Source organism: Dendrobates tinctorius, unplaced genomic scaffold (genome assembly GCF_039654945.1).
Source record: "Dendrobates tinctorius isolate UK_male_01 unplaced genomic scaffold, ASM3965494v1 ptg000171l, whole genome shotgun sequence".
In the NCBI taxonomy this organism is placed as follows: domain Eukaryota; kingdom Metazoa; phylum Chordata; class Amphibia; order Anura; family Dendrobatidae; genus Dendrobates; species Dendrobates tinctorius.
In genome coordinates, this window is record NW_027361838.1 from 13,186,891 (window position 1) to 13,475,248 (window position 288,358).

At 43.4% G+C, this 288,358-nt stretch overlaps 1 protein-coding gene across 1 annotated transcript; it reads right to left on the reverse strand.

Moving 5' to 3' along the window:
• Positions 1-17,345: 17,345 nt before the first annotated feature.
• On the reverse strand, positions 17,346-207,872 carry MYOM1 (myomesin 1). The gene is made up of 37 exons (XM_073550891.1): positions 207,779-207,872; positions 155,903-156,062; positions 146,848-146,979; positions 144,402-144,615; positions 124,274-124,431; positions 122,150-122,242; positions 119,483-119,571; positions 119,334-119,393; positions 119,094-119,258; positions 114,296-114,457; positions 106,161-106,302; positions 96,446-96,645; positions 94,840-94,896; positions 92,848-92,972; positions 88,429-88,612; positions 83,555-83,729; positions 82,174-82,295; positions 69,830-70,026; positions 65,446-65,572; positions 62,439-62,623; positions 61,742-61,856; positions 61,489-61,648; positions 61,087-61,193; positions 60,148-60,192; positions 59,023-59,159; positions 55,863-56,007; positions 48,867-48,926; positions 43,627-43,694; positions 43,424-43,537; positions 31,014-31,101; positions 30,630-30,668; positions 29,389-29,494; positions 23,170-23,333; positions 22,751-22,787; positions 21,531-21,553; positions 20,432-20,487; positions 17,346-19,935 (listed from the first exon to the last, which is right to left on the reverse strand). The coding sequence occupies exons 2-37, from the start codon at positions 156,034-156,036 to the stop codon at positions 19,648-19,650; spliced, it is 4,473 nt and encodes a 1,490-aa protein (XP_073406992.1). The 5' UTR covers positions 156,037-156,062; positions 207,779-207,872; the 3' UTR covers positions 17,346-19,647.
• Between the last annotated feature and the right edge of the window lie 80,486 nt (positions 207,873-288,358).

Here is a 288,358-nt window from a genome sequence, read left to right on the forward strand (position 1 = left end):
CATCAAGAGTAGGGTATTTTACCCCGAGGGGACACGGAACAGTCCCCAGGCAGCGCAACAGCACACAGCAGTCCCCGTAGTCCAACTTTTAAGGATACTCTGGACCATCTCCTGACGGCCGATGTTTCGCCAACAGCAAGGGAACTCCACAGCCGTGAAGTCCTCGGGATGTCTTGACTGTCCTGGGCCCCGAGTGTTCTTATTGCCCAGGACCTAGGAGTACATCTCCCTCCTGAGAGATGCATTAGAAGGAGAAGAAGGGGCCAAGGATAGTTCCGCGGCCCGTGTCCTGCGCCATATCTTTGCTTGGGAACCAGGCCCTGGCACGGGCTGAAGAGAGCTCTGCCACCGCAGTGTCTTTGTACAGCGGACAAGTCTCAGGGGCAGGGAAGGCCTCAGCCACCCCTGCGCATGGATTGGCACCTCCTCCGCAGGGCCCGGTGAGTAGGCCGCAACCGGGGCCTGGAGCAGAGTAGAGGCGGCCACAGGCATTAGGGGAGCAGGCCACAACTAGAGTCTGGGACAGGACAAGTGCGGCTGTGGGCACCGGCAAGTCGGCCGCAGTCAGGGCCGAGGATGAAGCAGCGGCGGCCATGGAGTAGGCCGCAGCCGGGACTAAGGCGGCTGCAGGCACCGGCAAACAGGCCGCAGCCGAGGATGGAGCAACGGCGGCCACGGATGCCGGTGAGTAGGCCGCGGAGGCTGGCGGCTCGACCGCCACGGCAATCTGGAGCGGGGCTGGTGTGATGGCAGGCCCTGGTGGACAGGCCGCCGCCGGAAGATGGAGCATGACAGGTGTTGCCGGAAGTCTGTTCCGCATTGGCGACGTGGAATGGGGTGCCGCCGGACGAGGCGGCTCAGGGTCGCTGGTGGGGGCTTGCTCAGCCCTGCAGGAGCCGCAAAGTCATCAGGAGCTGGGGGCGCTGGACAGCGGGAGGCCGAGCGGGGAGGCTGAGGGCCGGTGTCGAGGCCCTGGGGCCTGTATCGTGCGCGGGGCATGGGAGCGGGAACTGTCTGCGGCGCCGCCGGCTGGGCCGGGGTAACGCTCACCTTCCCCGGTGCCGCAGCTCCCCTCAGGCTGCTCCACCGCTCTTCCAGGGGTCGGCCCAGGGAGTCGCTGGTTTCTGCTGCTCCTCTGCAGCTCCCGGTCCTGTCATCTGAGGTCCGCTGCAGTTCTTCATCCCGCTGTCCGGCAGGACCAGCCTCCAGGCCCGACGACTCCTCCTGGATGGTCGGCAACAGCTCCTCTAGTGGCTGTTCCTGGTAGTCCAAGATGGCTGCAAACTCCAGTACTTCTTTTTGGCGCCAAATCGCCACAGCCATTTTTAAAAAGGCCTTTTCGGCTCCGGATCTACCCGATGGAAACCAGCAATCCTGGACACAGTCAAATCTTGGCAATTTCCCAGGGCAAAATCTTCAACCCGTACAGCTTGGGGTCCTTTGGTTCTTTGAGGCAGGCTTGCCGCGGAAGATGATATATTTGCGGTAATAATCCTGCCAACTATGCCAAATGTAGGTAAGGTGACTGACAGGGGGTGGTCCGTTACTGGCCGCAGACAGGCTCGAGACAGAGACAGGATCGTGTCCAACAGGACTTCTTTATTGATCGTACTTTCCACGACCCGCAGCTCCACACAGCAGCTGCGCGACAAACTCCACAGCTTCACACAGCAGCTGCTCGACAAACTCTGCAGCTTCACACAGCAGCTGCTCGACTCCGCACAAAGGCCCGGGTACCTTCACTTTCTTCCTTTAGCTAATTAACGTCCCTCGCGGCTCTTTCACTGTGGCTGCCCTAGGCCTACCACCACAGCGCTTCACCAGCCCGAGTCCGTTCATTTTGTGGTACCCCAGGCTGTCTCTCTCTGTGGCCCCTCCTGTCAGGGCCACCCCCCCATGACCTGTTTCCACTGTCAGTCCCCTCCGGAGCTTCTTTTCTGTCCTCTCTCCTCGGCAGACCTTCCTGTCTCCTGCGCTCCTCTCACTGACTGACCTTTCCAGAACCTTCTCTCAGCCTTTTATCCGTCACGTTCTGGTAACCCCGCCCCCCATGACTTGACAGTTTCTTTAGCCAATGGCAGTTGTTCAGCCCCATCCCCACACTCTCCATTGCCCTCTAATGGTCAAACTCCAATACTACACCCTTCCTCTTTATCTCCAGCTGTTTCCCATCTTTCACTATAACTGTCCACCCACAATACGCTACACCTCTGCCTTCCTACTGCAGACAGGTCCGTCCGTCAGTCCACCTTCCCCACACCATCATTTCTTAAAGGGTATCTAACCAATATTTCACTGATTGGTACATCTGAGAGTGAATCATAAACAACTAGACTTGGCTGGAGTTGAGTTGACACATAAACAGATAAATGGGAGAATGCTCCAATTTTCTCCACACACAATCATGGATATCTGGCTGTGCGACTGAGGAGGAGGAGAAATCGGAGTATGACAAGCAGTAGTTGTGAATGATGATAATGACACTGACCAGGTATCACTTGAGGATGAAGTCTGGCTATGCAAGCATATGCAAATATAGTCTGTGGAGCCTCATTTAACAGTCCAAAACACGGGACTAGCCAGAACTTCCTCCAGGGAAGGACCCAGCCAAGGGGTGGCTCCTTTCGTAAACCACCATTACCACCATATTAAGTGGCCCTTTAAGTCAATATCCAGCTCTTTACGAGTTTACAGATATGACAAGGGAAATACCAAGGCCAGGTATCCATCCACAGACAGCTGTTTCGGGGTGTTGCCCCTCATCAGTGTGGAGTAGGATTCTGGCTAGGTGGAAGCAATGCCTAGTAGACCAACATCACGTAATAATGCAAGCATAAGGAGAAGGGGTAGAAGGACTGCTTGATTGCTCACATTGCAGGTCAGCTTGCAACTTCTAAATGAGGGGTTGGTGTCACTTCATGTTCTGATGGGGGGCCAATGTTCATAGTCAATTAGAGCCTAGATAACCATGGCTTATTTTCCTGCTGAAAAGCCTGCACACTACAAAAGATTTGTTGGTTGGCAACATGGAAAAGGATTCCCAAACCCGAGATAGTCACAAGTAGCACTCACCTAGTACTACCACAACGAAAGCTTTCAGACACTGTTGAGCCTCCTCCACTTACATCATTAACGGCATCCCCCTTTTGAGCTAACCACAAAAGAAGCAGATCTGCTCCTGGAAGATCTTGGGGAATGTGTGACAAAGTCACTGGCAAGATGCTGGAGTGGAGGTGGAGGTGCATTTGGTAGTACTACTGCCCAGACAGCTGGTGTCAGTGGTGGTGGTTGTGGTGTTGCTGCTAACATTTTTAACTTTTATTCTACCCGGTCTGCTGCCAAAAAGGACTGAACAACAAATGCTAGGTAGCTATGCAGCCAAACAGCCTAATGAAACATCAGGCAGCTGAATTGGTGTGGCACGTATGGGTGTCAAATTTGACTAGCAAAACCGATGTGCAAAATCAGACTTGCACAGTGAAATATCTATATTTAAAAATAAATTAAAATAATTAAAAAAAAAAAAAAAAAAATTCTGCCTGAAAAAAAGGACATAACAAGAAATGCTAGGTAGTTACTGTCATGGCTAGGACATGGTTAATGTCCTGGTTTCTCAGGGTTAATTTTGCTGGCCTCCCTTTGGATCTGGGAGGGGTATTTATACTCACTCCAGACTAGGATTCCCTGTCAGCTATACTGTTATTCTGGCTGTGTGTCTGACCCCCCTGGTGTGCTGGTAAACTGCATTGCTTGTTTGATTCCCGTGTATGACCCGGTCTGTCCCCTCGCTCTGTTCTCTGTCTCACGTTTTGGTACTATTATCTTCTCTGGTTCTGACCTCCTGGCTTGGCTATCGTTACTCCCTTACCGTTTGCCCCTTTTGTACCGTCTATTGCCCGTTCTGGTTTTCTGATCTATTGCTACGTCCTGACTATCCGCTCTGGTTAACCCTTTGGTACTGTCCTGCTATTTCGTGCTTTGACCCCGGCTTGATCTGGTTTACGTCCCTGTCTATGCCCCTTTGTAACTTGTCCCATAGTTACCTTTCTAGGAGTTTCCCTGCAGCTCCTAGCTCTGTGGCGCTTAGGCCATGCCCCCAGCAGTCACGTGCTTCAGGTCCTGATAGTCTGACGCACGCATCGTTACCGCTGCTGCCCTGCTCCACAGGTATCTTTGAGCACTGTTTTTGTACTCAGGACACGCGCACTGGCTCAGTGAGCAAGTGCAGTGCAGTGTTCCTGACAGTTACATGTTGTAAAAGCAAAATGAGACAGAAGGTTGCACCATAGGTGTGGTGTGTATAATTGTCAAATAGGACTAGTAAAATATATAGTAAAATAGGTGTGCAGAAACTGATATGCATAATTAAATGTCTAGATTTTTTGTGTGACATGTACAATTTGACTTGTAAAACAGATGAACAAAAAAATAGTTTTTTGCGATGCGCACACTATGACAGTCACAGCTAAATGTCTGTCTGTATTTGAGAATTTTCTTTTGTATTTTTACAAAACAACTATTCCCATTTGCAAAAAGGATTGCACAAGAAATGCAAAAACTTACTACTATTGCTTGTGCATACCTTCTCTGACTGACACTAATTTCAATTTTTTTCTGTAAAAATATTGAGCTGTCTTACTGCTGCTTCTAGTGCATTAACAATTAAAAAATGTAGCAGGGCAAATGCTACCTTTATTATCTCACTGATCAATCACACTTAAGCCCCCATTACACACTGCGATATCGCTAGCAATATCGCTGTAAAGTCACCGATTTTGTGACGTAGCAGCGATATTGCTAGCGATATCGCTGCATGTGATACTTACCTCCGACCCGCTCCCCCCGCTGATTATCGCTGATCACGCGAGAAGGTCCTGGATCATTTCTCGTCGGGCGCTTCCTGCTGGGCTTCCTGTGGCGCCGGCGAGCGACGCGTGGACGCGGGCGGGAGGACGTCAGGATCGCCGCGTCTGACAGGTAAGTAGCGACCCCCGACCCCAGAGATGTCGCTGGTGAGATCTGCCTGTGTGGCAGCTCACTAGCGACCACTTAGCGATGCACCAGCGATCCATATCGTTGTCGGGATCGCTGGTGCATCGCTATGTGTAACGGTACCCTTAGTATGGCACTGCTCCTGCTTGCTCATCTCCTATCTCTCTCTCTACCTCTCTCACATTTAATCTCTATAATTTGCATACTACTACATTATTCTTAAGTGCTGCAGTTGTATAACACATTAGTATCTAAAGTATTTGTACAAATTTTGAGGTGTTGTATTATTTTACTTTCATTACTGAGCTGTGAGCTCTGATGTCCTCTGACTATACTAAAGCATCTTAAAATGACATCTGCATTCCCTGCCTCAGCTTTTATACAGCCGCTGATGGTTTCTGTAGGTTGCCTGTGCTAGAATTTGTGAAGTAATAGCTGCATGGCATTATAGGTAAGCCAGTATGCTCACACCTGAGGTATTATGACCTTTCTGTGTTTGATGTAATCTTTAAAGTGGAAAATGGTGGTAAGAATCTTTTGGCGATTCGTGAAAATCACATTGCAAATTGTTTGAATTTTCAGTTACCTGCAAATTTCAGAAAGTTCTAGATGAGCTTGATTAGTATCAAATAGACTCACTCATCTCTAATTGATATACCTAATTATTGTATGTCTGGTTGTAATGTTTCTGGCTACTTAATTGGCTGGTGTGGATACATTCAAAAATCCCTAAGTTATACAGCTAAGATACCACACTTTTTATTCTTTCTTCTAAATAATACTACATAATGGACATTCAAGGTTGTAGCAGGTAAGATGACTGAGCCAAAGTTGAATAAACTGCAATAATAGAGATTCGAATAACTGATGGAAAAAAGTGAGAAACCATAATGTATTCCAATGGATCATTACTGGTCCAACTTATCATGAAGACTGTAAAAATGGCATGACAAGAGGGAGAATTAGTTGATATCGGTCAAGATACGTTCTATACACAGATATCAGTAGATGGGTTACAATCAAGTCATTTACTGTGACAATGCTAGTGATGAGTTTAGATTACAAAGGAAACTTTTCAGGAGCTTTATGATCACCAAAACAAATTACATGGCCTTAAAGGGTAATAAAACAATTTAAAAGACAATTTTGTAAATGAGTATCGTAGTGCAGATATTTCAGTGGTAAGAAAATTACATTTAAATCTTTATGTAAATAAGGACGCAAATGCTTCGGTGGGCAAGTGCAGCTATGTCCTACATTATTCCTAGTGCCACCTCTTATGATTAATTGATAAATGGTCAGCCCTGCTCTTAGGTTGGGTTCACATTAGCGTTTGGCTGGTCTGCGTACGGCTGCGTATTTCTTCCCTTAAGCTCCGCCTACTTCCGCATGTATCCTGCGTCGTCCTGCGTACCTATCTTTAACATTTGGTACGCAGGGACATGCGTTTTATGCGGATGCATCTGCGTGCGTCGTTTTCACGTGCCCACCGACCGCACGGGAACACAACAAGCTATTTTCTAATGTTCTTGCTTCAAATATTCCCTATCGTTTCCTTACTAAACTATCTACCGGTAACTACTTTTGTATTTTTTTCTCTCTTTCCTGTGTGATGATGCTTTGTTTGAGTTTCCCCAGTGCATGCTAGCAGGGCTGGCATCAGCACCAGGCGCACCCGGGCAAGTGCCAGGGCCCTCCGCCTGCCGTTGGTGTCACGTTTGTGCAGTCTCTGCCTGAACAGTCACAGTGCAGAGAGCTAGAAGACGCCGATGGTGAGGAGTCCAGAGCAGAACAGCGGCCAGGGAGGAGAGGTATTTAATTTTTTTGTGTTTGGAGCAATATATGGGGACCATTATGTATGGAGCATTATATGGGGCCCTTCATACCCTGGAGCATCATATATGGGGCCCATTATATATGAAGCATTATATGGGTCCCATCATACACTGGAGCATCATATATGGAGCACATCATACACTGGAGCATCATATGAGGCCCATTATATATGTAGCATCATATGGGGGCCATTATATATATGGAGCATCATGTGGTGCCCGTTATATATGGAGCATCTTATTGGGCTCATTATATATAGTGCTTTATATGGGGCCCATTTATATATGGAGCATTATATAGGCCCCATTCTGTTTGGAGCAATATATGGGGCCGATCATATACTGTATGGAGCATTATATACAGTTGTGGCCAAAAGTATTGACACCCCTGCAATTCTGTCAGATAATGCTCAGTTTCTTCCTGAAAATGATTGCAAACACAAATTCTTTGGTATTAGTATCTTCATTTCATTTGTCTTAAATGAAAAAACACAAAAGAGAATGAAGCAAAAAGCAAAACATTGATCATTTCACACAAAACTCCAAAAATTGGCCAGACAAAAGTATTGGCACCCTCAGCCTAATACTTGGTTGCACAACCTTTAGCCAAAATAACTACGACCAACCGCTTCCGGTAACCATCAATGAGTTTCTTACAATGCTCTGCTGGAATTTTAGACCATTCTTCTTTGGCAAACTGCTCCAGGTCCCTGATATTTGAAGGGTGCCTTCTCCAAACTGCCATTTTTAGATCTCTCCACAGGTGTTCTATGGGATTCAGGTCTGGACTCATTTCTGGCCACCTTAGAAGTCTCCAGTGCTTTCTCTCAAACCATTTTCTAGTGCTTTTTGAAGTGTGATTTGGGTCATTGTCCTGTTGGAAGACCCATGACCTCTGTGGTAGACCCAGCTTTCTCACACTGGGCCCTACATTATGCTGCAAAATTTGTTGGTAGTTTTCAGACTTCATAATGCCATGCACACGGTCAAGCAGTCCAGTGCCAGAGGCAGCAAAGCAACCCCAAAACATCAGGGAACCTCCGCCATGTTTGACTGTAGGGATCGTGTTCTTTTCTTTGAATGCCTCTTTTTTCTCCTGTAAACTCTATGTTGATGCCTTTGCCCAAAAAGCTCTACTTTTGTCTCATCTGACCAGAGAACATTCTTCCAAAACGTTTTAGGCTTTTCAGGTAAGTTTTGGCAAACTCCAGCCTGGCTTTTTCATGTCTCGGGGTAAGAAGTGGTGTCTTCCTGGGTTTCCTACCATACAGTCCCTTTTCATTCAGCCGCCGAAGGATAGTACAGGTTGACACTGTTGTACCCTCGGACTGCAGGGCAGCTTGAACTTGTTTGGATGTTAGTCGAGGTTCTTTATCCAACATCTACACAATCTTGCGTTGAAATCTCTTGTCAATTTTTCTTTTCCGTCCACATCTAGGGAAATTAGCCACAGTGCCATGGGCTTTAAACTTCTTGATGACACTGCGCACAGTAGACACAGGAACATTCAGGTTTTTGGAGATGGACTTGTAGCCTTGAGATTGCTCATGCTTCCTCACAATTTGGTTTCTCAAGTCCTCAGACAGTTCTTTGGTCTTCTTTCTTTTCTCCATGCTCAATGTGGTACACACAAGGACACAGGACAGAGGTTGAGTCAACTTTAATCCATGTCAACTGGCTGCAAGTGTGATTTAGTTATTGCCAACACCTGTTAGGTGCCACAGGTAAGTTACAGGTGCTGTTAATTACACAAAATAGAGAAGCATCACATGATTTTTCGAACAGTGCCAATACTTTTGTCCACCCTCTTTGTATGTTTGGTGTGGAATTATATCCAATTTGGCTTTAGGACAATTCTTTTTGTGTTTTTTCATTTAAGACAAATTAAATGAAGATAATAATACCAAAGAATTTGTGTTTGCAATCATTTTCAGGAAGAAACTGAGTATTATCTGACAGAATTGCAGGAGTGTCAATACTTTTGGCCACAACTGTAGGGCTCATTATACTGTATGAAGCATTATATGAGGCCCATCATATACTGTTTGGAGCATCATATGGGGCTCATACTGTATGGAACATTATTTGGGGTTCATTATTCTATATGAAGCACTTTGTGGTGCCCATAATACAGTGTGGATCAATGTATGGGGCTCATTATTTTGTATTGAGCAATATGTGGTGCCTATAATACTGTATGGAGCAATATATGTGGCTCATTAATCTGCATGGAGCACTATGTGTTGCCCATAAAACTGCATGGAGCACTATGTGGTGCCCTTAATACTGTATAGAGGACTACACTGTCTGATTTCTGAGCTATTGTAGAATTTACAATAGGTATCAGTCATGTAATGTAAGAAGTACCTTATGTGAAATCTTTGGCATTGTACCATAACTATATTTCTCTGTCATATCTGTGTATCATGAATTGTGGTATGTGCTAAAGAGGCCCACTAAGCCTCTTTCACCGGGGCCCACGAAAACCTGGAGCCGGCCCTGCATGCTAGGATTCTCAAATAAAGCATCACCAGTGTAGGAGGCAGAGCTTGTGGTCACTGTCACAGCTCCTGCCCACTCCCTGAAGGTTGTGTGATCAATGATGATCGTTTCATTGGCTGGCCCTGCTCTGTGACTGAGTGTCTCCTCTTTTGTGCTGTGTCTCCCCCAGTGCCCTATGCGATGAGCGTGGCATTTGGTCTGTTGACCAGCTGAATAGTAATAAGCCGACAGCAGGGCGGTGTCACTATACTCGGTGTGCAGGACGACTAGCACTTCCCCCACAGGTGTTGTCACTGGTCTCTGCGGGGTATAGCAACACCGCTCTGCCCCTGAAATGATCATCACTGATGACTCTTCGTTTCAGGTAGGGGGCAGGGGCTACGGCAGTGACCTCAGACTCTACCCCCTTATGATGTTTTGAGTATCCCAGCACTGTGGATATTAAAACTAATATTCATCAGACAGGAAGGAGAGAAAAAAATACAAAAGCAGTTAGATAGTGTACATAGGGAACAGTAGGGGATTTTTAAAGCAAGTACATTAGAAAATAGCTTAAATTATGGGACTAAATAAATAGGCAAAATACTTTGCCATCGAACTGCCCCTTTAACTCTAGATGTTTTACTTTTTGCAGATTGTTAAAGGCATGTCTTCATTGTTCAACCACCACAACCCCTTTGTATACCATACCAATGCCCAAACCCCATAACCTCCCTCTCCAACATCACTGAAGGGGAGCTTAATCGCCTCTTCTCCAAATTGCACCTCACAACCTGTGCACTTGACCCCATGTTAGGCGTCGGATTCCTGAAGCTACACAACAGGAATCCAGAGCCTCACATGCTGCTCTGCAGCAAGCCATTCCTGAGGCTAAGTTCCTCTGCCACTCCACTGAGCATGCTCACGAGACGATCTACTATTGGAGGTCGGGAGTCATGTGCTCAGGTCCTTCTCCAGATCTGATTGGTCCATCTCAGAGATCTGGAAGGTCCCGGCAGCGCACAGCTATAAAAGGCCCGCATGGCCGTTCGGCCATGCGCTAGTATAGACTTTACTTTCTAGATGTGTGAATGGTGATGGATGTATGATTCTGGTGACTGACTTATTATGATTCCCCTCCCTGTGATATTATGCATGAGGATAGGGAACTAGAGAGATAGTCAGCGCCAGTCAGTGGAAAGCCATAGGCCACTGTGTACACCGCACCTCTACACTAGCGTCCGATTGTGTCACGTCTCACGGCACTATCGTATAGTGGCTGTGGTTACCGCTGCGCTGCAGTCAGCAGCACTTACCGGCGTCCGCGGTAGCGATGCCGCATGCACAGTAGGTCTAGACGGACACCGACCTCAGTCTTGGGTCCGTGTCCTGTGACCGTATACCGCACGTGCAATTTAGCTGAGACATGTGAGGCTAACAGGCTCAGCGTTTATGTTCATGTTTATGTTACAGCGCCTCTGTGGGCTAACAGAGTCCGCTCAGCGCACATTGGGTGGCGTTTAACCCGTGTGCGTTATACCGCATATAGCGCGTCTGCCATTACTCAGCAGCAGTGATATCACCTTCTACACGGTGTACCCCGATAGGTGAACGCACTTTACTATTTATTTAGTGCGTTCCACCGTTCCTAACACCCCATCCCATCCCACCTCCTCCCCAACCTCACCACCACACTTATCCCATCTCTAACCCACCTCTTCAACCTTTCGCTAACGTCCGGTACCTTCCCTTCTGCTTATAAACATGTCACAATCACGACTATCCTTAAAAAGCCAACCCTCGACCCAACCGCTATGTCCAGCTATCGCCCAATATCACTGCTCCCATTCGCTTCCAAACTACTGGAGCTGCACATCCACTCTGAACTTTCCACCCACCTCTCATCTTTGCTCTTTGACAATCTACAATCTGGTTTCCGCCCCCATCACTCCACTGACACAGCCCTGACCAAAATTACTAACGAACTACTTACAGCCAAAGCAAATGGACAATACTCTATACTCCTGCTTCTAGACCTGTCCTCTGCATTCGGCACAGTTGACCACTGCCTCCTACTACAGATCCTCTCCTCTGGCATCAAAGACCTCGCCCTATCCTGGATCTCCTCATACCTCTCAAACCGCACTTTCAGCGTCTCCCACTCACACACTACCTCCTCATCCCACCCTCTCTCTGTTGGAGTCCCCCAAGGCTTTGTTCTAGGACCCCTACTCCTTCTCAATTTATACCCTTGGCCTGGGTCAACTCATAAAGTCCCATGGATTCCAGTACCACGTTTATGCTGACGACACTCAGATCTACCTCTCTGGCCCAGACGTCACCTCCCTGCTGTCCAGAATCCCGAAGGGTCTATCAGCCATATCCTCCTTCTTCTCCTCTCGCTTCCTCAAGCTCAATGTGGACAAATCCGAACTCATCATCTTTCCTCCATCTCACAGATCTTCCTTACCTGACCTATCTATCACAATTAATGACATCACGCTTTCCTCAGTACCGGAAGTCCGCTGCCTCGGAGTAACCCTTGACTCTGCCCTGTCCTTCAAACCACACATCCAAGCTCTTTCTACCTCCTGTTGCCTCCAGCTCAAAAATATTTCTAGAATCCGTCCTTTCCTCAACTCTCAATCAACTAAAATGCTTGTGCACACCCTCATCATCTCCCGCCTCGACTACTGCAACATCCTTTTCTGTGGTCTCCCTGCTAATACCCTCGCACCTCCTTAACTCTGCTGCCCAACTAATCCATCTCTCCTCGCTACTCCTCTGCTTCTCCCCTCTGCAAATCTCTTCACTGGCTTCCATTCCCTCAGCGTACCAGGTCAAATTACTAATACTGACCTACAAGGTCATCTATAACCTGTCTCCCCCATATGTCTCTGAACTAATCGTCCGATACCTTCCCTCACGTAATCTCCGATCCTCCCAAAACCTCCTTCTCTCCTCCACACTTATTCGCTCCTCACCCAACCACCTCCAAGACTTCTCCTGAATAGCCCCATCCTCTGGAATTCTTTGCCCCAACATGTCCGACTATCAACCACATTCGGATCCTTCAGACGGAACCTGAAAACCCACCTCTTCAAGAAAGCCTACAGCCTGCAATGACCCCACTACCTGCTCACCACTACTGGAGATATCACCTCAACCAACACCAGAACTTCTGCAACCCCCCAACCTACTGTCTCCTTCCCCACCATCCTGTAGTATGTAAGCCCGAAAGGGCAGGGTCCTCTCTCCCCTCTATATCAGTCTGTCATTGTAAGTTTGTTTACGGTAAGTGATATCTGTAATTTGTATGTAACCCCTTCTTATGTACAGCACCATGGAATCAATGGTGCTATATAAATAAATAATAATAATAATTTGGCAGTACTTGCTTTCTGTTATGTTACCTTTTTGTTTTCCTCCCTTGGCTCGAAATTTTGCTGGAGGATCTTCTCTCTTTTTTCCTGGGGTGACAGTTTCCATGACATGACCTGCGGCATCAGCAACATACATTGCCATTCCGAACTCACCCATCATATGTGTCACTATTAGCTGGAGCAGCAAAGGAAGAGTTTTGTCATCACACGCGAACATGCATCATCTCTAGCTGCATAGATGTGTACAAACAGCCGACCGTGGAAAGCAATGAACTTTATAAAGCATTAGTACACCTAAGAGTTAACGGATATGGGTCAGAAACGGAGCGGAAAATAATGATAGACACAAATTATATTCTACTAAGAAAACGGTAGTGACAGTAAATTGGTTACAGATAAGTTCCAGCTCAGAGACCATTCAACAATGTCACTTAGGATACGTTCCCACATTGAGTATTTGAGGTTTTGATGTTGCAGATTTTCTGCATCATTCCTGCATCAATTAGCTAAATGAGGTTACTTCCGTTATTTTCATTGTGTTTTTATTTTACATGCTTTTTTATGGCATTTTTTTTCTGCTGTGGTTTTTGTTTCCTTTTGGGATGTCATGTTTTAAATAAAGCTGCCTTTGTTTTTGATCCTTCCTAGAATTTGGGTTTGTTACATTTCAATGATATAGCCAGGTGCAAATTACCTGCATTTGAATGCATTTTTAGTGTTTCCGCAGCAGAAACACCCTTAATATGCATAAGCGATTTTTACCTGTGCATTTTCCTCATCTCATTCAAGTCTATGGGGAAAATCTGCAAATAACATGCATATTTACTGCAAGAAAAAATTGATGTTGCGGATTTATAAAACACACCAAAGGTTAGTTTACACTGCACAAAGAAAGCACAGTATGGGCAGGAGATTTCTATAAATCCCATCTTCTTTGATGCAACTGTAAGACGTTGTGTTTTCACAATGGAAAAGATGGAGATTTTTTTTATCCATCTTTTGTTCATCCAACTATGCTGTTAGTCTGATCAGAGTTTAATTAGAGTTTGATTAGCAGAATTGGCCCATTTTTCTCGAATGAGAGAACCTACGTTCGTCTGCACCTTGCCGTTCAGCTGAAATTACATGTTGCTTTGTATTTCATGGTGGTTTTGTTTTTTTCTGTGACTTCTATTTTGAAGTCTATGGTGAAGTATAGAGAACATGGCCTACAAATCACTTTGGTTTGTGGCACTTTTTATCTCAATGGTGCTTTTTTAAAATGCAGAAAAAAATTATGTTGAAAATTTTATCACTCTCAGCTCCGTAGACGTTTGTCCACAAGGACATCATTGCCTCAAACTGGTAGTTGGTCAAACAGGCCGTCATCTCTGTGGCAACACTTACCTCAGGCAACGAGCCACAGGTCCATCTACAGATATCCACCCATAGTGGGTGTGCCAGACTATATACAGGTCGATCAGCGCCCATTCACATGGGTCGAAACAAACTCGTTAGTATGATTGTTCTGTCCCTATAAGGCACAAGTGGTGTCGGCAGTCACATCCTGTTTCCATAGGCTGATGTGCTGTCAACAACAATGATTTATAGGACCTGAACAGCCATTGAATGAGTATTTTGCTTCTGGGCAGCCTACTGGCGAGATGTTTATATGGGCCAGTGATCGGTAACAAGTGGCCACTGTTATAATGGTATTATCCAGACGTTGATATGGAAATAGGTTTTTGAGCAGATAACACGAAGCCCCTGTTCTAAGTCACTCGTGCAAAGAAACACATAGATGCGAATTAGCAGGAAGGTATTAGATATGTAAGAAATAGAAACATTCTAAAAAGTTACAATTTTCTTATTTTTTTCCTATCAGAGTGCACAATCAAAAGGGATGGTATATGAAAAAAGAACAAGCCATTTAAGCCGTGAAGTCATTGTAAGTAGATGCCAATTATTTCAATCTCTGGCGCAGAAATTATATATATGAGAGAATCTCTTGGTATCATAACTATAATTTAACTATAGCATGAATTACAAGGGTTGGTGAAAGGTAACACCTCTGTGATGTATTTACATGGTTTACTTTAAGGCTGCTTTGTATGTACATGCCTTTTTTATTTTCTCACACTCTCTAACATCATTATTAGGATTACTTGCCAGCCATGATGTTCAACTTTGAAGTTCCCTTCTTGTGTGGAAACAATTACACTACGACGAATATGAAAATCAGACATTTATGCACTAAGGCCCTGAGTCATCAAGACTGGGATTGTTCACGTTTGTTTTGATCATGAGACATTTTGGAGTCGGACACTCCTGTTTCATTTAGGTACACACTTCTTAATGAATCAGGAGCGTCAGACAAGTGGCGTGCCTCTCCGTGTACGCCTTGCCACTAATTTGTGACTTAAGGAACGGTACTGTTCGTTATGAATTTGACTATCAAGGGTTGTCACGTACCCTGTTCCACTCAAGCTCTGTCCACTTTGTCAGAGCTGTGTGAAAATGGCACAAGAATGCCATAAGTTGCAAAATTTTAGCACAGCCGCTTGTTGCACCGGAAATTAGCAACTTTTCAAAGCTTTTTACTCCAGAATTCTGGAGTAAATGTTAGCACATACTGAATATTTCCTGCAATGCTGTCATAACTCTTCCCCCAATGCTGCCATAACTCTTCCTCCTTATGTAGATTAAAGTGACATCAATATTATAATGTCATACATATTAGGCCAAGTTCAAACAAGTATATAAAAAGTTGTTGGATTTTTATTCAGAAAAAAACAGATGGTTTTTTATCTGTATTGTCATCCATCTGTATAGAATTTGTTTTTATACATCAGAAATGAAAAATATTTTCAAGACCAAATTTCCGAAGTTAATAATGGTAATGCACCCATTACAATTGGATGCTATATGATTGATCTGTAAGGGATCTTTTTTTTTTTACATACCTATAGATTTGAATAGGTCAGTGTCATCGGAAATACAGAATAGACTAGTGTATGCTGCAATTGTTTTTAACAATGACATTCAGTCCTTTTAAAGAAAATGATCATCTGAACAGCCCAACTGCATAACATTGGTGTGAGTTGTGTCAGCTTTTTCCATGGACAACACTCATCTCGATAATGTGGTTATGTGACTACAGCCTTACAATGTGGGAGCAAGGAAATTGGGCCTAGATTTTATAGACGGATACAGCTACCGATTACAGATGGCCTGATTGGGGAACATTGCTGACATAGTAGGTGCAATCTCTATGTTATTGGTGCCAGTCGCACTACATAACATGATGTCACGCTTGGCTGCACATTTCACCAACCCTGTGGAAATATCATTTGGAATTGTGTAACTCTTACTTGAATGCTTCTTTTCTATAGTCAATGATGAATCCAAAGGGAGTTTGTAGCTATATTCCGCGCTGCCGCTTTAGACAAATTCCAGGAGAATGCTGTATGATTGCAGTGGTTTTATTCTACGCGTTTCAGGGGTCTCATGCCCCCTTCATCAGGAAATACCAGGTGGAGCTACAAACTCCCTTTGGATTCATCATTTCTTTGGTCACTGAAGACCTGTGGATCTGCAGCAGCCGCTACCTACACGCTCTTATCTCATCCTAACCAGGTGAGCAGATTTCATGATATACTGTCTTTTGTAACGTGGATAAGACCCTATTGCGCTTTTTTGTCTCCCCCTTTTTTTTGCAATATCTTTTCTATAGTCAGCTGACTCAAGTGGTGAAGACTAGAGATGAGCGAATTTGCGAATACGATTGGATTTGAATATTGTTTTTGCAATATTCTTCGAACACAGCCAAACGTCATTTGAGTCAATGAGAGTAGAAATTACCGAATATGTTCGGAACTGATCATGAGACAAACATTCAGCATGAATAGTGTTCGATTATAGCACGAATATGTCAAAATCAGATTCGGGTACAAAATCCGAGCAAATTCCCACATTTCTAGTGAGGACACAAAATTTGGCTTTTCACATTTAGGAATGTACAAATTTGACTGGCAAAATCACAGGTAAATCGTAAGCCTTTGGTTCAGTTTTCTGCTAGAGAAAATCCACAATGAATAGGACCTGTGTAGGTGTACCTTAGTTCAGGTTCTCCTCCCATTATCATTGGTGCATAAAGTCAGGGTTTTCACTATCTGGGTCATGAAAATTTACAGAAACGACAAGAGAACTTCAGGAGATCCGATCACTGTCAGTGGTGATTTTTGGTGGCCGTTGGAAGTTTAGAGGTATCATAACCCACTCCTGCTGATGGCTCAAACATTTTGTATTTTTTTTATTTTTAAGTTGTTGCTTAAAAAAGAACTATAGCGATCTACTTCTATCTACACAAATCTACTACGTAAAACTCATCGCCATGTGAAAAACTTCTTTACCTCATTCTCTACTACTTTGCTGCAACCTATCCAGTGGCTAAATGTTAAGTGTGATACTCCATTAGGGTGAAATACATATTATTCTACAACGTCCAGTGATGTCTGATTGTCTTTCTAGAACCTCTCCTGGTATTCAGTGATAATAGTAATTGTGGGTGATGAATTTGTGAAATTCCTTATGATTTTAGTGAAGGTAACTGTAATCTAAGCGGTGCGGAGGGTGAAGGTTGGTGATCGAAAGAAAGACACGCAGTGAAACAATGGTGGAGGTAGAGATGAAAATATGTGCTCAGTTTATTAGTGAACAGTGAGAGGACACATACAGTGACTGAATACTCAATGATTACCAGAAATGAGAGTGAATGCTAATGAAGGATACAGTATATTGGTGATATTACAGTACAGTATGAAATTACACAGTTAAACTACAGCACTGTTTCATTAGACTCCTAAAACCAGAACTTCTCCGAATCCTCCTGGTTGTGTCTTACCACGCCCCATAACTGTTTGGCGTGTCTTAAAAATGTGATTTTTTTTTTAATGACCTTTTACAATTACTGAGCACTTCTGCCTTATCTCATGGACTTTAAAAGGATCCAAATCTCTGTCTAAATCCATATCCACACACAAATTTAAACCATTTACAATGTGGACATTGATGTCGAAAGACACAGTCCATTTACATGAATTGACTGGTGACACTAAATGACCGCCAGTCAACAAAAATGTAACGATCGGCAGTCTTTTACAAGGCTGTTTACATAGGCAAACCACGCTAAACGGTCTGCGCTGAGTAATTTTGAATAGCTCAATTAGCATGCACGTGTTGCCATTGTTCTCGGCAGCACATACTGTTTACGTAGGGTGATGTGCTGCCGAGAACGATGATATTTGCTTACACCTCACGATTATTGTGAAACAAGTGTTCCCAGGAATGCTCATTTACAATAACCTTTTAGTGTAAATGCAGCTTATATTCACATAATTTCCTATTAAATTCACTAAATTGTGTGGGTAGAAAATTGGACTACTGTCAATCATGCAGGATAATAGAAACACGCGAACTTAGGGATAACTATAACTGCTCAGATCAAAGAAATGAAGTAGGAAATGCAGATTTTTACGACACGCCAATGCAGAACTATGTAGATTTAAGTCTTAACAATACTCCAGTTCTTTTACCCACCTCATCTCATCATGATATGATAGTACCTGTAGTCGCGCATTATGATTCTGTAAAAGGTAATTAATCAGCACTAATGGGTTTTTTTCACTTTTTTTGTAACTTTTACTTTTTGTTTGAATTGTTTGATACATTTGCTTTTGTATAGAATATATGCACAGATGTAGTATTTACTACTATGATCAAAATGACTTTTTCATAACCAATAAATCAAAATTCTCAGTGGTTCATTCAGATTTGTGGTTTGGTTGTTGGTTTCATCTATTTCAAGGGTCAGAAGTTTCAATTTAACAATAGGATTGTTAAAAACTCTGTATTTGGGGCGTAGAAGAAAAATTATCTGGGTATCTATCTGGGTAAGGCTGCGTTCATTACATTGGAGATTATATTAGGAGCTTCTGTTGCAGGTTACGTCACATCTTACAGAAACAAATAGTGGACACCATGACATAAACCCAACAGACCCTGTTTTAAGTCAATGGGTTAGCCTAGAATCCATTAGTGTCCTTCCTGTGATGGATTTGTCTAAATTTCATTGTTCATTTCCACTGGTTTTTATGTCTTAGGAACAGAACAGTGCAGATGTGAACACAGCCTTAAGACTGGAAAAAAATAGTGTAGTTTTATTATATCAGGTAGTACAGGTATTGAGTCCTAGATAAAGTTAAGACTAATGTAGATCAGAAATTTTGATTTTTGTTAAGCTTGAGTTTTGTTCTTCATTTTAGGATCACTTTCCTATGATTATGTTATGGGGAATTAAGACTAAATATTTAAGCTAAGGTGATTTAAGTAAATGGATGCTACATACTAAAATGGACAATGATACACAAATGTTATATTTAGATACATGGAAACATGAAAGTCTGCCTCCATTACTTTAAAGATATATATTGTGTCTATATCTAAATCATTTGATTCACAGTTTATGTAAACTTTATTCACCTCGTATAACTGTAGAGTGTTCTTATGGGCTGAGCTAATAGTCCCGCTAATGATTAGTGGCAGAATGTATATGCTCCAAGCCTATAGACAAATACTGACTCGGCCCATAAAATGGCTACCACAAGAAAGGAGGTGACAGCCATGACTTAAATTGTCTAAGTTAACTAAGTTGTAGTCTAAAAAAGAGGTAGGTTAAAGGAGTGGAGTCAATTAAACATCAATCCTTAAACATCTCTTAAAGCCTCCCAAAAGTACAAGTTCCCAGAATCTCCCCAAAGGAGTCAGGGCTGACTATATGTGTGTATCAGGAGAATTCAATATTTTACCTTAACACTTGCAAAGCTGAGAGGTCTTAAGAGGGGTTTAAGAAGCAACAACTCATTCACACCCTAATAGCACTTAACATCATTCTACCTTCCTTAATTTTTCCCTCTCAGCTATTTTTTCTTAGCATCAGTCTGAGCCTCCTCCTCCGCTGGTTCTTCACCCTCTGGATTAAACACACTTACAGTGAAATCATTAGTCTCAGTGCCATATTTGTTCTTTGCCCGGATGCAATATTTGCCAGAGTCAGCTTGCGAGACGGTGGTAATGGCAAAGCTGGCATATTTCCCGGACTCGAACTTCAGGATGCAGTGGTCATCTCCTGTCAGTTCCCTCTCATTCTTCATCCAAGTGACCTCAGGAACTGGATCACCCCAGATGTTACATGTCAGGTTAAGTGCCTAGAAGCGGACAACACAGATGAGGTCCATGTAAAGAACTACTGGGTTCATGTAACCCCCCAAAAAAACTGTGCGACATGATGATCTTCATTGTGAGGTGGTGGGATCTAATACACATTTGATCTAATGTCATAAATTTGTTGAATGTAGGAGGGATGTAAGTCTTACCTGTTGTGTTTCTCAGAAATAATGGAGTATTCATACACGTCACAACACTGTGACAACCTGGTCATCCATTACCATGACATGAATAATGCTGCATTGTGTGATATATTTGCTGCACTGAAAATTACACTTCTATAAAGGGTCCCTGAGAATTAGCACACTGGAGCTGTGATCTACCGGACAGGATCCTTGACTTCACAGTGACTGAGTTACCACTGCAGATCGCTACCTGCAGGGTTCCGGTTTCCTACAGTCACACATACGAACCGTTACAAAATCAACATCATTCTTTTTTGCCCCTTTTGTTCAGACTTATGACATATTACTTTACCTTTCCTTCCTGTATGGTAACAACATCAGGCAAACCTCCTACTACTCTGGCGCGATCTAGAAGGACAGAAAAAACATCAACAAAAGTATTACAAATTTGGGATGATTGGACAGAAAAGCAGACAAAAAAGCAGGTATGGCTAAGGGACATTTATTTTTAATAGAAAGGCTCTCACTGCAAGACCAACTTGAACTGTCAGCAGGTAAGGGGTACTATGAGACGTTGACCCTCCCCCAGGACAGTTCTACAAATGCTATTTAATGCTTACTTGTTATCATCTTTATGTGCTGATTGATATCAACTCATGTTTTTACTACTTTAGGATGTGCTGTAATCCTTAGGCCAGGTGAAGTAATGATGACATCAGGTCTATAGTCGCAGCACAGAGAATTCGTCCCTAAGTGTCCTGTTAGGAGTGGCATCTTCCTATCCCATAGCACAGCAAGTGTGGGAATGCAAAAGCGGCAAGAGTCTCCTATCACCCAAGTTAGCAGGGAAAGTGGATAAATAGGAGGTCACGTTCTTGCCTAAAAAAGGCATGGTGTAGGGTTGGGTATGACCAGCTGAGAAGACTTGTGTTCTGTTTTGCTTCTCTCTTTAGCCTAGAATCACAACTACACCCAAGGGATTGACCAAGAGCTACCCACCTCCAGGTACCCCAGGTAATCCTTACAAGTGTGCCATGGAAATTTTCTGCATAAACAGAGTGCCTGTATTAACAATGCCATGAAAGTGACCCGATGAACAGTGCTATCAGTGTGATACTAATACTATTCCAGTGCCACCTATACAGTGCCAGCAGTGCCTCCCTATACACAGTCTCAGTATAGTGCCCACAATGAACTCTGCCAGCCCTGCCCTCATAAGCACTAGTGCCAGAAAATGTCCCCCATAAAGAACAGCATCAGCAATGCTTGTGGGAGTAAAACAAATCCTGTGGGGTCCGTACTACATTACCATATTTTATGGGCTAATTGGAGGTGCATCATGTTCTCTTATTGTTTTCTAGGAGCAGCGGGCTTTACTTTAGTAGCAGGAATCATTCATAAAAGCAATGTAAGTGCATGTAGAAGTGTGAAGACTATAGAAGGATACTTACTCTTTTCTGCTATTGCGGCTTGCCTGTTATTGGAGTAAAAGAAAGAAGGATTAAAACTTACTTGCATGTCATATCAGCTACACAGAAACAGAGCTCTAGTTAAAGGGGTTGTCCAGGTGTTTATCAAACTTGTGAATCCTCACATTGTGCACACCACACACTGTGAGGATTCTCTGGTGCCGGCAGCAAGACTGAGTGGTCATGTGACCCCAACGATGTGATATGCATACTTCCAGCCACATTCCAACTAGATGTGCGCAATCTCGCTCAAGTCACTTGTACTGAGCAAGGTCATGGACGTCTAGTCGGAATGTGGTCAGGAATATGCATATCGCAAACTTGAGTACACTCGGTGCTGCTGCCAGTACTGGGAAATCCTCATGGCACGTGCTGTGCATAATGTGAGGATTCACAAGTTTGCAGTCACATGGAGTGACTGCAGAATATCATGGAAAATCTGGACAACCCATTTAATTTGTCTCATGCTCATCAATCTCATCCACCCATTCCAAACAGCATCAGTGTCATTTATGAGGGATAATACAATTATAGGTTTATGATTAAACTTCTTATACTAAAATGGATGTTTATCTTAACATATTGAATGTACACTATATGTGGCAGTAATGGTGACAGCGCCCGGTGCCCTTAGCTTCATTTATCCAAAACTCCACTCACTGTGATACCCAACGGTAACCCTATTTGCTATCATAATCGTGTGGCTCCTGGCCATCATGCAGCTGGCCCCAAATGATGTGGTTCAAAGCTGGTGGACTGATGGCCCGAGGTCAAGAAGTGTTTTATCACTATCGATGGGCAACTCCATATTGATCCAGTGGAGGAAGCTTTGGACGTCTTTCTTTACAAGTATATATGTAATAAACCCATATGACAGCAATATTCACTGTCTAATCTTCTGTAGACCGACTAATAGTAGTTTATTGGTGGAAATAATGGGTCTATTAAATATTATCCTCATTAGCCCCAGAAAAGAACAGTGTTGACAATTGTTAAATCTGGAAACAAGCAGGATCCGTGACTGCTATTAGCAAATATTCAGTAAATCTTTACATCCTGTCATATTCTTTACTTAGCGACAAGAACAATGAACCGCAAATATTGATTAGAAGATAACGCATTCCACCAGGACGCCAGCACCAAGAGACGGTCGATGTTTTTATTAATTTGTAATGTAGTGCGCACGTTTATGATATACTTACTTCAATCTCTGGAATTCAGCAACGGCCTCGTCGAAAGCTGCAACGCAAATAATCATGGGATTAGAAATTAGAGACCGTAAAGGTGAATTCAGGTAAAGTGCAGAAAAACAAGTCTGCTATCCCAGAACCTCTCAAGGCTTGACAAACGTTCTGTGATAAGACCGAAATGTCACCACATGGGCTAATAAAGTCCACACTTTTTACTTATTAATGGAGTGCTGCCTCTTATTATCTTTATCTAGCCATCCATCCATCTATTTAGGTCCTATTTAGTTTGCAGAATATCTTGGATGAAAATGGCTTTGTCTCTAAATATCTGATAAGAATCATGCAAGAAATGAAACCATAAGGACTTGTTTATTGTAGTAGCAGTAAGCTATCATTATTTATGGCTACATAAATCACATATTAATCTTTACCTTGTCCGGAGAGATCTAAGTTCTTTGTGTGAGTATTTTTTCCATCAAACATTTCCAGCACATATTTGCCCTTGTCGCTTGGGGTAGGCTCATTAATCTGTAGCCAGAGCATCTCTCCAGTGACCCCGCTCTTCACTCGCTCTGTGTACTTTATCTTATTTTCACTGTAATGAAACAAGGAATAAACTGAAGATGAATTCAGATCATTTTACATGAGAGCGATTCCAGGCTTTCATCTGTCAGATCTAGAATGTAAAATGACATCCTTCCCTCTGAAACATGGAGATTAGATATGTTTTGTACAAAACCTGCCATGATAGCTATTTTTTAGATGCAGCCTTACCCTTGACTAATCGAGTGACAAGTTCTAAACCGCTACTAGTAAACGCATAAAACATTATCAACTGCATAGCGTGCCAGCGCCATAATGATGCCCGTAAGACCTATGTGCATGATGTCAGGAGTGGTAACCACACAGCAAGAGGGGGAGAATAAAGTGTCCACAGATTTATCTCTATTTATACGGAGTTACAAAAGCAACTGCGCAAGCAAATGTTCTTCCTTCCTTGCGAACTGTGGCTGCACTCAAGTGAACTAGTACCTACATACTGGTGACAAGTGAGTCTCTATTTACTTATGAACTCATATATAATGTACATAAAATCTTACATTTAACAGTGGATGGATCCTTTTGTCTGAAGCCGGGATTGGCAGCGCCTGTGCAGTGTGGTGCCAGAGTCATTGCGTTCATATATTGCACTACAGCACCATTTTATTGAAGACACTGTAAGTGAATTCACAGACACAGTAGCTTCAACAAAATGGCACCGGATATGGCAGGATGCGCACACGTTGACTCCTGCACTATTTTTTTTTAAGAACTGTACTACAACATATACATAGCTGTGCGAACGTGCCGGCTATCACTATTATCCCAGTGGCCAGCGCATGCACATGCTATGCTGACATTGTGGTACGTTACTTCAATAAAATGTCGCCGGAGTCAGCGCATGTGCATACTGCGATCTCCGGCGCCATTTTATTGAAGACAATGTATATGCAAATTCATAGACACAGTGTCTTCACAAAAATGGCACCGGCTAATTAGGTATGTGCATGTGCTAATTCCAGCAACATTTTATTGAAGAATTTTACTACAAAGTCAACATAGCAGTGCGCACGCAGGTCAACACCATTATGCACATGGACGGCGGGTGTGCAATGCTATGTTGAGGTTGTACTACATTACTTCAATAAAATGCTGACGGAGATTGCGGTATGCACACAGGCTGACTCCAGCATCATTTTTTGAAGCATTGTACTACAACGTCAATAGAGCAGTGCGCACGTGCCGGCCATAGCCACTGCATTAGCATGAGCTGACTTCGGCATTATTTTATTGAACTATGCAAAACACTCGACCTACAAAGTCCGGGCACAGTGAAAAAAAAAAAAATAAAAAGAAGGAATGCAGCCAGGAGAGGAAGACATACATAAGCCTCTACTCACAAACTCCTGCACCATCAACTCAACATAAATAAATACCACAGACTTTAAAAAGAGTGGTTCACACAGAATGTCTTGCAGTGTACATGCGCCGACTTTGACACCATTTTATCTTATATATAATGGTGATATGTCCTTCTGTCCGAACCCGGAATGGGCAACCCCTGCGCAGTGTGGCACAGGAGTCAGCATGTGCGCATAGCGTAGGAGTCAGCGGGTGTGTATACCAAACTACGGCGCCATTTTATTGAAGACACTGTGTTTGCGAATTCGCAGACACGGTGTCTTCAACAAAATGGCACCGTATATCATGCACCTGTTGACTTCGGCACTCAGACTCCACACGTGATGGCTATCACCATTATGCCTATGGCCACGTGTGCATACTGCTATGTTGACATTCTAGTACGTTACTTCAATAAAATGGCACCTGAGTTGGCACGTGCTTATACCGCGATCTCTGATCTCCATATTTGGCTCCAAAATATTAAATACTACTTGCTGGATTAAAGGGTAGCTACACAATAAGCTATAATGTGCGTAGATGAAGAATAACACTGTCAGGATGTGATATTTTTTGCCTGTATTTTCGGCAGTTTTATTCAACTTCAGCCTCTAGCTATAAATTTTCAATTGAATGTGAGCTGATGGAAACAGATTTGCTGTTATGATGTCTCTTAGACACAGCACAGCACAGCCCACAGAGTGAAATTGCTGCTTTTCATTCCTTTGTTAGCAGACAGAAACAGCAGCATGTAGGTCAATATACAGAAACCCTGAGCAGTGTAAATGTGAATCCAGCTCGGTTGTGAGCTTAAAGAATTTTAGAAAGCTCAGTGTGGTCTCTCTGTGTCTCCCTCTGCTTGTTTCCACATTCAGCTTCTCACTCCTCTTTAACCCTCCCATCTCCATTGAGCCTAATAAGAGATGTAACCAGATATCTCACTGAGCTGGCCATCCATCTAGATGAGCTGTTTTTTTCCAGAGAGAATTAAGAATTCAAGAGGTAGGAGGAGGAGAAGTGGCTCAAAAGAAGAGAAAAAAGTGGAATTCTATGATAAGATATATTACAATGTTTTTTTAGATTTGCTATATACAGGTGCTTCTCACAAAATTAGAATATCATCAACAAGTTAATGTATTTCAGTTCTTCAATACAAAAAGTGAAACTCATATATGATATAGAGTCATTACCAACAGAGTGATCTATTTCACGTGTTTATTTCTGTTATTGTTGATGATTATGGCTTACAGCCGATGAAAACACAAAAGTCATTATCTCAGTAAATTAGAAAACTTTATAACACCAGCTTGAAAAAAAATATTTTAAAATCCAAAATGTTGGTCTACTGAAATGTATATTCAGTAAATGCACTAAATACTTGGTCGGGGCTCCTTTGGCATCAATTACTGCATCAATGCAGCATGGCATGGAGGTGATCAGCCTGTGGCACTACTGAGGTGTTATGGAAGCCGAGGTTGCTTTGATAGCAGACCAGCTCGTCTGCATTGTGGGGTCTGGTGTCATCTTCCTCTTTACAATACCCCAAGAGAATCTATGGGGTTAAAGTCACGCGGGTTTGCTGGCCAATCATTGATACTGTTGTTTTTAAACCAGGTACTGGTACTTTTGGCAGTGTGGACAGGTGCCAAGTCCTGCTGGAGAATGAAACTTTCATCTCCAAAAAGCTTGTCAGCAGAGGGAAGTGTGGTGCCCCCAGGAGTATGGTCGCAACACTGGCATTGCCTTCCTCCAGGGAGGGTGATGTCAGGTTTGGAAGCAATGAAGGGTCTCTCTGACAGTTAATCTCTACATACAACACAGTTCCCACTCCAGGCCAGCAGAGGAGCTCTGAACCAATACTAAGGGGAAGAGCTTCTCTCTGGGGGCCAGGAGGGGAAATTAGTCAGTTCTGTGAGGAGGGCGAAGTGTGTGGATGTGGAGAGAGGAGCTGGGGGATTGAGCAGAGAGTTGAAGCTCATTCCCAGCTAGAGCGCATGATCTGGAGCCTGGTCTCCAAGGTTGTATGGATACTGACAGTCCTGCAACAGAAACCAGAGGAATAGGAAGCAGTAAATGCTCTATTCCCATCTAAGACTCGGAGGCACAACAGCGTCGTGTGAGCCAAAGGAGATAGAAGGCTACAGCTGTCTGCCATACGAGGTAGATCCAAAAAGAAAGAAGAAGGAGGAACGTCAGTGTAACACAGTACTGCATGTACCTCAAGTAAGCGCTAGAGAGGAGACTACACAACCCATCTGATAGAGAGATTCCTAAGTTGCTTCCAGGCTAATCAGCTCCTATGCCATCTGTAATCTGGACCCTGGACTGCACTTACAAAGTAAAGGTAAAGAAACTACACTTTGTTGTGTCCTTGCCTTCTTCCTGCAACTTCTTCAGCACTGCTACATCTCTGTGCCAGACATTGCACCCTCTTCCTCAACACCTATCCTCTTCATCTACTCACTGCCCTGGGACTACAGCCCTGCCTGTGGAGGGCTACAACATCATTGCTGCACTACACCATCTGTCCCAGAGGATCTGTCTGCAGCGTCTGCTTAACACCTCCCTTGCCGAACACCACAGGTGGCGTCACAAATCATCTATTCATAAACTTTATTCCCATCACTCAACCCCTTTTACATGTGTGCCCAGGGCCACGGACCGGGTCACCGCTGCTGTGACAATCCCCTCTGACAGACCGGCCCGGTACCGAGTACCCCACAGCCCTGGGAGGGCAACCCAGAAGCATGAAGTGATCTAAAATTTCCTGGTAGACGGCTGCGCTGACTTTGGTCTTGATAAAACACTGTGTACCTATACCAGCAGATGACAGTTCCCCAAACCATCACTGAATGTGGAAACTTCACACTTGACCTCAAGCAGCTTGTATTGTGTGCCTCTCCACTCTTCCTCCAGACTCTGGGACCTTGATTTCCAAGGTCTAGTGTGAAGTTTTCACAATCAGTGATGGTTTCGGGAGCCATGTCATCTGCTGGTGTAGGTCCACTGTGTTTTATCAAGACCAAAGTCAGCGCAGCCATCTACCAGGAAATTTTAGAGCACTTCATGCTTCCCTCTGCCGACAAGCTTTTTGGAGATGGAAATTTAATTCTCCAGCAGGACGGGGCACCTGTCCACACTGCCAAAAGTACTAATACCTGGTTTAAAAACAACAGTATCACTGTGCTTGATTGGCCACCAAACTCCTCTGACCTTAACCCCATAGAGAATCTATGAGATATTGGAGATATTGTTAAGAAGAAGATGAGAGACACCAGACCCCAACAATGCAAATGAGCTGAAGGCTGCTATCAAAGCAACCTGGGCTTCCATAACACCTCAGCAGTGCTACAGGCTGATCGCCTCCATGTCATGCTGCATTGATGCAGTAATTGATGCCAAAGGAGCCCTGACCAAGTATTGAGTGCATTTAATGAACATACATTTCTGTAGGCCAACATTTCAAGTTATAAAATCATTTTTTCAAGCTGGTCTTATAAAGTGTTCTAATTTACTGAGATAATGACTTTTGGGTTTTCATGGCTGTAAGCCATAATTATTATCATTAACAGAAATAAACACTTGAAATAGATCACTCTGCTTCTAATAACTCTATATCAGACCCGGGCAAAGTGCTGCCCTTGGGCGACTTCCAGCTCTCTAGCTGTCTTAGTCCGGCCCGCGGACCGAGACAGCCGTGGGGCTGGAAATCAGAGGTCCACGGGCCACACGGTGCCTGCCCGCTTGCTGTTTCCATGTGCGGCTCTGCGCTGTGCTGCTGACTCCTTTGGTGGAGGAGGGGCCTCTGGCCACTTCCTCCACCAATCAGCATTTGAAACAGCTGATGCGATGACGTAATTTCATCTCGTCAGCTGTGTACTCCGGAGAGTCCTCGCAACCAGAGGCAGGGAGAGAAGCAGAGCGCCGGGGAATGGGACCGAGGTGAGTATGTGTTTTTTTTTTACTCATGTGTATGGGCTGTTTGGGTGGTCTTGGGGAGGCTATGGGGGTGTGACATGGTGCTGCACATGGGGGGTGACATGGTGGTGCACATGGGGGTGACATGGTGCTGCATATGGGGGTGACATGGTGATGCACATGGGGGTGACATGGTGCTGCACATGTGGGCAACATGCTGCACATGGTGCTGCATATGAGGGCCACATGCAGCACATGGGGAGGCTATGGGGGCTCATGCAGTGTATATAGGGAGGCTGTGTGGGGCTCATGCAGTATATATAGGGAGGCTGTGTGGGGCTCATGTCGTATATGGGGAGGCTGTGTGGGGCTCATGCCGCATATCACGGGCTGTTGGAGGGCTCATACGATATACAGAAGGGGCTGTGCTTGGGTTCAAACGATATATAGGGGATGTCAGCATACTGAATTCTACTCAATATTAAGTGATACAATTAATATTAATAAAATTATCAATAATATAATAATTATAATATATCAATATTAATATAGAGCAGAATTAATTTCGGTCTATTAGTTCGGCCCTCCACAACAGACACGGTCTCTCATGTGGCCCCTCAGGAAAATTAATTGCCCACCCCTGCTCTATAAAATAGATGAGTTTCACTTTTTGTATTGGAGAACTGAAATAAATTAACTTTTTGATGATATTCTAATTTTGTGAGATGCACCTGTATATATCAATATATACTATTGATTTATTCAACATTTACTGAAAGCAGTTTCCTTACTTGTGTACCCAGCTCACTTTGAGATCTTCCACATAATAGTTTACAAATGAGTACAATCTTATGCCTTCCTCATTGCTCTGAATCTTCAGTTGTGTAGCTGACCCAGCTAAAAAAAAAATACGATAAATGGAATATTATTTTTTGCCAAACAAGGAAGCACTCACATGAACATGCTTAACTTTAGGACTCTTTGCTTTTATTTTTGCGAAAAAAAAGACTGCTGTTAATACACTTACAGATTGCCACATTTTCCGACCTGATCCACACTTTGACTAGCTGCATCACGCAGCATCTTTTCTGTGGACCGGATCTTACTCTTTTATGCCTCATAGTGCGTCTCATAGGAATAAAGGAGGTAGTCAAGCGTCACAGAAAATCAAGTCTTCTTATATTAGGTGTGCATATGAACTGGTGACAGGTTAAGATATGAACATCTAAATGTTGAAGCATGAGGGAAGTGTAAAATATTATTATGCAGATTTTTTTAACCCCTTCACAACCTATGAAGCATAGGTACGGCATAGGTCGTGTCCCGGCATTTAATGCGGGCTCCGGCGTTTAGCCCTCATCTTTTCAGGCACATGACAGCTGATTTGATCAGCTGCCATGTGCCTCTAACAGCTGTTAACATGTTAAATGCTGTGTTAGTTGTAGCAGCATTTAACATGTGCACAATGGAAGCAAAACACAAACCTCGCCCATTGGCGCCCCTGTCACATGATCGCGGGGCGCCAATGGGTTCGCATTACAACCGATAGTCTGCAGAAGACCCCAATACTTGCCGTTGCTGATCTGCGCTGAATGCCGGCCCATGGCAAACGTTCATAGTAGATGATCATTTATGGTTCACATAGCAGGCCTGAAGCACTGTTTTTGCAATTTCACCGCACTTGGAATTTTTGTTTCTGTTTTATGATACACTATATGGTAAAATCAATGGGGTTGTTCAAAAGTACAACTCGTCCTGCAAAAAACAAGCCCTCACTCGGCCATATGGATGGAAAAATAAGAAAGTTATGACTTTGGAAAGAAAGGGAGCAAAAAAACGAAAACGCCAACACTGAAAATCCAAAGGTTGTAAAGGGGTTAAGGATTTAGTTTGCAAACCAATTTAACCCTTTGTACTCTGGAGTACAATTGTAGAGATGTGACTTGCTATCTGACACAGGAGACACCTTATCACTTTGGTGGCAGTGAGTTAGGCCGTATTCAAGCCATCAACTGAGTTATAACATACTTACCAATCATTTTGCAGACTGCGGTCATGAGATCATCAAATGCTATGAAAATTGGAAAATATACAGTTAAAAGTGTGTTAATATTTGCAAATAAGCAGAATGAATCACAGGATGGTAAAATGCATGCATAGGAATAAGTGATGGAATATGGCGGCACAGAACAAGGGGGCACATTTACTGTAGAATAACCTACTTATAAAGTCATCCTTAATCTAACGGTAAGGCAGGTACAACAGATATAAGGACTTGGTATCCCAACAATCTATACACCTACAGGCATTTTATGCAATAAGTGGAGAAGCGCAGAATAACAAACTTCCAGCTACAGACAGGTAAGTATTTGAGGCAGACAGGCAAGTGTTGAAAAACCAATGTAACTGGTCTTACCTGAATCCTTGAGCTTAAGTACACTCTTGTCTTTCCCTCTGTCATCTTTCAAGATTAACTCATATGTACCAGCATCCTTCCTAGATACCTACGAGTAAATGTTGGAAGACAACATTCAAAGCAGATGTGATGAAACACTGTAACTATTGCAGAAATTTGGCAAGTGTGGCTTATCCCAAAAAAATGGGATAGAATGAGCAGCCCTAAAGCACCACTCCAGCAATTTTTTTTTATTGAAGAGTGGAGTGGTGCCACTAATCTAAGTTCCCTGCCCCTAGTCTAATACTTTCCAGCTGCTGTCTTCATCTTTTATTGGTGCCGCACCAGTCGGTGCTGGATCGCTTAAGTGTTTGCTGAGCGATCTCCAAGTTACAAGTCAGTGTAAGTCTATGAGAGCCCAAAACGAGACCAGTATGAGGCTCCCATAGACTTACAGCTAGAGCTTGTGACCGTTACCTCTGACCCCCGGTCATTTAGAAGCTGCGGTCACAAGATGGTGGCGCGTATCTGGAGTGGCACCAGGAACAGCTGAAGATGGCGGGTGGTGAGTATAATACTAGGGGCAGGGACCTTACATTAAAAGCACCATTCCAGCACTGCAATGTAGAGATGAGCGACTATGCCTTTTTCGGGTCGAGTCGGGTTTCATGAAACCCGACTTTTGAAAATGTCGGGTAGAACGAAATCGGCCGATTATCGTGAAAAGTCGAAGGCCGACTGAAACATGAAACCCAATGCAAGTCAATGGGGAACCAAGGTCGGCAGGGAGTGGACAACAGGAAACACACCTACAGTGCCCATTTTAATGCCAAAAACATCAATTCTTATTACTTAAGCTTGTCAACCTTAATTTATTTTATAATAATAGTTAGGCAATGAAAACTGGGGGTTATTTGGCTAAAGTTGTGGGGGGTAGGGCTGGCTCCAGATTTTCGTGGGCCCTCGGCCAAAGAGTGTCACAGGGCTCTTTTAACACATGCCACACTTCATGATCCTCTGATACGGCAGAGAAATAGCGGTATAGTACAATGAAAAATACTTCACTTCTTACATCTCATGACTGATATCCATTTTAAATTCTCCAATAGCTCTAAAAACGGACAGTATATTCCTCCATACAGTATTATGGCCACCGCATAGTGCGCCATACAGAGTAATGAGGCCCATATATTTCTCCATACAGAATCACTGGGCCCATATAATGTTTGAAACAGTAGATGATGAGCTCCACATAATGCTACAGTATTTGATGGTCCCCATGGATGAAGCTCCACTGTGTTATGGGCCCAAATAATGCTCCATATATAATGGGCCCCATTTCTAATGCTCCAGTGCATAAAGGGCCCTGTAAATGCTGCTCCAGTGTCTGATGTCCACCTTTGGAATGCTCTAGTGTATGGTGGGCCTCATATATCATTCTCCAGAGTATAGTGCTCCCCAAAAATAGCTGTCCCAACATTGAAAACAATTAAATAAGTCTCCTCGCTAGGGAATCCCTGAACTAGTCTGGACTCCTCGTCGTCCCCATCTTCCATCTCACTGCACTTGGACTGTTTAGGCAGAGGGCGTACAGACGTGATGTCATCGCGCTCTCTGACCAGAATGTCACTGTCAGGAAATGCGGAAGACGTCACGGCGGTGGAGCAGGGAGAGGTAAGTATTTAAACTTTGCAAGTGCTGTGATCCTGAGCAAGCAGGGGGGGCCCACTCGTTGGCGACAGCACTGGCACAGGGCCCCTCATAGTACGGTGGTGCTGACGGCCCCTCCCACCGGCAGAGACACTTTTGTGTACTATGAGGGGCCCTGTGCCAGTGCCATAGCCCATGAGTATGCACCTCCCCACCTGCTCAAGGAACCTGTACTTTCATCTGCACCTTCCTCTTTGTCACCGTATAAGGTGGTATAGTATGCGGGAAGGGGAACCTGAGTTTCATCAGGGCAGATTCTGGCTGTGTAGAGTGCGAGGGGAATGTAGTGGTCTGGGTCAATGTACCAGCAGAATCATCTAGCAGTGGCTGGGCATCAGTGCACTTGTGGCACCCCCAGGAGTACGGTCGCCACAGTGGCATTACCTTCCTCCGAGGGAGTGTGATGTCATGCTTGGGAGCAACGAAGGATCTCTCTAGCAGTTAAACCAACACACAACACAGTTCCCACTCCAGGCCAGCAGGGAGACCTCTGAACCTGACTGCTGAGGAGCTGCTCTCTGTGGTCGGGAGGAGGTAAGTTAGGGCAGTCTGTGAAGGGAAGGGGAAGTGTGTGGACGTGAGAAGGGGAGCTGGAGGATGAGCAGAGTTAAGGCTCACTCCTAGCTGGAGCGCATGGTCGGGATTCCGGTCTCCGAGTTTATAGGGACACTGACGGTCCTGCAGCAGAAACCTGAGCATGTAGCAGCTGTAAATGCTCTGTTCCCAACTAAGGCTCGGAGGCCCCAGCAGCAACGTGTGTGAGCCAGAAGGAAAAGGCTATGGCTGCCTGCCATATGAGAAAGTTCCAAAAGAGAGTCAACAGGGGGAACTTCAGTGAACTCAGTACTGCGAGTACCTCAGATAAGCGCTAGAACGGAGGCCACACTACCTATCTGCAGAGAGAGAATTCCAAATTTGCTTCCAGGCTGACCAACTCCTTTTCCATCTGTACTCTGGGTCCTGGACGTCACTTACCAAGTACAGGTAAAGGAACTGCACGACTGTGTCTGTCATCTTTCTCCTGCGCCTGGCGCACAGCTCTGCTACATCCTGCACTGCACACCATCTACCAACTCTTTCATCTGCCCTGAGACTACGGCCCTACCTGTGCAGGGCTTCTACATCTTAGCTGCACCACAACATCTGTCCAAGAGAAGCGACACTGCAGCGCGGGTCAATCTGATCAGAAACCACAGGTGGCGAGACGTATCATTCACCTATAAACGTTATTCACCCCTTTGCATGGACGCCCAGGGCCACGGAACGGGTCATCACCACCAACGTGACACATCCCTCTGAGACACCGGCCCGGTACCGATTAACCCGACTGCCCTGGCTGGCCACCCACACTCCATGTCAGATTCATCTTGGACTGGGGAATTCACGATTTGACTTGATAACCCAGGCATGGTATGATAGAAAGAGCTACATGGACTAATGTGAAGTGTGGCCTGCTGCATCATTCACTTTTGGTGGGGACGAAGGACACAAGGAAAGGGGTTCTTCCTGACCAGGAGCCAGCACTTGACGACTCAGTGCTTGCATTTTTTGAAACTTCAGAAGAGGAGGGCATATTTGCTGGAGTCTGTTTCGGCAATGTAAGCCAAAACCAGTTCCTGATGCTCCGGCTTTAAAAGCGGTTAACCTACTCCCAGAAAAGGTAGCATCCAGGCATTCCGGAGCCAGGCCATGACGCAGGCTCAACACCTCCTGCCTTAGCTGCTATTGTGCTTTTGCCACTACCAGCAGATGCACCACCACTATCAGCACCAGCTGGCCCCCCCACGCCCACGTCCGCGGCCTCTTCCACGAAACTTCAAAATGTTGCAGAAAATGAACCCAAAATAACATCAGATATATGGTACTATATCAGAAGCGTACAGCTCTATACAGTCAAAGGATGATTGTCAATCTCCCTATATATACCATCAGTCACACAGAGACGCTCACAGGCTCAGTATGGATTAGACAAGAATATAAAAAGTAGAAAAAGTGTACAGTATCATCAGATAGCAGGTATTTATAGTATAGTTTAAACATTCTAAATCTCCGTAGATATTTCAGGAGGCAGATACAGACGCTCTCAGGCTCAGTATGGATTACAACACAATATAAAAAGCCGTAAAACGGTAATGGATCTGAAGAGTACAGCTGTACACAGTGTAGGGATCATTGTTGTCAATCTCAGTATTTATTTCCACAGTCAGAAAATAACTCTCACTTGGTCAGTTTGGATTAGACCAGAATATAAAACGCAGTAAATGGGTAATTTATCACAAGCGTAGAGCTGTATACACTAGTGTTGGGGTAATTTTTAAATGTACATCTAAATTGCAGGAGTAACCCACAGACTGTCACACGCTCAGGATGGATCACACCACGATATAACAAGAAGATCCGCAAGAAATGATCACACATGTGGGACAATGTTCAAGGTGTCAATGATACACTTAGAGTGGTGGGTGGAGGAGGACTTCCTGGCAGAAATGGTACAGTATCACCAGATACCAGGTATATATAGCATACTGTAGTTTAAACATTAAAAATGTATGTCTATATATTCAGGAGTAGTGTTGAGACACCCCGCTAGTGTTCTAGTTCGTTTTGGTTCGTCGAACACGAGGCAAGTTCGTCGAATGTTTGTCGAATGTTCGACGAACAACGTCGAACATCATTGAAAACAATGGCAGGCAAACACAAACACATACAAACACATAGAAAACAATTACAAAACACCTTAAAAGGTGTCCCAAAGCAGACAAAATGCTCAGAATACAAAAATAACATATGGAAAACGGCAACTACATATAGAAAAGAGGTGGAGGAGTAAAAGGAGGAGGAGGAGACACAGATATAGGCATGTCAGGCCCTTATGAAGTCAAGAAAGGCTGGAATAAAAATGTAAAATACCAAAAAACAGTTAAAATCTGAAATCGAAGACGATCATATACCGTCAGACTTCCCATCATAAATTAGGCCTACTGTCTATCGGGCGGCGTTAATCCCACGAACCTCCGAACAGCGTCCATGAAGGCAAAGTGTTTGGTTTCTGGGGGCAGTATGGTTGCAAAGATGAACCTTAAAGGAATGTCCAGAAGGGCACCACCAGGAGTGGAGCCTGCGGCTTAATTCGACTCCACCCGGGAAACCTCAACCATGCCAGCTACAGAAAAGATTGACAGATTGCAGGCTTTGTTGATTCTGTGGGTGGTGGTGGATGTCCGTTTTTAGTTGTGCTAGCGATTTGTCAGCTTAATTCCGCTAACGAACGAGACTCCGGCATGCCCCCGCGGTACGCGTCAAGCTTACTAGAGGGACACGCGAGGCTCTGACACGCGAGATCGATCAATAACAGGTCTGTCATGCCCTTACGTGTCCGGGGCTGCATGAGCGCTACACTGAAAGGTCCAGCGTGTGTCGCTTACAGGTGCAGATAACCCGCTGAACCCAGTTAGTGATGGGGATCTGGGATTCCAATTCTTCCCCGCGAACGAGGATTTCCCAGTAAGTGCAGGTCAACCAGAATTTCGGAATTAGGCCTAACCGGCATTCCAGAAAAAATGAAAAAATTAAGTGTCCAAACCACAGGTGCTGTAGCTTGCTTAACAGTTGGGCTCCTATGCTGAGTAGCACGTAGTTCTTACATAAACAGGCGGCATAGCTTGGTTCACTGGTGGGCTCCTCTGCCGAGTAGCAGACAGTGCTACAAGGCCCAAAAGGATTTTCTGGACAAGATGCGCTAAAAAATAATTAGAAACACATGGTGTAGCTCCTTGACAGGTGTACTACACCGCTTGCTACCACACACCGCTACTATGCCATGAAACAGTCTATTAACATTGAAAACCATTATTAATGTGAAAATGAAGTTACGTTTTTGGTGAACGAACCGTTCTCGAACGGAACCTCAAACAGCCAAATTTTAAGCAAAGTGTTCGAGTTCGACGAACGGCTCGAACACCGCCCAAAACAGCTGGAATTTTAACTTGGCGAACAGGTCGACTCGAACACCGGTCATCTCTAATCAGGAGGCAGACTCAGACGTTCTCAGGCCCAGTATGGATTCAACAAGATTGTAGAAAGTTGAGAAAGGGTACAGTATCACCCTATAACAGGTATATATAGCATAGTTTAAACATTAAAAACCTATGTCTATATATCAGGAGGCAGACTCAGAGGGTCTCAGGCCCAGTATGGATTTGACGTGATTGTACAAAGTTGAGAAAGGGTACAGTATCACCAGATAACAGGTATATATAGCATAGTTTAAACATTAAAAATCTACTGTATGTCTATATATCAGGAGGCAGACTCAGACGGTCTCAGGTCTGGATTCAACGTGATTGTAGAAAGTTGAGAAAGGGTACAGTATCACTGGATAGCAGGTATATATAGCATAGTTTAAACATTAAAAATCCGCGTGTATATTTCCGGAGTCCGACAAAGACACTCACAGCCTCAGTATGGATTAGACAAGAACCTAAAAAGTAGAAAAAGGGTTATGTATTCGAACCGTACACCAGTATACACTGTTGGGGTATTTTTCAATCTTCATATACTGTACAATTCAGTCTCAGTAAGACAGTCCAGACTCTCCGCAAGAGGAAACGAGATGGATGCAATTACAGATGGAAAGTCGACTGATTGCAGAAATTTTGGAATTACTAATCACGGTAAAAACTCTCGGGAGAATTCTCAGAGGCGATGCTGACCCTCAATTACTTTGTCTGTGGAGACAGCGAAAACAGTTCTTGTGAAGAAAGGTTTGCAGTATTGCAGTACCGTGGAACCCATCACCGTTACTCATCTCCATCAAATTGTGATCACAGGGACAGATGTAGACATTGTCCTCACTGCCTATCATGATCTGTCAGGTAAATTTGGAGTGCAAAAGACACAAGCCACAGGCCGTAGGTGATTCTATTGGATTGGCATGAGAGGACACATTTAAAAATGTGGGCAGGAATGTCACACGTCTGTGAGTCGGAAAACCATGAAAGCTGATGATAAACCACCACTGCATCTCATTGTGAGTCAACGTCCATAACAAATGGAAGTCATTGATCATCTGAAGATAGAGCCCAGCAGGACAGGGCATAGCTACGTCTTAACCATCATCTATCATTTCACCAAATTTGTATTGGCAGTCCCAGTGAAGTATTTAACAGGCCAGACTACACAGTGGTGAAGCAGGGAGAGGTAAGTATTGCAAGTGCTGGTGCCCTGAGCAAGCGGGGGGGCCCACTCGTGGGCGGCAGTACTGGAACAGGGCCCCTCATAGTACGCTGGTGTGTCTGATGGCGGGTGTGCACCCCCACCGTCAGAGACACTTGATTCTACTATGAAGGATCTTATGCCATTGCCGTTGCCAAAGAGTGTGCCCACCCACCTGTTAAGGGCAACGGCACTCGCACGGGTGCGTGCGCCTGGTGGTGACCCCGGCACTGTGGGGGGAGGCAGCCCAGTTAGGGAGGTGGAAAAAATGGCATATGTTGATGTTGGACATTCAGCAGCTGCAAATAGAGTAATTGGAGAAGTCCGTGGAAGAGGAGGACAAAAGCAAGCCATTTTTCTGGCAACCTACATGTCAGCAGGGGAGGGTGGGACAAAATCCTTTGAAACCCATGCATGGTTCATTTTAATGAAGGTTAGATCATCAACATTTTGGGTCGACAGACGGGTCCTTTTTTCTGTCAGGATTGATCCAGCAGCACTGAAGACTCGTTCAGATAACACACTAGCAGCAGGGCAAGCGAGCTCCTGTAAGGCATATAGTGTCAATTCAGGCCAGGTGTCAAGTTTACTGGCCCAAAAGTCAAAGGGGAATGACCGGTGAGGGAGAACATCGATATGGGAGGAGAAGTAGTTTGTTACCATAGTTGACAACTGCTGTCTCCTGTCACTTTCGATCGATGCAGTATTGCCAGTCGTGTGAGCAGTACTTGAAAAATCAGTCCACAACATGGTCATGAAACCCCTGTGTCCAACGCCACTTTGGCTGTGTGCACCACGAACACCTCTTCCATGTTGCCCCCTATGGCTCGTTGGAAAAACATTACCGCCGCTGTGTGCTGGGAATGCCTCAAACAAACGGTTTACCAGAGTTGCTTGTTTGTTAGCCAATATTAGCTCTAGGTTCTAATGTGGCATGATGTTTTGAAATTTGCCTTATAGCGTGGATCCAGGATGCTGGCCAACCAGTAGTCGTCATCGTTCATCATTTTGGCAATGCGGGGGTCCCTTTTTAGGATCTGCAAGGCATAATCAGACATGTGGGCCAATGTTCCAGGTGTCAATGATGCACTGCGAGTGCTGGGTGGAGGAACACTTTCTGGCAAATCAACATCCCTCCAGTCACGTACAAACCCTGTACATGACCTTGCCACGCCAGCATTTTTTCTTGCCCCCTGAGAAGCATCCTCCTCCCCAAAATAATCATCCCCATCATCCTCCTCCTCCTCTTCTTCCTCCACCTTGTCCACGAGACTTCCCTGTGCAGACAATGACTGACTGTCATCAAGGCTTCCCTCCTCCTCTTCCTCCTCGGCTGCAGACGCCTGCTCCTTAATGTGCGTCAAAGTTTGCATGAGCAGATGCATAAGTGGGATGCTCATGCTTATGATGGCGTCGTCTGCGCTTACCAGCCATGTGCATTCCTCAAAACACTGAAGGACTTTACAGAGGTCTTTCAGCTTCGACCACTGCACACCAGACAACTCCATGTCTGCCTGCAAACTGCCTGCCCTTGTATCCTCCCACAAATGAATTACAGCCTGCCTCTGTTCCCACAGCCTCTGAACCATGTGCAGGGTGGATTTCCACCTTGCTGCAACGTCGATAATTAGGCGGTGCTTGGGAAGGTGGAGCAATCGCTGCAGCTTCTGCATACGACTGGAGTGTACGGGCGACCGGCGGATGTGCGAGCACAGTCTTCGCACCTTAAGGAGCACGGGTGTTAACTCTGGATAATTATTGAGGAAGCACTGCACCACCAGGTTCAAGGTGTGAACCAGGCAAGGTATGTGTCTGAGTTTTGAAAGGGCTATGGCTGTCACAAAATTCCGGCCGTTATCACTAACTACCTTGCCTGCCTCAAGATGTAGACTGCCCAGCCATGACTCAGTTTGTCGGTGCAAGTAGTCGGCCAGTACCTCCACGGTGTGTCTGTTGTCACCCAAACACATCATCTTCAACACAGCCTGCTGACGCTTACCACTAGCTGTTCGATAGTGGGACACCTCGTGTGCAACACTGGCAGCTGCGGATGGAGTGCTCGTGCGACTGCGCTCTGTGGAAGAGCTTTCGCTTCTGGAGGAGGAGGAGGGTCAAATGCCTACAGCCAACTGTTTCCTATACCGTGCGCTAGGCAGCACTGTCCCACTGCCGCTGTCCCCTGTGGACCCTGCATCCACCACATTAACCCAGTGCGCAGTGATGGACACGTAATGGCCCTGGCCATGCCTACTGGACCATGCATCTGTTGTGAGGTGCACCTTTCCACTCACTGATTGGTTGAGTGCATGGACAATGCGGTCTTTCACATGCACGTGGAGGGCTGGGATGGCTTTTTGCGAAAAGAAGTGCCAACTGGGTAGGTCATAGCGTGGTACTGCGTAGGCCATGAGCTCGTGGAAAGCTTTGCTTTCAACCAACTGGTAGGGCATCATCTCTAACAAGATTAGTTTGGCAATGTGGGCGTTCAAAGCCAGTGTACGCGGATGAGAGGATGAGTACTTTCTTGTCCTACTCAGAGTCTCTGGTAGGGTGAGCTGGACTTGAGAGCTGCATATGGTGGAACTAGCGGTGGACATGGCAGACTGAGAGAGGGTTGGTGATGGTGATGATGTTGGTGGTGTTGCTGATGGCCTAAATTCAGTCTTTCGTAGCAATAACATTGTGATTCCATGACTGCTTTGCCCTTGCGATGACACCTCGACATTTGCTGCTAGTGGTGTGCTAACCGGTGGGCTTACAGTGGGGGAAGTGATTTAGCGTTGCTGACTACCTTCATTCGGAGCAGGTGCACATGTGGTACGTGAGGTTTGGTAGTCCGTCCACGCTAGCAAGTGCATGGTGGTTAAATGTCTAAGCATGCAACTGGTATTCAAATTTCTCAGATTTTTCCCTCGGCTAAAGGTCTTTGCGCACTTCTTACAGATAACTTTTGCCTGATCATTAGGATTTTGTTCAAAAAAGTGCCACACTGCACTCTTCCTACTATGGAAGACTTTTTGAGACCTTGCACACTGTGCTAATTTGACCGTCTGGCCAAGCTGTCCTGCAACTCTTTTGGTTTTTGTAACACGTTTTTGGACTGCTACAGTCCTGCCAGATAACAGCTGTTGCGATGTCATTGCCTGCTGCGGATCCTCCTCTTCCTCTTCTGAGCTATTGGCAGCGGCACCCTCTTCCCCCAATGGATGCCAATCTGGGTCAACAACTGGGTCATCCATCACCTCCTCTTCAATTTCATGTGCACCTTCCTCTGTGTCACTGTGTAAGGTGGTAAAGTATGCGGGAAGGGGCACCTGAGTTTCATCAGGGTCTGATTCTGCCTCAGTACACTGCAAGGACAATGTAGTGCTCTGAGTGAATGTACCAGCATAAAAATCTAGCAGTGGCTGTGCATCAGTGCACTCCATGTCAGATTCATCTTGGACTGGGGAATTCACGATTTGACTTGCTAACCCAGGCATCGTATGTGAAAAGAGCTCCATGGAGTAATCGGTAGTGTGGCCTGCCACATCCTTCACTTTTGGTAGGGGTGAAGGACACAAGGAAAGGTGTTGTTCCTGACCAGGAGCCTCCACTGACGACTCAGTGCTTTTAGTTTTTGAAACTTCAGAAGAGGAGGCGATAGAGCTGGAGGCTGTGTCAGCAATGTAAGCCAAAACTTGTTCCTGAAGCTCCGGCTTTAAAAGTGGTTTACCTACTCCCAGAAAAGAGAGCCTTCGAGGCCTTGTGGAGCCAGACGATGACGCAGGCTCAACACCTCCTGCCTTAGGTGCTATTGTGCTTTTGCCACTACCAACAGACGCAACACCACCACCACCATCGGGACCAGCTGGCAACCCCCTCCCACTTCCATGGCGTCTTTCACCATACTTCCTCATTTTTGTGAAAATGTACCCAAAATACCACCAGCTATATGGTACTGTAAAACAAGGTAGAAGGTGTATCTACTATTGGTGAGAATTTGAATCTCACTATAGATTTGAGGACGCAGAACTATTGTCTCAGGCCCAGGAGAGATTACACCTCAATGTAACAGGCTGAAATTGGATGGTGTATGACAAGGTGGATGGTGTCTATAGGATTGGTGAGAAATGGAATCTCACTATAGATTTGAGGACGCAGAACTATTGTCTCAGGCCCAGTAGAGATTACACCTCAATGTAACAGGCTGAAATTGGATGGTGTATGACAAGGTGGAGGGTGTCTATAGGATTGGTGAGATTTTAAATTTCACTATAGATTTGAGGACGCAGAACTATTGTCTCAGGCCCAGGAGAGATTACACCTCAATATAACAGGCTGAAATTGGATGGTGTATGACAAGGTGGAGGGTGTCTATAGGATTGGTGAGAATTTGAATCTCACTATAGATTTGAGGATGCAGAATTATTGTCTCAGGCCCAGTAGAGATTACACCTCAATGTAACAGGCTGAAATTGGATGGTGTATGACAAGGTGGAGGGTGTCTGTAGGATCGGTGAGAATTTGGATCTCACTAGAGATTTGAGGACGCTGACAATGATGCTCTCAGTCCAAGTATGGACGCAGGCAGCCTAATAAGCAGGACTGCTGCACACACAAAAGGGTGGAAAAATGAACGCTTGGTAACTGTGCAGAAAAGAGGAAGAAAAGTATTTTTGCTTTTAAAAAAGCAGTTTGCACAGCAGTGTGCAAACAGCAATGCAGCTATCAGGGAGCCTTATAAGGCAGCCTAATAACCAACAGAGCTGATGCGCAAAAATATAGCCTCCCCTGTCACTGCACACAAACTGTTGTGTTGTAAGTGGAAATCGCTACCAGCAGAAGCAGTTTTTTTTTCTTCTTCCCTGCCTAACGCTCTCCCTTATTCTGAATCAGCAGCAGCAACCTCTCCCTAATGCTAAGATCAGCAGAAGTAAGATGGCGGTCGGCGTTCACGCCCTTTTATAGCCCCTGTGACGCCACACAGAGCCAGCCAATCACTTGCATGCCCTTCTCAAAGATGGTGGTGACCGATGCCTATGTCATCGCGTTGCCCACAGTGTGCGTCCTCCATCATTGGCTGAAAAAGGGTGCTGGAAGCAACTTTTGAAACGCGACTTTGGCGATCTGGTCGCCGACCTCACGCTATGGTCGGGTTTCGTTTAATGAAACCCGACTTTAGCGAAAGTCGCCGACTTTTGAATATGACCGACCCGTTTCCCTCAACTCTACTGCAATGTAAAAAAACGCTGGAGGGTCGCTTTAATCAGGAGCCCACACAGAAATCATGGTGCTTCAGAGCAAAGCTAAACATTGGCCCCACTCGTCATTATGAGCTCCACACATGGAATGCAACAGATTTGGATATTTTTGTGATGGTCATGTCACAGTTTCGGACAGGGGCAGGTCACAACATGACCCCAATAATGAGTCATTACATGTGATCATGTGACATCAGGATTTCCATGTCACGCAAAGGATGTGAAGTTTTAGGTTACTAATTAACATAAAACTCAGTAACTTACCTCAGTAATAAGTAATGTACATACACCATCCTTAAAGTCATGTTTCTCATCAACCATTATCTCCATCTCATCCTTATACCAGGTAATACTTGTGTCATTCTTCATATTAGCAACCTACAGGGACAAGCCATAAGAAATGGACAGTAAGGCACCGGTCTGCGTTCATATAACAGAATATTCTAACTATTTGATCATCTTCCTACCTTACTCTTCAACAGTACATTGCATTCAGGAGTAACTTCCCATCCAAGATACTCAACAAAATGAGGACCTTTAAATAAATAGAAGCATGTTTATACGGCAGTGATATAGCAACGAGCTCACACCTAAAGGTCTGTCCACTGTGACCTGCCATTGTAATTTAGTGTTCAGCATATTAAGTCCACCTGGATATTTCATGTTACATGTTTTCAGATTCATAGCATAGCATGCATCACTAATCTTCCCAGTAAAATAATAGACACCACAAAAGAACCATAACAAACCCCAGTATAAGCCAGTGGGCAGGGACGGACAGAGACAGAAGAGGGCCCCTGTACAAGAACAGTATATGGGCCCTTGTACAAGAACAGCCCAGTAATGCAACTATGGCAGAAGCTGCTTGCCTCCTTTGAGGTAGAAATGGGCCCTCTCACCTCTGTGTAGTGAACAGGTTGAACCAACAGTATAACCGCCCCCATCACTGATTTCTATTGTGATGGTAGTGTAAGCACAGGATAAGACATATTCTGATCCCATGATGAATCCGAGACATTGACGTTCTGTTCTAGAGCAACAGGATTACACAAGGCATGAAACTCTGTAGAGTCTTTAGTAATAGCATACGCAACAATATGTAATGCTGGAGAGGAGCTTGATCATTCCTGTCTGTGAATTACATTTAGCATGCATGTCTGCCCTCTACTGGCTGTTATCAGCAGGAGAATCAGTACTGCAGCAGAACAAACAGGCAGTATGAAAGTAGGACTCCCCTCTCCCTGCGCGTTGTGCTCTTCTGTTGCTTTTTTTAAAGCAACACTTTTAAAGAGATTGTGCAGGCTTGGGGTTCAAGTCTGCAGTAATTCTATGTGACTGTACACAGTAAAGAAGAAAAGTTCCAGCTTCCAGGATAATAAATTTTTATTCCAAAATATAGATATAAAATTTCATACACAGCTTTCTCCCCATATGCAAATGAATGTGTGTCGGGCACTGAATCAGCTACGCGTTTCGATTCTTTGTGGATCTTTTTCACAGCTGAAAAATTAGTGACATGACGCAAATCTTATATTTTTCAAGGACCAATAGAAATGACAACTGCTGTCACATGATTAAATTGTCAGGTCCTGCATGCATTTGTCTACATAATGCAAGATTGCCTTATACTAATTCATTACAATACAAAACAGAAACAAATTTAACATATAAATATGTTAAATTTGTTTCTGTTTTGTATTGTAATGAATTAGTATAACGCAATCTTGCATTATGTAGACAAATGCATGCAGGACCTGACAATTTAATCATGTGACAGCAGTTGTCATTTCTATTGGTCCTTGAAAAATATAAGATTTGCGTCATGTCACTAATGTCACTACATTCACCTCTCGCTCCTGCACAGCAGAGGACAAGAGATGTGCGGCCTCAACAGATGCTGTTGATGACATCGGAGAATTCAAGCCATGTCAATCAAGGAAGGAGGGTGAGTAATTCCGGGGATAGAGGAGGTGGTGAGCACAGACCGACAGCCAGTGGAACGGACTGATTAACATACAGCGCAGGAGGATTATAAAAAGTATTTTCATAGCTATGTATTGGAGCAGGGCACTTATGAACAGGTTGCTGAAGTGCTGTTCAAGAATCAAGATGACTTTGTGGATTTAGTTTATACAGTATATATGTACACAATTATTAGGCAAGTGAGTATTTTGACCATATCATTATTTTTTATGCTCTAAGCTGTATAAACTTGAATACTTATTGGATGAAGCAGATCAGATGATGTGTATTTGTGTAATGAGGGAGGATGTGGCCTAAGAATATCAACGCCCTTTATCAAAGTGTGCAGAATTATTAAGCAGCTTATTGTCCTCAGTCAAAATGGGCCAAAATAGAGATTTAATTAACTCTGAAAAGTAGAAAATTGTTACAAGTCTTACAGAGGGATGCAGCATACTTCAAATTGCTGAGATATTGGGGCATGATCACAGAACCATTAAAAGTTTTACTGCAAATTACCACCAGAGTCGCAAACACTTGAGAAAAAAAGATGTACATTAACTGGCAAAGATTTGAGAAGAATCAAATGTGAAGGAACCAGGAACCCATTCCCCTTCAGTTCTGTCATATTTTAGAACTGCAACCTCCATGGAGAGCTCAGAAATACAAGGTGTTCAGTTCTCAGATATGGCCAAGGTAAGGAAGGCTGAAACCCGACCACCACTGAACAAGACACAGAAGAGAAACATGAAGATTGGGCCAAGAAATATCTGAAGCAGAAGACAGATTTTCAAAGGTTTTATGGACTGATATGATGAGAGGGATTCTTGATGGACCAGATGGATAGGCCCGTGGCTGGATCAATATTGGGCACAATCCTCCACTTCAACTCAGACACTAAAATATTGAAGGTGAGGTTACTGCTTTACTCTCTAGAGCTTATTTTAAATAAGAGAAGTTATTACAAGTGTGATATGTAATGGCCGCTCTCTGCTCTCCTGATCTCACTGCAGAGCTGTATGTGATTATACCTGCACATCTCCAGGTTCCTCTCAGCTTCCAGCTCATGGGCAAACAGTGTTACAATACAGCTGAGAGAGCTGTAGCAAATGTGCTTGTAAGGAGACAAAACAAAGTTCAGCACTACTGTTCTGTGCTAGTTAAAATTGTAAGGCTTGTTTTGAGTTTGCCAATAGACATGTAGAAGACTACCTAAATGCATTGAGTAAGGGGCTGTGGTCAGATGAGACCAAAATTGAACTTTTGGCCACCAAGGTAATTGGTATGTCTGGCGCCAAACCAACACAGCTCATCACCCAAGAACACCATCCCCAAGGTGAAACATGGTGGTGGCAGCAGCATCATGCTGTGGGGATGTTTTTTGGCAGCAGGTACAGAGAAAATGGTCTGAGTCAAGGGGAAGATGGATGGTTCAAAAAACATGGCTATTCATGAGCAAAACCTTTTTCACTCTATCAGCCATTTGCGACTGGGATGGAGGTTCAAATTCCAAAAGACAATCACCCAAAGCATGCTGCTAAAGCAACATTCGAGTGGTTTAAGAGGAAACGTGTAAATGTTTCGGGGTCGCCTAGTCGAAGCCCAGACCTTAACTAAATTAAGAATCTGTGGTCAGACTTGAAGATTGCTGTTCACCAGAGGAAACCATCCAACTTGAGGAAAATGGAGCAGTTTTGCCTTGAGGAATGGGCAAAAATCCCAGTGGCAGGATGTGGAACGCTCATACAGAATTATCCAAAGTGACTTGCAGGTGTAATTGCCACAAAAGGAGGTTCTACAAAGTACTGACTTTACGGGAGTGAATAGTTATGCACACTGAAGTTTTAAGTTATTTTGTCCTATTTGTTGATTGTAATAAAAAGAAAAAAAACAAATGTTCTCAGATGTAGGCAATGCCAAGGGGGTGAATAATTTTGCAAGCCACTGTGTATATACATATATAGCTATGGCAAAAATTAAGAGACCACTGCAAAATTTTCAGTTTGTCTGATTTTTCTCTTTATAGGTATACTGTATTTTTGAGTAAAATGTAAATTGCTCTTTTATTCTATAAACTACTGACAATATGTCTTTGAATTTCCAAGCACTAAGTTTTGTGTTTATTTTCAGAAAATGAGAAATGGTCAAAATAAAAAAAAAAAACACAGTGCTTGCAGACCTCAAATAATGCTAAGAAAACAAGTTCATAATCATTTAGAAACAACAATACTAATGTTTTAATTCAGGAAGAGTTCAGAAATCAATATTTTGTGGAATAACCATGACTTTTGATCACAGCTTTTATGCTTCTTGGCATGCTTTCCACCAGTCTTTCAAATTGCTTTTGGGTGACCTTATGCCACTCCTGGTACAAAAATGTAAGCAGTTCTTCTTTGTTTGATGGCTTGTGACTATCCATCTTCCTCTTGATTACATTCCAGAGATTTTCAATGGAGTTCAGGTCTGGAGATTAGGCTGGCCATGACAGGGATTTGCTGTGGTGGTCCTTCATCCACACATTGATTGACCTACCTGTGTGGCAATGTGCATTGTCCTGCTGGAAAAAACAGTCCTCAGAGTTGGGGAACATTGCCTGAGCAGAAGGAATCAACTGTTTTTCCAGGATAACCTTGTATGCGGCTTGATTCATACATCATTCGCAAAGATTAACCTGCTCAATTCCAGCCTTGCTGAAGCATCCCCAGCTCATCACCGATCCTCCACCAAATTTCACAGGGGTGCAAGATACTGTGGCTTGTACACCTCTCCAGGTCTCCGTCTGACGATTAGACGACCAGGTGTTGGCAAAGCTGAAAATTAGACTCATCAGAGAAGATTACCTAACTCCAGTCCTCTATGGTCCAATCCTTATGGTCTTTGGCATTGATGAAAGGCTTTTTTCTAGCTTTACATGACTTGAGCCCTGCCTCTAGGAGCCTGTTACGAACTGTTTTTGCCGTGCACTTCACCCCAGCTGCCATTTGCCATTCCTTTTGTAGGTCACCTGATGTCATTCTGCGGTTGCTGAGTGACAGTCGAATAAGATGACAGTCATCCCAGTCAGTGGAGAGTCTTTTTCACCCTCTGCCGATCTGTAGCTTTGCTCTCCCCAAAGTCTGCTGCTTGACCTTGTTGTAATGGACTGCCGTCTTAGAAATTTTAAGGATGCAGGAAACATGACGCTCACTGTATCCAACTGCTAGTAAAGCCAGAACTGAACCCTTCTTTTCCTCATGCAACACTTTTCTTTTCAACTCCTATGGCATGGTTAAAAGCTATTTTTTCTTTCCTATTACTTTTGGGATATTACTAGCACTTGTTTTGCCATCCAACTTGTCCTATTGCAAGAAGACTGTGAATACCACAACAGGGTTTTTATACTTTCCTTCGCTAAAAAGATTTGGTTCAGGTGATCACCTAATCAGAAGCCCATTAAGTAGAATGAGGTGTCCTCTGGTTGGAATTCAACTGACACTGGAATGGAATGACTGTCCGACATGTAGAGAGGCTCATTTTTATAAAATTGTGCCTTGTGTCTTTTAATTTTACCAGAGCTGTATGTGTGTGTGTGGGTGTGTGTGTGTGTATGTGTGAAATAAAAAAGTTACGCCTCAATGCACACACAGTAAAGAAGAAACTCATCTAACAGCTAAGTAACACCCTATTAATCACATTTGTAGTCAGTAAGGCGCATAGCTTGCTAATGTGTCTACATTTCACTTGGTGATTTCGGGTGATATATTACCTTGTTTTCGGATCCATTCTTGTCTCTGGAATCTGGCTTCCTTCTTCAATTTCTCAAACACTAATAAGGGCAAATAAGGGTAAAGTTAATACAAAGAACATGGGCTGAGTGAGAGGTTATAGATGTGGTAGGAAATGAATGTGGCACTCCATTGAGCAAACACCAAATATTTTACATACTGTGAAGCATTGCACTTTGGTTCTATTATTGCGGAATTGAGATTATTGATGTTACTGATGTAGCTGAACACTAAGTCAAAAGCGATGGAGTTAAAAAAAAAAAAAGAATCTATTGAGACTTTCACCTTACTGGGCTGCACATCTGCTGAACATCTGTCAAGACATAGAGGTACTACCAATATAATGTATATATTACCAAGTTTAAAGTGAAAAATAGCTAAAGTACAAATCCAACACAACCATGGCTACCGCTATAAAGGAAGCCCATGACAATAATGTAAACCGAGCATAATCTATGAAATGCGATGTGAATGTGTCGTTCAGTTTGTCATTGTATGCCATGTGTCATTACTTGGGGCATATGTTAGTTTTAATTTTATGCCAACCTTGCTGAATGTCACTATTACTAACAGAAAGTTGTAAGTAAAAACATCGGTATTCATTGGGCTGTTTGTAACTATGACAGAACTTGTAAGAGCCGAAATGGTGGAACTGTGTTGGTGTTAGAGGAATACTAACAATAATAGAGGAATAATAATTTTATTTATAAAGCGTAAACCTATTCACCAGCACTTTACAATTGAATTGTGTGATAAATATGTCACAAGCAGCAAAGTAAGGATTCTTGTGTTATCCCCTTAATGACCGCCAATACGTCTTTTTACTGACCTGAGATATAAGAGGATAACCTCCCCATACAGGTGACAATCGAGCAGTTGTCGGCCATACACTATAGCTGACAACTTGCTGTATCAGCCACAATCAGCGTTGTCACCGTCCATATCTTTTTAACCCCTTAGATGCTGCTGTCAATAATGACTAAATCATATAAATGGTTAACAGAGTGTGGGGGCTTCCTCTTTATCCCCATTGGCACCCTGAGATATTCATTTTGTGGTCCTGATGTTTGCCACGGCCAAATAATGACCTTAGAGTCTGCAGGCTATCGGGGCCTGTCAGTAGCGTAGCTACCGGGGGGCAGAGGGGGCGGTCGCCCCGGGCCCTGTGCTCTGAGGGGGCCCACCTGAAGCTGCCTCCAGTCATTGATTATCTATTATTTCCCCTGCTTTTTGTACTGTGCATGTATCTAAAGTAACATGCACGGTACAAACGTGATCACAGGAAGTCAGAGTGAAGGAATGACAGGCCTCCAATCAGAGTGCAAGGAGTGAGTCATGTGACCTCTCTTCTGCAGTCTGTGGAGGAGAGGGGGAAGGGAAGTTACTCACCCAATCCTGGCTGAGCGCGCTCTCCTTCAAAGCTCCCTGCTGCAGAGAAGTGATCAGCTCCAGCAGCAGCCTGGATGCAGCGGGCTCTGCCTCTGACTGTGAGCTGAGCTCTCCTCTGCTTCTGCCTGGAAGGAGCCTGACAGCCAAGGAGGCTAGGAGCAGCACCCAGGACCAGAGGACACACTGGGACACAGCATGAGGACTGATGAGTATCTTAGCTCATGTCATTTACTCGTGTGATTGGGTGTGGTAAATTTACTAAAGATGCACTAAATGAACTTGTACCTTACTTCGGTTAGCTTGATAAAAGGCTTGACATAAGAAATGCAGTCGTCCATAGGATTTTTTTTTTTTAAACACTTGCAGTTTTTGGTTTTGAAGTACACAGAGCATATAGCCAGAAATACTGTACCTCCAGCAGGAAGAAAAAGTATTTATTTCTAGTGCTGGGCGAGCACTAAAATGCTCGGGTGCTCGTTATTCGGGTTCAGCAAATTGGATTACTCGGGTACTCGGACAGAACAATGAGCCCAATGTAAGTCTATAGGAGACCTGAGCATTTTTACCGCAGTTTCCCCCGGGGGTCCTTTTAAGGTCTAGAAACGTCTGAAAATGATGGAAACACTGCTCAAATGACACGGGGACATCATGGGGTTGTGTGGTCAACAGTTGCTCACTATGGGCCTGATTCACCGCCTCTCCTGCCTTGATTGACATGGCTGACGTCTCCTATGTCATCCACTGTCTGTAGAGCTCTCGCACCTGCACAGGAGGGAACAGGGGCTGCGCAGAGCAACAGACTGGATGACATAGGAGACGTCAGCCATGTCGGTAAAGGCAGGAGGATGGCAATTGTGGGGTCAGAGGAGGCACTGAGCAGGGACCATAGACACTCATCCGACTGGACGCTGCTGATTAGCTTACAAGAAGGAGAATGATTATTTTCTTAAGTTTGCGAGCGGCTAGAATCTTGCAGGATGGCTTTTAAATGTGGCTGAAAGACGGTGGCTACAGGTCTTACAGATTAAAGGGAACCTTTCAGCAGGCTGTCCCCATGTAAGGTCCAGACAGCATCTGTACGCCTTCACATATAGTGTTCTAGAATGCTCTCTATATGTCACCAATCCTCTTTGCAAGGCACAAAAAAGAGCTTTTATTATACTCACAGACGGCGCGTCTGGGCATCTCTAGTCTTGATCCGGCGCCTACCCTCTTCTTGTGATCGCTGTCCAGCTTCATGTGGAATTTGCGTCCTACATCATGCATTCAGTGTCCTCTATCGCACGCCTGTGCAGGCGCACTTATCTTTGCCCTACTGAAGTCAGAGCACAGTATTGTAGTGCGCATGCGCCGGCTTTACTTCCAGGTCATCAACACCCTTTGACCTTTCCCAGCACATACGCACTACAGTACTTAGCTCTGCTTTCAGCAGCCCAGAGAAAAGTGCGCCTGCACAGGAGCACAATGGGTGGCAGTGTGTGGATGACATAGGACGCGTTATCCAGATAAAGCAGTAATGGAGGATGGCGATCTTAAGTCAAGACCAGCTATGCCTTGGTGAGTATAATGAGAGGTCATTTTTATGCCTTGCAGAGGGGATTGGGGACAGATTTAAAGCCTTCCATATAGAGGCTACCTATGTGGATGCATTATGCTATAGAGGCTGCCTATGGTGCTGGATTACACTATAGAGGCTGCCTATGGGGCTGCATTATAGTCTTCCTATGGGAAGTGCATAATACTATAGTCTACCTATGTGAAGTGAATTACACTATAGAGTCTGCCTATGGGGAGTGCAATATACTGTAGAGTTTGCTTATGGGGAGTGCATGATACTATATGGAGACCTATGGGGAGTGCATTATACTATATAGAGTCTACCTATGGGGAATGTATTATAGTATATTGAGGACTATCTGGTGTATTGTGCTATATGGAAGCTATCTAGGGGGCCATCAAACAGTGTGGAGATTACAGTGATGTGGCCATCATACAGTGTTGGAGCCATTTTAACAGTTTGGGGATATTAAGGGGTCAGTATATACAGTGAGGGGCCATTATACTGTGTATAAGAGAGCATCATACTGTGTATAGGGGAGCTGTGCAGGCAGAAGACTTGGGACATTATTAAATGTAAAGTGGGCATTATTGTTATAGGGGAACTTAGGTGACTGTGACTGTCAAAGGGTCACACACAGGGCAATATTACTTTTTGGGGGACAAAATGTGGGCACTGTTTTCTAGGACACTTGCACACGGCATTACTATATTATAGAGGGTTGCTTTAGAATTTAGAGGGCACACAGAACCACCCAGTAGGTGCAGTAATAGGGACACATACGGCAGCAGCGGCTCAGCATTGGGGTATCAGTAGGATGAGGATTTTGTGCAGGTTGGGAATAGTCCCATTGGTGACCGTGCTGAAAATATGAGAAGTGAAATGTGTCTTTGTTGTATTCTCTGCAGCCAAGTCCTGGCTGGAAGAAGTTGTAATGTTCGTCTGGGCCAGATGGAAAAGACGTGAAAAGTGAACGATTCCATCAGAAAGAACGTCAGCAGTAAGTCATTATCTGTAACTCTGCTGTGATCTCTTACATATTCTGTAGGACTGATATCTACCACTGATCATATGTCGGTAATATTCATGTTGGTCTTTATAGGCTACGTGCCCACGTAGCGATTCTGAAGCAGAATATTCCTGAGCAGAATCGCACACCCTGCTCCCGGGAAAACGCATGCGGTTTTTGACGCACTTTTTTTAAGCGTTTGTCAAGCGTTTTAGCATGCGTGTTCCTAAGCGTTTTTGCCCATACAATTGATGGTATGCGGAATCGCGGGCAATTCCGCAAAATTAATGAACATGCTACGTTTTTTTACCGCTAAGCGATTCCGCAGCGGTAAAAAAACGCACCATTGGCACAACATGTGCGTTTTCAATTATGATTGAATGGAATGCTTTTTTTAAGCGTTTTCACGGCAGAATCGCGCGTTTAAAAACGCCACGGAAACGCTTAAAAAACGCTACGTGGGCACACAGCCTTATAGAGATTATTTTCCGTAACAGCGCGGTCATCTACTGAGGTTCTCCTCCACTATTGCGGTGCATCACCCAGCTGTAATCAAGGTTACCTGGTTAGGGGCCCACCGAGAAGCTTTGCCCCCCCCCCCCGAGCCAAAACCCTAGCTACGCCTCTGGGGCCTGTTCAGAAGTTACCGACATTTAGGTGGTAAAAATATACTTTTTCATTCTTGTCATGCCACTTTGCCTTAATTCCTGAAAATCACTTGAAGGGTAAAATACCTGACAGTAGTATTGAATATGTTGGAGGCTGCTGTTTTTAAAATGGTATAGTTTGTCACTTCAAACCTGGATAGGTTCCTAAAAAAATAAATTTTGTAAATTTCCTTGAAAAAATGAAAAATGGCAGCTACATTTTTAAACCTCATAAAATCCTAACAAAATAAAATAACAATTTACAAATGGTGCGGATGTAAAGCAGACATATGGGAAATGTTATTTATTACTGTTTTTCTGTCGTACGACTATCTGGATTAAAGGGATAATCATTCAAAGTTTGAAAATTGCTAATTTTTTAACATATTTGATATTTTTTATAAATCAACACAAAACATATTGACCTAAATTTACCATTATCATAAATTATAACGCCACGAAAATAATCTAAAAATCACTGGGGTTTGTTGAAGTGTCCCAGAGTTATTACTACAGAAAGTGACACTGGTCAAATTTCAAAAATTTGGCCCAGTCATTAACTATGTAGAATGAAGAAACTGAACAAACATCACAAATAATTGGTGTTTTCTGTTTTATAATATGTCACAAAAAAAAAATCAAATATAACCAAGAAAATCTAATCATTGCTTCTGTCCAGTCACTTAGACATCTGTGACATCAAATGCAGAGTATGCATAAAAAGCACTACTCTTCATTTGTTGTACATGTCAAGGATAACAACAAGGGGAATCCCGCAGATCCCACTGCTGCCACCAGTTTGTCAGAGGACACAACTCTGCAGCCTCCAATCATCAGGACAATTAATCAATTGACTGACGAGTGATGAACGAGGCGGCGGCTCCTTTGACTATTAGGCTGGATATTGGGGAACTTAAGGCCCTTTTACATTTAGCGATGCACCATCGATCCCGACAACGATACGACTCGGTCAAGATTGCTGGTGCATCGCTAAATGATCGCTAGTGAGCTGCCACACAGGCAGATCTCACAACGATGTAGCAGCGATAAAGCGGACGATACTTACCTTTCAGACACGGTGATCCTGATGTCCTCCCGCCCGCATCCACATGTCGCTCGTAGGCGCCACAGGAAGCCCAGCAGGAAGCACCCGACGAGAAATGGAGCCGGCCGATCTCGCGCGATCAGCGATGGACAGCGGGGAAGCCGGTCGGAGGTAAGTATCACACATAGCGATATCGCTAGCAATATCGCTATAACGTCACAAAATCGGTGACGTTATAGCGATATTGCTAGCAATATCGCTATGGGTAAAGCCCCCTTTACAGTGAGCATATTGTATATAGACGCCGATTACAACGCATGGAATGTATATATATCTCAATACTATCACTGTCAACTCCACAATAACAAAAGGAACTACTAGCTGCCACAACCAAACGTTTATACAGGCCAATTGGACATCTGCTACAGGTAGCGCATGACTTCAGGGGTGCGATTTAGAGAACAAGAGGAAGAGAACTATTAAATTTTATATCTTTAATCCTGAAAGGTAGGCAGTGTTTATAAAAAAAGAATATATTGCAAAATGGGAACAAAACAATACGGTACATACAATTACATTACATAAAAAGGAATAACAAAAGAGAAGTACTAAGCCTAATATTGCAGGAATTGAATTTACTTTTAGGAGGGAAGTGCTCCCATTAGGAAGATGGAACACTCTCACAGAGAAATGTGTCTTCCAAAAATGAACAATGAACAACCTCTGATTATTGTTAGATCAAGATTACGCCCACATACCTCCCCCTGGTGAGATCATATGGAAACTAGTTGTGGGATGTGCTAGGTCTTTTTGAAGTTTATGAGATCCACAACTTTCAGTATATCTTCTAGAATCCCCAGGCTGCAGATATTGTGATATCACGATTTTACTTTTCTATAGGGATGAAACATGGCATGAATAGCATCCTTTGGATCTATATTAAGTTGGAGGGGTTAGAATGGCCTTACGGAGATGTGAGTGAATGTGTTATGTACTTCCCTATGCTAGGACATTGAAAATATAACTCCATAAAATCTGGGGACCAGTGCTTTGAACAGAGGAAGCTCTTGCCTTGGAAGTGTACTCCTCCGCCTCTGAGTAAACAAATATGAGTCTGGGTGGCTGGTTCTCAGAGCAGATCTCTGCTGTACTTACATGTTCATGTCAGGTGGTCCTGGTACAATGGAGGTTGACGTGTCAGCTCTCTCAGTTCCCCAGTTATAATTAATCCCACGTGTTCAATGTGAGGGTGATATCTCCCCTGCTTTGGAGATGTTTTTATGGATTATGACTAAAGCATATTGCAACTGAGTCATGCACCAAGCTTACCTTCACCAATAAGCACCAGACTAGATTGGTTTGTTGCCTTTCCATCCTGTATCTGGAAGGTAAAGGTCCCTTCATCCTCATCCTCAAGTTTCTCCATAGTCATCTCCACAATTCCAGTCTTACTGTCCAAATTCATCTTATATTTCTTTGAAAAGAATAGAGGAGTTAGCGTTATACTGCTAATATGTAACTGTAACACATTCCTGTAGACATATATCCATATGCCAAGGTAAGAGCCAGATATGTCACTAATGTTTAAGATTCAAATGGGAAGAAATCAGAATCTCTATCTCTACACTGTGTGCACAATTATTACACAAGTGAGTATTTTGACCATATCATAATTTTTATGCAGATTTTCCAACTTCGAGCTGTATAAACTTGAATGTTTTTGGATGAAGCAGATCAAGTGATGTGTATTTGTGTAATGAGGGAGCTGTAACCTAAGGAAACATGTTGTGAATTCATTTTCCCCTTCACCATTGAGGTCTGATGAACTCCCTCTTCTGGTGAAGGAAGGTAGTGAGGCTGATTACAAAGCACCTGGGTATGATGATGATGACTGGGTGACGGGAATTGCTGACTGGATATAAGGCGGCCGACGCCCTTCTGCCTTGCTGGTGAACTCTCTGAAGGATTCTAGGAGACCAGTCTGATTCCTGCTCCTCAAAAGCTAAGTTTTTCTGCTCTGCTTTTTGCATTTGTGTTCTGTTTTGCTTTGCCTTGTTTTTTTCTGGATTTCTGCCATTCCCTGCTGGGGTGAGCTGAATTCCTTTTTGCTCTGTCTTCAGAAAATACCTGAGTGCTGATATAGTCTTTTTGAAGCCTAGCGTCTTCAGGGCCTTTTTCCCTATCAGCCTGTTGGCCCTTGTTCTGATATGGTTTTTGGCGGATTGCAGACAGCAGCTTTTCTATCCTGTCCTATCTAGTTAGCTTGGGCCCCATCATTTGCTCAGCCTATCTTTCTATCTGTGTTAGTGTTTTTTCATCTTGCTTCACCGTCATTATATGTTGGGGGCTGCCTATTGCTTTGGGGTCTGCTCTGGGGCTGTTTAGATTTCCCTTTCTGTCTTTAGGCTATGTAGTTCTCTGGCTGTGATCGAGGGGTCTAGGGCACCGTAGGAACCCCCCACGGCTACTGCTAGTTGTTGTTGATAGGTTCAGGGGTCTGCAATCTGATAGCTGCCATCTTCTTTGTTTTTCTGGACTTAGCTAGTATTTCTGTTTTTGCCTCCTATGGTGACTCATTCATAACAGAAACAACAACATTTATCAAGATGTGCAAAATTATTAGGCAACTTGTTTTCCTAGCACAATTCCGTACTACAGTACAAACTAATTCTGCAAAAAATTCACTGCTAATTTTGTACTTAATTTATAATTATATAAACATCAATTAAAATATAGCCTTTATTTCACTAGTAAAAAATACACATATCTGTATTTTGCTTGGACCGTTCTTAATGTTATTGTCTGGTGGCTTAATAAAGTATTGCCACACTGTTTTACCCTCACCCTGTGTTGTCTTGGTAGTATTAAGCCCATGGAAAAAGGAGAGTGGGCGTTTAGTGGGATGAGCCCTGGTCCATCCGGTCTTGTGGCCAGCGGACAAGAGCACCCACTGACCCCCCCATGTCTCTACTCTTGTTTTCACGGAAATTGAAATGGAAGAGGCATTTTAAGATACATGAAAAAGCAAAATGTTTGTCTTTGGGGATAGATGAGGATGAATTGGCTGATGGAAGACTTCTGGCGGGCTTGATGGATGAAGGCTCCAGACCGTTGGGTGCTGACCCTTTTAGAGATTTGAAGCTAAAGAGTATTAAAATGCCCCCATGTTCTGAAAACACAAGTATAGACATTTTCACCAGACTTGGCATGACTCAAGAAACTAGACACACAGACAAAGAGGAGGCATTCCAATTTGCCTCCAATGGAAAGGAAGGCATTTAACACATTATTGGAGAATGACAGTTTGATATTCAAGGCATCAGACAAGGGAGTCAACCTAGTCATCATGGATCATGCTAATCCTGCTGGCTCCAAGTTATCTCCTCTTCCTCTCGCTGTCGGGGTACCTCAGGGCCCAGTCCTTGGCCTACTTCTCTTCTCTCCCTACACGGCCCCAATTTGACAGATCATCAGCAGATTTGGCCTTCAGTATCATCTTTATGCTGATGACACACAACTATACATGTCATCCCCTGACCTTACCCCAGCTGTACTACAGAACGCCAGTGACTGTCTGTCTCCAGTCTCCAACATCATGTCCGCTCTCTATCTGAAACTTAACCTCTCAAAAACTGAACTTCTTCCGCTCCCGCCATCTACTAACCTCCCTAAATCTGACATTTCGCTCTCCGTGGGTGGCACCATAATAACACCCTGGCGGCAGGCGCGCTGTCTGGGTGTAATGTTTGACACCAATCTCTCCTTCACATCCCATATACAATCTCTTGCCCGCTCTTGCCGCTTACAACTAAAGAACATCTCCAGAATCCGCCCTTTTCTCACCATGGAAACAACAAAAACCCTCACTGTCGCATTGATCCACTCCCACCTGGACTACTGCAATGCTCTATTAAATGGCCTCCCCGTTACTCGACTTTCCCCTCTCCAGTCCATACTTAATGCAGCAGCCAGGGTCATCCATCTGGCTAATCGGTATTCGGATGCGTCCGCTCTTCGCCAATCGTTACACTGGCTGCCCATTCATTATAGGATCCAATTCAAAGTACTTGTTCTCACCCACAAATCTCTCCACAGTGCAGCACCCCCCTACATCTCCTCCCTCATTTCTGTCTATCGGCCTAACCGACTGCTGCGCTCTGCAAACGACTTTTGACTAACCTCTGCACTAATCCGTAACTCCCACTCCGGACTCCAAGACTTCTCCCACGCTGCGCCAATCCTCTGGAATGCTCTACCCCAAGAAATTAAGACTATCCACAATTTGCACAGTTTTAGGCGCTCCCTCAAAACGCATCTGTTCAGAGCGGCCTATCACGTTCACTAATCAAAGTAATTTTATGTGTAAGTGTGCGTGTGTAGCCCAATCACTATCTCCATCTATTCCTCACTCCCTCAAGATGGCTGGACCATCATTGTAAATATACACGTGTACTGAGACAATGCTATGACATCCTCTGATTTAGCTTACCTCACCATGTTTAATCTCCTTATCATTAAACACATAGTTGGCTTTAGCACTACCAGAGAGTTTCTCAGCTTGCATCCAAAAGCGAACTTGTCCCTTTTCTAGGATCTCTACAGCCAGGCCAGATTTCACTGGGACAACTAAAAAAGAAGAATTTAAACAACCGTAAGGTTCAGATCACCATTGGACTGGAGTTTCATTGGCCTTATGATTCTAAGGGGCTACACTTCTGTACACAACAAGAGCACTTTCATTTTATTGTAATCCTTGACAATAATAAGGCGTGAAAAATAACAAAAAGACTCTAATTATTGTTTCTAAAAGCCCATACACAATACATGAATGTCTGTAAAAATTGCCAATTTTGGCAGCACCAAACTGCCATTTGATTTGTACAGGAGCCTCCTGACTACCTTGACAGAAGACAGAAAGATATGGATTGGACAGTTGAAATATGAATGTACAATGCATTAGATTTCTGTGGAAATAAACAAGGAGAAGGGCAGCAACTCCCTACAGAGAACATAAGCTTATCTTTTGCTGTTCTTTTGAAGCAGCCTTTTGTCTGTTGATGGACTGGAAGAATAAAGGATACAAGGTACCAATTTTGTCTAAGGAATCAATTTTTTTTAAAATAGTTCAAAATCATCTAGAATAACAAAAGCAACCATACTTATATTACATATTGCATCCCCTGGTTGCAATACTTCCCAAATTCCACAATGGTCTCAACTTCCAGTTCTAGTGATAAATTACCAACACAGACATGTGACTACTGCAAGCAATCACTGGCTATAGCAGGCTACCTCTGCAGGAGATCCCAGAGGAGGCAAAATGGGACCAAAGAGGAATTGTCATGGAGTGTATAGTTTCTTTTGTTATTTTTGAACATTTAAAACTGGCTTTAAAATTATTTTGCCTGGCTGAATAATCCTTTCAACAACCTAAAAATTTCACAATAAAAAATATTCTAAAAGTTTTCATATATGTATATAGAGGGTTTATGTATGCCAAAGCAAACAACGAATCTTAAAATGCTTGCAATATATGTTAGAAAACCAAAACTGGATGCAAATACAGAGGATGACATAGTGTTATGTTTTTCACTGCTATGTATACTATACTTACCTGGGAATTTGTTGTCATGACTGAGCTGTAGTAGGCGCTTCAGCTCTGCAGGAGGAGAAAAGTACAATAAGTTTTATATGACAGGAGTTGGTAAGCCGACAGTGATCATTATGTAGTGTCCGACCCAACATGGTATACAAAGAGTAGCCATGGTCATGAGTCATGAGACAGAAAAGATCACTCGCTTTTAAATTAATAAACATCCAAACTAAGCTAGTGATACCATTACCCTAATGGCGACAGGAAGCTGACCTCGTTTGTTTTTATCATAAAGGGTGTCTTATTTAGAAAGGAAACTGTAAAAAGCATGTCTCTCTCTGAGCAACCCATTGATTTCAGTAGTGCAAAGCTCTTTATGCCCTGTGGTGGCGATACACAGGGATTATACACTTGTTTGTGGCATCCGCCACAGTTTACAGCTGTTTGTTGGGGTCCCATTAGCAGGACTCCATTGCAGTGGACAAAACCATTGGAGAGAGTAACTCCCGTATATATTGACATATTGTCAGAATATTTCAGAAATACCTAATGGAGTTGCCTTCTCTACATTTGGAATAAAGAAGAGGTCGCTCAATCATTAGGTGTCAATATATACACACACACACACATTATATATATATATATATATATATATATATACATACACATACCAATAGGGAAAGTTTATTCTTTCATGATAAATGTTTAAATGTTGCCCATAGCAAATAATATATATATATATATATATACATACAAAACACTTGTAAGAGATCTTGAAAAATGATACAGAATTCCCATGCATACTGTGAAAGGTTGCGTAATTTTTCATTGTAGCCATTAAGCTACATTTACAGAGAGCAGCTCTTCTTTTTGCAAATGAAATACAAACTTCAAAAATACAACGTTAATATTGTAGAAAAAATAAATGACAACTAAATTATATATATATGTTTTAATTACCTTCCTCATCTATTGTATAGCTTGATGAAACACCGTCGGTCTCAGTAACAACACAGGAATAAATGCCAATATCTTCCTCTGAAGGGTCCTTGAATGAGATCTTTGTCCTAGGAGTTTTGGAATTCGGTAAGTTGAATCCATAAACTTTATCAATGTTTTTAAACTGTTTGTCTAAAATATCTATTCTGGGAGTCAAACCATTTTTGTATATTCACTCACTTCCTTTATGGCAAATTGCTCTATACTAGTCATAAGAGTTTTTTTTTTCTGGTTTTACACTCATTACCTATGCAACATTGTGTTGGCATCTGTCATTTACATCACTTTCCAATATGGCCAGTAGAGAAGTGGTGATCCGCATATGGTACGTAATGATCGTGGTCTGAATGCGCCCCTGCTCACCTGCCACCTTTGGTCTCGATATCCACCCTAGAAGAATCATCACCTATTGCTTCATAATTCTTGGACCACACAAATTTAGAGTCTGGAGTAAGCTGATCACACTCAAAGTTCAATGAAATGACTCCATTATCATCCACCTGAACATATACCTCCTTGGTACCTAAAAATTCAGATAACATAGCATAAGTTGACATTGGCAGAGTTGATCTACATGATTAATACTTTGAATTTTTAGAAATATCTTTACAATAACCTGGTTTGGTTTGAGCGAGGACTGGATCTGTCACATCAGATATCTTTCCTACTCCAGCCTGGTTCACAGCTCTTACCCGCAGCACATACTGAACACCTTCTTTTACATTTTGGATCTGAAAGATAAGTATTTGTTTTCATTAAAGGGTATCTGACAGCTGTTTTTTGCCATGTAAATCTGAGAGCAGCATGATATAGTGGCAGAGACCCTGATTCCAACAATGTGTCACTTATGGACCTGCTTTGTGTAGCTTTGATATAATCCATTTTCCCTACTGTAGGTAGCCAGGAACACCACTGATTAGCAGCTTCCTGTGTATCCTGCACATTGTCAACAAGCTCCAAATCAGTGGTGGGTTACACAGATTAGCTGGATTTACCTGCACCTGAGACCTAGTCATGCAGTGATAATCTCCTGCTGATAGAACACTGATTGTATTGAAACTACAGCACACTGCCTAGTAAGTGATACATCGCTGGAATCAGGCTCTCTGTCCCTACATTATGCTGCTCTCAGATTAAATAGCAAAAAACTGCTGGCAGATTCCCTTTAAAAGTCAAGGGTTTCACTTTTATTGTGAGTCAAAATAAAAATGAGACATCTGCCAACCATCCATATCTATCCATAAGTTGGAGTAATACAATGCAAGCGGTAAAAAATAGAGCTGTAAGAGGTACAAAAAATATTTAACAAATACCTTAATATATGTATTTGAAGTTGGCTTCTCATTCACACCTTTCCAGGTTTCTTCTGGGGCGTCTGATTCCTTAATATCCACATAAAAGCCAGTCACTGGAGTACGACCACTATACACTGGGGTCCTCCACAACAGAACCATAGAGCTACTCCTGACTTCAGAGAGGGTGAGCTCATGTGGTGGTCCTGTGGGCAACAAAAATAAACATGGCGAACAATAATATATTATCTCGTGCTGTCTGAAGATTGCAAATGATCACCTGTCCACAGGATACATTACAGACCCCTGGTCGCTGGGGGTCTCACCACTGTGAACACCACTATTCACGAGAACTTAGGTGCTGTAAGTTGAAACCCTTGACCTCCCCTCTTGGTGTTAAAGGAAAGCTCCATACAAAAATAAGTATTTATTTTGGGGTAGAATTAAGAGAGTGGTCAAACCATCTGATGGGCCCCATACCATCCTTTACCACCTAGACAGACCCCGACCCTTGTTAAAAAGGATATTTACACTGTAGAATTCTGCTTGACTTTATTACATTTTTTATTGATTTATCAATGTAATTAGCTATTTCATATATTCTTTTGAATAATATGACTTATGATCTCAAAATCTAGATTTCAGGCTCTGAAAAAAAGGTCCTTAGACATGAAGTTTTAGGTATATTTTAGTGCTCTTAACATTCATAAGCCTTACCACAAATATTTTTTTGGCAGTTTTTTAAACAAAAATAGATATTTTTTCCATTCATATCTTAAATTTCTATAAAGAAATCTATGGTAAAATGCCTGAGCAGGCTACATTTAAAAAAACACACCAAAAGTGGAGAAAACACTTAAAAAAATCTTGCACAGTGTGGAATGCAATAACTAGTTCTGCATTAACAGTACTGGCATTTACAGTGGGGAATAAGTATTTAGTCAGCCACCAATTGTGCAAGTTCTCCCAGTTAAAAAGATGAGAGAGGCCTGTAATTGACATCACAGGTAGACCACAACTATGAGAGTCAAAATGAGAAAACAAATCCAGAAAATCACCTTGTCTGATTCGGCAAGATTTATTTTGCAAATTATGGTGGAAAATAAGTATTTGGTCATTAACAAAAGTTCATCTCAATATTTTGTTATATATCCTTTGTTGGCAATGACAGAGGTCAAACCTTTTCTGTAAAGGGGGCTTTACACATAGCGATATCGCTAGCAATATCGCTAAAGCGTCACCGATTTTGTGACGCAGCAGCGATATTGCTAGCGATATTGCTACATGTGATACTTACCTCCGACCGGCTCCCCCGCTGGTTATCGCTGATCGCGCGAGATCGGCCTGGTCCATTTCTCGTCGTCGGCTTCCTGCTGGCGCCGACGAGCGAGCCATGGACGCTGGCGGAAGACGGACACCCTCGCTGCGTCTGAAAGGTAAGAGCGACCGCCAAGCATCGATGCGTCGCTAGTGAGATCTGCCTGTTTGGCAGCTCACTAGCGACCATTTAGCGATGCACCAGCGATCATATCGTGGTCGGGATCGCTGGTGCATCGCTAAATGTAAAGGGGCCTTATGTCTTCACAAGGTTGGCACACACTGTTGGTGGTATGTAGTTCCATTCCTCCATGCAGATTTCCTCTAGAGCAGTGACGTTTTGGGCCTGTCGCTGGGCAACACGGACTTTTAAATCCCTCCAAAGGTTTTCTATGGAGTTGAGATCTGGAGACTAGCTAGGCCGCTCCAGGACCTTCATATGCTTCTTATGAAGCCCCTCCTTTGTTGCCCTGGTGGTGTACTTGGGATCATTATCATGCTGAAAGACCCATCCACGTTTCATCTTCAATGTCCTTGCTGATGGAAGAGGTTTGCACTCAAAATCTCACAATACATGGCCCCATTCATTCTTTCATGTACACGGATCAGTCATCCTGGTCCCTTTGCAGAGAAACAGCCCCAAAGCATGATGTTGCCAATTCCATGCTTCACAGTAGGTATAGTGTTCTTTGGAGTCAACTCAGCATTCTGTCTCCTCCAAACACGACAGATTTTGTTTCTACCAAACAGTTCTACTTTGGTTTCATCAGACCATATGACATTCTTCCAATACTCTTCTGGATAATCCACATGCTCTCTAGCAAACTTCAGACGGGCCCAGACATGTACTGGCTTAAGCAGGGGGACACATCTGGCACTGCAGGATCTGAGTCCCTGGCGGCGTAATGTGTTACTGATGGTAGCCTTTGTTCCGGTGGTCCCAGCTCAATGCAGGTCATTCATAGGTCTCCCCATGTGGTTCTGGGATTTTTGCTCACTGTTCTTGTGATCATTTTGACCACACAGGGTGAGATCTTGCTTGGAGCTCCAGATCGAGGGAGATTATCAGTGGTCTTGCATGTCTTCCATTTTCTTATTATTGCTCCCATAGTTGATTTCATCACAACAAGTTGCTTGCCTATTGCAGATTCAGTCTTCCCAGCCTGGTGCAGGGCTACCATTTTGTTTCTGGTGTCCTTCGATAGCTCTTTGGCCTTCACCTTAGTGGAGTTTGGAGTGTGAATGTTTGAGGTTGTGGACAGGTGTCTTCTATACTGATAACAAGTTCAAACAGGTGCCATTATGATAGGTAATGAGTGGAGGACAGAGGAGTGACCAAATACTTATTTTCCACTATAATTTGCAAAATAAATCTTGCCAAATCAGACAAGGTGATTTTCTATATTTGTTTTCTCATTTTGAATCTCATAGTTGTGGTCTACCTATGATGTCAGTGACAGGCCTCTCTCATCTTTTTAAGTGGGAGAACTTGCACAATTGGTGGCTGACTAAATACTTTTTTTTCCCCACTGTACCTTGAAAATGTGGCAAAACATGGTAGGAAAAGTGGCTCAAAAATGTTTTCTTTTTCTGAAAAATGCTATAAAAATGTGTGAAACCTCTCTAAAGCATTCTTATTTTTCACAATACATGCAGCATTAATAAAAGCAGTGTGGATTGGAGATAATGTATAAAATGTATGGATAATTACCTGGCACAGCAATGGTCCATTCTTCACATTTGAATGGTTTGCTTGGTTGGGATGGTGTCCCCACCCCAGCTATGTTGCAAGCAGCTACTTGGAACTCATAGATTGTGTTTTCTTTCAAATTCAGAATCTGCAGCACAAAATCAAAGATATTACATGACACTGGGTAATCTGATCTGATTAGAAAATAGAGCAATTGTTATACAAGTTGTAGGACATTTACAATCATGTTGCTGAATGTTACGCTACTAATTTCCTATATTTAGGCTGTTTTTCAGCCTTCTACCAGTGGAAAAGCCAAACTTCACATGCCACAAATGCAAGCTTGTGTCCATGTTGGAGGAAAAGTTGCAAAATCTCGAAGAGAGGTTAGCTACATTGAAAATCATTAAGGAAGGTGAAGAGTTCTTAGACAGAGCAGAATTATCTCTTCATGTTACAGAAAGAGAAGAAATTCGAAGTGCACCTGAAGAAACAGAGGAATGGAAACATGTGACCCAGAGAAGCAGGAGGATCGGGAGGCAGTCAGCACCCATACTGCTAAGGAACCAGTACCAGGCTCTTACACAGGAGAACGATGAAAAAATACATCAGGATAAGATTTTGCCCACAAACAGCAACCTTGTACGCCCTCAGAATCCTCCTGGATGTTGTGCAAAAGAAACGGAGAGTGGTGGTCATGGGGGATTCCCTGTTGAGCGGAACAGAGGCCGCTATCTGCAGACCGGATATAACCTCAAGAGAAATGTGCTGTCTTCCAGGTGCAAAAATTAAAGATGTGTCTGACAGGATATCAGGACTCTTCAGACCTACAGATGACTACCAGTTCCTGCTAATACATGTGGGGACAAATGACACCGCAAGAAACGACCTGGAAACCATCTGCAATGACTTTGAAAACTTAGGTAAGAAAGTGAAAGAACTGGGAGCACAGGTGGTCTTCTCTTCCATCCTCCCAGTGGATGGCCATGGAACAAGGAGGTGGAATAAGATTCTGCAGGTGAACAACTGGATACGTCAGCAAGGATTTGGATTTCTGGATCACGGAGTGAATTACCTATACGATGGACTACTTGCTAGAGATGGGGTGCACCTTACGAAGACTGGAAAACATGTATTTGGAAGTCGCCATGCTACACTTGTCAGGAGAACTTTAAACTAGAACAATGCGGGAAGGGAAGCAAAAGGCCAGAAAAAGCCATACACCTGACAATTACTATTGAGAACTCTGCTATTAGAAATGGGAGGAAAGAACAAAGACAAAAAAATCTAAATAATACAAATATTGGAGAAAGAGAAACCAGTCACAAACTAAAATGTTTCTATACTAATGCACAAAGCATGGGCAACAAACAAGGAGAACTGGAACTACTAACACAGGAAAAGTAATATGATGTCATTGGAATCACTGAAACCTGGTGGGACGATACACATGCTTGGAATACAAGGCTAGAAGGATACAACTTATTTGCAAGAAACAGACTTGATAAACGAGGAAGAGGTGTTGCATTGTATGTTAGAAACACGTATATCTGAACAGAGATTGAAGTTTCAGAGACTGGGAGTTCTGTGGAAACTGTTTGGGTAAGAATACAAGGACAGAACAATGGAAAGGACACCATTGTAGGCATTTACTACAGGCCGCCTGTGCAAGCTGAAGATATGGATGAACTCTTTATGCATCAGATGGCCGAGTTCTCCAAAAAATATGACATCGTTGTCATGGGAGATTTCAACTATCTAGACATTTGTTGGGAATCTCTCTCAGGCAAAACTAACAGGTCAAGGAAATTCTTATCCTCTCTTGCTGCCAACCTTATCTTCCAAAAGGTAGGGGAGAAAACAAGGGGAACTGCTACCTTGGATCTAATCCTTATAAACAGGTAGGAAATGGTTGAGGAGGTAAAAGTGGCTGGGACCCTAGGAGGTAGCGACCATGCTATTTTAGAATTTTGGATAACTAGAGGAGTAAGACCTGTGAAGACTCAGACGTCAAGGTTAGATTTCAGAAAGGCAGATTTTAAGGGATTCAGAAAGAGAATTGGAGGGATCCAATGGCTGGATATCCTTAAGGACAAAAATGTCCAGGAAGGATGGGAAATCTTGAAAAATGAAATTCTCAAAGCACAATTGTTAACAATTCCAAAAAGAGGGAAGATTAGGAAGCAATTAAGGAAACCAGGATGGATGAACACAGAACTTAAGAACATGCTAAAAAGGAAGAAAGAAAGGTTTATAAAATGGAAAGAGGGAGGCATATCTAAAGAAGAATATAATGCTGTCTACAGAACCTGCAGGGCACGAATCAGATTACTAAAGTTGACAATGAATTGAGGCTTACAAGAGACGTCAAAAGCAATAATAAAGGATTTTGGGGATATGTCAAAAGTAAAAGAAAAGTCAAAGATGCTATAGGATTTTTACAGGATGAAAATGATGAAATGGTAAGACAGGATGTTGAGAAGGCCGAACTTTTAAATTCCTATTTTGCATCTGTTTTCTCTCAGAAAGGAAATGTAACATCAACTATTCTTCACTGTCCTATTAAGGGAATAGAAGAATCCAGGATATCTATAAACAGAAATATAGTGAGGAAACACTTAGCTAACCTAAATGAATTCAAGTTTCCAGGTCCAGATGAATTACACCCCAGAGTACTGAAGGAGATAGCAGAAGAAGTTTTTGAACCGCTCTCCATAATCTTTGAAAATTCGTGGAGAACAGGAGAAGTCCCAGAAGACTGGAGAAGAGCAAATGTTGTTCCTATCTTCTAAAAGGGGAAGAAGGTGGACCCAGGCAACTATAGGCTGGTGAGTCTGACTTCTATACAAGGAAAGATCTTTGAACAAATTATCAAACAACATGTTTGTCAGTACCTGGATAAGAATGAAGTGATTAAACAGAGTCAGCATGGGTTTGTAACTAATAAGTCATATCAGACTAACTTAATTTCCTTCTATGACAGAATCACTGATTGGGTGGATCAGGGAAATGCTGTAGATATAGTATATCTTGACTTCAGCAAAGCATTTGACAAAGTATCTCACACAATCCCTATTGAAAAAATGATTAAGTATGAAAACGACAAGGCAACTGTTAGGTGGATTCATAACTGGCTTAGTGATCGGACCCAAAGAGTGGTCGTAAATGGCTGCACATCTAGTTGGAAGAATGTCTCAAGTGGGGTACCACAGGGCTCTGTCCTGGGCCCTGTATTGTTCAACATCTTTATCAATGATTTAGATGAAGGAATTGAGGGTAAACTGATTAAATTTGCTGATGACACAAAGCTAGGAGGGATCGCTAATACTAGAGAAGAGAGAGAAGACTCAAAAAGATATAAATAAACTGGAGCAGTGGGCAGCAACTAACAGAATGGTTTTTAACAGGGAAAAATGCAAAGTACTACATCTGGCAATAAAAATGAAAAAAGCATATACAGAATGGGAGGAATAGAGCTAAGCAACAGCACATGTGAAAGAGACTTGGGTATACTAATAGATCACAGACTAAATATGAGTCAACAGTGTGATGCAGCAGCAAAAAAGGTAAATGCAATTCTAGGATGTATTAACAGAAGCATACAGTCTAGATCACGTGAAGTCATTATTGCCCTCTACTCCTCTTTGGTCAGACCTCATCTGGAATACTGTGTCCAGTTTTGGGTGCCACATTTTAAAAAAGACATCAACAAACTGGAGCAAGTTCAGAAAAGAGAGACCAGAATGGTGACCGGTCTGAAAACCCTGTCTTATGAGGAAAGGTTGCAGGATTTGGGGATGTTTAGCTTGCAAAAGAGAAGACTGAGAGGAGACTTAATAACTGTCTTCAAATATCTCAAGGGCTGTCACATTGCGGAAGGATCATCTTTACTCTCATTTGCACAAGGAAAGACTAGAAGCAATGGGATGAAACTGAATGGGAGGAGACACAGATTAGATATTAGAAAAAACTTTTTGAAAGTTAGAGTGATCAATGAGTGGAACAGGCTGCCACGAGAGGTGGTGAGTTCTCCTTCAATAGAAGTCTTCAAACAGAGGCTGGACAGATATCTGTCTGGAATGATTTAGCGAATCCTGCTTTGAGCAGGGGTTGGACCAGATGGCCCAGGAGGTCCCTTCCAACTCTACGATTCTATGATTCTATGGATTTGCAGAAGGGATTTGCTGATATATACAGCTCTGGCAAAAATTAAGAGACCACTGCACAGTTTTATGAAAATCAGCTTCTCTACACGTCTGACAGCCATTCCATTCCAGTGTCTGTTGAATTGCAACCAGAGTATACCTCATTCTACTTACTGTGATTCTGAGTGGTGATAACCTGAACCAAACCTTATTTAGCAAAGATTTATATACACATACATATATATGATGGAGATATTTACCCTGTAGGCTCTGTCGCTTATGGCTTTGATGTTGGCCTCCTTCCACGTTCCTGGAACACCATTCACAACCTCCCGATAGTTGATGTAGTATCCTTGAATGTCCACACCTCCAGTGAATTTCGGCTGCTTCCAACCAATCACCATAGAGTCGCGCACGCTCTCGAGAACAGTGATGTCATAAGGAGCAGAGGGAACCGCTGTTTTCATATGAACATTAGACAAGTAGGTTTGGTTTATTTGTGATTCTCTTAACAGTCGTATTAGGGTGAAAAACACATTAATATTGAATGAAGCCGTGTCAGGGAACTCAACTGTACAAACGTGACGGAAAAAAAGCAAGTGAATTATACATTTTAGGTCTCATTCACACATCACTATTCTATTTGGTCAGTATGCTGCACCAGTATTTTTATGCCAAAACCAGGAGTGGAACTTACAGAGAAAAACTATCATTGAAAGCTTGACTCCTGTTCTGTGCTTTGGAGACACTCCTGGTTTTGGCATCAAAATACTGATGAAATACTGATTAAATTAACTAGTGTGTGAATAAAGCCTAATAGTGAGCGTAGGACCAGTGACAATGCACAGTGAAAATGAGGTGCAAGGATCCTTAACATTTCTATGTTCTAATTGAATGTTAAGAAATCCTACAATATGTAATGTCAATCATTGTATTATGTCAATAATTCAGTTGTTACTTTTTTGATTGGAAATAACAAGAAGTTCTTGAATCTACTTATTATAATAAATGTTGGGCTCTCTTACATGAAGAACAACTTGCTTAATAGGGTATTCTCAGCTAATAAAGTTATGCCATATCTTATGATTCGTGAGGACTGAAAATAAAGTGACCAAGATACTGGCCATTTATTGTGCAAGGAACTTTCACTTGCATGGGGTTTTGTTGAATTTTCCTGATCATCACAGTGGAGAAAATGGATTGGTGGGTTTCCTGGCAATCGAAAATCCAACTTCAGTACGTGATGGATAGTGATATGCCATAACATGCAATAATAGAAACATTGTTTAAAGGGGTTTTTCAGACACATACAACAAAAAAAACAATGATCTGGCTGTCCTTGTAATGGGTCCCCAAATCATCTTGTTGCCTTTATCTTGTTTTTTAGCTCCTCTCCAGCCCCCTGCAGCCAACCTTGTTATTTTTCTTTGTTTATAAGTAGTGATGAGAGAGTGTGCTCGGTTATAGTGTTATCCAAGCATGCTCGGATCTGAGTATTGCAGGGTCTCAAGCAGTATGTTTGAATCCCCGTTGCTGCATGATTCATGGCTTTGAGACAGCCGCAACACATGTGGGGATTGCTTGTTTTTAGGTAATCCTCGCATGTGTTGTGGTTGTCTACCATCCACAAATCATGCAGCCACGGGGACTCGAATGTATTATTACTTGAGCCCCCGCGATATTCAGATCACACCCAAGCATGCTCAGATAACGCAATATCCAAGCACACTCACTCACCACTATTTATAATTATAACCTGAACTTCCAGACAGCTCTCCTTCTGTGCCTCTAGACTACATTTCCCAGGAGGCAGAGCTGTATCGGTCCCACAGCTCACATATTTCCATCCTCAGTGCCTGCCAACTCCACCTGCAAATCACCATCCTAAAACCTCCTGTGAAACCTCCTGTGCAGTCTCAAGATTAATGAATCGCTGCACAAACAGGTTCTCCTTTATAACATTCTTCCCACTTCATCTAGTATGTGCCGTCCTGACACTCTTCTACGGTCAATAATGTTACAGGTGCTGACACTGGCACCACACAGGCCCCTTGTATTATAGAGGAGCAATGAGTCATACATGTACTAATTTACTATAATATAATCTAGTACTCTGGAACACACAGCTCACTCCTTCTGACCAAAAGCAAAAAATGAGATTACATGTTCTGTGTGTCACTTGCAATGTCTCTGTGCTCTCCTCCTCCCTGCGCACATCTCCAGTCACTGAAAGCTTGCTGATGATCACAAGCCACACCCCCATGATATTACCATACACAGCACACTGCTGAGCCATTCAAAGCACAGACATGAAATCTCTCTACTCTGTGCTTTGAACAGACTGTATTAGGAAGTATGAAGCTGCAGGTCACTTGAACATGCCTGACAGCTCAGGAACAGAGCAGAGTAGCAGCAAGTAAATGATGAAATGTCCTAGTTTCTAACAGATTTTACAAAGCATTAATAATCTGTGTCTGTAAAAACCCTTTAAGTACCATGTAATATTCTTAATTGGTATGACTTATCACTGATATTGTGTGCATTCATTACCATTGTGCAGATGCATATTTTCATTTGCTATTCAATGAGACTTTACATGACACATGTCATCACCATGTTGTTTGAGTTTTAGGTCTAATTTTGGAGAACTAAAAATAAAATTACCATTCTCAATTTCTGCCACTGAAAGAGATAGAAAAATATACAACTGATGCCACATTTCTGTCATAAATGAAATCTGTGCCATGTTTGTATTCATACATTATATCATTGCAATCATTGCACCTTAGTGGGTCTACACTTACCTGATACAATACATTAGAGGCATATATAAATCCGGCAGTCATTAACAAGTCATAATGTGATGTGGTTATTCTCTCGTAATCTTACATGTGATCTCTAGAACTTTGAGAATAACATTTATCGTACACCATCCTATTTTATATGCCAGTCCCGCTGTCAGATACTTCTGACCTTGAATGACCTTTCTGGATTTCATTTTTACACTAATGCCATGACAGCATAATTAAAATGAGAGACAGTGCTTTAAGAGTCACAGCACAACAGTGTAATGAATAACCAATTACCAGAATGTGTGTCGCTGATTTATCTACCAAACCCCAAAAAATGGATCATTGAATATTTTAACGTAATACTGAATGAGAACCTGTCACCTGAAAAAATGCTCTTAACCATAAGATATGGGGTTAATCTTCAGGTTAGTAGTGTTACTAACCTGATTGGCGCCCGCACTTAGCCGAATACTGCAGGGAGAAAATTAACTTTATTCCCCCCCAGCAGCTTTTGGTTTCAGTCATGGAGGCGGTGCTGGTTGAGTCACCGCTGGCTCTGCACTGAGGCGTGGTTTCAGTCACAGGGGTGTTTCACTGATTAACAGCCGGCCCCAATGCTGTGCCAGTGTCAGTTAGGGCAGGCGGCGCAGTTACAGCTGCCCTCTGCATACTTAGACTGAACCTGTGCCGGTGCCGCCCCGGTGACTGAAACCTGAACGTTGCCGAGGGGAACAAGGTTCATTTTCTCCCTGCAGTGGCTAAGTGCGGGCACTGTGCAGGTTAGTAAGGCTAATAACCTGCAGATTAACCCTATATCTGCAGATTAAAAGCATTTTTTGTGAGAAGTTCCCTTTAAATATATGGATATATTTAAAGTACTCCTTTACTTACCTTTTGACAATTTTAAAATGACCATAAATTATTAGAACAAAGACAGGCATAAAGCTGATATAAGGCATATACAGTCTCACACTAGTAATCTTTGAAATGTAGAAATTGTGATGGCGCAAATGTATTGGGAAACTGGGATGTAGGCACCAAATACATAGTAGTTCAAAACTTGCAAAGATCAATGTTCCCGCTATTTTGTGTGGAGCCCCTTCATTTAACAGATATTACAACATTTGTGAACACGGAAGTGTTAAGTCAGAAAATATTTTGTAGAAGAAGAGGTGAAGGTAATCAAGTGCAGGTTATGTCTGGGATGTGGTGATGTTACACAAGACGAAAAGAATGGGAGGTGTTTTAGCACTTGCTGTGAGCTTCTATCTTCACTATGTTCTCCCTGTACTGTGTGCGTCTGCTATCTGCATAACACTGCACTAGAAGTAACTTTTATAAAGTAGTTTATTGCTCAATTAAAGCATATCCCTAGAATTTGTCACCAGTGTCCGATCAGTGGATGATGATGAATGGATGTGACACTGTAGATTGCTAGAATCAAGTGGCAGCTAGTGATGAGCGAATGTGCTCATTACTCGAGTTCTCCAACATACTGAGCATGCTCAGGTGTTCTCCGAGTATCTTGGGCGTGCTCGTAGATTATGTTTGACTTCCCGCAGTTGCATGATTTGCAGCTGCTAGACAGCCTCAATACATGTGGGGACTCCCTAACAAACAGGCAATCCCCACATGTATGTGTTCAGGCTGTCTAGCAGCTGCAAATCATGCAGCTGCGAGAACTCAACCATAATCTACAAGCACGCCCAAGATACTCGGGGAACACCTGAGCGTGCTCAGAAAACTCACGTAATGAGCACACTCGCTTATCACTAGTAGCAGCAATGCTAGAGAAGTCAAAGTCAGATTCACTTTTCTTTTTAGGCCACGTTCACACGTTGATTATTCGGTCAGTATTTGATCAGTATTTGTAAGCCAAAACCAGGAGTGGGTGATAAACCCAGAAGTGGTGACGGGTTTCTATTAGACTTTTCCTCTGATTGTTCCTCTTCTGATTTTGGCTTACAAATACTGAGGTCAAATACTGACCAAATACTGAATATGTGCATGTGGCCTGTCTTAAGGAGGTTGCATTGGATGTTAGTTATAGTTTACAGCTGACCATGAGGCATCCATATGAAGACAACTGTATCCAACAGGATACGGTGCTAAATTGGCATCACTGTAATGTGTATAAGTTTTTAACAGTGAGAAGAGTGGTCAAACTCCACTGATACGATATACAGCTCTGGCAAAAATTAAGAGACCACTTTCAAATGTTCAGTTTGTCTGATTTTTCTCTTTATAGGTATAATTTTGAGTAAAATGTAAATTGTTCTTTTAGTCTATAAACTTCTGACAACATGTCTCTGAATTTCCAGGCAAAAAATGTTGTATTTTTTTCTGACAAAGAAAAATGGTCAAAATTAAAAAAAAACAAAAAAAAAACCCAGTGCTTTCAGACCTCAAATAATGCAAAGAAAACAAGTTCATAATCATTTGGAAACAACAATACTAATGTTTTCACTCAAGAAGAGTTCAGAAATCAATATTTTGTGGAATAACTGTGATTTTTAAAAAGAGCTTTCATGCATCTGGGCATGCTTTCCTCCAGTCTTTCACACTGCTTCTGGCGCAAAAATGTAAGCAGTTCTTCTTTGTTTGATGGCTTGTGACTATCCATCATCCTCTTGATTACATTCCAGAGGTTTGGAGAATGGGCTCCCCATGACAGGGTTTTTGATTTGGTGGTCTCTTAATTTTTGCAAGAGCTGTATATGGTATAACCTCGCTATGTGTCATAACAGTGGCATTTGATCATGCCTAACCTAAGCCTTCATGGACTGGACTGTGAACCCTGACCTAATGTGGATCTATTCTACCTGGAGTCACTGATTCTTTTCAGCTAGATTATTGTGATTCCACAGGGGACAATGAGTTATGATAGAGACTATATCGTGTGTGCTAAACTGATGTGCATGCTGAATGTATTAGACAGTGTAGACAGTAACTCATGCCCTATGGGACAAGTTTTATTATGAATGCTATCTGAAACATGTAGGTTATAAAACAATGTTCGGAAGTCTATCAAATCTAAAAACAAAAATCAAAAAACTTTAAAATTTGGTTTTATTTGTTCAATAGCTCATGACAGGTGCAGTAACATGCAAATTTTGAACAACTTTTATTGAAAACTTTTGTGTTTTCAATACATATACCATTAACACAAAGATTCCAAATTTATGACATTAAAGCCGATCTGTCACCAGATTTCACAATACAAATCGCATACATTATTAAATAGACACAGACCTGTTGAGACTGGAGTACTTTCTTTGCAAATCCACGTCAGAATAGCTGTATAATCCGTTTTGAAATTTCAACCTCAATCCCTGCATATGAAGGCTGATTGACAGATCCTCAGTGTCCTTCCTCCCTGCTTCTGAGATCTCACACTGCTCAGTACAAGCTGCAGTGGTCAGTCAGACTATGCGCCTGGAGTCTGAATACACTTGTACTCATAAACTCTATCACTGTGTAAATGAATTTATAAAAGTCTCATTTTAATATCAGGCTGTTGATTTTCAAAGTTAATGACACCCGCCTCATTAGGCACATTTAGTAGTTTATACAGTGGGTATCGTGAAATCTAGTGACAGATCTGCTTTAACAGCTACAAACTGACTTATTAGTTAGTGTACAAAATATCTACTGTCAGATATGGGATCAAATCAGAGGTTTTCCTGATTCATAGCTGTAGTTTTAAACCAGAAACATTTCTAGCAAAATGTTCCTAAAACTGTGAAAACTGCAATTGTAGTGCCACAAGATATCATCTTTATTTCAGTTTTTACATTCATTTTTAAGCAGCCTGCTTCTAACAGCACTGTGTGAATGGGAAACTTCTCGGATAGTAGATCCCATATCAGGATTACATGATTTCCATGCAGCGATACATTCTGAAAGATGCAGTATAAGTACATGTGTGACATTATGATAGGTCTGCAATGTCAGCTAAATATTCCGGGTTCCCACAAAATTATGATTTACAGTGGATATTTAGAATTTAATCCACCATTTTAGGCAGATTACAATACCTTAAATCAACACCAAATCCAAAATAATAATTTCAAGTGCCGCTGTGCAATGACTCAACCCGTCTGCCCCACCGGTAGTATGAATTACCCCGAAACAGAAACAGCACTATACAAACTCATAATAAAATATATATTTTATTGAAACATATTAAAACAATGTACTGATGAAACCTCTGTTGTATGACACAAAAGGCTAAATACATCCTAGAGCATGGACTAATGTGAGGATAGAGTGAACCAGTAATGCTTAACAATGATCAACTAAATAGAGCAAGGCGTTAAATTGCTAAAAGGTAAACCAAACTAACAATTAATTGCCTTCAGCCTGAAAAACTATCATAGCGAATGCTAGGTAAAGTAAGGCTCTCCATAGAACTAACAGCATGAATAGCACTGGTTCACTCTCTCTCCAAATTACAGAGACCGCTGGGTAATTATCCTTGCAAACCAAGTATAAGCAAGTGCCCCGACAAAATTCATAGCTTACTAACACTGCTAAAAATAAGCTTGTGTGAGCCTGTCAATGCATAACCCGCGGTCAAACAAAGTATTACGTCAATAGCTTACATGGATTAGAAATAGCCGCGTGTCCCTCTTCCCGACGCGCGTATACGCCCCCTGAGGAAGAGGACGAAACACGCGTCGGGGAGAGGGACACGTGGCTATTTCTAATCCATGTAAGCTATTGACGTAATACTTTGTTTGACCGCGGGTTATGCATTGACAGGCTCACATTAGCTTATTTTTAGCAGTGTTAGTAAGCTATGAATTTTGTCGGGGCACTTGCTTATACTTGGTTTGCAAGGATAATTACCCAGTGGTCTCTGTAATTTGGAGAGAGAGTGAACCAGTGCTATTCATGCTGTTAGTTCTATGGGGAACCTTACTTTACCTAGCATTCGCTATGATAGTTTTACAGGCTGAACGCAATTAATTGTTAGTTTGATTTACTTTTTAGCAATTTAATGCCTTTCTCTATTTAGTTGATCATTGTTAAGCATTACTGGTTCACTCTATCCTCACATTAGTCCATGCTCTAGGATGTATTTAGCCTTTTGTGTCATACAACAGAGGTTTCATCAGTACATTGTTTTAATATGTTTCAATAAAATATATATTTTATTATGAGTTTGTATAGTGCTGTTTCTGTTTCGGGGTAATTCACACTACCGGTAGGACAGACGGGTTGAGAGATTACAATACCTTGTCAATATTTTAGGTGCCTCTTTATAAAAAGGTCATAAAGACCTAGTTGTAGAAATGCAAGGATGGCAATTTACCCTATAATAAACCAGCTTATAAGGGGGTTATCCACATATTTTCCTGTTATAGTAAACTTATTGTTGCCCAGTTGGCTGTGTCCCTATTGTTGCCCATCATTTGTATGATGAACCTGTTGTGTGATGAACCTTGATGTACATGGCGATGGGCCTAACCCTGCCAGCATTGCTGGTCACAGGGAATCTCCTGGGCTGGAGGCAAAGAATAAGAGGCACAGAGAAACGAAGTGGTGCTGGTTCCACATGCAGCCACTGTGAGACAAGGGAGTTGCTGGACAGACTGAGAAGAATAATTGGCTGAGTATTGGAGTATACCAAGGACAGAATCTGACTGCCCTGATACCTGCTGAAGGGGCGATTCTCCAAGTCTAGAAGTGATATGGAACTGTGGACAAAGTGACCCAGAATCAGGCCAAGCGTGTAACTGGAGGTTTGAGTATAAGTGAGTTGTTCCTCCTACATATCTAGTGAAAGACTTGTGTTCTGTAAGCAAGAGGTCTACTGTAATTGCAAGTTAGATTCATCTGTGCTTGAAAGAAATGGTACCAAGTGCTTGGACTGTGACAGTATTACCAAGTAGCCCCGGGAAATTGGCCACAGTTGAAATTAAATTAAAGTTAGGAGCATGGTGGCCATGAGGAAGCGAATAGAAATTCCCAGACTAATCGATAGGTGTAACCATGTGAGTTTACATAGGCAGGGCAGAAATGGCAGGGCAGTCTCTTAAAGACCCAGAGGGGCACATAAATTACAGGTAAGCTGACAGTTACTGCTACGCCCAATGGTGGTGCATGTGGGTTTGTGAACCCATTGTGCCACAGGGCTGGGCCTGCCCAGGAAGGGTCGTAGCTAAGCAGCTACCTGGTGTTCATTGGAGCTCATGATGGTGGAGACAGACAGAGCTTTAGGTAGCCATCAGGTACCACTCCTAAATAGATCCCAGGGGTCCAGTTCGCTGACACTGATTAGGGATAGGTCTCCTTTCAGACTAGTAAGCTCTGGTTAACTCTACAGAACGATTACTGACACGGATTCGGATTTGGCTGAGACACGCCGGTCTAGGATACTGGATTAGGGTTTGGCCACACTTGAACCGGGAGACGATGTTCAGGTGTGGCCTCTAATGGACCATAATACAAGGTTCAGGCACTGGCCGCTCCGGGACCAGGGGACTTCACAACTCACTAGTAGCACATTTTACTCACTAATGATTCAACCCGTTGCTTGGCAACTCCCTAAGGGAAAGGGAGTCTTTTATACTTGATGACTCCCAGCAATTGGTTGGGAGTCATCTTGTAGGTGTCCTAATTATACTAAATACCTCTCAGCAACAAGCTGAGGGCATTTAGTATATGTGCGTGCTGCCCCTTTAAGAATGAGGAGCACACGCTTGCTTTCCTTACAGGAAAGCTGTGCCAGAGTGTTTTTTAAAAAATGCTAAAAAGTATTAATGATATTCTGCAACAGCATTGTATTAGATATAGGAAGCACCCCTCTTACAAGCTGGTTCTCTGTAAATCTCTAATTAATTCACTAAAGGGGTTGTTCCCTTTAAATAAATTTTTAGCCATGGCTGCAGTTTACTGCAAAAAAAAAAGAAACCGCACTGTCCTCACGATGCCTGGGTCAGCTGGCGAGCCTCCGATGCTGTTCTTAGTATCTGGCATTGGCTGCGGCTCTGACATCACCTTGGCATTTTAGCAGCCAACCCGTGCGCTTAGCGGCACTGAACCTGGCGACCTGTCCAGCGCGGCAGCCAATGCCAGGTACAAGGGGCAGCTGCAGAGACTCGCTGGTGGAAGCGGGAAAGATGACTACAGCACTGCTGTTTTCTTATAGCAAACTGCAGCCAGGAGACAATCTTAATTGAAAGGGAACAACCTCTTTATGTGCTTTCCACTTTGTGCCAATTAGTTTGGTCTCAAAAATCTGTTTTTTCTCATATGTGAAAAATGGTCCACGTGCTGGACCCATTTTTGGTCCGCATATCAGCTTCTACAAATTCTTGTTTTTCTCAACTGCTGAAAAAAATGCTTACGTATTTCTTACCCTCTATCCGATAAAATACAACAAATTGTGCAGTCAGTTTTTTTTTGACAGTGCCATTGACTTGCATTGGTGCATTTGATCTGCAACACGACTCAAAGTAGGACATGTCTCTGTTTTTTTCATGGACAACCAGTCCGCAAAAAAAAGGATAAGTGAAAAGGCATGTCTGATAACCGCAAAAATAAAAGATACCTTCGATTATAATACCTCTGCAGCAGACACTACAAAACAACTTTTACATATCAAGAACCATTATACTATTTATTAATAGTTAACTACTTATCTGTTACAAACTTCACACTGTGAAACTGTAGCACCCCGGCAAGTATCCAGTGGTGGACCAATGGTTGTGAGCAGTAACGTGGCCATTTTTTGATCATTCTGGTGTTGGGCAATAAAGAGATGATGAGACATTTTAGCAGTTGTTTGCCATATATTCAATGAACTGGATTGTCCATGACTTATGGAGTCAGCGGGCCAGAGGCTGTGGTTTCACACTTACTTTCATGCTCAGCTCCTTCATTCTGTGGTGAGTAGGTGGGAGTCTCGGACTCATTACTTGCACTTATCTTACTTACTCCTGCGGGTCCAGCTTTACCACTTTTACTGGGTGAGATATTTTTGGTGTTATCACTGCTATTGGGTAATGCATCTGTGATGGGGGAATGCTGTGTGGACTCATGCTTGACTACCCGACATGCAGGGGAGTCTGTTAGTCCATCAGCACTAGCACTCAGTTCAGGGCACGCACCATATGGCAATCCTCCCCCTACAGCATCCAGAAGATAACAAAGACATTGCTATTAGATGATATATTCAAGATTCATCATTTTGTTCACTAAGTAACAGGGGACTGATATGTACAACCGGAACTGGATGCTAAGAACATACTGAAGGTCAGTAAACGGCCCCCCAAAATGATACCTCATATTAAAACTAATGGGGAGAATCCCCCAAATCCCTACAGACAGAATCCAGTCCTGGATGCTATAGAGAAGCCCTCTGTTCTTTAGTGGTCACATCAATTCAGCACAGAAACATGCACAATATATACATTATATATTCCTTTACAAATTGAGAGAAATATAGGTTAGTCATTGGACAAACCAATATTAGAGGTCACATGTACATGAACATATCAGCATGGCAGATGACGGAGCTTTTATGCATTTCACCTGTTTGCTGAATACATGAACACACCACACAAAACTAGACACTGAGTTTTACAAATGTCAGGTCTGAAAATGGAACATAACACAAGGATACAAAAAACAAAAATAACCATGACGAATGACAGATTTTTCCTTCCTTAAGCCTTGTGAACCTCAGTTTCAGTCAAATTACATAGGTTCACAAAGAAACATACAATTTATATGTAAATTCCAAATTCTTTTCTCATGTTTTAATTCTGGGCAAAAAAAAAATAGTTACAGTATACTTTAAGGGAACCTGTCATGAAGATTTTATACTGCAAATTAATGGCATGCATGTACAAAATGCTTTTAAACTGACCAAATCCATACCTTCATTGTAGAAATCCATACTGTTGTGTCTGAGAAATCCTAAGTTGAAATTGAATGTAAATGAAAGTTATTCGGAGTGGGACACTGCACTTGCAGCGTTCCTTCCCTATTCCCCGCCTGCTGTCAGCCTCCTCTGTCTGACTGACTGGTCACTGAAACAAGAATGAACTGTCAGTCAGACACAGAGAGCAGGCGGTGGGAGGAAAATAAGGAGGAAGGGCAGGAGACCTGCAAGTGCAGTGTCCCACCCTGAACCACTTGCAGCTCATTTTCATACAATTCCAATGCTGCATTTCTCAGAAACTTTAACAGATTTCTACAATGAAGATATGGATGTAATCAGCATAAAAGTGCCTGTGCATACATTAGTTTAAAGTGTAAAATCCTCATGATGGGTTTCCATTCAAATAATGATGATGATGCTTTCTTTCACAATGCAACATTTGAAACAGACAACTAACATAAGGCAGAACATTGAGTTGCAAGCTGTTAGTATAGCTGGAAATGAACTATGACTATGTCATGCAATTATAATAGATCCATGCAATATGCAGGAAACTGGTAGATTATTTACCGGCAGGACAATGTGCAGAAGTGCAAGTGCAAAGTCATTAGGAATGGATTTCACATACTGGGCTATGAAATCTGGATTTCTTCTACATAGATACCATAGGATAAAGAGATGTGACTTCAGACATGGAGGGAGGCTACGAACATCACTGGAGGTGAAATGTGTACTCAAAGAACAGCACAAATAGCATCGGCTGGATTGTGCTAAATTAACATTGGAAAGGAAATGTGGAGTGATGGTGCGAAGCGACAGCATTGATTACATGATCATTATACCAATGAAAGCAAGAAAAGCGCAATATAAATGTACAAAAAACTATCAAGTCTTGTTATCATTGATGAGCAACACTTACCAATGGCAGCTTTCACTATTATTGGCTCTGAGTCAGAAGAATAGCCACTAAGGCCAGCAGCATTCACAGCTCGGACTCGTAAAATGTAGTTTTCACCAGTAAGAAGACCATGGCAAACAAATCTGTGTGCAGCAGAGGAGAAGCAAACACATTTGCAGTATAAGAACGAGAGTTAATATGTAGAAATACAAGAACTGAGCACGAACATTGAACACAAGAGCATAAACCTCACAATGAACATGTGAACATCGCCATCGAACTAGTTATTAAGGTCAATATGAAAATTACATCAAGGAAAGGACATGTGACAACTCACATAAATCATTTTTGGATCATTTGTGTTTTTTATCTCCAGAGCTTAGATATTAAAGGGGCTAGATTTCTTGAAAAAAAGTCTTTGTGTTACCCCCACCTCCCCGCCCAAAATAGTACAACTTGTGTACATGTGTCTGATATTGCCGCTCATTCACTTAAAGTAATCACCAAGAAATCTCATGAACAGGAGTAGTGCTGTTTGTTAAAAAAAAATAAAAAAAATTACCAAAAACCCCAACAACCTATTTGCCTAATTCTGGACCTACAAATAAGTCATCTGCTGTGCCAAAAATCTAGACCTAGACAACGTTCATGGGTATATGATATTTTCAAGAATTAGATAATATTTAGTATCAGCTGATGTACAAAATATGAAAGATTAAGTAAGGTCTATCCTTAGAAAAGCTCAACAACAGCCAGCCTGGTGGAAGTCCATGCACCCCCTGCCAATCAGTTGATCGAAGAATCTGCAGGGCACTGGATCTGGACAGATTGATACATTATATTGCAGGACACCGAATCTGGACAGCTTGATACATTATGTTGCAGGGCATTGGATCTGGACAGCTTGATACATTGTGTTGCAGCGCACTGGATCTGGATAGCTTGATACATTATATTCCAGGGCATCGGAACTAGACAGCTTGATACATTATGTTGCAGGGCACCGGATCTGGACAGTTTGACACATTATGTTGCAGGGCACCGGATCTGGATAGCTTGATACATTATGTTGCAGGGCACCGGATCTGGACAGCTTGATCCATTTTATTGCAAGGCATTGGATCTGGACAGCTTGATACATTATGTTACAGCCCAAAATAGCACATAAGAAAACCTGGACTCACTTGCAGGCAGAAAGCTACAGTACCATTTACAACTGCTATACAACATTCTGAGCTAGTTTCAAGGCCCTGCAGCCTCTTTAATTAGATGAACAGTGAGGGTTGCTGACAATTTCTAACATAGATTATTCATATGCTTGGTAATGGGTAATGTATCTATAATACTATGTGAATGAAGACATAGAAGAAAATAACTAAACCCTAGCAGGAACATTGGTTACCTTGTGCCTTTCACTGGGTTGTTGTTGCATGGTTCCCACTTGCCGGATCCTGAAATGCTGGCCTCAATGTAGTATCCCACCAGCTCTCTGGCATCCTTGGACTCTGTCCATGTAAGAACTACAGAGGTATCTGTGTTCCTTGTAGGTATAAGGTTACTCGGTGGGTTGGGGATATCTACAGGAAGATAGGTTACAAGTTAGAGTGAATAAAAAAATAAAGTTGAATTACTTTCATGCTGCAGAAGGAACATCCTGTATCTGTATATACACGACTCAAAAAAATAAAGGGAACACTTAAACAACAGAATATAACTCCAAGTAAATCAAAAGTCTGTGAAATCAAGCTGTCCACTTAGGAAGCAACACTGATTGACAATCAATTTCACATGCTGTTATGCAAATGGAATAGACAACAGATGGAAATTATTGGCAATTATCAAGACACACTCAATAAAGGAGTTGTTCTGCAGGTGGGGACCACTGACCACATCTCAGTACCAATGCTTTCTGGCTGATGTTTTGGTCACTTATGAATGTTGGTTGTGCTTTCACACTCGTGGTAACATGAGACGGACTCTACAATCCACACAAGTGGCTCAGGTAGTACAGTTCATCCAGGATGGCACATCAATGCGAGCTGTCAAAAGAAGGTTTGCTGTGTCTTTCACCGTAGTGTCCAAAGGCTGGAGGCGCTACTAGGAGACAGGCCAGTACACCAAGAGACGTGGAGGGGGCCATAGGAGGGCAACAACCCAGCAGCAGGACCGCTACCTCAGCCTTTGTGCAAGGAGGAACAGGAGGAGCATTGCCAGAGCCCTTCAAAATGACCTCCAGCAGGCCACAAATGTGCATGTGTCTGCACGAACGGTTAGAAACTGACTCCATGAGAATGGTCTGAGTGCCCCGACATCTACAGATGGGGGTTGTGCTCACAGCTCAACACCGTGCAGGACACTTGGCATTTGCCACAGAACACTAGGAATGGCAAATTCGTCACTGGCGTCACTGGCGCCACTGGCGCCTTGTGCTTTTCACAGATGAAAGCAGGTTCACACTGAGCACATGTGACAGAGTCTGGAGACGCCGTGGAGAGCGATCTGCTGCCTGCAACATCCTTCAGCATGACTGGTTTGGTAGTGGGTCAGTAATGGTGTAGGGTGGCATTTCTTTGGAGGGTCGCACGTGTAGGGCTGTGAGCAGAACCCCCATCTGTGGACGTCGGGCACTCACACCATTCTCATGGAGTCAGTTTCTAACAGTTTGTGCAGATACATGCACATTTGTGGCCTGCTGGAGTTAATTTTGCAGGGCTCTGGCAGTGCTTCTCCTGTTCCTCCTTGCACAAAAGCGGAGGTAGCAGTCCTGCTGCTGGGTTGTTGCCCTCCTACGGCCCCCTCCACGTCCCCTGGTGTACTGGCCTGTCTCCTGGTAGCGCCTCCAGCCTCTGGACACTACGCTGACAGAGACAGCAAACCTTCTTCCCACAGCTCGCATTGATATGCCATCCTGGATGAGCTGCACTACCTGAGCCACTTTGTGTGGGTTCAGTGGCGTAGCAACTGTTTGTGGCGCCCGGGGCGGTCGAAAAATTTGCCGCCCCTTTGGTCGTTGATAATCCGGATGCATCTGAAAAGACCACACTACACTCAAAGATGTCTGCTGTTATTATTTCTAAATTTATAGACTTTCATCTTCTTGATGATGCTGGATGAAGACCTAATGGCTTTTTTTATAATAATTTTTAATAATGTGACAGAAAAAAACAGAAAGTACAAATTATTTTCGAAACTTGGGTTTTGTTTTGTTTTTTTCAGGTTTTTCAATAAAAATAAAACATTCTAAGTATATAATAATATGCAATCATGTGTCCTTTTTTGAATACACTTAAAAACAGATAAAAAAATTAGAAGGCTAGCACAAAAATGGGCATCAAAGTGGGCTATGAGGTATGGTATTGAAGGGGTTAAATGGCTTTGGGCCACTGATCTAACACCTGATATACATACCTAGTGATGCCCCACATGAAATTCATGTCACTCCAGCCTGGCACAAATGGGTTCTGGGCATCAGAACTTTGATGCCAGTTCAGGTGTTAGATCAGTGGCCCAAAGCCATTTAACCCCTTAAATTTAGCTGTTACTTATTCACATGTGTGAAAATTGGTTCTCTGCCCACTTTGATGCCAGTTTTGATGGCCATAACCCATTTGTGCCAGGCTGGATTGACATGAATTTCATGTGTGGCATCACAAGGTATGTAAATCACGTGTCAGATCAGTGGCACAAAGCCATTTAACCCCTTCAATACCATACCTCATAGCCCACTTTGATGCCCATTTCTCTGCCAGCCTTCTAATTTTTTTTATCTGTTTTTAAGTGTATTCACAAAAGGACACATGATTGCATATTTATTATATACTTTTATTTTTATTGAAAAACCTGAAAAAAACAGAAAATAAAAAATAGCCGAATAAGAAACCAACTTCAGCATTCGTCAATCTCCAGGACTCAAGGCCTGAGGCTGTCAAGGACCAGGTTGACCGGGCGGTGTGTGGCAGGCCGCAGGCAGGTCACGTGTCTCCCTCGTCCTCCCCTCACAGATATCACGGGCAACCCGGCAGCGCTTCCCGCCGTCCCCCTCACTCACCGGCTCCTGTGTCCCTCCCGGGATCCGCTCTGAGTCCTGCTGCGCCGGCTCAGCGCGAACACCTCCTCCAGGAGCAGACGGGTCTCTGAGTGCGCCCGCCGCCAAGCACCGGCTCAGGAGCGGACAGCAGCCGAGGCTCCAGTCCAGCAAGCCAGGTACTAGAAGAATTTGAAAGCGCCTGCACTGTGCGCCTCCGCGGAGTCCGCGCTGTTCTCCCACAGGCCACAGAGTGACAGAGAAGAGGAATTGAATTGCTGCCGCGCCGCACCGCCCCCACACACGTGTCGCCTGGGGCGGACCGCCCCCTCCGCCCCCCCACGCTACGCCACTGTGTGGGTTGTAGAGTCCGTCTCATGCTACCACAAGAGTGAAAGCACAACCAACATTCAAAAGTGACCAAGACATCAGCCAGAAAGCATTGGTACTGAGATGTGGTCTGTGGTCCCTACCTGCAGTACCACTCCTTAATTGAGGGTGTCCTGATAATTGCCAATAATTTTCATCTGTTGTCTATTCCATTTGCACAACAGCATGTGAAATGATGTATTCCTGATCTAGTAAGCTCATTATATATTGTTCCTGATTGTTCCTGAATAAAGAAGCTCTGTTGTCACACGCTTGGAGAGTATCCTGAATAATCCACTGCCAACACATTGCTTTTCAACCATGCTTCCACAGAATTAAAAAAAAAATAAAACTCATGAAATAGGCCTGGACAGAAATTATGGTACCCTTAACTTAACATTTTGTTGCACAACCTTTTGAGGCAATCATTGCAATCAAATGATTCCTGTAACTGTCAATGAGATTTCTGCACCTCTCGACAGGTATTTTGGCCCACTCAAAAGCAATTTGCTCTAGTTGTCTTGTGTTTGAAGGTTGACTTTTCCAGATGGCATGTTTCAGCTCTTTCCAAAGATGCTCAATAGGACTTAGGTCAGGGCTCATAGAAGTCAAATGTTTTCCTCTTAGCCATTCTTGGGTGTTTTTAGCTGTGTGTTTTGGGTCATTATCCTGTTGCAAGACCCATGACCAGCGACTGAAACCAAGCTTTCTGACAATGGGAAGCACATTTCTCTCTAGAATCCCTTGATTCTGTCTTGATTCTTGTCTTGAGATTTCATTGTACCCTGCACAGATTCTAGACACCCTGTGCCAGATGCAGCAAAGCAGCCACAGATCGTAACAGAGTCTCCTCCATGTTTCACAGTAGGGACAGTGTTCTTTTCTTGATATGCTTCATTTTTCTGTCTATGAACATAGAGCTGATGTGCCTTGCCAAAAAGTTCTATTTTTGTCTCATCTGTTTATAGGACATTCTCCTAGAAACTTTGTGGCTTGTCAACATGTAGTTTGGCAAATTCCAGTCTGGCTTTTTTATGATTTTTTTTCAACAATGTCCTCCATGGTCGTCTCCCATGAAGTCCACTTTGGCTCATACAACGACGGATGGTGCATTCTGACACTGATGTTCCTTGAGCTTGAAGGTCACCTTTAATCTGTTAAGAAGTTTTTCTGGGCTCTTTTGTTACCATTCGTATTATCCGTCTCTTTGATTTGTCATGAATTTTCCTCATGCGGACACATCCAGGGAGGTTGGCTACAGTCCCATGGAGCTTAAATTTCTGAATAATATGTGCAACTATAGTCACAGGAACATCAAGCTGCCTGGAGATGGTCTTATAACTTTTACCTTTCACATGTTTGTCTATAATTTTCTTTCTAACCTAAGGAGACAACTCTTTCCTTCCCTTCCTCTGGTCCATGTTGAGTGTGATACACACCATGTCACCAAACAGTACAGTGAGTATCTGTAGCCCTCTATACAGGCTCACTCACTGATTCCAAGATTGTAGACACCTGTGATGCTAATTAGTGGATACACCACGATTTAACATGTCCCTTTTGTCATATTATTTTCATGGGTACCATCATTTGTGTCCAGGCCTATTTCATGAGTCTTATTTTTTTTAAAATTCTGTGGAAGCATGGTTAAAAAGCAATGTCTGACTTTCATTTGTTCATTTTCATAGATTTGTGAATTTTACTTTTGTTAGATTCAATTTATTTCTGTGACCATTGTGGATTTTTCTGTCATTAAACAAGGGGTACCAACAATTTTGACCACGTGTGTATAAATATTAAGAAATAACCTAAACAAACGAATAAAAGCTGCAAAGCTTCGAGTGACCTACACTTGTATGATTGTCTTCAGTGATATCACTTACCAAGTTTGTCACCCACTACAGTGGATTCCGTTGCCTCTGAGGGTTCCCCCACTCCTGCAGAGTTACAGGAACGTACTCTGAAACTATAAGACTTTCCCTCTGCAAGATCAAAGAGAGCAAACCTTGGAGACTTTACAGGGATTTCTGTGTTGACTCTCTGCCAGTTTTCTGTGCCAGCGACGCTCTGTAACAGCATGAACGAGTACACGGTTAAAGGTCTACTGTGTCATGTACAGCTATATACATACACTACCTTTCAAAAGTTTAGGATTATGTAGAAATTTCCTTATTTTTGAAAGAAAAGCACAAGTTTTTCCAATGAAGCTAACATTAAATGATTCATAAATACACTCTATACATTGTTAATGTGGTAAATGACTATTCTAGCTGCAAACGTCTGGTTTGTAATGCAATATATTCACAGGAATTATAGAGGCTCATTTCCAACAACCATCACTCCAGTGTTCTTATGGTACTTTGTGTTTGCTAATTGTGTAAGAAGGCTAATGGATGGATAGAAAACATTTGAAAACCCTTGTTCAAGTATGTTATCACAGCTGAAAACAGTTTGGCTGATTAGAGAAGCTATAAACCTGACCTTCCTTTGAGCTAGTTGAGAATCTGAGGCATTACATTTGTTGGTTCCATTATACTCTCAAAATGGCCAGAAAAAAAGAACTTTCATGTGAAACTCGACAGTCTAGTCTTGTTCTTAGAAATGAAGGCTATTCCATGCAAGAAATTGCCAAGAAACTGAAGGTTTCCTACAATGGTATGTACTACTCCCTTCAAAGGAGAGCAGAAACAGGCTCTATCCAGAGTAGAAAGAGAAGTGGGAGGCCCCGCTGCATAACTGAGCAACAAGACAAGTACATTAGAGTTTGTAGTTTGAGAAATTGACGCCTCACAGGTCCTCAACTGGCAGCTTCATTAAATAGTACACACAAAATGCCAGTGTCAACGTCTACAGTGAAGAGGCGACTCCGGAATGCTGGCCTTCAGGGCAGAGTGACAAAGAAAAAGCCATATCTGAGACTGGCTAATAAAAGGAAAAGATTAATATGGGCAAAAGAACACAGACATTGGACAGAGGAAGATTGGAAAAAAGTGTTATGGACAGACTAATCCAAGTTTGAGGTGTTTTGATCACACAGAAGAACATTTGTGAGACGCAGAACAACTGAAAAGATGCTGGAAAAGTGCCTGACGCCATCTGTCAAGCATGGTGGAGGTAATGTGATGGTCCGGGGTTGCTTTTGTGCTGGTAAAGTGGGAGATTTGTACAAGGTAAAAGGGATTTTGAATAAGGAAGGCTATCACTCCATTTTGCAACGCCATGCCATACCCTATGGACAGCACTTGATTGGAGCCAATTTCATCCTACAACAGGACAATGACCCAAAGCACACCTCCAAATTATGCAAGAACTATTTAGGGAAGAACCAGGCAGCTGGTATTCTATCTGTAATGGAGTGGCAAGCGCTGTCACCAAATCTCAACCCCATTGAGCCGTTGTGGGAGCAGCTTGACCACATGGTACGCAAAAAGTGCCCATCAAGCCAAACCAACTTGTGGGAGGGGCTTCTGGAAGCATGGGGTGAAATTTCTCCAGATTACCTCAGCAAATTAACTGCTAGAATGCCAAAAGTTTGCAATGCTGTAATTGCTGCAAAGGAGCATTCTGTGACGAAAGCAAAGTTTGAAGGAGAAAATTATTATTTCAAATAAAAATCTTTTTTTCAAACCTTGTCAATGTCTGGACTAGATTTTAAATTCATTTGGCAACTCATTGATTAAAAAAGTATGAGTTTTAATGGAAAACACAAAATTGTTTGGGTGACCCTAAACGTTTGAACGTAAGTGTGCAGTAGCTCCTAATTTCACCCCCATCAAACCATAGAAAGTACATGAGTTTTCTTACCTGCCCAAGTGCTAAATGTTATATTCTATATAGCCTTTTTTCTTATTATTTCTTAAACAGCCATCAATGTCTTTAAGTACAGTTCCTATAGAGGTTTCCATCACGGGACCTTATATTCTTAAATAGCATATTAAGGTTATGTACCCATGTATGCAGAAAATTCCTGACTGAAAACCGGACTCCTTTCCAGAAAACGCGCGTTTTTTGCGCATTTTTTTTCCGGAGAGTCCCCAATCTCATAGAAAATAGTTAGAAATGCGGATTTTTTCACGAAATTAATAAGCATGCTGCGTTTTTTGCCGCGATGCATTTTTTTCGCGGAAAAAAACGCATCAATATGCACAAAAAGTGCAGAATTCATTAAAATGGATGGGATGCTTCTTGTAAGCATTTTGTAAGCGTTTTTGCCGGTAAAATCTGTCACCTCAATTTCGCACGGTATGTAAACTAGCAGTATCCGGTCCGATGGGCGTTGTTTTGGCTCCTTCCCTCCACCCCTCCTTGGCCGCTGTATGCAATCTTTCAGGTAACTTCCGTAGTTGTCATCCAGATTACACTCGTGCGCATTGTAATCTCCAATCGCACGTGCGCAGTATGCTTTGCCCAACTGTGGGCAAAGCCGAAAAGCATTAGTGCACATGCGCCGGTGAACTATGTCCCGGAACACAGAAATGGCAGCGAAATACTTCCGGGACATAGTTCACCGGCGCATAAGGAAGGAAATTACCTGAAAGATTGCATACAGAGGCCAAGGAGGAGTGGAGAGAAGGAGCCAAAACACCGCCCATCGGACCGGACTCATTTACATACCGCGCCAAATTGAGGTGACAGATTCCCTTTAAGAGTTCTGGCTCCTACAAGCCAGTTAGACGCTCCTAATCAACTTGTTACATGAATTAAAGACAGTTGTCTTACATAGTCACCTTTATAAAAGACTCCTGTCCACAGACTCAATCAGTCAGACTCTAACCTCTACAACATGGGCAAGACCAAAGAGCTTTCTAAGGATGTCAGGGACAAGATCATAGACCTGCACAAAGCTGGAATGGGCTACAAAACCATATGTAAGACGCTGGGTGAGAAGGAGACAACTGTTGCAATAGTGGTGCAATAGTAAGAAAATGGAAGAAATACAACATGACTGTCAATCGACATCAGTCTGGGGCACCATGCAAAATCTCACCTTGTGGGGTATCCTTGATCATGAGGAAGGTGAGAGATCAGCCTAAAACTACACAGGGGCGACTTGGTAAAGATCTCAAGGCAGCTGGGACCACAGTCACCAAGAAAACCATTGGTAACACATTACGCTGTAAAGGTTTAAAATCCTGCAGTGCCCGCAAGGTCCCCTGCTCAAGAAGGCACATGTGCAGGCCTGTCTGAAGTTTGCTAATGAACAGCTGGATGATTCTGTGAGTGATTGGGAGAAGGTGCTGTGGTCAGATGAGACAAAAATTGCTCTTTGGCGTTAACTCAACTCGCCATGTTTGGAGGAAGAGAAATGCTGCCTATGACCCAAAATACAATGTTGTCACTGTCAAGCATGGAGGTGGAAACATTATGATTTTGGGGTGTTTCTCTGCTAAGGGCACAGGACTACTTCACTGCATCAATGGGAGAATGGATGGAGCCATGTACAGTAAAATCCTGAGTGACAACCTCCTTCCCTCTGCCTGAACATTAAAAATGGGTTGTGGCTGGGTCTTCCAGCAAGACAATGATCCAAAACATACAGCCAAGTCAACAAAGGAGTGGCTCAAAAAGAAGCATATTAAGGTCAAGGAGTGGCCTAGACCTTACTCCCATAGAAAACTTATGGAGGGAGCTGAAGATCCGAGTTGCCAAGCGACAGCCTCAAACCTTTAATGATTTAGAGATGATCTGCAAAGAGATGTGGACTAAAATTCCTCTTGACATGTGTGCAAACCTCATCAACTACAAAAAAGTCTGACTGCTGTGCTTGCCAACAAGGGTTTTGCCACCAAGTATTAAGTCTTGTTTGCCAGAGGGATCAAATACTTATTTCTCACTGCAAAATGCAAATACATTTATATAATTTATACAATGTGATTTTCTGTATTTTATTTTTGATATTCTATCTCTCAATGTTAAAATTAATCTACCTTTAAAATTATAGACTGTTCATGTCTTTGTCAGTGGGCAAACTTACAAAATTAGCAAGGGATCAAATACTTATTTCTCCCACTGTACATGGCAGCAATAACGCAGCCAGTATCTGATTCATGGAATGCCTGTCGGGTTCCCTGTAAGCAGCAATATGAATTAGGGAACGTGTCCCTTCATAACTAGACAGATCTGCCATTCAGAAGACTGAGAAACCTGGATGACAATACAGGAATTGTAACATTAATCATAATAGCCATCTTTAGGGTCAGCTAGGTAGGATCTATGTTTGGTATTGGACATTTTACTACTTGCAAATAGTCTTCAATAATTCAGGGTTTTGTGTAAGACAATACATCCTGAATCAGTCTCACCTTTTCTACATAGTACATGACACCTTCATGGCCACGCAATTGAGGAGGCTTCCAGCTCAGCACCACATAGTTTTTGGTGGCTTCTGTCACAGAGAGATTTGATGGTGGTCCAGGAATAATCCCCTCTGGAGTTGTTAATGATAGAAAAGATGAATTTATTACCAGGAATAACGGGACAGATTTACTAAAACAAATGGTCCATTTACATTGTGTGATGGACAGCGCATGTTTACTGAAGAGCAGACGTTTAAAAGCCTGTTTACACAGGCCGACCCTGATCCATGTGTGCAAAGTGCAATCAGTGATAGAGCAATGATCTTTTGGGCAAACCAAGAGATCTAGGAACTCATTCTCAATAATCTTTCAGAGTAAATAGACTTTAAGGGCCCAATTTATTATTGCATCTGCATACCCGTAATTTGATCGTGGGACTTTGATGGGTTGCCATTACCGTTGGGGGTTTGCAGAAGACCACCATGCTTGTCATTGCAGATCTCTTATTAACGCTGGCCCCTGGTCAGCATTCATAGGAGATGATGATTTATGCTACACATAGCAGGGCTGAAGCGATCGCATGATCACAGCTTCAAGTTTCCTAAGGAAACTATTGAAACAAGTAAAAAGTAGAAAGAAATGTTTTAAGACATATTTAAAAAGTAAAAAAAAAATAGTAAAGTTTAAATCAACCTCCTTTTGCCCCATTCAAAATAAAGCAAAAAGAAATACACATATTGTTATTGCTGCGGTCAGAAACGCCTGATCTATCAGTATATACACTAAATTATTCCTATTGGTAAACTGCATAACAAGAAAAAAATCTAAACTCCAGAATTACGTTTTTTAGTTCATAATAACAGGCAATCAAAACATTGCATCTACTGTAAAATAGTATCAATAAAAAACATCAGCTCGTTGCACAAACAATAAGCCCTCACCCAACCCCACATCCCAAAAAATGGAGACGCCATTTTTCTTACAAACTTTGAAATTTTTTTTCATCACTTAAATAAAAACAAACCTATACATGTATGGCATCTGCAATCTCGTAATGACCTGGAGAATCATAATGGTGGGTCAGTTTCAGCATTTAGTGAGCATGGTAAATAAAAAAACAAAAAACAATTGTTGAATTGCATTTTTTGGCAATTTCGTCTCACTTGGAATTTTTTTTCCTGTTTTCCAGTACACTATATGGTAAAATCAATGGCGTCATTCAAAAGTACAACTCGTCTCACAAAAAACAAATGCTCACATGGCAATATTGACAGAAAATTAAAAGGCAAAAATAGAAAATCGCAAAGTTGTGAAGGGGTTGATGTTTGTCATTGTGGGCAGAGGTTGAGATTTTCAGCTGATTCACCAAATGTAATTGTAAAAAATTGCAATATTTGCATTGAGCAAATATACTTCAGTTCATCCTGGAGTGATTTTATGCACACCTGGAACCTGTGACTTTTTTCACTAAAAACTCCCAACAAGAGATTAAAGACAAAAATAAAAAGCTTTTTTTCCTATTTTAAAATTTAGGAAATATCATTTTGAAGTTTTCGGTGCAAGATATGCCAACAAATACCACAAAAAGATAAAAGTGACTAAGAAAAACGCAAATGATTAAACTGTACCAAATTTATCAAAATGGCACAGGCTGGATGCCAGATTTGGGACATCTTTGAGCTCTGCCCACTTTTTTAGAAAAATGTCACCAGTGGAAATCTCGGTGAAAGTTTAAAAACTACATAATTTGTGACTTTTACATTTAAAATCTTGCTTTATCACACTGTAACAGTGTTACATCTGAAATCACCCCCTTTTCCCTGCTAGGTAGCGATTCCATGTTGTTCAAGGTCCCAAAAAATGTCTAAAACAATTAATAAATGTGCAAAGCATATAAAGAGTTCTATGGCACCAATTATGCCAAAATTAGCTTTGCAAATCTTCTACTACACAGTCTGGAGCACGCACAGTCTTCCCTCGCTCTCTACAGTTTCTGACCTGTGGGTTCCTCTTCGGTTACAATGATTTGTCCGGTCCATGGAGCAGAAGGACGACCTGGAATATATCATAATGATGTCAATAAAACAGTGATTGAAAAAGTAAAAGTATAAAGTTCTGTCATTTTCTAACATCCTTGGGACTGATTCACTAAAGTATTTTTTGCTAGAAAACAGGCGTAAAACACTTTGAAAAATCACATCATTTTTGCTCAACGTGGAATTGCACAAAAGTAGGGCAACTTTTGGCATTTTCATGCTAATTTGAAGCAGCTCTGCCAAAATGAGGCAAGCTAAGGAGGAGCCAGTGCGGGACATGGCATGGTTATGCCCACCTGTCAAATGCAACAAAAGTGCTTGCAACAGAAATGGTACTCCAATCGTTAACTTGAGTAGCATTTCTGGCAAGGCACATGACGGCACATTCCACTGTGAAGATGAGCTGAATTCATTAGGTAGCATGTACCTTTTAATGAATTCAGCACCTTGTACTCCAGTGAGCCCTTCATTAAAGAGGTTTTCCAGACTTGGGGTGCAAGTTTGCAGACGTGTGAATCCTCTCAGCGCGCACAGTGTAGGCTGTCAGCATTCTTCAGCATCGGGAGCGGACATGCTTGTGACCACAAGCATACGACTTGCATACATGTGGTCACGTTCCGACTAGGTGTTTGTGGTCTCACTCAATACAAGTGAATTGAGTGAGGCCAAATATGTATATTCAGAATGTGGCCAGACGTATGCAAGTCACTTACTTGCAGTCACATGATCGCCAGCTCCCGATGTCAGCTAATCCTGCCAGCTTGCACTGTGCAGGTTGTGAGGATTCACAAGTTTTTTAATTTTTTGCAAAAATTTCTGGATCAACCCCTCTTTTCATCCACATGTGATTACATCTTGTCCTATGGATCTCGTGCCTCCAACCGCCTAGGGTGTGGGTGAGCTGGTATTTATTTTTCCACATAAAATGACTGCAGACTTTGACCCCAAGTCTGGACAGCCCCTTTGAGGGTACGCTCACACTAGTGTATAAAAAAAATTTGTTCCCAATCTCATTTTTTTTCTCACTTGTCATCCGTGTGCTCTCTGTATACAATCCATTTTTTTGCTCGGCAGCTATTAATCATTTACAGGACTATTTGCAGTTTCCTGTGTTACAGTATTGTAACATATCCGTCAAAATCGGATGCCATACTAATGGTCCATATGACGTGATTTTTTTTCTCACACCCATCAGATTTCAAAGTGAAATCACAGTATGCTGCGATGTTTTTCTTATGCCGAATACAGATGAGAAAAAAGACGCAGATCTATACTGCTTCATTGAATAAATTTCTCCTGGTGCAATCCGATTTTCTCTCGCATTATACTCGTCCGATTTATACGCTAGTGTGGGCGAATCTTAAGACTGGCAATCACAACTGTGTTGGTTTGCTACAATGTATCGATACAGGTAAAAGTAGAGTCAGCGTGGAATAAGAGCTGTTTAGCTCACAGAAAATTGCTTAGGGAATCTGTATCCTAGGCAATGTAAGTCAACTCTAAACTGTGAGAAATACTATATTAAGATGTAGAACAATGATTTCTCCACAAATACAAATATGACTTACTTCTGATTCTGGCTCTGTCCGCTGGATCAAGAGCCGCCACAGGCTCTGAAACACGAGAAGGTCTGCTGACTCCAGTTTTATTTACAGCCCTTACACGGAAAAGGTATGATCTTCCTTCAATCAAGCCAGTAACTGGGAAGCGGGCAAATTTCACTGGAGTGTCGTTACACTGTGTCCAGTGGCTTGTGCCAACCTCACACCTTACACAAAAAAGGAGAGGAAAACTCAGTCTACATAATATACATATGCTGTATATAATGAACACATGCCACTTGTTACACCTATTGTGACAATTTAAAGAGAATTTGTCAGTAGGATCAACACTCTTAAGTCGTCTATATGGATATGCAGGTCAGAGGAAACTGAACTGGCCGTCGCCTACCTGGATGACATTGTGGTCTTCAGCTCGGACTGGGGTAGTAATCTGTCAAAGTTAGAGGCTGTTATGGATGCGCTGAGGAATGCGGAGTTCATGATCAATCCAAAGAAATATGCCATGGGAAAGGAAGAGGCCAAATACCTAGGCTATGTTGTCGGGAGGGGAGAGATCAAGCCCCAGATAGACAAGTTGAGGCGATCCAGAAATGGCCACAACCACTGTCTAAGAAGCAAGTGAGAGTGTTTCTTGGATTGGTCAGTTAGTACTGGTGGTTTATTTCAAGGTTCGCCATGACTGCCACGCCATTGACGGACCTCCTTCAAGGCACAAGGTCGACGCTAGTTAAATGGTCTGAAGCAACTGAGATGGCGTTCTAGGAGCTGAAGCAGACTCTGTGTAAGCATTCAGTTCTGGTCGCGCCAGACTTCACCAAGGAATTCATTGTCCAGACAGATTAATCAGAAGTCAGCTTGGGAGCCGTGCTGTCTCCGGAGGTGAATGGAGAGGAGTATCCCATCATGTATCTGAGCAAGAAGCTCTCTTTATGTGAAAAGAACTATGCCATTGTCGAAAAGTAGTACTTGGCCATAAAATGGGCCATGGATACCGTGACGTGCTAGGCCGTAGGTTTAAGCTGGTGTCTGACCATGCCCCTCTGAGGTGGTTGAGAGAAAAGAAGGGTAAGAATGCTTGAGTGACAAGATGGTTCTTGTGCCTCCAAGAGTTCACCTTTCACGTAGAACATAGGCCAAGAAATTTGCACGGGAATGCAGATGCCCTGTCCAGACTTCCCTGCCTAGCGAGTGAAGGTGCCAAAATCCCCGACTTTGGGCAGAGGGTGGGGAATATGTTACAGAGTCACTGGCAGTGTGGTAGAAGGGAGATATGTGTTACTGCTCGTAATGGCGTCAGTGATATGAAATCAAAGCAGTTTTTCTCCAGCACTGTACGTGTTGAGAGGGTTACGTTGCATAAAAGGGCTGGCCTTATGCTGGTGGGAGAGGGTCCAATTTATCTCCCAGGCATATCTGCCTGGACCTGCGTGAAGTCATGATCATGTTGCCCTCCTACGGCCACCTCCACGTCTCCTGGTGTACTGGCCTGTTTCCTGGTAGCGCCTCCAGCGTCTGGACAGTATGCTGACAGACACAGCAAACCATCTTCCACAGATCGCATTGATGTGCCATCCTGGATGAGCTGCACTACCTGAGCCACTTGTGTGGGTTGTATAGTCCGTTTCCTGCTACCATGAGTGTGAAAGCACAACCAACATTCAAAAGTAACCAAAACATCAGCCAGAAAGCATTGGTACTGAGATGTGGTCTGTAGACCCCACCTGCAGAACCACTCCTTTATTGAGGGTGTCTTGATAATTGCCAATAATTTCCATCTGTTGTCTATTCCATTTGTACAACAGCATGTGAAATTGATTGTCAATCAGTGTTGCTTCCTAAGTGGACAGTTTGATTTCACCGAAGTTTAATTTACTTAGAGTTATATTCTGTTGTTTAAGTGTTCCCTTTATTTTTTTGAGCAGTATATATATATATATATATATATATATAGTGTATATATAATATTCATTATGTAAACTAGGGGCAGATCACTGAGAGATCAGTGACTTGTCAGAAGCCATAAACATGAGTACCTAAGTAGAGCACCACATGAAGACCTCCTCCATATGTTGCCCCAGAGCATGAGCAGATCATTAACTGAAAACTGAAAATAAAGATTAAACAACAACCAAAAAACGGATTTCATCAACTCAGTTATCAATTTAATTAGTATAACGGCGCAGACCTGACACTGTCTGTAGGTTACTGTGCACAATCCTGCTGACAGGTTCCCTTTAAATACAATCAGTATGAGATCATCATTACAGGACAACTGGCCTTGTGCATCTTAATCCAACCAGGCCCCCCAGCACTGATAAGCAGCTTTTTTATTACTATACAATGTACACAGAAAGCTGTGGTATGGGCGAGGTTAAAACACAACTCTACAGTTCTGCTCAGTCTGCAACAGAGGAAATTGTGACTCTATCATAACTGTTGCACCCAGTAAACTAAGTGATACATCGCTGAAATCAGGGTCTCTGTCCTTACATTATTATTATTATTTATTTATATAGCACCATTGATTCCATGGTGCTGTACATGAGAAGGGATTACATACAACTTACAGATATCACTTACAGTAAACAAACTAACAATCACAGACTGATATAGAGGGGAGAGAGGACCCTGCCCTTTCGGGCCTACATTCTACAGGATGGTGGGGAAGGAGACAGTAGGTTAGGGGGTTGCAGAAGCTCCAGTGATGGTGAGGCAGTAGCTCCAGTAGTGGTGAGGAGGCAGCGGGGATCATTGCAGACTGTAGGCTTTCCTGAAGAGATGGGTTTTCAGGTTCCGTCTGAAGGATCCGAGTGTGGTTGATAGCCAGACATGTTGGGGCAAAGAATTCCAGAGGATGGGGACTATTCAGGAGAAGTCTTGGAGGCGGTTGGGTGAGGAGCGAATAAGTGTGGACGAGAGAAGGAGGTCTTGCGAGGATCGGAGATTATGTGAGGGAAGATATCGGGAGACTAGTTCAGAGATATATGGAGGAGACAGGTTATAGTTGGCCTTGTAGGTCAGTATTAGTAATTTAAATTGGATACACTGAGGGAATGGGAGCCAGTGAAGAGATTTGCAGAGGGGAGAAGTGGAGGAGTAGCGAGGAGAGAGATGAATTAGTCGGGCAGCAGAGTTAAGGATGGAATGGAGAGGTGCGAGGGTGTTAGCAGGGAGGCTACAGAAAAGGATGTTGCAGTAGTCGAGACGGGAGATGATGAGGGCATGCACAAGCATTTTAGTAGAGTGAGGGTTGAGGAAGGGACGGATTCTGGAAATATTTTTGAGCTAGAGGCAGCAGGAGGTGGAAAGAGCTTGGATGTGCAGTTTGAAGGACAGGGCAGAGTCAAGGGTTACTCCTAGCCAGCGGACCTCCGGTACGGGGAAAACGTGATGTCTATTGTTATAGATAGGTCGGGTGAGGAAGATCTGTGAGATGGGGGAAAGATGATCAGTTCAGATTTGTTCACATTCAGTTTGAGGAAGTGGGAGGAGAAGAAAGAGGATATGGCTGGTAGACACTCCGGGATTTTGGAGAGCAGAGAGGTGACATCTGGGCCAGAGAGGTAGATCTGAGTATCATTGGCATAAAGGTGGTACTGGAATCCATGGGACTTTATGAGTTGCCCCAGGCCAAGTGTATAGGTTGAGAAGAGTAGGGGTCCTAGAACAGAGCCTTGGGGGACTCCAATAGAGAAAGGGTGGGATGAGGAGGTAGTGTGGGAGTCACTGAATGTGCGGTTGGAGAGGTTTGAGGAGATCCAGGATAGGGCGGGGTCTTTGATTCCAAAGGAAGATAGGATCTGTAGTAGGAGGCAGTGGTCAACTGTGTTGAAGGCAGAGAACAGGTCTAGGAGCAGGAGTATAGAGTATCGTCCGTTCGCTTTGGCTGTAAGTAGGTCTTTGGTAATTTTGGTCAGGACTGTCTCAGTGGAGTGATGGGGGTGGAAACCAGATTGTAGATTGTCGAAGGGCAGGTTAGATGAGAGATGGGAGGAAAGCTCAGCTTGGACGTGCTGCTCCAGGAGTTTTGAAGTGAATGGGAGCAGTGATATTGGGCGATAGCTGGACAAAGCGGTTGGGTCGAGGGTTGTTTTTTTGAGGATAGGCGTGAATGTGGCATGTTTGAAAGCAGAAGGGAAGGTACCGGAAGTTAGGGATAGGTTGAAGAGGTGGGCTAGAGATGGGATAAGAGTGGTGGCGAGGTTGGAGAGGAGGTGGGATGGGATGGGGTCGAGTGCACAAGTGGTGAGGTGTGATTTGGAGAGAAGATGAGCAAGCTCCCCTTCAGTGATGTTGGATAAGGAGGTTATGGGGTTTGGGCATTGGTCTGGTATACAAAGGGGTTGTGGTGGTTGAATAATAAAGACTTGCCGTGTTTGGTCTATCTTGTTTTTGAAGTGCGTGGCGAAGTCCTCAGCAGAGATTAGGGATGTTGGAGGAGGCAGTGGTGGGCAGAGGAGGGAGTTAAAAGTATCCAACAACTGTTTAGGGTTGTGGGATAGGGAAGATACAAGGGATGTAAAGTAGGCCTGTTTAGCAGAGGTGAGAGCTGATTTGAATGCAAGTGTTGCTTGTTTGAGTGCAATGAAGTCATCTTGTGAATGCGTTTTCTTCCAGCGCCGTTCAGCATTTCTGGATGCTTGCCGAAGATTTTTAGTGATGTTATTGTGCCAGGGTTGTCTATTGATTCGTCGCACACTGTTATGCATGACAGGGGCGACCTAGTCGATGGCTGATGCAAGAGTGGAATTGTAGAAACTAGTGGCAGTGTCTGTGTCGTGGAGTGAAGATATGGAGGACAGTGGTAGGATAGAGGCAGAGAGTGTGCGAGTGTCTAGATATGCAAGGTTTCTGCTGGGGTGCGCGTGTTGCTGGACATGGGTGACAGGCGAGGAGGACAGGGATGAGAAAGTGAGTAGATGGTGGTCTGATAGAGGGAGAGGGGAGGTTGTGAATTTAGATAGGGAGCAGGGACATCTTGGTGCTGTCAGATTACATAGCAAAAACCAGCTGACAGATTCCCTTTAATAAATTTAGCGCATCTTCTCAGTGGCAAGTGTTTCCATGCGCTTCACCAAAAATGTTACTACAGTTGCGGTACCCCCAGCCCAGGTGAAATTAGCATATTCCACCCTCTCTGCATCTGGCTTTCCCCCATCAACTAAAAAACTTATTCATAAAAGTGTGTGTGTGTGCGCGCATTTAGATTTGTTAGACCCATTGAGCAATGACAATCTGTTTACAATGCTTTAATATATATTATAAATAGGAGGGAGTCAAATCAAGTACATTCTTAATCATAATAACTTTTCTTAGGTTTACTAGTAACTTAAACACCATGAACCTCTATAATTGTTTATTTATATATATATATATATATATATATATTAGCTGAAGAGCTCAGCATTGCGTGGTTAGTTATAACAAATTATAATGATTATATTGCACATAAAAATTTCACATCATATATTCAACACTACAGATTTGCAACACAAAATAACTAAACAATTACCCAAGTATTGATAGTATTTTATTTTCAACTAATTCAAGAGCCTTTTGATAAACAAGATGTGTATCTGTGTATCTAACCCTATCCTGTGTGATAATGTCTGCTGAGCTGTGTACCTAATCCTCTCCTGTGTGATACTTTCTGCTGAGCTGTGTATCTAATCCTATCGTGTGTTACTGACTGCTCAGCCGTGTATCTAATCCTATCCTGTGTGATACCCACTGCAGAGCCGTGTATCTAATCCTATTGTGTGTGATACTGACTGCAAAGCTGTGTATCTAATCCTATTCTGTGTGAAACTGATTGCTGAGCTGTGTATCTAATTCTATCCTGTGTGATACTGACTGCTGAGCCGTGTGTCTAATCCTCTCCAGTGTGATACTGACTGCTGAGCTGTGTATCTAATCCTCTCCTGTGTTATACTGACTGCTGAGCCGTGTATCTAATCCTATCATGTGTTACTGACTGCTCAGCCATGTATCTAATCCTGTCCTGTGTGATACTGACTGCTGAGCCATATATCTAATCCTATCCTGTGTGATACTGACTGCAGAGCCGTGTATCTAATCCTATTCTGTGTGATACTGTCTGCTGAGCCGTGTATCTATTCCTATCCTGTGTGATAGTGACTGCTGAGCTGTGTATCTAATCCTATCCTGTGTGATACTGACTGCTGAGCTGTGTATCTAATCCTCTCCTGTGTTATACTGACTGCTGAGCCGTGTATCTAATCCTATCATGTGTTACTGACTGCTCAGCCATGTATCTAATCCTGTCCTGTGTGATACTGACTGCTGAGCCATATATCTAATCCTATCCTGTGTGATACTGACTGCAGAGCCGTGTATCTAATCCTATTCTGTGTGATACTGTCTGCTGAGCCGTGTATCTATTCCTATCCTGTGTGATAGTGACTGCTGAGCTGTGTATCTAATCCTATCCTGTGTGATACTGACTGCTGAGCCGTGTGTCTAATCCTCTCCTGTGTGATACTGACTGCTGAGCTGTGTATCTAATCCTATCCTGTGTGATACTGACTGCTGAGCCGTGTATCTAATCCTATCCTGTGTGATACTGACTGCTGAGCCGTGTATCTAACCCTATCCTGTGTGATACTGACTGTTGAGCCGTGTACCTAATCCTATCATGTGTGTTACTGACTGCTCAGCCGTGTATCAAATCCTATCCTGTGTGATACCGACTGCTGAGCCGTGTATCTAATCCTACCCTGTGTGATACTGACTGCTGAGCCATGTATCTAATCCTATTCTGTGTGATACTGTCTGCTGAGCCGTGTATCTAATCCTATTCTGTGTGATACTGTCTGCTGAGCCGTGTATCTATTCCTATCCTGTGTGATAGTGACTGCTGAGCTGTGTATCTAATCCTATCCTGTGTGATACTGTCTGCTGAGCCGTGTATCTATTCCTATCCTGTGTGATAGTGACTGCTGAGCTATGCATCTAATCCTATCCTGTGTGATACTGACTGCTGAGCTGTGTATCTAATCCTATCCTGTGTGATACTGACTGCTGAGCCATGTGTCTAATCCTCTCCTGTGTGATACTGACTGCTGAGCTGTGTATCTAATCCTATCCTGTGTGATACTGACTGCTGAGCCGTGTATCTAATCCTATGCTGTGTGATACTGGGCTCCCCCTGCAGTATGTGTCAGAAGGTGGTCTGTGTTGGCACGGTAATAAATTGTGTTGTTTCCAGCTTTACAGAAGGACGATAACACCATAGAAATGATAAGAATAATAGGCAAAATTGTTTGATGAATTGGAATGCACGGGATTAAAATTTTGCCTCACAACATAGCCTATGACGCTCTCGGGGTCCAGACATGTGACTGTGCAAAATTTTGTGGCTGTAGCTGTGACGGTGCAGATGCCAATCCCGGACATACACACTATAGAGATAGATATAGAGATAGATAGATAGATAGATAGATAGATAGATAGATAGATGGATAGATAAATACAGAGATAGATATAGAGATAGATGGATAGATAGATAGATAGATAGATAGATAGATAGATAAAAATAGAGATAGATATAGAGATGGATAGATGGATAGATAGATATAGAGATAGATGGATGGATAGATAGATAGATAAATATAGAGATAGATATAGAGATAGATAGATGGATAGATAGATATAGAGATAGATGGATGGATAGATAGAGATAGATAGATAGAGATATAAAAAAACAAATCACAATACTCACCTCTCCTCCTCGCTCCCACGCTGATGCCTGCTTCAGACTCAGGAGCTGTGCCATCTGCCAGACACACAGCGGGTGCACGATGAAGTGATGTCATCACGCATCGGCTGTGAGTCAGGAGCAGAGGGGACTGATGGGAGAGAGACGCTCTCTCTTCCATTGCAATTGAGGGCGGCGCCGGCTGCCTAGGCTGGGGGGCGGGGCCCCGGGGGAGTGGAGACCGAGAGTGAAATGATATGCACTGCATCCCATGCCCATGTGGGCGTGGGATGCAGTGAATATTCATTTCTCTTTAGTAGCAGGGACAGAGGCTCCTGCCTCCTGACACCCGCTGCTGCTCCGCTGGCACGGGCCCCCATAGCAGCTGTGTGGTGTGCCGCTATTAGCGGCAGATCACTGGCTGGGGGCCCCTGGAGCAGTGGGGGCCCTAGGCAACTGCTGGCCCTGTATGTCAGCAGGTGCCAGGGCCCACCGGAGAATCCTCCGGTTCTCCGATGGGCCAGTTCGACGCTGTACACACAAACATACATACACTTTTTCCCCATTATGTACATAGGGGCAAAATTGTTTGGTGAATTGGAACACGTGGGGTTAAAATTTTGCCTCACAACATAGCCTATGACGCTCTCGGGGTCCAGACGTGTGACTGTGCAAAATTTTGTGGCTGTAGCTGTGACGGTGCAGATGCCAATCCCGGACATACACACACACATTGAGCTTTATATATTAGATATATATATATATATTAGGCAGTGTATAGCTAAACACAAGCGCGTAACAATCACAGTCGCAGATGTTGCGAGCGCGCCTGGGCCGTGAGGGTGAGTGGCCCACCACCACCAGCACAAACTTCAACTGGATGTGTGTTCTTGGGTCCATGCGTGGCAATACACACTGATGGTCAATCAGAGGTCAGTAGCTGACATCAGCGTGCACATAACTGGGGCGCATGGCAATGACGTCATGCATTCCCATTGCTTGCATGCTGAAGTCAGCTGAGGGCTTTAGAAAAGGGTGCTGGGATGCATGGGAGTCGCGGGAAGGTGTTTTCCAGGATGGGGCCCAGGACAAGGGACATATATACAAGGATGGGGATGTATAGCAATTAGGTACGCAGGCCATGCCAATGTATGCAGATGCCTCCGCATGTGTCGTTTTGACGGTGCGGCGACCGCAACAAAATCCAACACGTTGCGTTGGGCGCAGGTCGCCGCACCGTCAAAAAGATGCATGCGGAGGCATCTGCATACATTGGCATGGCCTGCGTAAACAATGCTAAAGATAGGGTACGCCGGCCAACGTAGGCGGAGCTGAACGGAGGAGGCATGGCAGGGGCGGAGCTTCACGGAGGAAGTCTGCATCCCTCCGCACCTCCTCCATACGCTAGTGTGAAACTAGCCTAACACACAGTATATCAGTGTGTAACATACAGTGTGTGTAACTTACAGTATGTACTGTATAGTATCCAAATTATAAAACACCAGCAGAGAGGATGAGCGTTTATTAGCTGTAAACATGTAAGCAATCACCAAACAAAAAGAACGCTCATTTGTTGTGTGATTGGATTGAACAAACATCATTGTTCTTGGCACCACATCACCCGGTGTAAACATCAGATGTACTGCCATAAACATGATACTGTATGAGGACAGAACAATCTATTAGCGATGTTTTTGTCCCCCATCATTCTTCAGCAGCCTGTGTAATTGTCCGGTAACCAGTGCTGAATAACTTGAATAAAATCAATCGGCGCTTCTTTAATGGTCAGAAATCGGCTCAAGTACAGGCAGCCTAAATGTCTCTCTCCTATGGTGCATTATAGTAAACCATGGTACCCTGCAATTCATTTTTGCCCACACTTTGTCTAAAACCGACCTTGGTTATATAATAACTACTCATAAATATACAGCTCTGGACATCTGAAAAGACGGTCGGTAAGATATGCCAATTCTACAATTTAATATGAATATTCATGATACTAACCTGTCAATAAAATATCCCACAATTGGACTCCCGCCATCAACTGCTGGCTGTTTCCATGAGATTATTACATAGTCTTTATTAGCATCAAGACATTCCACATCTAGAGGAGCAGCAGGAGCTCCATCCACCTCCGGCTCACCATCTATAAGAGAGTAGGGCAGAAAGACTTGAACACATAAGCAACAATGAAAGAATGTTTAAAGGGAATCTGTCAGCAGGTTTTTGCTTCCTCATGTGTGAACAGCACTAAGTAGGAGATGACACCCTGATTCCAACAATGTATCACTTAGTTTACTGGGTGCAACAGGTGTGACACAAGCAGAGTTTTCAGTTGTAGAATGCAGTAGAGCTGAGAAAGCTAACCTCGCCCACACCACAGCTTCTGTACATTGTCTATTGACAGTGAGCTGCTTTATCAGAGCATGGCATGTGGTTGGACAAGGTCTCACATGCTGCTGTAGTCCAGGTAGTGATTATCTTCTAGGAATAAAACCTAGAAGATACAGCACACAGCCTAATAAGTAACACATTGCTGAATTCAGTGTTTTAACCCCTAAATCATGCTCTACTTAGATTGCATAGCAAAAACCTGCTGACATATTCCCTTCAATGGCTAATGGGGCAAATAGACACCATAGTAGTCCTCTGCTTGGGACTCTCCTCTATAAGCCATAATCTTTTGCTCCAGGTGGGATATGGCCATCTGTGTAGGCAGCTGTTGCCAAGGTCTCAAGAGATGTATGTGCAGCTATCAGCGGTGTGTTATGGCAGGCCTCCTGAGATCCCAGGAAAACAACTTATTTTGCTAAGGGAAGTTTCAGCCTTTACATCACTCTCATATTAAGCGTTCGAGATAACTTCTTTGATTAAACTCCATTATACACATTACAGCCAACACAAATGCTCTTCCAACATTTTTTTGTAAAGAGGAAATCTAGTGCAAGTGGCATTCTGATGTGTCAAGTGTCATAGATACGTGCGATAAAATAACATTGCTGAAGTCTGGTATCACCGCCGATTCTCAGAATGAAAGCAATCTGTAGTGACGTCAGACCCCTTTAGCATTGTGCTATAATGTGAGGCATCAACCTCAGTTTGTATTTGCCCAAACTAGATTCACATACAAGGAATAGCAGTATATCTTTATAATGCTCTTTTTTAATGGTTCCAATCATATTTTTAGAAATGAGAAATAGGTGTCACTGTGCCAGGCTTCGCAGTTGAGTTCTGCACAGAAACTACTAAGAAGTTAGTGTTCATTAAGTTTAACAACCGATATTAATGTAGTTATAGGGCTGCCGGCTTTGAGGAAATTGGGAGTAAGTAGTTAATTTGCCCACAGCGCCACAGATGGTGAAATCAAACATTACACATAAAAGTCAATGGACTGTCTGTATAATGCACGGCTGTGTCAGGTCCTCAATAGGAGAACATCAGGAACGCTCTTGTCCAATATATACCGTATTCTGTGTCTGTGGTCACTTTGATGCTGGCTTCAGACCATACAAAAAATCAGGTCAGTCACTTCTACATTGAATTAGACCAAAGTAGTGCAGGCTGCAATTTTTTCCATGCACACTGCTGGTCCATGTGTAAAATTGGCAATGTACACTGGAAAAATGGCTATAACGGGTATATGTGCTCTCCGTATATGGTCCGTGGGGCGCATGGACAACACAAGTCCACGAAGTACGCTCATCTGAACAAGCCCTTAGGGTATGTGCACACAACTATGGCATGCTCCCATTTATGGTCCCCTGATGAGCCCTTATACTAGGAGGGGGCGAAACGCGTAGGGAAAAGGATATTGGGACTAACAACGTTATCTTTATTCAGATAAGTGACCTACTATGGTATTGTCAGCCTGCTACTTATTATCTATTATCTCTGAATTATGGCATTTTTTCTTGCTTGGGTCATGAGAGGCTATGCTAATTAAGAAGAGTGATTTATTATGGTACCTCATTAGCATGCTATGTAATTCTATTCTTGATCGCTGAGACTATACAATGGACTTATACGTGGTTGAGGCACTATATTATTTGCCTGTTTGAAGCGCAGTTGCACTTTATCCCTAGTCATTATTTGATAACTGTAAAGCCCCCGTTACACACTGCGATATCGCTAGCAATATCGCTGTAAAGTCACCGATTTTGTGACGTTGCAGCGATATTGCTAGCGATATCGCTGTGTGTGATACTTACCTCCGACCGGCTCCCCCGCTGGTTATCGCTGATCGCGCGAGAAGCTCCTGGATCATTTCTCGTCGGTCACTTCCTGCGGCGCTTCCTGCTGTGGAGACGAGCGACGCGTGGAGCTGGGCGGGAGGACGCAGGATCGTCTCGTCTGACAGGTAAGTAGCGATCCCCGTCCCCTGCGATGTCGCTGGTGAGATCTGCCTGTGTGGCAGCTCACTAGCGACCACCTAGCGATGCACCAGCGATCCTGACCGCGTCATATCGCTGGTCGGGATCGCTGGTGAGTCGCTAGGTGTAACGGTACCCTAAGGGAAAAGTCATATCTAATGTGGAGGATACTTTAAGTGAGAATTTTCATCGCTTGTATCTCCAATTTGATTGGTAAACATTGTGGCATTGCATGTCTCCAGCTAATCTAGTTAATTTTTATTAGAGTTTATCTTAATGAGTTTAACTATGAATATATTATATAGCTTCTAGTCAGCCTAGCAAAAAGGACTGAAGCTTCATTATAGTCTGAGAGAGACCTTTAGGCCCCGTCACACACAGAGATCTCGCTAGGGAGATCGCTGATTTTGTGACGCCACAGCGATCTCGCCAACGAGATCGCTGTGTGTGACAGGGATCAGCGACCGGCCCCCCTGCCGGTTATCGCTGATCGTGCTCGATCGGCCTGTGCTGTTTTTCGATCGCTGGTCTCCCGCTGGTCAGAACGCATTGCTGCGTGTGGCAGCAAGAGACCAGCGATCAGTGACGCAGGATGCTGGTTTGTAATGTAAACAGCGGTTATCCAGGAGTCGCTTGGCTCTTAGATACCCAATGTTTACATTAGAAACCAGCATCCAGCGTCGCTGGTCCTGATCGCTGGAGGGGCTGTCTTGTGACAGCTCACCAGCGATCAGCCTAACGATGTCCCAAGCGATCCCATCATGTCGGATCGTTGGTGGGATCGCTGTGACATCGTTATGTGTAACTCCAAGTATTCCTCCAATAGACGCTACGAGTTTTACGCCTCAGATAGATCAATAAGTGTTTGTGTTCATGGTTTTGGGTTTTAGGCATGGGTAGTTGATAGGGCACTGCAGGAATTGTAAGGGACAGCCAACGCTGAGTGGGGGCACCACATTGAAATTTAGGGTGCCAACCTCCACTGTTAGGAAGGTGCACAGACTATTAGGGTCTAAGCAGGACTTTATAATAACTAATCAATATCCCTATCCCGGCATGGTATGCCAATCAGTCTCTAGCCCTTTTTGGTGTTGGTAATTTGTACATTTTATAGTGACATTTGTCGTATTTTTAATCTATTATCAACTAGCTGAAGGGCCCGGCGTTGCCTGGGCATAGTAACCAACTGTGGTTAGTTATAACAAATTATAATGATTATATTGCACATAAAAACATTTCACATCATATATTCAACACTACAGATTTGCAACACAAAATAACTAAACGATTACCCAAATATTGATAGTATTTTATTTTCAACTCATTCAAGAGCCTTTTGATAAACAACATTTTTGTTTTTTCTTTTCGGTGCAAAGATGAACAGATTTTTGGCAGTTCCAACTTCTGAACAGATCACGTAAAGTTGACCATGAGAAAAGCATGGAGATTGCAAATCAATCCCTACTACTTAAATCGATCCCTACTACTTTCAAGGACTGTCCCTGAGCATTGCTAATGGACATTGCAAATAGCAGTTGAACTGGAAACTGGAGGCGTTTAAAATCAAAAAATAAATCAGATGGAATTAGTGGAATTCTTGGAATGAAAATGTCCTCTCCTTTGACACATCCTGTTTCTGAGCTGTGTATCTAACCCTATCCTGTGTGATAATGTCTGCTGAGCTGTGTACCTAATCCTCTCCTGTGTGATACTTTGTGCTGAGCTGTGTATCTAATCCTATCGTGTGTTACTGACTGCTCAGCCGTGTATCTAATCCTATCCTGTGTGATACTGATTGCTGAGCAGTCTATCTAATCCTATCCTGTGTGATACCATCTGCTGAGCCATGTATCTAACCCTATCCTGTGTGATACTGACTGCTGATCTGTGTACCTAATCCTATCATGTGTGTTACTGACTGCTCAGCTGTGTATCAAATCCTATCCTGTGTGATACTGACTGCTGAGCTGTGTATATAATCCTATCCTGTGTGATACTGACTGCTGAGCAGTGTATCTAATCCTATCCTGTGTGATACTGACTGCTGAGCCGTGTATCTAATCCTATCCTGTGTGAAACTGACTGCTGAGCCGTGTAACTATTCCTATCCTTTGTGTTACTGACTGCTGAGCCGTGTATCTAATCCTATCCTGTGTGATACTGTCTGCTGAGCCGTGTAACTATTCCTATCCTTTGTGATACTGACTGCTGAGCCGTGTATCTAATCCTATCCTGTGTGATACTGACTGCTGAGCTGTGTATCTAATCCTATCCTGTGTGATACTGTCTGCTGAGCCGTGTAACTATTCCTATCCTGTGTGATACTGACTGCTGAGCTGTGTATCTAATCCTATACTGTGTGATACTGACTTCTGAGCCGTGTATTTAATCCTATCCTGTGTGATACTGGGCTCCCCCTGCAGTCTGTGTCAGAGGGTGGTCTGTGTTGGCACGGTAATAAATTGTGTTATTTCCAGCTTTACAGAAGGATGATAACACCATAGAAATGATAAGAATAATAGGCCTCAGTTACTACAACTGTCTATAAAGAAAACTGTTGCTAATAGCAACCAATCAACCAATCACAGCTCATTTTTCATCTTTTAAACAGCTCTGGGACAGCGTGGCGAGTTTTGAGTGGCGACTTTTGTGTTACGACTTTTATGTGGCGAGGTTGGTGTATGTGTGGTGAATTGTGTGCTGAGGGTGGTATATGTGTTGAAGCACGTGGTAGTGTGTGGCGCATTTTGTGTGTGTGTTCATATCCCCGTGTGTGGTGAGTATCCCATGTCAGGGCCCCACCTTAGCAACTGTACGGTATATACTCTTTGGCGCCATCGCTCTCATTCTTTATGTCCCCCTTGTTCACATCTGGCAGCTGTCAATTTGCCTCCAACACTTTTCCTTTCACTTTTTCCCCATTATGTAGATAGGGGCAAAATTGTTTGGTGAATTGGAACGTGCGGGGTTAAAATGTCGCCTCACAACATAGCCTATGACGCTCTCGGGGTCCAGTCGTTTGACTATGCAAAATTTTGTGGCTGTAGCTACGACGGTGCAGATGCCAATCCCGGACATACACACATACATACATACACACACACACATTGAGCTTTATATATTAGATAAAAGGTATGTTTTAGGGTTGTTTCCTTTTGTGGTGATCAAATTGAGTATACCTGATTTCTATTTATTTTGGTTTGTCGGGTTTCACATCTGACCTGCTATAAACCCGTTTGAAAAAGATATTGAGAGAACCTACCCTCAGACCCAAGTCCTTTGTTGGTTGTTTCGCTCTGACTTAACTACTGAATTCAAGACCGTGAACTCTAATACAAAAAATAAATCTTTCTCTATGTAAGCACAGCAGCGGTGAGGCTATTTAAAGATGATGATGGAGACTATTTGTAGGTGTGTCTATTTGCGTCACACCCGTCAAGGTTGCCTTTCCATATGTACTGCTGAAGTTAGCATAGGTTGCTTTTTGGATCCTTAACTTAGAGCAAAGAATTCAAAGCACTCGAGAAGTGCCAGACTGCCAGAGCCTCAGCTGCTCCGTGACAGCTGACACAGGGATTACATCTGTCTCCCGTTGTACCGGACATTTCATAGCGTAAGCTCAACATAATGCGGAGCAATGTTTAATTCAATTAGACCTCCAGGCGAGTGGGAATAATAAATACTGTGCTACTTAATACTAGACTTAAGGGTCTTTTACACATAGCAATATCGCTAGCAATATCGCTAAAGCGTCACCGATTTTGTGACGCACCAGCGATATCGCTAGCGATATCGCTACATGTGATACTTACCTCCGACCGGCTCCCCCGCTGGCTATCGCTGCTCGCCCGAGATCGGCCTGGTCCATTTCTCGTTGTCGGCTTCCCGCTGGCACCGACGAGAGAGCCATGGACACAGGCGGAAGACGAACACCCTCGCCGCGTCTGAAAGGTGAGTACGACCGCCGACCGCTGCTGCATCGCTGGTGAGATCTGCCTGTTTGGCAGCTCACTAGCGACCATTTAGCGATGCACCAGCGATCCTGACCGGATCATATCGTGGTCGGGATTGCTGGTGCATCGCTAAATATAAAGGGGCCTTTAATCTCCCGGGCATCGTGTCTGTGGGTATAGGATGCCGATACTAGATATCCCCCAGTACTGTAGGACAACTATCACATCTGAAGACATTAAACAAATGGTTGGATAAAGGACATGTATTTACATGAAAATGAAAATTTACTTTGGGTTTTATTTGAAATATGACACATCAGCTATTTGTTTAACAAATTAAAATATTCTGGATTAACACAAGGCCGCAGAAATTTGAGCCTGTGTGTCGGCATTATTTCGACAATATGAGGTCGATTCATCAAACGTTTTGCACCAGAAATCCGGTGTAAAACTGAAAAGTTGAAAAATGGGCAGAGCTCAGCAAGAGAGGCAGGGACAAGTGCATCCAACAAATTAGTAATACTTTACGCAAAAAAAATGGCATAAGTGAAGACCTTAATGTATTCCTGTCAATAACGAGTATATTTCTGACACTGGCACATGGCAGCTGAAACATATGCCAAATTTAGATAGAAGTACGCTACACTAAATCAATATTGCAAGTCTTACATCAGCACACCTTGGTGCAAGATCAAAAGCCAGACTTGATTCATCTGCCTCTATACGTTTGTGAAATTTGTTATAATTGCCCATGGATTTCCACTGAGGATTTTACACAGAAAATTAACAATATTTTTGGCAGAATACATGCAACGTTAGCCAGTAGATAGGAAACTATTAAAATTTGAGAGTCCTCAGTATTTGATCGTGCTTTCAGTTAGACATTAAAAGGTAACACCCACTGAGGACTCTCAAATTTTAACATTTTTCATTCATGACATGAGAATTAACTCATGAATTTAATGCAAATTTACACAAATCTACAGCTGAAAAAATCACCTTGGGGCTATCTATATCCATGCAGTGGGTGATAAATACAGAAGTGATGACGTATTTCTATTATACTTTTCCTGATTGTTCCTCTCCTGGTTTTGGCTTACAAATACTGAGGTAAAAAAACTGACCAAATACTGAACGCGTGAACGTGGCCTTATACTTAAATACAGAATGCCAAAAAACGGAAATCATAATATAGAAACTCAGCAATCATATGTTTTTTTTTCTCCAAAATGCTTAAAGTAGTCCAAATAGAATAGAGTTTTCCACAACCGATTGTTTGTGGATGATTGCAGTGGGTTATGTAAGGCCGGGGTCATATTGCGTTATGGCAGTCCGTTAATGCTGCCATTGACCCCCATTACCGGGAGCATCGTGACGCATGCCGTAAAGGGGCATGCGCTCGCGATGTGCCATCATTCAGTGACGGAGCCTCGGACGCGGGCTGCAGGGTCTGAGGCTCTGTCACCGCTAGCACAGAATCATCTGCGCTAGCGATATAGCATAACGCGATCACGTTATGCTATACCGTTAACGCAGCCCATCAACACTATGTGTCGCACGGGCTGGGTTAACGCAATATGAACCTGGCCTTAGTGAAATGTACACCCTTGCAAAACATAAAGGGGTATTATCAACTTTCAAAGTTATCACTTATCAGTGGGATAGGGGATAACTTTATGATTGCTGGGTGTCCGGCTGTTGTGATCCCCACTGATTATGAAACCTGATGTCAACACCAAAATTATCATACAATTTAAAGTACATCCAGGAGTATATATATAAAAGTATAATGACATATTACTTATCCTTTTCTTACCTCTTACAAATACGTAGGCACTATATTGGTCATAGTATTCTCCCATGACAACTCGCAGGGTGTACAACCCCTCATCCTCTTTATTGAGATGCCTCAGAGTCAACATGGCATGTCCTCCACTCCAGTGGGTGCTGAGCCATTTGGATGGTGTAACCAAAACTCCTGTAAATGATAAGCAAATTGCATTAGGCTCTAATGGGATACACAACTAGTAGATCAGCCTGCTTAGTATGGCTTTTTTTATTTAATTTTTAATGGTTTTCAAGCCTTTTTAAGTCAAACACTGCTGTCAGATGTTACTATTTTTCTTAAGTTTAAAAAAGTGAACATATTTGGCATTTTGTTTTTTTGGCGTTTTTGTAGTCTGTAAGGCTAGTTTCACACTAGCGTATGGAGAGATACGGACTTCCTCCGTGAAACTCTGCCCACGGCTGCACCTCCTCCGGTTAGCTCCGCCTCCGTCGGCATGTGGCCTGCGTACCCTATCTTTAGCATTAGGTACGTAGGCCGTGCCGATGTATGCGGATGCCTCTGCATGCATTATTTTAACGGTGCGGCGACCGCATAAAAATGTAACATGTTGCGTTCGGCGCAGGTCGCCGCACCGTCAAAACGATGCATGCGGAGGCATCCGCATACATTGGCACGGCCTGCGTACCTAATGATAAAGATAGGGTACGCAGGCCACATGCCGACGGAGGCAGAGCTGAATGGAGGAGGTGCGGCCGTGGGCAGAGCTTCACGGAGGAAGTCCGGACCCCTCTGCAGCTCCTCCATGCGCTAGTGTGAAGCTAGCCTAACATTTCCAGAAAACTGAGCATGTTCTCAATAAGACTTTAAAAATTGCAGTAATTAAAACAATACTGTTAGATTTAGCAATACTCCTAATATCAAAAACTCAAAGCCGTGTCAGTCTAAATGTAAAGTAAAGAATATAAGTACTCTCTAAGGCCCTGGCCCTAAGATTGCAACCTTCAATCCCGTCATTTGTACACTGAGCACAAGGGGGGTTTGTTCCAGGCCAGGAATGGTGGAACACCACCCTCAAGACTACAGCACAGATTCTTTATGACTTTTTTTTTCTTTGAGAAAGGTGCAGGCCTGGCTCTGAAACGCATTGGTACTAATAAAAACCTTACCTGAAGCTCGAAGGCTCCTCATTTCCCGCAGTGCAAGCCACCTAACTTGATTTTCTCCATTCTGGTAAATTCTTTAAGACTGGCGCTTCGTACTCCAGTGTTAATTAGGACAGTGCAGGAATAAGATGCGTCTAATTAATTAAGAGGCACTTAATGAATTCAGCACATCCTACTAGTGGCATGTGCCTCCATGAGCCTTGCCAGAAGTGTTACTCCAGTCACAAACTAGAGTAACATTTGTAGCTTAAGAAATGCTGCAACTAATTATTAGTTTGACAGGAGGACATAACCATGCACCATCCAAGCTCCTTCCCAGCATTTTCGAGCAGCTCCACCCAACTTTGGCAAAGCTGCTTGAAGATGTTGAGAAAATGTCAAATGTTGAAACAATTTTCAACAACTCCACATTTCCAAAAAGCTTTACGCCTTTTTTTGGGTGTAAATGCCTTGTTGCATTGAGGCCTTTGTCTCTGACCTCTACAGCTTTTCTCTAATCTCTGCAGGTATGTCTCCTGAGTGTTGACGCTGAAAAAGCTTCTGGAGGACCTGACACTTGCTATAAAATAGGGTTAAATATCTTGTAAATACCTTAGCTCCCTTGTTTCTGCCGCTCTTCTCCGTTTTGGCGTGCACTGTGTGAAATCTCCGCTTGTAGTTCAACTGGACGTTTCTTCATGGTCTTCTCTGGGGATGTGCACTTTAAACCCTTCCTAGATACTGCTAATCACTATTTGACAGCCTCCGAGTCTGATAGGCTGCTAAATAAGATGCTGAGCTGTGATTGGACGGATCTGTGAAGGAGGGATGAAAGCACATGCCCTCAAAGAAGACTGAAGAAACGCCCAGTTGACATACAAAGCCGAGATTACACAAAGTACATTCCAGAAGGGAAAAAAGTCCTCTTTAAGTTAGGTCTGGGTCCTTAAATGAGGAAATTGGTGATGGCCTTATACAATAACCCTACTGCACAAGTGAGGGTTAATGATTTATTGTCAGCTAATTTAGGGAATCACGATGGAAAAAGACAGGGCTGCGTCCTTTCACCATTCCTTTATGTATTAGCTATGGATAATCTAGCAAACACCCTAAGGTCTGTTTACACTGACCGACAAGTGGCAACAGGCGTAAAATTTTACCGATCAGCGAACGTTTAATTGTCTGTTTACAAAGAATGATGCTCCATCATGAACAATGATGCTTTGTGCTGCACAAAAATCATTTCACCCTATGAATGAGTATCTTTCTCATTCACCGGGTGATCATCAGCCTGTTTACACAGAAAGATTATTGTGAATGAGTGTTATAATAACACTTTATCTTTCAGTGCAAATGCACCTCAAGGAAAAAAAAAGATCCAATAGAGTATAAAATATGGGGGTGGGAAACAAAAACTATCAATGTTTCCTACAAACATTTACCGTAATTTATTTTTCCTGTCCAAGTGTGTGACTTCCAGTCATCCTGAAGGAGTTTGAAGAGTTTGATAGGTTCAGTAACTTTAAAATAAAGTGAATAGCCGCCGGGGGCTGGATTGGGAAGATTGAGCAGCATGTTAGGTGTCAGGTTCTCTTTAAGATCAATGTCCAGAAATCTGAGATCCTAATCATTACTATACACCGAACAATGAGGCCCAATGACAGCTTTTCCTTTCAGATGGCCTACATGAAATATTTAGGGGTTAAACTACCCCAGGGCAATCATTAATCTTAATTACAAACCATTTTTGTTTTCTCTGGAGACTGATCTAAAAGATGGAATTAACTGTCACTTTCTTGGTTTGGAGAGATAAATGTTCTAATATGGACTCCCTATCCAGATCATTATTTGTAAGGCTAAGTTCGCACTGGGCGTTTTTGCTGCGTTTTTTTAATGTGTCTTTTTATGCTAATTTTCAGCTGCATTAGACAGTACCAGCTATGTGTATGAGATTTCAGAAATATCATGCACAAAGCTTGGATTTTTGCTATCAGTATTTTGTGCTTTGCTTGTTTTTTTGGACACAGAGCATGTCACTTCTTTCAGCGTTTTTTTCATCGCTTTTCACCCTTTGAATTGAATGGAAAAAAACACAGCAAGACCGCCGCAAAAAATGAAGCAAAACCTGCATTTTTGAAGCAGCTTCTTTCCTGCCAAGGAATCAGGGTTTGCTGCAAAAAAAAACGTAGCAAAAACGCCCTATGTGAACTTAGCCTAACTCAGACTCTTTCATATTTTGTTAAGCTACATCTGAGGGTTCTGTCATTTGTTGGGAGAAGATGCCAGTTTATCACTCGTGCCATCCTGCCTGTCTATCAGCCATGTCAACCTACTTATCATCCCTGATGAATAGGAAGCGAAACGCGCGTTAGAGTTGATGGAGGGGGATGTGGTGTGCTCCACTTGGTTAGTATGTATCCATCTTGGATATGGTATCCTATATTTTTTTATTAATTGTACACTGCCTTTTCTTTGGGGATTACATTCTCCATTGTCTGCATTTCAGCCTCATGAATTTGGGTTGTGTGCAATATATTGGACTACCTCCTTGCCAAGTGCTTACGATCATTTGGTCCTATTTTGGTATAAAACCTTCTATGTATTATTATCAACATTTGAATAGGTGACATATCATTTGATTTGTTGCACAAGCACTGTTTCATGATTTAATTATGTCTTAGGCTGTATATAGCGGACCCTTTTCTTATTTTCCCATGTATTTATACCAGATGTAATTTAATTTATTCTATATATTGGACGACAGGGTTATTTACTTCTTAAGTTTAAATTTGTTTTCATACTATGCAGCACATCTGTCCCCCTTCCTTGTGTTATTTTTATCTTTTCCTGATTCCCCTTAAAAACTTTTTTAGTGGTGTTGTGTTTTAATTTTTGTCCAAATAAAATATATTTTTAAAGAATATTCATTTCTTTGCCTAATTTTTGAACAAATTTTGTAGGATTTCAGTCTGTATGTTCATAGGAACTTATATGTTTTTCTTATTTTTGGTATTTCCTTCTATGTAGGTTTATATCTGCCTATCATCTGTGCCACGGATCGCGGTATATCGTCAGCCACCGTGCATCCGAGGTTGGACTTGGTGAGGTACCTAGTCACGCCTCTCCAGGCTTTCCTCAGATCATGGCACAATGGTTCCACCACCCAGTCCATTACACACCTTTTACCTTATTACATGAAATCTACTGTTTGATATCAATAAGAGCTATTGAATCATAAAAATACAGGTGCTCGCATGTTCACTTTTAATCCAACAGATAAACCACTAAAATTAGTTTTCCTAAAATCACACATTATCCCCTAGTTGCTGGATAGGGAATACCCTGCTGATTGCTGGGGATCCAACCACTGGGAGCCCCATCGGTCCCAAGACCAGGGTTCCAGAACCCAGAGAACAAGGCTAGTCTACCATGAATGGAATGGACATAAGCAGGCTAGACCTCAACTCCATTCATTGCCTATAGGACTGCTGGATATAGCCAAGCGCTGTACTCAGCTTGCCCCGGATAAGTAATAAATATAAAGTATATAGGTTCATCAAAAGTTGAGAAACATTGCCGCAGGGTTTAAATGCCAACATGACTCATCCTCATCAGAAACTCAATATTCCTATTTAGTATATTGTGGACAAACATGTTAAATGTAAAGGAAAATAACCACTTACCATTTCTGTACCATTGGATTTCAGGCTGGAAGCGTTTGATAGTTGGATGGACTATAACCGTAGAACCAAGACTCAAGGTTTCACCTTCTTTGCCAAATGATACACCAAATGAGTCAACAAAATGGATATCAAACTTGGTAGCAAAACCATATGGTGTAACAGAAACTAAAAAATAAAGGAGTCATGCTGTAGGCAAACTTTCTATCCCTCAATGTAACATTCAATCAGATTGTGACTTACAGCTGAATGGTTCACTCCTTGGTGGAGTCAAAGGTGTAACATCCAGTTCTCCTTTATACCCTAGAAAAAATATTTGTTAAAATGGAAATAAGCCTCTTATATTATGACAATAAATGTCTGTAAAGCAAAGTAAACATTTGCAAACATACTCTTCACCACGAGCGATGCATATGAAGAGCTTTCTCCTTTCACATTCATTGCTGATGCATGGTATTGAGCTGTATCCTCAAAATCACACCTGCAATAATACAACATACAGTCACTATTTGTATTACATTGTAAAATACAAATCATATAGGTGCCATTAGTGTCAAGCATACAGAGAATGTCTACTCAGGAGATTAAAAATGGTTGGTGAGTCAGAACCTATAGGGAATGGCAACCTGTTATTCCTTTTCCTCGGATATTGCGGCTTGCTTAGCTTAACTACATTAGAACAGTCTTTATTTGTGACTTCAGTTTAGCTAGGGTGCCTACAGTGAGTTTTAGGTAGTCTGAAACACGCCTCCTTTCTTATCATTGGTTCAGACTGATGCTCTATCCCTCCCTCTGCAGCTCTATCTCCTCTGACAGGCTGTTGTGTATAACACAAATTTGTCCAAGCTCACCAGAAAGTCAGCCTATGAGGATTAAATTTTATTACAGCAAGGGCAGATTGATTATAAATGAGCCTTGGTAAGGGGATACTATAAGTACAGAACATGTTGCGCAACTATTATTTATTATAGTTTAAAAGTTTCTGATATTATTCAAACTGCAGCTTTTTTTTAGTCATGTTTGAGTACGGACTGCAGATTAAAGACATACAGCTCCCGAACATGGGTCTCAATTGACAAGAGCTGTATCACACATACCTCAAAGAGTAGGCAGGAGCATGGCTGCGATATATGAAGAAATATATTTCTTCCTCACTGAGCACACAGGAAATTATCTCCTGCTTCATCTTCCTCAATAGTTATTTGTTTTCCAGCTGGGCGCAGTGAGTCTCTAAGCACAGCTATGAAGCTATCAGACTGAAGGAGGCTGAAGCTGGAGATCTCCTCGCCAATCACAACATGGGTTAAAATATATTTCCTCACATATTGCAGCCGTGCTTCTGACCACCATGGTGGTATGTGTGATACAGTGCTTGTAAATTGAGACACATCTCAGGAACTGTATGTCTTCTCTATGCAGCCCGCACTGACAACATGACTATGACGGGATGTAATCTGAATTAAATCAGAGACTTAATTTTACCTCATTCTTGAAGAAACCCTTTAAATTGCTGCAAATTGGTTTGATAAACACAATAACATTAGAGGTGATCTATGATATTAACATAGATATGGATATAATAGTTTGTGTATTTGGAGAGAGAAGTGGGATCCAAGCTACCTACAATATTATAACATGAATTTTAAGACTGTTGGTTTTGACATTACAAGGCTATTATGAGTAATTGAATGTCTAGCAATAGTACAGAAAAGAAATAAAAAATAGAGAACATCACTGCAAAAAATGCCATAAAAAGTAACATCTATAAATCTTATATATTTTTCAGTGATTTATTCCACATTCTATTATTCTGGGAAAATTGCCCGTGGATCAGGGAAAAACCTTATGACTTATATGAAATACTGGATGTCAAAAACATTGACATCCTGTCCTGGACAAATACAACAAATCAATAATTTATTGCAGTTTTTTTTCTACTTGGCAATTAGGGAAGGCACATGGGATGGGAGGGTTAGGGCTCATATTCACATGCGAGAAACTCGGATGAGTCTTGCAAATCAATACCCGGCACTGCCGAAGGCACCCGGATCGGAGCGTTCAGCTGCATAGAAATACATGCAGCTGAACGCTCCGATCCGAATACCGGTGGCGGTGCCGGGTATTGACGTGCGAGACTCGTCCAAATTTCTCGCATGTGAGTATGAGCCCTTAAAATTACAATTGTAAGTAGTTATGGGTATATAATTTGAGAATAAAACTAGCAATAAAAAAAATTCTTCATAAAGTCTTAATGTGGGGGCACTGTTTAGAAGAAGAGCAGATGGGACATGTATCTTTGGGGACCGGACCACCAGGCCATAATCCATCTCTAAACCAAAAGCTTCATGATTTTGAAAATATGGTAAATGTTGGCCATCTTGCCTCCCTGTAAAATATTCTATCTTCTTTGCTGCCAATAGAGGATCACTATTGTATTTATAGCTAAGGTTCGTAACAAATACCCAAGGATTGTATCTTTGAGCCAAAAATGAAAGAATTCAGCTGTAGCTTCCCAACTTAATGACCAGATAAAAAGACTGGCATGATGTCAAAAATAACATATGACAAAGAGAAAATGTCATAAATGGAACCAATATTCTCACAGTTTAACAAGTGGTGTCGTGCCACTGAAAAGAACTATTCTCCAAGGTCACAGCAACAAAACCTTCTATACAGAACACATACATAGGAATCATGTAAGTAGCTGCTTGGTGGCGTGAACATGTCAACCAGCATGGCATTCTTCCAAGAATAAGTTTCCTCTTGCTTAGTGATTAGCAAGTTATGAATGTAATGTGTAAAGTAATTATCAAAGAGGTGACCCGAACAGATCCATGGAGCAGAAGCTAAATGGTGTTAATCCCTGATCACTAGTGTTTGGTTGGATATGTGGAGGGTCACAAGTCTGACATTTGCAGCACGCCTCCATCTTCCAACAATAGACAATACAATAGCGAATACTGTAATAGACATTGCAATCTTCTCAGTCAGCTATATCGGAGGCAGTAACATCTATATTGTATTCCGTGCTCATCATATAGATGGTGTTCATTACTTACTTGAAGATCTCCAGTGAGTGAAGACCATATTCACTTTCAATTTTGTATTTCTCAGAATGAAATTGGTCATTAATAGGAACATTATTCTTATACCTAGACAGAAAAAAACCATGAAGTATATCAGCCATGTCTGACCTAGAAAAGATCACGGTACAAGTTGCAAGAAGAGTGCTATGGTCCACTTACATCGCAAGATTATCGTGAACAAATAGTGTTCCTGGGAACACTCGGTTTACAATAATCTTACAGAGAAAATAGAAAGCTCCCATCCAGACACTTCACACACTACCGCAGATAAGCACTGCCCAGGTACTTGATTGTATGGTCATTTTTGTAATGTCCCTCTTCCCTCTGGCTCCCCATTGACTGCAGAGAATGCCCAGGGGTAATAAACAGCGAGTGGCACTTACTGAAGTGATGACAGCAGAGGCCCCAGGCGTGGAGAGAATGGAGCACGGAGAAGCAATAAGCAGTGCTAGGTATGCTTCCTCACCAGGATAGATGGGGGCGGGGATGTGAGAATGAACAGCTCTCTGTGGGCTCAAGAGGTGCGGCCCACCAGGGATTTGAGCGGTAGGGCAGTTGGCTAAGGGTACCGTTACACCTAGTGACTCACCAACGATCCCGACCAGCGATATGACGCGGTCAGGATCGCTGGTGAATCGCTAGGTGGTCGCTAGTGAGCTGCCACACAGGCAGATCTCACCAGCGACATCGCAGGGATCGGGGGTCGCTACTTACCTGTCAGACGCGGCGATCCTGCATCCTCCCGCCCGGCTCCACGCGTCGCTCGTCGGCGCCACAGGAAGCGCCGCAGGAAGTGGACGACGAGGAATGGTCCAGCAGCTTCTCGCGCGATCAGCGATAACCAGCGGGGAAGCCGGTCGGAGGTAAGTATCTCATGCAGCGATATCGCTAGCAATATCGCTGCTACGTCACAAAATCGGGGACTGTACAGCGATATTGCTAGCGATATCGCAGTGTGTAACGGGGGCTTAATCCTGGCCTGGTGTTAACAGACTGCTGGTCACCTGACGAATTGACCAAAATGTCTGTTTATTACAAGGTAAATGAACTTCTGTGCTGTAAAAAAGATCATCGTTCTCAGCAGGACACCATCCTGTGTACACAAGATTCATCCTGCCAAGAACAGTTGCAGCCTCTGTGCACTGATTGATCTATCACAGATCTCTCAGTGTTCATCTGAAGCACAGTCTATTAAACGACCACCAATTGGTAAATACTGCAAGCTGGGTGGTGAAAACGAACATTGAGGCCATGTTCACACGTTCAGTATTTGTTCTGTATTTTACATCAGTATTTCTAGGACAAAATCAGATGAGGAACAAATCAGAGAAAAAGTATAATAGATACCTGACCCACTTCTGTATTTATCACCCACTCCTGGTTTTGTCTTACAAATACTGATGTAGAATACTGACCAAATACTGAACGTGGCTTTACGCCAAGTTCACATGCATCTGAATATTTTCAGTTTTATTAAAGGTCAGGCACTGCGAGGATTTACCGGTTTCTGACCCGGGACCGGAGGTTACGTATGCGTTATGTATACTCCAGGTCAGAGCCCATCTAGTGGGTGCGGCCTCACTTCATACACTTGTATTGAGTGAGACCACACCCACTGGTTGGTCGTGTCATCAAACGTGGCTCAGCTTCGCTCCATACAGGACGAGCTCTGGCCGGGAGTATGGCGGTCCCGGCTCAGAAATCGTCGAACGACTGGACACAGCACGTAGCTGTTTCTTACCCTCTGTGCCTATCTAGCCCCTTTATAAATTCAGGGCATGGTTTGTAAACTTTTACATGCTTGCAAATAATGACAGGTATAAAGGAAAACTGCTTTGGTGTTAAGTGACCTCAAAATCTCTACTAGTGAAACAGTCACACGCGCTGCTGCTGATATCGCATGAAAACTTTTGAGTATATTTTAAATTCTAATAATGAAGATAGACAATATTCATTGCATAAACATATATACATCTGGATGGTGGGACGAACCATTTGAATTGAATTAAATAGAAAACCTCCCAGTGATCATAGGTCACCAGTATGGAATAAGGCATATCACAGTCTTACAGGTCACTATTATGAACGTGAGCATACCAGGTAACTCGTGGCTCCGGCCAACCACTCACTGTGCAGTGAAATTTCACGTTTTGCGTCTCCCAGATGGTATGAGAACGAGGCTTGATGATGAAGACAGGGGCATGTAACAGTGTGTCCTCATTTATCTTTTTGTGAAATTCTTCAGTTTCTTCTAGCTGGAAAAAGCAAAATTTTTATTATATGTGGCAGTCAAAGACATTATATGACATATTACTTCATTAGAGCATATCATTGCAAAAAATGCATCGAGTATGAAAAAAGACACCTCTATAAAATCAAACAAAGAAAGTCTCCCACTATCCCTGATAGGCAGCGTTGTGCACCCCCATCACATATAAAATAAGTCTGGAATGATAATCTACTATATAATTGTCTAATTCTGTCTGTCTGTCTGTAATGGAAATCCCGGGGGCCGTCGGAAGGTGAGTATATAACTATTTTTTATTTTAACAAAGACTCTAGAATACCCGATGCGATAGAATCGGGTCACCATCTAGTTACCTTATAGAATGCGGGTAAGTTCTCTACTGTTACAGTACTTATTCTTTACTATTGATAGCTATTATGTACATATAGGAGTTTACTTTCAATTCTTGGAAAAACACTTTAGTAAAACTTCAATAAAAGTCAGCGAGGACTCAGGACCAGATGGATTATATCTTAAGGGGGTTTTACACAAAGCGATATCGCTAGAAATATCGCTAAAGCGTCACCGATTTTGTGACGCAGCAGCGATATTGCTAGCAATATCGCTATGTGTGATACTTACCTCTGACCGGCTCCCCCGCTGTCTGCCACTGATCGCGCAAGATCGTGCAGCTCCATTTCTCGTCGGGCGCTTCCTGCTGGGCTATCTGCTGGCGCAGACGAGCGAAGCGTGGACGCGGGCGGGGGGACGTCAGGATCGCTGCGTCTGAAATGTAAGTAACGACCGCTGCTGCATCGCTACGTCGCTGTGAGATCTGCCTGTGTGGCAGCTCACTAGTGACCATTTAGCGATGCACCAGCGATCCTGACCGGGTCATATCGTTGTCGGGATCACTGGTGCATCGCTAAATGTAAAGGGGCCTTAAGAGTTCATAAGGAATTAATGATAGTTATTGCAGTGATTTTTATTGACTCTCTAATGACTGATAGAGTGCAAGGAACTAATGCCAGGAAATTTTGGTGCCTATTTTTGAAAAGTCTTCTAGGTCTTCCTCAGGTAACTATAGATAAGTAAACTTAATATTTATTGTAGGGAAATGATTAAGGGCTCTTAAAGTCTTATAACTAGGAGTTTGTATTAAAAACAATATAGTAGGATATTATCCTGTATTATAAGAGGCATGTACTTGCACGGCCAGGACATAATATTACATCTTTACCAAGCGCTAGTGTGAGTATCTAGACTATACAGTTCACTTTAGGGCACCAATTGATAGAATGCTCTGCAGCTGGAAACAAGAACAAATAAGTCCCACAAAACTAAAAAGAGGCATGGAGAGTTTTAATCCAGTTTGATCAATACTTAGAATCTTTACAATTTAAGGCAGATTGGTTCTTACATCATGCAATCAATGTATACAGTTTTCACCTGTGAGATGAGAATTGTGAAAATGAAGGATCAGTCCAAGAGAAGAAAGAAGCAGATTGTTCTGATAAGATATATTACAAACGTTCTTCTTTCTACCTGTACTATTGATTTATGATATAACAATTAAAACAATGGTTAGTTTTTAACCTCTTCACAACATATGGCGTAAACTTACGTCATATGCCGGCTCCCTGTCTTTGATGCAGGCACATGACAGCTGATTTAATCAGCCATCATGTTCCTGTAACAGCCGCCAACCTGTTAAATCCCGCTCTCAATCTCTGTGTTGTTCTATGCTCCCATTGGCGTGCCCGTGATGTGATCATGGGGCATCGATGGGTTGGTATGACAGCCGAGGGTCTGCTGAAGACTCCTGTGCCTCTCATTATGATCATCCTGTGAAAACCAGCTCATGGCTGGCGCTCATAGGACATTGTGATTTTAGCTATACATAGCAGAACTGATGCCCTGCTATATAGCGCAAGCAATCGGATGATCCCAGCTTCAAATCCATGACAGGGACTATTAAATCCAGCAAAAAGAGGGAAAAAAAAGTTTAAAATTATGAAAAAAATAAAAAAAAAGTAACATTCAAATCACCCCCATTTTTGCCCCATTAAAAATAAAATAATTAAAAAAATGCATATATTTGGTATCACTGCACTCTTAAAAGTCCGATCTATCAAAATCCAAAATAAATTAATCCAATCGGTAAATGGCGTAGCAAACAAAAAAATCAAAAAGCAAGAATTACGTTTTTTGGCAGCTGCAACATTGCAATAAAACACTATTACAAACTTTTGACACTGTTACAAACTTTTTCATTTGCTATAAAATTGCTAAAACATTTGTGTAAGGTCGTCGTGATCGTAACAACATATGAAATGTAACTTCAGTTTACAAATTACTCAGGTCCTGTAAATTATTTTAAAGGTTCATTTAAATGCCATCTTAGTGCACTCCAGTTTCTTAATCTTGTCCTGTAAATTCTAGGCAGCTGAAGTCACTGACATTTGATAAGAGGCTGCCTAATTTACTTCAGTGTGAAATGTACACAGAGGCGCGAAAGACAGGTCATAGAAAAGAACATCTCACTTAGGTTGCCTGGTGCATCCATTACACATGTTTTGATACATTGTGTCATAGAAAATATGACATTCACCCCCTCACTCCTCCTTCTTGCGGATTTGCAGTAGAATCAAGAGCTGACGCTCTGGTTTTCTTTGAAATAGACTTATACAATGGGCATAAGGAAGTTGGAAATTAGGTATTGCTGGATAGTGAACCATCCTAATAAAAATGTGGGCAGTTCCTTTTAGGACAAAGGGCCACTGCAGTGAAAAAGGAGATGTCTATTTTGTGTGGACAAAGGGTCCCGTTTCACATAGCGACGCACCAGCGATCCCGACAACGATACAACCTGGTAGGGATCGCTGGTGCATCGCTACATGGTCGCTAGTAAGCTGCCAAACAGGCAGATCTCTTCAACGACGCGCCAGCGATCCCGACAACGATACGACCTGGTAAGGATCGCTCGTGCGTTGTCACACAGCAGCTATTCTGAATGATTCCAGCCTGCGTCCCTGAGTTCTGCGTCTCCAACGAGGTCGCTCGTCAGCATCAAACACAGCGATGTATGCTGGCCAGCGGGACTCCGACGATGAAAAAATGGCCCAGGACATTTGAGCACGATCAGCGATATCCAGCGGATGTGCCGGTCACCGCTATGTGTCACATGTAGCGAGATCGCTGGCAAGATCGCTGTTGCGTCATAAAATTGGTGACGCATCAGCGATCTCGCTAGCGATCTCGCTATGTGAGACGGGGCCTAAAGAGTTACATATTGGACAAAATAATTAAGACAGGAAAAAAAATTTTCAGAGAATTGGAACAAAGGTACTTGTGTTTACACATGTATAGCAAAGTGGAAAGGAATTTGTCCACATGAAGTACATCTTGAATTCAAATGACACTGTTGTTTCCTTTGAGAAAAATGCTATACATTGATCCAAAGAAAAAAAGTTAATATATACATTGAGCCACTTTTAATGACATAATTATACTTTATATGGCAGTGATTTTGAACTTCTGAGATCATCAGGAGTGAAGTTATTGCATAAGTTGGTAATTTCATAAAAGCCTTAAGGGCTGAGAACATCCCATAACTCGGTCCAGGTGAGGTCATCATGGGGTGTGTGGGTGTAAACTCAGGTGCTGATAAAAGGTCAAGACACATTATTATCTGTGCTCATGTAGCTCTAGAGATACAAATCAGTGTATGCATGATTCCAGTTCGCTGGATGTTTTTCAATTGAAGTTCTCTCCTTCGCTAGGCCGATCAAATCTGTGATCAGCATAGTAAGTTTCTTTTGTTTTATCCATTTTATTTTACGTAACTGTACATTCTGTATTGTTTTGTTCCCTTTGTAAAATCTTTAGTAATTTTCTTATAAACACTGTCTATTATTTTGAATAAAAAATAGAATTTAATAGTATTATTCCTTTTGTTTTCTAACCCACACCTCAAAGCCATGCGCTACCGGAAGCAGAATCAGGCCTCCAGCCAGCCTGTATAAAACATGACTGGTGGTGGCAGCAAGTATTATGGGATTTTTGTGGAGTTTGCAGTGACTGTATCGGGGATTATATACTTTCATTCCATGCATTTGAATTGGAGGTGTATATACCATATGCTCACTGTTAGTTTCCTGATAACTGGCCTGCTAGTGGAAACAACCTTAGGGTGTGTGCACACGTTGCGGTTTTTGCTACGGATCCGCAGCGGATTTGGTCTCTCGCTCTCTCTCTCCACAATCCGCACTGCCAAAACGCACTAGAACCTGCATCAAATACGCTGAACAAATGCTAGGAATCCGCAGGAAAAATATACGCTGGGGTTTCTGTTAACAGATGCGGATTCTCGGCAGAAAAAGCCACAGAGTAATCTGCAACGTGTGCACACACCCTTAATTGATCGTCGGTCAATCGCGTAATTATCCAGATTATAGGGAGTAACAGAGAACTGTTAGCTTCAAAGATAACAGTGGGGGGATCTGCAATACCTCCCAGGATGCAATCTTTGACAAATTGGTGTCAGCGATGGGATTCTGAGAAACCCCTCCTTGACAATTGGTGTCAGTGGTTGGATTTTGTGTCGTTTCTCCGATGTCCCCTCCTTGACACATTGCAGCTCATACCTTGTTCTTGGCAATGTAGTGCAAGAGTCCTGACTATTCACAGCATTGAACTTCAGATGTACAGGGTCAAAGCTCACAATTTTGCACAAAAGGAAAGGCCGGAGCAAAGCTGCCCCCTCTCCGATGGCGTGGGCAGAGGCCGGCATGACGGTGGTTTGGAGGAGGTAGGGGATATTCAATTAAGGTGTGGACTTTAGTGGGGTCGTATATAGGGACTGGTAGGGGTGGGGCCCATTCAGTTCCTGCTCTCTGGGGTCAGGATTGGTCCCGTCCTCCCACCCTTTATGTGTTTTGCTTTGGAGTTTAGCTGGTTTATGGTATTTTCTTGGGTCATGGTGGCTGAGGCGGTTGGGGGGAGTCCTTGAAGTTGGTTGAAAATTGGTCTGGGGGATCCATTGGTATATGGTTTCCTTTTTTTGGAGTTTAATATGGTTTGGATCTGGTGAAATGTGGAGGGGAGTTTTGCCAACGGTGTGCGGATCACCAGGAAATTCTAGTGAACAATGAAACCCTTGTGGTTATGGTGCTCCTGAGCCAGTGAGGTAACGGCTGGGAGTAATTGTTGGTATCTTATGTTCACTGTATGTTTTTGGTAATCACCAGATTTTGGGAGCATCAAGGACTCCTCCCAGCGTGTAAAATATTATTTATACTTCAATGTTTTTATTGTTTGTTTAAATAAAAGGCTGCTGTGGCCATAATTTTCCAAAGAAATCTGTGTCTTTGTTCTTTTAGGGTATTACTCAAGGGGTGGTAGGTCTAAATGGGAGGGAGGCGAATGGCATTTGTTTATCCCCACAGGACTTCGACAATACCAGTGTCAGGAGATTGGTGGATTTCCACATTTTTTTGTTCTACAGGCAAAGACAGAAATGATAGGAAAGACAAACAACATATATAAAAAAAAGAGCTAAGCTAAGTACACACTGCATTCAGCAATGGCTCCTTGCAGGGGCTTCCATATGAATCCTCGAAAAAAGGAACCATTTATTACAATGAAACAAACATTTAAAATAGACTCCATTTGTGCTCTTTTGTGGTGAGGTTGGAGTTTTCAAAAGAGCACAAGAATGTAGTCAAGCCCTGGATGCAAGCCATCGCCCAGTCTGTACTTATGCTTCTGTGGTGCCCCTGAGGGTTCAGTCACCACAGAGGTACTGCACCTCATGCAGAGGTGTGGTACCCCACTCTCTGGTAAGGAGGGAGCACCATCCAGGACTCTAACACCTACACCCAAGTGTCATGATCTGCTTAGTTCGTGGGATTAGGTAGTTCAGAGGTTAATCTGGACAGCCTTACTCTGAGATTCTGGGAGGCTTTTTATAGCCTCATTGTGGGCTCATTCCTCGTCGCTTATACTCAGACCCTTGGCCGAGTGTGTGTGACCCTGATGTGCTTTGTGCCTGTAATACTTTATGCTTGCTTGGTTTTGATCCGGTTCTGACCCTGTTATGAGTTTTGCCTGTCCCTTTTGTGCTGCGCTACCCTCTCTGCGTATGACTCATTGCCTATGACCTGACTATTCTGTGATTGACCCTCTTGTACTGTGCTGCTATCTCCGTGTATGACTCTTTGCTTACGTTCTGACTATTCTCTGCTCGCCCCTCTGGTACCTAGCCGTGCTCTCCGTGTATGAGCCCCCATTTGTCTGACCTGAGTTTCCTTCTCTACTACAGAATCCCTGTAGTAAGTATCCTACAATCATCTCCAGCAGTGGGACGCAAAGCCCTGCCCCCTGCGGTCACATGATCGTAGGTCCTTCACTGCTTACTACCTTCAGCGTCGCAGGACCCGTCTGTCTGAACTTTCCCTGCAGTATCGGACCCTGGGCCCTCCCGCAGTGTGGGTGAGTCACCCTACTGAGCCGTGGCAGTTTGCTGGCGCTGACAGGATCCTGATACCAACACAGACTATTGCAGCAGGGCACCCTGGACGTACCCTAAGGGAGGATGGTCTCATCCCAGGCTGGGTAGTAAAGGGCTTGTGGGAGTGGGTAGAGAAGATAGTAAAAGGGGGAGGAGCTAACAGCAGGAAAGAACAGTGCAGAGAGAGTGAGTCAGACTCACGAGAAAGTGATTGTAAACAGATGTGCGGTGAGGCAGCTCCCTGTCAGGAGGAGCTGCAGAGAGAAAGCTGAAAGGGAGAGACAGAAAGAAGCTCCAGGAAGGCAGAAGGGGTCCTTGGGACACGGGTAGTGAGAAGTCCACCGTGGGGTCCATATCCATGCTAATCACCATCAGGTGGAAGGACCAGGTCGCAGTGGGTTACCGGCCCCCGAGACTAGCGGAGAAATCATCAGACTCAGCTAACAAGCCTGAGGCAGTGGCACCTCTAGGTGCTTCAGCCACAGACACAGTTATCTTTGCTGAAAAGGCAGCCATATAGGAGCAAAGGGAGGCAGAGAGGACATCACCCGACAAGGTCCACGGCTGCTAGCTCGGGACACTGACTATGAGGTGTTGGGCAGGAAGGGCGGAAAGCCAGCAAAGTGAGATGGCCAAGAGAGGCACATACAGAAAGGAGTCCTGGGAAGGTGCATCCAAATCTACCTGGGAGTTTGCTGGACCTCTCACCTGGAGGACACGGCGCCAAGCGGGCATCTGCGAGCACCAGAGCTGTGAGTAAAGCTTTGGAAACTGCACCCAGCTGTGTCCTCTAATCATTCCTGCGTCACCTGCCCTGTACTACATTCACCAACCTCATCTACATCCAAACTGCCCTGGGATACAGCTCTACCTGTGGAGAACTCAACCATCTCTGCTGCCATGTCAGCATCCCAGAGGATCTGCATAGCAGCGTCGGTCCCCTGACTGAATACCACTGGTGGCGTCATGAACACTTTATTATAAACTTTATTTCCCTTGTAAATATCCCTTTAATTAGACGCCCAGGGCCACGGATCGGGTCAACTGCTGCCGTGACACATCAACTTTAAATACCAGCCTGGTACGGAGTATCCCCACTTCTAAAACTATTCCAAAACTGCACTAGATGCACAAAAGCCTTAGGTTCAGTATACTCAAGTGCTACTCTTTGGCACAGATTTTGTCAAGGATTATGCAAATAAGCTCCAGTAAATGTAAATGAAGAGGAATTTTTTAACACAATTTAAAAGCAATGGAAACATATCAGCAGAAAATAATATACAGATTTACAATAAATAGACTTTTGGTTCTTCTGCATATTATTTTGCAGCATGTGCAGCCAGCCTTAGAAGGGTGTTCCCATGTTGTGGTCTGGCTTATCTTTAGGATATGTGTCATGATCCAGGTTGGATATGACAGGTTTTGAATAAATAACCTTTTTTTCCCTTTGAGCTGGTTGCTTGGAGTTGGTTTTGCCCCCAATGGCCATTGGGGTTATTGCACGGTGGTGTCTTTTGTTCTAGTTTGCCCCCGGTGGTGGTTAGTGTTATTGCACATGATAATGAAGCAGGTGTGATTCCTTGGGTCCTGCCTATAAAGGTATAGCAGGTGGTTTCACTGACTGTTGGTGATATTGGTCTTTTCCAACCATCCTTGGTGAAGGAAGGAACTTGAGAAGAGTCCCGGGCAGCTCAGTCAGAATCCTGGAGAGGCAGCTATGGTGTCAGCGTGGAGTTCTTGCAAAGCTTGGAGGAGTGGCAGCTATGGTGTCAGTGTGGAGTTCTTGCAAAGCTTGGTGGAGTGGCAGCTATGGTGTCAGCGAGGAGTTCTTGCAAAACTTGGTGGAGTGGCAGCTATGGTGAAACCTGCACTCAGATGCTGGACTCTGTTGCTGGAAGAGAGCTGCACTCAGATGCTGGACTCTGTTGCTGGAAAGCTGCACTTGGATGCTGGACTCTTTTGCTGTAAAGCTGCACTCACATGCGGGACTCTGTTGCTGGAAAGCTGCACTCAGGTGTTGGATCCGGTTGGAGGAAAAGATGCACTCAGGTGTTGGACTCTGTTGCTGGGAGCATTAGCAACAGAGCAAAGCTAAGTGGTGTTTCCCTGTTTGTCACTTTCCTCAATGTGTGTTTTAGTGCAGTGGTGGGATTAGTTTCTGCACCGTCCACTTCACTAGTAAGGGATTGGTTCAGGGAGAGCTGGGGATTTCAGGTATCCTGATCGGCGCCCGATGCGGAACCGGCCTAGGGATCGTTAGGAGTGTAGAGATACTGACTCAGGGGAGTGCAGAAGGTCTCCACGCCCCCGTTCCCTATCGCAGGGCCACCATTGTAATTGTTTTCCTGGTTTTCCCCTTTATTCTGAAATTCGCCCTGCTGGAGGCGGTGTATCCAGATATACGTGTACTACTGAAATTCGCCTGCTGGAAGCGGTGTATCCGGCTGCACGTTCTATTATTTAAATTCACCCTGCTGGAGGCGGTGTATCCAGGGTCACGCGTGTCATATAAATTCGCCCTGCTGGTGGCGGTGTGTCCAGTCACACGTGACCATGACAATATGTCATTACTTTATAATTGGTGTGAGTTAAACTTCTAGGATCTCAAACAATCTGAATCCTAAGCATGAAGGTGATTCTGAACTATTTTAGTGCCATCTCCCTTTCTAAGTTCTTCCATCTTAGAGGGGCTCCTTGTCATCTAGTTGTGCAGGGGAAGAATAATGACGCAGCTATGTCGGTAAACCATCTCTCCGCTACGTTAAGGAATCATGTAAACGAGTGTATAAATCAGACATACTTAAATACATTTTTAATCGGCTAGCATACTGACCCATGTTATTCAATAGTGCTGTTCAGATGAATAATTTTTTTCTTATGCAAATTGCCTCTTCAGAGAGGAAGAGGACTTGAACTCTATAGCACCACCTGTTGGTAGTAGCGATCCTACAAGTCACAATCAACCCTTTAATGAGTCTTGTAATATGACTTAGGATAAAAGCCAAATCAGAATCTCAATTTGTAGACACGGTGTTTCGGGCTAGTCGCCTTCGTCAGTGCAAAGTATGAGAACTGATTTGGCTAGGTGACAGGCTCTGGACTGAGGCCAATAGCCCGAAACACCATGTCTGCAAATTGAGATTCTGATTTGGCTTTTATCCTAAGTCATATTACAAGACTCGTTAAAGGGTTGATTGTGACTTGTAGGATCGCTACTACCAACAGGTGGCGCTATAGAGTTCAAGTCCTCTTCCTCTCTGAAGAGGCAATTTGCATATTATTTTCCCAGAGGAGCATTGCACGGCAAATAAGCCTCCTTACCTTGACAAGCCAGAGCTGATTTTTTTCTTCAAATTTAAAGTTAAAAATGTCTGCAGGGGGGCGTGGCCTGAGCTGGCGATGGTGTAACACCACGGCTCAGGATCTCTGAGGAGGCATCTCCTAAAGCAAAAGAAAATCGCTCTCTTCGATAACCCACGGAAGGATTGTTTTCTCGTTACTTAGAGGTACATTCTGATACCCCTTGTCTGAGCTTTGGACATTAAAAAAGACATTTTTGAAATCTGAGGCCTTTTCCCGCCATTTTACTGAAGGTGACACCATTTTGAACCGTGAGTGAAAAAATCCTTTCCCTGCTCCCCCCATTACCCACCGCTTATCCTTGTCCTCAGAAAAAGTATCTCCACGCTTGTCTACCACATTTTAAAGATTTTTTTACAAAAATCCTTTCATATACCAGCTGATTGGCGGAAGGATACAAAATAGTCCCCACCCTGTGCCTAATCTGACAGGATTTCTCTCGTTGCATAATTAAAAGACATTGACTTTTTTTTTGGAATCTCCTCTTGTCTGTTTTAGACCCTTTGGAAGTCCCATGGTGTCCCAAATTAGCTATATTCCCCTGCTTTGCGCGAGGCTGCGGGAGCTATAACGGCTGCGGAGGGATCTCTTTCATCTCAACGTCCTATCTCAAGTACGCCATTTTCCTGTCATAACAGATCTGTGAGGCGGAAGGACACAAAATAGTCCGTGATTTGTGCCTACTTCTATGTTACCTCCACTCCCCACCGCTCCTGTGCGGCTCCACTGGGGTGATCTGCCTTTCTTCAGCGGTGCCGTGTATCAGCTGCCGGCTCCCCTGTTGCATATTTTATGAGCGGGGACTGACGTCACTGAGCCCTGTGTGAAGCCTAGCCGCCTGTCACGGCTGCATTTAACGTCACAGGGAGCGCGTCTATATCGGCGCGCAGCTAATAAAGGATTTTACTGTATGCATCATACAATATTAAAAGTGCCATCTGATTCTGTGGTGTATCTCATTCCTCACAGTCCCTTTTATTAAAAAAGGCATAGGAAGACAAGAATTTTCTATATTTTTAACGTTTATTCAGTATAAACATCACCAATAATATCAATTCTCTCTAATATAATCCCTGCAAGGCAGGATTCATAAAAGGGCACAAGATGAGTCACAAGGCTACTCCAGTGTCCAAATCAACGAAAGTGTCTAATACGACTCCTCAAAAAGCACAAAAAATTCAGGATTCTTACAATCCTCACTTTAAAGATCAAGTGGATATCGTTAACCCATTTAAGGCCAGATCTCCTCATAAAGAGGTCATGGATACATCTCTCTCATCAAAAAGGAAAAATCCTGGTAAAACTTCTGAAAAATTCACATCGCCAGCCGACGCTTCAAGTCCTGAGTCGAGATAATTCACCAAACTTTTCACCGGAAAGGTCAAAATTTAAGATGGATAACACCAAGCCTTCTCCTTCCCAAAATCTGGATGTTATATCCATACACTCTTACATGGATACTCTCGCCCAGAAAATCACGTCCAGTATGTCTCAATCATTTGAAAACGAAAATAAAATTTTACAGTCAACCTTGGATAAATTTAGCAGCAGGTTAGACAACAACGAAAAACGGCTAACTGTAGTGGAAGAACACACTGATGATTTATCAAAAGACACCCATCACCTCAAATCTGAATTTCACAGACTTAAAATTAAAGTTGCGGATATAGAAGACAGGAACAGACGAAACAACTTGAAAATAAGAGGAATACAAGAATCTATCTCACTAGAAGACTTCGTTAAGACAATTTTAAAAAAATTACTACCGGCACTTACAGACCAGGATCTCATCATAGATAGGATCCACAGACTTCCCAAACCACGGAATATTGATAAAGATCTACCTAGAGATACCATCTTAAGGGTCCACTTCTTCAAGATCAAGGAAAAAATTCAAAAATCGGTTAAAGATCTAGGAGGTTTTCCAGAACCCTATGCTCACCTTCAGCTATTCACGGATCTTTCAAAGGAAACGATTGAAGGAAGAAAGTCTTTTAAGCCTGTCATCTCCACCTTGAGGGAAAATAATATCCCCTATAAATGGGGCTTTCCACTTAAACTTTTGGTATTCTACAAAGGAAAGACGACCGTCCTATTCTCGCCTAAGGAAGGAAAAGATTTCCTGTCCTACTGCAGGATACCCGATCGCCATAGAAACTCTAACTCTCAAGACCCCAGGCCCTCTTCAGAGACGGAATGATCCAACGGAAAGAGCCTGCCTACATATTTTCTCTCCAGGTTAAAAGGCCTCTCTGACCTTTTTGATTATTTGTTCAGTGTATTACTCTGCTTATTATTATTCTTTCCACAGGTTTTCTTACTTCTCTGCTTCTTTATGGACTCATATATCACATGAGATTATTTTCCTTCTAGGAACAGTGCAGTTATGATTGACAGCTAAAGGATGCCTCTAATGGGATCCTTACACAAAGTTTCCCCACTAAGGAATTAGAGCCTACCAGCTAGGCTCTTTCTGAAGGACAATTTTGTTCTTACTGTTTTGTGCTTTTCTGTTTTCGGTTTTAAACAGGTCTTCAGTTTTTTTTTGTTAACTAAGTTCTGCAAAGGTAGGTGCACTCTGGTTTCCTTATTTCATCTACCCCACTTCATACGGTCCTTGCCACTCTTGTAACATGAAAATAAAAGTTGTGTCTTATAATGTCAGGGGGCTAAATAGCCCTTGGAAGAGATTTTCCATTGGTAAAGAAATTAACGGGTTACATCCTGAGGTTGTATGCCTCCAAGAAACTAAGTACAAAAAGGACAACCACCCTTCTCTAAATCTCAAAAATTTTCCATTTGTATTTGAGTCTTGCGGCCCACGAACGAAAGCTGAGGTTTTAACCCTGATTGGTAATTCAATTTCCTTTGAATTTCTCTCTGAAGTCAAGGACGTAAAAGGTCACTGTCATTTTCTTCTATGCAAATTGAATGGCCACACCTTCACAATAGTTAATACTTATATTCCCACCATCAGACAACTTAGCTTCCTAAATAAGCTAATGAAAAAAATCGACACCTTACGCTCAGGAACTCTACTTTTATTAGGTGACTTTAATATGGTGCCAGATAATACACTAGACTCCACCTCTCCCAGCAGACAAAGATCGCAATCCTTGAACAGCTGGATTTATAATCACGAGCTATTCGACTCATTCCGAAGTTTGAACACCACATCTAGAGAATTTACTCATTTTTCTGATGGCCATCAGTCGGCCTCTAGAATAGACTTGATACTCACAGATGTCTTCTCCTTGCCAAGGTTCTCCTCCGTCTCCATACTTAATAAATCTATTTCAGATCATTCTGCGGTAACTGCAGAATTGACAATAGGGCCTCCAACTCACCCCCAATTCATGTGGAAATTCAACTCCTCTTTGCTTCATAACCCCTCCACCAAATCTGAAATCAGCTCAGCCTTACAGAATTATTTTAGTGAAAACGACTCCGTCCTCCTAAATCCATTTTCCTGTTGGAACGCTCACAAGGCGGTATTGAGGGGAGTTTTGATCCAAATTTCCTCCAGAAAAAAAAGGTAAGGCTGGTTTCACATTTGCGTTTTTTAGCGCTGGAAAAAAACGCATATGTGCGCATGCGTTTTTTCCCCTATATTTAACATGGGTGCGCATACCTGCGCGCTGGTAAGCGCATGTATGCGATTTTCATGCGCTGCGTTTTTTTGGGGTGTGCGTTTGTATTTTCCAGACGCAGCATGTTGCATTTTTTGGCCCTGCAAAAAAGCGCATGCGCACATATGCGCACGTTTTGCGCTAAAAATGGCCATTATAGCCTATGGATGCGCATACATGCGCACTGGCATGCTCATGTATGCGTTTTTTTGCACATGCGTTTTTTTTTGTTAACCATGGAATTTAGGGGTTTGGGTTAGAGTTAGGGTTAGTTAAGGGGGTTTAGGGTTAGGGTCAGGGTCAGGGTTAGGGTTGGGGTTAGGGTCAGGGTTAGGGTTAAGTATGGTTTGGTTAAGGGTCAGGGTCAGGGTTAGGGTTGGGGTTAGGGTCAGGGTTAGGGTTAAGTATGGTTTGGTTAAGGGTTAGGGTCAGGGTTAGGGTTAGGGTCAGGGTTAGGGTTAAGTATGGTTTGGTTAAGGGTTAGGGTCAGGGTTAGGGTTAGGGTTAAGGTTAGTTAGGGTTTGGGTTAGGGTTAAGTATGGTTTGGTTAAGGGTTAGGGTCAGGGTTAGGGTTAGGGTTAGGGTTAGGGTCAGGGTTAGGGTTAGGGTTAGGGTCAGGGTTAGGGTTAGGGTTAGGGTTAGTTAGGTTTTAGGGTTTGGGTTAGGGTTAAGTATGGTTTGGTTAAGGGTTAGGGTCAGGGTTAGGGTTAGGGTCAGGGTTAGGGTTAGGGTTAGGGTCAGGGTTAGGGTTAGTAAAGTCATGGTTTGGGTTAGTGTGAGGGGCCACCTAATGTTGGAAAAAAACGCAAACGCGGTAAAAACGCACTAAAAACGCATACAAACGCATAAAAACGCTGCGTTTTTTTCATGCATGCTCATAAAAATGCTTGAAAAAAAGGCAGCAGTTGTATGCTTTTGTATGCGTTTTTTCAATGCGTTTTTTTGCGGGAAAAACGCGCTGCAAAAAAAAGCAAGTGTGAAACTAGCCTAACAGAGATAAAATCCTTACCCTACAACAGTCAATTAAATCTAAAGAAGAGGAACTTTGTCAATCCTCTGTTTCCTCTAGCAAACAAGCTGTATTATCAGAACTTACCTATCTTAGAATGCAATTAAGGAAACTCATATTCAATTTTTACGACTCAGCTATTAGATCGGCAAAATGCAAGCATTATTTATCTATAAATCACCCTTCAAAATACATGTCAAACAGAATTAAGAATATGCGGAAACGGAATAGAATTGACACTATAACTTCCTCTAATGGTACATCTCTGGTCCACCCTAAAGATATTGTAAAGGCTTTTGCCGATTATTAAAAAAATCTGTATAATATTAATCAGGGTAACCCTAATTTGCAGCCAACTACCTCAGAGATTGGATCATTCCTTTCCAGCATGAACCTTCTAAAACTCAACTCTGAAGACTTATCTTTTTTGTCTTCTCCCTTCACTGAACAAGAAGTCCTGGAAACTATAAAAAAAACTTAAAACATTTAAATCACCCGGACCAGACGGGTTTAGTAATGATTATTTCAAGTCTTTTAGTAATTTATTGGCCCCTCACCTTGTAAAAGTATTTAATTCAGCTTTCCACTCAGGTCAATTTCCCAAGGAGATGCTGGAAGCGACCATTGTCGTAATCCCTAAACCAAATTCTGACACTAGCCAAGTTTTTAATTTTAGACCTATATCCCTCATCAACACAGACGTAAAAATTTACGCAAAAATCTTGGCTAATAGATTAAATCAATTTCTCCCGACACTAATTTCCAACGATCAGATAGGCTTCATTAAAGGAAGATAATCCATAGATGGTACGAGAAGGCTCATTAACATAATTAAGCTCATTTCCTCGAAAAACCTCAAAGCCACTGTTATCTCTCTTGATGCTGAGAAAGCGTTTGACCGCCTTAATTGGTCTTATATCGAAGCGACTCTCAAAAAATTTGGAATGAATTCTCTACTCACGGGAGGTATTATGGCTTTGTACTCCGGCCCTGGGGCGAGGGTATATTCCAACAATCATCTTTCCCCTACGTTTAATATAGCTAATGGGACTAGACAGGGCTGCCCCATGTCACCATTGCTTTTTGCATTGGCCATTGAACCTCTGGCCCAATTAATCAGGAATAGTACAAAGATCTCAGGAATTAAAACCTTGCATAGAGATTTTAAAATAGTGTTATATGCAGATGATGTAATTCTTACCCTTACCGATCCAAGCAACTCTATCACTGCCTTACAAACTCTAATCCAGACTTTTTCCAAGGTCACTTATTTTAAATTAAACAACTCTAAATCCAAAATACTTGGCTTTAACCTGGGAATAGATCATGGAAAAATTGAGGGCCTCTTGCCTTGGGGTTGGGCTTCTGATGGGCTGACATACCTAGGCCTAAAATTTGTCAAAAATATAAACTCTCTTATAAAATTAAACTTAGAGATTCTTACCAAAAAGCTTTTTAATGAATTTCGTATATCTAGAGATGATGGATTCTCTTGGTGGGGAAGAATCATGATGGTTAAATCATACATCTTCCCAAAAATCCTGTATCTAGTTCGCTCTCTTCCTTTAAAAGTTCCCACTTCTTCTCTTACAAATCTCCAAGCCTCATTGAATTCCTTTATATGGAATAACAAAAGATCCAGAATAGCAAAAAACATTCTCTACAGTCATAAATCTTGTGGTGGAGCTGGTTCCCCAAATATCACAGCTTATTACACTGCAAGTTTAGTCAAACAAAGCGCATTCTGGTGGCCACATGATAAGACACCAGCTAGGCATGAACTAGAATTGTCTTTTAACAATTATAAACCTCTTCACCTACTAATTCTGAACCAACTCCTTCATGAAAAAATTATTGAAAACTCTCATCCAATTTTTCAAGCTATTTCTGAAGCTTGGAAAAAATTTTCTGTTCCAAAAAGAGGCTCTAATAAAGAAGTCACATTAAACAGTTTGACCGTATCAGTTATTTTTCAAGCATCCAATCAGACTATTGACCCCGTTTGGTCTGCAGTTGGTCTCAAAAGACTCAAAGATTTATACGATGGTGCTCTTTGTACACCTTATAACAAACTCAAGAATAGATTTCAATCTACTACTCCTGCTTTCTTACAATATGTCATCCTTAAAGACAAACTCCATGAGTTCCTTGCTATTTCACCAAGAATTTCTGAACCAGCAGTTAATCTTATTTGTAATATATACCATAATATTTTCTGGAGTTTTGAGTATACTTACAAGTGGTGTAATAATAGCTTTGCAGTGGTCAAGACTCAAAATATTATCAAATGGGAAAATGAATTACATACAATAATTGACCCTCCTGACCTTGAACAGGCATGCTCCCTCTCGTACACTTCTACCATTTCCTTATCACTACAAGAGACCCACTTCAAACTTTTAACGAGATGGTATTGTACCCCTGTAAGGCTATGTGCCCACGTAGCGATTTTTAAGCGTTTTTGCCGCGATTTTCGGTGCGAAAACACTGCGAAAACGCTTAAAAATCGTGTACAGAATGCCCCCCATGCATTCCTATGGCATTCCGCACATGCTGTGCTAATGCTGCGCTTTTTTCCGCGGCGGAATCACATCGCGGAAAAAATCACAGCATGCTGATTCTTTTGTGCGGAATCGCAAAGAATTGCCGCGATTCCGCACCCATAGGAATGCATGAGAATCGCTTACTTCCCGCATGTGGCTATGCCCACCATGCGGGAAGTTAAGCGTCTCATGTGCGGTTGGTACCCACGGTGTGGAGGAGAGGAGACTGTCCTCCAGGTCCTGGGTACCATACCCCTGTAAAAAAAAGAATAAAAAATAAAAAATCGGGATATATTTACCTTCCGATGTCCCGCGCTGCATTCCCGGCCTAGCGTTCCCAGTAATGCCTTGCGGCAAGGCCCTGTAATGACGTAGTCTCGCGTGACACTTGTAAAACACTATGTTTGACGAGTGTGACCAACCTGTCAATCACTTTCCAAGCGATGCTTCAAATCGCTTGGAAAGTGCTTGAATATCGCACGTGAAAATCGTGGCAAAATCGCGATCATAATTGCGGTAAAATCGCGGTGAAATTGCGCGGGGAAAAAACGCGCGATTTCTGGGAAGGAGTCCGGTTTTTAGTGAGCGTTTTAAAACGCTACGTGGGCCCACATCCTAAGACTCCATAGAATCAACCCTGACAATTCTCCGCTCTGTTGGAGGGGTTGTGGAAGGCCAGGAAATATTTTGCATATATTTTGGCAATGTCCCAAAATTGTTCCCTTTTGGAGAAAGGTTTCAAATCTTATCGATTTTATCTTAGGAACGTGACTTATTTTGTCTCCCTGTCTGGCCCTTCTTTCTCTAGATGCTGACAAAATTGACCCTACTAACAGGCTGTTGATTATGCACATTTTACTAGTTTCCAAACACAATATCGCTTTCCTTTGGAAAAATCCAAAACTTCCACAAATTAACAATATTATAGACAAAATTAGCCTTCATCATTCTTTTGAACTGAAATTTGCACATATGCATGATCAATTTGCCAAACATGCTAGGAAATGGTCTAGATGGCTGGAGCTGTTCTCTTAAGGTCTTCAACCAGAGTGCACCTGCCTAGGCCCCTTTGGGGTTAGGTCTTTGGCTTGGAACAAATTTAATATATTATATGCTTAAATACTTACCTTTGTTATAGTTCATTGTATAATATGCTTCTGCATTAACATGTTACATTTTATGTATTTTTTACATTTGGACACTGTTGTCCTTCCTCTTTTCCTTCTTTTCCTTTTCATCTTTCCTTCCCTCCCCTACACCGTCTTCCCCATTTATTAAAACTCCAATAAAACGTTTGGAAAACAAATTTAAAGTTAATTGAATGTATAACAGGAAATTACAACACGCAACCAACATTTATTGTTCAAGAGTTTTCAGTATATAGGAAGTTGTAGCAAGTGGGAAAAAGGGGAAGGTCACAATATATAGATCATAGGACCAATAACGTCTATGGATAGATGAATTACTGAGAAAAAGAGAGCAGTGAGAGGGCAAAGAAAACCAAAGCAGACCATAAGGCCGGGGTCACAGTTGCGAGTGTGATGCGAGAAACTCACGCAAGTCTCTCATCAATACCTGGCACTGCTGCCAGCACTTGGACCGGAGTGTGCAGCTGTATGTATTTCTATGCAGCTGAGCGCTCCGGTCCCAACCGCCGGTGGCAGTGCCAGGTATTGATGAGAGTTTCTTGCATCACACTTGCAAGTGTGACCCCGGCCTAACAGAGAGACATTACATAGGAGAACCGGTATTTACAATCATGAAATTAAGGATGTCAACTGGTGGACGGGTTGTCGACAATGTGTTGGTCAGTTGAAATAGTGGGGACTAGATATGAATCACCTCAGAACATTCTCATAGGATGGGGAAGTGAGAAGATCTTCCCAGTGAAACCATTTAGCAGCAGTTGTAATAATGTTTTTCTTGTGTTTAAGCTATCAGTTTTTAAGTAGTATGGACATTAGCAATTTCTGCAAACTATTTTTCTAGAGAAAGGGGTTCTACTGATTTCCAAAGACGAGGGATTATTGAATTAGGCGCTTGGATGAGGTTTCTTTTTAAGGATTGTTTGTATGTGTATTTGGGAATAGAGAACATAGTGTGGCCTCTGGGGTCCTAGGTATTGATACCAATGTCACTTCTTGTGTAACCTTGAGGACTCCATCCCAGAAAGGACTCACAGCTGGGCAGACTGAGAAAAATTATGGCCTTGAGAAAAAAAACCTGCAACATGCACTACTTTCATCCAACGCTCAAATGAGACTCACACATTTAAGTCTATGACCATGTTCACACGTTCAGTATTTGATTAAAAAAAACCGCAACACCAAAAGCACAATAAAAATACCTTAAGGCCACGTGCACACGTTGAGTATTTGATGAATTTTTTAACTCAAAACAAAAACCAGTCATGGGTGAAAAATGAAGAAGTGGTTCACGTATTTCTATTATACTTTTCCTCTGATCGTTCCACTCCTGGCTTACACATACTGGTGAAAAATACTGACCAAATACTGAACGTGTGAATATGGCCTAAGGGTGATAAAGTGGCATCCGATTTTTAATGATAGATTTCTATTACAAACCTAAAACACAATTTTTTTTTTTCATGTTTTAATGTAGTTGTATTAAAAAGGATCGCACACAGATAGTACACGCACATCACACGAAGAAAAAAAACGGACACATGGATGAAAATTAGAAAAAATTGTCCGAGTTTTCTGGATGAAACTTGGACGATTTTTGATATGCTCGTCTACAGGTTCCCTAATTCTCAGAATGATACTGCCATAATAAAAAAGTGATGCCATGGCTATATCAGTGGAGAATAAAATGAAGATACCCCTTGAATTAACACTAATTTTGGTCTACGTACTATTTTAAAACTGAACCGTGATAATGTATTCCCAAAGCACAGATACATTTTATCTATTGTGTAACATTTACCGTCTTTTTGAGAGCGAGACGCTCCGCCTTTTCACGTATAGAAACACTCCTGGATTTCTTCTGGAATGTCTCAGAATGTGCGGCTGATAATGAAGCGCTTCTGGATACACTAATTCCTTCTCCAGTTGAAAGTAGTTTCCTTCGAGCAACATATCCTGCTGACTCCATGATTCTTTCTTCCTCGGTGTCAGTGATCCCACTGACATTCACCTGTCTGCAATTTATAGAAATTTAGACGTTATTTAGTTGAAATGGTTTGGCGGTGTTTAGTAGAATACACAGTCCTGGTGGAAAGTGTTGGCACCCTTGAAATTGTTCCAGAAATGAAGTATTTCCCCCAGAAAATTACTGCAATTACACATGCTTTGTTATACACATATTTATTTCCTTTGTGTGTATTGGAACACACAAAAAATAGAGAAAAAAGGGCAAATTGGATATAATTTCACACAAAACCTCAAAAACGGGCCGGACAAAATTGGTGACACCTTTCCAAAATTGTAGGTAAACAACTTTGTTTCAAGCATGTGATGCTCATTCAAACTAATCTGTGACAAGTAGCAAGTGTGAGCAATATGAAAATCACAACTGAAAACAAATATAAGGGGGAAAAGTTGACTTAACCTTTACATTGTGTGTCTGTGTGTGTCACACTAAGCATGGAGAACAGAAAGAGAAGAGAGAAAGAGAAGAGAACTGTCTGAGGACTTGAGAACCAAAATTGTTGAAAAATATCAACAATCTCAAGTTTACAAGTCCATCTCCATAGATCTTGATGTTCCTTTGTCCACAGTGTGCAACATAATCAATAAGGTTACAATCCATAACACTGTAGCTAATGTCGCTGAACATTGATGGTAGAGAAAAATTGATGAAAGGTTGGAAAGCAGGATAGTCTGGATAGAGGATATGCAGCGTCAATCAAATTCTAAATAAATTTTAGCTGTCCTTCAGGCTCAGGGTGCATCAGTGTCTGCGCAAACTATTCATCGACATTTGAATGAAATTAAACGCTATGGCAGGAGACTCAGGAGGACCCCACAGCTGACACAGACATAAAAAAAGCATGCAGTTTGCTAAAATGTACATGAATAAGCCAAAATCCTTCTGGAAAACCAACTTGTGGACAGATGAGACCAAGATGGAGCTTTCTAGTAAAGCACATCATTCTACTGTTTACCAAAACGGAATGAGGCATACATAGAAAAGAACACATTACCTACAGTCAAATATGGTGGAGGTTCAAAAATGTTTAGTGGTTGTTTTGCTGCCTATGGCATTGGGTGCCTTGACTGTGTGGAAGGCATCATGAAATCTGAAGACTACCAAAGGATTTTTGGTCACAATGTAGTGCACAGTGTCAGAAAGCTTGGTTTGTGTCCTAGGTCATGGGTCTTCAAGGAGGACAATGACCCTAAACATAATTCAAGCACCCAGAAATTGATGGAAACAAAGCACTGGAGAGTTCTGAAGTGGCCACCAATGAGTCTGGATCTTAATCCCATTGAACACCTGTGCTAGTAGAAAATAAGGAGACAAAAAAAGCGCAAATAGGGTCTTCTTATCCCAAGGAGTAATTTCAATCCCTGCAAGAAAACTGCTCATCTGATGATATCTTTCTGTGGTAATTTCCTGAAGAAGAAGCTGTGAGCTTTGAAACCAGTTGAATAAACCACCATAGTGTATTACAAATATATCTGGATCCGTCTTTTGTCACAGCAGCGCAGATTTTTAAACACACTTATCTACTATAACGATTTAACACCTGTGGAGAGATCTTAAAAATGCTGTTGGGAGAAGGCACCCTTCAATTATGAGAGACCAGGTGCAGTTTGCAAAAGAAGAGTGGTCCAAAATTCCAGCTGAGAGGTGTAAGAAGCTTGTTGATGGTTATAGGAAGCGATTGATTGCAGTTATTTATTCCAAAACGTGTATAATGGCAATAATTTTCTGTGAGAAATACTGTCCTCCAAGCTCCCTGCTTCCCCCATGCTTACCACTTTATGTCCCGTGATATGGAAGAAAGGACTATTTTATGGAATCGTGAGTGCTGCTTTTTCTGGCATTTTCTTATAGCAGCTGAGCACCACCATATTCCTATGAACTATATGGAGTGTTGCAAGAGGTCTCTGTGCACTCTGGTTTAGCTGATTAGTGCGGTATCACTCTTAAGCTTTTTAATATTTAAATCTGATTGCTTTGGAAAATACTGACATTGCACACTTTTTAGTCCCGACGCCCAGTGTATGTAACATAAGCCAGTTCCATGGGTTTTCTATGCCGCATACAGACAACAAAAAGTGATTGCAGGATTCCTTCCCACTCACAATCTGGCATGGAATGCATTTTACGGTCCATGTTATAGGAAACTTTGTAGAACAGGTGCCATACAAAAGTCACAAGGATTAAATGGCTGGATACAAGAATAAACAGAATACGCACGTACCGTCCTCTGAAGACAGGAACTACGTAGCCTAGATCTTCATTTTCTTTATCTGCTTTGGGTAAGATCTTTGACCGTTTTGCCATAGGACTCATCTTATATGATGTATCCTCTATTGCTCTATGAGATGATGTTCTATGGTAGATACAACGATAATGCATTAGTATAATATGACACAGAATATTGCATACATTGTATAATAATAATAATAATGCATTATTATACTATCATTACCTAGTTTATTGTATACATTGTCCTGTCATAAGGACATACACAAAGGGAAGAGTCAGACAGTTGTATAACTTGGACGGGGATCGCAACGCAAAGCTCAGACTGGCCTCCAGTTCTACCGACCCAAGCCTGACAGCATGTATTTCTATGTAACTGTTACACTCTGGTTGGGAGAGCCGACAGCCAATCTGAGCATTACGTTGCGATCCCCATCCGAATTATATAGCCGTCTGACTCTTCTGTTACGAGTCAGGATCAACTAAATAACCTGAGGCCTAGTTCACTCAGTTCAGATCTGATGCATGGCTGTTTTTTTAGCCCAAAACAAAAATAAGTACCGTAGAATAAAAATGAATAACTTCCCCCTGAATACTTTTCTAAACTTTAATTTTGCATACGATCCTCTTTTTGAATACACTTCACAGCCTAATTCCTCAAGCACTTGGCACCCATTTCATGTAGTAAAATCGCTTGAAATGTAGGAAAAATGTTGTACTTTTTAGCCAATTTAGACTTTTGTGGGTGGGGATTTACTGGGAGGGGGCATGGCCGAACTATCCCGTCAAATTCATCATTTACACAAAGAAAGGGTGTAAGTTTTGACAGAAACATACTCCAATCACTAACTGGGAATTTATTGTGGTGCCACATGCTGCCAGTCTTGATGATTCTGGGACAAAATCTTTACTATTTAGCAAACATGTTGGGGATGTGACTTTGTGGCAATTCCTAATATATATGCTACAGGTTCTCTTCCTGTACTTGTTAGTGTAGCCTGTCCACCACAAAATGGCAGCTAGTGGAGGAACATGTGACCAGAGGAGGCTGATGGACTGGTCTGATCACGTCTTTTCATAATTACATTTTGATGGGCAACTTGAAAAGCTTTGATATCTTCTTATAGCCTTCTCCTTCTTTGTAGGCCTAAATCATTTTCATTTTCACTGTGCTAGGTACAGTGGGTACAGAAAGTATTCAGACCCCTTTAAATTTTTCACTCTTTGTTTCATTGCAGCCATTTGGTAAATGCAAAAAAGTTCATTTTTTTCTCATTAATGTACACTCTGCACCCCATCTTTACTGAAAAAAAAACAGAAATGTAGAAGTTTTTGCAAATTTATTAAAAAAGAAATACTGAAATATCACATGGTAATAAGTATTCAGATCTTTTGCTCAGTATTGAGTAGAAGCATCCTCTTGAGCTAGTACAGCCATGAGTCTTCTTGGGAATGATGCAACAAGTTTTTCACACCTGGATTTAGGGATCCTCTGCCATTCTTCCTTGCAGATCCGCTCCAGTACTGTCAGGTTGGATGGTGAACGCTGGTGGACAGCCATTTTCAGGTCTTTCCAGAGATGCTCAGTTGGGTTAAGGTCAGGGTTCTGTCTGGGTCAGTCAAGAATTTTCACAGAGTTGTTATGAAGCCACTCCTTTGTTAGTTTAGCTGTGTGCTTGGGGTCATTGTTTTGTTGGAAGGTGAACCTTCGGACAAGTCTGAGGTCCAGAGCACTCTGGAAGAGGTTTTCATCCAGGATATCTGTACTTGGCGGTATTCATTTTTCCTTCAATTGCAACCAGTCGTCCTCTCCCTGCAGCTGAAAACACCCCAATAGCATGATGCTGCCACCACCATGTTTCACTGTTGGGATTGTATTGGGCAGGTGATGAGCCTGGTTTTCTCCACACATACTGCTTAGAATTATCACCAAAAAGTTTTATCTTCGTCTCATCAGACCAGAGAATCTTATTTCTCATAGTCTGGGAGTCCTACATGTGTTTTTTAGCAAACTCTATGCAGGTTTTCATATGTCTTGCACTGAGGAGAGGCTTCTGTCGGGCCACTCTGCCATAAAGGCCCAACTGGTGGAGGGCTGCAGTGATAGTTGACTTGGTGGAACTTTCTCCCATCTCCCTACTGCATCTCTGGAGCTCAGCCACAGTGATCTTGGGGTTCTTCTTTACCTCTCTCACCAATGCTCTTCTCCCAGGATTGCTCAGTTTGGCTGGACGGCCAGGTCTAGGAAGATTTCTGGTGTTACCAAACTTCTTCCATTTAAGGATTATGGAGGCCACTGTGCTCTCAGGGTGGTTTCACATTAGCGTTTAAGGCTGCAGTGTCGGCCTGCGCATGGCCGCCGCTAAGCCCCACCCCTGCCGCGCCTCCGCCAGTAGCTCCGCCTTCGGGCGCATGACGCTGCATGCGTCCCCTATCTTATCTTTAGCACTGGGGACGCAGGCCATGCGCAGGTATGCGTTTGGCGGCATATGCGTCCTTTCGATGGGTGCGCCGACCAGCTCCAAACGCAACCTGTTGCAATTTGGTGCGCTTGGCGCACCGTCAAAAGGACGCATGCTCCGCCAAACGCATACCTGTGCACAGCCTGCGTCCCCAGTGCTAAAGATAGGGGATGCAGGACGCATGCGGCGTCATGCGCCCGTAGGCGCGGCAGGGGGCATGGCTTAGCGGCGGCCGTGCGCAGGCCAACGCTCCGGCCTTAAATGCTAATGTGAAACCACCCTTAGCAACAATGAGTACTGCAGAAATTCTTTCGTAACTTTGGCCAGATCTGTGCCTTGCCACAATTCTGTCTCTGAGCTCCTTGGCTAGTTCCTTTGACCTTATGATTTTAATTTGGTCTGACATAATAATATTTATTTATATAGCGTCAACATATTCCGCAGCACTTTACAGTTTAACAGTTTCAAAACACAATTCATAAGTAATAACGTTAACAATACAGTAATTAAAGCAAAATAAGACGACCCTGCTCGTGAGAGCTTACAATCTACAATGAGGTGGGGGAAATACAAAGTACAGGTGTGTATTTACAATGGTGTATTTAAAATGATGGTCCAGCCATCTTGAGGGAGTGAGGGATGGATGGAGATAGTGAATGGGCTACACACGCACACTTACACATAGAATGACTTTGATTAGTGAACATGATAGGCCGCCCTGAACAAATGTGTTTTGAGGGAGCGCCTGAAACTGTGCAAATTGTGGATAGTCCTAATTTATTGGGGTAGAGCATTCCAGAGGATTGGCGCAGTGTGGGAGAAGTCTTGGAGTCGGGAGTGGCAGGTACGGATTAGTGCAGAGGTTAGTCGAAAGTCGTTTGCAGAGCGCAGTGGTCGGTTAGGCCGATAGACAGAAATGAGAGAGGAGATGTAGGGGGGTGCCGCACTGTGGAGAGCTTTGTGGGTGAGAACAAGTACTTTGAATTGGATCCTATAATGAATGGACAGCCAATGTAAGGACTGGCAATGAGCGGATGTGTCCGGGTACCGATTAGCCAGATAGATGACCCTGGCTGCTGCATTAAGTATGGACATGCACTGTGAGCTGTGAGGTTCTATATAGCCAGGTGTGTGCCTTTACAAATCAAGTTTATTCATTGTGTCTACAATCATTTGAGCCAGAAAAATGAAAAAAATGAAAAGAGGTTCTGTGGTGAAAATAAATAAGCAGGGACCTCTATAGAATCTGTAATGTCTGACATTTCCTATTACCAGAAAGGTTCACTGCTAAGAAATGGCAGAACATAATAAAAAAAATGGAAGAGAAAGACTCAAGAGCATCTGGTAATTTGCTATTTTTGAAGATAATCTGACTATCAGAGTAATAATCACAAAAACAATGTGAACAAGTCTCATCAATGGCAAGGAGATTGACTTTGTTAGGGACAGCGGAACGCACTAAATATTAAATAATAGAAAGTGCGTTCGCTGCCCGGGGTCCACCGTGCAACAGGTGTTAAAACCGCTGCTAGACAATGGCAGACGCGATATATGGCGGTATAATGCGCACGGGTTCAACGTCACCCGATGTGCGCACAGCGGACTCTGTTAACTCACAGAGGCGCTGTAACATAAACAGCCGTGCGCTGCCGGAACCTTCCAGATCTCTGAGATAGACCAATCAGATCAGGAGAAGGACCTGAGCACGTGACTCCCGATCTCCAATGAGAGATCGTCTCGTGAGCATGCCCAGTAGCGGGATGAGAGGACTTAGCCTCTGGAGCCTGCGCTGCTATTGCTGACCCAGAGGTGGCAGCAACAGCCAGTCCTATGGAGCTGGTCTCAGCAGAGCATCTGGGACGCTGAGATTGCTGTGCAGGCTCCTGAGCGGTCGGTGGAGAATGGGGGACCACTGGATGCAAGGCTCTGGATTCCCGCTGTGCAGCTGCAGGAACCTGACGCCTAACAGACATCTTCATTTGTTCTATTATCTCTACATCCACAAACTGGCATCATTTAGTTCAGTCTATACCTTATACTGTATATTATATACTACATACTGATTGTAATGACATACAACCTGCGGCTTTTGTGTTGGTTTTAAAAATGTTTGGGTAGATACCGTGTTTTGAAAAGAAGTTTTTACATTATGAAAACTTACCTGTCATAAAGTTATATAGAGATTCACAGGCAGCTATTACACAAAATATATCATGTAATATAGTATATAAACAAGAAAAAAAAATAACAATTGAGGTTGAAATACCAAAAAATAGGTATTACAATCAGCAGAACAATATAAAATTATCAATTTAGTAAAAAGTAATAGGGCAAGAAAATACTTATATCACATCAAAGGCCATAACTGACCTATTACGGAATTTGTTACCAGGTTTTTTCTACCACATTTGAGAGCAGCATGATGTAGGGACAGAGACTCTAATTCTATACATGTGCCACTTACTGGGCTGCTTCCTGTAGTTTTGATAAAATCACTGTTATCTGATGCAGATCTAGCAGTTCTCTGAATACTGAGTTCTGTATAACCCCGCCCCCACCTCTGATTGACTGCTTTCTGTGACACTGTGCATAGGCAGAAAGGTGTTAATCAGTGGTGGGGCATATCTGTAATGGTTATACAGAGCTCTTGAATATGGTGGGCTACATGGCAGCAGATTTCCTAGTCCTCTAGTAAGTGTCACATCCCTGGAATCAGGGTCTCTGAGTCTAGATTATGCTGCTCTTCTCAGATTAGGTAGAAATAACCTGATGACAGATTTCCTTTAAAGTGTCACTTCAGTCATAAAAACTCAGATTTTAGCCTAAATTATGTAAATGTACACTGTTGTGAGTTCATTTTCCCCTTCACCGTCAATGTCTGATGAACTCCCTCTTCTGGTGAAGGAAGGTAGTGAGGCTGATTACCAAACACCTGATCTGGTAGATGATGACTGGGTAACAGGAACTGCTGACTGGATATAAGGCAGCCGACGCCCTTCTGAGTCGCTGGTGATTTCTCTGCTGGATTCTTGGAGACCAGTCTGATTCCTGCTTCCAAAGATAAGTTTTTGCTCTGCTATTGAACTTATTAGTTTTGTTTTGTTTACCTTGTTTATTGGAGTTCAGCCATCCCCGGTCGGGGGTGTGCTGAGTTCCATTTTTGTCTCTGATCAGTTTGTTTCTTTGCTCTGTCTTCAGAATTTACCTGAGTGCTGATATAGTCTTTTTGAAGTCCTAGCGACTTCAGGGCCTGTTTTTCCTATCAGACGGTTGGGACATTTTTTGGTAGGGTTTTTTGCGGATTGCAGACAGCAGCTTTTCTATCCTGTCCTTTTTAGCTAGCTTGGGCCCCATCGTTTGCTCAACCTATCTTTCTGTGTTAGTGTTTTCATCTTGCTTCACCGTCATTATATGTTGGGGGCTGCCTATTGCTTTGGGGTCTGCTCTGGGGCAGTTTAGATTTCCCCTTTCTTTCTTTAGGCCTATTTAGTTCTCCGGCTGTGATCGAGGGGTCTAGGGCATCGTAGGAACCCCCCACGGCTACTGTTAGTTGTTGTGGATAGGATCAGGGGTCTGCAATCTGATAGCTACCAACCTCTCCGGTTTTCTGGACTTAGCTTGAATTTTTGTTTTTTCCTCCTTCGGTGACTCATTCACAACAGTACACGTTACTTTACTTACCTCATGTCCGGTGTTGTAAAGATCTCTTGCCATTCTCTTCTAGGCTGCAGCCCAATCCTGTTGTGTGGCAACTCTTCTGAGCAGAATCACTATTAGGCCGTGATCACACTTCCGTGTGTGATGTGAGAAACTCGCACGAGTCTTTCGCATCAACACCCGGCGCTGCCGCCGGCACTCAGGACCAGAGCTGTATTTCTATGCAGCCGCAGCTCCGTTCCTGAGTGCCGGCGCAGTGCCGGGTGTTGATGCGAGAGACTCGTGCGAGTTTCTTGCATCACACATGGTAGTGTGATCACGGCCTTTGTGGCCTATCAGTCTGCATTTCTTATGCATGCAAACTTCTGGGCTGCTTATGACAACTCTGCTCAGGAAACAGGATCAAAAGGGTTGTCATGTTTGAACAGCAGAAAAGGGGACATGATGAGCTGATCTCAATGCAGTAAATGAGCTGTGAGATCCACACATTCTATCAGCTACTGCTCTGGCTGTTACAGAGGAGACCTGAGTAGGAGAACGTCCCCCTCCATTAACCAGGACAACCCTTTAAGCAGCGGCCTAGAAGAGTCTTGTAGTAGAGCACAATTGTCATTTTTTCCTTAGCTAATTAGAGTGTACTGGACTTTTTCTATCCAGGAATAAAACTGTTCTTTGGGATCCGTGCACTTGAAAAAAAACGATCTAAGTAATATATGAAACACATCAAACATTGACAGAACGTGTTGCATTATCAGCTACGCATGCAAGGAGCGGGAGAGACAGATCTACACAAGCAATTTTTGTTGGTGTCATTGTTGTATCACATCATAACACACGGATGGGGACATCTGTGCCATATATTTGCAGCATACATGTATTGTAATTATGCCACTTTGCAGCGCACCATAATTACGGTATAAGCATTTTCTGTGCCACTTGATATGATCAGAACTTTTCATCCCTTGAAACAAGGCTTGACATGAACAAACAAGACTTGACCACAAATTAGGACTAATCACTCGACAAATATATGCCAGTGTATTCATTGGATGAGTAATGTACGAGTCACAATATCTGAACACAGACCAGGCCTGACGTAATACAAAGGTACTCAGAATAAAGATTTAGGGATCTCAGTGCTTTTGAGGTATCTTTAATGGCCTCAATGTCTGAAGTAAGACCACCCCAAGGCTCGGGTCACCAGACAGTATTTTCTCTCATCAGTGATAATCAGGTCAGTTATGCTAATCACACTCTGATCAGATTCTGATTGTAATATGATCGTGTTGTGATTCAATTTTCTCAGATGAGGACAAGATGGGGAAAAAAAAATGTTTCCATCTTCTTCATTCTGTCAGTCCATGAAAATTGGACTGCACTCAGATGTCAAGCGAGTGTGGTCCGATTTTTTTGACAGACGCGCTGACTTACATGGCCAAGTGCGATCGGAATATACCCTGTCCGAGGGAAAAATTGGACTTGTGCACGGCCCCATAGAATAACATTGGTCCGAGCGTGATTCAATATTTTGTCGGATCGCGCTTAGACTGATAATACGGCCATCTGCATGAGCATTAAATGTGATGTGATGCAATGTAATGCACCACTGTAAACAGGAATTATTGACTCTATAAAATAAAAAAACTACTTGAGCACTAAAGTTTCAATAAGCAAAGAGATGTAAATTCAAATAATGTGTATCAATATAGCAAAATATTTTATTAAAGACACCAATCAGGACAAGATTAAAATTACAAAAAAACAAGACATGATAAAAAACATGATATGTAGTTAAAAATAAGGGGAGCAGGTCACCACCTGCAAATTAAACATGATCCAAAGGTATATAACAAATACAAAAAAGTTTGGAGAATTTATGACCACAATGTCAACATACATATTTCAGAAAATAAAAGAATATATAAAGTGCCGTGCTTTTAGGTTATCATTCAATTGTTATTGGAACATACAGTATATGGCATGTAGAGTTCATGTATGGCAGTGTCCATATAGACATGAACACAGTAAAGTGTCTCAGTAAGTGTATTGGCCAAAATAGAGGTAGAAATAAGGTATAGTATACTAGCCAGTAAAATGTCTCAGTAAATGCATTTGGCCGGAATAAATCTCCATGGAAGTAAGGAAGAGGTAAGTATACTAACCAGGACTCCTGTTGCACGTGCTGCCACTGCTACCTCACACGCCAACGCGCGTTTCACACGTTCCTTAGTCAGGGAGTGGATGATAACCTAAAAGCACAGCACTTTATACACTATATGCTCTTATTTTTTGAAATACATATGTTGATATTATGGTCATAAATTCTCCAAACCTTTTGTATATGTTACAGTACATACCTTTGGATCATGTTTACATTGTGGATGTGGCCTGCTCCCCCCCTATTTTTAACTACATATCATGTTTTTTTATCATGTCTTGTTTTTTGTCATTTTAATCTTGTCCTGATTGGTGTCTTTAAAAAAATATTTTGTTATATTTATACACACTATTTGTATTTATATCTCTTTGCTTATTGAAACTTTAGTGCTAAAGTAGTTTTTTCATCTTCTAGCTTATGGTGTCTACTTGAACCTTATATAGTTATATGGATTTATATTAGGTTATTGTATTACTTTTTATTCTTCGCTCTAAAAAGGAATTATTGACTCTATTGAAGTTTTTAGATTTACGAAACAAAAAATTGCTCATGTAGTAAAGTAGGTGTAAAAGAAAAGGAAAAGGGACAGATTGTAAAAAATGATTATGGGTAAGAACAAGGGAGGAGAAGGAATATAAGGTTAAAAGAATCTTCCAGTACAAGATCAGAATAAAAGAAGGCTGGAATTAGTCCATGTGAGGGTTGGGATTAGTGCTGTGCACGCATAAAACAACAAGTTAGAAGAGCTGCAGGTATAAGAAAGGAACAGTTACCCAAGATGGCTGCTGTGTGCGGCACGGTGGTGCTTCTCTTCATGCTGGTACTGGCTTAAGGTAGACTGCAGGTCTGTGCTGCGATAACCACGATCATAATGCTGGTGACGCTTTTGGTAGAAGGGCAAAGACATCCTGCCACCTCTGTTCACCCTTTATACTAGGTCCAAAAATAATTTCATTTATTTAATGATTTGTGGATAAATTTTGATTAATGTAATTCTTAAATCCAAGTTAGTGATTTTCACTGATTTATACTAATGGTTAGAGGCAATTAGTTATTTAGTTATACTTTGCACTAATATCTGGTATAAGAGAAGTGCCAACTATGACAGCGCTGTCTTATCCAGTTGGCAGGCCAATATCTTACACTGGGCATCCAAGGGTTATTTCCGTATAGACTGCCAGTCCTGGCTTTGATGAACCACTACTATGAGGAGTATTCAGCACAAACCAGTGTGAAACCATTAGAAACAATAAAGTACTGTAGCGGCAAACAGCTGATCTTCAGGGATACCGAGAGAAGGACCCCCGAAATCTAATATTGATGCCCTATCTTGAGGAGGAAAAGTCTTCTAGTTTTAAAGCCCGGAGAAGCCCTTAGGCAATGTATCATCAAAGAACAATATACTATAAGTAAGATTCTTTTTTCCCATTTTTAATGTGACAACCCATGAAAAAACCTTAAATACGTTCACATTAGCTACCTGAGAAAGTGCTTCATGCTGAAATCTGATTTTAGGAACTTTCAGATTTGCTGTGTAGACTGGAACAGAGTTCATTTTGCTATCTCATATATTAGAAACCAGAATATTAAGTGACAGCGCTATCATACAATTAAACAGGATTTACACACTATAACAATACATAAAGCGCTGAATGCAGCCCCTTTCACACTGAGAGGCCGTACAACTTCCTGGAAATTGTATTAGTGTATAACACTTTTCTGACCATTAAATGGAAGGTCTGACACTTGTGAACAGAGAGAAACACATAGCTCTCTACACTGTTTGGTGACTATTCCTGGTAGAGTGCTTATCTGGCTACTAAACAGTTAACAGAGCTGTGGTGTGTCGGTCATTACACAGCTTACCGCCAGTGAACGACAGAGCTAATAACAGCTGACTGGAGGATTGCTGAACATTGGAGCCCTACCAATCTGATATTAATGACCTACTAGCTTGGCCCGTGCAAAATTTTCACACATTGGTCGTCGGAGGCGCAGGCAATTTCAGAAAAAAGCAAGCTGGTCAAATGTAAATGTATTTCATGAGCTGATGAACATAGACAGGTATTTATATACTGTATGTAGATTGGTAACACAATAAATTGTTGTGATAAGTAGAGACCACAAAATGTCTTCTGGATGAGATGCCACCTGCAGGTCATTGTGTCTTTCTGCAGATTTATGAAAATGAATGTTTAAACTGTATTTAGTGGTAAAATCGTGGATGTGTGGTTTGTTTGTCTATTTTCTAGCTGAAGTGAGCAAGTTTACCTTTCAAATGGTGTATCATGTGTGTGTGTGGGGCGAAGTAATCAGCGAAAAAGCAGTGCATGTATTCAAATGTGTTGGTAGTGTGCTATGGGGTACTGTGGTGCCACCTGCAGGTGCAGGTTTATGAAAATTAATGTTTAAACTGTATTTTGTGATCAAATCGTGGATGTGTGGTTTGTTCGGCTATTTTCTTGCTGAAGGGGGCAAGTTTACCTTTCAAATGGTGTATCATTTGTGTGTGTGGGTGCAGTATGAATGGGGATACAAAGGAATCACCAAAAAACAGTGTTTAGAAATAATAGAATAGATTGTAAGGATACATCATCTGCATCATAGTAGCAGAAAATCCATTTAACTCACATTACAAGTGTCATACTCCTACCGATTTCATATTGATGACCTATGCCCAGACAAAACCTTTAACTTCTGAGCAACTCATGACCAATGATCACGTTCTCAGATGTTCTGTGATAATGCAGGTTGTCACTTGCTGAATAACTAACACAACCATGACACACAATATGATAAATTTATGTTGCAAAAAAGAATTCTAATATGAAAAAGCTTCTACAGAGAGGAAGGCTTTAACTCTAGTGCAATCTATTGGATGTAGCAATCCTAAAAGTCAATATCGTCCCTTTAACATGCCTTGCTACATGACTTTGGACTTAGAATAAAAATCCAAACCATACTGCTTTGGGGTGTTTGCTCCTCATCAGTGGAAAGAATTAGAGGTTCAAGTTCTCTTCCTCTCTGAAGATGCTATTTGTATATTTAAATTCACAGAGGAGCATTACATGACTTGTTACAACATTAACTTAAATCTTGTTGGCTCCACCTTCAGATTTATGAATATATAGGCAGTGGTACACCAAACATGAATTCTAACTGTGTCATAGACCACTCTTTAAAAATAATTTTATGACTTTACTTAACCCCTTTCCGACATCGGGCTTGATAGTACACTGATGTCGGACTCCCCCTGTTTGGTGCGGGCTTCAGCGCTGAGCCCGCACCTTTCTGGGCACATGTCAGCTGATCTATATAGCCGACATGTGCCCTCAACAATCACGATCCACCCACGGCTGTTAACCTGTTAAATGCCGCTGTCAATCTCTGACATCGGTATTTAATGTGGTCGCGCCGGAAGAGCGTCACTAATCCCGCCCATCAGCGCCCATGTCACATGACCGTGGGTCGCCGATGTCAGATCGCCTGTGTGTAGCAGAAATGGTCACTTGCTATGAGCACCGAACGCTGGGAGGTGTTCATAGCAATCCGACAATGAAAACCACAATGGTCTCCTGCAGACCCCGTGTTGTCATGCCAACCCATCGGCAACCCATGGTCACGTGACAGAGAAGCCAATGGGGGGGATTAGTGATGCTCTTCCAGTGCCATCACATTAAATGCCGCTGTCAAAGATTGACAGTGGCATTTAGCGGCTTAACACTCACGGGTGGATCGCAATTCCACCCTCGGCTGTAAGGAGCACATGTCAGCTGTTCAAAACAACTGACGTGCTGGGAAAGATGTGGGCTCAGTGCCGGAGCTCACATCAAAGGGAGGGATACAACATGCGCTGTACTAGTACATTGCATGTCGTGAAGGGTTAAAGTATAAAAAAAAATCAAGTGAAAGGTCCTCTATAGCCTAGAAAAGTGTTACATGTACTGCTACTCACATGGGAGAGATCTGAGGTATCACAGGAACCGTTCCTATTTAAAGTCCGGTTTATATCAGTCTTCATAAACCACATCACAGGCAACTCAAATACAGCCCTTGTCAGGCATAAAATAAAACATAAAGCAACAATTCCATACAATAGTTCTGGTTAGCCCGCCTGGCTTAGAGTCCCTTTTTCTTAGTTCTTTAACAAAGTCACTAAATCCAGGAGATCTGCAGACCTCCATATACACAGCCATGTGTGAGACAAACTCTCAATTTACAAAGTGAACCACACCCAGGGTGGAGATATGGTCAGCAACCTTCTCTCCCAACTCTTCAGCTGGTCACAATCAATCTGTAATGGCCAATTAACCCCTTTTAGCCCTATATGTACTAAAGCATTACTCCAAGTTTATCTCCCAACCACTAGGTCTCTGACAGCCACATTACATATTTCCCCCTTTGCCTAAAGCTGTGGGCTTGACACTTTCGTCCACTAGACATGGGATTCTCAAGAAGGCAACAGCATTATCATGTAACTCCCGGATCTATGTTGCACATGGAAGCGGAAATTCTGCAGGGCTAGAAACCAATGGGTAACACAAGCATTTTTCCCCTTTTTCTCCCTCATCCACCTAAGTGGGGCATGGTCTGACACTAATTTAAATTTCTGCTCTAAGAGATACTATCCCAATGTGCCACCGCTAACTTTATAGCCAAGCATTCCTTAACTATAATGGAATAATTTTTATCACATGGCGACAGTTTCCTACTTAGGTAGAGAACAGGATGCTCCCCCCATGTATCTACTGTGTAAGGACCTGTAGTGTCGGCGTCTCTACCCGCAGACTCTTACTCCCTGCAGAGATGAAAGCATACTCACCGCCATGGCCCCCGCCCTATTCCTTCTGGGTCTGCTGCTACCCAGGGTGCATACACCGCACACAGGTCCCAGGGCATGGTACTTAGGGAACACCCATGCACACTTCCCCTTTCTTATCGGGGCCACATGCGTTCCTCAAAAGTGTCCCCAGCCAATAGCTGGATAACACTATTTAAAGCACCTCCTCCAACATGGAGGTGCCTGTGCAATGTTGTGAGTCTGTTTCCTAACACCCTTGAGCGTTCTCAGGTCCCAGTGCTCGTTTCCCAGTATGCTGCACCTGCCAGTGCTTATCTCTACATCAGCCGGTCCCGCTGCAACTGCCATGGCTCATCTCAATGGCAGCTGGTCCAGTTGCACTTGCCATGCTCATCTCTTCGTCAGCTGGTCCCATCTGCATCTGCAGTACCTGTCATTTTTCTCTGCCTCCCTGCATCTCTTGGACATATCCTTGGGCCACTCCAACTACACATTCATAGGGAGTCAGCTGCCATCTACCCAAAGTCAGTCCTGGAGTTACACCTAGACCACCTCCCTTGTCTCTCATTGGATCTCAGTGTAGTACGCTGCTGCGTGTCTGTGGTCAGATTGGGTGAGGCTCTTTGCCATGCCCTCCAGGTCTTCCTTGGGCTTCGGCACAGTGATTCCACCACCGAGCCCATTACAGGATTGCTGCTAATCTAACTTCTGAGGCATCCATTTGGAGTACAAATTTCTTCTTAAAGTCAGGTGCAACCAAGATCGGCTGCTTACACATACAGTTGTGGCCAAAAGTATTGACTCCCCTGCAATTCTGTCAGATAATACTCAGTTTCTTCCTGAAGATAATTGCAAACACAAATTCTTTGTTATTCTTATGTTCATTTAATTTGTCTTAAATGAAAAAACACAAAAAGAATTGTCCTAAAGCCAAATTGGATATAATTCCACACCAAACATAAAAAAGAGGGTGGACAAAAGTATTGGCACTGTTCGAAAAATCATGTGATGCTTCTCTAATTTGTGTAATTAACAGCACCTGTAACTTACCTGTGGCAACTAACAGGTGTTGACAATAACTAAATCATACTTGCAGCCAGTTGACATGGATTAAAGTGGACTCAACCTCTGTCCTGTGTCCTTGTGTGTACCACATTGAGCATGGAGAAATGAAAGAAGACCAAAGAACTGTCTGAGGACTTGAGAAACCAAATTGTGAGGAAGCATGAGCAATCTCAAGGCTGCAAGTTCATCTCCAAAGACCTGAATGTTCCTGTGTCTACCGTGCACAGTGTCATCAAGAAGTTTAAAGCCCATGGCACTGTGGCTAACCTCCCTAGATGTGGACGGAAAAGAAAAATTGACAAGAGACTTCAACGCAAGATTGTGCGGATGTTGGATAAAGAACCTCGACTAACATCCAAACAAGTTCAAGCTGCCCTGCAGTCCGAGGGTACAACAGTGTCAACCCGTACTATCCGTTGGCGTCTGAATAAAAAGGGACTGTATGGTAGGAGACCCAGGAAGACCCCACATCTTACCCCAAGACATAAAAAAGCCAGGCTGGAGATTGCCAAAACTGAAAGAGCCTAAAACGTTTTGGAAGAATGTTCTCTGGTCAGATGAGACAAAAGTAGAGCTTTTAGGGCAAAGGCATCAACATAGAGTTTACAAGAGAAAAAAAGAGGCATTCAAAGAAAAAAACACGGTCCCTACAGTCAAACAAGGCGGAGGTTCCCTGATGTTTTGTGGTTGCTTTGCTGCCTCTGGCACTGGACTGCTTGACCGTGTGCATGGCATAATGAAGTCTGAAGACAACCAAAAATTTTGCAGCATAATGTAGGGCCCAGTGTGAGAAACCTGGGTCTCCCTCAGAGGTCATGGGTCATCCAGCAGGACAATGACCCAAAGCACACTTCAAAAAGCACTAGAAAATGGTTTGAGAGAAAGCACTGGAGACTTCTAAGGTGGCCAGCAATGAGTCCAGACCTGAATCTCATAGAACACCTGTGGAGAGATCTAAAAATGGCAGTTTGGAGAAGGCACCCTTCAAATATCAGGGACCTGGAGCAGTTTGCCAAAGAAGAATGGTCTAAAATTCCAGCAGAGCAGAAACTCGTTGATGGTTACCGGAAGCGGTTGGTCGCAGTTATTTTGGCTAAAGCTTGTGCAACCAAGTATAAGGCTGAGGGTGTCAATACTTTTGTCTGGCCCATTTTTGGAGTTTTGTGTGAAATGAACAATGTTTTGCTTTTTGCTTCATTCTCTTTTGTGTTTTTTCATTTAAGACAAATTAAATGAAGATAATAATACCAAAGAATTTGTGTTTGCAATCATTTTCAGGAAGAAACTGAGTATTATCTGACAGAATTGCAGGGGTGTCAATACTTTTGGCCACAACTGTAGCTACTTTCAGTTCTTAAATGGCCATCTCTGACTCCAGAATCAGTGATAATTGTAGGAGGTACCCAGTTTAAATTAAAAAATTCAGTGAAAAGTCCACTATAAGCTAGATAAGTGTTAACTGTAGCAATGCTGCTCACTTGGGAGAGATCTGAGGTATCACAGGAACTGTTTCTATTTAAATTCCAGCTGGTTGATTTCAGTCCTCATAATCTACATCACTGGCAACTGAAATACAGCCCTTGTCTAACATAAATTAAAAAAGCAACAAGTCCATACAATTGTGCTGGCTAGCCCATCTGGCTTAGAGTTCAGCTATTTAGTCCATTAGCAATGTCACTCAATCCAGGAAATGTGCAGTCCTCCATACACACAGCCATGTGTGAGACAAACAGCTCTTAATTTGCAAAGTGAACCACATCCAGGGGTGGAGATATAGTAAGCAGTCATCTGTCCTAACTCTTCACCTGCTAACAATCAAACTGTCATGGCCGATTAACCCCTTTTAGTCCTATATGTACTAAAGCATTACTCCAAGTTTATCTCCCAACCACTAGGTGTCTAACAGCCAACTTACATACCTCCTCCTCTGCCTAAATCTGTGGGCTTGGCAGCTTCTTCCACTAGACCAGTGTTCTCCAATTTCGGTCCTCAAGAGCCACCAACAGGTCATGTTTTCTGGATTTCCTTAGTATTGTGTCTCCATTCAATGTCAGCAAGCAGTTAATCCTGAATGCTATCTCTGTGTTTTCAACTCTGCAAGCTTATATCTGGTAACCAGCTTTTCCAATCTCTGCTCTGAATCCACTCCTGTGTCTCCATTCAATGTCAGCAAGCAGTTAATCCTGAATGCTATCTCTGTGTTTTCAACTCTGCAAGCTTATATCTGGTATATAGTTTTTTCAACTTACTCTGCTTGTCCCCTTATGTTGTGAGGTCAAGAAACTTTTCAAAGTGCTTTATGATCCATGTAGTGCTGGACATGTGTTTATTTGACCACAACATTTTATTGGGTCCTGGTGTCTCAATTTAGTGTGATTGATTAACGAGCAGAGAGAGCCACAAAAAAAACCAAAAAAAAACAACTTAGCCTTAACCTCCTATATATTCAGACCTAGCTAGGGGGAGCATTTATGCAGGGGTGGCATTTATGCACATGTAATCTAAGTACATGTATCAAAGTACTTCTGGCAGTTATAACATGGAAGTTAGACAGGGCAGGAGACAGGTAAGACATTTATATACATCTACTCTCTGTACATTTGGAGTACAACAAATATATACCATATGCATTTGTGTAATTTTTATCCTGGCCGCTGCATTCACACACATCCACCGCCCTGGCATTAACTCTCCACACTCCATCCATATTGGCCCCTCGCTTCTTTCCTCTCCTATGTATAGCACTCATGCTCTTTTCACATTGTTAAATTGCACAGATCCAGCCAGTCCCGCCATTCAACACCAGAGACGCTCTCACAAATCACTTAACCATCTGCTCACTCCTTCTATCCTCCTTCTCCTAGTTGCAGGAGACATTGCTCCCAACCCTGGTCCCCCGTGTTATAGAAAGTCAAACCCCCAACTGCTACACTCAGAAACCCCTCTAATCTTATTAATATTCCCTGCATGCCATCTGTCTCTCTTAATTGTGCACTTTGGAATTCTCGCTCAGTGTGTAACAAACTCTCCTTCATTCATGACTTCTTCCTTTCTAATTCTCTTAACCTCCTGGCTCTTACTGAAACCTGGATCCAGCAGTCAGATACTACCGCTGCTGCTGCTATTTCATACGGGGGGCTACACTTCTCTCATACCCCAAGATCAGACAATAGAGCTGGTGGAGGCGTTGGTCTGCTCCTATCACCAAAATGTACCTTTCAGGTTATCCCTCAAGTACCCTCACTTGTCTTCCCTTCTTTTGAGGTCCATGCCGTCAGACTCTACACCCCCTTCTCCATGCGAGTGGCGGTGGTGTATCGTCCTCCCGGCCCCTCCCATCAGTTCCTGGATCATTTTGCCACTTGGCTTCCACATTTTCTCTCCTGTGACATCCCTACCCTCATCATGGGAGATTTCAACATCCCCATTGCTCTTCCCCTCTCCCCATCTGCTACTCACCTTTTATCTCTAACCTCCTCATTTGGCCTTTCGCAGCTTACTAATTCTCCAACGCATGAAGACGGAAACTCCCTCGACTTGGTCTTCTCTCGGCTTTGTGCAGTGGATGATTTTGCAAACTCCCCTCTCCCGCTCTCTGACCACAATCTTCTTTCATTCTCTATCAAGAACTGCCAGGCTGCTCAGGTCACCCCCACTGTCCAGACTTATAGAAACATACAGGCCATTAACACCCAGAAACTTCTGAAGAACTTGCAGTCTTCATTGGCCCCTATCTCCTCCCTCTCATGTCCTGATTCTGCATTGAAGCATTACAATGAAACACTTCAAACTGCCCTGGATGAATTTGCACCCCCTATAAATAGAACACCACAACGCAGACGGCGACAACCCTGGCACACGGTGCAAACACGTTTCCTGCAGCGGTGCTCCAGGTGCGCCGAACGTCTGTGGAGAAAATCCAATCTACACGAAGATTTCATCCATTTTAAGTTTATGCTTAGAACATACAACACTGCCCTTCACCTCTCCAAACAAACCTATTTCAACACCCTCATCATCTCACTGTCCAATAACCCGAAACGTCTCTTTGACACTTTTCATTCTCTACTCAATCCAAGAGTACAGGCCCCAACCACGGAGCTCCGAGCTGACGATCTGGCCAATTACTTCAAAGAAAAAATTGACCAGATCCGACAGGAAATTATCTCCAAATCCCCTCATACCATGCACTGTCCTCCCTCCCCCACTGCATCTAACTCACTCTCTGATTTTGAACCAGTCACAGAAGAAGAAGTAAGCAGGCTCCTTGCATCTTCTCGCCCAACTACTTGCACCAGTGACCCATTTCCGTCACATCTCCTCCAGTCCCTTTCCCCTGCTGTCACCCCTCACCTAACTAAAATATTTAACCTCTCTCTCTCTTCTGGTATTTTTCCCTCCTCATTTAAGCATGCCATCATACATCCACTACTTAAAAAACCATCCCTCGACCAAAACTGTGCCGCTAACTATAGACCTGTCTCTAATCTTCCCTTCATCTCTAAACTCCTGGAACGCCTGGTCCACTCCCGTCTTATCCGCTATCTCTCAGAAAACTCTGTTCTCGACCCTCTCCAATCCGGTTGCCGCTCTTTACACTCCACTGAAACTGCCCTCACTAAAGTCTCTAATGATCTGCTAACAGCTAAATCAAATGGTCATTACTCCATGCTAATTCTCTTGGATCTCTCTGCAGCATTCGACACTGTGGATCATCAGCTCCTCCTCACTATGCTCCATTCCATTGGCCTCAAGGACACCGTTCTCTCCTGGTTCTCCTCCTATCTCTCCGACCGCTCCTTTACTGTTTCTTTTGCCGGTTCCTCCTCCTCTCACCTTCCCCTTACTGTTGGGGTTCCTCAAGGATCGGTTCTAGGCCCCCTCCTCTTCTCCTTGTACACTGCCCCTATTGGTCAAACAATCAGTAGATTTGGTTTCCAGTACCATCTCTATGCTGATGACACCCAATTATACGCTTCTTCTCCTGACATCACGCCAGCCTTTCTAGAAAACACTGGCGATTGTCTAAACGCTGTGTCTAATATCATGTCCTCACTATATCTGAAACTGAACCTGTCAAAGACTGAACTCCTTGTGTTTCCTCCCGCTACTAATGTACCTACACCCGACATTGCCATTTCCGTGTGTGGTTCCACTATTACTCCGCAGCAACATGCCCGCTGTCTTGGGGTCATACTTGATTCCGAGCTTTCCTTTGCCCCCCACATTCGATCACTGGCTCGCTCTTGTCATCTGCACCTCAAAAACATTTCTAGAATTCGACCTTTTCTTACTTTTGACTCTGCAAAAACTCTTACTGTTTCTCTTATTCATTCTCGTCTCGACTATTGTAACTCTCTTCTAATCGGTCTCCCTCTTACAAAACTCTCCCCTCTCCAATCTGTCTTGAATGCTGCAGCCAGGATCATATTCCTCACCAATCGTTACACCGATGCCTCTACCTTGTGCCACTCATTACACTGGCTACCCATCCACTCCAGAATTCAGTATAAACTTATTACCCTCACCCACAAAGCCCTCCATGGCTCAGCACCACCCTACATCTCCTCCCTTGTTTCAGTATACCACCCTACCCGCGCCCTCCGTTCTGCTGATGACCTGAGGTTAGTATCCTCAATAGTCAGAACCTCCCACTCCCGTCTCCAAGACTTTACACGTGCCGCGCCAATTCTTTGGAATGCACTTCCCAGGTCAATACGATTAGTCCCCAATCCCCACAATTTTAAGCGTGTCCTGAAAACGCATTTATTCAGACTGGCCTATCGCCTCAACACATTAACCTAACCTATCCCTGTGTGGCAGAGCCAAAAGTTTTACCATAACCAGGTTCCCAGCATCATGTTCCCACATGCTTTATGCATCCATTAGCCCTCTGTGTCTGTACTGTTACACACTTAACATTATGGCTGGTCCATACAATCAGGGCAACTGTTACCACCCACCTTTCGTGTCTACCTCTTTCCTCATAGACTGTAAGCTTGCGAGCAGGGCCCTCACTCCTCTTGGTATTTGTTATAATCTACTGTATGTGATTATTGTTATGCTGTAATGTCTATTGTCTGTACAAATCCCCTCTGAAATGTAAAGTGCTGCGGAATATGTCGGCGCTATAAAAATAAAATTTATTATTATTATTATTATTGCACTGGTGATAATTGCATCACCTGGACAGGCAAGAATTCAATCACCTGTGCAATTCTAAGGAAATCCTGAAAACATGACCTGTTGGTGGCTCTTGAGGACCGGAGTTGGGGAACACTGCACTAGACATTGGAATTCTCAAGAAAGCAACAGCATTACCATGTAACTCCCGAATCTATGTTTCGCATGGAAAGAAAAATCCTGCAGGGCTAGAAAGCAGGGGTTAATGCGAACATTTTTCCCCTTTTCCTCCCTAATCCACCTAAGTGGGGCATGATCTGGCACTAATTAAAATTGCTGCCCTAAGAGATAGTATCCCAATGTGTCCACCACCCACTTTATGGCCAAACATTCCTTTTCTACAATGGAATAATTTTTATCGGATGCTGAGTTTCCTAGAAAGGTAGAGAACATGATGCTCCTCTCCATGTATCTCCTAGAAAAGATCGCTCCTAATCCAATTTCTGAGGCCTCCGTTTGGAGTACAAATTTCTTAAAATTGGGGGCAACCAGGATTGGTTGCTTACACAGCGCTACTTTCAGTTCTTGAAACGCCATCTCTGCCTCCCACGTCCATTTGGCCATGACTGATTTTGTCCCCTTAAGGAGGTTAGTAAGTGGTGCAGTCACCATGGCAAAGTTTGGAATGAACCTCCTGTAGTACCCCATGATTTCCAGAAAGGCCCTAACTTGCTTTTTTGAGAGTGGTTTCAGCCAGTTCTGCATTGCATCCATTTTATTGATCTGGGGTTTGATCTTGCCTCTACCTATTACATATCCAAGATATTTGGCCTCCTCTTTCCCCATGACACATTATTTTGGATTTATAGAGAACTCCACTATCCTTAGAGCATCAAACACCACCTGGACCTTTCCTAGAAGGAATCAAAATCTACTAAGGCTACTTTCACACATCAGTTTTTTGCCGTCAGGCAGGATCCGGCTTTTTTTAGAAAAAACGGATCCGGCATAAATTTTGGAGAACTGTAGAAACGGATCCGTTTTTTTGCTGGATCCGTCTCTGTTCCTGGCGGCTGGCCAATTGGATCTGAGCATGCGCAGACTTAAAAAAACCGGATCCGGTGGCTGGATCCGTCTTTTTCTGGATCCGGCGCATTCCGGCGCCCATAGACTTTCATTGTAGCAAAAAGCTGGAAGCGCCGGATCCGGCGCTTCCGGCTTTTTCGCCGGAGACAAAAAACGTTACAGTAGCCATTTTTTCCAGACGCCGGAATGAGACAAGTTGCCGGATCCGGAAAAAAACGGATGAAACGCAATGCCATCCGGCACGATCCGGCGCTAATGCAAGTCAATGGGGAAAAACCGGATCCGGCATTGCATTTTGCCGGATCCGGTTTTACAAAAAAAAGCCGGATCGCGCCTGAAGGCAAAAAACTGATGTGTGAAAGAGGCCTAATACATACTATATAACTGTCAAACTGGCCATATGCCTGTATAGAGGACTAGAATAAGTATATCAGGACACTTAACATTATGGCTGGTCCATACAATCAGGGCAACTGTTACCACCCACCTTTCGCGTCTCCCCTTTTTTCCTCATAGATTGTAAGCTTGCGAGCAGGGCCCTCATTCCTCTTGGTATTTGTTATCATATATGTGATTATTGTTATGCTGTAATGTCTATTGTCTGTACAAGTCCCCTCTGTAATGTAAAGTGCTGCGGAATATGTCGGCGCTATAGAAATAAAATTTATTATTATTATTATTATATACCAAATAACAAAAGAAACAAAGCACAGAAAAAGGCTCATGTGTGAAGGACATCATAAAAATGATTATATCGCAGGGAAGGGAAAGGCTGGGCAATGAAATCATCAAAAAAAACATGATTCATGATACTCAAAAGTGCTAAGTGCATCTAAAGTGCAATAATAATAATAATAATAATAATAATCTTTATTTATATAGCGCCAACATATTCCGCAGCGCTTTATAGTTTAACAGTTTCAAAACACAAGTCATAAGTAACAATGCTAACAATACAATAATTAAAGCAAAATAAGACGAAATAAGACGACCCTGCTCGTGAGAGCTTACAATCTACAATGAGGTGAGGGAGATACAGAGTACAGGTGTGTACTTACAATGGTGTATTTACAATGAAGGTCCAGCCATCTTGCGGGAGTGAAGGATGGATGGAGATAGTGAATGGGCTACACACGCACACTTACACAGAGAATGACTTTGATTAGTGAATGTGATAGGCCGCTCTGAACAGGAGTGTTTTGAGGGAGCGCCTAAAACTATGCAAATTGTGGATAGTCCTGATTTCTTGGGGTAGAGCATTCCAGAGGATAGGAGCAGCACGGGAGAAGTCTTGGAGTCGGGAGTGGGAGGTACGGATTAGTGCAGAGGTTAGTCGAAAGTCGTTTGCAGAGTGCAGCGATCGGCTAGGCCGATAGACAGAAATGAGAGAAGAGATGTAAGGGGGTGCCGCACTGTGGAGAGCTTTGTGGGTGAGAACAAGTACTTTGAATTGGATCCTATAATGAATGGGCAGCCAATGTAAGGACTGGCGAAGAGCGGACGCGTCCGAGTACCGATTACCCAGATGGACGATCCTGGCCGCTGCATTAAGTATGGACTGGAGAGGGGATAGTCGAGTGACGGGGAGGCCAATTAATAGAGCGTTGCAGTAATCCAGGCGAGAGTGGATCAATGCAACAGTGAGGGTTTTGGTTGTTTCCATAGTGAGAAAAGGGCGGATTCTAGAGATGTTCTTTAGGTGTAAGCGGCAAGAGCGGGCAAGGGATTGTATATGGGATGTGAAGGAGAGATTGGTGTCAAACATAACACCCAGACAGCGCGCCTGCTGCCGGGGTGTTATTGTGGTACCACCCACGGAGAGGGAAATGTCAGATTTAGGGAGTTTAGTAGACGGCGGGAGCAGAAGAAGTTCAGTTTTGGAGAGGTTGAGTTTCAGATAGAGAGTGGACATGATATTGGAGACTGCGGACAGACAGTCACTGGCGTTCTGTAGTATAGCGGGGGTAAGGTCGGGGGAAGACGTGTATAGTTGTGTGTCATCAGCATAAAGATGGTACTGAAAGCCAAATCTGCTGATGGTCTGTCCAATTGGGGCCGTGTAGAGAGAGAAAAGAAGGGGGCCAAGGACTGAGCCCTGAGGTACCCCTACAGCAAGAGGAAGAGGAGATGACGTGGAGCCAGAGAACAAAACACTGAAGGAGCGGTCAGAGAGATAGGAAGAGAACCAGGAGAGTGCAGTGTCCTTAATGCCTAGTGACTGGAGCCTAGAGAGTAGGAGATGGTGGTCAACAGTATCGAAAGCTGCAGATAGGTCAAGAAGAATGAGCAGAGAGTGGTCACCGTTACGTTTTGCTGTCAGAAGGTCATTGGACACTTTGATGAGTGCAGTTTCAGTCGAATGTAGGGGGCGGAAGCCGGACTGTGAAGGGTCTAGAAGGGAGTGAATGGAGAGGTAACGGGTAAGGCGGGAGTAAACTAGGCGTTCCAAAAGTTTAGAGATGAAGGGGAGATTGGAGACTGGTCTGTAGTTGTTTGTGCAGGATGGGTCGAGAGCAGGTTTCTTTAGTAATGGAGTAACGATGGCGTGTTTGAAGGAGGATGGGAAAATGCCCGAGGAGAGGGAGAGATTAAAGATTGTAGTTAGGTGGGTTGTGACGACTGGAGAGAGAGACTGGAGGAGATGTGAGGGAATGGGGTCGGCAGTGCATGTAGTCGGACGAGAAGAAGAGAGGAGTCTGGAGACTTCTTCTTATGTGATGGGATCAAATGTGGAGAGTGAGCCAGGGGAGATGCAGGAAGGGATGGGAGTCACATGTAGGAGTCATATCATAGAGATGATTCCAAAGACCATGAAGTCACATGTAGTGGGTAGTGACTGTTGTAAAGATCTGTATCAAACATCAAGTATCACAATTACCCAAAAGAGATATCATATAAAGCATAAGGTGCCCAGCTTACCCATTCTAGTGCCTGCCAATGTGATGTCTAGTGCAGCCCCAATCTGACCTGGAGATTATGATAATGTCCAGGTATGCTGCAGCGTAATTCTTATGAGGTTCGAGGATCCAGTCCATGACCCTATGCGAGGTGGACGGAGCTCCCTGCAGTCCGAATGACATCCAGACATATTGGAAGCATCCGTTGGGCTTAAGGAAAACCGTCTTTTCTCCTTTGCTTCTTGCGACATGGTGATTTGCCAGTAACCCTTTGTTAGATCAAACCTTGCTGGACCAAGTCTCTCAGTCAGCTCAGCAACACGTAGCATCGGGTATGTGTGGCGCCCCTGAGGCTCAGTCGCCACAGAGGTACTGCACCTTCTCCTAAGGTGTGGTGTCCCACCATCCAGGTAAGTTGGAGGCTCCTGACCACGCTCCAACATTCGCACCCCACACAATAGAGTAGTTCAGCAAAACCACATTGCGGCTCCTTGCTTAGAGAGAAGCAGAGCACCTTTAGTGGTTCCCTGCTTGGAACACTAGACGTGCTGGGAGGTGGGTGGAGTTGAGAATACTTATAAAAGAGCGGGATGGTTTCAGGATTGGGGTTCAGTCAGTCAGAAGGTCAGTCAGAGAGCCACTCGGGGAGGAGTGGGGATCCCTGGAAGAGGGATGGAGGAAGGAGTGCTGCAGCTGCCTCAGTGATCTGAGCCAGCTGGCACGGGAAAGGAAAGAAGGAGAAAGACGATGAAGCGAAGCCTGAGCTTCCATAGAAAGGAAAGACATGTACGGAACGTAGGAGTGAAAGGGAACACAGAGGACGTGGGTTAGAGGAAGAACCCTGCCTAGAAGTTCTAAGTGCAGGGCCGGGGCCCGGTCCCCGAGGTTGTATGGACACTAATGGTTCTGCAGCAGACACCGGTGGAGTAGTGGGCTGTAAATGCACTACTCCCATCTAAGACTTGGGGCACAACAGCAACACGGATAGAGAGCCAGGACTCAGGAGCAGAGAGTCCCCGAAGCAGGCTACAGCTGTCTGCCGTACAAGTAGAGTTCTTGGGAACATCTGTCAGGAGGAACTCCAGTGTAACTCAGTACTAGGAGATCTTCACACTTAAAGGCGCTATAGAGGAGACGTTCACAAAAGGCACATAAGTTGGCGGAGTGTTGGAAGGGAGCATTCCATCTTGCCTGGAGGTTGACCTAGTCCCTGACCAGGAGGACACGGCTCAGAAGCGGGCACTACAGACTGTGAGTAAAGCTTTGGAACTGCATGCCCTGGTGTCCTCCATTGCTTCCTGCGTCCGTCCGCCTGGCACTGCTATATCCCCTGCGCCAAACACTACACCATCTAAGTGTCTCCACATCTACACTGCCCTGGGACAACAGCCCTGCCTGTGGAGGGCTATAACATCATTGCTGCATAACACCATCTGTCCCAGAGGATCTGTCTGCAGCGTTGGCTTAACACCTCCCTTGCCAAACACCACAGGTGGCGTCACAAACTATTCATCTAACTACATTCCACCATTCTCATCTCAGCCATTACTTGGGCGCCCTGGGAGGGCGACCCATATGCGTCGAACTTGGAGACTTCATTCAGCTTAAAATAATCATTACAGAATCTCCATTCTCCATTGGATTTTGGAACAAGGACAATAAGGTTAGACCACCCTCTCTTAGATTCCTCAATGACTCAGAGATTCAGCATACGCTTCACTTCCTTAAAAATCAGTTCTTGGCGGGCTTCTGGAATTCTGTAGGGCTTCAAATTCACCCACACATGGGGTTCTGTCAGAACCTCGTGTTCTATGACATCTGTACATCCCAGCATATCTGAAAACAGGTCTCCGTTATGCTGCAGCAATACCTGACATTGCTGTTTTTGGGCCTTATACAGTGTCTCACCTATTGTGACATATTCAATGTCCCATTCTGACTTACCGAGCACACATGGAGTTTCAATGGGGTCCCTATCTTGCCATGCCTTGATGGGTAGCGTTATGAAGGGATTTTGGAAGTGAGAGGTGGGAACGGTTAACTGGCAGGTATCACAGGACTTACAATACTTTAAGATTTCTTGGTGACATCCAGGCCAATAAAACCTCCACCTGACTTGTCCTTGAGTTTTGTCGACATGCAGATGGCCACCGAAAACATGTCAAATGGCCTATGTCCAACACCCTATGTTTATAGTGTCCTGGTACAAAAAATTTCTCCAATATTTCCTCTTTGACCTTAGTAACCCGATACAATAAGTCCCCATTCATCATAAAATAAGAAGCTCCAGTGTCCTTCCCTGGCTCCCGTGCTATGCCGTTTATAACAGTTACATTATTGAACGCTACTTTTAGAGTTAGGTCCTTATGTTGGGCAAAATTTTCTTCAGTCACCCCTATATCAGGAATGTCGACCTCAGAGAATATTATCTCCTCATCTCCCACCATTACACAGAAAGGAAACCCGTCAGACAGTGTGGTGAGACTTCCTTAGGGCCAACCTATCTCAGTCATGAGCAATGGAGGTCTCCGCCCATCCCCTACAAGTCCCAAAACAACACAAAGTCTTGTCCTATGATAATTGAGTCCAATAAATTCTGGACCATGTCGACCTAATGGTTGTGTAAATGGCCACTCTGGCCACCAGATAGTCTTTAGAATCCCTGTGAATGCAGTGGACACCCATCTTCTACCCATGGTTCAATTGGAGAGGGAGTGTAACCCTCACGAGGGTCACCAAACTCTCTGAGTCTAGTAGTCGAGCCATTTGCTGATAAACACTTTTACAAGACAAGCTTGGGGCTCATCGCCAGGTGGACAGTCCACACGCAGGCCAGATATGCATATAATGAACAACGGAGCATGTGCTCGGTGGTCAGAGGACAATGGCCGCTATCTGGTATTGGCCATAACATCTCCAGCAAATTACATTCCCCGATGAGAGCCTCGATATGACCTCTGCCGCCCCTTGGACTTTGGACGTCTCACCCCCTTTTTAGCCTCTGAACCCTGATGGGATCCCCAGAATGGAGTGGGTTACCAACCCAAGGAACCGTCAACCCCGATATCTTTCGACCAGTCCAACCAAGTCATTGCCATTCCAGGAATCTCCCTGGGCAACGCAAGTCTGCATCGGGTTCGGCAGGGAGTGCACGAACCAATCCATTACAACTCGCCCTACCATCTGCACCAGAGTGGAAGATTCACGCCGCAACCACTTTTGGATGAGGTACAGCAGATCAATCATTTGGGAGCGAGGGGGTTTGCAACAGTGGTATGCTCAGTGGTGGACCCATTGTTGCAGACACTCTCTGTAACAACCCTGCTGGCGTCACTGCATGCCCTCCCATCCCCCGCACATCAACTTACTCACTGCTCCGGGTCATGCTGTGAATTCTGTCTGTTGCCAGTCCTGTGCTCTTTGCCTCTGCTCTCCTGTATGTTTCCTGGCTATGTGTGTATAGGGGGGGCGGCGCCAGAACTCTCTGGTTCTTATGCAGTCAGGGTGCACCTGTCCAATCTGTCCCTGACCAATCACCTAGAGCCCTTGACTATGTAGCTCTGCCACACCCACTGAAACATTGCCTGTGCAATGTCTAATCTCAGTTAGTATCTTGCTGCTGAGGAAGCAAGGCCCTGTCCTCTGTATTTCCTCCTTCTCTGGAGGAATATGTCTTGCCTTGTACCTTGTCTGCCTGCCAGGAGGCTGAATATCCTGGCCCTTGAGTCTTGGTTCCAGTACCTTGTCTGTACTCTGTCTTACCTTAGTCTCCCTTTCTCCTTGTCCGTGGCTTCCTTCCCTGCTGTGTCTTTCCTTGTGTCCTCTCTGTCTGTGCATCTGCACCCTTGCAGCTCTGTCTGTGCATCTGCACCCTTGCAGCTCTGTCTGTGCATCTGCACCCTTGCAGCTCTGTCTGTGCATCTGCACCCCTGCAGCTCTGTCTGTGCTTCTGCACCCTTGCAGCTCTGTCTGTGCATCTGCACCCTTGCAGCTCTGTCTGTGCATCTGCACCCTTGCAGCTCTGTCTGTGCATCTGCACCCTTGCAGCTCTGCCTGTGCATCTGCACCCTTGCAGCTCTGCCTGCTCGGCTCCCTAGCCGCTCTGCCTGCACGGCTCCCTAGCCGCTCTGCCTGCACGGCTCCCTGGCCGCTCTACCTGCACGGCTCCCTAGCCGCTCTGCCTGCCCGGCTCTCTTGCCGCCCAGCCTACTCCGCACTCCTGCGACTCCGCCTACTCCACACTCCTGCCTATATCCATACTTGCACCTCCTGTGTGAACAGGTCCAAATCCTGTTCCAACATACACCACTCCCTCCTGCCTACACCTGCTGTGTGAACAGGTCCCTACCTGTCCTTTGTCTCAAGCTGTGCCCGCCTGTCCTGTGTCTCAAGCTGTGCCCGCCTGTCCTGTGTCTCTAAGCCGTGCCCGCCTGCCCTGTGTCTCCAAGCCGTGCCCGCCTGCCCTGTGTCTCCTAGCCACGCCTGCTTGCCCAGTGTCTCAGCCGTGCCAGTCATGTCTACCTGCCTGCCTGTCTATAGCTTCTGTCAAAGTGACTGGTCCGAGTGGGACCAGCAGCCACAGCCAGACACCACCCAGGAGTGGCACCCGACAGCTATCTGCCGCACAAGCCTGACCTCACCATCAGAGGCTCCAGTGAAGACCGAGGTAGCTGTTGTAGTCACGCCCCTTCAAGGGTAGTCTGGTTTGTGGCACAGTGGGGCCACAAACCCCCGGCTCGCGCCATTCAGCCACTGTCACTCCCAAGGGCGAAAAAAAAATTGTTTTCAATTTTGCATATTCTTTGGTGTCCTGTAAGGCTAAATCATAGTAGGCCATTCGTGGCTCACCTGTTATCTATGGCACCAGGTCTTCCACCTATTGCTCTGGTGGGATTTTCTCCATTTCGGCAACCCTTTCAAAAACAGTTATACAGGCCTCTATATCATCACCCGGGATCAATTTCTGAAACCGCCTTCCAGATAGAAAAATCTGCTACCATGCCAATAACCATCTCTGTTAGTTATTTGATCTGCTGCTGCTGTCGGTTCTGTTGCTAGATCTGTTGCATAAATAGCTTAATTTGTCTCTTGTTGTGTCAGGAGTCTCTGTGGCTGCTGCTGCAGTTGTTGCTGGTGCTGTTGTTGCTGCTGCAGTTGTTGCTGGTGATGCTGGGCTTGCACCAGGTGTTTAATCAGGTCCTGCATGCTGACTGACATTGCTCCTACTTCTGTACAAGTCACACATGTTCACTGAGACTGCTGCCCACACTTTTAACGCCAAATGTAGCAATGCTACTCACTTGGGAGCGATCTGAGGTATCACAGGAACCGTTTCTATTCTGTCTTCATAAACCACATTACAAGACAAAACAGTTCTTGCCCAGCATAAAATGATATATAAAGCAAGAAGTCCATACAATAGTGCTGGTTAGAGTCCAGCTTCTTAGTCCTTTAGCAAATTCACTCAGTCCAGGAGATGTGCAGATCTCATACACACAGCAATGTGTGAGACAACAGCTTTCTATTTGCAAAGTGAACCAGGGGTGGAGATATGGTGAGCAGCTGCTCCTCCCGAGTCTTCAGCTGCTCACAATCAACCTGTCACAGCGATTAACCCCTATATGTCCTATATGTACTAAAGCATTGCTCCAAATTTATCTACCAACCACTAGGTGTCCGACAGCCAACTTACATACCATAAAAAAAGGGGGAGACAGAAGCGCACAATAGGGTCTTATCCAATGATATAAACGTTTCACAGATATGGATCCACTCACCTGGTTCAGTTGTGTGGAACACAACAACCATAAGCACAAATGGGTAGGATCGGATGAACTGCAGCAATCAGCCGGTCACTAGAATTGCATATATAGGAAGGAGAGAAGTCCGGCTTTCAGGATTGCGCTGTTCCAGTCCAAAGTTCACAAGGAGTTAATCCAAGGACCAAGCAGTGATTATAACTTTCTTTTTATTCCATAAACTCTACGCGTTTCGTGTACACACTGTACACTTCCTCAGGAGCAAAGTTACACTGGCATCACATTCCATTCTCCTTATATACTAACTCCCCCAGGAAGTGAGGTAGGTGCTCATTGCACTTAAAAAAATTCACACATAACTATCAACATAATGTAAAATCACAAAAATCACTAAAATTCATCTATAAAACACACTTCTATAAAAACACACATATGTAAAACTTCACACTAGAAAAAATGTAAAACATAATAAAATTATGATTATACTCAATAAAAATCTAAAATTCTTGGTACATCATATCAATTAGCAGAACAACATACACAAATCTCTTATATAACCGCACTTATATTTTCCTTTCAGTATTAACCCTTCATTTAACATATTATACTTTCCTTATATTTCAGGCAGATGATCATATACTAATTAATGTATGTACTCCTATGTGGATTCGATCCTGCACAGCAGACCCATGCTCTGCACTCAAGAAATGTTTCTGTTCTCTCAGCCAAAGGCTCCACATATCCAGAGCTGTCAGTTCCTTTTCAAGGCACCAGCCAACTATTCCAATCATAGTAAGATACCGCCGATTGTATCTCTTTATATGTTAGCGATATGATCATTCCCTTGCTGTAATGTTATAGCATGGACATCACACAATTATCAGATGCCAATACTACTCTAATCCTTAGCAGACAAATATGCAGAGCACCAAAATTATTTAAAGATGTCAGATATTTCATTTAAACCGTATGGTTGCAGAGTCTGCAACCTATGAATCCAGTAAATTTCCTTTCTCATCAGAATGACACTCCTGTTCACAGTGTCTTCTGAAACATAATCAATTGGGGCCACTTTAATACATGGTTTCTTCCCATGTTTTATAGTGCAATGTTTTGATACTCCATGGAACATAAAACCTTCAATTATATTGTGTCTGTGCGAATTCATGCGGTTATGCAGTTCTTGTGTGGTTTTACCCACATACTGTAAACCACATTCGCATTCTATCAGATATATCACAAAACTACTTTTACAATTCAGGGAAAACTTTATATCAAACACCTTATTATTCTGAATTGATCTGAATGTGGTCATATTATGCATAATCATGCCACAACACAGACACCGAGCGGTATTACATTTAAAGACTCCTGGTTTTTTGCATTGTTCATCCCTAATTTTTTCTTTTTTCAGGCGACTGGGGGCCAGTATATTTCTAAGAGTAGAGGATCTTCTAAAGGTTAGTCCTGGTTTATTCGGTAGCATACTCCCCAACACTGGATCATTAAGAAGAACAGACCAATGATCCTGTAAAATATTCCTAATTTTTTGATTTTGTTTAGAAAAATTAGTTAAAAAGTTTAAGGAGAAACTATCATTCTCTTTTTCTTTTTTCGTAGGATTTACTAGGTCCATCTGTTCCAAACCTGCGCACTCATTATATGCTTTTTCTAGCAGTTTTTTGGGGTAGCTTTTCTCAATAAACCTATTTTTCAATTCCTTGGCTTGTGATACAAAATCTGACTCTAAACTACAATTTTTCTTAATCCTTTTATACTGGTTCTTCGGGACATTGATTAACCATTTATAATAATGGCCACTATTAAAATCTAACAAACTATTTGCATCACACTTCTTAAAAAAAGTTTTAGTAAAAATCTTACCTTCTGAATGGAAAATGGTCAGATCCAAATAATCTATACTCTCCATATTATATACCCATGAAAAGGTGAGACCCCAATCATTCCTCTGAATGCTCTCCAGAAATTGTTCTATGTTATTACAATTATTATCAAAGACTATCATTAGGTCATCTATGTACCGTTTAAAAAATATAATATGCTCTGAAAAAATGGAATTTTCTATATAAATGAATTAAAAAATGGCCATAAATAGGTTAGCGAAAGTTGGCGCTACTTTCGAACCCATTGCGGTTCCGACTTGTTGGTGATATAGTTTTCCCTGAAAGTCAAAAAAATTATTGTGCAGTATAAACTTCATGCTATCCATTAAAAAGGCTTTCTGATTCAATGGTAAACGGGCATCTTCTTTCACATATCTCCCAAAACAATACAATCCTAGATCATGTCTAATATTTGAATAGAGGGATGCAACATCTATAGTCAGAAACATGTATGAATCTTTCCACACTATATCCTTCATCAAATGAATCAGCTGGGTAGAATCCCTAAGAAAACTTTTCACAGACATCACATGGAAATACATTATATTATCTACATACGCTGCCAATCCTGACGTGAGAGAACCTATGCCAGAAATGATGGGCCTCCCTGGGGGGTTATTTTGATCCTTATGAATCTTAGGAAGATGATAGTTTTTTCTATCATCCCTAAGGGGATGATAGAAAAAAGGGATCCCTAGGGGGATTTTTCATAGTCAGAAAATTATATTCATTTTTATTTAAAATCCCCTCCTTTTTTCCAGTTGCAATTAATTTATTATATTCAGTTACCGCACTCTTATAAACATCCATTGTGACCACTTTATATGTATTCTCATCATTTAATATTCTATATGCCTCTTTCAAATATTCCTTCCTATCTTGGATTACAACTCCCCCCCCTTATCAGCTGGTCTAATAACCACCTCTGTGTTCTCTTTCAGACTTTTAACAGCCTCCCTTTCTGCTTTAGTCATATTTCTTTCATTTTTATAATCTGCAGGATTTATATTCTCAAAATCCTTCAGTACTAAATCAGAAAATGTTTTTAAATGGTGTCCCTGGTTCTGTATTGGGTAAAAATTAGATTTATTCCTCAATGTAGTGTGTAATATTCCATTTTCAGTCTGCTGTAATGAAACTTCCTCATCTATAGACACGTTTTTGCTATCCTGTATCAGGAAGTGTCTTTTTACCGTTAATTTTCTGATAAAAGTTTGCAACTCAATAAAAAGATCCAGTTCCTGTGAATTCGTGACAGAACAAAAGGATAATCCTTTTTGCAACAGAGAAATTTCTGCTGTATTTAATATGATAGATGATAAATTAAAAATATTATTTATTATTTTGTTTTCTGGTGTCGGTATCTTTATTCTGTTTTGTTGCGTTTGCCCCCCTCTGCAGCCTCTGTAACACTTTTTCTTTTTCTTGGCTGGTTTGAAAAAAAGTGCGTTATTACATTCTGCTGGTTTTTTCCCTTCACTAAAAAAGACGTATATCATCTTGAAAGGATTGTTTGTTCTTTTGTTCACTACTGTTAAATTTTGGAAGAAAAGGGACCAAACTGCTCTGATTTTTAGAGTTATCAATAATACACATTTTGTTCAACTCTTGTGAGTTGTCACATACAAAGGACTCCTTCTCTGCAACTGCAATATCTGTCGCTCCCACAATTAAATTATCATCCAACCCCACTTGGGGGAGAATATAAATATTTTGTCTATGATCATCAATTTTATCCAGGAGATTGCTCTTCATGTTATCATCTGAAAAATTAATCATATCCAGGTGTTCAATCCTCATAGGAGTCATAGGAGGTGGCAAGCTTTTATTTCCATCTTTCCTATTCACCTGTTTTTTATCCTGATTTTTCCCACTTCTCTTTATTGCATCTATTTGTTCTATTATTTTCTTAATCTGCATCTGTGAGTGTATAACTTCCCCAGTAACATTAGTATTATTGGTGGTATTTATATCAACTATTTTTACTAGTGCACCCAAATCATTATTTCTTGAATTATCCGTCACATCCATTTTGTCATTGTCACTATTGTCACTAATGATCCGCGGTTCGCTTATTTTAGCTGTCATATCATTAATATTTTCATTTCCATTTTTATTTTCATTTTTATTCTTATTAGTGTAATTTTCAGTAATCACTGTTTCACATAAACCCGTCTGTTTTACTTGTGCATCAGTGTTTTTGGGGACCTCACTTACTATAGTTTCAAAAGAAGGTTTTTGTGTAATCTTCAAATTAGTCTTTGTAAAATTTGGAGTATTTTCACTATAAAAAAAATTTTTATTTCCATTTCTGGGTGTACGTGTAGGCACCATAGGAATTTGTGGGGTGTTTTTCTGTACATTCCCATCTCCCTTATTCACATTCATTATATTGTTGTTCCCACTATCTAGTGTGTTTTTATCAACACTATTCGCTTTCTTATAATCATCTCTATCTCTATATAGTTTGCGTGCCTTTCTCTTAATTATTTCTTGTTCAGCTTGTAAGAGCCTAGATGTAATAGCTGTGTTAATCCTATTAAATTCCGGGTGTGTCCCAAAATGAAGGAGTTCTAATGATAAATTAGAAATCCTTTCTACTAATGTCTCTGCCAAAGACGTTCTTTTTTTAAAAAGTAGTTGCAGTAAACCCTGCATGCATTTAAATAAAACCTCATTCCATTCAGAACAAAAACTTAAATCATGTGGAAAAGGGGACGAATGATTAACCCTCAATCCCCTTGGGCATAAATTCTCATCTAAATATATAGAGAGAAACCTAGCATCAGTGTAAAAATGCAATTCATCCTTCAGAAAATCTTCTAACTGATTAATCAGTTTTTTCATTTTAGCCGTGTCTTCCCCTGTAAAGGGTGTCGTATCATCCACATTAATAGTCTTATTTGCTCCAGATGGGAATGTACAGAAAAACACCCCACAAATTCCTATGGTGCCTACACGTACACCCAGAAATGGAAATAAAAATTTTTTTTATAGTGAAAATACTCCAAATTTTACAAAGACTAATTTGAAGATTACACAAAAACCTTCTTTTGAAACTATAGTAAGTGAGGTCCCCAAAAACACTGATGCACAAGTAAAACAGACGGGTTTATGTGAAACAGTGATTACTGAAAATTACACTAATAAGAATAAAAATGAAAATAAAAATGGAAATGAAAATATTAATGATATGATAGCTGAAATAAGCGAACCGCGGATCATTAGTGACAATAGTGACAATGACAAAATGGATGTGACGGATAATTCAAGAAATAATGATTTGGGTGCACTAGTAGAAAGAGTTGATATAAATACCACCAATAATACTAATGTTACTGGGGAAGTTATAGACTCACAGATGCAGATTAAGAAAATAATAGAACAAATAGATGCAATAAAGAGAAGTGGGAAAAATCAGGATAAAAAACAAGTGAACAGGAAAGATGGAAATAAAAGCTTGCCACCTCCTATGACTCCTATGAGGATTGAACCCCCGGATATGATTAATTTTTTAGATGATAACATGAAGAGCAATCTCCTGGATAAAATTGATGTTCATAGACAAAATATTTATATTCTCCCCCAAGTGGGGTTGGATGATAATTTAATTGTGGGAGCGACAGATATTGCAGTTGCAGAGAAGGAGTCCATTGTATGTGACAACTCACAAGAGTTGAACAAAATGTGTATTATTGATAACTCTAAAAATCAGAGCAGTTTGGTCCCTTTTCTTCCAAAATTTAACAGTAGTGAACAAAAGAACAAACAATCCTTTCAAGATGATATACGTCTTTTTTAGTGAAGGGAAAAAACCAGCAGAATGTAATAACGCACTTTTTTTCAAACCAGCCAAGAAAAAGAAAAAGTGTTACAGAGGCTGCAGAGGGGGGCAAACGCAACAAAACAGAATAAAGATACAGACACCAGAAAACAAAATAATAAATAATATTTTTAATTTATCATCTATCATATTAAATACAGCAGAAATTTCTGTGTTGCAAAAAGGATTATCCTTTTGTCCTGTCACGAATTCACAGGAACTGGATCTTTTTATTGATTTGCAAACTTTTATCAGAAAATTAACGGTAAAAAGACACTTCCTGATACAGGATAGCAAAAAAGTGTCTATAGATGAGGAAGTTTCATTACAGCAGACTGAAAATGGAATATTACACACTACATTGAGGAATAAATCTAATTTTTACCCAATACAGAACCAGGGACACCATTTAAAAACATTTTCTGATTTAGTACTGAAGGATTTTGAGAATATAAATCCTGCAGATTATAAAAATGAAAGAAATATGACTAAAGCAGAAAGGGAGGCTGTTAAAAGTCTGAAAGAGAACACAGAGGTGGTTATTAGACCAGCTGATAAGGGGGGGGGGAGTTGTAATCCAAGATAGGAAGGAATATTTGAAAGAGGCATATAGAATATTAAATGATGAGAATACATATAAAGTGGTCACAATGGATGTTTATAAGAGTGCGGTAACTGAATATAATAAATTAATTGCAACTGGAAAAAAGGAGGGGATTTTAAATAAAAATGAATATAATTTTCTGACTATGAAAAATCCCCCTAGGGCTTTTTTCTATCATCTTCCTAAGATTCATAAGGATCAAAACAACCCCCCAGGGAGGCCCATCATTTCTGGCATAGGTTCTCTCACGTCAGGATTGGCAGCGTATGTAGATAATATAATGTATTTCCATGTGATGTCTGTGAACAGTTTTCTTAGGGATTCTACCCAGCTGATTCATTTGATGAAGGATATAGTGTGGAAAGATTCATACATGTTTCTGACTATAGATGTTGCATCCCTCTATTCAAATATTAGACATGATCTAGGATTGTATTGTTTTGGGAGATATGTGAAAGAAGATGCCCTTTTACCATTGAATCAGAAAGCCTTTTTAATGGATAGCATGAAGTTTATACTGCACAATAATTTTTTTGACTTTCAGGGAAAACTATATCACCAACAAGTCGGAACCGCAATGGGTTCGAAAGTAGCGCCAACTTTCGCTAACCTATTTATGGCCATTTTTGAATTCATTTATATAGAAAATTCAATTCTTTCAGAGCATATTATATTTTTTAAACGGTACATAGATGACCTAATGATAGTCTTTGATAATAATTGTAATAACATAGAACAATTTCTGGAGAGCATTCAGAGGAATGATTGGGGTCTCACCTTTTTTATGGGTATATAATATGGAGAGTATAGATTATTTGGATCTGACCATTTTCCATTCAGAAGGGAAGATTTTTACTAAAACTTTTTTTAAGAAGTGTGATGCAAATAGTTTGTTAGATTTTAATAGTGGCCATTATTATAAATGGTTAATCAATGTCCCGAAGAACCAGTATAAAAGGATTAAGAAAAATTGTAGTTTAGAGTCAGATTTTGTATCACAAGCCAAGGAATTGAAAAATAGGTTTATTGAGAAAAACTACCCAAAAAAACTGCTAGAAAAAGCATATAATGAGTGCGCAGGTTTGGAACAGATGGACCTAGTAAATCCTAAGAAAAAAGAAAAAGAGAATGATAGTTTCTCCTTAAACTTTTTAACTAATTTTTCTAAACAAAATCAAAAAATTAGGAATATTTTACAGGATCATTGGTCTGTTCTTCTTAATGATCCAGTGTTGGGGAGTATGCTACCGAATAAACCAGGACTAACCTTTAGAAGATCCTCTACTCTTAGAAATATACTGGCCCCCAGTCGCCTGAAAAAAGAAAAAATTAGGGATGAACAATGCAAAAAACCAGGAGTCTTTAAATGTAATACCGCTCGGTGTCTGTGTTGTGGCATGATTATGCATAATATGACCACATTCAGATCAATTCAGAATAATAAGGTGTTTGATATAAAGTTTTCCCTGAATTGTAAAAGTAGTTTTGTGATATATCTGATAGAATGCGAATGTGGTTTACAGTATGTGGGTAAAACCACACAAGAACTGCATAACCGCATGAATTCGCACAGACACAATATAATTGAAGGTTTTATGTTCCATGGAGTATCAAAACATTGCACTATAAAACATGGGAAGAAACCATGTATTAAAGTGGCCCCAATTGATTATGTTTCAGAAGACACTGTGAACAGGAGTGTCATTCTGATGAGAAAGGAAATTTACTGGATTCATAGGTTGCAGACTCTGCAACCATACGGTTTAAATGAAATATCTGACATCTTTAAATAATTTTGGTGCTCTGCATATTTGTCTGCTAAGGATTAGAGTAGTATTGGCATCTGATAATTGTGTGATGTCCATGTTATAACATTACAGCAAGGGAATGATCATATCGCTAACATATACTGTAAAGAGATACAATCGGCGGTATTTTACTATGATTGGAATAGATGGCTGGTGCCTTGAAAAGGAACTGACAGCTCTGGAGATGTGGAGCCTTTGGCTGAGAGAACAGAAACGTTTCTTGAGTGCAGAGCATGGGTCTGCTGTGCAGGATCGAATCCGCATAGGAGTACATACATTAATTAGTATATGATCATCTTCCTGAAATATAAGGAAAGTAAAAGTATAATATGTTGAATGAAGGGTTAATACTGAAAGGAAAATATAAGTGCGGTTATATAAGAGATTTGTGTATGTTGTTCTGCTAATTGATATGATGTACCAAGAATTTTAGATTTTTATTGAGTATAATCATAATTTTATTATGTTTTACATTTTTTCTAGTGTGAAGTTTTACATATGTGTGTTTTTATAGAAGTGTGTTTTATAGATGAATTTTAGTGATTTTTGTGATTTTACATTATGTTGATAGTTATGTGTGAATTTTTTTAAGTGCAATGAGCACCTACCTCACTTCCTGGGGGAGTTAGTATATAAGGAGAATGGAATGTGATGCCAGTGTAACTTTGCTCCTGAGGAAGTGTACAGTGTGTACACGAAACGCGTAGAGTTTATGGAATAAAAAGAAAGTTATAATCACTGCTTGGTCCTTGGATTAACTCCTTGTGAACTTTGGACTGGAACAGCGCGATCCTGAAAGCCGGACTTCTCTCCTTCCTATATATGCAACTTACATACCATAAAACCTCTTGGTTTCCTGCAGAGGCGTAGCAAGGGGTTCAGCTTATGGGGGGGGGGGGGCGAAAAATCTGAGTGAGCCTCTAATCGGTAACCCTGATTACAACTCAGGTGGCGCACTCTAATCGTGAGTATAGGAGAACCTCAGCAGATGACCGCGCTGTAACTGAAACAAATCTCTATACAAAAAACAATACTGATATTACCACCATATGGTGATCTCATAGTGGTAGATACCAGTCCTGCAGAATTTACAAGAGTTTACTATACAGTTACAGATGATAACTTACAGGAGACGTTCTTTCTGATAATCGTTCACTTTTACATCTTACTCAGACTGACATGACGATTTCTCCAGCCAGGACTCGTCTGCAGAGATTACGACATAGACACATTTGACTTCTCACATTTCCAGTTTAGTACACATATATCTCCAACCTGCACAAACTACAAACCCCGATACTGAGCCGCTGCTGCCGTTTGTGTCCCTATAACTGCACCTGATACCCCAATACCGAGCCGCTGCTGCCGTATGTGTCCCTATTGCTGCACCTGATACCCCAATATTGAGCCGCTGCTGCTGTATGTGTCCCTATTACTGCACCTGATACCCCAATACTGAGCCGCTGCTGCCGTATATGTCCCTATTGCTGCACCTGATACCCCAATACTGAGCCGCTGCTGCCGTATGTGTCCCTATTACCGCACCTGATACCCCAATGCTGAGCCGCTTCTGTCGTATGTATCCCTATTACTGCACCTGATACCCCAATACTGAGCCGCTGCTGCCGTATGTATCCCTATTACTGCACCTGATACCCCAATACTGAGCCGCTGCTGCCATATGTGTCCCTATTACTGCACCTGATACCCCAATACTGAGCCGCTGCTGCTGTATGTGTCCCTATTACTGCACCTGATACCCCAATGCTGAGCTGCTGCTGCCATATGTGTCCCTATTACTGCACCTGATACCCCAATGCTAAGCTGCTGCTGCCATATGTGTCCCTATTACTGCACCTGATACCCCAATGCTGAGCCGCTGCTGCCGTATGTGTCCCTATTACTGCACCTGATACCCCAATGCTGAGCCGCTGCTGCCGTATGTGTCGCTATTACTGCACCTGATACCCCAATACTGAGCCGCTGCTGCCGTATTTGTCCCTATTACCAGGGCCGTATTTAGAGTTTATGCTGCCCTAGGCACTTTTAGTGCTGCCTCCCCCATTGGTATGACTAATGCAGACACTTTGGCAAAAATCGCTGATGTGAAAGTAGCCTTTGTCCCCAGTGCAGCCATCTCCCCAGTGCAGCTATCTCCTCAGTGCAGGTGTCTCCTCAGTGCACCCATCTCCCCAGTGCAGCCATCTCCTCAGCGCAGCCATCTCCCTAGTGCAGCCATCTCCTCAGCGCAGCCATCTCCCTAGTGCACCCATCTCCCCAGTGCAGCCATCTCCTCAGTGCACCCATCTCCCCAGTGCACCCATCTCCCTAATGCAGCCATCTCCCCAGTGCAGCCATCTCCCTAGTGCAACTATCTCCCTAGTGCAACTATCTCCCTAGTGCAACTATCTCCCTAGTGCAACTATCTCCTCAGCGCAGCCATCTCCCTAGTGCAGGCATCTCCCCAGTGCACCCATCTCCTCAGCGCAGCCATCTCCCCAGTGCACCCATCTCCCCAGTGCACCCATCTCCCCAGTGCAGCCATCTCCCCAGTGCAGCCATCTCCCCAGTGCAGCCATCTCCCCAGTGCATCCATCTCCCCAGGGCAGCCATCTCCCCAGTGCAACCATCTCCCTAGTGCAGCCATCTCCTCAGTGCAGTCATGTCCCCAGTGCAGCCATCTCCCTAGTGCAGCCATCTCCTCAGTGCAGCCATGTCCCCAGTGCACCCATCTCCTCAGTGCAGCCATCTCCCTAGTGCAGCAATCTCCTCAGTGCACCCATCTCCTCAGTGCAGCCATCTCCCTAGTGCAGCCATCTCCCTAATGCAGCCATCTCCTCAGTGCACAGACACCTCAGGGCCCCCAAGTTCTTACTCACAGCTACATCTTGTCTTGCTCTGTGGTGACTTCTCTCCTGCAGACACCCAGGGAGCAATGTGGGCATGTCTTCAGTTTGCTGGAGGAAGCTTAAAGGTATAGTGTCCATGCACTATACAGAGAAGCTGAACTACATCAGTGAGCACGCTGACATGGTTAACAGTGGCAGATTTAGCTTTGGGTGTGGGTGGGCCCCCTCAGAGCAAGGGGCCTGGGGCGACCGCCCCCTCTGCCCCCCTGCTAGCTACGCTACTAGTTTCCTGGTTTTATTAGATAAAAACAGCCCACATCAATGGCATCATATTACTAATGATGCCATTTAGAATTTTCCATATGTAATATGCTCATGACTTACACATTTTTCAAGGTGACAATTTAAATACTGCATAGAGTTCTATAACTAAGTCCAAGTGACTAGCAACAAAATCAGAATTTTGTAATACATGTAATGTACAGTAGCTAAACTACCTGGATCACTCGTAGAAAAACTAGCTTGGCAAAAGTCCACAGAACTTCGTAGTAACGCTTGTAAACATTGTAACGCTACTCAGTCAGCAAATGGGCTTCTCCCTCAATACCAATGAGGGCAATGTTCATAATGCCAGAACATTACACAGAAATGGATTCCAAACTGCGTACTTGTTACTGCTGACAGTATTAGACCGTTCAGTATCTAATTTTCCTTGTGCTGACATGCACTAATTCTGAGGGGTGTATGATTTCCCCTTTAGAGTTTGCCCTAAATTCTCTACTGTCTCTATAAACTTATAAAACCTACAAGAAAAAAAAATATGAGCAAAAACCCTGCTTTCACTAAGTAAATAAAAAGCAAAAAGTGCATTTAAATAACAGAGTATTTAGTAATACTGCTTTTGATAAAAAAAATGGTATAAAAGCTATCCCACCACGACTGTTAGGAATCTGGATCATTCTATGCATATGCAGCAACCCAGATTCTCACAATTGTCTCCAGAGGCTGTCCTTTTTCCCTGCTTCTGAGCATGCTCACGGGACTAGCTCTCATTGGAGTTCAGGAGTCAGGTGCTCAGGTCCTGCTCCTGATTTGATTGGTTATGCTCGGGGTTCTGGAGATTTCCGGCAGGTCTCGTACGCTATAAAAAGTGCGCATGGCCGCTATGCCATGCGCTAGTATTTTCCATACTTGCTGCTGTGTGTTTGGTGATGGATGCTTGGACTGGTGAATGACTTATTATGAAACCCTGTTGTGAGTTCATTTTCCCCTTCATTACTGAGGCCCAAGGAACTCCCTATTCTGGTAAAGAAAGGTAGTGAGCCTGATTGTCAAACACCTGAGGCTGATGATTGTGACTGACTGAGTGGAGTTACGGACTGGATATAATGCTGCCGACGCCCTTCTGCCCTGCGGGTGATTTCTCTGTGGGATCCTTGGAGACCAGTCTGAATTCCTGCTCCTCCAAAGCTAAGTTTGCTGCTCGGCCTTTTGCTTTTTTGCTTTGACTTTGTTTTTGCTTTGTTTTTCTGGATTTCTGCCATTCCCTGCTGGGGTTTGCTGAATTCATTTAGCTCTGTCTTCTGAAAATACCTGAGTGCTGATTCAGTTTTTGAAGCCTAGCTGCTTCAGGGCCTTTTTCATATCAGCTGGTTGGCTTATGTCTTTGATAGGGTTTTGGCAGATTGCAGACAGCAGCCTTCCTGTCCTTTCCTATCTAGGTAGTTTTGGGGCCCTGTCTTTGCTCAGTCTATCTTTCTGTCTGTGTTAATATTTTCATCTTGCTTCACCGTCATTATATGTTGCGGGCTGCCTATTGCTTTGGGGTCTGCTCTGGGGCAGTTTAGATTTCCCCTTTCTTTCTTTAGGCCTATGTATTTCTCCGGCTGTGATCGAGGGGTCTAGGGCATCGTAGGAACCCCCCACGGCTACTGCTAGTTGTGTTGATAGGTTCAGGGGTCTGCAATCTGATAGTTGCCAACTTCTCTGTTTTTCTGGACTTAGCTTGTATTTCTGCTTTTGCCTCCTACGGTGACTCATTCATAACAGAATCACCCGCCTTACCGCAGATTCTAGGGTACTCAATAGCAGGAAAGAATTGTAAAAAAAAAAAAAAAAAAAAAAAAAGGTGTGTATATTTTTTCCTCTATATCCCTGAGGCCGTGGGGGGAATTTTTTTTTCTCTCAATGGAGATAAAGCAATTGTCTGATCGTGTGGAGCAGCTCGCTGTGGAAGTGCGGGGAATTTCCGCCTACCTTGCTCATTCACATGCTGCTGAACCAAAGATTCCTATACCTGATGTATTTTTTGGGGATCGGTCTAAATTTTTGAATTTCAAAAATAATTGTAAATTATTTTTTGCCTTGAAGCCTAACTCGTCAGGGAGCTCCGCGCAGCAGGTTAAAATTGTCATCTCTTTGCTGCGTGGCGATCCCCAGGATTGGGCGTTTTCTTTGAAACCAGATGATCCTATTCTGACTAATGTGAACGCATTCTTTCAAGCTTTGGGGTTGTTGTATGACGAACCTAATGCCATTGATCAGGCTGAAAAGACCCTGCTGGCATTGAGCCAGGGTCGTGATTCTGCAGAATTGTACTGTCAAAAATTCCGAAAGTGGGCAGTACTTACTACCTGGAATGATAATGCCTTGGCTGCTCTCTTTCGGAAGGGATTGTCAGAAGCCGTAAAAGATACTATGGTGGGATTTCCTGTTCCCTCTGGTCTTGACGATTCTATGTCATTAGCCATTCAGGTTGATCGGCGTTTGCGCGAACGCAAAGCTGCACGAGAGGTGTTGCCACCTGTTGAACAAATGTCTGAACCTATGCAATGTGATAGAGTTTTTTCCAGAGAGCAGCGTCAGGAGTTCAGAAGGCGTAATAGGTTGTGTTTTTTCTGTGGAGATGCCTCGCATATTATTTCTGTCTGTCCCAAATGAGAGAAACGCTTTGCGCACACGTTTTCTGTTGGGGGTGTTCAACCTAAGTTTCTTCTGGCTATTACTCTGATCTGCTCCCTGTCCACATTTTCCGCCAAGGCGTTTGTGGATTCGGGAGCAGCCCTAAACCTAATGGACTTGGATTTTGCTAAACGTTGTGGATTTCCGATGACACCTCTGCAGACGCCTATCCCTTTGAGGGGAATTGATGCTACTCCTTTGGCTAAAAATAAACCCCAGTTTTGGACCCAGGTGGTAATGCGGGTCGCCCCAGACCATCAAGAAAATTGCAGATTTCTGGTGTTGCATAATATGCATGATACTGTTGTTCTGGGGTTTCCCTGGTTACAGATTCATAATCCAGTTTTGGATTGGAAATCTGTGTCTGTGGTGAGTTGGGGTTGTCGGTGTGCCTTTAGTGAGGCTCCGGTGTTTTCCACCTCTCCTCAGTCGCATGATGTTCCTGATTATTTGGCGGACTTTTATGATGTATTTAGTGAGAATGAGTCTGCGTCTCTGCCTCCTCATAGGAGTTATGACTGTGCAATTGAACTGAGCCCAGGGTGTAAATTTCCCAAGGGTCGGCTCTTCAATTTATCTGTACCCGAGCACGAGGCTATGCGATCCTATATTAAGGAGGCGTTGGAGAAGGGTCATATTAGACCATCCTCGTCACCCTTGGGTGCCGGTTTTTTTTTTGTAGCCAAAAAGGATGGATCATTAAGACCTTGTATTGATTATCGTGCCCTCAACAAAATTGCTGTTAAATATCAGTATCCGTTACCCCTGATTTCTGATCTATTCTCCAGAGTTAAAGGTGCTTGCTGGTTTACCAAGCTTGACCTCAGGGGGGCGTATAATCTTATTCGCATTAAGCATGGGGATGAATGGAAGACGGCATTTAATACTCCGGAGGGACTTTTTGAGTACCTGGTGATGCATTTTGGGCTCACTAATGCCCCTTCTGTCTTCCAGTGTTTCATGAACGATATTTTCCGAGATTTTGTCGATAAATTTTTGATTATCTATCTGGATGATATTTTGATCTTCTCCAAGGATTGGGATTCTCATGTGGAACATATTCGGACTGTGTTCCGGATCTTGAGGGAGAATGTCAAGGGATCTAAATGCCTTTTTGGAGTACAGAGGATTTCATTTTTGGGATTTATTTTGTCCCCGTCAACTATTGAAATGGACCCGGCCAAGGTACAGGCCATTCATGATTGGGTTCAGCCCACTTCTTTGAAGGCCCTCCAGAAGTTTTTTGGGTTTTGCTAATTTTTACCGGAAATTTATAGCAACATTTTCTAGTATTGCCAAGCCATTGACTGATTTGACTAAAAAGGGTGCTGATGTGTTAAATTGGTCTCCGGAGGCTGTTTCTTCCTTTCAGGAGTTGAAGTGAAGATTCACCTCCGCCCCGGTTTTGCGGCAACCTGATGTCTCACTTCCATTCCAGGTAGAGGTGGATGCTTCTGAGATTGGTGCAGGAGCTGTTTTGTCCCAAAAGGATCCTGTAACATCTAAAATGAATCCCTGTGCTTTCTTTTCCCGAAAGTTCTCTCCATCTGAACGTAACTATGATGTGGGGAATAGGGAACTGTTGGCCATGAAATGGGCATTTGAGGAGTGGAGACATTGGTTGGAGGGAGCTAAGCATCAAGTCGTGGTCCTCACTGACCACAAGAATTTGATTTACCTAGAGTCGGCTAAGCGCTTGAACCCTAGACAGGCTAGGTGGGCCTTGTTTTTTACACGTTTTGATTTTGTGGTTTCTTTTCTTCCTGGAACAAAGAATGTCAAGGCAGACGCCCTCTCTAGGAGCTTCCTTGCTGATTCTCCTGTGGTGACCAAGCCTGCTACCATCTTAGGCGAAGGGGTAGTTCTTTCTGCCATCTCGCCCGATTTGAGACGTGCTCTGGAAGAGTTCCAGGAGGACAAACCTGAGCGTTGTCCCAGTGGAAAGTTGTATGTTCCTGACCAGTGGAAGAAGAGAGTGATGTCTGAAGTTCATTGCTCTGCTTTGGCTGGTCATCCAGGTATTTTTGGTACTGGAGATCTGGTGAGTCGGTTTTTTTGGTGGCCCTCCTTGTCTCGTGATGTCAGGAATTTTGTGCAGTCCTGTGGGACGTGCTCCCGGTCTAAATCGTGTTCTCGCTCTAGTGGGTTGTTGATGCCTTTGCCTGTCCCCAAGAGGCCATGGACCCATATTTCAATGGATTTCATCTCTGATATGCCTGTCTCTCAGAGGATGACTGTTATTTGGGTGATTTGTGATAGGTTCTCTAAGATGGTTCATCTTGTACCACTCCCTAAGTTGCCGTGTTCCTCTGAGTTGGTGCCCCTGTTTTTACAACAGGTGGTTCGTTTGCACGGGATTCCTGAGAACATTGTATCTGACAGAGGAGTGCAGTTTGTGTCTAGATTTTGGAGAACTTTCTGTTCCAGGCTGGGAATTCAGTTGTCCTTCTCCTCTGCTTTTCACCCTCAGACCAATGGGCAGACAGAGAGAACAAACCAGACCTTGGAGTCATATTTGAGATGTTTTATTTCTGCTGATCAGGATGATTGGGTTTCATTTTTGCCCTTGGCCGAATTTGCTTTGAATAATAGAGCTAGTTCTGCCACTTTGATGTCACCTTTTTTTTGTAACTTTGGGTTTCATCCTCGATTTTCTTCAGGGCAGGTGGAGCCCTCTGCCTGCCCAGGTGTTGACACTGTGGTGGAGAGAATGCACCAGATCTGGGACCAAGTGGTTTATAAGTTATCTCTCTCCCAGGAGAAGGCCCAGCGGTTTTCCAACCAACATAGGACCATTGGTCCCCAGTTTAAGGTTGGTGATATGGTGTGGTTATCATCAAAAAATATTGCTATGAAGGTGGCTTCTCCTAAGTTTAAGCCTAGATTTATTGGACCTTACAAGATTGTGGAGATTATTAATCCGGTCTCTTTCGTTTGGCTCTTCCTGTCACATTTAAAATCCATAATGTGTTCCATAAATCTTTGTTGAAGAGGTTTGTTGAACCTGTTGTTCCGGGGGTGGCACCTCCAGACCCTGTATTGGTTGAAGGTAACATGGAGTATGAGGTAGAGAAAGTACTGGATTCCCGTCTGGCTAGACGGAGACTCCAGTATTTGGTTAAGTGGAAGGGTTATGGTCAGGAGGATAATTCCTGGGTCTCCGCCTCTGATATTCATGCCAAACGATTGGTGCGTGCCTTTCATCGGGCTCACCCTGATCGCCCTGGTGGCATAGTTGAGGGTTCGGTGACCCCTCCTCAAGGGGGAGGTACTGTTGTGAGTTCATTTTCCCCTTCATTACTGAGGCTCGAGGAACTCCCTCTTCTGGTAAAGAAAGGTAGTGAGCCTGATTGTCAAACACCTGAGGCTGATGATTGTGACTGGCTGAGTGGAGTTATGGACTGGATATAATGCTGCCGACGCCCTTCTGCCCTGCGGGTGATTTCTCTGTGGGATCCTTGGAGACCAGTCTGAATTCCTGCTCCTCCAAAGCTAAGTTTGCTGCTCGGCCTTTTGCTTTTTTGCTTTGACTTTGTTTTTGCTTTGTTTTTCTGGATTTCTGCCATTCCCTGCTGGGGTGTGCTGAATTCATTTAGCTCTGTCTTCTGAAAATACCTGAGTGCTGATTCAGTTTTTGAAGCCTAGCTGCTTCAGGGCCTTTTTCATATCAGCTGGTTGGCTTTTGTCTTTGATAGGGTTTTGGCAGATTGCAGACAGCAGCCTTCCTGTCCTTTCCTATCTAGGTAGTTTTGGGGCCCCGCCTTTGCTCAGTCTATCTTTCTGTCTGTGTTAGTATTTTCATCTTGCTTCACCGTCATTATATGTTGGGGGCTGCCTATTGCTTTGGGGTCTGCTCTGGGGCAGTTTAGATTTCCCCTTTCTTTCTTTAGGCCTATGTATTTATCCGACTGTGATCGAGGGGTCTAGGGCATCGTAGGAACTCCCCACGGCTACTGCTAGTTGTGTTGATAGGTTCAGGGGTCTGCAATCTGATAGTTGCCAACTTCTCTGTTTTTCTGGACTTAGCTTGTATTTCTGCTTTTGCCTCCTACGGTGACTCATTCATAACAAAACCCCTTCCCTCTGATAATACGAATGTGTGAGTGATTGGGATACAGCCAGTGTGTGCGCTAGCGCCAGCGCGCTCAAGCATCCTCTGTTGCAGCAGCCTGCGTCCTGCATTGCTCCTAATAACTTGCGCCTGCAGTCGTTTTGGCGTCCGCAGTCGCGACGCCGTGCACACGTTCAGTCACGGTAAGTCCTCTCGGCTGTAGTGACGTCTACAAACTACTCCGATCTTTGGCTACCGCACGTGTGCCGCTGAGTGTCTGTGAACTTAATACAGACCCAGCGTTTTGTTATTTGTGTTCATGCGTGTAGCTCTGTGAGTCTTTTAACAGAGCTTGCTTTTGTGCACCAGGTGCAGTTTTCCCTGTGCACATTACCGTCCTTGTGCTCTGCCTATTTAGCAGCGGTTATTACACCTGCCGCACGGTGGACCCCGGGCGGCGAACACGCTTTATTTTTTTTTTTTAAGCGTGTTCCGCTGCCGTAACAACAACAAGGTAACTCTTTATACGTTTCATGGCCAATGTAAACATGCGTTTATGTGCTGCATGTGTACCAACTCAGGTCAAGCTCAATTTTTGTGTTTTGTCTCTATAAACTTGTACACAGCCTAAGTGATTTTTCTTCTGCAGACTACCTTGCATGTGCTTTCCTCTCTTTTTACAATCGGATACTTTATTTTGCTTGACATGCCCTCCTTGAAGACTTGGATGCTTTCTCCCCTTGCCACACATTGATCTGTGTTCTGCCATATACCGCTCTGGCAAAAATTAAGAGAACACTACACAGTTTTGCAAAAATCAGCTTCTTTACATGGCTGACAGCCATTCCATTCCAGTGTCAGTTGAATTCCAGCCAGAGTACACCTCATTCTACTTAATGTGCTTCTGATTAGGTGATCACATGAACCAAATCTTATTTAACAAAGGAAAGTATAAAAAAAACCCTGCTGTGGTGTTCACAATGCTCTTGCAATAGGACAAGCTGGATGGCAAAACAAGTACTAGTAATATCCCAAAAGTAATAGGAATGAAATAATAACTTTTAACCATGCCAAAGGAGTTGAAAAGAAAATTCTTGAGTGAGGAAAAGAAGGTCTCAAATCTGGCTTACTAGTAAAGGAATACAGTCATATTGCCTCCATCCTTGAAGTTTCTAAGACGGCAGTCCACTACAACAAGGTCAAGCAGCAGACATTGGGGACAACAAAGCTACAGACCGGCAGAGGGCGAAAACGGCTCTCCACTAACCGGGATGACCGTCATCTTATTTGAGTGTTACTCAGCAACCGCAGGATAACATCAAGTGACCTACAAAAGGAATGGCAAATGGCAGCTGGGGTGAAGTGCACGGCAAGAGCAGTTCGTAACAGGCTCCTAGAGGCAGGGCTCAAGTCATGTAAAGCTAGAAAAAAGCCTTTCATCAATGAGAAGCAAAGGAGAGCCAGGCTGAAGTTTGCCAAAGACCATAATGATTAGACCATAGAGGACTGGAGTAAGGTCATCTTTGATGAGTCTAATTTTCAGCTTTGCCCAACATCTGGTCCTCTAATGGTTAGACTGAGACCTGGAGAGGCGTACAAGACACAGTGTCTTGCACCCACTGTGAAATTTGGCGGCGGATAGGAGATCATCTGGGGATGCTTCAGCAAGGCTAGAATTGGGCAGATTAATCTTTGCAAAGGACACATTAATCAAGCTGCATACAAGGTTATCCTGGAAAAACAGTTGATTCCTTCTGCTCAGGCAATGTACCCCAATTCTGAGGATTGTTTTTTCCAGCAGGACAATGCACCATGCCACAAAGCTAGGTCAAACAATATGTGGATGAAGGACCACCACATCAAATCCCTGTCATGGCCAGCCCAATCTCCAGACCTGAACCCCATGGAAAACCTCTGGAATGTAATCAAGAGGAAGATGGATAGTCACAAGCCATCAAACAAAGAACAACTGCTCACATTTTTGTACCAGGAGTGGCATAAGGTCACCCAAAAGCAGTGTGAAAGACTGATGGAAAGCATGCCAAGACGCATGAAAGCTGTGATTAAAAATCATGGTTATTCCACAAAATATTGATTTCTAAACTCTTCCTGAGTTAATTCATTAGTATTGTTGTTTCTAAATGATTATGAACTTGTTTTCTTAGCATTATTTGAGGTCTGCAAGTACTGTATTTTTTTTGTTCTTTTGACCATTTCTCATTTTCTGAAAATAAATACAAAATTTAGTGCTTAGAAATTTGAAGACATGTTGTCAGTAGTTTATAGAATAAAAGAGCAATTTACATTTTACTCAAAAATATACCTATAAAGAGAAATATCAAATTGAAAATTTTGCAGTGGTCTCTTAATTTTTGCCAGAGCTGTATAACCTTCACCTCCTCCTTGCTTTTATCACTATAGATGTACATACACATAGGAAAAAAGGCAGCTGAATCCTCTGATTTTCGTGTATAGCATGTGCCATCTAGCCCCCAACAGATGATTCAACACTGCTCCTGAGTGTTTTTTATTAAGTCTGCCATATGGTTCAAGAGATATGGATCTTTTTTATTTGCTGCTAATTTTATGGTCTTTACCAAAGGGGTTTTGCTTACAGGGTAAAAATGCAGTGCACCCTAAAAGCACGTACTCAGAGTCCTTCAAGACGGGCCTCCTTGATAAAGTCTATAAAAATTGCATAGAGTACCGTATTTAAAAAAAACAAAACGGATTAGTTAGGAGTAGCGAGAATAAAATAAGAGCAAAAACTGGAAAATTTTCACCTTGTGATAGGTCCTCTTTAAGTCACTGAGACCATCCATAATCAACTACAAATAAGTTTAGTCTGTAAAAAGTTGATGTAGCATCTACACATTTCTACTAAGTAAAACTAAATGCTGATAAATATTTTTTTTATCTTTTCATTGTAGGTTTTTTTTGGTTTTGTTCTCCGTATGTCTTTCCGAAGCAGCAATCTTGCTATGTTAGCAGCAATTCTATGCTCTTCGTCTTGTACAGAGATCACGGGCACGAAAGGGGCGTCTGGGCTGTGTCTATCACCTTTGGCAAATGATGTGATCTTGTCTGCTCATTATAAAATTATCACCTTTTAAGCAATTTTCTGCTCATGATGGATAAACTAGACATATTTTTTCATTTTTTATAGTGTTGAGGTAATTTCTGTATCTTTTTGTGTGATAGGGAGAACTTTATATTTTTATCGTTTTCACACATTATTACATAATCACTCAGCCTTATTTCTGCACCTCATACATCTGTTTTTGTCAGACATACTCTATGCCCAGGCTGTCATTCTCCTGGACAGTGCGTTTGTCATTGAGATTGCCATACATGTTTAATAAAGATTTGTTGTCCTGCAGGGTGTATCACTGCGCTGCTGCAAGAGTTCACTGGAGCTCATCAGCTCTGTTCCTCTCACTTACGGCACCGCTGCATGAGATCCGGAGTTGATCAGCTGATGAACTCCAGTGAACTCTCACGGCAGCGCAGTGATACACTGCGGGAACGATTACCTCGTGTCAGTGTATCGCCGGAGGCCGGGTAGAGCAGTCACATCTCTCGATGTGACTGTTCTACACGTGTGATCGCCGTAGTACACTCGGTATTAAATGGACTATGGTGGACAGGGAGTATATGTTGGTTTATTATTTTTGATTGCTTGCAGGAGACGCGGGCGTCGTGGATTAGGTGTTTGGTGAGTATGTACTTTGTATGTGAATATGTATGGAATTATGTAAATGTTTTGATTTTCTTTTACAAATGAACACAGGCGACACCCGCAGACAGACACAGACAGACATGCACATATTTGAGATATGGGAAAATGATATCTAATTGATATCATTTTGATATCTGATAGAATTCCCTGTCAGATACAGTTTGGTCCAGGGTGCTTGCTCCCAAGCTTAGCCCCACCTTATGCATTCCTCCAGACCAATGTTTTTTTAATTAGCTGGAGCAAAATAGGCCTTTGAAACTCTCCCCGGGAGGCCAAAAGGCATAGACCCTGTGTCCCCAGCAATTATCACAGGGGTCTGAACTCTTGTGCAGTTACCAGCCAACCGGCTTCCTTTGTTTAAGTCAGGCTGTCATGCAGACATTGTGGCACATAGGTCCCAGGTTCCCAGCACAAGGCTCTGAGATATTGAATCTAGAAAATGACCTATAATAAAAGAATGCAATATCTCTGTAGCTAGCCGAGCACATAATCGGAATTCCCACTCCTTTCCCCACAAGCTAATACCGTGCATCCACCTCTGGAACTCTATGTTATTGAGCATAGCTACCAGGAATTAAATACGGTAGCCGTATTTGGTCTCACTGCACAGATAAAATCCAGCACAACCCAGTGGCACCGCTGCCGTCCCACTTAGAGCTTCAGGCGGAAAGTTATGGGCATCCACGGTTCTGCCTGGAAAATCACACTCTCAGATATGGGAGGAGAGAGGCTGCCCTGCCCAGGGGTAGGTGCAGCATGTGGGAGGGGGCAGCCTAGGGGATAGTAGTATAAGCCTGTTGTCGGACGGGGCTTATGTCTAACGAGGAACTGGTGGCAGCATACCGTACTGTGTTAGTGAGGAACTCTGACAGTGATGGCCGGGAGGTTTACATATATATCCCCAGCCTGGAATGGTGATATATATCCCCCCCCACTGGAAGTTCCTCACTAACTTGTACCTATAAGGGAAGCCTCTCCGGCGACTATTTGCCCTAGGTGCAGTTCCCTGACTGACCTGGGGTAAGTGGTGGTGCCAGAGAGCCGATCCCTGCTGGGTCATTCTCTTCCCTCCCCAGAGGTGAGTGAAATCGACACACCCCTTCTCCTGTATGATCCACTACACCTTACTTTAGTATTCCATTGTGTTTTTGGAGCACTTACATGCGTAAAAAAAATTGTGAAAACTTATCAAAAACGCATCCTGTGCATAAGTCTTTTGCCTGATCGTTGAATTGATTCAGAACTTGGTTGAATTAACCCATAACTTGCCTCTTGATTTTCCCTCTGGTTCCGACATCAAGGTCTTGACCTCAAATATCCTCTTGACCTCACCTCTGCCTGCTGATTTTGCAATTGTCTCTGTCCTTCTAGCTTCAACATGGCTTGTGCCAAGTCCCTCCATCAGCCAGTTATTACTTCATTACTACACCACCAAAGAGCCTTGGCACTGAAGTCCAGTTCCTTGTAGAGGGGTAAATGGGTGAAAACTAAAGCATTCCATGAGTTTTTTTAAGCAAATTAGCTAGCACAAAGATGGTCTTTAGAAATACTCTTAAAAGTTGCCAGAGCTCTACAGTCTTTACTTGACACAGACATGGAGCACAATTCATCAAAGCTTTCACACCAGAATTCTACCATAAAAGCTTTGAAAAGTTATAAAATTTAGGCACAACTCAGAGTTCTTCTGAAATTTTGCAACGTTTGGCCTTTTCATGACAATTTTTCCCAGCTACAACAAATAACAGAAGGGGCAGAGCTGGCGCAGACGGGGACGCAACGGGGTCAGCATGTCACAGCTCATCTAATTTATGATAAGTGTGGTATTCCCTATGTGGGAAATGTCACTCCAATACTTAACTGCAAGTAAGATTTCTGGGGTTGCACGCCACTCATCAGACTCTCCAGATTCATGAAGAGACATGCACCTATTCATGAATCAGGAGCATCTGAAAACAGCACGCCCCCATCAAGATTTATGCAGGTGTTTGTGAATTGGGGCCATAGTATTTAGGCTTTTTAGAGCCTTGAGTTCTTACAGTGACATATAGTGAATACAATGTATTTTTCTTCTAAACTTTTTATGTGAGAAATAAAACAATTTTTAAATAGAACATACTTTTGACTAATTTTTTTCATAAAATATAACTTACTTTATGTTTCCTTTATAGTTAGCACACGTTAGCGTTTATTACTAGATTCTTTAGGCCTCGTTCACACGTCAGTGTCTCCGGTACGTGTAGTGACAGTTTTCTCACGTATCGGAGACACTGACACACGTAGACACATTCAACTGAATGTGTCTATGCAGATGTCAGTGTGTTTTTGCAGACGGACACATGGCCCACAATTGTTCCAGAAAATGAATTATTTCTCCCAGAAAATTATTGCAATTACACGTTTTGTTAGGCACTTGTTTACTTCTTTTGTGTGTATTGGAACAACACAAAAAACTGTCTGGTCCATTTTTGTGGTTTTGTGTGAAATTATGTCCAATTTGCTTTTTTTCCTCAGTTTTATTGTATTGTTCCAATACACACAATGGAAATAAACATACGTATAGCAAAACATGTGTAATTGCATTAATTTCTGTTTCTGTGAGAAAAACTTTATTTTCTGGAACAATTTCAAAGGTGCCAAAACTTTTGGCCATGACTATACACACATTATATATATATATATATATATATATATATATATATATATATATATATATAATTATATATAGTATTGTAAGGTAGTGACCAATGTCATATGCGAGGGTCGCTATGTGTTTCCCCCAGGATGCGCACAGAAGTGTATTGAGGCCGCAGGATTGCATTGCAGTCACAGGCATAGTTGTGATTGCAGTGCAAAATAAAAGTAAGAATTGGTCTTGGGCAAGCTATGTGCTCAAGGCAGATTTAAGGAAAACCTGCCATGGGCTTTTATTTTTGAAACGGACTACAGGATGGTAGTGGGACATTCCGTTTCCTCCCGAGCCGGGTTTTCATGTGGCCTAACGCCACAGGTTTCTTGTAAACCTTGCAGCAGAGGGTTGGGTGTGTCAGTTTGGTTTTGCAAGCGTGCAAAGCAGAAGGCTGTGCAGAGCTCTACCTGTGTGAAGCAGCACAGAGCCTAGCAGAGCCCAAAAGGCCTCAGTGTACATGGCAGTGCAGTCGCCTACTTACCAGTCCTGGTTACGGACTAACTTGTTTTCCCAGCTGTGATCCTAAGGATACCTTTTGAGTTCCAGTGTAAGTTTTCTTCGGACATTAAAAGTAGGGATGAGCGAGTAGTGAAATACTCGGACTCGCTGTACTAGTTACGAGTACCTCCTAGTACTCGGGTACTCGTAACGAGTAGCACGTCCAATGTAACTAAAAAATAAAAAATTACATCTTTATGACACTTAAATCCAATTTGCATAATAATTTGGAACACAGTGTATATGAGCATGGGACTATGGGATGGAGGTTGTGTGATGGGTATATGGGCATGGGACTATGGGATGGAGGATATGTATAATGGGTATATGGGCATGGGACTGTGAGATGAAGGTTGTGTGATGGGTATATGGGCACTCGACTATGGGATGGAGGATAGATATGTTGGGTATATGGGCACTCGACTATGGGATGGAGGATAATTATAATTTGTTATAACTATCCACAGTTAGTTACTATGCCCGGGCAGCGCCAGGCTCTTCAGCTATTATTTATATATATATATATATATACACACACATATATATATATATATATATATATACACTGTGTATATATATAGTAGGTACAGAAAGTATTCAGACCTTTTACATTTTTCATTCTTTGTTGTATTGCAGCCATTTGGTAAATTCAAAAGAGTTCATTTTTTGTCATTAATGTACACTCTGCACCCCATCTTGACTGAAAAAAATAGAAATGTAGAAATTTTTGTAAATTTGTTAAAAAAGAAAAACTGAAATATCACATTGGTTTTAGTACTCTGGTACATTTGTACATTTGGACTTTGGTCCTCTGTTATTATTTCTTAAAGTACAGTCAAATGCTAATTGTTAATAACTCCCATGTCTTATACCGTAGACCTTTTCCCTAATCATTTTTATGGAATATACACTGATGAAGATGTGTTTAACAATTTTAGAATAAACATTGATTTTATTGGAGTCAAATGTTAATTGTATGACCTTATTCTCATACTTTGGGATGACTTATCTTCTTGTTCTACTATCTTACATCACTGTTATTAATTACTTTAATCGTTACTCTTGGAACATAAATGATACTTTAAGGGAGTTACTTCTCTACTTGCCAATAGATTACATCACATTTTAGTTCTAACATGCAGACATCACTTCTCATCAACCTCTTTATTGTTGACAATGACAATGCCTCAAGAAATATCAATTGTATCTATCATCTTCCCTACACTCTTTTTAGATGAGAGCCATCTATTTAGTAACTTTCCAGGGGACTCTAGCGCTGACCATACAAATTAGCTTCTGGACTCTGTTTAGAATAGTAATTGGCAATAAAATAGTTTTGGCAGATGTCTACCTGCTGCCTTACTGCCTACCACATACAGCTCTGGTAAAAATTAAGTGACCATTACACAGTTTTATAAAAATCAGCTTCTCTACATGTCTGACAGCCATTCCATTCCAGTGTCAGTTGAATTCCAACTAGAATTGAGCGAAACAGGTCGGTCAGATTCAAAAGTCGCCGACTTTCGCCAAAGTCGGGTTTCATGAAACGAAACCCGACCACAGTGTGAAGTCGGCTATGCGGCCGGCGACCCAAGCGCCTAAGTCGGGTTTCGCCGAATGCTTGCACGTGACTTTTTTCAGCCAATGAGAGTAGCGGAGCGGAGCATAGCAGGGAGCGTAGCTGGAGTGGGAGTGGGAGTGAGAGAGAGAGAGAGAGGGAGAGGGAGAAGAGAGAGAAGAGAGTGATATTGCCGCCTCTAGGGTTAAAATTCATGCCAGGTGTGTTTACAGTCCTCCACTCACTGCCGACTTTTCTCCCCATTGACTTGCATTGGGTTTCATGTTTCCCGACTTTTCCCTATAGTCGGCCGGTTTCGTTTGACTCGACTTTTGAGAAAGTCGGGTTTCATGAAACCCGACTCGACCCTAAAAAAGGCAAAGTCGCTCATCTCTAATTCCAACCAGAGTGCACCTCATTCTAATAATGTGCTTCTGATTGGGTGATCATCTGAACCAAATCTTATTTAACGAAGGAAGTATAAAAACTCTCCTGTAGTGTTCACAATCCTCTTGCAATAGGACAAGTTGGATGGCAAAACTAGTGCTAGTAATATCCCAAAAGTAATAGGAATAAAAAAATAACTTTTAACCATGCCAAAGGAGTTGAAGTCTTGAGTGAGGAAAAGAAGAGCTCAATTCTGGCTTTACTAGCAGAGGGATACAGTGAGCGTCATGTTGCCTCCAACCTTAAAATTTCTAAGATGGCAGTCCATTACAACAAGGTCAAGCAGCAGACATTGGGGACAACAAAGCTCCAGACCAGCAGAGGGCGAAAATGACTCTCCACTGATCGGGATGACTGTCATCTTATTCAAATGTCACTCAGCAACCGCAGGATGACATCAAGTGACCTACAAAAGGACTGGCAAATGGCAGCTGGGGTGAAGTACACGGCAAGAACAGTTCGTATCAAGCTTCTAGAGGCAGGGCTTAAGTCATGTAAAGCTAGAAAAAGCCTTTCATCAATGAGAAGAAGTTTGCCAAAGACCATAAGGATTGGACCATAGATGACTGGAGTAAGGTAATCTTCTCTGACGAGTCTAATTCCAACATCTGGTCAGCTAATTGTTAGACGGAGACCTGGAGAGGTGTACAAGCCATAGTGTCCTGCATCCACTGTGAAATTTGGTGGAGGATCAGTGATAATCTGGGGATGCTTCAGCAAGGCTGGAATTAGGCAGATTAATCTTTGCGAAGGACACATTAATCAAGCCGCATACAAGGTTATCCTGGAAAAACAGTTTATTCCTTCTGCTCAGGCAATGTTCCCTAACTCTGAGGACTGTTTTTTTTTCCAGAAGGACAATGCACCATGCCACAAAGCTAGGTCAATATAATGTGTAGATGAAGGACCACCACATCAAATCCCTGTCATGGCCAGCCCAATCTCCAAACCTCAACCCCATTGAAAACCTCTGGAATATAATCAAGAGAAAGATGTATAGTCACAAACCATCAAACAAAGAACTGCTTAAATTTTTGTACGAGGAGCGGCATAAGGTCACCCAAAAGCAGTGTAAAAGACTGGTGGAAAGCATGCCAAGACGCATGAAAGCTGTGATTAAAAATCATGGTTATTCCACAAAATATTGATTTCTGAACTCTTCCTGAGTTAAAACATTAGTATTGCTTTTTCTAAATGATTATGAACTTGCTTTCTTAGCATTATTTGAGATCTGCAAGCACTGCATTTTTTTGTTCTTTTGACCATTTCTCATTTTCTGAAAATAAATACAAAGTTTAGTGCTTAGAAATTCAAAGATATGTTGCCAGTAGTTTATAGAATAAAAGAGCAATTTACATTTTACTAAAAAATATACCTATAAGGCCTGGGTCACACTTGCGAGAAACTCACACGAGTCTCACATCTCAATATCCGGCACTCGGACAGGAGCGCTCAGCTGCATAGAAATACATGCAGCCGCACACTCCGGTCCGAGTGCTGGTGGCAGTGCCAGGTATTGACGTACGAGACTCGTCCGAGTTTCTCACAAGTCTGACCCCGGCCTAAAGAGAAAGATCAGACAAACAACATTTTGCAGTGGTCTTTTAATTTTTGCTGTATAATATATGGTTAATAATATCTCAGGGCTCTCTGACTATTCCATTGGCTGATATTTCCTTGCAGCCAACAATAATGAACAAGGTGGCTATGTACATTATTTTAACATGGGCCAAACCCACCATCTAATGTTAGGGAGTCCTAATTTACCCTTGATGGCAGATGCTTGAGGAAAGAATTCCTTGGCTGCCAGATTTTAACATGCATGATCCTTTGATTCCCAGGGAAGATAAGTCGCGGGCATAAATATTAGAAAACATGTATGCCTGGCCAAATCCAGAGGGTGTGTTTGAGGGGATCGAGAGGAACAGATGTTGGTTGAACAAGCATTCAAAGGTTAAACTATCTAAAGTGTATTCCCAGCACTAGTCTGAAATACGTAATCTCAAATATACTGGGAGGAGACAATTGGGTAACTTCCAAAGAATTTAGTCATCTTTTACATTTTGTAGCATATATCGTCATTATGAATAGTTCCAGTTTTTTGGGCACAAGGAACTTTCTTTACTCACTTTAAGAATATGTCCACCCCCTTCTGGTGGAGAAGGAACATGACTGCTGCAGCCAATCAGTGTCCAAGGTGTTGACACATTGATCACATGTGATCCTCACCAGAAAAGGAAGAACGGAGATTGGTGGAGACCCAGGCAGCATTATAGAGGAAAAATGGGGCATCATCAGGTGAATATACAGCTCTGGCAAAAATTAAGAGAGACCACTTTAAAATGTTCAGTTTGTCTGATTTTTCTATTTCTAGGTATATTTTTGAGTAAAATGTAAATTGTTCTTTTAGTCTATAAACTTCTGACAACATGTCTCTGAATTTCCAAGCAATAAATTTTGAATTTTTTTTTCTGACAAAGAAAAATGGTCAAAAAAACCCCCCAGTGCTTTCAGACCTCAAATAATGCAAAGAAAACAAGTTCATAATCATTTAGAAACAACAATACTAATGTTTTAACTCAGGAAGAGTTCAGAAATCAATATTTTGTGGAATAACCATGATTGTTAATCACAGCTTTCATGTGTCTTGGCATGCTTGCCACCAGTCTTTCACACTGCTTCTGGCGCAAAAATGTAAGCAGTTCTTCTTTGTTTGATGGCTTGTGACTATCATCCTCTTGTTACATTCCAGAGGTTTTCAATGGGGTTCAGGTCTGGAGAATGGGCTGCCCATGACAGGGTTTTGATGTGGTGGTCTCTTAATTTTTGCCAGATGTGTATATATATTTTAATATATAGACCATAATGGGCCCGATTTAAAAAAAAAAACTTTTACAACTAAACAATTCAGATATAATCCAACTGACAAGCTAAGATCACCATAAAGTGCATTGCACTTAGTCTGCCAAAGCTTTCTATTCCTGCCCATACAAAAGTTCTAATTGGGGGACCCCAAGTAATGTCCTAATTCCCTAATAGGGCATACAGGTATGTGTTTCCAAGCTGCAGCTACACTAACCTGTAGATGAAAGGTTTATTGTACAGTATTTAGGCACATCTATAAAGAGCGGTTACCTGGATGACTGTACCTTCATGATAGGTACAGATTATACAGCATCAGGAAAGCACTGTGCTACCTTAGCTAAGTAGTAGATATTCTTGGAGAGTTTTGAATGTGTTACATTATATCCTCATATCCAATAATATCACACGTTCATTAGCCTGGAACACCCTCAGTGTCGGCTCTCAGCCCAATGGAATTAATTTGCAGTATAGGACATGAAGTATTTCAGTCTCATCAACTCAAAACCCTCTTTCTGCATTGACAAAATAGTTGCAATATCTTAAACGGGCAAACCTCGGAGTAAAAGCTATTCAAAATTATGAAGAATTGTTGGCATATAATAAGATTACAGATCCAGTCTAATACAATTCCCATCCTGTAAATGTAATGGGCAGGGCGAAGCACCCAAATTTGTATCTAGGATTCTCCATGAAATAGTTATATTTTTGCTAAGATAAAAGTAATTAGTAAAAATAATACATACAACATTAAGACAAACAAAAATGAGACAGAGATCTTAAATATGAACCCGAGAGGAATTCATTTTAGTTTTAGACAAATACACCGAAGCCACACAGTGTTCACATGGGCACACACGGCACTGTTAGTTTAGACGTACAATGAGGCTCTGTAGAAAGCAACCAACATAGATTAGTTCCATTATGTTAACAATATTTAGTAAGTATGAGCCCATACTGAAGTAACGCTATATAATTTGGACACACTATGGGACACCAGTTTACCATCACTGGATAAGGGGTGCACTATCCACAGCGATGTTCAGTGCCTTCGATCTCAGCAGCCAGTGGAGCTACTTATTTTGGGCATGTGAGACAAGAGTGTCATGTAAAAAACTTCACACTTACCTCAAGGCAGGAAGTTCTCTCACAATATGGGGAAAATCTATGGGGAAAATCCAGAATCCAATAATAAGATTGAAGAGACCAGTACTAGGACCTGGACATAGGAGTCCAGTGCAAAAATGAAGCCTGGTGTCACTGGAATGTCCGAGCCCCAGTCAGAGCCATTTATGGACACATGTCATGATAAATATAGCAGCACGGGGAGGGAGAGAGCCTGACACAAGCTGCTATCTCTTCATAGCCACTTATACTCTCATACAAGACCCTATAGTTTAACTATTCATGTCTCATCCACAACCAATTCTCTCCAGCAGCGAATGAGGACATTACAACGTATACCTCTCTAGATACTGATGGATCTTTCCTAGAACTACCTTGCTCCATGTGCCAGGGATATTGTAGGCCACCAGACTAACTGTATATTGGAAGGTTTTTAGCACTTCTCATGAGGATTGCCTACTGTAATACTCACGCTGCGCTGGGTCCTGGTATGCAGGCCATAAAATAGTGACCCTGCGTGAGCAAAACGTTTCTTGAACAGCTCATAACTATTACAGAAGGTCACTTATACATGTAGGCTGAGAAAGCGATTTCAGACCCACAAAATCAACTGTTATTTGGCAATAATCCATAACGGTCATTAATAATTAAATGTTCGTGAAATTTCCAAATATATACATATATACAAATGAGGATTGACCTGCCATGGTGTGTAAAGTCTTCTAATATTCACTATTTCTGACCTATGAGGAGTAGAGGGAGCCAGAGACTACCTGCGAGTATTACGTGTCATTCACCAAATGACATAACGCACAATATTTATGCAATATATGGTTTGTGATGTTTGAGCTAATAGTACAGCGGACCTATCTCCATATTATACTTAAAGGAGTTCTCCAGTAGTATAAAATTTTAAGTTATCGAAGCCCAGGGAGGTGTAAGAATGAAAACATAAAAAAAAAAAAATATAGACCCCTTCCAGCAGGATTTGTTTTCCATCCGTACAGATTCCGTAGTGTGTCTCCCACCAGTCTCCTGGTACCAACATCTGGCAGGGGGTATCACGTGACGGCTGCAGCCAGGAAAGGAATAATAATAATAATAATAATAATCTTTATTTATATAGCGCCAACATATTCCGCAGCGCTTTACAGTTGAACAGTTTCAAACACAACAGTCATAAGTAACAACGTTAACAATACAATAATTAAAGCGAAATAAGACGACCCTGCTTGTGGAGCTTACAATCTACAATGAGGTGGGGGAGATACAAAGCATAGGTTTGTATTTACAATGATGTATTTACAATGACGGTCCAGCCATCTTCAGGGGGTGGGGGTTAGATGGAGATAGTGAATGGGCTACACACACACAAACATAACATGACTTTGATTACTGAATGTGATAGGCCGCTCTGAACAAATGCGTTTTGAGCGAGCGCCTAAAACTATGCAAATTGTGGGTGATCCTAATATCTTGGGGTAGAGCATTCCAGAGGATTGGCGCAGCACGGGAGAAGTCTTGGAGTCGGGAGTGGGAGGTACGGATTAGGGCAGAGGTTAGTCGAAAGTCATTTGCAGAGCGCAGCGGTCGGTTAGGCCGATAGACAGAAATGAGGGAGGAGATGTAAGGGGGTGCCGCACTGTGGAGAGCTTTGTGGGTGAGAACAAGTACTTTGAATTGTACCCTGTAATGAATTGGCAGCCAGTGTAACGACTGGCGAAGAGCGGACGCGTCTGAGTAACGATTAGCCAGATGGACAACCCTGGCTGCTGCATTAAGGATAGACTGGAGAGGAGAGAGTCGAGTGAGAGGGAGGCCAATTAATAGAGCATTACAGTAGTCCAGGCGGGAGTGGATCAGGGCGACAGTGAGAGTTTTTGTTGTTTCCATGGTGAGAAAAGGGCGGATTCTAGAGAAGTTCTTTAGGTGTAAGCGGCATGAGCGGGCAAGAGATTGTATATGGGAGGTGAAGGAGAGATCGGAGTCGAACATAACACCCAGACAGCGTGCCTGCTGTCGGGGTGTTATTATGGTGCCACCCACAGAGAGGGAAATGTCAGATTTAGGGAGGTTAGTAGATGGTGGGAGCAGAAGAAGTTCAGTTTTGGAGAGATTGAGTTTCAGATAGAGAGCAGACATGATGTTGGAGACTGCAGACAGACAGTCAGTGGCGTTCTGTAGTACAGCGGAGGTAAGGTCAGGGGATGATGTGTACAGTTGTGTGTCATCAGCATAAAGATGGTACTGAAAGCCAAATCTGCTGATGGTCTGTCCAATTGGGGCCGTATAGAGAGAGAAGAGAAGGGGGCCAAGGACTGAGCCCTGAGGTACCCCAACAGTGAGAGGAAGAGGAGATGAAGTGGAGCCAGAAAACAGAACACTGAAGGAGCGGTCGGAAAGATAGGAGGAGAACCAGGAAAGAGCAGTGTCCTTAATGCCTAGTGACTGGAGCCTAGAGAGTAGGAGAGGATGGTCAACAGTGTCGAAAGCTGCAGAAAGGTCGAGAAGAATGAGCAGAGAGTGGTCACCATTACGTTTTGCTGTCAGAAGGTCATTGGTCACTTTGATGAGTGTAGTTTCTGTCGAATGTAGGGGGCGGAAACCGGACTGTGAAGGGTCTAGGAGGGAGTGAGTGGAGAGGTAACGGGTAAGGCGTGAGTATATCAGGCGCTCCAAGAGTTTAGAGATGAAGGGGAGATTGGAGACTGGTCTGTAGTTGTTTGTGCAGGATGGGTCGAGGGTGGGTTTCTTTAGTAATGGAGTAATGATAGAGTGTTTGAAGGAGGAGGGGAAAATGCCAGAGGAGAGGGAGAGATTAAAGATTGTAGTTAGGTGAGTTGTGACGACTGGGGAGAGAGACTGGAGGAGATGTGAGGGAATGGGGTCGGTTGTGCATGTAGTCGGACGAGAAGAGGAGAGGAGCCTGGAGACTTCTTATTCTGTGATGGGATCGAATGTGGAGAGTGAGCCAGGGGGAATGCGGGGAGGGATGGGAGTCACTGAATTTGGTGATTGGGAGCGGATTTCCTGACGGATATTGTCTATTTTCTCTATAAAGTGGGAGGCAAGGTCATCAGCGCAAATGTCTGTGATAGGGGCTTGTGCTTTTGGCCTGAGGAGGGAGTGAAAGGTGTCAAAAAGTTTCTTGGGGTTGTTGGATAGTGAGGAGATCAGGGTGGTGAAGTAGGTCTGTTTGGCGAGGTGAAGGGCAGAGTTATATGTCCTTAACATAAATTTGAAGTGTATGAAGTCTTCTGGTGTGCGTGTTTTCCTCCATAAGCGTTCAGCACACCTAGAGCATCGCTGGAGAAATCGGGTTTGCGATGTGAGCCAGGGCTGTTTCACTCTGTGTTTGGAGGTTCTGAGGGTGAGGGGAGCTACTTGGTCAAGGGTGCTTCTAAGAGTGTCATTGAAGTGATGTACAGCCAGATCAGGACAGGACAAAGAAGAGATTGGGGACAGTGATGAGTGTAGGGAGTCTGAAAGTGTATGAGGGTTAATGGCTTGTAGATTTCTGACTGAATGGTAGGTAGGAGGGTGCTGGGGTGAGCGAGGATTTGTGAGTGTAAAGGAGAGAATGTTGTGGTCAGAGAGGGGAAGCGGTGAGTTATCTATGTAGGAGATTGAGCAGAGCCGGGCGAAAACCAGGTCCAGGGTGTTACCGTCTTTGTGTGTTTCAGAGGTTGAGAGCTGAGAGAGGCCTAGAGAAGTGGTTAGTGATAGAAGCTGGGATGCAGATGTGGAAGTGGGGCTGTTAATGGGGATGTTGAAGTCTCCCAGGATAAGGGTTGGTAGTTCTGAGGACATGAAGTGCGGCAGCCAGGCAGAGAAATGGTCCAGGAAGTGGGTGGGTGAGCCTGGGGGCCGGTATATGACCGCTACTCTGAGGGAGAGGGGACGAAAGAGCCTGATGGTGTGGACTTCAAAAGAAGGGAATGAGAGTGATGGAACTGGGGGGATGACCTGGAAAGTGCATTGTGGGGACAGGAGTATGCCGACTCCACCACCAGGTCTGTTTGTCGGTCTTGGGGAATGGGAGAATTGTAAGCCACCATGGGAAATGGCAGCAGGAGAGACAGTGTCAGAATCCTGAATCCAGGTTTCCGTGAGGGCCAACAGATTCAGAGAGTTTTTCAGAAAGTAATTGTGTAGGAAAGGAAGCTTGTTGCATACAGACTGTGGATTCCAAAGGGCACAATTGAAAGAAGGAGATGAAGGAGTGCAAATAATATTAGTAAGATTATTAAGGTTTCGATGTGAGGTAGGGTAGGGGTTGAGGTTGGGGGATGGTGGACCGGGGTTGGGGGAGATGTCCCCTGAAATCAGTAGGAGCAGGAAGATAAAGAGCAAGTAGTTTTTGGAATTGTATGAAGATTTTTTTGTGCAGTGTGTTTGGGCAAGATGGGCTGAGGTTTTTTAAGAAGGTGAGAAGTGCATGGGAGCTGTACATGGGAGAAGGAAAGAGAGAGGAGCTGATGTATATGAGTCGTGATGGAGGGGGGATTGGTCGGTGAAAGTGGATTGCAAGAGAACATAGGAGGATAGGAATAAAGCACATGGTTAAAAGGGACAGCAGAGTGTGTGTTACCTGACTCCAGCCCTGACTAAATGCCATGTAATAACTGCTGTATCCCGACGCTTATCTTCGTGACGCTTTGCTTCTGTGATGCGTGCACCCCCACATGCGTGCACCCCTAAGAATGGTTCTAAATTTATAGTCCAGACTGCTGGGTCAGAAGAGATGGATTGTGGGAACTGGTTGAGGATAATTTGGCAGCTGGGCTCAGCACACCAGGGTTGTTGTTTTGTTTTTTTGGGATGATCAAAGACATTCAGCCAGGCAACATCTATTTTAACACCTCCACCAGATAAGATCTACACTGATCCCAGTCATGGAAATGCAACAGTGAGTTTTAAGTACAATGCACCAAATGATTTATAACAATGAATTAGCAGACACATTAAAATATGTTTCTAGATGGTAAAGCAGCAGATGACAGCAGACAGCAAGCAGAGGGAATTTTTACCATTAGAGTCTATTGCAGCAGATGAGACAGCAATCAGAGGTGGGAAGTTGTACCATTTGAATATGTTGTAGAAGACAGCAAGCAGAGGGAATTTTTACCATTAGAGTCTATTGCAGCAGATGAGACAGCAATCAGAGGTGGGAAGTTGTACCATTTGAATATGTTGTAGAAGACAGCAAGCAGAGGGAATTTTTACCATTAGAGTCTATTGCAGCAGATGACTGTTCAGATAGAATGTGAAGGCTGCATTTGCTCAATGGCCAATGATTGGCTGCAGCGGTCAGGCGAATGGATGTTGACGCCAGGAAAGTGTGATGGACACAGTATGGAGTGAGGAGAAGCGACACTAGTTGAGTATACAGTGCACTCAAATAGTATTCCTACCTAAAAAACTTTTCTACATTCTTTCATGTTACACCCACAAATTTAAATATATTTTAAGCATTTGTAAAGTGTAAAGGAATTGATACATGGATTTCTAAATATTTAAAAAAATATAAACCAGAATATTGTGATGTGTATTTGTATTCTACTCCCCCCCTTCCAGAGTCAATACTTTGTAGGACCACCTTTCTGTGGCAAGACTTGAAAACTGCTGCTCACAGACGCTCTCCATCCAATCTCACTGAGCTAGAGTGACTTTGCAAAGAAGAATGGACAAAAATTTCAGCCTCCAGATGTATAAAGCCGTTAGAGAAATACACCAAAAGATTCCCAGCAGTAATTGCAGTGAAAGGTGGTCCTACAAAGTATTGACTCAGGGAGGCTGAATACAACTGCACAGCACAATTTTCAGATTTATATTTTTAAAATATTTAAAAAAACATGTATTATTTCCTCCACTGGAGTTGAGCGAAACAGGTCGGCCAGATTCATAAGTCGCCGACTTATGGCAAAGTCGGGTTTCGCCGACCGAAACCCAACCACAGCGTGAAGTCGGCCATGCGGTTGGCAAAACGAGCGCCAAAGTCGGATTTCCCAGAATGCTTTCAGCCACTGAGCAAGGACATACACTGTGGGCAACGAAATGACATGTGCAGCATCCGGGGAGAGAGAGAGTGAGTGTTTTCGCGCACTTTAAAAAAAGCGGTCCAGCATGTAGGTGTGTTTACTGTCCTCCACTCCCTGCCGACTTTGCTTCCCCATTGACTTGCAATGGGTTTCGTGTTTCAGTTGGACCTTCAAGTTTTCCCGATAGTCGTCCAATTTCGTTCGACTCGACTTTTGAGAAAGTCGGGTTTCATGAAACCCGACTCGACCCTAAAAAAGGCAAAGTCGCTCATCTCTATCCTTCACACCTCACACATACTTGCTAACTTTGTGTTGGTATATCACATAAAGTCCCAATAAAAAAAACACTGCTCAAAAAATAAAGGGAACATTTAACCCCTTTCTGACATCAGACGTACTATCCCGTCCATGGGACCCGGGCCCATATGCCCATGGACGGGATAGTACGTCTAGCGCGATCAGCGGCGCCCACGTGGTAAGCGCCGCTGATCGCGGCCGGGTGTCAGCTGATTATCACAGCTGACACCCGGCACAATGCGTCGGTTGCGATCACGGACCGCCCCAACTCGTTAACCCCTTGCACACCACGAACAAACACGATCGCGGTGTACCGGAGGTTAAAGGGAAGCATCGGCAGGGAGGGGGCTTCCTCCGTGCTTCCCTGAGCCCCACACAGCAGCGCAATGTGCAGCGCTGCTGCGGGGGGCTTCATCCCTGCAGGTCCCCGAATCCAAGATGGCGACGGGGACCTTCGGGGGCCTGCAGGAAACTGGCTTCCTCAGTGCCTGCAAAGCGCAGGCACGAGGAAGCCAAGTGCAGTGCCTGTGACAGATCGCTGATCTGTCACAGTGATCTGTGATGTGACAGATCAGCGATCTGTCACATGACAGTTATGTCCCCCCTGGGACAATGTAATAAAGTTAAAAAAAAGTGTAAAAATAATTTTAAAAAAATCGCTAAAATAAATTAAAAAAAAAAAAATATTCCCTAATAAATTCATTTTTTGGAAATAAAAAAACAAACAAACAATAAAAGTACACATATTTGGTATCGCCGCGTCCGTAACGACCCGCCCTATAAAACTGTCCCATTAGTTAACTCCTTTAGCGAACCCCTTAAAAAATAAAAATAAAAAAACGAAGCAAAAAATAATGATTTATTATCATACCGCCGAACAAAAAGTGCAATAACGCGCGATCAAAAAGACGCATATAAATATCCATGGTACCGCTGAAAACGTCATCTCGTCCCGCAAAAAACGAGCCACCATACAGCATCATCAGCAAAAAAATAAAAAAGTTATAGCTCGCATAATACAGCGATGCAAAAATAACTATTTTTTATATAAAATTGTTTTCATTGCATAAAAGCGCCAAAACATAAAAAAATAACATAAATGAGGTATCGCTGTAACCCGACCCAAAGAATAAAACTGTCTTATCAATTTCACCGCAAGCGGAACGGTGCAAACGCACCCCCCAAAAGAAATTCATGAAACACTGGTTTTTGTTCATTCTGCGTCCCAAAAATCGGAATAAAAAGCGATCAAAAGATGTCACGTGCCCGAAAATTATATCAATAAAAACGTCAACTCGTCCCGCAAAAAATAAGACCTCACATGACTCGGTGGGTCAAAATATGGAAAAATTATAGCTCTCAATATATGGTGATACAAAAACTATTTTTACAATAAAAAGCGTCTTTTAGAGTGTGACAGTTGCCAAACATAAAAACTGCCATAAATAGTAAATCAAACCCCCCATTATCACCCCCTTAGTTAGGGAAAAATAATAAAATTAAAAGAAAATGTATTTATTTCCATTTTTCCATTAGGGATAGGGCTAGGGTTAGGGCTAGAGCTAGGGTTAGGGCTAGAGCTAGGGTTAGAGCTAAGATTAGGGTTAGGGGTGTGTTGGGGTTAGGGTTGGAGTTATAATTGGGGGGTTTCCACTGTTTGGGCACATCAGGTGCTCACCAAATGCAACATGGCGACTAATCTCAATTCCAGCCAATTCTGCGTTGAAAAAGTCAAATGGTGCTCCTTCCCTTCCAAGCTCTGCCATGCGCCCAAACAGCGTTTTACCCCCACATAGAGGGTATCAACCTACTCAGGACAAATTGCAAAACAACTTTTGGGGTCCAATTTCTCCTATTACCCTTGGGAAAATAAAAAAAATGGGGACTAAAAGATCATGTTTGTTGAAAAAATACGATTTTTTTACTTTCACGCCCGGTTGTTATAAACGTCTGTGAAGCACTGGGGGGTTCAAAATGCTCACCACACATCTAGATAAGTTCCTTAGGGGGTCTAGATTCCAAAATATGGTCACTTGTGGGGGGTTTCCACTGTTTAGGTACATCAGGGGCTCTCCAAAAGCAACATGACACCCGCAGACCATTCCATCAAAGTCTGCATTCCAAAACGTCACTACTTCCCTTCCGAGCCCTGACATGTGCCCATACAGTAGTTTTCTCCCACATATGGGGTATCAGCGTACTCAGGACAAATTGGACAACTTTTGGGGTACAATTTCTCCTGGTACCCTTGGGAAAATAAAAAAATGGTGACTAAAAGATCATGTTTGTTGAAAAAACACGATTTTTTTATTTTCACGCCCAGGCGTTATAAACTTCTGTGAAGCACTGGGGGGGTTCAAAGTGCTCACATCTAGATAAGTTCCTTGGGGCATATAGTTTCCAAAATGGTGTCATTTGTGGGGGGTTTCCACTGTTTAGGCACATCAGGGGTTTTCCAAACGCGACATGGTGTCCGGTCTCAATTCCAGCCAAAAAAGTCAAATGGCGCTGCTTCCCTTCTGAGCTCTGCCATGCGCCCAAATAATCATTTACACCCACATATGGGGTATCAGCGTACTCAGGACAAATTGAACAATAACTTTAATGGTCCTGTTACCCTTGGGAAAATAAAAATTGGGGGTGAAAAACCTTTTTTTGGAAAAAAATATGATGTTTAATTGTACCGCTGTACGTTATAAACTTTTGTGAAGCCCTTGTGGGTTCAAAGTTCTCACCACATAACTAGATAAGTTCCTTGTGGGGTCTAGTTTCCAAAATGGGGTCACTTGTGGGGGGTTTCCACTGTTTAGGTACATCAGGGGCTCTCCAAGCGTGACATGGCGTCTGATCTGAATTCCAACCAATTTTGCATTGAAAAAGTCAAACGGCGCTCCTTCCCTTCTGAGCTCTGCCATGCGCCGAAACAGTGGTTCCCCCCCACATATCAGGTATCAGCGTACTCAGGACAAATTGCACAATGACTTTTGCAGTCCAATTTCTCCTGTTACCCTTGGTAAAATAAAAAAAATTGAACCTGAATTATTTTTTTGTGAAAAAAAGTTAAATGTTGATTTTTTTTTTTAAATATTCAAAAAATTCCTGTGATGCACCTGAAGGGTTAATAAACTTCTTAAATGTGCTTTTGTGCACCTTAAGGGGTGCAGTTTTTAGAATGGTGTCACTTTTGGGTATTTTCTATCATATAGACCCCTCAAAGTGGCTTCAAATGTGATGTGGTCCGTAAAAATAAAATGGTGTTGCAAAAATGAGAAATCGCTGGTCAACTTTTAACCCTTATAACTTCCTAACAATAAAAAAATTTTGGTTCCAAAATTGTGCTGATGTAAAGTAAACATGTGGGAAATGTTACTTATTAAGTTTTTTGTGTGCCGTGATTTAAGGGCATAAAAATTCAAAGTTAGAGAATTGTGAAATTTTCAAACTTTTCGCCAAATTTCCATTTTTTTTCACAAATAAGGGACAGTGGTCAGAATTGTAAAAATTGGCCCGGTCATGAACGTGCAAACCACCCTTGGGGGTGAAGGGGTTAAACAACAGAATATAACTCCAAGTAAATTAAACTTCTGTGAAATCAAACTGTCCACTTAGGAAGCAACACTCATTGACAATCAATTTCACATGCTGTTGTGCAAATGGAATAGACAACAGATGGAATTTACTGGCAATTATCAAGACACACTCAATAAAGAAGTGGTTCTGCAGGTGGGGACCACAGCCCACATCTCAGTACCAATGCTTTCTGGCTGATGTTTTGGTCACTTTTGAATGTTGGTTATGCTTTCACACTTGTGGTAGCATGAGACGGACTCTACAACCCACACAAGTGGCTCAGGTAGTGCAGCTCACCCAGGATGGCACATCAATGCGAGCTGTGGCAAGAAGGTTTGCTGTGTCTGTCAGCGTAGTGTCCAGAGGCTGGAGGCGCTACCTCGAGACAGGCCAGTACACCAGGAGACTTGGAGGGGGCCGTAGGAGGGTAACAACCCAGCAGCAGGACCGCTACCACCGCCTTTGTGCAAGGAGGAAAAGGAGGAGCACTGCCAGAGTCCTGCAAAATGACCTCCAGCAGGCCACAAATGTGTCTACAAATTCACCACTGGCGCCCTGTGCTCTTCACAGATGAAAGCAGGTTCACACTGAGCACATGTGACAGATAAGACAGAGTCTGGAGATGCCGTGGAGAGTGATCTGCTGCCTGCAACATCCTTCAGCATGACCGGTTTGGCAGTGGGTCAGTAATGGTGTGGGGTGGCATTTCTTTGGAGGGCCGCACAGCCCTCCATGTGCTCGCCAGAGGTAGCCTGACTGCCATTAGGTACCGAGATGAGATCCTGAGACCCCTTGTGAGACCATATGCTGGTGCGGTTGGCCCTGGATTCCTCCTAATGCAGGACAATGCCAGACCTCATGTGGCTGGAGTGTGTCAGCAGTTCCTGCAAGATGAAGGCATTGAGGCTATGGACTGGCCCGCCCGTTCCCCAGACCTGAATCCGATTGAGCACATCTGGGACATCATGTATCGCTGCATCCACCGTCACAGTGCACCACAGACTCTCCAGGAGTTGGCGGATGCTTCAGTCCAGGTCTGGGAGGAGAACCCTCAGGAGACCATCCGCCACCTCAACAGGAGAATGCCCAGGCGTTGTATAGTAGAGAGGTCATACAGGCACGTGGAAGCCACACACAATACTGAGCCTCATTGTGACTTGTTTTAAGGACATTACATTCCACTTTAATTTTGTGTGTGACCCCAAATCCAGGCCTCCATTGGTTAATACACTTGATTTCCATTGATGATTTTTGTGTGATTTTGTTGTCAGCTCATTCAACTTTGTACAGAACAAAGTATTCAATCAGAATATTTCATTCATTCAGATCTAGGATGTGTTATTTGAGTGTTCCCTTTATTTTTTGAGCAGTGTACATTTAAGTTTGTGGGTGTAACGTGAGAAAACGTGGAAAAGTTCACAGAATATTAATACTTTTTCAAGGTACTGTAGCGGTAGCTCTGACAGGTGACATCATTGGGACCTAATTAGATCAGGTCCCAATGATGTTAACCCTTTGCTACCTTCAAGATGCCGCGATCGCGGCATTTAGAACATAGCAGGAGGAGACCACTGCTGTACTTGCCTCTCCGACCCCCCTGTGATGAGATCAGCGTTGTCCTGGCAGCCGGAGGTCACATGATGTCCTCCGGGTCTGCCAGCTACAGTGGCTTGTTATGCTCAGCCTAAATATAGCTCTCAAAATATAGTGATGCAAAAACTTGTAGTGATGGAATAAAAAGTGTCTTTTAGTGTGTGACAGCAGCCAAAAATAAAAACCCGATATAAATCTGATATCGCTGTAATCGCACCGACCCAAAGAATAAAGTCACCTAATCACTTATACCGCACGAGGAACGGCGTAAAACATAAATTAAACCAATTCTTCACATGCTGTTGATTTTTTCATTCTGCCTCCCAGAGATCGCAGTAAGGCTCGGCGCACATTTATCCTCTGCTCTGCGCTGAGCGCTTAAACCAGAGTTTCCGTGTAAATCTCTGAAATAGGTGATTCAGACGGAACTCCTGGTGGAAGATTCCCTATAATGAGGCAGATGGAGTCCCTGTGGACGCCATAAGACCTGTGATCCGGTGGTGTTCTTCTTCTTAGTCATACACAAAAGCGCAGTCACCCAGTTTTGTGCACCTCTGAAAAGAAGGATCCCGCCTAACAGAGGCCAGATGGAGTCCAGAGTAACTCTGCTACCTCATTATAGTGAATTGATTGGGGGTTTCATCTGTCACGTCACTCAGAGATTTAGATAGAAACCCTAAAGTAAGTGGTCAGCGTAGAACGCCGGATAAATGTGATCCCAAACGTTATGTAAAATGTTCCCAATAAAAGCTTCAACTCATTCCACAAAAAAAGTCCTCACTCAGGTCCGTCATCTGTTAACGGAAATATAGAGGGCTTCCACGTTACTCGTAGCACAAAGGCTCTGGAAAAGCGAAATGGTTTCTCACCGCCAAAAGAAATTCTGCGCTCCCAAATTCAAATGCCCCCCTCCCTTCTGAGCCTCACAGTGTACCTAAACCACATATATCATCCAGATGTTTGGCATTTCTGTAGTGATGAGAGCCCGGCTAATTTCTGGGTGCATGTATCCAGAAGCATGGGCTGGCCATAACGTACTGGTGACTGCAACGTACTGGTCACTACAAAGGCAGTTTGCATTTTTCACTCAGCAACATCCATTGCTGCTTGTTTCTGGAAAACACATACAGAGTCAAAATCATCACACTTGTAGATAAATTCCTAAAGGGGTGTAATTTCCAAAATGGGGTCACTTGAGGGGGATTCTGCTTTTCTGGCATTTAGGAGCTCTTTATATAGAGTCTGTAAAGTAATTTGTTCTTCAAGAGTCAAATAGCGCTCCATCCCTCCAGATTCTTGCTGTGTGGCTAAGCAGTACTGTACAGCCACATATGGGGTACTGCCAAATTCAGAAGAAATTGCGTAACACATTTTGGCACCATTTTTTACCCATTTCCCAGTGTGAAAATGTAAAATCTGGGGCTAAAACTATTTTTTTGTGGTAAAAAAGTAATTATTTTTTCTTCACTGCTCTATGGTATCAAATTCTGTGACACTCTTGTGGTGTGAATATGATCACTGCACCACTAGATGAACCCACTGAGATGTGTAGTTTGTAAAAACTCACTTATGGGAGTTTCTGCTGTTCTGGCACCTCATGGGCTCTGCCAATGTGACATGGCCCCTTCAAACCAATGCAGCAAAACCTGCACTGTAATATGACGCTCCTTCTCTTTCATGCCCTGCCGTGCTCCCAGACAGAAGTTTTCCACCACATACTGGGTATTGGAATACTCAGGAGGAATTGCAAAACAAACTTTGGGGTTCATTTTTTCTTGCTACCCTTGTGAAAATAAAAAAGTGGGAGCTAAAATAGCATTTTTGTGGTAAAAATGTTTTTTTTTTTAATTTTGACGGCTCAATATTATAAAATTCTGTGAAGCCCCTAGAGGTTCAAGGTGCTCACCAGACATCTAGATAAATTCCTTGAGGGGTCTAGTCTCCAAAACGGGGTCAATTGTTGGGGGTTTCCACTGTTTAGGCACGTCAGGGGCCCTACAAACGCAACATGGCATCCGCTATCGATTCCAGACAATTTTGCATTCCAAAAGTCAAATGGCGCTCCTTCCCTTCCGAGTCCTGCCGTGCACCCAAACAGTAGTATTTCCCCACATATGGAGTATCGGCGTACTCAGGAGAAATTGCACAACAGATTGTAAGGAGCAATTTCAAATTTTACCCTTATGAAAATGCAAAATATGGAGCTAAAAAGACTTATATGGGAAAAAAATATTATTTTTTTTTTATTTCCACAATGCTATGTTATAAACTTCTGTGAAGCACCTGTGGGTTTAAGGTGCTCAATACACATCTAGATAAGTTCCCTTAAGGGGTCTATTTTCCAAAATGGTGTCACTTGTTGGGGGCTTCTACTGTTTAGGCACATCGGGGCTCTCCAAACATGACATGGCGTCCGCTACTTATTCCTGCATATTTTACATTCAAAAAGTTAAATGGCGCTCCTTCCCTTCCAAGCCCTGCCATGCGCCAAACAGTAGTATTCCCCCACATATGGGGTATCAGCGTGCTCAGGAGAAATTGCACAACAAGTTGTATGGAGCAATTTCACCTTTTACCCTTATGAAAATGCTAAATATGGAGCTAAAAAGATCTATTTGGGAAAAATGTTATTTTTTTTATTTCCACGGATCTATGTTATAAACTTCTGTGAAGCACCTGTGGTTCAAGGTGCTCAATACACATCTAGATAAGTTCCCTAAGGAGTCTAGTTTCCAAAACGGTGTCACTTGTTGGGGGTTTCCACTGTTTAGGCACATCAGGGGCTCTCCAAACATGACAAGGCGTCCGCTAATTATTCCAGCATATTTTACATTCAAAAAGTCAAATGGCACTCCTTCCTTTCCGAGCCCTGCCGTGCACCCAAACAGTAGTATTCCGCCACATATGGGGTATCGGCATGCTCAGGACTAATTGCAAAACAAAATGTATACAAGGGGCTGCTGATAAGTCTTTGGCTTTGTGATTTCTTTTGTTTCTATGGTAACAAATGTTACATCACATGAAAGCTTATGTGTCTAATATATGTTTTCAAAATTTTGTGTTTTTAGCTTATGGCAACAGTGTTCGACAAACGTGGGAAAACAAAAAGGCGGAGTCTAATGCGATATTCGCAGAAAATGAGAGTAGAGGAGTGATAAAATTCTTGTTTCTGCAAGAAAAGTGTGCAAAGGATATTCATGGTGCTATGTCGCAGACATTGGGGGATCAATGCCTTCATATTCTACAGTGAACTGGGTTGCCAAATTTAAAACGGGCCACTTCACGACTAACAATGAGGAACGTCCTGGACGACCGAGAGTAGTTGTTGCTCCGGAGATCATCGATGCTGTGCACAACCTCATACTGGAGAATCGGTGAATATCAGCTAAAGCAATAGCAGACATCATGGGGATTTCCCGTGAATGTGTTTGTGTAATTATCCATGAACATTTGGACATGATGCAGCTATCAGCAAATTGGTTCCCCAAATGTTTGATAACAGATCAAAAAAGCATGCGATTGAAAACTTCCCGGTCCATTGTCAGAATTTCCAGACTGTTAACAACTTCCTCAATTGACTGGTCACTCTGGACGAGACCTGGATTTATTTGTATGACCCTGAAACCAAGGAGCAGTCAAGAGTGGTGGCACAGTGGTTCTCCTCGTCCAAAGAAGTTCAGGGTGCAAAAATCTGCCACTAAGGTGATGGCGTCTGTGTTCTGGGATAAGGAGGGTGTGCTGCTAGTGGACTACCTTCAAAAGGGTTTCACCATCAATGCAAGGTATTACATTGAACTTTTGGACCAATTGAAGGCAGCTCTGAAGGCCAAAAGGCACGGCAAGCTGTCCAAAGGAATCTCGTTCCTGCATGACAACGCCTTCGCTCACACTGTACACGCGACCAAGGCAAAACTGGCGAAGTTGGGCTTCCAGTTGGTTGACCTTATTCACCAGATCTAGCTCCCTCTGACTATCATCTGTTTCCAAACCTGAATAAACACCTCAAGGGTACCAAATTTCACACAATTTCTGATGCCATGGCTGTTACGGATGCCTAGTTTGAGGCACAGCCAAAACCCTTCTTTTTGCAAGGCTTACAGAACTTGGAATACCGTTGTAAGAAGTGTGTTGACATCAGAGGAGGGTATGTAGAATAAATGTAATGTATCATCTTGCTATCTCGTTTCTTTCTGTGTAAAGCCAAAGACTTATCAGCAGCCCTTCATAGTCCATTTTCTCCTTTTACCCTTGCAAAAGTAAAAAAAAAAAATAAGATCTAAAGGAAAATTTTTGTAAAAGTAAATGTTAATTTTTTCCTTCCACATTCTATTCATTCCTCTGAAGCACCTGAAGGGTTAATAAACTTCTTGACTGTGGTTTTGAACACCTTGCGGGGTGCAGTATTTAGAATGGTGTCACTTTTGGGTATTTTCTGTCATATTGACCTCCCAAACTCACTTCAAATGTGAGGTGGCCCCTTAAAAATATGGTTTTGTAAATTTTGTTGTTAAAATGAGAAATTGCTGGTCAACTTTTAACCCTTATAACTTCGTAACAAAAAAAAATCTGTTTCAAAAATTGTGCTGATATAAAGTAGACATGTGGGAAATGTTGTTGATTAACTACAGTGGGGAAAAAAGTATTTCATCAGCCACCAATTGTGCAAGTTCTCCCACTTAAAAAGATGAGAGAGGCCTGTAATTGACATCACAGGTAGTCCACAACTATGAGAGTCAAAATGATAAAACAAATCCAGAAAATCACCTTGTCTGATTTGGCAAGATTTATTTTGTAAATTATGGTGGAAAATAAGTATTTGGTCGTTAACAAAAGTTCATCTCAATATTTTGTTATATATCCTTTGTTGGCAATGACAAAGGTCAAACGTTTTCTGTAAGTCTTCACAAGGTTGGCACACACTATTGGTGGTATGTTGGCCCATTCCTCCATGCAAATCTCCTCTTGAGCAGGGATGCTTTAGGCCTGTTGCTGGGCAATACTGACCTTCAAATCACTCCAAAGGTTTTTTATGGGGCTGAGATCTGGAGACTGGCTTGGCAACTCCAGGACCTTCGAATGCTTCTTACAAAGCCACTCCTTCATAGCCCTGGCAGTGTGCTTGGGATCATTATCATACTGAAAGACCCATCCATGTTTCATCTTCAATGCCCTTGCTGATGGAAGGAGGTTTGTACTCAAAATCTCACGGTACATGCAGGAGGGTCTGCAGCAGCAGAAACGGAGCACAGGCAGAACCACAAGAGTGCAAAGCACAGACAGAACCGCCAGAGTGCGGAGCACAGGCAGAGCAAGGAACCAGAGAAGGCAGACGGAGAGGACTCAAGGATAACACAGCAGAGAAAGGAGCCACAGACAAGGAGACTAACAGACAGAGGTATATGACAGAGTTCAGACTAGGCAACGTACAGAGCAAGGCACAGAGACAGGGATAACATGGACACAGGTAAAGGACGGAGTTCAGACAAAGCAAGGTAAGATTCAGTGCACAGGAACAAGGACACAGACCAGGATATTCTGCCTCCTGGTGGGTGGAATGAGAAATGCACAAGGCACAGAGACAGGGATACAGAGACCAGGATATACAGCCTCTTGGTGGGCAGAAAACAAGACACAGTACACGGAAACAGATCTGGGAATGAAGCCCCCAGAGCAGGCAGAGACAGGACAGTACCTGGCAACTCAGCAGCTAGACACTGACTGAGTAAAGTCGATGCTCAGGCAGCTTCCACCAGGTGGAACTGCCCTAAATACTAGAGGCCTCTTGGTAATTGGCCGGAAACACCATAGGCAGGTGCACAATGAATCCATAAGAACCAGAGAGTGCCGGCGCCACCTCCCTATGCACACAGCCAGGAAGTATGCAGAGAGCAGGCATGAGGCAAGACTCACACAGCATAGAGCATAGTGAGTAAGGTAGGTGGGGGATGGGAGGCCATGCAGTGATGCCGGCAGGGTTGTTACAGGAGGACTGAGGAGCCTCTTAAAGAAGAAGTTACAGGTCTGTGAGAGCCAGAAATCTTGCATGTTTTTAAGGTGGCCAAATACTTATTTTCCACCATAATTAACAAAATAAATCTTTCCAAATCAGACAAGGTGATTTTCTGTATTTGTTTTCTCATTTTGACTCTCATAGTTATGGTCTACCTATGATGTCAATTACATGCCTCTCGTATCTTTTTAAATGGGAGAACTTGCACAGTTGGTGGCTGATGAAATACTTTTTTTCCCCACTGTAGTTAATAAACAACATTTCCCACATTTCTACTTTATATCAGCACAATTTTTGAAACATATTTTTTTACAATATGTCACAAGAAAACAGTCTCAGAATCAACAGGATCTGTTGAAGCATTCTAGAGTTATGACCTCATAAAATGACACTGGTCAGAATTGAAAAAATTGGCCCGGTCACATAGGCAAAAACAGGCTCTGGCGCAAATGGGTTAACATCGAATTTGGGGCTAAATATTAAATTATAATTAAGTCAACGTTAAAAAATGTTATAGCAATAAAAAAGTCATAAACATGACATAAAAATATTATTAAATAAATTTTAATAAGCATAATTGTTACATATTTGACAACAAGGCGGGGGCTACTTGGTGAAATGTGTAGCATGATAGCAATTCTAAGACAAGCTGAATGCCTAAAAACATCTGTGTAGCTTGTCTGCGACTTGCTGTCATGCAACTATGTTAGAAAGGTGATTTTGCTATAAATAAATGGCCAAATTGCAGACAAGGTGCACACAAGTCACATGTGACTTGCATTGAAGTCCATGGCACCTGAGTCGCGTGCAACTTGTGATCAGCAACAAAAAATCCAATACATTTGGAAACATTTACAACTCTGTGTTGCGGTCGGTGGCAGGTAATTATGCGACACCATAGGAAATGATTAGATGTGATGTTTTAATGGGACACTGCAATTTGAGTGTCATGTTATCAGGGACGGTGTCACCACCTGGCGCAACCAGGCAAGTGCTGGGGCCCTGAGCAAGCAGGTGGGCCCCCTGCTTGGCCAGGGCTCCGACACTTGCAGTACTTACCTCTCCCTGATGCTGCGCAGCTCCTATGTCTTTCGCAACTGCTGACTCCATGATGACTCAGGGCAGAGGGTGCAATGACGTCACTACAGTGTGCCTTCTACTCCGAGCAGTCACAGTGCAGAGAGCCAAAAGATGGTGACGCTGAGGAGTCCGGACCTGCGGCCAGCGTGGAGAGGTGTGTGTTTCATTTTTTTAATGTATGGAGCAATATATGAGGCCCATACTGTTTGGAGTATTATATGGGGCTCATATGGGGAGGGCAGGGTCCCCTCCCCTCTGTATCAGTCTGTCATTGTAAGTTTGTTTACTGTATATGAAATCTGTAATTTGTATGTAACCCCTTCTTATGTACAGCACCATGGAATCCATGGTGCTTTATAAATAATAATAAGTATGTATGGAGCAATATATGGGCTCCATTTTGAATGGACCATTATATTGGACCCATTCTGTATGGGACATTATATGGGGCCCATTCTTTATGGAGCAATATATGGGGCCCATTCTGTATGGAGCATTACATGTGGCCCATTCTGTATGGAGCATTTTATGGTGTCCATTATTCTGTACAAAACATTAAATGGGGCTCATTATTTTATATGGAGCATTAAATTGGGCCCATTATTCTGTATGGAGTATTATATGGTGACCATTCTGTATGGAGCAATATTTAAGACCCATCCTGTATGGAGCGATATATGGGGCCCATTTTGCATGGAGAAATATATGGGGCCCATTCTGTATGGAGTATTATATGTGGCCCATTCTGTATGGAGCATTTTATGGTGTCCATTATTCTGTACGGAGCATTATATGGGGCCCATTATTTTGTATGGAGCATTAAATTGGGCCCATTATTCTGTACCGAGCATTATATGGCATCCATTATTCTGTATGGAGTATTGTATGGGGCCCTGTTGTGAACTCTCTCGATTTGACTTCTGAGTTGGGGCTCCCTCTGGTGGTTACTGTGGGTAGTGGAGCTGGCCGAAGTCTGCCACCTGACGATGATGATTGGAAATCTGGGGTTACTGACTGGAGTATTTAAGTGAGCAGGCTTCCTTCAGTGGCTGCTGGTGATTAGTTTCTCCCTGTGCATTCTGAGGTCTGCTGTCTCCTGCCTGATCCTGCATTTTTCAGTTAAGTTGTTCATTTGCTAATCCTTTGCATCTGATCTGGTTTTTCCTCTTTCTGCTTTGCTGTGAGGGTTCAGCAAGCTCCCTGCTGGGGCTGTGCTGGACCCCGCTTCATATGTTACAGCTTGTGTCAGTTTGTTCAGTCCCCTGTTATATTAGTCTCTTTTGCTTTGCTGCCAGTTCTCACAAGAATGCTGATATAGTGGGGGAGAGGTTGTGAGACCTGTGTTTTTTGTACATCAGACATGTTGGATTTTTTTAGGGTTTCTGCGTGATTGCAGACAGTGTCTTTCCTTTCCCATCTAGTCAGTTTGGGCCCAATCATTTGCGCAGTCTATTTTCTGCCTGTGTTTGTGTCTCATCTTGTCTCACCGACAATATATGTTTGGGGGCCATCTATTCCTTTGGGGTTCTACTCCGGGGCAGTTTAGATTTCACCTTTCTTGCTTTAGGCTTAGTTAGCTCTCCGGCTGTGCCGAGGCGTCTAGGGCTTCATAGGTACTACCACGGCTACTGCTAGTTGTGTTGTTAAGATTAGGGGTCTGCAATCTGCTAAGTTATCAACCTTTCTGGTTTCCTGGTGGCCTAGCCTATTCCTGCCATCCTCCTCGGTGACCAGTTCAGAGCAATATTTAAGACCCATTCTGTATGGAGCAATATATGGGGCCCCTTTTTGCATGGAGCAATATGTGGGGCCCATTCTGTATGGAGTATTATATGGGGACCATTCTGTATGGAGCAATATATAGAGCCATTCTGTATGGAGCAATATATGGGGCCCATTCTGTATGGATCGTTATATTGGGCCCATTATTCTGTATGCAGAATTATATGGTGTCCATTATTCTGTATGGGGCATTATATGAGGCCCATTATTCTGTATGGAGCATTGTATGATGTCCATTATTCTGTATGGAGCATTATATGAGGCCCATTATTCTGTATGGAGCATTATATGAGGCCCATTATTCTGTATGGAGCATTATATGAGGCCCATTATTCTGCATTGTGCAATATATGGGGTCCATTATTCTTTACAGAGCATTATATGGGATATGTGAAAAGCAGGGTAGGATTAATTAGTTAAAACACAATTTTATTAAGTATGTTTAAAATGTGCCCTAAAAGGCAAAAAGCAAACAACACACCTAGTGAAAGAAATCACATGAAAATCCTTGGATATCAATCAACAGTTTTGAATCCATAAAAAGGACCAAGGAGCAAAATCCACACCATTACTCCGGCGTAACAACTCAAATCATGAGGAAAATCAGGAATCGCCAAACCATCCATAGGTTCGTTATTAACAAGTTCAAATAAATAGGAAAGGTCTCACTCTCCTTTGTTTTCCCGACCTTCAAGGGACCATAATTACCAACATCAAAAGGGGTGTTAGCAAATTCAAATAAAAAGGAAAGATCTCACCTCGCTTTCCTTTGTTTGCCCAAACTTCCAGGGACCATAATTGCCAACATCCAGGGGGGAGGCACTTATTTACATCCACACAATACCCCACATAGAAAACCTGATTAGGCCCTTATTACTATAACCCCAAGGGTTTTTTTCTTCCCAACATGTTTCATTTTTTTAACTCATCAGGGGAAGATAAAGTGCAAAAAAGGGGGTATGTATCTATTATTGACTAGGACCCATTGTGAATATGGGAATGGGCCATTTTTAGGGCACATTTTAAACATACTTAATAAAATTGTGTTTAAACTAATTAATCCTACCTTGCTTTTCACACATTCTGTTCTGGATTGGTGGTCATTGCTTTTTTTGAACATTATATGATGTCCATTATTCTGTATGGAGTATTACATGGGGCACATTATTCTGTATGGATCATTATATTGGATCCATTATTCTGTATGGAGAATTTTATGGTGTTCATTATTCTGTATGGAGCATTATATGAGGCCCATTATTCTGCATTGTGCAATATATGGGGCCCATTATTCTGTATAGAGCATTATTAGGAGTCCATTATTTTGTATGGAGCATTATATGGGGTCCATTATTATGTATGGAGCATTATATGAGGCCCATTATTCTGTATGGAGCATTATATGGGGTCCATTATTATGTATGGAGCATTTTCTTCCCGAAAGAAGACACCGAGAGCCAGGGGAGAGAGCCGGAGAGACACCGGAGGTACCGGGGGGAACTCGGGGGACCCCATTTCTCTCTCCTCTGGTATGCTAGATCATATCAGAGGAGAGAGAAATAAATAGGAAATCAGACTTTTTTTGCTGTCGCCATTATTCGGTGAAAAATGACCAGACTCATGTTCTCCGGGGTCTCAGCTACCCCCGGTAGCCAAGACCCCTGAGATTTTCTGACACTGGGGGGGGCACTATACCCTTATTTCTCAGCGACGTTAAAAAACAGCGCTGATGAATAAGTACCCGTAACTCATATCAGTCACAACTGCTGACAGGTTCCCTTTAAGGACAAAGTGTATTAGTGATGTTAGTCACACTTTGCAATCCCACATGACAGCAAATGCTTTACAAAGACCCAATCATGAAACTATTTCAATCTTTCTAATCACTTCACTAACAATTTACTTTGTAACTTGGGTAAAAGGAGGATTTTTTTAATAACCTTTAATTGCTTGAAAATCCTTAGTATTTGCATGTGGACGAGTCGTTCCATAGACTTTCTTCCTATTCTGATTTGCACCTCTAAAGAGGTCACTGGATGTACAGCGACAGCTGCTGAGGGATGATGTCAGGGAAAACATTTAAAGACCTATTGACATGTAGCTTGAACGAGGGGATATGCTGGCATCTATTTTTGACATTTTGATTTTGTTCACTCTTTACATCGGTTTTGTAAAGATAGATGTTATCGATACTTTCAATTGTGTAATATGCAACTTATACCTAAACGTAATATACCCGTATCAGTTTTATAAGTGATCAGTGAAGATCTAGCACTTAAACATTGCACTTATTCTATTGGAAAAGTTAGAGGAGTTGGCAATATAAATTCTATTCCATAAAGCAAATTGCCTCTTCAGAGTGGAAGAGGACTAAAAGGATTGCTACTTCCTTTCTCTCTTTCAATGTTTTTATTGAAAAAATTTAAATTCACAAACATTGTTTGAGAAAGGAGCCGTATCATTAATGAAAGCATTAATAAGTTCTACCGGCAAAATGTTACAGAAGCAATTTTTTGTATGCAAAGCTCAATCAATGCGATCAAGAAAGTTATAGAAACTTTCAATATTTGTTGTAAAGAATGAGATAAGTAAACCAAAGAGAATCCGGAAGAGAGAAAGGGAGAGAGGGAGCAGTAGGGAGGGGGAAAAATTTGGAGAGGAGGGGGAGTAGGAGTAGCACCTTGGGATATGCGTTTAGTAAACAGTTATGATTTAATTACAGAATAGAAGGATGAATGAGTCCTAAAGTGGATCCAGTGTTTCCAAATGTTATTATAATTAACAGAGCTGTGATTTACTCTCGCTGCTATTTCTTAAAGGGGAAAAGTTGCTGTGTAGTCGGTGGGACTGAAGAATTCCAATTAATAGGGATCAAGGATTTCCTGACTGCTAGGATATACAGTATTTTGTTAGTTTAGTAGCATCTTTATCGTTCTGCCATAGTGGAAAGTTCAATAGGATATTTTCTGGCTTCAAAATGACATGCTTGCTCAGCACCTTTTCTACAATTGTGAATACTTCTTCCCAAAAAGGCTGAAGGATCTGACAGGTCCACCAGATGTGGATATAGCTGCCATCATTCTCTCCACACCTCCAACAAGTTGTTGCTGTAGCATGGTGCCATCTATGAATCTGATTGGGAGTAATATACCATCTACTGATAATTTTAAACAAATTCTCTTGGATATGTACACAATGTGAGGGACCGTGGGAATTCCTATATATATGTTTAATTTGTAAAAGGATTGCTACTTCTAATAGGTGGCACTTGAGTCTGCAAATTGAGATTATGCTTTGTCTTATATCCTGAGTCATGAAGCAAGGCATATTAGCCCCTTCATGACCAGAGCTTTTTCCTTTTTGCGCTTCCATTTTTTGCTCCCCTTCTTCCCAGAACCATATCTTTTTTTCTTCTCTGTAAATATGGCCGTGTGAGGGTTTGTTTTTTGAGGGACGAGTTGTACTTTTGAACAACACCATTAGTTTTACCACATCTTGTACTGGAAGACAGGAACAAAATTCGAAGTGCGGTGAAATTTAAAAAAAGTGCAATGCCACACTTGTTTTTTTCACCATATTCACTAAATGCTAAAACTGACCTGCCATTATGATTCTCCACGTTATTACGATTTCATAGACACCAAACATGTCTAGGTTCTTTTTTATCTAAGTGGTGAAAAAAAATTCCAAACTTTGTTAAAAAAATTGCGCCATTTTCCGATACCCATAACGTCTCCATTTTTCGTGATCTCGGGATGGGTGAGGGTTTATTTTTTGCTTGCCAAGTTGATGTTTTTAATGATACCATTTTGGTGCAGATACGATCTTTTGATCACCCGTTATTGTATTTCAATGTAATGTGGCGGCGACCAAAAAAATGTAATTCTGGAGTTTTGACTTTTTTTCTCGCTACACAGTTTAGCGTTCAGGTTAATCCTTTTCTTGATAGAGCAGGCAATTCTGAATGCGGCGATACCAAATATGTGTATGTTTGATTTTTTTATTTTTTTTTATTTTGAATGGGGCGAAAGGGGGTTGATTTGAACTTTTTTTTTTAAAATGTTTTATATTTTTAAAACTTTTTTTATTTTTACTTTTGGCATGCTTCAATAGTCTCCATGGGAGACTAGAAGCTGCCATAACCTAATCATCTCTGCTACATACTGTTAGGCGTCAGATTTCTACGTTTACTCCGCAGGGATCCAGACCGTCACATTCTGCAGTCTCCTGCTGTTTATCTACTGCAGAGGAGATTGCTGAGGAGATTGCCTTGCAGCAAATCTCTCCTGAGGCTAAAGGGCATGTCACACTAAGGCCTCTTTCACACATCAGGTTTTCGCCGTCAGGCGCGATCCGGCGCTTTTGACAGAAACCGGATCCGGCGAAATGCAATGCCGGATCCGGTTTCCCCCCCATTGACTTGCATTTGCGCCGGATCGCGCCAGATGGCCATGCGTTTCATCCGGTTTTCGCCGGATCCAGCAATGTGTCGCGGATCCGGCGTCTGGAAAAAACGGAGACTGTAACGTTTTTTGTCTCCGGCGAAAAAGCCAGACACGCCGGATCCGGCGCGTCCGGCTTTTTCACACAATGAAAGCCTATGAGCGCCACAATGCGCCGGATCCGGCGAACGCCGGATCCGGTGGCCGGATCCGGTTTTTTGGGTCTGAGCATGCTCAGTAGCTCTGCCCACAAGACATATATAAAAGCAAGACAGTGGGACCCACAGCCACACCCAACATGCCACCCAAGAAAGCAACCAAGCGCAGCAGGAGAAGGCAGGAGACCACTGCAGCACCATCAGCACCACCACCACCCCAAATGGAGCAGCAAATGGAACATGCTGAGGAGGGGAGGCCAGCAGCAGATGAGAGACGGTAATTATCAAATCCCCCATTCCTCCAAACTAGGGCTATTGAATATCAAGATATTCATTGGCCCTTTGTTTCTCTTTATTCAACAGCCGCCCAATAGATGCAGCAGCAGCAGCAGCAATGGCAGCAGGTGGAACACCACCCACAGGCATGGAGTGTGGCCACCAGGAAGACAGCACATCATCTTCTGGGAGCCCTCCCTCGCATCGTCAGCGTTTGACGGTAAGTTTTTATTTCCAAAATCCATCATCTCTGTAATATATGTCTATTCATTGCCTTTTATTTCAAAACAGGATTCACAAGATGAAGAGGAGCTCCCAGAAGAAGAAGGAAGGGGTGGACAGACACTTGGAGTGGGCTCACAATTGGTAAGTTTTTTGCATCAAACGCAGAAACACAACATCACGCTACACACAACACATAGAAAACAATGTTCTGCAGACCACACACAGCAAACAAATGCCTACATCCAAAGACATAACATTTTTTGTTTTCTTCTCTAGTCTTCCCAATCTGGTGCTCGGCCAAGAGGTCCTCGCAGTGCCTCCCAGGGTCGTCGGCGACAGCAACGCGGCGGTCACCAGCGTGTAAGTATAAATATTTTTGCTTTGTTTTTTTGCACTTTTTATTTCATTTCTTTTGTGGAGGCTAATTATGTTATTTTTGTCTTTTTCTTTAACAGCCTTCACAGCGTGCTCCCGACTCTGACGGTGAGGATGGAGGACTCGATGTGGACCACCTCATCGATCTTGTCAGAGAAAGGGAGCCGCTCTGGAATATGGCTGACCGCCGCCACGCTGACCTTATCGTTACCCGACGACTCTGGGAGGAAATCTGTTCGCTCCTTGTGGGCCGCTGGGAGGACCTCGATGTTCGGGCCCAGATTAAAGAGCGTAAGTATATACAGTACCGGTTGCTTGATGTAAACCAGTGTTTCCCGAACTCCAGTCCTCATGGTCCCCACGGATCATGTGTTCAGGATTTCTATTTACTATGGAAATCCTGAAAACATGACCCCTGGGGACCATGAGGACTGGAGTTTGGGAAACACTGATGTTGTATACTAACCACTTTGTCCTTTCTCGTTTCAGGGAACAGAATTGTGAATCGGTGGCGGTCTGTGAGGGATCGTTTCAAGAAGGAGTTCAATAAAGAGATGCGGGCCCCGAGTGGATCTGGAGGACGCAGGAGCAAGTACAAGTACGCAGAAGCCCTGTCGTTCCTCCGGGAAACAATGGTCACTAGAAGGTAAATATTACACACCACATGTGAAAAAAAATGTTAGATGTAACTTTTTTTTTTCAGCCAGGGCCATACCATGTCAGTATTTTAATTGTTTTTTTTTCTCTTTATTCCACAGCACGGTGAGCAGCACTCGGGAGCCTGCACGATTGGACCCTTCTGAGGCGATCCCTGAGGAGACCGGCACCGAGGGACACTTCGACCGCCCCGGTACATCTGCACCTTCCCAGCCTTCCCACACATTCGACCCATCTGTCCCATCCACCAGCACAGGAGCATCGTGGCCGCCTACATTACATGAAGCTGCTGGTGAGGAGATCGCTTTCCCTTTACCCCACCCTTCTGCCCCGCCACCTCTAGTACACCTGCGGGTACTGGGCGGCAGCGGCAGAGGGGTCAGGAAAAGAGTTATGCGCCACAGTTCTTGCATCTGAATGCATCTTTCCAGAACTGTCTAAAAGTCTTGTCAGAGCAAATCTCCGCAGGCTTTCAGCAGATCAACTCCAGCATTCTGGAGGTGAAGACACTTCTGCAAACCATGCATTCAGAAGCAAGATCTTCGCCAAACCACACCTTTTTCAGGTCTGTTGTGGAGCGCATGGCAACACTATCTCCTACCCAGCAGATGCATGTAATGCATTCGTGCCACGGTGCTCTACAGCAGGTTACCTCCCAACCTCCACCTCCCACCACTGTAGTTCCTCCACCTGCACCCCCTCCAGCCACTTTCCATCCTCCCCCTCCTATTACATCTGCACCCCCTCCAGCCACTTTCCATCCTCCCCCTCCTATTACATCTGCACCCCCTCCAGCCACTTTCCATCCTCCCCCTCCTATTACATACCAGCAACCTCACCAGTACCAGCAACCTTCCCAGTACCAGCAACCTCCCCAGTACCAGACATCTCCCCACTTCCAGCAACCTGCCCCATACCAAACTCCTTCCCCGTACCAAACTCCTTCCCCGTACCAAACTCCTTCCCCATACAACTTTCCATCAACATCATCTGCTCCTACAGTCCCTGCCCAACCCTCCACTCCACCGCCCACCACCTCTTCTGCCTCCCACATGTCCACCCATTCTGTAGCTTTTTCCACACCATCACCTCTAACTGTTCCTTCCCCACCACGATCCCAGTCCTCTCTCCACACTCCCATTGTCGAAGTGTCCCGCAGCCCCTCCAGCAGTATTTCCACCCCACACTACACCGAGTTATAATGTTTTTTTTGTAATAAAAATGCCCATTTGGTTGGTTTCAAACCTTTATTAAAAAAGTTTTTTTAACTTTAAAAACAGTTTACACAAAAAAAAATATTTTAAATAAAAGTTAAATTATTGTTTACACTGGTTGTCTGTCATTTCTTTCTGCGGCGAAATATGTTTAAAAAAAAGGTTAAATACAGGGTATTTAAAAGGTAAAAAGGTATTCAAAACCAGGTATATAACTGTGGGTAAATTTTAGCTTTTTGCCACAGTTGTGTTCCTGGTTGTGTTTGAAGCAAAGTATTTCACCTGAAAAGTTGTGTTTATTGTTGGTGATTTCCTAACAATGTACACAACTTTTGTTAAAAGGTGAAATACTTTGCATAAAACACAACCAGGTACACACCTGTGGCCTAAAGCTAAAAATAGTAAGACCATGACAAGATAGTCAACTTTGGTTGGCAAAGGTATATACTGTTGGTCCAGAAGGTACACAATTTTGGTTAGGGCACAAATCTTTCACACTCTGTCATCCTGCCAGTGTACTCTGCCTTGAGGTGACATAAAGTATAGTGCAAAATTGTCCCTCATTACTGAAACCGTCACAGAACTTCTAGTGGTAATATTTCCAATGACAACATCCATCTTCGCCAGTAACTTGCTCTTCTCTCCAACCTGCACTTTCTCCTCTACAACCTGTCAAAGAAGGGCTGTAGGAACATGCTATATATAGTTTTCCAGTAGCCAATCCCGTTCGGAAGGCCACAAGGGTCAATTTTAAAAACCAGATCCGGCGTAATCCGTCGAAAAACGGATAGAAAAACGGATGAACCGGATGAGACGGATCCGGTTTTGTCTGTCAAGAACAAGACGGATCCGGCAGAAAACCGGATCCGGCACATCAGGTTTTACAAAACATTTGCCGGATCCGGCATTCCGGCACGACGCCGGATCGCGCCTGATGCCGAAAACCTGATGTGTGAAAGTAGCCTAAGAGATATCGCTAGCAATATCGCTATAACTAGTGACGTTATAGCGATATTGCTAGCGATATCGCTATGTGTGATACTTACCTACGACCGGCTCCCCCGCTGGTTATCGCTGATCGCGCGAGAACAGGCTGGACTGTTTCTCGTCGTCTGCTTCCTGTGGCGCTTCCTGCTGTGAGGACGAGCGACGCGTGGAGCCGGGCGGGAGGACGCAGGATCGCCTGGTGTGACAGGTAAGTAGCGATCCCCGTCCCCAGCGATGTCGCTGGTGAGATCTGCCTGTGTGGCAGCTCACTAGCGACCACTTAGCTATGTACCAGCGATCCTGACCGCGTCATATCGCTGGTCGGGATCGCTGGTACATCGCTAAGTGTGACAGTACCTTTAGTCCTTCTGTCCTCCTACTGAGCATGCTCATGGGACGATCTCCCATTGGAGATCGGGAGTCATGTGCTCAGGTCTCGTTCCAGATCTCATTGGTCCATCTCAGAGATCTGGAGGCTTGCGGAAGGTCCCGGCTGCTATAAAAGGCGCGCATGGCTGTTCCGCCATGTGCTAGTATAGACTTACTAGCTGCTGTGTGTATGAGGACGGATGTATGATTCTGGTGAATGACTCATTATAAAACCCCTTCCCTCTGATATTACGTATGTGGTCAGGGACTGAGTTAGAATCAGCGCCAGCGCTCCTCTGCTGCAACATCCACAGCTGCTAGCGTCCGACATTGCGCTTGCGTCATAGCTTTGTTGTTTAGCTGCAGTGTCCACGCCGCGCTGCAGTATCAGCTCTCCTTAGCGTCCGCAGCTGCGACGTCGCACACACGGTAGGTCTAGACGGACGTAGTGCCGCCGTCTTGGGCTACTCCTGTGACCTGATACCGTGTGTGTATTTTTTACCGAGTACTGTGACCTCAACAGGCTCGGTCTGTGTATTTGTGTTTATTTGGCATCTCTGTGATGTAACAGAGATTGCTCTGCTCACCTGGGTGATGTTTAACCCTGTGCGCATTCCCGCCATTTTGCTCCTGCCACCACTTAGCAGCGGTTATATCGCCTACTGCACGGTGGACCCCGAGCGGCGAATGCACTTTATTATTATTTTTATTTAGTGCGTTCCGCCGTTCCTAACAACATACAGGTGATGATCAGATCGCCTCTAGTGCTAACTTGCTATGAGCGCCGACCACCGTGACGGGGGTCACCGGTGGATGGATCTCCAGCCTGATAGCTGAAAGCGTGAGTTAAATGCCGCTGTCAGAGTTTGGCAGCGGCATTTAACGGGTTAATAGCCACGGGTGGATCGCGATTTCACCCGCGGCTATTCCGGGAACATGTCAGCTGCCTACTCTTATTGTACACAGTACTATTACAAGGAACTAAACAAGTTGGTATCTTGTCTGCCTGACCAGTCCATAAGAGCCGGCGATGACCTGATACCAGAGAGTCCAAGAATAGGGACATTCTACATGCTTCCCAAAATCCACAAATCTGAAAATCCAGGAAGACCAATTATTTCATGTGTGGGCACCCTTACTGAGCAGGTATTTGAATGGGTAGATGGTATTCTTAAACCACTGGTGAAGGATACACCCAGCTACATTCAGGACACAACTGACCTATTGAATAAACTAGCAGCAATAGGTCCTCTACCAGAAGGAACCATCCTGGCCACCATGGATGTGGAATCTTTGTACTCTAATATCCCACACCAAGATGGATTAAATGCCTGCAAATTCTTCATGGAAAACACAGGGACTGATGCTGATGCTGTGGTGAAACTTATAAAATTCATCCTCACTCACAATTACTTTGAATTTGACAACAAGATCTATCTACAGGAGATTAGCACAGCTATGGGAAGTAAAATGGCTCCACAGTATGCAAATCTTTTCATGGCCAAGCTTGAATGCGACTTTTTGTCCTCATGCCCCATCAGGCCCCTGGCCTACTACCGCTTCATTGATGATATTTTAATAATCTGGACGGAGTCTGAGCAACAGCTAAAGACGTTCCATGAACAGTTTAATCAATTTCATCCCACCATCAACTTAACACTCAACTACTCCAGCACTGAAATTAACTTTTTGGACACCATCATTAAGCTAAAAAACAATGAAATAGAGACATCTCTGTATCAGAAGCCAATCGACCGTCCAACATACTTTAAAAATGGGACAGTTTCCATCCAAAACACATAAAGAACTCTATTATCTATAGCCAAGCCATCAGATACAATTGTATATGTTCCAACCCCATGGATAGAGACAAACACCTTGGTCACCTCAAAAAGACCTTTTTGAATCAGGTCTACCATCCAAGAACAACTGAAAACCAAATTACAAGACACACCAGAATGTTAAGGAATCACCTGCTACATTACAAAGCTAAAGAAGAAAATAACCGGGTGCCTCTAGTAGTCACCTACAACCCAAATCTGGAAGTGCTAAGGGGAGCTGCACGGAAATTACAACCTTTACTACAAAAAGATGCCTGATTACAACCCATTTTTCCAGACCCCCCACTACTGTGCTTTAGGCAGCCCCCAAATCTAAGAAGCATCATTGTCAGAAGCTCCCTGTCCTCTCCAACAGCTGCAGGAACCTTTCCTTGCAACCATAAAAAATTTAAAACCTGTCCATTTATAATGACCACGGACACGATAAAGATCCCCAATTCACATCAGGACTACAAGATCCCAGATACTTTCAGCTGCATTACATCTAATGTGGTGTACTTAATTATTTGTACTAAATGTCCAACTGGGGGTCTGTATGTGGGGGAGACAGGGCAAAAGCTTAGAACAAGGATGAATGCTCATTGTCACACAATAAGAGAAAAAAGAATGGATCTACCTGTGGCAAAACATTTTTGTATGCCTGACCACAACAACACCATGGATATGAAATTACTGGTACTGAAAAGTAACTTCACATCTCAGAGAGACAGGAGGGTCTGGGAGTATAAATTTATGACGACCTTTGACACTCTCAGTGCTAGAATGAATGTGTCGCATGGATTTATGTCTTTTTTACATCAATTAAGGAATTTGCTCCTAAGACCTTGTGGAAGCATCACAACACATTAGGAGACCCCAATCAGAGGACAATAAAGCATCCAGACTCCTTATCTATGAACTAGTCCAATATTTATGTTTCTCCCTATCCCATAATGATAATTCTGCTTCACATTACTTGTCTTATCTATTGCATTTTTTCTGTGCTGTGTTATGCATATGGGTCGCCCTCCCAGGGCTGTGGGGTACTCGGTACCGGGCTGGTGTCAGCGGGATGTGTCACAGCAGCGGTGACCCGGTCCGTGGCCCTGGGCGCCCAATTAATAGGGGAATTGAAATGGTGGAATGTAGTTAATGGAATAGTTCGTGACGCCACCTGTGGTGTTCGGCAAGAGAGATGTTAAGCCGACGCTGCATCCAGATCCACTGGGACTGATGGTATGGTGCAGCAAAGATTTAAAAGCTCCCCACAGGTGAAGCTGTAGTCCCAGGGCAGTGTAGATGTGGTTGACACGGGGATGTAGCAGTGCTGGGTGTGTGGACGCAAGAATCAATGGAGGACACCAGGCCCTGTAGCTCCAAAGCTTTACTCACAGTCTGTAGTACACACAGATGCCTGCCTCCGTACTGTGTTCTCCGGGTTAGAGTCTCAATCAACCTCCAGGTCAGATGGAATGCTCCCTTCCAATGCTCCGCCAACATTTACCTTTTCTGAACATCTCCTCTTATAGCGCCTTTATGTGTGAAGTACTCCCAGTTCTTAGTTACACTGGAGTGCCTCCTGACAGATGTTCCCAAGAACTCTACTTGTACGGCAGACAGCTGTAGCCTGCTTCGGGGACTCCTTACTCCTGAGCCCCGGCTTACTATCCAAGTTGCTGTTGTGCCCCCAAGTCTTAGATGGGAGAAGTGCATTTACAGCCTTCTACTCCACCGGTGTCTACTGTAGGACCATTAGCATCCATACAACCTCGGGGACTGGGCCCCGGCCTTGCGCTTAGAACTTCTAGGCAGGGTTCTCTCCTAACCCACGTCCTTTGTTCCCTTTTACTCCTTCGTTCCATACTAATCTCTCCTTCTCTTGGAAGATCAGGTTTCAGTTCAATGTCTTTCTCCTTCTTTCCTTTCCCGTGCCAGCAGACCCAGGTCACTGAGGTCTGCTGCAGCACCTCCTTCCTCCATCCTTCTCTCAGGGATCTTCTTCCCTCACTCCTCTCTGAGTGACTTCCTCTCCAGACTGACCTGTAATTGCTAACCCTTCCCGCTCTTTTATGTATTCTCAACTCCACCCGCCTCCCAGCACGTTTCGTGATCCAAGCAGGGAGCCACCAAAGGTGCTCTGCTACACTCCAAGCAGGGAGCCGCAATGTGGCTTTGCTGAACTACGGTGTTGTGTGGGATGCGAGTGTTGGAGCATGGTCAGGAGCCTCCAACTTACCTGGATAGTGGGGCACCACACCTCAGAAGGAGGTGCAGTACCTCTGTGGCGACCGAGCCTCAGGGACGCCACACATATATATGTGATTCTTCAGATGTTGTACTAGTCAATGCCTGATGAAGAGACCTGAGTAGTCTCGAAAGCTTGCAATGTGTTACCATCTTTTCAGTTAGCCATTAAAAGGTATCAACCAGTGAGGACTCTCAATTATGAATATTTTTCTAATCTTATTGTAGGAACTTAGAACCACATGGGGGGTCTCCTGCAAGAATACTGAGAGGTGTCTAGTGAGCCAAGCTTCAAATTGTGGGCAGATGGTGATTACTGTATAACCAACCTGAATATTTCCTATGTACTGTAGCTAGAGATACAGGATATTTGAAATGCAAGGCTCTGGCCCCTAAATTAGCCCACCGCCCAGTAACAAACAGCAATTTTTAAATAGTCCAATCCAGGCCGTCCTGGAAACCCAAAACCATGGTCAAGCATATAAAAGCTGGGTTGCACAAAACAAAGTTGTTCACATGAGAGGATCAGCGTCTGCTGATTGTGATCCATAATTCAATTCTCCTTCCCTCAAGGAAACAGAAGATAACTGTAGGCAAATTAGGTACTTCTGTTATGTCTCCCTTTTTATTTTATAACTCTTTTGCATACTTGTGTGTCGCTTTATTGTTACCTTTTTATACCTTTTCTTGTAAGCACTGTATTTTTATATTAAAGCTTAAATCTTTAATAAGATTAATTCTTGCATGCCCTAAAGAATACATAGCCTTTCAGAGTGTGTGACTTTTTATCGATTGTCAGACAGTAGAATATTTTGGGGACTCTTCACCCCGTCTGAGTGGTGTCAGCGTGTTGTGTATCTGGAGTGTTGGAAATGTGATATATGCTCATTTTATAACCTGTAACAAAGGTTGAGTGCTGGATTGAGAGATTAATTAATCTTTGCAGACGTGCTGAAAAGGGTGTATGTGACACCTCTTCACACTGGCATATCAGGCATGTCACTATGCACAAGGAGAATTGGAGAATTTCATAAGGCACTGATTCGTATGCTGCATGTAAGGAGTTCCCCAAAAAGCAGTAGCAAGACCGGTTACTTTTGTGGTGGGAATGGCAAACCGATTTTAGCCCGCCCTGCTTGGAATGGATGTAGGCAACAAACCTTGGCAAGAATATACGGTTTTTAAAAGACTTTACCTGCTCCCGCATCAAGCTGCGTTATGGTAGGAATGTGACTAAGGGGTCTCTGGAGATGGAAGTATTTCCAGGGGTTCCACAGGGGTAATTTGCCTATGGTGAATTAGTTCACTTGATTATTAAAATGCCATTGCATCATGATAATAATAAACAATGTGACTCCGGGACCAAAAGGTTGTATCGCTAAGCTGCTGATAAACAAGTATGGACAACAGTCATAACAGTCGCTATTGCTAAACTACCAATGAAAACGCATTTCAGAACAGTTACCACCAACAGTTAAAGGACAAATGTTGCCACATACCCCTCTGGTCAAATGAGGTCAAATAGCAGCTCATTGAAAAAGATACACAAGAATAAAAAGAGGCCTTTGTTCTCAAGTATTACAGAAATGATATATGGGTCAAACAAAGTGCACATATTTGGTATTATTATATTTGGAAGGATCAAAGGATTAGATTTTGTATGAATTATTTTTTCAATTTTGTTAAACATAATTAGTTGAAAAAATGAAGAATATTTTACACTGAACTATTTCATACCTTTTGCCAATTGTGTGCTATATTGAATGAAAAGAAACAGGAGCTTTGATAAGATAAGAAATCACAATCTATGCGGCAAAATATTTCAAAAACAGATTGTGAAATTAAACAATAGAAGCACTTACTTCCTAAGAAATGACATTTAGCTTTGGACCTTGGTCGTGAAGGTATTACTACTACACAATTTTTGCTCAATCCACAGTTCCTCTCACCATAAGGGTATGTTCCCACGGTCAGAAATGGCTCAGTATTTGCTTAGGATTTGACGCAGGTGAAATCTGCACAAAATCTGCATCTGAGGTCATTGGCATTAAAATGATACCTTGTTTGATGTAATCTGTCTTGTGGTTATTGTTTAATCTTTATTGCCAGTTTTGAGTTAATGATATGTTCATGCTCCGGGGTGGGCCTGTGGGGGATATCACCGATATCTGCTATTGCGCAGACACTGGCGGTGCCATCTTGGAGGAGGAAACATTTTTTTTTTTTAGCAAGATGGCGCCGCCGGCACTTGTGCAGTAGCAGCTATCAGATCACCTCTATTTACACCGATAGCGGCTACTGCGCAGGCTCCGCGGGTGCCATTTTCAAATGGATTTTTTATTTTTTTTTTAATATCAGGATAACCTCAACCATAATGATTATATACACAGTACACATGATTATGCTGCAGCGCAGGCGCCATCGTCTGCCTGAAGAAGGTTTTGTGTTTTTTTTCAGTATGTATATATAATATTCATTATGTTAACTATGGGGCAGGTCACTGGGGGATCAGTGACCTGTCAGCAGTCTGCATTAAGAATACTTAATCAGAGCACCACATGAAGACCCCCCCAACACACAGGACGCCCCAACGCACAAGCATATCATTAGCACAAAACTGAAAATAAAGATTAAACAACAACCACAAGACGGATTTCATCAATCCAGGTATCATTTTAATCAGTAGAACGGTGCCAACCCGACAGTGTCTGTAGGTTACCATGCACAATCCTCCTCACAGGTTCCCTTTAACTTTTGCATTGGTTCATTTTCCTTTTTCTAATTTTTAAAGTTTAAACAATTACAAGATGTTTGTTTTGCCTAAAATACAAAAGAAATGTGTCATCTTTAACTTTAGCCCTTTTAGAGATCATTTCATCTTCAACTTGATTAAATGTTCACAATAACAGTCATTTTGATCAGGGTGCCCAAAGTTTCACATGCCATGTACATGAGCTGTAATGAACAGATTCAGAATCTATCTACTAAGCATAAGCAAAGGTCACAGTAAAGGGAGATGGAGCAGGGGAGCTGTGATATCACTTAATGTGATTGGTGGCTCTTGTGTGATCATCTGTGTATAGAGGTGTTATCTCTCATTGCAATCCTGCCTCTGATGATAAGGAGTCTGCTGAAAACTCTTCTTGAAAGAGCAAGAAGTATAAATCTAAAAAGCTTCAGTGGCTAGGGTAAAAAATGCAAGTTTACTAATTTTGTTTGTTTTTTTAATGAGAAAAAAATGCCCTAAAAACCCCAAGTAACACAATTGGTCACTTTCTGATGATAGCTGCTCTAATAAGGGGATATTGTGCACTGTAATCTTTCCAAGTTTTAAATTCTCTGCTCAGTAGGACTGTTATAATAAGAAGAAATGAGAATATCTTACCGCTACAATCGCTTGCTGTCCCTGGAAGTCCCTGCCAGTACTTAAAGGGAAGGTGCCATCCAAAAAATTTTTTTCAGCAATTGAAAAAATGTGAAGAATTAATGTTTACATTTTCTTAAAAAATATTATCATTTGTTTTTAATTTTGCAAAATATGAAAAATAATTGTAAAAAGTTTGGCATTTCCACTTGTTAACACTAGGGGGAGCAGCTACTGAAATTTGGCACAAAAACCTAGTGTACAACTAGCTCACATTACTGCCCTGCAGTAATTATGGGCGGAATCTGCTGACATGGGTGTGGTGTCACTCCTCTCCTCCCCTTCTGGGTGTTTGCTATGGGAAAAGAGAGGATGACATTTAGGAACACAATGAGCTGCCATTTTGATGGGGCCTGCAAAGTTACTGACTGTCTTTGCATGTAAAGTCTGGATCAGAACAGGTCACCAATCAGCAGAAATGTTTCCTGGATTTCTGTGAAGCAGACAAGCAGACGGTCCATCCATGTGTATAAAACACAGCGCTCTATATACAATCCCTGGCACCAAACAGGGTGCCCCCCCCATAGACCAGCACACTGCTCTCCTGAAATACTCTGTGCTGCTGTCACCCTGCTCCTTCCACCATACATCAGGCCCCTGTCGCCTCGCTTTCACACATCGCCAGGAAAGGATCTGAGGAGAGGAATGGGGTCTTCGGTCACCGAGGATGGCAGGCAGCAAGGATTCTGGGAGCAGAGTGACAGCAGCACAGAGTACTTCAGGAGAGCAGTGTGCTGGTCTATGGGGGGCACAGAGGGAGGTATATGAGGGAGGAGCAGGGTGACAGCACCACAGAAATCCAGGAAACATTTCTGCTGATTGATGGCCTGTTCTGATCCAGATTTTGCATGCAAAGACCCCATTCCCCTCCTCAGATCCTGTCCTGGCGATGTGTGAAAGTGAGGCGACAGGCGCAGTCCGGGGTGATGCTGGGAAGCAGGCTGGGGAAAATGTAGCCATACAGTAACGATAAAAATGAGACCCCTCTTCAGCTGCCTCCCCAGCCCTCCCCTGACTGCACCTAACTATTACCCCTGACCCGTGTGCAGGTGCTCAGCCAGAACCACCCTAGAATGGGTCCCCTTTTAGCAGATAATACTGCCCTAGTATTCTCACATAATACCGCCTTATAGTTCACACATAATGCCGCCATATAGATCATACACAATACCACCATGTAGATCACACATAAAACCAGCAGGGTGACTGCAGCACAGAGTATTTCAGGAGAGCAGTATCACATGGGATAGGATTAGATACACGGCTCAGCAGTCAGTATCACACGGGATAGGATTAGATACACGGCTCAGCAGACTGTATCACACAGGATAGGATTAGATACACGGATCAGCAGACAGTATAACACAAGAGGATTAGATACACAGCTCAGCAGTCAGCATCACACAGAAGAGGATTAGATACACAGCTCAGCTGTAAGTATCACACGGGATAGGATTAGATACATGGCTCAGCAGACAGTATCACACGGGATAGGATTAGATACACTGCTCAGCAGTCAGTATCACACAGGATAGGATTAGATACACGGCTCAGCAGTCAGTATCACACAGGAGAGGATTAGATACACGACTCAGCTGTCAGTATCACACAGGATAGGATTAGATACACGGCTCAGCTGTCAGTATCACACAGGATAGGATTAGATACACGGCTCAGCTGTCAGTATCACACAGGATAGGATTAGATACACGGCTCAGCAGACTGTATCACACAGGATAGGATTAGATACATGGATCAGCAGACTGTATCACACAGGATAGGAATAGATACACGGCTCAGCTGTCAGTATCACACGGGATAGGATTAGATACACGGCTCAGCAGACAGTATCACACAGGATAGGATTAGATACACGGATCAGCAGACTGTATCACACAGGAGAGGATTAGATACACGGCTCAGCAGTCAGTATCACACAGGAGTGGATTAGATACACGGCTCAGCTGTCAGTATCACACGGGATATTAGATACACGGCTCAGCAGACAGTATCACACAGGATAGGATTAGATACACAGATCAGCAGACTGTATCACACAGGAGAGGATTAGATACACGGCTCAGCAGTCAGTATCACACAGGAGAGGATTAGATACACGGCTCAGCTGTCAGTATCACACGGGATAGGATTAGATACACGGCTCATCAGACAGTATCACACAGGATAGGATTAGATACACGGATCAGCAGACTGTATCACACAGGAGAGGATTAGATACACGGCTCAGCAGTCAGTATCACACAGGAGAGGATTAGATACACGGCTCAGCTGTCAGTTTCACACGGGATAGGATTAGATACATGGCTCAGCAGACAGTATCACATGGGATAGGATTAGATACACTGCTCAGCAGTCAGTATCACACAGGATAGGATTAGATACACAGCTCAGCAGTCAGTATCACACAGGATAGGATTAGATACACGGCTCAGCTGTATTACACAGGATAGGATTAGATACACGGCTCAGCTGTCAGTATCACACGGGATAGGATTAGATACACGGCTCAGCAGACAGTATCACACAGGATAGGATTAGATACACGGCTCAGCAGACTGTATCACACAGGATAGGATTAGATACACGGATCAGCAGACTGTATCACACAGGATAGGATTAGATACACGGATCAGCTGTCAGCATCACATGGGATAGGATTAGATACACGGCTCAACGGCTCAGCAGACAGTATCACACAGGATAGGATTAGATACACGGCTCAGCAGACAGTATCACACAGGATAGGATTAGATACACGGCTCAGCAGACTGTATCACACAGGATAGCATTAGATACACGGATCAGCAGTCAGTATCACACAGGATAGGATTAGATACACAGCTCAGCAGTCAGTATCACACAGGAGAGGATAAGGCCGGGGTCACACTGGCGAGGAATACGGCCGAGTGAGAGACGTTAAAAGCACGCATTAGACACGGACCAATGATTCTCTATGGGGTCCCTCGCACCAGCCGTATATTTCTCATCTGTATTCTACGCTCCGTGCCAATCGCAGCATGCTGCGATTGTCAGCGTACTACGGCCGTAGTACGCCAATGCAAGTCTATGGGTGCGCAAAAAATACGGATTACACACGGACCACACATGTGACCTGCGAGAAATACGCACCCGGTGTCTTTTAGCAAAGCCGGCAATTCAGTGCGCTATACAGTAAACTCACACTGACAGGTTTAATAAAGAAACGAAAGAATAGATATAGACACATAGAATACACATATATATATATATATATATATATATATATATATACACACACGCATTCTATGTGTCTATATCTATTCTTTCATTTCTTTATTAAAACTGTCATAGGGCTCCATTATATGTCCATTTTGCAAGCCTGCGAGAAAATCTCGCCATACGGATGCCATACGGATTACATACGGATGCTGACATGCGCAAAATACGCGACCACACCTTGATTACGGATGACATACGGAGCACTATTTAGGGGTCTGTCATCCGTATTACGCATGTAAAATACTGACCGTATTTTGCGTCTGTTAGTGTGACCCCGGCCTTAGATGTTCAGCAGATTGCCAAGTGTTTTGAAAGAGCAGGGAGCAGCTCCTCCTATGTTTTGCAAGAGCAGGGGCAGCAGTTGGTCGGGTGTTTTGGAAAGAGCAGCTCGGTCTCCAGGAGCTCGTCCTGTATCCTCTCCTACAGTTGGTATGTGCAGAGTGAACATCCAAGCCCTGTTATACTGGAACAGTACAGCATCAGTGATAACAGGGCTTGCAATAGAGTGTAAATGGAGCTAAAAGGAAAACACTGGGCTCTAATAAGATGGCACCTGGCCACACCTACAGCTGTGAATTGAGCTGCCCACAGAGGTGTGGCCAGTTCACTCCTGATGCAGCTGCAATGAAAGAGATAGGGTCGGCAGCCGACTGTTAAGTCTTATGCCCAGGGACTGCCGTAAATGAGCATGGAAAGTGTTGTTCAGCAGCCACAAAGGTAAGATGGCAGCCCCCAGTGGCTGCATTAATACAGTTAAAAAAACAAAAACATACACACCACTGAGTCAAGCTTAGGGGACAATATCTTTTTATACTATTTTCTTTTTTACATTAAATTATGAAAAAACACAGCACCTTCCCTTTTAAAGTGATTAGTCACATGACAGCTGCAGCCAATCACGAGCTTCAAACACAAACAAAGCACAGAATGAAAAATGTGCAAAAATACCTTGCAGACTATGTCCCACCGACTTGTTCACATTTGTGCATGTCACATGTGTTTTTAATCAAATCACGAGCTTCAGTTGTATTTTTCTACTGCAGCATTCAGGTCACTGATCTACAGGACATACAATAACAGGGATCGCTGTTGGTGCAGCGCTGCAGTTGTGGGAAATTCAGAGGTAAGTACTCCTCATTTCGTAGCTTTCCCTACCCTTGGGAAAACTCATAGAAATGCTAATGCTCTTGCTGTAAATAGCAATGGAGGGTGGAGCAAACTGCATATGTGTTTATACAGCTGTCATTAAACTCAATGGGAACTGCAATTGGGAGCAACAGACGAAATGTGTGATGTAAAAACGAAGAGCAGAAGAAAGTCTGACTTATTGGTAAGTACATCGCTGGCTGTATGCTACCTATGTATTTCTCTGTTTTTTTTAATAAGATATGGACATTTAAATGCATGTGGGCACCTTCCATCCAATGTATAATTACATAATAATTAATGAATAGGATGTGTCATATCTGTATTAAGTTGATGAATCTCATAATTTCATTTCTCAGTGCAGCAATAAAGTAGAATAATACATAATGTGTAGTGCAGGTGCAGCGGTGTCCACACTGTGCAGTGATGAGGCAGTGTCCCAGGAAAGTTCAAAAGTAAACGTAGTTTTAATGTCCAAAACTCACAAACAAAACATATGGTATCTTCCGGATCTCAGCCGGGAAACAAGACAGTCCGTAAATGCGTCCAGTTGCCGAGGGTGACTGCACCACCTTATTACGCTGCAGGGTGCCAGGAGTTTGCTTCGCTTGACTCTGTGTTCCCTCACACAAGCTGAGTTTTTGCAGAACTGTCTGCTCTGCAACTTGCAAACTCCACACTGATACACCCAATCCTCTGCTACAAGAGTCCTTACAATGAAATTGTGGCCATAGGCCACATAAAAAACCCGTCCAGGGAGGAAATGGACTGCCCCTTTACCTTCCTGAAGTCCGTTTCAAAAATAAAAGCCCAGAGCAGGTTTTCCTAAATCTGCCTTGGACAAATAGATTGCCCAAGACCAACACTCACTTTTATTCTGCATTGCAATCACAGCTATGTCTGTGACTGCAATACACTTTCATGGCCTCAATATGCTTCTGTGCGCATCCTGGGGGACACATAGCGACCCTGGCATATAACACCGGTCACTGCCTCACATACCCCCCCTCTGTTCAAACTTGTAGGATTGAACATTTGTCACCATACAGGGGGCCCGTAACAAGGCATCTGCATTTCCCTGTGACTTCTCCGCCCGATGATCCACGGTAAAATTGAACTTTTGCAAAGACAGGAACCATCGGGTGACCCTAGCATTCCTTATCCAGACCAAGGGCGAATGATCTGTCACCAAGCGAAACGGTCGACCGAGCAAATAGCATAGGGACGCCAAGGCCCACTTAATGGCCAGGCACTCACTCTCCACTACGCTATAATTTTTCTCGGTGGGGGTGAGTTTCCTAATTAGGTAGGTGACCAGATGCTCCTCTCCATTCACCTCCTACGATAAGACTGCTCTTAGGCCCACGTTAGAGGCATCTGTCTGCAAAATGAAGCATTTCTGAAAGTTGGGGCTAATAAGGACGGGTTGTCCGCACGGCACCACCTTCATGGATTGGTACGCTTCCTCCGCCTGGGGGTTCCATTGAACCATGACCTACTTCTTTCCTTTGAGGAGATAGGTAAAGGGTGTTGTTCTCCCCGAAAAATTAGGTATAAACCTCCGGTAGTACCCAATGATTCCAAGAAACGCTCTCATCTGTTTGGTGGTAACAGATCGGGGCCAGTTCTGAATGGCCTCGATTTTATTTATTTGGGGTTTGATAACCTCACGGCCGATCATGTAACCCAAGTACCAGTCTTCTTCGAGCTGTATTGGACATTTCATGGGATTCGCCATCAAGTCAACGGCTCTGAGTGAATCTACTACCGCTTGTACCTGGGACAAGTGGGTATGCCAGTCAGTACTAAAGATGATGATGTCATCAAAGTACGCTGACACAAACTTCCGATGGGGTCCTAGCACTATGTCCATCAACCTCTGGAACGTGGCAGGGGCTCCATGTAGTCCAAAGGGCAAGACTACATAGTGGTAAAGACTCTCCGGTGTTATGAAAGTGGTCTTTTCCTTTGTCGACTTTGTAAGAGGCACCTGCCAATAACCCTTGGTCAGATCGAGTGTGGTGAAGTACTGGGCCTTACCCAGGCATTGGATCTGCTCATCCACCTGAGGCATAAGATAAAGGTCGAACTTTGATACCTCATTCAATTTACAAAAGTAATTACAGAACCATAATGATCCATCCAACTTCGGGATTAGCACAATTGGGCTAGCCCAGTCACTCCGGGATTCCTCAATTACTCCCAGCTGGAGCATTTGTCTTACCTCACTCGCGATGGCTTGTCACCGGGCCTCGGGCACCCGGTATAGTTTCATTTTTACCCTTATATGAGGCTTGGTGACAATGTCATGCTGGATGATGGAGGTGCGACTGGTTAATTCTGAGAATACATCTGCATTCTCTTGGACTAATTTCCAAACCTCTTGACGCTGCTGTTTTGAGAGTGTCTCCTATTTTTACCTCTCTCTCGGCCTCGTCCTTGGCTGATGACAGAGGGTTACCTGTTGGTACCACCGGGGTCACCTTAGCGACCAAACATTCTTGGTCCTTCCACGCTTTCAACAGGTTGACGTGATGCAGCTGTTTGGGTTTTCTTTTCCCAGGCTGGTAAACTATAATTTACTTCTACCTTCCCCCGTCTCTCATATGGCCTTGCAACTTGGCCATGAGCTTTCTCTCTGTGGTGGGCACTAGTACCAACACCCGGTCCCCTTCTTTAAAGGTCCTAACCTTCGCTCTTTTATTATACACGCAGCTCTGCGCGGCCTGGGCATCCTTCAGATGCTCCTTTACTATGGGCCGTACTGCCGCAATCTGGTCCTGCATGCTTGCCACATGCTCAATGACACTCTTATATGGAGTGGGCTCCTGTTACCATGTCTCCTTGGCTACGTCCAGCAGTCCCCTCGGATGCTTGCCATACAATATCTCAAATGGGGAGAACCCCGTGGACGCCTGCAGTACCTCATGGGTAGCGAAAATTATATAGGGCAGTAACATGTCCCAATCCCTCCCATCCTTGGCGACCACCTTTTTTAGCATGGATTTGAGGGTCTTGTTAAACCTCTCCATCAACCCGTCGGTTTGTGTGTGGCACACCGACGTACATTGCTGTTTAATCCAGAGCAGCTTACACAGCTCCCTGGTTACCTTGGACATAAAAGGAGTCCCCTGCTCTTTAAGGATCTCCTTTTAGTTGACAAAACATGGCAAATACTGTAGCTTGCGTGCTATTAGCTTGACCGATGTGTCGCGGAGAGGTATCACCTCTGGGTACCGTGTGGCGTAGTCCACTATGACCAAAATATGTTGATGGCCATGGGCAGATTTCACTATGGGGCCTATCAGATCCACTGCTATCAACTCAAATGGTACCGCTATGATGGGCAGAGGTACCAATGGACTCCGGTAGTTTGCGGTGGGTGAGGATAGTTGGCACTCTGGACACGTGTCACAGTACCTCTGGACCTCTGTGTAGACCCCAGGCAAACAAAAATGCTGCAGAATGCACTCCTGCGTCTTTTTGGCCCCCAAGTGCCCTCCTAGCATGTGGGTGTGACCATGTCGAGCACCGCCCGGCAGTAGGATTGGGGCACCACCAGCTGTTCCACCACCTCATCCTGGACGTTATCCACCCTGAACAACAACTCCTAGTGGATAGCCATGCAGGGAAAAACTGTATCATCGCCTGGCTGCTGAGCTACTCCATTAACTTCAATCACCCTTTCTCGTGCCAGGGCCAGGGTGGGATCCTGGAGCTGAGCTGTCCCGAAATTACCATGGGACACCTCCAGTTCAGGGATCGGTGGGGTCTCCTTGACCTCTCCTGCCGATACCTCTAGGGGAAGTCTATCAGGGTTACACTCTGTCCCTATGTTGGCGACCCCTAAGGCAGGTATCCCTGACTTGGGATCTTCGGGTTCCGTGCCCGGAATATCATTTACCTTGGGAGGGCTAACCCTGGTCTTCCACAGGAACAAGAATAGGGGCAAGTCTCTTCCCAACACAGTCCCATATGGAAGGGTCTTCGCAACCCCCACGTTTGATTTCTATACACGGTGTGGAAAAAGTAACCTTCGCGGTCAGGTACTCTTGGAGTTCCCCATGGATACATACCACCCCCACTTTATGTCCACTGTTGTTGGCCCCGGCAACAAGGGACCCAAGGACCAGAGTCACTAAGCTCCCGAGTCCAAGAGAGCCTCCGTTTGGTACTCGTTGAAGAGCACCATATTTTTCGGACTATAAGACGCACCCCAAATTTTCATAAGGAAAATGGGGAAAAAAATGTATGCGTCAAATGGGGGTCCATCTTACAGTCCTGAATTCAGCTTACCCTGGGGGGATCAGCAGTGCTGGTGGAGCAGAGTCACAGGGGGCGTTTGGTGGTCCGGCGATAATATGACCCAGGCTGGTGCGGCAGGTTCGGGGGTGATCGGTGGTGCGGGGGCTCCGCCGACATTTTGTGAAAACTTGGAGCCCCTGCACATCCATTGCTGCAATGCGGTGGTCTCTGGAAAATCACATCCCAAGGCTAGTGTGGCAGGCTCGGCAGCTCGTTGCTGAGATCTCAATCTGCACATGCGCCACCTCCGGCGGCCATTTTCCCGGCGGCCACAGCATTGAGGCAATGGAAGTGCGCCGGCTCCAGGCTTTCGCAAAATGTCGCCGGAGTCCCCTGCACCATCGAGCCTGCTGCACCAGGATGGGAGTGAGATCATAGCCCTGCAGCATCAGACCACAGGAAGAATCGCCCGAATCCTGCTGCCATCTTGCTATTTGTAAGCACGATATATATTCCGACTATAAGACGCACCCCCATTTTTCCCAAAAAATTTTGGGAAAAAAGTGCATCTTATAGTCCGAAAAATATGGGACCTAGCACAGTTGTGGTTCACTGCTGGCAGTGCCTATAGTGGTGATGCAGACTGGCTGGGCATACATAGACACACGACACACAACGAGTATACCTGCAGTCCATGGATTCAACTGTCAGAGGGCAGTTAGCAGCCACATGTCCAGGGCCTTGGCACCGCCAATACGTGTTAGCTACGGTGCGACTGGACCTTGGGGCTGAATTAATGAACACGGGTCTGCTGTCACTCTCCCTTGGGGATACAACCTCTGTACGGGCTCGGATCTGATTGGCCTCAGTAGAGAGTTGTGGACTTTTCCCAGGCTCCTGGGTTGGTGGGGGCTGACGTGACAGCCGTAGTGGAGCCATGTCCCGTATAAACTTCTGAATGGCTGTGTGGCTGCAGTCAGTCCCACCACCTGGTCCAGAGTGCCCAGGTCTCCAGAGGTGTGTTCTCACAGGCGGTTATCTCATATTTGCACCATGACTGCAGGTAAACATTTTTTTGATATATTGTGATATGTTACTTTAAGCAGCTATGGGCATAGGTTATCTTAGGGATATCTCATTTGTATTTTTCTACTCATGGCGTTTTTTCATTTGAATTAGATGCCACAGTTATTTGTTTATTCTGACGAATGCTTTTTGATGTACATCTTATATCCCTTTGCATGCTTATGGGGCAACTTAGGTATTTATGCAGTCTAAATTTTGGCACATACCTTTGTATATAACCTTATTTGGGCTACACCCCCTGTATGCTTCTTTGTATATCGGTCCTTACTATTTGGTACTTCAGACTACTGTGTTGTTCTATGTAGTTTTTATATGTGACATAATAAAATTTGTTTTTTTATATTCTTATATATTTTGATCCTTGTCCTTCATTTTGCTCTTTTTGGGTCATTAAACTTTTGAAGGGATCTTAGTTATCCATGAGGAATTTTTCCTGGTGCTCCTGGGTTGGTGGGGCCTGACGTGACAGACGTAGTGGAGCCATGTCCCGTATAGAGTTCTGAATGGCTGTGTACCACTCAGTCAGTCCCATCACCTGGTTCAGAGTGCCCAGGTCCCCTCGCCCCACCCAATGCTGTATGACTGCTGGCAGAGCTCTCACCAGCTGGTCAACCACCACCCTCTCCAGCATCTGGGCCTGAGTCAAAGTCTCAGGTTGGAGTCACCTTTTCACAAGCTGCAGTAAGTCATAAACCTGAGACCAGGTGGGCTGGGCCTCCACAAATGTCCATGAAAACACCCGTTTGGCTCTCACGTAGGTATTAACCCCCAGTCGGACAAGGATCTCACCTTTTAGCTTGGCGTAGTCCTGGGAGTCCTCCCGACTGAGGTCAAAGTAGGCCTTTAGCGCGTCACCCCTCAAGAACGGAGCCACTACTTCAGCCCACTGGAAAGTTGGAAGGTTCTCCCACTTTCCTGTGTGCTCATAGACGGTGAGGAAAGCTTCCACGTCGTCTTCCGGAATCTGTTTCCTCAAAGTGGAGCGGACCTTGTCTCCGGCCTCGCGATGTTCCGGGGTCGGCGCTGGAGGTGTCTCACGCAGGGCTGCAATTTGCTGCAGCAACAGGTTATTGGTCTGTTGCTGTTGTTGCTGCGTGAGGGCCAGCTGCCTCAGGATTTCCTTCATTTTGTTCGCAGGCCTGGGTTGCAGTGTGGCGAGCCTAATGACAGACATGCAGCTGGCATTGGGGTGTGCCTCAATTCAAACTGCCTGCATTCTCCAACCAAATGTAGTGCAGCGGTGTCCATACTGTGCAGTGATGAGGCAGTGACCCAGGAAAGTTCAAAAGTAAACATAGTTTTAAAGTGCAAAACTCCCAAACAAAACACATGGTATCCTCCGGATCGCAGCCGGGAAACAAGACAGTCTGTAAATGAGTCCGGTTGCCGAGGGCGACTGCACCACCTTATTACGCTGCAGGGTGCCAGGAGTTCGCTCCACTTGACTCAGTGTTCCCTCACACAGGCTGAGTTTTTGCAGAGCAGTCTGCTCCACACTGACACACCCAACCCTCTGCTGCAGGAGTTCTCTCAATGAACCTGTGGCCGTAGGCCACATGAAAAACCCGTCCGTGGAGGAAACGGACTACCCCACTACCTTCCTGTAGTCCGTTTCAAGAATAAAAGCCCAGAGCAGGTTTTCCTAAATCTGCATTGGACAAATAGCTTGCCCAAGACCAACACTCATGTGATGGTGTGATATGTTATATGGATATCATTTTGTGTATATTGCTATTTCACTGATTTGCATAGTGTTAATCTTGATGCCTTGTATGTCTGCAGCCTGACTTTTATCTATGACTCTTGATGACCCCCTGTAGTGTCATAATCCCCCAGGCACCTTTTGTCAAGTCTAGGAGGCCTGAAAACCGCCAAACCGGTTTGACTCTCCCTGGACATAATGAGGGGGCTGGGGAGGACAGGGGCTGGGCAAGTCAGTTGCTGTGTGCAGAGCATGGTGTGAAGACAGGACTTCGGAGAGAAAGAAGAATATATGGAACATGTTATCACTGTCAGCTGGATTTTGAACTCTCATCTCCCTGGACATGTTATACTATTACTGAACTGCATTCAGATTCTGGACTATCTATCTTTTGTGGGGTGGACTGAATATGGACCTTTCATATTTTTGCCTAAATAAATGTCTTGGAATTGTTCACTCTCCTCTTGCTCTGTTGATTGTGTGATACCAGAGAAGGACCCCATGACAACTGGTTGGCAGCGGTGGGATCAACAGAGCGTAACCCAATGGAGAACCACCCACAGAGTACAGAAATTGGACTGTATCCAGTTTACAGGAGAGAGCCAGAGACCTGGGCCTGAACTACCAGGGACTGACTAAAGAGGCCTTAATTGACCTACTGGTGGGTGCTAGTCAGACCACCTACTCCCATATGTCTGAAGGACGAGCACTGGAGACAGGGATCCCCATCCCCAAAAGCCAGTGGGTGGTGTGGTACGAAGAAGAGATGGCGGTTCTGGGCCCCGGCGTCTCTCAGGAGTACAAGGAGGAGGCTGCCCGCCGGGCACAGCGGAGACAAGAAGCAATGGAGCTTGAAAGAGGGAGTAATGCAATGTGGAGTGTAACCCCAACGATCCGGGAGCCTGTACGGATCACCCGGACAGAGTTTAAGCCATTTGATGAGGCTTCCGGAGATGTGGAGGGGTTCTTCAAGGACTTTGAACAGCAGTGTGTTGTGATGGAGGTACCCCACTCTAGCTGGATGCGTTTGTTAGTGGGTCACCTGAACGGAAGCATGGCGGAGGCTTACTGAACCATTGACGCACAGCAGAATCGGGATTATAACATTGTAAAGCAGACTATCCTGGATTACCATGCTATCACCCCAGACTCATATGGGGCCAAGTTCCGAGACCTCCCATGCACCACGGGGGGATCGTTTAGGATGTATGCACATAAGATGTCCGAGGCATGTCCGAGATGGCTGGAAGCAGAAAACGCCTTTACTGTAGAAGATGTTATACAGGCGTTCATTATAGAACAATTTCTTGCCAAGTGCCCCGCAGAGGTACGGGAATGGGTCCGGGAGCGCACGCCGTGTACCGTGGATAAAGCTGCAGTCCTGGCTGGTGAAGCCCTTACTATCCGACCGCAATGGAGGAGGCTTCTGGACAATGAACCACGGCCTGCTCCCGCGCCCCATCCCCCTCAGATTATATCTGCCCTTCCACCTAGTCGCAAGCCGCTGACTATCACGCCTCCCAATCCTGGGCCCCAACAGTTCCAACCACGACCTGGGGGTATCACAGAGAGGAGATGTTATGTGTGTGGGCAACCTGGACATTTGCAGTTTGGATGTCCCTCAAGGATTCGGAGGGAGCCCCACCTCGTCCAGTGCATCTGGTGCACTCCATCCCGCCTGAGGAAGAGCTACCACCATCCCCACCAGAGTGGACCACCGACCACGGCACCATATATACTCCTCCTGGAGTGTACGGACTTCAGCCTCTGTTCTTTGGCTACCCAGAGCAATGGCAACGCCACCTGCAGGATGTCTTAATTGATGGATACAAAGTGTCAGGATTTAGAGACACGGGGGCATTTCTGACTATCGCTGACACCCGTGTGGTTTGACCCGAGGCAATTCACCAGGGTGCAGGAATTTCCATTGTCCTGGCGGGGGGTGTCCGCAAATATATACAGCGAACTTTGGTGCATTTGGATTATGGTTTTGGAGAAAAACTGTGCTGGATTGGAGTTATGGGAGGACTTCCTGCAGATATCCTCCTTGGGAACGACATTGGGGAGTTACAGTGTCATTTTGTGGGAGCAGTCACCCGACTACAGGCCCTTCAAGCACCACAACATCCGGACCCTACTGAGGAGCAATCTGTTTGGCCAGAAGGTCCGTGGGCCTCTCACTCTTCTGAAAGAACAATTGGAGGGAGATATCACAGACATTGGAATTTCGCCCATCATTCTCTACGTTCTAGAGTTTAGAGTTCAGAGATCGTCTCGCCCAGCTAGTGGCTAATGATCAACAGCAAATGGCCCAGTCCAGTCAAGAAACCTGGTATGACCGTAACGCCAGGACCCGGGAATTTATGGAAGGACATAAAGTGCTTATAATTATTGCAACCCCTGCCACTGTACAAGGAACTATAAACGATTGAGCAATGTGGACTATAGTGAGCAGGCCAGAGGTCTGTGTAGACCTCATAGCGTGCTCACTTATTATGAGGGGGGAGAGGTTGTGATGGTGTGATATGCTATATGGATATCATTTTGTGTATATTGCTATTTCACTGATTTGCATAGTGTTAATCTTGATGCCTTGTATGTCTGCAGCCTGACTTTAATCTATGACTCTTGATGACCCCCTGTAGTGTCATAATCCCCCAGGCACCTTTTGTCAAGTCTGGGAGGCCTGAAAACCGCCAAACTGGTTTGACTCTCCCTGGACATAATGAGGGGGCTGGGGAGGACAGGGGCTGGGCAAGTCAGTTGCTGTGTGCAGAGCATGGTGTGAAGACAGGACTTCAGAGATAAAGAAGAATATATGGAACATGTTATCACTGTCAGCTGGATTTTGGACTCTCATCTCCCTGGACATGTTATACTGTTACTGAACTGCATTCAGATTCTGGACTATCTATCTTTTGTGGGGTGGACTGAATATGGACCTTTCATATTTTTGCCTAAATAAATGTCTTGGAATTGTTCACTCTCCTCTTGCTCTGTTGATTGTGTGATACCAGAGAAGGACCCCGTGACAACTCACTTTTATTCTGCATTGCAATCACAGCTATGCCTGTGACTGCAATGCGCTCCCGCTGCCTTAATACACATCTGCGCGCATCCTGGAGGACACATAGCGACCCTCGCATGTAACACCAGTCACTGCCTCACAAATGCAAAAAACTACACAGTAGTAAAAATAGAAATTGGCATCAGCCTAAAGGTATGTTATTCCAAGGGCACTTGACACACAGATAAAACAAAGGGAAGCAGTAGAATTATGTGAAGAATGCTGAGGGTGACAATAAGAATCCATGATTACAGTTTAGTCTGAGCCGAAACGTAACAGCACCAAATGCTAAAATGACCATGAATCCGTGTGCACACAGAACATGTCTAATGAATGCTGCAGAGCAGCCCGCAGGCCCACTGTGCTTAGCAGTACCTTACCCTGACAGGGGCGCCCTCCGCTGGTACATACATAATCTCATGGATGGAGAACCTAATCTACATTTTCATATACAGATGAGAATTTTTTTTCTGGGGGGCGGACTAAGGTAGGAATGGATCTAAAAGTTTAAAATTATACATTTTTATCTGCAGACAAAAATATGCATGCAAAAAACCCTTGATTTGACAATTGACAACGCTACTATGTATCCTTAAGCTCTAATTGCTAGGATCTTGTAATTGTTTTATCACTCCTAACTGGAATGAGAAAATAATTGCAGATCTGAGCTGTCCCGTAGTATAACATTAGGCCAAGTGCTATGGGATGTTTTATCGCTCTGCCGTGTTATATGCTTGTCAGGACGTGATCCCAGCAGCTCCTGTGCACCAGGGGGCAGCTCTTCCCTCTGAGTTAGTCAGCTCGCTAGACAGACCCTTGCTAACCCCTAGTACCCGTGTTTTTTCTGATTAGCTCCACCCTGCGTTTCTGATTGGCTCCACCCTGTAATTTCCGATTGAAAACCCTACTTAAAGCTGGCATTGCACTTCCTTACCTGCGAGATTATTGGGCTCCCAGCCTTTATTCAAGTTCTCTTTCCACCTGCTGCTTGGTCCAAACTATACTGCTGCTCCCATGTACTGACTTCTAACTCCAGGCTATGTATCCTGCTTAATCTCCCAACTATACTGCTGCTTCTGTGTACCGACCTCTGGATAACTCCTGCCTACACTACTTGCCGGAGCTGCTCTTAGTGGTTGCAATACCACTACTCCAACCTAGGTCAGTTCATAACAATGATAGTGTGAGCGAGCTCTAAAAAAGTGAGTGGCCAGTCTGCAGTCCTCTGCACTGTGAGGTCGCTGGGACCACCACTGTGCATGGAACAGATGTGAAGGGAAAGCAGCGCATGTTGTAGTGCTTCAGCCCCTTCATTCTTGGGACTCGTGGTTGCCTCAGAGGTCTTTTTCCCAGCGATCATTAAGTGACGGCGTATCCTGGTAATAAGCTGCTAACATTTGGTCACTGACACATCATATTTTACATGATATACAGTGGGTACGGAAAGTATTCAGACCCCTTTAAATTTTTCATTGCAGCCATTTGGTAAATTCAAAAACATTCATTTTTTTCTCCTTAATGTACTCTCTGCATGACTGGTGTATGGGGCCCGGTGAACAGAGGGGCCCCGTCTCTTCTGCTCACGGGCCCCAGTGGCAGGATTATGCCGATGCCAGGGGCGGACATACCACTGGTGCAACTGCATCGGGGCCCAAAGGTGGAGGGGGGACCCTGCAGGCAGGGGCGTACTGCCCATAGTGGCACAGTATGCAGTCAAGATTGTGGGTGGGAGTGAGAGGGGCCCGGTGTCATGCAACATCAGGCCCCTCTCACTCCCTCCGGTAATCATGCCACTACCCAGAGCCAGCGAGAGAGCGGCACACAGATTGCAGGAGTTCAAAAAGATGGCGTGTCATGCAGGGAGAGATGCTGGCCAATGAACGCTTTCCCCATTACACTGAGAGTGCTCACCTGTAGTCTGGGGCCTGGGCCGCACAACACACAGGGGACAACTGTGGAGGAAGAGCAGGACTTACCTTGTGACTTCTGCCTCCTCCACTGTTCTCTTCCCAGCAGGCTGAAGCATCTCCTCACAGAGAATAGGTTGGGGGAGGATGCTCATTGCACGGTACATCACGGCAGCAGCAGAGGGCTGATATCAGTCCTCTCTGCTGTGTACCCATCTCCCACAGTGGGTTCTGCAACCCTCTCCAGATAATCTCTGCACAATGTAGCTGACCTTCTCCAGGGCTCATCTGAACACCTGAGGTCATAAATGTGTGTGGTATATGTATGTGTGTATGTATGTACAATATATGTATATGTGTGTGTATGTACTGTATGTGTGTATCTATGTGTGTTTCTATGTGCAGTATATGTACAGGGTAGGCCATTTATATGGATACACCTAAATAAAATGGGAATGGTTGGTCATATCTACTTCCTGTTTGTGGCACATTAGTATATGGGAGGGGGAAAACTTTTCAAGATGGGTGGTGACCATGGCAGCCGCTATGGATCTAACTTTATTTTTTCAATGGGAAGAGGGTCATGTGACACATCAAACTTATTGAGAATTTCACAAGAAAAACAATGGTGTGCTTGAAAAGTTTTCCCCCTCCCATATACTAATGTGTCACAAACAGGAAATTGATATCACCAACCATTCCCATTTTATTTACGTGTATCCATATAAATGGCCCACCCCGTATATGTGGGTATCTATGTAAGTATGTAGGTGTCTGTACATCTGTGTATGAATATATGGTAAATGTCTATGTAAATTTGTGTACGGTATGTGTATACTATATGTGTGTATGCATGTACGGTATGTGTATGTACAGTATACGTATTTACAGTGTGTGTATGTCTGTACGGTGTCGTCCGTGTATGTATGTGTATCTGTGTGTATATAGGGTGTATGTATGGTATATGTATGTATGGTATATGTAAAGCAGATACCAGATGATACAGATACCAGACATATAATGTAATATAATATATACCATGGTTGGGCTCTGCCGGTTGCAGCAGTTATGACGTAACCACGAGGAGGCGCTCTGCACACTTACTGTCATGTGTCAACTAGAGTGTCAGCCACGTCTGCAGTGTTCTGTTCACTGACAGCTGACACTAGCTGTCACCTAACTGCAAGTCTGACTGCTAACGGATATACTGTGTATATACTGTATATTTATGTATTACACACACTTACAGTATATATATATATATATATATCTCCTTCTCCGTGAAAAAAATATATATATTTTTTAAGGTGTGGGAGGCCCAAATAGAACTTTTTCTATGGGGTCCTATGAATTCTATGTATGCCCCTGCTTGCAAGGCAGTAATAATGTGGGCGATATGGCTTGTTGCCTGTAGCCTGAGGCTCCAGGGGTCCCATAACCAGATTGCCCTCATCATAACCAGCATAACTGGCAGGGAGGGTGGTCCAGACCCATTTCTTGAACAAGGGCCCCAAGCTGTCAGTGTCCGCCCCTGGCCGGTGCAGTTACTGAACCTGTGTTTGAGGCAAAATGGGGCAGGATGGAGACACATGGGGCAGGATGGAAAGAGATGGGGCAGGATAGAGACAGATGGGGCAGGATCATGGGGCAGGATGGAGACAGATTGGGCAGGAACATGGTGCAGAATGGAGACAGCTGCGGCAGGATGGAGACAGATTGAGCAGGATGGAGACAGATGTGGCAGGATGGATACGATTGAGACGCATGGGGCAGGATCATAGGACAGATGGGGCAGGATCATGGGACAGATGGGCCAGGATCATGGGACAGATGGGGCAGGATCATGGGACAGATGGGGCAGGATCATGGGACAAATGGGGCAGGATCTCCTGTGTATAACGGCACTTATGGTGATATTAGTATTGTTTTTTTTATAAATTATCAGTATTGTAGTATTTGGTAACTATGTAGTGGTAATATGTGGTTCGGCGGTATTCGTTCATTGTATGTGCTATTATTTGATCACTATATGATGGTAATATGTGGTCTGGTCATGGTGCGGCGGTATTTGTCCCTTGTATGTGATATTATTGGTCATTTTAAAAATTGAAAAATAAATTAAAATATGCCTAAATTGTATTGGATATTTTAACAAATGTTTAATAAGTAGAGTAGAGCCCGGCCAAAAAAGTCTACTTTGTCGTGGATTAAAAAATCTTTTGGCCAAAATAAAAGCTGCTGGGCATATGTGTGATCTGGTGATGGGAACTGTTAATGTGTGAAAGGTGAGGATGTGGTGCAGAAGTGGAGTTTTTCCAAGAGAGGGCGGTGGGACAGTGGAAAGTTCGAGGGGTGAAGCCTAGGCGGAACCTCATGGGTGCCCCAAAAATTTTGCCAGTATGAGGCCCCGAAATTCCTAGTGGCAGCCTTGACACTCTGCACCCCATCTTAACTAAAATATCACATGGTCATAAGTATTCAGACCCTTAGCTCAGTACTGAGTAGAAGCACCATTTTGAGTTAGTAAAGCCGTGAGTCTTCTTGGGAATGATGCAACAAGTTTTTCACACCTGGATTTTGGGATCCTCTGTCATTCTTCCTTGCAGGTCCTCTCCAGTTCCGTCAGGTTGGATAGTGAACATTGGTGGACAGCCATATTCAGGTCTCTCCAGAAATGCTTAATTGGGTTTAGGTCAGGGCTCCAGCTGGGCCAGTCAAGAATGGTCACAGAGTTGCTCTGAAGCCACTCCGTTGTTATTTTAGCTGTGTGCTTAGGGTCATTGTCTTGTTGGAAGGTGAACCTTCGGCCAAGTCTGAGGTCCATAGCACTCTGGAAGAGGTTTTCATCCAGGATATCTCTGTTATGAGCTCATTTTCTGCTCCTCCAGTTGAGAGTTCTCCTTCCGTTCTCCCTCTGGTGGTGACAGGAGGTAGTGAGGTTGGTTTAAGTGGTAGTGATCTGCCACCTGATGAGAAGGATAACGATTGGATCTCTGGAGTATCAGACTGGATATAAGACAGCCGACGCCCTATCCTAGTGCTGGTGATTCAGTCTGCTTCTCAGGTCTTGGACTTCAGCTCTCTTCCAGTCTTCTTAAGTTAAGTTTGTTTTTTGCTCATGTTCACACTTGCGCTTGTTGGTCAATTCAGTTTCTTGTGTGGTCAGCTTGCACCCTGGTGGGGCTATGCTGAACTTCCACTCCTATTTATCTGTATTTGCCAATTTGCCTTTTTGTCCCTTATTAGATTGGCCTCTTTTTGCTCTGTTTCAGAATATTTCAGAGTGCTGATATAGTGGGAGAAGTCTAGTGACTTCAGGGTTAATTTTGCTATCAGACGTGTTGGACATTATTTTGGTAGGGTTTTATGGCAGATTGCAGATAGTGTCTTTCCTTTCCTGTCCTTTCTAGTTAGTTGGGCCCCATCATTTGCTCAGCCTATTTTCCTGCCTGTGTATGTGTTTTCATCTTGCTTCACCGTCAATACATGTGAGGGGGCTGTCTTTTCCTTTGGGGTCTGCTCTGGGGCAGTTAGTTTTCCCTTTTCTTTCTTTAGGTTTATGTAGTCCTCCGGCGGTGACGAGGCATCTAGGAACAACATAGGAACGCTCCACTGCTACTATTAGTTGTGTGGTTAAGATCAGGGATCTGCAATCTGCATAGTGACCAACCTCTCTGGTTTTCTGGGACTTAGCTTTTTGTTGTTCCTCCTTGGTGACCCATTCATAACAGAATCACCAGCCATACCGCAGATTCTAGGGTACTCAAAAGCAGGGAAAGATTGTTTAAAGGAAAAGAAAAAAAAAGTGTCAATTTTTTTGGTATATTTTTTCCTCTTTTTTTTTTCTGGGGCCTTAGGAGGATTTTTTTTTTTCTAATGGAGATTAAGCAATTGTCTGATCGTGTGGAGCAACTTGCTGCTGAACTGCAGGGAATTTCCACCTACCTCATTCAGTCACATGCTGCTGAACCTAAGATTCCTACTCCTGATGTGTTCTCTGGGGATCGGTCTAAATTTCTGAATTTTAAGAATAATTGTAAATTATTTCTTGCCTTGAAGCCTAATTCATCGGGGAGCTCTGTGCAGCAGGTTAAAATTGTCATCTCCTTGCTGCGCGGCGATCCCCAGGATTGGGCTTTTTCTCTGACACCTGAAAATCCTATTTTGACTAATGTGGATGCATTTTTTCAAGCCTTGGGGTTGTTGTATGATGAACCTAATGCTGTTGATCAAGCTGAGAGAACCCTGTTGGCATTAGACCAGAGTCAGGATCCTGCAGAGTTGTACTGTCAAAAATTCTGAAAGTGGGCGGTCCTTACTACATGGAATGCATTGGCGGATCTCTTTCGGAAAGGTTTGTCAGAGACCGTAAAAGATGTTATGATGGGATTTCCTGTTCCTTCTGGTCTAGATGGCTCTATGTCATTAGCCATTCAAGTTGATCAGCGTTTACGTGAACGTAAAACTACAGGGGAGGCGCTGCCACCTTTTGAACAATTGTCTGAACCTATGCAATGTGATGGGGTTTTGTCTAGGGCGCAACGTCGGGAGTTTAGAAGGCGTAATAAGCTGTGTTTTAAGCTGTGTTTTTTCATACTATTTCTGTCTGCCCTAAACGAGAGAAACGTTTTGCACACACATTTGCTGTGGGCAGTATACAACCTAAGTTCCTTTTGGCAATTACTCCGATCTGCTCCTTGTCCACATTTTCTACTAAGGCTTTTGTGGATTCAGGAGCAGCTCTGAATCTGATGGATTTGGACTTTGCTAAACGTTGTGGTTTGTCCATGACGCCTCTGCAGACGCCTATTCCTTTGAGGGGTATTGATGCCACTCCTTTGGCAGAGAATAAACCTCAGTTTTGGACCCAGGTGATAATGCGAGTTGCCCCAGACCACCAAGAAAATTGTAAATTTTTGGTGCTGCATAATTTGCATGATACTATTGTTCTGGGGTTCCCCTGGTTGCAAACTCATAACCCAGTTTTGGATTGGAAATCTGTCTCTGTGGTGAGTTGGGGTTGTCAGTGTGTTCTTAGGGACGCTCCTGTCTTCTCCACCTCTCCTCAGTCTCATGATGTTCCTGATTATCTGGCTGATTTCTCTGATGTATTTAGTGAGAGTAAGTCTGCGTCTTTGCCTCCTCATAGGAGTTATGACTGTGCAATTGACTTGATGCCTGGGTGTAAATTTCCCAAGGGTCGGCTTTTCAACTTATCTGTACCCGAACATGATGCTATGCGATCCTATATTAAGGAGTCGTTGGAGAAGGGTCATATTAGACCATCCTCGTCACCTTTAGGTGCTGGTTTTTTTTTTGTGGCCAAGAAAGATGGTTCATTAAGACCGTGTATTGATTATCGTTCCCTTAACAAGATGATGGTTAAATATCAGTACCCGTTACCTCTGATGTCTGATTTATTCTCCAGAGTTAAGAGTGCCTGCTGGTTTACTAAGCTTGACCTCAGGGGGGCGTATAACCTTATTCGCATCAAGCACGGGGATGAATGGAAGACGGCGTTTAATACTCCGGAGGAACATTTTGAGTACCTGGTGATGCCTTTTGGGCTCTCTAATGCCCCTTCTGTCTTCCAGTCCTTTATGAATGATATTTTCCAAGACTTTGTGGATAAGTTTTTGATCATCTATCTGGATGATATTTTGATCTTTTCTAGTGATTGGGATTCCCATGTGGAACATGTCCGGACTTTGTTCCGGATTTTGAGGGATAATTCCCTGTTTGTTAAGGGATCGAAGTGCCTCTTTGGTGTACAGAGGATTTCATTTTTGGGATTTATCTTGTCTCCATCGACTATTGAAATGGACCTGGCCAAGGTACAGTCCATTTATGATTGGGTTCAGCCTACTTCTTTGAAGGCTCTCCAGAAGTTTTTGGGTTTTTCTAATTTCTATCGTAAATTTATAGGTAATTTTTCTAGTATTGTCAAACCACTGACTGATCTGACCAAGAAGGGAGCTGATGTGCTGAATTGGTCTCCTGAGGCTGTCTCAGCATTTCAGGAGCTTAAGCGGAGATTTACTTCAGCTCCAGTTTTACGGCAACCTGATGTCTCACTACCATTTCAAGTGGAGGTAGACGCTTCTGAGATTGGTGCAGAAGCTGTTTTGTCCCAAAAAGACCCTGTGACTTCTAAGATGAATCCCTGTGCCTTCTTTTCTCGAAAGTTTTCTCCATCTGAACGCAACTATGACATGGGGAATCAGGAATTGTTGGCCATGAAATGGGCATTTGAGGAGTGGAGACATTGGTTGGAGGGAGCTAGACATCAATTTGTGGTCCTCACCGATCACAAGAATCTGATTTATCTGGAGTCGGCCAAACGCTTGAATCCTAGACAGGCTAGATGGGCCTTGTTTTTCACGCGTTTTAATTTTGTGGTCTCTTTTCTTCCGGGCACTAAGAATGTTAAGGCAGATGCCCTTTCTAGGAGTTTCTTTGCTGATTCTCTTAATGTGATGGAGCCTACTACTATCCTAGGTGAGGGGGTAGTACTTTCTGCCATTTCGCCCGATTTGAGACGTGCCCTGGAGGAATTTCAGGAGGATAAACCTGAGCGTTACCCTATGGGAAGATTGTATGTTCCTGACCAGTGGAGAAAGAGAGTGATGTCTGAAGTCCATTGCTCCGCATTGGCTGGTCATCCGGGTATTTTTGGTACCAGAGATTTGGTGAGTCGGTCGTTTTGGTGGCCTGCCTTATCTCGTGATGTCAGGAATTTTGTACAGTCCTGTGGGACTTGTTCTCGGTCTAAACCCTGTTCTCGTTCTAGTGGGTTGCTGCTGCCCCTGCCGGTGCCCAAGAGGCCATGGACCCATATCTCAATGGATTTTATTTCTGATCTTCCTGTCTCTCAGAGAATGACTGTTATCTGGGTGATTTGTGATAGATTTTCGAAGATGGTCCATCTTGTACCACTCCCAAAGTTGCCATCTTCCGCTGAGTTGGGACCCTTGTTTTTACAACAGGTGGTTCGGTTACACGGGATTCCTGAGAACATTGTGTCCGATAGAGGGGTCCAGTTTGTTTCCAGATTCTGGGAATTCAGTTATCCTTCTCCTCCGCGTTTCATCCCCAGACCAATGGGTAGACTGAGAGAACAAACCAGACCCTGAAGTCTTATTTAAGATGTTTTATATCTGCTGATCAAGATGATTGGGTCTCATTTTTGCCCTTGGCCGAATTTGCGCTGAACAATAGAGCTAGTTCTGCCACTTTGATGTCACCCTTTTTCTGTAATTTTGGGTTTCATCCTCGATTCTCTTCAGGGCAAGTGGAATCTTCGTCCTGCCCAGGTGTGGACACTGTGGTTGTGAGAATGCAGCAGATATGGGACCAAGTGGTGGATAAGTTGTCACTCTCTCAGAAAAAGGCCCAGCATTTTTCCAACCGGCATAGGACCATTGGTCCCCGGTTTAAAGTGGGTGATATGGTTTGGTTGTCGTCTAAGAATATTCCTATGAAGGTTGCCTCTCCAAAATTTAAGCCCAGATTTATTGGACCTTATAAGATTTTGGAGATTCTTAATCCTGTTTCTTTTCGATTGGCTCTTCCAGTTACGTTCAAAATCCATAACGTATTTCACAAGTCACTGTTGAAGAGGTTTGTTGAGCCAGTAGTTCCTGTGGCGGCACCTCCTGATCCTGTATTGGTTAAAGGCAATGTGGAATATGAGGTAGAGAAAATATTGGATTCTCGTTTGGTTAGACGGAGACTCCAGTATTTGGTCAAATGGAAGGGTTATAGCCAGGAGGATAATTCTTGGGTCTCTGCCTCTGATATTCATGCCAATAAATTGGTTCGTGCTTTTCACCAGGCCCATCCTGATCGGCCTGGTGGCATGGATAAGGGTTCGGTGACCCCTCCTCAAGGGGGGGTACTGTTATGAGCTCATTTTCTGTTCCTCCAGTAGAGAGTTCTCCTTCCGTTCTCCCTCTGGTGGTGACAGGAGGTAGTGAGGTTGGTTTAAGTGGTAGTGATCTGCCACCTGATGAGAAGGATAACGATTGGATCTCTGGAGTATCAGACTGGATATAAGACAGCTGACGCCCTATCCTAGTGCTGGTGATTCAGTCTGCTTCTCAGGTCTTGGACTTCAGCTCTCTTCCAGTCTTCTTAAGTTAAGTTTGTTTTTTGCTAATGTTCACACTTGCGCTTGTTGGTCAATTCAGTTTCTTGTGTGGTCAGCTTGCCCCTGCTGGGGCTATGCTGAACTTCCACTCCTATTTATCTGTATTTGCCAATTTGCCTTTTTGTCCCTTATTAGATTGGCCTCTTTTTGCTCTGTTTCAGAATATTTCAGAGTGCTGATATAGTGGGAGAAGTCTAGTGACTTCAGGGTTAATTTTGCTATCAGAAATGATGGACATTATTTTTGGTAGGGTTTTTTGGCAGATTGCAGATAGTGTCTTTCCTTTCCTGTCCTTTCTAGTTAGTCGGGCCCCATCATTTGCTCAGCCTATTTTCCTGCCTGTGTATGTATTTTCATCTTGCTTCACCGTCAATACATGTGTGGGGGCTGTCTTTTTCTCTGGGGCAGTTAGTTTTCCCTTTTCTTTCTTTAGGTTTATGTAGTCCTCCGGCGGTGACGAGGCATCTAGGAACAACGTAGGAACGCTTCACTGCTACTATTAGTTGTGTGGTTAAGATCAGGGATCTGCAATCTGCATAGTGACCAACCTCTCTGGTTTTCTGGGACTTAGCTTTTTGTTGTTCCTCCTCGGTGACCCATTCATAACATATCTCTGTACTTGGTTGCATTCATGCTTCCTTCAATTGCAACCAGTCATTCTGTCCCTGCAGCTGAAAAACACCCCGATAGCATGATGCTGCAACCACCATGTTTCACTATTGGGATTGTATTGGGCAGGTGATGAGCAGTGCCTGGTTTTCTTCACACATACCACTTAGAATTATCACCAAAAAGTTCTATCTTCATCTCATCAGACCAAAGAATTTTATTTCTCATAGTCTGGGAGTCCTTCATGTGTTTTTTTTAGCAAACTCTCTGCTGGCTTTCATATGTCTGGCACTGAGGAGATGCTTCTGTCGGGCTACTCTGCCATAAAGACCCGACTGGTGGAGGGCAGCAGTGATAGTTCACTTTGTGGAACTTTCTCCCATCTCCCTACTGCATCTGTGGAGCTCAGCCAGTGATCTTGGGATTCTCTTTTAGGCTATGTGCACACACTGCAGATTCACCTGTGGGTTTTTTCCCGTGGAACCGCAGGTAAAGTGACCTGCGGTTTTGCCCTGCGGTTTCACACCTCATAATGGATGAGGTGTGAAACCGCAGAGGAATCCGCAGAAACAATTGACATGCTGCGGGGAAAAAAATGCAGCAAAACCGCGCGGAAAAAACCGCAGCGTGAGCACTGCGGTTTTGAAAACCCATAGGCTAACATGGTAAAGTACCATGTCTGCGGAACTGCTGCAGTTCCGCAGGGCCAAAACTGCAGCGGAACCGCAGCAAAAACCGCAGCGTGTGCACATAGCCTTACCCCTCTCGCCAAGGCTCTTATCCCACGATTGCTCAGTTTGGCTGGATGGCCAGGTCTAGAAAGACTTCTGATGATTCCAAACTTCTTCCATTTAAGGATTATGGAGGCCACTGTGCTCTTAGGAACCTTGAGTACTGCAGAAATTCTTTTGTAACCTTGGCCAGATCTGTGACTTGCCACAATTCTGTCTCTGAGCTCTCCTTGGCCATTTCCTTTGACCTCATAATTCTCATTTGGTCTGACATGCATTGTGAGCTGTAAGGTCTTATATAGACAGGTGTGTGCCTTTACAATTCAAGTCCTATCAGCTGGACTTCAATGAAGGAGTAGAACCATCTCAAGGAGGATCACAAGTAAATGGACAGCATGTGATATACTGTAAATATGAGTGTCTGAGCAAAAGGTCAGAATATTTATGACCAGGTGATATTTCAGTTTTTCTTTTTTAATAAATTTGCAATAACTTCTACATTTCGTTTTTTTTTTTCAGTCAAGATGGGGTGCAGAGTGTACATTAATGAGAAAAAAATTAACTTTTTGTGAATTTACCAAATGGCTGCAATGAAACAAAGAGTGAAAAATTTAAAGGGGTCTGAATACTTTTCGTACCCATTGTAGATATATTCATTACAATGAATGAGATCTGAGCGGCAGTATCCAAGAATGGTCACTTTACAGTATGGTTTTATGGTGTCCAGGTCCACACATTGTTATCTTACATTGTTACAACTACAAACTGATGATAGTGGGGATGCCAGGTGTTGGACACTCACGCATGTGATGCTGATGAATGATCCTATGGATAGGTAGGTCATCAATATCTACGTCCTGGTCAGTGCCTTTAATTTTTGGTTGGATATTCCTGCCACACACTGCTCAAATGCGACCTAATCACTAAATTGCTGTGATTTGACTGATAGGAAGATAATGTGCTGCAGAAAAACACATGCCCATAAGCTTATCCATTCGGTCAGTTCCTATTCCTTTAGTTTCTACAGCGAATCCAGGCATGTAAACATTAGGGCCGATTCATCAAGACTGGTTGAGCAGTCTCGCGTCACACCAGTCTTGCTACTTAATGAATTCAGCACCTATTCCGAGTGGCCTGCAGCATCATGGGTCACCCCAGAGATGCTACATTTAGGGGCTGGATTAGCAATTCTTGCGTACAAACTGCTGACACATTTAATGAATTTGGTGGACAGGTGTGGCATTGCACTGTCATGGCTCCACCCCAGCTTTGGTGGAGCTGATTCAAACTGATGTAAGAATGCAAAAAGTTGCAAACTTTTTGTGGCTTATCAGAGCAACTTTTCTGGTTTAAAAGCTTTGCGGAAACGGCTCCAATGAGTGGTATCATGCAAATTCAACATGGACGAGATACTCAAAATATTCGCACGTGTTCTCAACAAATTCCCTAATTAGAACGCCCACGGAAAACAGAAAGAGAAGGAAACTGTCTGAGGACTTGAGAACTAAAATTGTTGAACAATATCAACAATATCAAGGTTAAAAGTCCATCTCCAGAGATGTTGATGTTCCTTTGTCCATGATGCACAACATAATGAAGTTTACAACCCATGGCAATGTAGCTAATCTCTATGGATGTGGATGGCAGAGAAAAATTGATGAAAGGTTGCAACGCAGGATAGTCTGGATGGTGGATAAGCAGCCCTAATGAAGTTCCAAAGAATTTCAAGCTGTCCTGCAGGCTCAGGGTGCATCAGTGTCAGCACAAACTATCCACCGACATTTGAATTAAATGAAATTGTTAGGAACGGCGGAACGCACTAAATAAATAATAAAGTGCGTTCGCCGCTCCGGGTCCACCGTGCAGAAGGTGTTAACACTGCTGCTAAATAATGGCGAACAATAAATATGGCGGTATTATTGCACGCGGGTTGGACGTCACCCGCTGTGCGCTGGGCATACTCTGTTGGCTTCACAGAGACGCCAAAGGCATTAATATAAATACTGAGCCTGTTGGACTCACAGGTCTCAGAGAAGTGCACGCACGGTATGTGGTCACAGGAGCTGAACCCTAAGCAGAGGGTCAGAGTCTGTCTAGACCTACCGTGTGTGCGGTGTCGCAACTGCAGACGCCGAGGAGCTGCAGACTGCAGCGCGGCGACAGACACTGCCGCTAATCGACAATGCCCGGTAGCAGGCGCACTGTCGGACGCTAGCACTGTGGAGGATGCTGTTGTGGCTTGTAGCTTGCCACTGGCTGGCGCAGACTCTAAAGCTAAGTCCCAATACACACTCGTAATATCAGAGGAAGGGGATCTTAATGAGTCATTCGCAGGTTCATGCATCCATCATCATTCACACAGTAGCAACTAGAGACTATACTAGCGCATGGCCGAGCGGCCATGCGGACCTTTTATAGCCGTGCGCTTCCAGGACCTTCCAGATCTCTGAGATAGTCCAATGAGATCTGGAGAAGGACCTGAGCATGTGACTCCCGATCTCCAATGGATCGTCTCGTGAGCATGCCCAGAAGCACGACGAGAGGACTTAGCCTCTGGAGCGTTTTGCTGCAAAGCAGCCTGCATTGCTATTGCTGACCCAAAGGTGGCAGTAACAGCCAGACCCACAGAGCAGGTCTGGGCAGAGCGTCTGGGACGCTGAGACTGCTGAGCAATCTCCTCTGCGGTCGATAGACAATGAGAGACCGCAGAATGTGAGGCTCTAGATTCTGCTGAGCCGCTGCAGGAACCCGATGCCTAACAGAAATGCTATGGCAGAAGATCCAGGAGAGCTCACTGCTGACACGGAGACAAAACATGCCAAAATATACGGGAGTAAGCCAAAATATTTCTGGGAAAGCATCTTGTGGAGAGATGAGACCAAGATAGAGCTTTCTAGTAAAGCACATCATTCTACTTACCAAAAACGAAATGAGGTCTACAAAGAAAAGAACACAGTACCTACAGTCAAATATGGCTACATATGTATGTATTCTATGGAATTAACTTTCATTCTAATGGATTTTTTTATCCTTAATATGGTTTTAGTCAAATATGGTGGAGGTTCAAAGATGTTTGGGGTTGCTTTGCTGCCTGTGGCACTGGGTCCCTTGACTGTGTGCAAGCCATCATGAAATCTGAAGATTACCAACGAATTTTGAGTCATAATATAGTGCCCAATGTCAAAAAGCTGGGTTGGTGTTATGATTTGGTCACCGAGGAGGATTACGGGAAATTAACTAAGCAACCAGGAAACTAGAAAGGTTGGCAACTTAGCGGATTGCAGACCCCTAAACCTAACAACACAACTAGCATTAGCCATGGGACGTGCCTACGATGCCCTAGATGCCTCGGCACAGCCAAAGAGTTAACTAAGCCTAAAGCAAGAAAGGGGAAAGCTAAACTGCCCCGGAGTAAAACCCCAAAGAAATAGATAGCCCCCAAAACATATATTGTCGGTGAGACAAGATGAGGCACAAACGCAGGCAGAAAATAGAGTGAGCAAATGATGGGGCCCAAACTGTCTAGATAGGACAGAAAAAATACTGTCTGCAATCATGCAAAAACCCTAAAAAATCCAACACGTCTGTTATACAAAAACACTGAGGCCACACGACCTCTCCCCCGCTAGATCAGCATTCTGTTGTGAACTGGAAGCAAAGCAAAAGATACTAATATAGCAGGCGATTAGCAATACTGAACAGAATGACATAAGCTGTGACATATGAGCAGGGTCCAGCACAAATCCCAGCAGGGAATAATTCTGAACCTACACAGCAAAGCAAAAAGCAGATAAAGAGTTTTTTATCAAATGCAAAAGATTCTAGGAAACAAATAACTTATCTGAATGATGCAACACCAAGGAGGGGAAAAAGCATACTTCACAATGCACAGGAAGACAAACAAATCACCAGCAGCAACTGAAGTAAGCTTGCTCACTTAAATCCTCCCAGTCAGTAACCCCTGACTTCCAATCATCGTCTTCAGGTGATAGGCTTCTGTCAATACGACCAGCTCCACTACCCGTGGCAACCACCAGAGGGAGCCCCAACTCAGAAGTCAGATCAAGAGAGTTCACAACAGGTTTGCGTCCTAGGTCATGGTTATTCCAGCAGAACAATGAGAAGCACCAAGAAATGGTTTCAAAGCGCTGGAAAGTTTGGAAGTGGCCAGCAATGAGTCTGGATCTAAATCCTATTGAACACCAGTGGAGAGATCTTAAAATTGCTGTTGGGAGTCGGCACCCTTCAAATATAAGACAACTGGAGCAGTTTGCAAAAGAATAGTGGCGCAAAATTCCAGTTGAGAAATGTAAGGAGCTTGTTGATGGTTATAGGCAGTGATTGATTGCAGTTATTTTTTCCAAAGGGTCTGCCACCAAATATTAAGCTGAGGGTACCAACAGTTTTGTGCAGTCCATTTTTGGGCTTTTGTTTAAAATGATGTCCAATTTGCCTGAAATTGATGAAATTCTGGCATTTTTCACTTTGACAAAAATTATAGTTCTGCATACTGCTTTAGACTACCCATAAAATATTCCAGAATCTGTTACAGAGACTCAGATAGAGGTGAACATAGCTTAGAACATAAAAGGCTATAACTTTTCAAGCTTTCCATAGAACCTTTGTCATAATAGGAAACTAAGGCACAAGGGCACTATATCTGGATGTGTTATAATAAACATTTACTTCGAAAATAATTGCTAGCAGACTGAGTACAATTTTGCCCTCCCTAATTGGAAACGATCAGATTGGGTTTGTTAGGGGAAGACAACCACCAGATGCTACGAGAAGGGTCATCAATTCATTGAGAATGGTTGCTCTTACAAAAACTCCTACGGCCTTTATTTCTTTGGATGCGGAAAAGGCCTTTGACCGCCTGGGATGGGTCTTCCTTGAACCTTACGTAAATTCGATTTTAACAAAAATTTAATTACCTTAATAATGGCCTTGTACTCAAACCCAATAGCTAAGATTGTTTCCAGCAACCACGTTTCTGATGTCTTTCCAATCACGAATGGCACCAGACAAGGCTGCCCTTTATTCCCCCTTTTGTTTATTTTAGAGATGGAGCCAATGGCCGAACACATCAGGCAAAACGATAAGATAAACGGGCTGATAACAAAAAATCGTCAGCACAAACTAAATTTATTTGCTGACGAAGTTATTCTGACCTTCACAGACCCTGATAATTCTATTCCAGAAGCCTTAGAGGAATTGAAAAAATTTTCGGCCTGCTCCAATTTCAAAATTAACGAAAGCAAATCCAACATTCTCCCCCTTAACCTTAGCAACCAACAAATAAATTCAATTAAATCTATCTCATCCCTCAATTGGCAAACTAAAAATATTGAATGCTGGAGTCCAGATCTATCTAAAGCAGTACAAAATTTTATTGACAAAAAACAGGCACATATAAAGTAACAGAACAATCATGATAGTATAATAAAAAGGCAATAAATGAATGCCCACTGAAACAGACAAAACAGCAACAAATAAATTTATGTCAAAAGCACTTAGGCCCTTTGTAAGGGAAATGAATTAGTGCAAGTAAACAGTGCTGGGGAATCTGCACTGAAAAGAGTTAATCCACAAAAGTATATTGCACTAGACTCTGGCAGTATGAATCTATAGTGCTGTGGCAATGAGTATAACACCCACTGATATCTAATTGGAGGCCAATAGACAACTACGAGATAGGGTAACATACCGGAGACTGGATCATAATCCTCTAAAGACGTTCTCTGACACCTTGGAGGAGATCCTGTTTAGGGCCCTTGAGCAGGGTATTATCCCTAAACAGATCTTCGAGGGTCTGCTAAATCTCCCAAGATCTCCCCCGATGCCCGGGACGTCCTATTGTGTCGGGCATTGGGGGATTGTGCAAACCCATTTGTCAATTTATTGACTATTACCGTAGAAGCACTTCCCTCTTATGCCCGTGACACGACGGACGTCCTGGCACGGATTGATGGTGTGTCCTTGGAATCTGACAAGCTCCTTGTCACTGCAGACATCAAGTCTCTATATACATGTATTCGCCATCAAGATGGCATTGATGCATGCAGGTTTTTTCTTAGGAGCAGCAACTGGGATGGCCCGATATGTGATCTGATATTGGAACTTCTTGAGTATATCCTTACACACAATTTTTTTGTGTTCAGGGATGTGTTCTATCTGCAGCAGTGCGGCACTGTGATGGGCGCGGCCTGTGCCCCCTCTTTCACTGGCCTCTTCTTGGGATACTGGGAGCGGGAGATCTTTGTGGGGGAGGGGGGGCAGGCCGTGAACCGTGTGCAGTGCTGGCTGCGATACATTGACGATCTGTTCGTGGTGTGGCAGGGATCTCAACAACTACAGGAGTTTATGGAGAGTTTAAATGTTAACAGATTCAACATCAAGTTGACATATACTTTCAGTAATACCGAGGTGGATTTTCTGGATATCAAGATACAGGTTGACTCACAATCGTACCTGCAGACTGATGTGTACAGAAAACCCACCTCGGTTAACTCCCTTTTACATACTCAATCCTGCCACCCACGTACAACTATTAGGGCCATCCCAGTTGGACAGTTTCTACACATCAAACGTATCTGTTCACGACGTATCTGTTCATCAGAAACCAAATTCCAACATCAGGCGGATGAACTTGGGGATTGTTTTATAAACCGGGGATACAGCCATCGCTGTGTTAAGAGAGGTCTTAAGAGAGCTAGGAAGACCAACCGACAAAGCCTTTTACGTTCAAACCCCAAAAAACAACAGCAGCAGGGTAGCGTTTATTTCAACTTTTAATGAGGGGTGGGATGTGATGAGGGACATCCTTAACAGACATTGGAACATGTCCAAAGACATACTGATAGGGAATTTAGATTGTGAGCCCCATTGGGGACAGTGATGAAAATGTGTGCAAACTGTAAAGCACTACGGAATATGTTAGCGCTATATAAAAATAAAGATTATTATTATCCTTAAAACTGAACCCTCACTGGCTAACGTGGTCTCTGAGTACCCTCTAATGACATATAGGAGAAGTCCCAATTTGAGGGATATGTTGGTACGCTCTCACTACGTCCCTTCCATCAGGAGCCCCTTTGGTACTCGTGGCGCCCCGCTGGGATGTTTTCCTTGCGGAAACTGTGTGGCATGCAGAAATGTCGCATGGACATCATCGTTTCAATCAGCTGACGGCATAAAAACTTTCCATATACGACAACACATAACCTGTAACACCAGTCAGGTGATTTACTACGCAACCTGTGGTTGCTCTAAAATTTATGTTGGTCTAACAAGCCGTCAGCTAAAAGTACGTGTTCGAGAACACGTCCGTGACATTGAGGCAGCCAGGACAGTTTCCGATATAACACAACTTAAAACAATACCCAGGCATTATAGGATGGTGCACAATTGTGACCCCAAGTCTTTTTCTGTAAGGGGTACCCAACACGTTAAAAGTGGTATCAGAGGTGGCGATATTAAACGCCTCCTTGCTCAGAAGGAATACAGGTGGATCATGGTCCTTGGGACCATGACACCACACGGTTTAAATGAGTCGCTTAGTTTTTCACCTTTTTTATAGACTTTTCAGCTCTGCCTTCTAAATTGAGGTGTCTCCCCCTTTTTTAATTTTATTTTCCCTGTTTTAATATTTTAACATTTTTCTGATTGTATGTTTTTTGTTTATTTTATTTATCCTCTATCCGGCTTTAGATACAGTGGCGCATGTTGTCTGAGTTGTGACCCTGTTCTTCAGTGGCGTCATCCATCATGATCACAGTGAAGAACTAACGGAGATGAATTAACCAAGATTCATGACCAAATACATCATCTAATTATTATTTTTTTTATGTATGATATATACCTTTGTAATATATTTGGTCAATGTTCTTTAATATGTGGCTTATTTGCTTTTTTCATATTTTCCAGTTGTGAAATTATTACATTTAATTGCATCTGCGATATGTAAATTTATAGAGGTGGTAAAGGGGATTTTCTCTTTTTCCCACCTATGTTTATTCATCCCTTTGGGTTTTATCATGCTCCCATGTGCATTTTTGTGAGATATTCACCCCTTTGGGACTTATCATGTCCCCTTAGATCTTAGCCGCTTGCATATGTGCACTGCTGTGTGAGAACTTTTTCATTTAATGGCTGTGATATGTTACTAAACACTGCCGGGGGGGCGGGGGCTGGTGTTGCCTGGGAAACGGTCTAGCGCCGGCCGCTCCCACGTGAGATCAGCTTACTGTCCTTTTCCCCTTCAGTGTTCTGGCTGTTGCCCCGGTGACGAATCGGTGCTCACCGCCCCCTGGGTGACGTCAGAACACTCTGCAGCCGCCTTTAACAAGTGCTCCCATTCGCCAGCAGTGCACATGTGTAATACAGGCTCTCTGATTGGCTGGTATCCATCACATGACCGTTTCTGGCCGGATATTTAACTAGGGCCTATTTACATTCTAGCCACGCCCCCCCCCGTGGAAGCAGTATTTTCACTGCGAAACACGTGTTGGGGTGCACAAATCAGCGCTCTCTTTGCACCAGGACATGATGGGTATGTACACACAATATTTCTCTTCCCCTTCGTTTGGGCATCTGTGCAATAGATACAACATATAGTGCTGAACCCTTTTTTTCTCTGCCTGTATTGTACTGCACTTGCTACTGCGGGGACGCTGGTCCGGAGGTGGTCTTATTGCCCCCCCTTATGATATGCTGCATTTTCAGATTATATTGTCCACAGCGAATTAGATATCAATGGGGGTCATACTCATTGCCACAGCAATATAGATTCATACTGCCAGGGTCTAGTGCAATATACTTTTGTGGATTAACTCTTTTCAGTGCAGACTCACCAGCACTTTTTACTTTCACTAATTCATTTCCCTTACAAAGGGCCTGAGTGCTTTTCGCATGATAACAAATTTGTTGCTGATTTGTCTGTTTCAGTGGGCTCCGGGCATTCATTTATTGCCTTTTTATTATACTATCATGATTGTTCTGTTACTCTATATGTGCCTGTTTTTTGTCAATAAAATTTTGCAAGCTTTAGATAGATCTGGACTAGAGCATTCTCTTGTTTCTTTCCAATTTAGTGGGAGTCGTCTCTGTTGATTGAGACTACATGAGGCATAATTCTTGCACTTACAGTAATGGACTAAAAATGCTTCTTTGAAGAATTTTCTTTATAAAAATATTGAATACCTGGGAATAATTTTAAATAAAAACCTACCGTATTTTTCGGACTATAAGACGCACCGGACCATAAGCCGCACCCCAATTTTCAGAAGGAAAATAGGGAAAAAAATAATAATGTGTCAAATGGGGGTCCGTCTTACAGTCCGAATTCAGCTTACCTGGGAAGGGATCCGGCACAGGTGGAGGAGTGGTCACAGGGGTTATTCAGTGATCCAGGCTCGTGCGGTGGCGGCTCTGTGCTGGGGTAGCTAGGCTGTGCTGGAGCAGCTGGGCTGTACTGGGGCAGCTGGGCTGTGCTGGGGCAGGTGGGCTGTGCTGGGGCAGGTGGGCTGTGCTGTGCTGGGGCCGCTGGGCTGGGGCAGCTGGGCTGTGGCAGCTGGGTTGTGGCTGGGGCAGCTGGGCTGGGGCTGGGGCAGCTGGGCTGTGCTGGAGCAGCTGGGCTGGGGCAGGTGGGCTCTGTGGGGTGAGGGTGGCGGCTCTCTGTGCTCCGGTGCAGGGGCTGCGGCTCCGCCGGCATTTCCTCCAAGCCCGGAGGCCCCCGCACATCCCTTGCTGGCCGCCGCCATGTTGCAGTGGCCTCCGGGAACATGGACGCCGGGAAGATATGGCCGCCGGTGTGGGGACGGCGCATGCGCAGGTTCAGATCTCATCCCAAGATCTCGGGGGACGAGATTCAAATCTTGGCAACGAGATCTTGTCCCCCGAGATCTCGGGACGAGATCTGAACCTGCGCACGCACCGTCCCTGGACCGGCGGCCATCTTCCCGGCGTCCATGTTCCTGGAGGCAACATGGCGGCGGCCAGCAAAGGATGTGCAGGGGCCTCCGGGCTTGGAGGAAATGCCGGCGGAGCCGCCGCCCCTGCACCGGAGCACAGAGAGCCACTACCCCTGCACCGGAGCACAGCCCGCTGCCACCACCGCACTACAGAGCCCCGCGGCACCCGCACCAGCCATGGACGGCTGTAACAATATTGCGACCATAAGACGCACCCCCCACATTCCCCCCAAAATTTTGGGGGAAAAAAGTGCGTCTTATGGTCCGAGAAAAAATACGGTACGTGATACAGTACAAGACAATGTAAAAAGATTAACGGAAGTCGTTGAAAAAGACTGCTCTATTTTTAGAGACAGGGACCTATCATGGTGGGGTACGAATTTCACGGTCAAAATATTTATACTCCCGAAGGTACTGTACGTCCTGAGGTGCTTACCCCTCCCGTTTCCAACTATTCAATTGACAAATCTCCAAACTATACTAAATAATTTTATTTGGCTAAACAAAAAACCAAGGACATCTAATAAAGCCTTGTATAAAAAGAAATTGAATGGAGGAATGGGAATACCGAGTATTTCGGCTCACTACCATACAACACTATTAAAACAAAGTTCTCAATGGTTCAATCAAGAAAATCCACCAGCATGGTTGGATTTAGAGATTGAGCTTAATAATAACAAGCATCCAAGGGTCATTATCTCAAACACCATTTTTAACCATACATTTGACTGTACAGCACATCCAATCTTTCAGGCTCTCTCTTTGGCTTGGAAGAAACTCTCCACTCCAAAGAGAGGAACCGCTAAAAAGATAATCCTGAAAACCTTACCTCTTACACTAGTATACTCAATAATGAAACTAGATCTCCCTGTAAGGTGGTCTGAATTTGGAATTAAAAAACTGGGGTACATCTCCGACGGCGGAAAAATGTCACCCTTTAGTGACTTAAAATCCAAATCCAAAGTACCTTGGTCTATGTTTACGGAATATCAAATATTAAAGGACACTAGCTTAGATTTCTTACAGAAAAGACCGATATTTTCGGAACCTTCTGGTAAAATCCAGTAATGTAGGCCACACAATATTCTGGAGCCACAAGTTCATATATGACAGTTTTAACCAGGACTCCTCTCTCACAAAAGATTCATATATGCTAACATGGGAGAAAGACGTCAAGGCATCTGGGTCCCCCCGTCGCTGGCTTCACCCAGGGCTGTGGGGTACTCGGTACCGGGCCGGTGTCAGGGGGATGATGTGTCACAGCAGCGGTGACCCGGTCCGTGGCCCTGGGTCCCAATATCAATGGCGGTGATGTTTGTTTGTAATGTAAAGTTCGTGATGCCACCCATGGTGTTTGGCAAGTAAGATGTTAGTCAACGCTGCATGCAGATCCTCTGGGGCTGATGGTGCGTCGCAGCTTAGATGGTGTAGCTCCCCACAGGTGAAGCTGTAACCCCAGGGCAGTGTGAAAGTACAATGGAGGAGTAAGGGCATGGGATGATGTAGATGTTGATACCCTGTTGTAGCGATGCTGATGCGGGAATGATTGGAGGACATCAGAGCTTGCAGTTTGAAAGCTTTACTCACAGTTCGTAGTGCACACAGGTGCACGCTTCGGTACCATGTCCTCCGGGGCAGAGGCCCAGCCAACCTCCAGGCAGGATAAGACTCTCCCCGCCAGCACCCCGCCAATGTGTCCTTCCTGAACGACTCCTCTATTGCGCCTTTTAATGTGAAGAGCTCCAGTACCGTGGTTACTCTGAAGTTCCTCTTGTCAGATGTTCCTAACAACTCTCTCACTTGTATGACAGACAGCTGTAGCCTGCTTCGGGGACTCCCTTCTCCTGAATCCCGGCTCTCTCTCCGTTTCGCTGTTGTGTCCCAAGTCTTGGTTGGGAGCAGTGCATGTACAGCTAACTACTCCACCGGTGTCTGCTGCAGAACCATAAGTGTCCATACAACCTCGGGGACCGGGCCCCGGCCTTGCGCTGAGAACCTATAGGCAGGATTCCTATCTAACCCACTCCTCCTCTCTGTTCTCTCTCCACTTCGTTCCGTGCTTGTCTTTCTCTCTCTTATGGAAATGCAGATTACAGTTCTACATCTCTGCTTCTCTCTTCCTTTCCCATGCCAGCTGGCTCACGTCACTGAGGCAGCTGCAGCACTCCTTCCTCTATCCCTTCTTCCAGTGATCCCCCACTCCTCACTGAGTGGCTAGAAACTCAACTCAAACCAAACTGAACTGAACTCTGTCAGACGGCCCCCTAAGGGACTCACCTGAGACTGAACTGTCCTCCTATCTTTCCCCTTCTTTTTATACTAACTCCACCCACCTCCCAGCACATCTCGTGTTACGAAACAGTGTTCCACGAAAGGTGCTCCTTCTACACCCTGAGCCTAAAGCTGCAATGTGGCCCTGCTGAACTATCCTGTGTGTGGGAATGCAGGTGTTCGAGCGTGGCAGAGAGTTCCCACTCTACCTGGATGGTGGGGCACTACACCTTAGGAGAAGGTGCAGTACCTCTGTGGCGACTGAGCCTCAGGGGCGCCACACATCCTTTTCAGCAAAAAGTTGGGAAGATGCATTGTCCTTATCTTATGCCTCAACCCTTTCCATGACTTTACAGGAAACCTATTTTAAGGTGCTCTCCAGGTGGTACTTTACACCGGTTCGTTTGGCTCATTTCGATCCCGACAGGTCACCACTTTGCTGGAGAAACTGCGGCAAAAGAGGTGACTTGTTACACATGTTCTGGAGTTGCCCTGTGACCCAATCCCTGTGGTCGCAGGTCTCCTCTGTTATACACAAAATATATGGTAAAACCTTTGTTCTCTCTCCACAGTCGGCATTACTCTCTCTAGAGCTGGAAAGTCTGGACTTAGAAGTGAAAACATTAATTGTATATTTATGTTTAGTTGTAAAAAACACTATTGCGTATCATTGGAAGAGTCATACACTTCCTAGTCTTCAACATATCATAGTTCCGAGCATACGAACTTAAATTTGCTCTGGCTAATGATCATTTTTCTAAGTTTTATACTAAATGGTCTAAGTGGGATCACATCTTTCCTACACCCATTACATAGGAAACTGCCCTTTAATTAAAAGCCAGATTTTGATATTGTGTATTGTATATCATATAATGGGCAGCACGGTGGCTCAGTGGTTAGCTGGGTTCGAATCCCACCAAGGACAACATCTGCAAGGAGTTTGTATGTTCTCCCCGTGTTTGCGTGGGTTTCCACCGGGCACTCCGGTTTCCTCCCACATTCTAAAGACATACTGATAGGGAATTTAGATTGTGAGCCCCATCGGGGACAGTGATGAAAATGTGTGCAAAAACTGTAAAGCGCTGCGGAATATTTTAGCGCTATATAAAAATAAAGATTATTATTATTATTATAATGTGCCAATTACTCACTTGAACTAATTGTTTGTATTATTGTTCTTATGTTATTCTTTGAACATAGTATTGACCACGAACCAAAGTTCTCTGATTTGTTTCCCCTTCCCTCCATCCCTGTCCTTCTCTTCCCCCCCCACCCCTCTCCCACATTATGCAGACAATGAGTCTACTATGTTATCATTATTATAATATAATAATAAAATGTTTGGAAAAGATAATAAACATTTACAATCATCTGTTAGCAGCTCCTCTCTTCAGTACACAGGTTTACAAATAAAAACTACAGAACTTCTACAATATCCTATTCTCTCAGGAAAACAACAATCATATTTCTGCTCCGGGCAGGCTACAATTTCCTTTGTAGACTCTTGGGGATGTGACTGTTAGCGAGTGGACTTCAGAGACACTAATATACAAATCAGAAGTTCTTGTCTTGTTCTGGGCGCCCATTACATGGCCAAAGACATAACAACTGCTTTCCTGTAGTGTCACACGCGGGTGAAATGCTGCAGATTTTATCTGCATTTGTGGATGGAATATTTGCAGCATATTACAATAGCAGCAAACTACCGTAGTTTACATTTTACCAAATCTCATTCACATGCTGGGGAAAAATCTAAAGTGGAAATTGACCTACTGTAACACCCAGGCCAGTAACTATCCCCTCTGCTTCTTCTTTGGTCACTGGGAGACCCCACGTCTTTATTGCAGTGCAGGAACAAGGCAGTCCTGCTTAATTCCTGGCACTTTTCAAGCTGCTCAGTCGGCTGTCTTCTATTTAAAACTGAACCTCTGACTCCCACTGCCATGTAAAAATGTATCTACTATGTTTAAGTCCTGTGCTTCCAGCTACAGCTTGTTTGTATCCCTGTTGTCGGACCTGAGCTCGTTTCCTATTCGTCTGCCTTCTGATTTTGTACCTTAACTGCCTTCCTGTTTCTCTTGGCTACCTGACCATTCCAGCCAGCCTGCCTGCACCATCAGCTAACTCCTTGGCCCCAACCCAGGGGCCCCTGTGTAAATCCAGGTCCCTGTTCAGGGGTTAGAATGTAAACGCCAGGGCAACCTTGGGTACTGGCAAATGGAGTGGCTCACGCTAAATCTTGTCTGTGAAGGCTATAAAATACATCCACTGGAAATCCACATTGAAATCCGCTTGTTTTCATTGTGAATTTTACATTCTGCATAATAATTAATAAAGTCCGCTTAGAAAGTCTACATTATTTGTGCAACAAATTGTGCTTGCTGTGGATTTGCAACTAAAAACAAGAACTCATGTCTGTAGACAGTTGAAGAACTTTACTGACATAAATTGTGCAACTTGACAAAACTAAGTTCAACTAATGGTCAAACGAGACCAAACCTATCAAACATGAGGCCTGAATACCAAATTACCCCAAAAATCAAAGTAAAATATTTTAAATCACAGCCGGATCCAACTCATGATGTATGCACAACGAACAGAGACGTTGGATGGTGTCCTGAAGGATCTTCTTCCAGACCTGGATCAGGACATCAATGAGCTACTGGAGAATCTATAGCTCTACTTGGTAGCATGGGATGCACTGGTACATAATTGGATCCAGGGCTGTGGTACGTGAGAGCCAGTCAGTGGCATCAATGCCTTCTTTATTCAGGTACAGTCTGCACTCTGGCCACGAGACTGGGCATTGTCCTACACCAGGAGGAACCCAGGAACATGCACCAGTGAAGGTCTGCCAATGGCTCCAAAGATATCATGCTGGGGAAAAATATCATGCTGGGGAAAATTCTAAAGTGGAAATTGACCTACTGTAACACCCAGGCCAGTAACTATCCCCTCTGCTTCCTCTTTGGTCACTGGGAGGCCCCACGTCTTTATTGCAGTGCAGGAACAAGGCAGTCCTGCTTAATTCCTGGCACATCGTTACACTGATGCCTCTACCTTGTGCCAGTCCTTACATTGTCTACCCATCCACTCCAGAATCCAGTACAAACTTATTGCCCTCACCCACAAAGCACTCCATGGCTCAGCACCACCCTACATCTCCTCTCGTTTCAGTCTGCCACCCTACCCGCACCCTCCGTTCTGCTGATTACCTGAGGTTAGCATCCTCAATAATCAGAACCTCCCACTTCCGTCTCCAAGACTATACACGTGCTGCGCCAATTCTTTGGAATGCACTTCCCAGGTCAATACGAGTAGTCCCCAATCCCTACAATTTTAAGCGTGCCCTGAAAACGCATTTATTCAGACTGGCCTATCGCCTCAACACATTAACCTAACTATCCCTGTGTGGCACAGTCAAAAGTTTTACCATAACCAGGTTCCCCGTATCATGTTCCCACATGCTTTATGCATCTATTAGCCCTCTGTGTCCATACTGTTACACACGTAACATTATGGCTGGTCCAAACAATCAGGGCAATTGTTACCACCCACCTTTCGTGTCTCCCTTTTTCCCTCATAGACTGTAAGCTTGCGAGTAGGGCCCTCACTCCTCTTGGTATTTGTTATGAACTATGTGATTATTGTTATGCTGTAATGTCTATCGTCTGTACAAGTCCCCTCTGAAATGTAAAGTGCTGCGGAATATGTCGGCGCTATAGAAATAAAATTTATTATTATCATCCTGTTACCTAGCAGCAGTCATGGTGATGTTAGTTGTCATGCGAGTTTGTCCGACCATCCATGGCTTTGCTTTCCTAGACTATTAATGCCTATTGCTAAACCAGTCGCATACTTGAGGATGTTGAAAGGAGCATATCACTCACAATGGAGTCTCCAGACCCTCACCTGCCATATGTGCTCAGTGAACCTGTTCTCATCTGTGGACCTCCATATTCTGATATTAGGTGGCAAATGCCACTCATGCTGCACAGAGCAGGGCTGTGGGCAAAGGTCCCACTGCATGACCTCAAGCCGTCATGACAGCTTGGAGTCTCTGTAATGCTGTAGATAAGCCTCCGATGTAACCTGAAAGAAAAAAGTTATATTATACTCACCCCGGTCCGATGGGCGTTGCGGTCCGGCGCCTCCCATCTTCATACGATGCCGTCCTCTTCTTCCCTTCCTGTCGTGGCTCTGGCGCACTGCGCTGCCCTATTGAGGGCAGAGCAGAGTCCTGCAGTGCGCAGGTGTCAGGAGAGGTCCGGCGCCTGCGCACTGCAGTATTCTGCTCTGCCCTCAACAGGGCAGAGGAGTAAGCTGGCGCCAGAGCCATGACAGGAAGGGAAGAAGAGGACAGCATCGAACGAAGATGGGAGGTGCCGGACCGCAAAACCTATCGGACCAAGAATGAACCACCCCCCGGTGAGTATAATCTAATTCCTTTTTCTTATCTTTCAGGTTACATCGAGGGCTTATCTACAGCATTACAGCTGTAGATAAGCCCCTGATGTCGATGCCGGCAGCTCATAGTCCAAAAAAAGGGTGACATATTCCCTTTAAGTAAAAAGGCTCCTATCACCAGCTCACTAGTGGCCAGCTTTCCCTCTATTATTTCTGATGCTCTTCTCAGTGTTTCTTTCTTTTTTTCTATATTAAATCCACCATACAGTTCCAGAGCTATGGGCCTCTTTTGTTAGATAAGATAATCCTTTAATCGCCCCACCATGGGGAAATTCAGAGCATTACAGCAGTAAGGCAGGAACAAGTACAGATACAGATGCATAAAGGCATTACATTGACAGTAGGTAGGTACATATACGGAAAAAAAAGATATAACCGGACTATCACAAGTTTGGATCTATCAGTTCACTGTTTGGGTCGCTCTCCGTTTTGGACAGTGCTGGTTATACAGCCTAAAGGTACTGTCACACTAAGAGATATCGCTAGCAATATCGCTATAACTAGTGACGTTATAGCGATATTGCTGTGTCTGATACTTACCTACAACCCGCTCCCCTGCTAGTTATCGCTGATCGCGCGAGAACGTTCAGGACTGTTTCTCGTCGTCAGCTTCCTGCGGCGCTTCCTGCCGTGACGACGAGCGATGCGTGGACACGGGCGGGAGGACGCAGGATCGCCTGGTGTGACAGGTAAGTAGCGACCCCCGTCCCCAGCGATGTCGCTAGTGAGATCTGCCTGTGTGGCAGCTCACTAGCAACCACTTAGCGATGCACCAGCGATCCTGACAGCGTCATATCGCTGGTCGGGATCGCTGGTACATCGCTAAGTGTGACAGTACTTTAACTGCAGCAGGAAGGAAGGACTTTCGATGGCGCTCCCTCTCACATTTAGGATGAAGTAGCCGGTCACTGACAGTACTGCACATCTTTGTCACGGTCTCATGCATGGGATGGGAATCATTCTGCACCATGTAGCTCACCTCGGCCAGTATCCTCCTGTCGCCTACTTCCTGAACTGGATCAAGGGGGCATCCCAGGACAGAGCTGGCCCTTCTAATCAGTTTGTCCAGCCTATTCCTGTCCCTGGTTGATATGCCACTACCCCAGCACGCCATTAGTGCTACCTTATGGTGTTCACAAAGGGGTAGTGCTCTCTGGATTCATAGTGGACATGCCTTTAGGATGCTCTGCATTGTTGGGCTAGGTTCACATTGCGTTAGGGCATCTAAAGCTGTGATTTTTGACATTTTTTGTGACATAGCGCTAACGGTGTGCGTTAGCCCATACAGTCTATGCACAGCAAACGGGTCCGTTCGCTGTGCCCTAGTCCCGACGCACCCAGCATACCGCGTTCGAGGGTGCGTCATGAAGTAACGCATACTTGCTAATG

Excerpts from the sequence above, each read along its gene's own strand:
- MYOM1 (XM_073550891.1), bottom strand. The coding sequence starts at position 156,036 with ATGTCTTTGCCCTTCTACCAAAAGCGTCACCAGCATTATGATCGTGGT. Across the intron at positions 144,616-146,847 it reads GTTCCTGTCTTCAGAGGACG|ACAGGTGAATGTCAGTGGGA; the intron begins GTACGTGCGTAT and ends TATAAATTGCAG. Across the intron at positions 122,243-124,273 it reads CCGGAGCCACGAGTTACCTG|GTATAAGAATAATGTTCCTA; the intron begins GTATGCTCACGT and ends TTTTCTGTCTAG.